The sequence below is a fragment of the Maylandia zebra genome, linkage group LG18 (genome assembly GCF_041146795.1).
Source record: "Maylandia zebra isolate NMK-2024a linkage group LG18, Mzebra_GT3a, whole genome shotgun sequence".
NCBI lineage: Eukaryota > Metazoa > Chordata > Actinopteri > Cichliformes > Cichlidae > Maylandia > Maylandia zebra.
The window spans coordinates 7,132,686-7,421,043 of NC_135184.1; the positions used below are offsets into that span (position 1 = coordinate 7,132,686).

General features: G+C 40.0%; 5 protein-coding genes and 2 long non-coding RNA genes across 11 annotated transcripts in view; 4 read left to right on the top strand and 3 right to left on the bottom strand.

Annotated features, from left to right (window-relative positions):
* Positions 1 to 46,674: 46,674 nt before the first annotated feature.
* Positions 46,675 to 151,067, top strand: LOC101465901 (neuropilin-1a). 2 transcript variants are annotated; one of them, XM_076876301.1, is made up of 18 exons: positions 46,675 to 46,748; positions 59,692 to 59,866; positions 85,881 to 86,062; positions 96,846 to 97,073; positions 102,308 to 102,478; positions 108,442 to 108,608; positions 121,292 to 121,447; positions 122,491 to 122,635; positions 127,156 to 127,331; positions 127,847 to 128,002; positions 131,792 to 131,936; positions 139,187 to 139,360; positions 139,899 to 139,940; positions 142,708 to 142,845; positions 144,872 to 145,173; positions 145,560 to 145,656; positions 146,213 to 146,257; positions 147,815 to 151,067. In XM_076876301.1, the coding sequence occupies exons 2-18, from the start codon at positions 59,715 to 59,717 to the stop codon at positions 148,087 to 148,089; spliced, it is 2,751 nt and encodes a 916-aa protein (XP_076732416.1). In that variant the 5' UTR covers positions 46,675 to 46,748; positions 59,692 to 59,714; the 3' UTR covers positions 148,090 to 151,067. The 2 variants fall into 2 exon arrangements, with proteins under 2 accessions (XP_076732416.1, XP_004565602.1); XM_004565545.5 differs by lacking the exon at positions 46,675 to 46,748 and adding an exon at positions 57,974 to 58,778.
* LOC143413379 (uncharacterized) lies at positions 129,144 to 130,504 on the bottom strand. Its single transcript, XR_013094005.1, has 3 exons — positions 130,486 to 130,504; positions 130,138 to 130,330; positions 129,144 to 129,793 (listed from the first exon to the last, which is right to left on the bottom strand). It is a non-coding gene; the product is annotated as an uncharacterized LOC143413379 (long non-coding RNA).
* Positions 151,068 to 155,647: 4,580 nt separating the features above from the next.
* Positions 155,648 to 184,789, top strand: LOC101466194 (integrin beta-1). The gene is made up of 16 exons (XM_004565547.5): positions 155,648 to 155,990; positions 169,695 to 169,761; positions 171,402 to 171,487; positions 175,002 to 175,218; positions 176,371 to 176,541; positions 176,662 to 176,900; positions 177,059 to 177,214; positions 177,389 to 177,484; positions 178,127 to 178,216; positions 178,650 to 178,790; positions 179,017 to 179,219; positions 179,466 to 179,704; positions 179,789 to 180,011; positions 180,917 to 181,152; positions 181,396 to 181,562; positions 183,644 to 184,789. The coding sequence occupies exons 2-16, from the start codon at positions 169,695 to 169,697 to the stop codon at positions 183,707 to 183,709; spliced, it is 2,397 nt and encodes a 798-aa protein (XP_004565604.1). The 5' UTR covers positions 155,648 to 155,990; the 3' UTR covers positions 183,710 to 184,789.
* A 1,088-nt stretch (positions 184,790 to 185,877) lies between these two features.
* Positions 185,878 to 223,708, top strand: LOC101466848 (enhancer of polycomb homolog 1). 3 transcript variants are annotated; one of them, XM_004565550.4, is made up of 15 exons: positions 185,878 to 186,205; positions 193,617 to 193,712; positions 206,507 to 206,666; positions 211,719 to 211,864; positions 212,061 to 212,267; positions 212,398 to 212,546; positions 212,744 to 212,891; positions 213,210 to 213,374; positions 214,918 to 215,007; positions 215,278 to 215,426; positions 215,577 to 216,022; positions 218,945 to 219,063; positions 219,193 to 219,328; positions 220,256 to 220,631; positions 221,481 to 223,708. In XM_004565550.4, exons 3-15 carry the CDS (start codon positions 206,567 to 206,569, stop codon positions 221,551 to 221,553), a joined length of 2,304 nt encoding a protein of 767 aa, XP_004565607.2. In that variant the 5' UTR covers positions 185,878 to 186,205; positions 193,617 to 193,712; positions 206,507 to 206,566; the 3' UTR covers positions 221,554 to 223,708. The 3 variants fall into 3 exon arrangements, with proteins under 3 accessions (XP_004565607.2, XP_004565606.2, XP_023009419.2); XM_004565549.4 differs by lacking the exons at positions 185,878 to 186,205; positions 193,617 to 193,712 and adding an exon at positions 195,143 to 195,623; XM_023153651.3 differs by lacking the exons at positions 185,878 to 186,205; positions 193,617 to 193,712 and adding an exon at positions 195,143 to 195,623 and having other exon boundaries at positions 219,196 to 219,328.
* Positions 223,709 to 239,083: 15,375 nt separating this feature from the next.
* On the bottom strand, positions 239,084 to 254,786 carry LOC101467333 (arylsulfatase I). Of its 2 annotated transcripts, none has more exons than XM_004565552.4 (11): positions 254,551 to 254,786; positions 251,558 to 251,750; positions 249,035 to 249,174; positions 247,647 to 247,796; positions 245,436 to 245,510; positions 245,164 to 245,338; positions 244,578 to 244,814; positions 243,144 to 243,290; positions 242,206 to 242,344; positions 239,677 to 240,308; positions 239,084 to 239,589 (listed from the first exon to the last, which is right to left on the bottom strand). In XM_004565552.4, the coding sequence occupies exons 2-11, from the start codon at positions 251,732 to 251,734 to the stop codon at positions 239,164 to 239,166; spliced, it is 2,298 nt and encodes a 765-aa protein (XP_004565609.3). In that variant the 5' UTR covers positions 251,735 to 251,750; positions 254,551 to 254,786; the 3' UTR covers positions 239,084 to 239,163. The 2 variants fall into 2 exon arrangements, with proteins under 2 accessions (XP_004565609.3, XP_004565608.3); XM_004565551.4 differs by having other exon boundaries at positions 254,512 to 254,786.
* Positions 254,787 to 259,387: 4,601 nt separating this feature from the next.
* LOC101468533 (uncharacterized) lies at positions 259,388 to 282,920 on the top strand. Its single transcript, XM_004565553.5, has 14 exons — positions 259,388 to 259,605; positions 261,350 to 261,408; positions 263,582 to 263,721; positions 264,775 to 264,959; positions 270,736 to 270,960; positions 272,564 to 272,686; positions 272,896 to 272,986; positions 275,511 to 275,575; positions 275,721 to 276,546; positions 276,713 to 276,875; positions 277,107 to 277,468; positions 279,320 to 279,393; positions 279,664 to 279,710; positions 280,105 to 282,920. The coding sequence occupies exons 1-13, from the start codon at positions 259,501 to 259,503 to the stop codon at positions 279,697 to 279,699; spliced, it is 2,454 nt and encodes an 817-aa protein (XP_004565610.3). The 5' UTR covers positions 259,388 to 259,500; the 3' UTR covers positions 279,700 to 279,710; positions 280,105 to 282,920.
* The window catches only part of LOC143413435 (uncharacterized), a 21,015-nt gene continuing 12,370 nt past the window's right edge, over positions 279,714 to 288,358 (bottom strand). Inside the window, exons 3-4 of the long non-coding RNA XR_013094038.1 lie at positions 283,927 to 284,026; positions 279,714 to 279,892 (exon numbers count right to left, since the gene is read on the bottom strand). This is a non-coding gene — a long non-coding RNA (uncharacterized LOC143413435). The remainder of the gene's footprint in view (positions 279,893 to 283,926; positions 284,027 to 288,358) is intronic.

Sequence of the window (288,358 nt, forward strand, 5' to 3'; positions counted from 1 at the left end):
GTCCCCTAGGCTGATGCAAAATGGTGACCATAAAAATGGCGGACTGATCACAGTTGTGCACAAGCCATGTCACGATTTCAAATCAAAGTGTGAAGTAATTTCTCGACTGAAAAGTGGGTAAAATGGTGAGACATTTATCACAGATTGTGAGATACCCAACTGAGCATTCATGCAATCACTGCATTCTCACATTCGCAAAGGGTCATATGGGACGTAGGACCGCTGGGGCTTGAGAGAGCATCATGGCCTGCTGTGCCTGCGAAGTCACACAAGAGTCACAATCTGTGCTTCTTCTGGTTTGCAAGGCGTCAGTAGGCCAGGACAGATGGGAGAGTGAGCGGTGTCATCTGGTCACACCGTGGCAAGAAGGGCATCGGGGCGACCTTTGTGTAATTAGATAGATGCCTTCTGCGGGTTGGTTGGTGAGCTCACACCGAAACCTGTAGCTGTGAGCCAGTGATGCTGAGCTTTGCATTAAAACACTAGACAGGGAGCTCGGCTTTAATAAAATGCCGTCACCTGACTCTTTCACCTAAGTGCTCCACAAAAGCATTCACCTTGCAGAGAGTCTGTGTGGCTACGAGACCCAATTCAGCTTTTAATATACTCTATGTACAGACTGCAAGAGTGGAAATCCTGGAACACGTATTGAATATGAACACTTGAGACAATTAAAAGCCTTAGAATAAAATATATAAAATCTACCTTATTAATGCACACATGCACAAAAACACTTCTTGTACTTACTTTCTTGTAGTACACTGCTGCAAATATAAACTTTATGAGCTTCTGGCCACACATAACACAAAATTCTTGAACAATAAATTTAACATCCATAAATGGCAACAAAATGCCATAACACATGAAGGCCCATCAATAAACTCCAGTCAGGGCTTTAAGCTCGTATACGCTTCCCCAAAGTTGGATAAAAGGGGAGGGTCATGTCACAAAGGACATCTGGTGTAAAATATTTGCTAAATGAATGATTCCATGCCAGATCAGGAGATCAGACCTTGGATGATTCGCTGCAGGGAACCTGAAAAGGAGCAGCTGTAAGAAGGAGGACCCAAGATGGCGATATCTGTGGTATTCTCACTGTTTTGACTGGTATGAGTACACCACTCGAGTGCACTTGGTACACTTCATGTCAGTGAGTTCATTTATGCACTCAAAATATCAAGTTTAAGCACAGAACTATGCGATTTGAGACACGACACCCAACAATTCATGCAAGTTTTATTATCATTAATATCTGAAAGACTTAACAACCAGTTGCAGTTGCTTCTATCATCAGCTGAAGACCATAACTTACCAGCAGCTAGCGCTTGCTCTTTATTTACCTGCACTCGAGCAAAATATGAACTTTCCTCTTTACAAAAATGTGCTAAAAGGAAGAAAAAGCCAAAAATTCACATTGTGACTAAAATATGGCCTCAAAATAGCTTTAAGGGGCGTCTGTAGAGTACCTTGCGGGTTTTGAGTATGCTTTATAATTGGCTGCACATCTTGTTTTTTACTATAGTCTCTTACTCTTGGTGATGCTACTTTCATGGTTGAGTGTGCTGTAATATGTTAATGATACCTATGTGTGTGCCTCCCAGTACTGAAAACAGCGCTGAGGTGCAGCTGGATGTAGTTGTGATTGTATCGTTGTTTTTAAATTGTCTGCACCTGCTGCAGCGTGCTGTTGAGATGAAAACAGTCTTGCTGTGCTGCTTGTTGCTGATGTTTCTTTAATGGAGTTCTAAACTTTGGGATCCATTTATTTAAAAAAGGGACGAAGGTAGGTTTGTTTATAGATTGTGTACAGTAGCTTGGGCTCTTGGATGTTAAACTTTACTTCCACCAGGGACCAATTATAGCGGTATGTGTTGCATGGCCAGTTTTAATTTTGAACTTTGAATTGGATCCATATTAATTTCAGACACGACAGTCTGCGTGTTCTTCTTTAATCACACTGTGACCGAAAATGAACTTGCATAAGGTTTCTCGAAAGACTTTATCTCATTTTCTTCTTCCCTTTATTGAGTCTCCTTGTCTGATTTGGGATAAGGTGGGTGCAGTTGGTGCAGAGGGACCATCCAGTAGATTTGATTAAACCAGATGGAATGAATGAATGGCTGGAGGAAAACGTGGGGAGGGGGTGAGGAAAAGTGAGGGACTGGAGAAGGGGCAGAGCAAAAGACAGTGAGATGAGGAGGGGAGGATGAGGGTTACAGCACTGCATTATGCATTGTGGATCATAAGCCTGGGTGGCTTGCTTTATAGGCTGGTGTCAAGGGTGCCACTCCTGCTTCACACTCTGTGGTGATCGGCCTGTTGCCATGGCAGCAGCAAAGCAACTCATTAGCAAATATTACCCTTGGTCCACGGAGAGAGAGCGAGAACCGGGTGCTGACTTTGACTGACAGCAGACATCAAATAATAGGTTTAATACTGACTGAGAGGAACCTGATAAACTCTGCTGGATTGAGGAGAGTGCATTGGTCATTTGCATATTAAGTGACTGGATTTGTGAGATGCTCTTCTTACTGAAATCCATCCGCAGTTATGAAGCCTCTGTACTACTAGACCTTCTTTTGGGAATATATTAAATGTCCACATTTTCATTTTGGCAGCAAACTGCTTCAAATTCATCACTGTGGTTGTTGCATGCAGGCTGGGAAAGTGTTTCATTTCTGCAGTCAGTTTGAATGCAATGGGTAAAGCTCCTTCTTACTATTTGCAAATAATATCAAGACTGAAGAACAAAGTTTGCACAGCATATCTTCCAAAACATAAATGTACATTGCTGCTGCTAAATAAACATGCTGTAACATGACCCTACATTGTTTTCTAACTAGAAGTAGTTTGGTAACAATGTTACCAATGCTTGGAAGCGTTCCAAATCCCTTTATTTTCTGACCTCAGCACACTTTACTATGTGCTATGTGGAAATTTATGGTCAAGGATGTTGTTGTAACTTTTACAAAGTTAAAAAAGAGTACTACATGAGAAGTGTAATTTTCTTCAGTAAACAGCACTCTAAATTGCTATGGATTTTTTAGGTTCACAAATCTTCTGATACATTTGGAGGCAGCCCCTAAAAAGTCCCACTAACACTTGGGGAATTGATGTGGATTTATGTTCCTGGCTATTGCAGAATATGTGAAATGGGGACCTAAATGCAGACTTTCAGACTGGCAGACATATTCAAAAAAACATCCATTTATTATAGATGGTAGCAGAGAGTATAAAGTTGCAAAGTTTTCTAAGATTCCAAGAACAGCTGAGAGTGCGCAAGGATGGCAACAGACGCTGAGACAAAGAACTGAATGGAATAGTATATATACACTACATGTACACAGAATGGCAGTCAGGGAAGTGGATAGAGCAGGGGGGGGAAAGACACAGGTGCAATCAAGACAAAGAAAATGGAAGGGAAGTCAAATCAGACTGAAAGACACTAAAGACCTCTTCTGCATCTCTTAATCGGGGTCGCAGGGGAAATGGAGCCTATCCCAGCTAACATAGGGGGAGAGGTGGGGTACAGCCTGGAGGGTCTGTCGCAGAGCAAACACAGAGACTGACAACCAATCGTACTCACATTCACACCTATAGGCAATTTAGAATCAACATTTAACCCAACCACAGTAACTGCATGTTTTTGGAGATGGAGAGAACCCATGCACACATGGGAAGCACATGCAAACTACAAATAAATAAGTATTATAATGCAATGAGTAAATACCACAATAAAACAAAAGGCAAAATGCAGTCACATAAATTAACTTAATTAAGTGTGACCCATCACTAGAGACTACTGGACCCTTTGGGAAGATTAATAAATATGGACACGATGAAATAAATACTAAATATCTTGAGCACCAAATGTGAGCTTGTGTGATTAACTAGAAGGTACTCAGACTGAATTTTAGTTTGCTCTTTTGTCAGTGTAATATCTACTTAAATATAAGTTGAGTTGATGAGCTGATTGCAATATATTTAAACAGGAATTTTCACTGATTGCAGACCAAGAACATACCCCACGTAGGACTCAAATTAAAAAAAAATTTTTTTGGCTGCTTTGCTGCTTTCAGGAAAATTTCAAAAGTCCAGAGTTCACTCGAGTGCCCACATACCATAGCCTTAAAACTTTCATTTCAGACAAGCCAAAACACATAAATTAAAGCTTTTTTTTTTTTTTTTTTTTGCTCTACAGATATGATTGACAGCTTATACAGTCCTGCACTCCTCTGCAGCACTGCAGTGTGGGAAATGGCAGTGAATCTTCAATAACAGGTGATCACGGCTGAGCAAACAACATCAAACCATAACAGCAGAGTGCCAGAACATCCAGAACAGCCATCCTTTCAGTCTCGCAATCACACTTCAGTACGTACAGCTCGAAAAAGAGCCTCGCCCAGGGTGTGTGTGATCATGGTAATGGAAAATAGTGTATAATCGAGAAGAGCGCTGGTGAGCTAATGAAAAGGGTAGCGGGGTGACATTTTCAGAGTGATGTCTGAAGTAGAATGACATTTACAGAGAAGAAGCCCCAAAGACAGTCTTTTTTTAAAGGGCCTGTATATTATATGGGAGCAGCACAGGAGAACGTGAAATGTGAAGCTGATTTCCACATGACTCATGCGTGCTGGTGTCAGTTTTTATCTTCAGGTAGTATCATTTGGCTGGATACTGGTGCACAGATGGAAGATGTGTGAAAAAAAATTCCCTTTCAAACTGTCAAGCATTAATTTGAGACAAAAAACTAACAGGTTGTTGCAGAACATTAAAAATTAACAGAGTGCATTAGCGATTAAAAAAGGTCATTTCGTCTAAAGATATGAATCTTTTTGGATGATTGCGATTCTTATTCATCGAATGGCAACAAATGATCACCAAGACATCTGTTCCAGGTGAGGTAACCCAGCAGGTTCCTTTTAAAACAGCTGTGTTAACACATAATTGACAAGTTTCACAGCCTGACAGTAATGTCTGGCAGTGCAAAGGAGGATTTCTCATAATGAGATGGTGCAAGATGGATAGCCAAGGCAGGAGAAACGTGAAAGGTTTGTGAGACATTAGGTCATGGCTGTGAGAAAGATGACTGTACGGTGAAATCTGGTTGAAAAAAACAAAACAAAAAAACCCAGCCTGAGCTCTTTGACGGACTTGAAAGAAAAAATACCACAATTCTGCTGCGAGACCTCAGTCCTGCTAGAAACCCTCCCTCAACAAAAAAACATCAACAATATTGATGCCTTAGTAATTTTAAGTGTGTTTGAGCTAATGGAAATCTTAACTTCGTTAGTATTTCAGGTTAAGTAAGCATGTCAGTGTTAAATAACCGTGCCGCACACAATCCCACGTAATCTCAAGCGGTCCAAAACTGCATATGCATGATGTCCTTTGGTGTCAGTGCCTTGATGCAGGAGTCACTGCACTTCCAGATGGCAAGCGATTTCATAAAAGTCCATATATGAGGAGTGGAGGGGTGGTGGTTGCTAGGATACAAAACCTGCCACCTTGACAAAATCTAAGAGTTTGATGTTATGAAAGCTGTGTACAACTTCCTGAATATTAGTGTGTATGTCCAATTAGCTAGTGGCCAAGTAACTGAATGAGTCTCGAACTGTCGAGCATGAACACACAGCATGAGTGACACAGCTGTTACTAAGTTGCTAATGCAAACCGACGTATAGGAACATACGTATCCACATGTGAATTTTCAAATTGCACTTGAACATAACAGGCACAGATTCAAAAACAAAAGCCAGCGAAAATGTTTTATATTTAATAATAGTAGAAAAGATGGGATGGGGATAAGAATGAAAAAAGTGTATACACATTTGAGTCACATATACATTTAGATCAGCTGGACACTGGTGTAATTTTTATGTACACTAAAAAACTAAAATTAGGGAAACTATAAAAAAATGCAAAGCAGTGCATTTCTTTATTTAACCTCGAGCTTCACTTCGAAACTCTAATTTGACTGAGTTTTGGTACACAGCGAAAAGAACTAATTACTTCAGTTTTCAAAAATACTTAGACCTACTGTGCCATGATGGCGTGGAAGAAATACTGATGGGTTCTTGATTGTGTAATCAATCGTCCCATTAAAGATGTTTAAAAAAACAATTTTTCTTTCAAAATTTTGCTTAAATCTGACATCATCTTATTAGAAACACAACTCATAACACGTGTTAAATGTTAACATCAAGTTTCTTTGCAAGAGTTACAATCAGAAGGTTTCCAGATGTTTCCTTGCACGGACCTGTGGATTGTACTAAAACGATGATTCACTGGGAGAATAGTCCATTGTGTCTGAACTACACAAAAGGCTGAAAATCAATGCAATTTGTGCTTTTTAGTGGTGTAATCATTATTTAAGCTCATATGGAGTTTTGGCTACCATATAATGTCAACTTGCTTGTTTATCTTTTAGGTAATAGATTTGTTCTTATGTGTAGAAGTGCGAAGAAAATACCATTCTCGTCCTGATACCGTAATCCAGTTCAGTTTTAACTGTAAAAAGTTTGCCTTTTCTTCTATATAAAAACTAAATATATTCAGAGGGGTATAATTTTTTAAAGACATAAGAGACTTCTAAGGACACAGCAAAAGTGCAGCTTACAGTAAAAACTTCACATGGCATTAAAAGTCTAACAATTTTCCGTCTGGTTCAAACACATCATCCAATGTAACTAAACAGCATGAAATCTTTGCACAGAAACATGAGCCATTTTCTCACAGAGGACATGCCCACTGAGAGAGGATCGGGTCATTTGAGAGACACAGATCAAGGAAGAGAACGTTCCCCTGCCACATGGGGGACTTAATCAGGACAGCTTTTTGAGACTGTGATTCTTCTCTTGAGACTGGAGATTCGTAGGGTTTGAACCTTTGATGTCTCTGCCAGTTGTATGGCTGCATGTTTTCCTTGGCAATCAATGAGCTAATAAGCATGTAATGACAATGGCCTGATGGTTGGATATGCAACAGATGTTTTCTTAATTCGCTGTTTGCTTAAGTTGAATGCCGGGCTAGAACATGAACATTAGCTGGTAAAGCAGTACAGTATAAACAGTATAAACAGATAATGAATAGGAGATATGGTTCAAATCTTATTTAAACACATCCTTACACTTGCATCTAAGTGCATTATGTTTAGTAATACTACTAAATTGTGTTTTTAAGGCAAAGTCTTGACATTGTCACAGACAAAGATGTAATTGTTATTGACATGAAAACATAATATAGGTGTACCCTCAACATTTGACTGCATTCCCTAGTCTACGTGAACATTACCATTGGCCTGGCTGCTAATGCACCTACAGTAAAACAGTTTTAAGACGTCTGCCTATAACATCAGTGAGCTAAAACTGTGGATCGATTGTACAGCTTACATAAAGCAATATAAATATGATATATGTGATAAATCTATATGTGATAAAATGGCAAAAATGGCTGTTCAGAAACACCAAACAAAAGAATAGAAAAATACAAACATATATTTGTTGTTCTTCTTCCTTCTTGCAAGTTACATCTTGACTGTATAAAACAAAGAAAGCAATTTCAGGGAGAAGTAGTGTCACTGTCTGATGAGCACTTACACATATGCAACATGTACATGTAACGTGCATGTTTCTACGTGTAATTTAAATAATTTGTAAGGATTTGACAATATAAAAAATAATCCCCAAAACCGATAATCCTGGTACCTGAGGCAGCTCATATAGTAAATCTAATTCAGATTGATTAATGTGTCTGAGAATTATGGAACAGACTTATATACATAATGAAAGCAGCTAATTTCTAGCCTCAATTTTGAGCATCTTCTAGAAACTACTTCAATATACAACCAATTGAGACGAGCAAAAATCAAGATCAAGACATGTAGAGTTAGCTGAGCAAATGTCTTTTTAACATCTGGTTAGAATGCATGTGATCCCCTGTAAATATCCAACCTCTACAGGTGACATAAGGAGGCTAAATGTAGACTAAATGGTATCATACAGCATGTTTTTGTTTCCTAACCTGATTCGTTCATTCAACAAATGTTTCTTGCAGATTAAAAAAAAAAACCAAACCTTTTGATTATCACGTGTGTCTATGTTTGTGTGTGTGCATGGGTTTATATGCCAGAGTCTCCACACCAGAATTTAATATGGATGACAAGTCGAGTCTACAGGGTCTCAATTAGAGTCCGAAGGCTGTTTTCCTCTGTGGCAGATTTTCTCAAATGTGATTTTATTAGTCAGTCAGAGAAAGCAGGTGGATTTTTAGCTTAAAATGCCCACTTACTCAGTTAATTATAGATATCAGTTTGTGTATTGTGTATAATCAAGGGTGCAGCAGTGATGTGGAACTAAATAACAAACCCAACATAGGCAGGGACCTCAAACAGCCTGACATTAAAGATCTGAAATACAGTTTTCACGGTTTTGTTCTATTATTAGCGTTCTGCATGAACTCTTACTCATAACCAGCAGATAAAGTTAGCAGACTTGGTGGTTTCACAGGGTCTCTGTGGTTTTTACAGTGGCTGCAGCAACTCATGACACAATAACTGCATTATTACCAGGACATATGTCACTGTTTAAGTTGCTTTAATGATTTGAGAGGTCACTGGGAGTATAAGTGATTTTAAAATTTACATTTTTGAATGGTTTTTTTCCTTTTTTTTTCTTTTTTATTTTGCAGTTCCATTATCCAGAGAGTGGGAAGCAGAGTAAAAAGGCCATTCACCTGCATCTTAACATGGGCTTAGCACTTCATAAAAAGATAAGGAGTTGGACAAAGCCCTAAAGCCTCATGGTGAAAGCTGCTGACAGTAATTACAGCATGGTGACAAAAGAGGGCTGAAATGTGCTGACATTTGCAGAGAAGTGTAAAGGCTATCTTAGACTAATAACCACTACAGATGTTTACTTGTTGATTCAGTCATTATGTCAGAAGCATGATGCACGTTTTAGTCAGGTGCTTTTGCATATTCCTGTGCTAAACCAATGCACTCATTTTCCCACACAACAGCCTCTAAGGAGAGTGACCCACTAATCACTGAAAAGCACTCCTTCAACACCATCCACATTTCAGGTTTTTCTTGTACAATCAATGCATTGTTGCATGTCTTCCCATCAATAACTTGACAATAAGCTCATGTTATTGCTTCTGCAGAATCTGACAGCATGACATTCCCTTTGAATGATGACACTTTATGGTTTATGTCTCTCCGTACACCCACTATTTTGATGGATGAGACATATGCTGTCGTCTGCAGCGCTGCGGTCACAGCATCTCTACATCTTATTGTCTCATAAGTCATTGAGCTTTTGAGGGGCTCCTGCCACTGCTCTCATGCCCCTCTGCAGTCTGCTGTGTTTGTGCAGGCTTAGCTAAGTACAGGCTAATTAAATTATTAAATGTCTGTGGTTTAATCTATATAAAGACACAGGGTGATAGGTGAACAGCTGCTTCATCGAGTGATGAGAAATTAAAAAAAAGAAAAAGAAAAAAGCTTTCAGTCCTCAATCAGTCGTTCCTCCGTTGCTTGTTTTGTCTGTCTACCTGTCACTTTCTGCCACACACACACATGCATATGCAAACATGGAAACTGTTTTCATGGAAACAGACATGTGCACAAAGCTGTTATGTGTTTGGTCCTCTTTTTGTTATGCTATTTAATTATGTCTTTTTTCCCCCCGTTTTTGTGGAACGGCCCACACACACACTTTGTCTTTTACTCCTTCCTTCATTGTATCACTCATTTTGTTTCAGTGTCACTCACCCAGTGTCTTTCTTTCCTCACGCTCTGTTGACAGTGAAACTATTTCTAGATCCCTGAGCCACACAGCACTGTTTGCTGTTATGCTGAACGCACCAAACCAGAGATGAGTAAATCCTGTTTACAGCAGGTACATGTAGATGCACGTGCAGTGACATACTGTCATGTATACTGTCAAGATGCACAACATATTTGGCCAAGATGCACATAAATATGGCTACTCTACGTGATTGCAGCTTGTGGCTGTTGCGGGAATATATGGCTATGCTTACAAACATGTTGGAAGAGACATTTTGTGTCAAAATACATGAATGCACCTAACATAATCTTAACTTATTTAATAGCTTTTGTGCAATTTGTGAAATATGTCATTTTTATTGACGTATTTGTCAAAGACACTGCCATCTCGCATCAGGAGTTGATGCTTATGGCAATAAGGAGTTGATGACAATTTGAGAAGGACCCAAAAGAATCTGATTTGATCACATTTGTGGTGCTTAAACTTAATCAGAGAAGGAATTTGAAAGAAATGGGACAAAAGTGGAAAAAGGGACACAAACTGTAGTTTTCAGGCCAACAAACCGTATGTCAGTCTTAAAAACCTCTAAAGAGGTGTAATTGGTGCTTTTCTGCTCTATTTGAGAATTCAAAGCACAATTTGCCTCAATCACCCAAATAGTGCTTTCTATCTAACTGGGAGCAGACTAGGAGCAACCAGGGATCAAACTACCAACCTTCCCATTAGTAGATGACCTGAACTGCCCCAATGTATAAAATAACATCCCAGGTGCAGCAAGGCAACAATAGCACTGCTTGTTGTCTCCACACTGTTATAGAGTTTGTTCACTCTTCTTACGTTTCACTATCTACTATGCAGTTTTATTTACCAGGGCTTTTGAGTTTTGGGCATCTGCTTCATCTATATTCGTTAAGGATATCAAAATGATATCAAAAAAATATGTGTTAATGATATTTCTGACAATATAAGAAAACAATATACCAAATGCTTTATTGGTGCTTGTAGCTTGCAGGCAGTTTTTGTAAATGTAAGTAAATGAAGGTCATTTCCAATTCGTTATTGTCACTTCCTAATTGGAAAAGTGAATCTTTAGAAATAAGGTGCCAGCAGTAATAGTAATAGTAGTAATATAGGACTATAGCTTATTACACAGCACGAGTCAAATGTTTCCCTGGATTTTTTTTATTAAAAGTATAAAATAACTGCTTCCCACTAATAATACCTAGATACACAATATTGGCACATAATAAAACTGAAAAATATTTTCTACCCAGGATGTCTTGACCCATCATGATGTAACTTGAGGCAAGATTTTTAACCAGCTTTTCCATGTAAGTGCATCAGTAATTTCCATCCACCGTTTGCTCTTCCTGTCATATGGAATGCAGTTAGAGAGTAAGTGCAGCTAGTGATGCTTGGTTGAGTCATTTGTTTAGATTTTAGTCGTGCATCACCAGCTGCAAATATCTCCTCCTTGCATGCCTTTGTACCCTGATTGTACTCAGTGGTGTATTTTTATCTCAAGTGGTGAAACGAGTTTGTTGTTTCCGTGTTTATCTGGAATAATTTTCTTGCATAATTTGTAAAACACTGTGTGTTGTTGGAGGTTGAAGTTGAAGTTGGTGGTGCTGCTGATATGACATTTTTATATCTTAAATCTACACTGGCATTTATACTGACTAACTGTGGCACAGTGGTACAAGTTTCATTTAATGTTACACAAAGAATCAGAAGCACAATGTACACACATTTGAAAGCTGCAAACTTTTTCTGGAGCAGGAGTAGTAGCTAGCAAAATAGTCTGAAGAAAGCTTGTTAAAGGTGAAGTTGTGCACCGTTTACACTGTTAATTATGTATTTTAATGTAATTTTTCTTTGCTAACAACAACACAAACACGTTTAATACTATGTCAAACATAAGTGTGTAACCAAAGTAAATAAATAAATAAGCTTTGAGGCTTTAAATAGCATAGAAAGAAGAGAGAAATGTAGTCCCTAATACATTAAACAACAGGTTGTAGTGTCACACAAACCCACAGAAGTGCTGCAGACTCAATCTTCAGTGTGAGGCATCAGGTTATGGGGTACCCAGCGCTGCATGTTATATCTTTGGTGCTACAAAATTGCCATTAAGTGTCATCAAAGTGCATTGCCTCTCAAGTGCAGCAGATTAATATGGAAATTATATGGTAATTATATTATAATTATTACCAGTTCATTTTCTTCATATATTTAGAAGAAATTCATTACATGGCACTGAAAGCGATACTCGGTGCCCTAAGGTGCATTTTGTACACATAATGCATTCCCTGCTATGAAATATGCATTTTGTATTCGGGGAATTTTTGTACTCGAAATGTACTGTGAGACAGTTGGTGCTCCATTTTAAAGCAATGTGACTCAACCGGAGGAGGGCGTTGGGAAAATGGACTCTTTATACATGAGGCTGAGGAGAGGAGTCACAGATTTATTTGTTTATCCTCTTCTTTTAAGTTTAATGTTTATCTTTGTCATATATTCACACAAGGATTCTTTGTAAGTTCCTTTCGTGGGTTTTCCCCTGACAAGTTCCTATATGGCTCAATTTGTTTTTTGACGTATCTTCGACCCTGTTCTTTATTGAATTACTTCAAATTAGATTTGTGTCTTTCCCAAGTCGGAGGCTTCTTTACACCGTAAGTGAAAACAAATAACTCCTCATGCTTTACTGTGATCCCACATTCTCCCTTCAGTCTTTTATACCGTCTCAGTACCTCATGATCCATTTTACTCCCTCAAGTCATCTTTCCCCATAAACCGCTCTGTTTCCTGCATTTTTGTGCATAATTAATTCAGTCTCATTGGTGTTCCTGATGAGACTGAGTGCTCCTTTAGTTGCAGCTAATATCATGTGGGGTCATATTAAAGTAATAATAGTATCCTGTACCCTTTAACTTGCTCTTACCCAAAATACATGACCCAGTTTATAAAGTAAACCTTATAAATGAAGCGAGAAGTGTGAAAAATAACATAATTTTCAACACTGTTGACCTGTGCCACTCCTACTACGGTATAGTATTCATACTACAGTATGTTTCTCTTATTTTAACTCTGAAACATATGTTTTTTTTAACTGTCTTTCACATTTTGGATTTTTCTGATTATTATGCTGCACTAAGCTACTGACTTATAGTGATATCGGATTTGTTTTAGCACTGATTAACATATCTTAGTAGAAAAACACATTAAAAATGAATTTTGGTTGGAGAAGGACTGCAAGAGATTAATTTGGTGGCCTACAGGCTACCTTTTTATTTTTACTATTCATATAGACTTACTGGTTATTTACATCTTGGTAGCACAAGGCTTCAAAACGTCATTAATTCTTCATGGCACAGATTCAGATAGGCTCTGGAAATATTCCTCAGAGATTTTGGTCTATATTGACATGATAGCATCTCCTAGTCACTGCAGATTTATTGGCTACACATCCTGTTCCAACACATCCCAAAGGTGCTCGACTGGATTGAGATCTGGTGACTGTCAAGGCCATTTGAGTATAGTGAACCTTCTCTCGTGTTCAAGAAACCAACTTTAGTTTATTTGAGCTTTGTCACATACTGCTGAACCCGGCCGGGTACACTGTGGTCATAAAAGGATGGACGTGAGCAACAACAATACTCAAGTAGGCTTTGGTATTTAAACAATGCTCACTTGGCACTAAGGGGCCTAAATGGTGCCAAGAAATAATCCTCCACACCATTACATCATCACCACCACCTTGAACTGTTGATACAAGGCAGGAAGGAGCCATGCTTTCATGTGTTGTACACCATATTGTGATCCTACCACCACAGACTCATGCTCGATTTCCTGTTCTTACTGTAGCTGACAGGAGTGGCACCCGGTGTGGTCTTCTGCTGCTGCATTCATTCAGAGATCATCTCCTGAATAGCTCATACCTGTGATGAGGGGTTATTTAAGTTACTCTAGTCTGGTCATTCTCCACTGACCTCATGCATTACCAAAGCATTTTTACCCAGAGAACTGCAGCTCCCTGGATAGTTTCTTTTTCTGAAACCACTGAAATGGTTATGTGGGAAAATCCCAGCTGATCAACACTTTCTGAAAACTTCACACCAGCCCATCTGACAACAACAGCCACGCCACTTTCAAAGTCACTTAAATCATTTAACAGTTAAGTAGTGACCAAGAATAAAAGCATTGAGCTTGGAATAAGCATAGTGCGTCATCTTTATTTTCGTTGGAAGTTTGAAATGAGCAAACCGCATTAGTGTGATTGTGATTAGCAGATCCTGGGTCATCCAGTTGATCTAATGTGTTTTAAGCAATGTCTGAAGAACAGGCCCTAGCCTACTTACCCAGGCTTGTTATGTCTGTACTGCAGCACTCGGTGTTAAAATGTATCCGTAAAACATTTAAAAAAAGCACTCACTTTGTTTTGGGTTGTGATGCTGTATATGATATTTTTGCTCCACTTGCCAGTGAAGTGATAATGGAATAACTGTCACAAAATGTACTGCGTTATGGAAAAAGTTATATTGTTTGTGCAGATTGTTTTCTATCACAGGCTTTCTCTTTAATAGCATAAACATGTTGGCGAATAATTTTATTTCCCTTTTCCTCGTGCATTTGTAAACTCTGCACCATAAAGTCGTCATATCAGTCATACAAACCTGTTGCACTGAAATGTTGGACTAGAATGAGTAACTACTATAGGTTAAGCTGCCAAACATTCATTTGTCTTCAAGCTCACATCTCCTTCAAATAAGTGTCTAAAATCGGATAAATAACACTCAGTAATCCCTAAAATGCTCCTCTCCAAATGAACTTTGAGTATGAATATGTAATATCTGGCTGTGTTTATCTCAACAGTTTTGCGTTATGTGTAACAGGCAATTTTGGCTTGGAGGTGCATTTCTAGACACATTGTGCAACAGAAGCCTCTCTGTCAGTGCGGATTACTGCATTTTATGGTAAAAGTTCCCCCCCCTGGGATGTCATTACTTTAAACCCTCCTGCAATACATCAATTTCTAATTAACATTTGCATACTAGATTGTAAGGGTGCCTGAGAGGTGGAGGAGGGGGGCCTCGTACACATACATTTATGCTAATTAATTGAAATAAAATGAGCCTGGAGCGTAAGATGGGGCGGAGCAATGGAATGCTTCAACACCCAACGGGAGGAGAAGGCTTGATGCTCGAGTGCCGTCAGAGACGCCTGGTGCATCCAATAACGCCAACTCTCTGATGACTTGTAATAGTTAGTGGATGGTGCTGAAAGTCTCTGTGGTGGAGGATACTTGTTTGTGTGTTGTAGTGTCCAAGACTGCAGACATGGGCCATATCTGGGGCGTTTTTTGCAGTCACAGCTGAGTTTCTAAAGAGTGGATGTCACCCTGGCACCATGCACCTTCTTGCACTTGCTAAGCAGAGAACCCAGAAGGTGTTTTTGTGATGCAGTAGGCATATTTCTCATTTGATTCTCCCAATTTTAAAAGTTGTCGAGTCAACAAAAATGACACAAATTACCTATTACCTTTTTTTTTTTTTTTTTGCTTGAAGGCATCAGTTTTACACCCTTTCCTTGATTGCAACATGTTGTAAGACAACGTTCCCCAAACCCCAGGCCACGGACCGGAGTCTTTTGGTACCGGGCCGTGAGAGTTGAGGTGTTAAGTGTATGGTTTTCAGGGTTTTTATCGGTTTTTATTGTTATTTTTTATTGTTAACTCAGTTTCCCTGGGTCTTTTCCCATGTGTTATGAATAAATCTTCTGTTTTTTGGTACCTGTACTGGTTTTATTTTGTTGTATTTATCTGCAACACCTTATAGGCCGCCCCGTGAAAATATTGTCATAAACCGGTCCGTGGTGCAAACAAGGTTAAGGGCTGCTGTTCTAGGAAGTACAAATGATGAGGCCACCTACAGTATTAAAAAGTTTGCAAGGTAAGATTTCAACAGTTAACTTTAAAGCTTGACTTTCTGGTAGATAACTTTATTACCTGCTGCTGCCCCAGAGAGGTACCAGCTCAAATAGAGATTCACCTCTTGTTATTAGTCAAAGATCAAACACCAGTTTTCAGCAGAGGCATCAACAGTGTACAAGATAAAGATCTCAAAGTGTGAATGCAGAGTTCAGCGCAGTTCAAGATATGCTCATCACCCATGCTGCTCGCTAGTTCCAGTGTGCACTGCAGACAGGGCAGAACAGGTCTTCCAGGTAGCGGTCAAGAAAGAGAACTTGAGAAGTACACGGGAGATGACTGAGCCAAATTTTAAAAAGTTGTCTGTGTAAGCCTGAAAACTTTGCTTATAATTTTATACAGTGACTTTTACACAAAAATATATAAAAGCTGTTTTATTGATTTGTCTGCAAGGTTTATGGTCAAATATCTAAAAACTCTAGTCTTATAGCTGCGGAACACATTATCGTTACATTACTTATAATGGAAGAAGTGTTTGCAAGAAGTATTATGTGAGATATGTGTGATACGCAGAGAGTTGAACAAACTGTTGCCCACTTGGGCCAATTAACATAAATTAGAAAATGCCCGAGCTGAGAATGTCTGCATCATTCCACAAATTTCCATTAAAATCCAATCAACAACATCCAACTGATAAACAGACTGAGGCCGATCCATAATCCCTCCCCTCAGTTTCATCTCGGGAACAATTGTCCAGCAGCACGGCAGATAATTTGACTGATAAGATCTTAAATTAAACTATATAGAATTTGTATCTTACTACTTTTAATTTGCAGTAGAGATTAGGCGAAGGCCATGCATGTTTGTGCGAGACGGTGCTCGGGGGAGACGAGTGGGGGGGGGGGGTCATGACTTTGCTCCAAGTCAAAGGTCTGTTGAAATGAAGCGCAACATCCCTTTAAATGTTGTTCTTGCCTCATCTGAGATTAAAGTGGAATTAGGAGCTAACACATGATAAATTTCTACTTTGTATGCAGATGCGCTAATGCGAGAACTGCCTCAGTCAAGAATGGCACTCAAGGCAAATAAATGGTTGGCTTCTGAAGCAAGGAGCTACAAAAACAACCCAAGCTCTCCCCCCTCGGTAATCACAGCGGTGTAGCTGTATACATTAGGGGTGTGAACTACGAAGCTATTTTTATAGCAGTGTAAATGGTAAGCCCTCAAACACGGGAAAGGTGCAATCAAAGAATAGTAATGGGCAAGTGACAGCAAGTCCTGCAGACTCAAGTTCAGAGCAAAAGGATTTTTTTTATAAGAACAGCAACTCAAGACTGTGTTACAGTGGTTTTCTTTCTGCAGGCAACCTTTGTTCATTTCTTGGAAAGTGGCTTTTTATATACACGGAACTGAATTACCATCAGAAGTTAGTAAATGCTTTCTTGTGTCCTGTTTTCGGTTCTTAATGTTCTGTGAGGTTAAGGGCTCCAACAAATTGGCAGATCTACACAAAACAATCTGTTTGTGTTCTTTAACCTTGCAGCAGGTTTCAAACTTAGCAATGCTTCATGAGATGTTGGTTCACAGCTTATTTTTTCTTAATTAGTTGGTGGAGACTGAAAATTTTACTCCAGATATTTTTGCTGTAAATTTATCTGGAGACTTGATGTCGTAAAGTTTCTTTTAAATATGCAATTAAGCCAAAATCTGGGGGAAATTTCTTAGATTTTGCTGTGCGAATGCCTCTAAAGTCACTGACATCAATCACATTGTGGGTCAAGATATTAATATCACTACTGGGTCATAACTGTCAGTTTTATATTATAGCTATGTTTAAGGTCACTTTAAATAAGCGCAATAAATTCAAAGGAATAGTTTGGGTGACTGATATATATCCGTGTCCTCTTGTTTCACAGTACAGACGCGTGCGGTTCAAGGACAACAGGACCTTTTCATGTTTCCAGAAATAGTTCACCTCTTTGTTGTAAGATGAATCTGCTCTCTCTTTTGGATGAAATTACATGTTGTGTGTCAAGTTGAGACAGAGTAATACGCTCTGATTATCAAGCAATGCACCGAATCTTCGAGTATCTCCAAGGAATGCTAATCACTCGTCTATTGGATTTTTCTGTGACGCCTGCCATTAATCCTCACCACAGTCTCATGTGATGAAACTGCGGCACTCTTTTGAACGTAATTAACTCCCATGATCGCTTTTGAACCTCACTGCATTGAGTGCTCTGATCGAGAGAAATTACACCAGGCTATTGCGAGTATTTAATGGACCCACGAGTGTCAATTAATCTAGAGAAGCTTTTCATTGCACTTTCTTTTCATGTCCACTAGCCCAGGTTTTTTTTTTATTAAAAAGCTCTTCTACCGAGCCTCTGGTTTTGGAAATGAACAGCTTTCTAAGGCATTACAATAACCGGGTGGAGGGTGGTAAACCTCCATCGCTCGCGCTGGCATTTTTCACTTCTGACTGTATTTGTTCCTGCTAAAGAGTTTGGTTTAACCGTTTACATCCAGCGGTGCATTTCATTTAAACAGTCTTACAACAGTATTTGTTTTTGTGCAGTTTCTACCATAGCATTTTTAGTTGGATACCTCCCTGCTTGTTCAGTCCAGAAGGTAAAAACAAAACTTTGCAAATGAAAGCCTCCATTTTTTTTAAACATCCGCCCAGCGTTGGCCACAAACAGCAGCTGTTTTAACCCCTCAAACAAATCTTTGGTAGTTCTTGGTGAAGTCATGCAGGGCAACACAGATATGGAGGACATTTGTTTTCCTTTTGTGTTGCTTTAAAAATACTTACAATAAGTTTTATGTAGTTTTCAGCCTCAACGTTGTTGTTATAAACAGCAAATAGCTGTGGGTTGGCCTGAACCCCATTGTAATTGTGATAACTGAGTGATCTTAGTTAACTGGCCCTATGTATACCATACAGTACATAATGTACAACATGACTGCCTTCATGGTCTTTTGCCAATGTGGTTAACGTTTGCTAAGTGCAGACTTCTAACCCTCATACATTCAGGTTATGTTAGGTAAAAACGATATTTCTCACAGTTAGAGGAAACCTAAAGTATGCTAGCTGTTTGCAGGAAGAGGTACTTTGCACGCCCATCTATTCAACACAGCTTCCTCCCTCTAAGCTGTTTGCTGGATTACAATAATGCCACATGACTTCCTGCTTTGCAGAATGTAAACATGGGATGTTGTAAGCTGTTAAAAGAGCTAAAGTTATTTTTGGCGTGACAGTCTTTTATTTGAACTCATTGGCTGTGCTAACTTGAGTATGATAGCCAGCCGTGGCGAGCTCACAGTCGAGATTATTTTATGTCTGCAACTCTCCTGTCGAGGTGGTGATGAGCACTGATATTACAGCATCTGGCTGAACAATTATTCCCACAGCACTCAGGGGAGCTTTGAGATTATGCTGCATTCCCCCAGCGAGCAGTGCAGCAAACAGCTCTCTAATTCAGTGTCTCCAGAGGGAAGCGGGAACGCTGCAAACAAAACAGCAACAGATTGTGCTAAATGACAGGTTTTGTGGTGTTAAGTTTTTCAAACCATATGTAGTCTTGTTTACACTAGCCCCAGTGATCTAGTCGTTTTGAGAAAGCAGTTCTCGTGTTTTTCTCAGATTTATTATTTTTATTCTAATTGTCAATATTTTAATAATTACATTAATGTGCCAAATGCTTTAGAAGAAGTTCCTTTAGTCCAACTTTTCTTTGTTATTGGATTATAAAACCATTTCTCAAAGTTCAAAGGGATAGCATTGAGATATTTTAAATTATAGCAAAGATTTGCACACATGGTTGACCAGAAAATGCCACTCCTTTTTGTCTTCCTTGTATATTCTTTGAAATGTTTTCACATTGACTGGATTTGTTTGTTTAGTTGTGTGTTCTTAGCCTTTGTATATATGCTCTTACACCTGGGATATTACACAGGATAACCACACTGCTGCTGTTCTAAGTAATTCAGCAGGGTCAAAATGTTAATTGAAGTCTTGCTTCTTAAAGCAACTGTCAATTTAGGAGAAGTGAAGTGTTACAGCTTTGCTTTTTCAGCCAAGTACCTGCAGCCCGTTATCACTGCACTGAGGCTACCAATAGTATAGCTTCACTGTTATGAGCTGCACAGGCTGACTGCAAAGTACAATTTATTAAAGCTTTGTTGAAAACAGATGTGTTCTGAAAACTCAAGTTAGTAGAAAGTCTGCCAACCATATTATATCAGGCAGATTAAATAACTACGTTTTTTGATAACTGATTAAATCTTTTGAAGGACTATCAATTACAGGAAAGTGTTGTTGATCAATGTTCTCTCTGAGATGGTGAATTATTGATCTATTTTATTGTGGCCACTTTGCTGATTTTAGGAAATGAATTAATTTAAAGCAAGCGTGAAACTTAAATACACGGAAAAAGATTTTATATTGTCACTTTGGGACAGGAGGCTGTGGAAAACAATTTAGGAATTGAATTTTCTTTTCTTTTATTACGGTACCTAAAGGTTATCTTTGGATAATTTTGATTTGTAGGCATTTTCAGTAGGAGCTCTTGATTCCAACAGATGGGTTTGGGTTTTTTTGTAATGTGGTGAGGGGTTGTCAGAGGAACAGGACTGGCACCAGCTTAACAGATAATTGTTAAATATTCACTAAATCAGTCTTCCAGAGTTTGCCCAGCTTCTAATCAAAAAGCGTGGTGGGCATCTTGAGTAATTGATGCATAGCTAATGACTTGGTGATTAATAGCTTGGCACAGGCTTGCATAAATGCGGCTGATCCAAAGATGAGAAAAGGAGGGGGGGGGACCTGAAGACAAAGACCCTGCAATGTTCTGTGACGCATCGGAGGCCGTGGAACATTGTCGAGGCATCGCTTTTATAAAAGCCATCTAATTAGCGGAATAAAGCTCAGTGCTGGTTGTGTTAATAAGTGATGGGTGTTAATTAGGTTTGTCCAGGCATATGGAGATTTGCTCCCTGGATTAGCATGCCTGTGAATGACAACAAAGAGGGAAGACACAGTTGGTTAAGTCTGCTGACTCTCATTGACTATAGGGCTTCTGTGATGGCTGAGCATCCAATCTCCGGTTTGTGTTTTGATTAATAATATTCAGTTAAAGGTCTTTTGGGTTTTGTAAAGGTCATAGTTTCGTTCCGTTTGACAGCGAGGTGACTGTTTCTGATCGGTTTCACCCTCCACTCCACAAGTGCCAGCCAGGAGATGAAAAGACACTAATTACTGACCTCTGTTCACACTAATACCTTTCTCATTTAAATAAGGGTCAGCGGATTCCTCATCTGCATGCAAGCTACACCAAGCAGTTATTAAATACCAAGAGACTTTCTTTCCCAGGTCATGAGAGCTGATAAATGAAATCTGCAGCTGCATCTAAGGATCCTCCGGATGTGAGAAACAGCAGTGCATGATGCCATTATCCCATACTGTGCGCCTAACTAAGACAGATGGTCCTGGGGGACCAGCAAAGCATCGCCATCAACCTCCCTCCTCTCAGCGAAGAGGTGATTGGTGGAACCAGCCTTGTACTGGGCTAATATTAGCCACAGATAAGGACACCTACAGAGTGGGGACATTTGGCATCAGCTAGGGATGTAGGGAAACCTTCAGTAGTTATACGTAGCCTGGAAAAATGACAAAAGGGATGGCTGCACGCTACATGATCTTTCACTTATTTCGAGGTCTTGAAAAATATCTCTGTACAAATTGATTCCCCTTCACAGCGTTTTTAAAACACTGGCATCTTTAATTTGAAGTGATTTTTTTTATAATTGTACAAGGGTGAAAGGTATATCTGTTACTGTAAGTCGATTCATTTAAAAGTGTTACTGTTCATGTCTGATGTATATCAAACACAAGAAGATTCAAAACGTGCACCGACTTTTGAATTTGGCTGGTCTCCCTTTCAAGATCGTCTCCTTTTTCATCCCTGGACCCTTATTTTTTTATTTAACCTTTATTTAACCAGGAAGATCCCATTGAGATTAAAAACCTCTTTTTCAAGGGAGACCTGACCAAGATAGGCAGCAGCAAGTGTCTCACAGTTACAGAAATTACTCAAATAAACACAGGCAGCAACAACAAACATGCAAAAATAAATGGAAAAAAAATACAATAAAATAAAAAATTCAATAAAATTCAGTAAAATTAAAAAAAAAAAAAAGAGTTAAATTGACAATCTGACACTTAATGAAATGAATTCAGTAATTTTTCAGTCGTTCTGCAGATTGTTCCAAGCCAAGGATACTAAATTGACTAAAGCTCTTTTCAGTTTGAAAATGGAACAGAAAGCAACAGGTAACCATGCGGACAAAGAGAATACCGACCAGCGTGCTCCATTGCAAGCAGGGAACATATATAAGAAGGTAGCAACCCAAGTATTGCCTTATATATAAAACTGTATAAATGAGAGATCGTCCGACTTTCCAAAGTAGGCCATCCTACCTGAGAGTATAATTCACAGTGGTGAGTCTGAGATTTAAGGTTAGTGATGAACCTCAGAGAAGCACAATACACAGTATCAACCAACCTTTTCTGGGCCTCTCTGGAAACCCTGTTCACTTTCATGCAGATATCTGAAATGTAACCATCAACCTCAAAAGAGCAAACAGCAGCTTCTGTATCAAATTGATCAGCCTTTAATGACGACTGATGTAACTGCTGATGAAAGCAGTGACTTAGCCTGGACGTGGCACATTAGGTTACAGCTAAAATAAGGTTGACATTCACAGGGTTATGAAGCATAAACGTATCTCCAGGAATAAGGCTCATCTCAGACTTCTACAACTCTGTCCTGGGGCATTTTTGGAAAGGCCAAATGTCCACTTCTCCTTCACACTGGCCTCAACTTCCATCTATCCTAATCTCAGTCCTTAAATTTCTTGTGCCTCATTTTCAGATACTAAATACTGCCAGAGACATGGTTGTCATCTGTAGCTTTTCCTGCAATGTTCAGTGTTTGTTTTTCTTATTTCAAAGAAGAACCATATGATAAATAAGAACTGTGACTTCCTAGCCACTTTTGTCAGTCACTCAAGAGATTTTGGCTCAGTTGCAAGTATCTCTTGTGCTTTTGCTTATACTTATACACCCTGAGCGGCTCATTACAGGCAATAAATGCATATGAGGAATCAAAATAGATGAAATCCTGGTTTGGTGTCAAGTGACTCATTCGGCCATAGAAGGGAAAAGACTATCAGACATTTTTTTTAACCATAAGCTTTAGTCTTTTAGTGTCAGCCAACATAAATTTTAAGCAGTTGTTACTCATTAGGAGTTGTTGGTACAAAGTGACTTTACATGCAGCTCTCAGTCCTGAGGTTAGCTTCAAGAGAAGTACAAATTTCCCATCATTGTCACATTATTGCAGACAGTTATTTGGACAGTCGCACATTTTTGCTCTTTACTCAATGTTGACATTAACCATCTCAAATTAAAGTGAGGCCTGGCACTTTAATGTAGCATGTTTTATTTTATTTCAAAATGAATGTGCTGAAGCACAAACCGTGAAGAACACAAATTGCGTTGGGCTGACAATTAGGGTGAAGAACAGCATACGTCAGATGTGTCCTTTCATGTTGTACTATCCTTAAGACACGTCACTCACAATGCACTTTTTATTACAAAATCACCTGGCTGTAGTTCCTAAGGTTGTGAGTAAGGCCTCATGGATTAGACTGCAGTCTGCAAATAAATGATGAGGCTGGAATTGAGCAACATGGTGCGGCAGGCAGCTGCTGTGAAAGGCCACTGCACTCTGTAGTTTAGTTGATCTGTAACTAACTTGCACATGGATGCCAAGGTTTCCTGCCAGGACATTAGATTGTAATCGGCTGATCAATGTTTAATGTTGTCTGTTTAATGTTATAGCTCATGGGTGTACTTGATATTTGTTTTCTCTCACAGCCTGTTTAGTAGCTGTCAGTTTTAGTTCTTTCCTCGAGTGTGTGATTCACATGAGAGTGCCTCCCATCTTATATGTTATCAGTACCCCTGAGGGTTTACGTGTGTGCTGGGAATGAGGCAACCTTTCTTGTCGGTATGATTTAGAAGGTGTCTAAGTGAGAAATGGGTATGGATTATGACTTGGCTTTCCAAATAAACTGCTATTAAATTTGTTTTGTGGTTTTGGCAAGATTGTGTGTAGTTTGGGCAGAACAACAGAGCGATTGGATCCTGAAAACCTAATATTAATAATAATCATCATCATCACAGTGGTGGAAATTATAGAAATGTTACTGGAATAACAGATACGCTCCTGATTTGTTGTTTTAATATTATTCGTCTGTAACTCTGAGTACATGGCTGAGGAGAACTAAAGAATATATATAATGATATTATATTAAAGTCTGTAAAATGACAGAAGTGACAAAAGGCAAAAAGGCAGCACAGTAAATAAAAACTTTTTTACAAAAAAAACCAAATTTCGAACCTGCCAATTCTGTGATTACGTACATAAAGTCAACAAGTAATGTAATAATATCTGAGTTTAAAAGTTTTGTCGTCTCAAAATCGGACATTTCTTTAAAACAATCGCTATTAAGATGCTGTTAAGTATAACAAAACTGGTTTGTGTGTACTTGCGTCGTGCTGTTCACATCATGGCTACACATCTTTAGAGGCAGCTAAGTAGTCTTATGGTGTCATCTTAGTCGCAGATGTACGTAAACACACGCACACACACTCCGTCTGCTCACCGGCTGCTGTCATCTGCTGGCACGAACACACACCAGCTCGTGTCCTGCGGGGGTGCTGGAGGGTCGTGGGTGGTAGGGCAGGTTTTCTGGCAGGCCTTCGGCTCTTCACCCCACACACTGGCCTGTCTGTCTGAGCCTCTTTTCTTGTCAGCTCAAGGACTCCTCTATCAAGTGTCTGTCACTATCGCTGTATGTCTCTGCAGATAGCTAACAGATGTCTAAGTCAGAGTTGAGTGAGTGACATGGCATCACGTTGAGGGTGGTGGGATTATGCAGCATGTAAAAGGATTACAAGTGAAATGCTAGCGGATGTCTGCTGATGTTGATGCGGCAGAAGACACAGTAGCCTTCTCAGATTATCAGTAATGTCAAGAGCATTTCACTGCTTTTGAGTCAAATCTACATTGACAGCCTTTTAGGGATGAATATGCCTTTGTAAATGCAAAGCTAATACCTTTTGAAGGGATTCCTGAATCTCTCCTACACCCATTGCTATTTAGCTCTACATATAGGCAGAAAGACCTCTTCACAGTGCATCTCTTTCTTTTGTTCAGGTATTTGTTGTAGTCACAAACCTGTCACTTCCAGCATATCACATATTGTTGATCTTCAATTAAAATCAGTCCCAGAAATTCCGCCATGAAAAAATGCCACTTCTCCCACCTCTCTTCCTAAGGAGCCAATCAAAAGCCAAACTGGGGGGAAAAAGTGCTGCATTGAAATTTGAGTCATGGCTAAATCCACATTCATTCAGTCAGAGGATTTACAGTAACTGGTTAAATAACTACTGCCAAATGCCAAGACGTACTTCCTCCCTTCCTTCCACAATCCTGGACGCATGCAACACATCTAACAGTCATATCATAGCCTGAGATCCATGGATGTTATCAGCTAAATTTAACTGAATGATATCAAATATCTTCCTTTTTTAAACTCTTTTTGGTTTAAAAAAGAGAAGAGACGAACGTTTTTTCCTATAATGAGTCTTGTAAGAGTTGTCCTTGATATTTAACCTGATATCCACTTACGAGGACATTATACTGCAACTGTTCTATCGAAATTTAAAGCGAATGTCTTCATGTGTGGATCAAATTTTTCTCTTTATTTTTACATTCATCAGGTCCCAATCAGCCCAAATAGCAAAGAGAAATTTAAAATGCATGCCATGAAAGAGTTCAGGTCTTAGGAGGTTAAGGCAAAGTAAACACATGTTACTCTGGTACTGTTGCAATTTACATGATAAAGAGGAACGCTTTAGCAATTATAATCTGATCTATTTTACTTACTGATTATAAAGCACCAGTAAACTTGGGGTCTTAGGTATATTCTTAGAAAATAGAGGAGTAGAGACAAATATGAAAAAAAGACATGATGTAGAGCAGTTTTCATTAAACCCAACGAGCTCATACAGTGGATTATTAATAATTTTACTACTCACAGTTGCTCTATCTCTTTGGGAATTTTCTAATAGTTTTAAAAAAGGGAATATTTGAGCCTGAAACCAGTTTCCATCAAATTAAATCTATAATCACAGTTTAAGTGTTGAGTTCCAAGTTTTCTCTCAAAGAGGGGAAGCAATACGAAGATATTCTAATTAAATTGTTACACATTAGCGGAGATTACAAGAAAAACAGATGAAAATCAGGATACACTTCCCCAAATTCCAGAAACGCTTAGCATCAAGTACAGTAACAGTTGTTTTCTGTTCTTTGATGCTGTTATCTGTTGTTTTACTGGAGGGACACTGAGCATAAATATGTGGATCAAGTATGAAGGCACAACAACATAGTTACCCCTAGTGTTCATTTGCTAAGAAACTGCCCATTTTTAATAAAAACGTTTTTATTTTTTTTTAAATACTGTGCAGTATAAATCACATTCGTTCATGTTTCTTTAACTCTGTGCTTATAGTGCATGATTTCCAGGTTTTCTGTATTATCAGTCATTACACTCTACAAAACTGCAGATAATGGCTAAAATGTAAAAACTAAATGTCGAGCCGTTGTTATCTCTTCTGCAGAAGCTTTTCTTTGCCTGATTTTGACATTAATGCTTTATAACTATTGTGCTGATAATCTTTATGAAACCTATAATTATGTTTTGAATGGATCTTTACTCCGCTGGGGAAATCACTTAAATCTCAAAGGCTTTTTGTTTAATTTATGAGCGATGGGACTTTAATTCCACTGGCTAATGAAAACTAATGAAAACTTACATTCAGATTTCAGTCATAGATCAGCATATCAATAGCGCTGATGCAAGGCATTTTAATTCATTTACCAGCCTGGGATCCTTTATTAAATATTACTCTCTGGCTTTTAACTTTGCATACTTTCTGCATCACTGTTTACATTTCAGGCATCCAATCCAAGCTTATACTGATAAATCTTGCCATAAATGTGAAGAGATCTTTTAGTATCTTTGATGGGCATGTTTGTGGTTGCAAGGTTTGAACTTCCAGGTCACAGCGTTACCCTCTAACCACAAGCCCAACCTTTAAAGGAGTGCATTTCAAAAGAACCAATAATCTTCAACAACAAGTGTAATTTATGGGTCAGTGTAGCCAAGTCACGGTAGATTAATTCGCAGACTTGATGCAGGGCATTGCCAGTGACTGAGCTGAATGAAATGTTGAATGGACTCCCCTCGCTTGGCGGTGGGGGAAGTGAATTCTAATTCAGCCATAGTGCTGCACAGCCTACTAATACACCATTCAGAGTGCAGGATGGAGGCCACGTACGGTGAGCAGTGAATAAAGACTAGAATCAAGGCCAAACCAGACTCTAAGGTTCCGACCTTGAGGTTGCAAAGTCTCCACATGTACTGACTGAGAATAATGATAACTTGCCTGTACACTGTATATGTGTAGGTCTCATTGTTGCAAGGTCTTCAATAGTGCTGCTCTTACTTGTTTAACTAAACTGTTAACTGTCCTTGTGTGAACAAGTCTCATGCTGAATCATAACAAACCTATTCTGAGACTCCAATTCTTTTTAGCCTTTAGATGGTTGGAAATACACGTGAGCTATTCACATAGACTGTAAGAAATGTTTAACTTTAAGTGGGATGAAGATAAAAGAATGAAATAATATTGAGTGGACTCGAACCAGGGACATCACAGTTATGATCCCTAAAACAAAGATGGCCAGAAGAACTCATATGCTTTGCATTGCAGCTCCACAACCATTGGTATGTGAGTAATGAGCAGCCCATTGCAAAGCATTGTGAAGAACCACTAAAGTTAAAAGGTACTATAAGTGCAGGACTGCTTACCATTTATTATTGTTGGTGTTGTATATGGATTATTATAGAAGTTGAATGGAATCAACTGGTGAAGACCTTCTCCAGTTCACATCCCCATAAACAGAAATTTGGATTAAAAATTAATTTTTTGTAAGGATGTTTTAATTAATAATCCACATCCATTTTTTCATATTATATAATTATGAGTAATTATTCATTATTATTATTATTATTATTATTATTATTATTATTATTATTATTACTATTATTATTAACAATAATAATAAAAAAAAAAAAAGTTTTATGGTCGAGGATGTTTGTAGATCCCATTGTGATCTGTAGTGAGAGTAGCGAGCAGGTGGACAACAACCCGGATAGGTGTAGGCATGCTTTGAAGAGAGGTGAAATGAAAGTCATTAGACACAAGACGGGTATAACAATACAGCTACAAGGAGTAGAGGTAGTGAAGGTGGATAAGATTAAATATCTGGGGTCGACCATCCAAAGGACAGTACATCCTCTTCCTAATCTCTCTTGTGCACTGACCACTGCTCTGGGTGGTGACCCCAGGTATTTAATCTTATCCACCTTCATAACATGCATGCATTCTGTCTTACTTCTTCTAACTTTCTTTCCTGATTGATTTGTGACAGAAAGATAGCAGCAAGAGTGAAATTGATTCACAAGATGGTAGTGATCTGCTTTGAAACGTGGTTTCGAGATGGTGACACTGACAAAAGAGAGGCAGAGCTGAAGGTGGAAGAACTGAGATTTTGTGACCAGGATGGACAGGATTAGAAATGAGTACATCATACAGACAGCTCAGGTCCAGCACTTTGGAGATAAAGTTGGCGAGGCAAGGTTGAGATGGTTTGGATATGTACAGAGAAACGATAGTGAATACGGTGGACCAAGGAGAAGAAAAAGAGGAAGACCTTAGAAGATGTGATGGACGAGATGCAGAGGGTTGGTGTGACAGAGGAGGATCCTAGGCATGGTGTGAAATGATCCGCTGTGTCAGCCCCCAAAGGCAGCAGCCAAAAGAAGAAGAGAAAGAAGCAGTTACAGTTATGTAAGGGAAACGACTATCTCTATGGAGTTTAAACACTTGGAGTAATAAAATAATTACTTAATTACTTAATAAAATAATTAATTAATTTTAATTAATCTAGTTAAAATGACGTTAACGCCATAACGCTGTTAGCTCATCATTAGCTTGTTAGCTTTTGGTTAGCTATTAGCTCGTTAGCTAGCGTTAATGAGCTAACTGCGCTAACGCGTTGACGCCGTGCAGCCCCACGCACGGGTCGATCCGCATTAACTCGCTAACGGAGATTTGCCCCGTTAATGCGGTTATGGCGCTAACGTCATTTTAACAAGATTAACGCTGACAGCACTAAAAATAATACACATTTTCCTTGTAAAATCTATTTTCTTTCCACATTCTGACTTAAAAGCATGTGAACACCCTGAAGTCAAAGAGAATGGCTTCCCCACTTGGGAAACGGCAATGCAGGAGTTTTATCCCAGTTCCTTCAGTAAATGAACTTAGATATTATTGAGTTCACTTATAATAATTAACTTACCCATCTCATAAACAAAAAATGCTAATATGTTGCTAATATAATACCTATCTTTTATCATGCCAGAGTTGAAATGACACAGGATTGCAAAGCACTCAGAAAATCAGGGTAAAACTCTGTAAGCAAACAGTGTGGCACACATAAAGAAGGTCTATAACATATTTTTATTAAACCCTATTGTGATATGCTGATAATTCAAACAGTGAATTTACTTCATGTAAGCAAAAACTGATGGTATTTCTTTCAAGTCATGTGTGAAAAGCTTTTTTACATGTACATCCTGTTTCCACATGCCAGTAGCGTGCAATAGCGTAAGTAAAGAATTGCCACCACACTCATTCATGTTGCATGTTTGCACAAAATATTTTCTGCAGTAAAGCCTGAAGCAAATACCTTCAGCTTCTTGCCAGTACCTAGTGACAACATTTCTCTTCGTGTTTTCATTGTGTGCACAAATTTATCAGTGATAACCATGCCCACATGTGCTGGATGATTTAAATACAGAATCCATGTGTGTTTGTGCAAAAACGTGCAGACGCGTATTTTATTTTTTATTTTTTTAGCCATTCACAGCTTCCAGCAAAAATACGTTGACATATTATACTTGACAGTCATATCTCATAAAAAAAATGTGTATTTTTGTTTAATACCTGTGACATTTGTTTGGCATTTGAAGCCGCCTCCACATCGTTCTCACGCAGGACATACAGGAATCAGATCAGCCATTTATGGATTTAAATCCCAGGATCAGAGTGTTCCTCTTAAAACACCCTTGAGTTGAATTCTCAATGACATTTACATCTTGTGATTGCTATTTTAGATAGGCCTGGCCCCTAGCACATTATTTAGATGTCACTGGGATAGTGGATAGCATTTCAGCTGAAATTTCCCTTTGCCTCTTCCAGATAACGTTGAGGAAATATGAGCTTCCCTAAAGCTGCCTGGCAGAGTGACATTTCCATTACGGGTAGTGTTGTGACAGTGGGGAGTTGGGTGCAAATGAGAGCACGCATATGTGAGACTTGATCATGTACATGTGGATTTGGACAAGGCTCAGAGAGTGTAAGAAGTGTGCATGTGTTTGGATCTTGTAGCAGGTGTTTGTGTGTTTGTTCATGCCTTTATCTATGTTTACATGTCCGTGTCATGACAAATTATTTGAAACATGCACAAGCCTGTTCACATGTCCATTACTCTCGCACCAATGGAAATGCGCATTCGCCCAATGGCAGAGCAAACTGACACTTTTCTTTTTTTGTGGTTCATCTATTTCTTGAATGGCAACTAATTTTTTGACTTTATTTTCTTAAAAGCGAGAGTACAAAAAAACATAGATTTTGTTATTTTATTAACAAAATGTGTGGATGTGTATCTATGAGTAAAATACCTGCCCTGCCCACACTTAAAATGTGTGTCAGTTTAAGCCATTCAGTTGTTTCTTGGCAAGTATTTTGTAACAGAAGAAGAGACGGCATTTTTGGTCAAGGATAACGGAGCTTTTTGAAAACGCTCTCCAAAGCGGATATATTTGAAAACACCGTTTTCACCTCGCAGCATAGACTGCGTAAACGGAGCCTTTAGGAAACAATGATGCATTTAAGACACATGAGGCAGTCATGTGACCAATTAAACTAAGATGGCGGAGGGCATTACACAGCAGTTATTTTGTTTACAGCGCTATTAAAGATTAATATCAGTCTGTACATGCTCCAGATAGCTTTTCTTCAAATTCTTTAATTCTCTCTCGCTTTTGCAACTTTGTACTTTTGTGTTACTCGCAGCAACAACTCCACCTCATTGTCAGTCCATTTAAAAAATTCGGTGCTTTTCTGAAAACATTTTTGCTGCAAAGTTTCAAAGAGCCGGAAAGTAAATAAACGGCAGACAGAAATGACGCAGGTCAAATCGTCTTACGTTTCACGCATGCGCAATACAGGAACGTAAGCGCTTTCAGTTGTTTCAGTGTGGATGAACAACTGTTCGGAAACAATTGAAAATGAGAGTGTGGACATGGAGTGTTTTTAGACAAAAACGCTGTTTTCAAATTTATCCGGATTAGTGTAGACGTAGCCCAAGGTCATCCACACGTTGGCAGTCAGCAAAGAAGAAACAGAAACTAGAAAGTCCAACAAGGAAAACTGAAATTTGTCAAATTCAATGAGACAAAAGATACATAAAATAAGAAAACACACGAAAATGCCTGGAAAGTATGACTATTCAGGGCCCAAGCTAAATCTTCACTGGAATAAAAGAGTGCAAGAAAGTGTATAAAGTGAGAGGGCTGATTGAATAATTGAACATACTGATCCACAGCAGAGCAAGTAATCACAAAAGGCAGGATGTGAAACAGACTGGCAGCAAAATGAGTGAAATGACCCAGAAGGCTCTGGCACGACAGCCATAAAAAGACCCGATCAAATTCTCCAAATGCAAAGGAAAGGTGCTTCACTGTTTTTAATTAGCAGGGGATCACTTTAATTTTAGCTAAGCACAGGATCGCTGAATGCATGAAAAGGAAAGGAGACAATGCCACCACACAATTCAAAGCACCATCTGCAACTACATCATTAGCCTAACTGATTATATATAAAGTAACACAGATCATCATGTAAAGTACTGCTGCTTTCAACCTAGGACATAACTGCTAATATGCAGACATGTTTTTGAACTTCTGAACTTGTTTAACTAACAGGCAATCTACGTATGAATGCTCATAGCTACTTTATTAATATCTGCATATTGTAGCGTGATAATTAGCCAAGTTTAAATGATCAAAGTGAAGGTTTTAGTAGACTTGTGTTTGTGCCGGTAGATTCCCTGAGCACTGCGGTCCCTTTGAATCTTCCATTACACCTTTTAGCCACTTCAGAGGTCTTTCCCTAATCACTTTTCTTTACCCTCAGAGGAAAACCTTAAGTTTCGTTTTTAATGCAACCATGCAAATAAATGGAACACAACACTAGACTTGGGGACAGCATGGTGGAGCAGTTAGCACTGTTGTCTCACGGAAAGAAGTTATCGTGCTTCCTCCCACAGTCCAAAGACAGGTAGGTGGTTAATGGTAGTTAGTGGGGTTAGGTTAATTGGTGATTGCAAATTGGCCATGGGCGTAAATTTAAGCGTGAATGCTTATCTGTTTCTCTGTGTTAGCCGACAGCCTGGCAACCTGTCCAGGGTGTATCCCGCCTTTCATACAGTGGCAGCTGGGCTAGACTCCAGTCTCCACCACCCTCACAACCCTGAATTGGATAAGCGGAGGAAAATTGATGTATGGCAATGGACAGGGCCATACTCTAAACCGGCCTCACTTGTATCACTAACCATGATAAATGTACAAAGATCCATCATACTTATGATATGGTTGATGACAATACATCATACAGGGACTGCAAGGTGTCGCAGGCAGAGTTCATAAACGGCGTGCACAGAAGACCGTCTCTATCACAAACATAGTTTTTAGATGAAACCCTCAGTTTTACAGCATTTCCCAAATCCAACAGATGATGGACGAGTACCCAGAGGATCAACCCAATAAATTAGCAGAACGGCAGCCTAATCATGTTAGCAACACCCACAGACATCTGGTAAACACTTCAGCTGGAACCATGCAAATGAACTCTGGCATAATGGTCGCCCAATTATGGATTTGACTAATGGGGGGAGCACAGGGTGGTGGGTGATATGTTTGTGACTGAAATGATGACTGCGATAGTGTATATATGTTTGTTTTTTCTAATAAAAAAACCCCCATACTGCATTTATTTTTACATGTGCATTGAATGCTTGCATGTAGCATGTAGGAGGTGTTTGTCTGTTTTCATCTATGCTTCTTTTTTTGTGTCTGAGGCTCATTCTGTTTGTTCATATCCATTTATATTACATTCTTTCATGCATGTGTGATTATGCAAATCTGCATCGTTACACATATGTGTTCATATTTGTTTTTGTCTCGATATATTCAGAGAGGACCTTTTGTGCATTTTCTCTATGTATGTGTGTACATGTGCTCCCCCCTGCGGACTCCGCCCATCTCTGCCTGACAGCATGACAAATTTACATTACGGAGCTCACCTGTTGACATGCAGGGGGCATGAAAGATAACTATCGATATTGCCATGGTAACTGTGGCCCTGCTGTTACCAGAGACCTACAATGCCACGATACAGTGTATGCCTGAGTGTGTGTGTGTGTGTGTGTGTGTGTGTTTGTTTGTGCCAAAGTGTATGTATTTGTGTGTGAAAGAGATGGAGTGGGGGGTAGCTGTTGCTTACAGGGGTTGGATGTTCTTTTCCAGAGGTATAGTCTGCGACACAGCGGGTAGGTGACAGGGATTACAGCCGCAGCCAGAGGTAAATAATATGACCACGCTGCTCGTCCCTGTGCAGAAAAGCCTCTATATTTCGGAGTGGTTGCCTTGGCAACTAGGAGCAGAGAGTGGCCCTAATTTTGTGTTGGACTCCCTGATACAGATGAGCTGTTCAGTGTTTTGCGGAAGGTTCTTATTGAATGTATTTTGTTTGTTTGGCAAAAGGAAAAGATAGTGAGAGATACAGACTTTGTGTTCGGTGAGCTCTGCTGCTACTAAGTGAATATACTATATGCATGATGCCAAAATCCTTCTAGAAGTAAGTCTTGCCACTTGGCAGCCATCCCACCATTTGAAGTGGGCTAGCAAAACCAAACCCTTAATTAAATGCAGTTTGGTACAATATACATTATAAACCACCGCTCGCATCTGATGAGCAGTGCTTTAAAATGCTGATGACATGCACCAGAATAAGATTTTAAAAAAACTTTTCTCCCAGCAGGTTCTACTTATACTCTGAATGCACAACATTTCACAACATTGCTGCTTCATTTCAGGTAAACGCCCTGCTGATTGACATTACAGGTACAGTAAGCCAAGAAAACAAAACATACATTAACCAACGTGTTTCTGATGACATCATCTATATGGCTGCGTCTGTGCAAGAGCACGATTGCCAAATATGTTTTGCAGCTAACCTACCTTAAAACAAATGACTTCTTCTTTTTGGGAAGAGGCAGGACCACCACCATCACAATTTGTCTTGTGATGCTTTATTTTGAATGAAATTTTTATTTTCACCCATACTTAGAGCTCACTAGTCACTAGTCTGGCTTTAGCTAAGTGGGACTAGAATTCAATTCAGTTAAATTTATAAGGTACCAGTTAGCAACCAGTTGCCTCAAGTCAGAGTGAAAACCCAAAGGATCCAATGAGCAGCAGTTGGTGATGGCGTGGAGGAAACCACCTTTTAACAGGAAGAAACCTCCAAAGAATGAGACTCAGGAAGAGAGTAGATAAGTTAATGAGTTGATGGGGAGTGAAAAGACTAACATTACACTTAAATATTCTACTCAGAGTGGTGTGTTGTTTGTGCTTTTTGATTAAATAATGGTTCTTTCTCACTTTAATTATTAAGGCTCAACTAATAAAAGTGAAACTGCATAAAAATGCAAAATAAATGGGTGGCAATGGGTTACTCTATTCACAGAACCTGGATCCTACTGAAGTGTCCATGAGCAAAGCAACATAGAATAACAAAATAAAATGGGAGAATGGTGCATTCCTAAAGCCCCATCATCATGCTGCCTTGGCACACTGCTGAGCTTTATAGACGCACTTTTAATGTTTTTTTTGTTTGTTTTTTTTAAAAAGCAACTCAAACACTGAAAATGCATGAACTGCTCTTGTTCCTGTTTTTGGTTCCTGAGCTTTGCCCTCAGAAGACAGATAAAAATCACAAAATCAAATAAAACCGTCCAATGTACCCACTCTGTGTCTCAAGTCACATAATGGCAGACTTCACTGGCTATTTTGAGTGCATGAGTGTGGTCGTGCTGACATTGACAGCGATATAATGCACTCATAACATACTTACAAAGCTTATTTTGGATTACTGTATGCTTCTAACCCTCAATGGTCATCATACTGCCAATGAAGAAGGACATGAACCACAGAGCAATTTTCTGTTAATCAGTGCGGAGTTGTCGTCTCTGAGAGCAATTCCAATACTACTTACAGTATTTTTTCCTTTTTTTGTTTTTTGGTCAGGCTTTAATGGTACATGTGTTAAATTTTGGGGGTGTTTGTGTGCTGAATTGCCATCTGTAACATAGAAGATGTGTGGTCAGAGGCTCAGCAGATTGTAAATGCTCACAAAATGTGGCATCTTAAATGTGAGAATTTCTGCGCAATTTGCCATGTTTGGTTTTAAACAACACCTGTTCCCAATGCACGTAGAGTGGTACAAATATGACTGTATGCAGTTTACTGCATGGAAATGTACAAAGTGAATTATCTAGATTGAGACACAATGATTATTCTTATCATTTGTGCCTGTTTAATGTTTGATTTTTGTGCTTCTTTTGGATGTCACACGGAAAACAGCTACTGTTTTGCAGCACATCAAGTGATGTATGAGTGCTTGCTGCAAAACGTCTTATGGTGGCATAACAGACATAAAGAATGCATTATTGCTTTTCATCTGTCTCACTAAAAGGACTGTGAGGCATAACAAAATCACAGATTTACATGTGTTTTTGCACAAGTAAACATAATGTGATGCCATGCTTGTGCATGTTTGTTATGCACACAGGTACATCCTCAACAGGAGTTGTGAGGTCCCTAAAACAAAAACAAATATGCTAAATAAGATAATGATCCACATGCTGAGCCTAAACTGAAAGTATAAAGGCGTGCACAGAAAGATAAACCGTTTTGCTGCTCTCGTCTTCTGTTACGGGTGATCAGATAGAGAAGCCATCCCTTCCATAGAGGCTAATTAGGATTCTGTAAACGAAGAACGACCTTCATCACATTTTTGTCCAAATGACTGAAAAAAGCAAACTAAAAAGATGTATGCCTAATTTAATTTTCAGAAAAGTCAATATGTTGCAGAGACAGTAATGCACTGCCCAACATCTCATCTCCCACACTCAGTAATTCATTTGCTTTAAAGTCATTAACAAATGACCTCTGAAAACTCTGAGTTGGAAGTGAGTCATTCTCTCAGTTCATCATTTCAAAAATGTGGACTTTGTGTACTTTTAGAGGTGTTTTTCCCTCCATATTGTTTTTACACTCCATACATGCTCAAAAAACAAATACAGTCAAGTTCTGACGATGACAACAGCAACAACAAACCGTTCGGGAACATTAATAACATCTTTCAGTTTCTGTCTCTCTTTCCTGGCTCGATATCTTTTTGTCCCTTTTTCAGCATCTTTCACTCGGTCCCACTGTCATGTGGTGGACAATAAATCAATACGGCATCATTGAAGGAGACGTCTGTGGGAAAGTGAGGAAATAGGAGACCTCAGGGTTGAGAGAGGAAGGAGGCCGGGCTGTTGGATTGTCAAATGAAGTCTGTCCCTCTCGCTTTCTCCCACTGGGTTATTGTGTGTACGTGTGTCTGTATCAGTGTGTGTGTCTGTCAGGGTGAGCCATAAACTGTCTCAATAAGATATGAGATAAAAATTTTACTGGTGTGTGTGTGTGTGTGTGTGTGTGTGTGTGTGTGTGTGTGTGTGTGTGTGTGTGTGTGTGTGTAAAAGGGAGAGAGTGTGAGAGAGACCAACCCTCTGTGGCACAAACATGAGCCAAAACTGTCAAACTGAGAGATGAGTTAAAATTTTTACTGCTGCATCTGTGTGAGCATGTGTGCATATACTGGTATGTCTGCATTTGTGGGGACCATTGAGTTTTATACTATAAGAGAGAGGATATTTGAGGAGTATGAGGACATTTTATGCCAGAGCTGTTTTAAAGTATTGTTTGAGGGTCAAGACTTGATTTTACAATTAGGTTACCATTTTACATTTAGATGCGAGGGGAAAGTACGCTTAGTCTGGAAAATTTATTTTAAAGAAATATGAATTTTATATTTAAATTATTGTTGAGAAATACTGCATGCACATGTACACATTGCTCTGTGTCCATGCAACTGATATGCCTTTGTGTTATTTTTTTTCTTTTTAATGGAAGGTGGGCTTCATTCATAATGTATCATGGAGACGAGTGTGTATAAAACATTACCAGACTCCATCAAATTCCAGACAGTAAACTGTCTGGCAACTGTCCCACTAGCACTGCCCAAGGCAGCCTGACACACACACACACACACACACACACACACACATACACGCATGCATGTGAGGAAACTCACATGTGAGTAAACCAAAGCACTCCTATTCAAATATTGATCCGCAGCCTTCTGTTTTCAATTCAGCCTCACTTATGAAATTCTCTTACAAATCTACTTCAAAGGCAGCAAGTGGCCGAGGGTGACGGTCTGCAACAAGACTGGCAAAATTATGCTGCTTAAAATGTGGGTGTGTACTGTATGTGCAGGTTTTTACTTTAATTTGACTTTGCATTTATGAGCGGAGCAGCCCTTTGTCTACTTTTTTGTTAATCCTTTGTCTCTGATATGTAAAATATTAATATAACCTCAGTTTTAAGCAATTTGTCTGATGTGTTGACACTGAGTTTGTGTGGCTATAAAAAGTGTCATAAGCTTTTTCTTTCTTTCAAAACCAAAAATATACAAAAGTCAAAATCAATGAATCTTATTGTGTGTGGTTTTGGTTAAAATTGACCAAGATCATTGTATATCAGAGTACCGATAGCAGTCCTTTTATTCTTTTCTTACTCAGTATAGTTCATCATGCCTGAAATCCTTCTCTTTTGCAAAGAAGAAATGCATTGAATATGTGAAATAATGTGCCTGGAACAGATAATGATGTATTATATTTAATTAAAAAGCAAATCACTAAGCATACTAATTGTACATTTAATTTTAAGCTAGTATATATATAACTATATTAGAGATTAAGTTAAAAACTTGAAAAAATAAAGCTCCTGGTGTTGATTTTGTAGATATAACAATGTTTACAATAGTTGCTAAGTTGATAGCTGGCTGGCTATCTGTCATATTGTAAAACATTATTGAAGGAATTTGCCCATAAAGCATGGAAATGTGCTTAGTATTTCAGCAGCAGAAAAATAGTATGTCATGTTTTTGTGGATCTAATAGTCATCCATTAAGTCTACTACCTGTTTTGAGTAAGATTATAGAAAGAGTTGTTTATGAGCAGATTAATTGTTATTTTTGTGGGTATACTAACAACTGAATTTCAGCATGTTTATAGAAAAAGATATTCTACAACTACTGCTTTAACTCAATTGACAGATAATTGGCTAACTATAGAAGACAAGAAAATGGTTGGTGTGGTACTGCTGGACTTCACAACAGCCTTTTATATAATTGGTCATGATTTACTGTTGAAGAAATTAGAATGTGGATGAGGAGTTATTTGAGTGATTGGAAAAAATCTGTTTATTAATATGAGTAATTTTTAGACCTTAAAGCTGTAGACTGTGGAGTACCTTAAGAAAGTTGTCTTGGACCATTGTTGTATACGTTAAATAGTTTCTGTAGTGTATTAGTTTAGTGTGTAGTGTACCCCAATTGGTCATCGCAGATGGCTCCGCCCCTCCCTAAGCCTGGTTCCGCTGGAGGTTTCTTCCTGTTAAAAGGGAGTTTTTCCTTCCCACTGTCGCCAAAGTGCAAAGTCATAGATGTTGTATGATTGTTGGGTTTTTCCTCTGTATTATTATTGTAGGGCCTATATTACAATATAAAACACGTTCTACGGAGCACTTTTTACAATGACCCCAGAAAGAATGACTGCAGCTAATGGGGATCATAATGAAATTAACTGAACTAACAGCCATTATATGCTGTTATTTAGAATTACAAGGTGATCTATCTCTTCTTAGTAATATAAAAATGTTTGTGCTCTTCCATTTGTATATCTTCTACGGATTATCAACCAATTACTAAACTAATTTTGGACTAGCAAATATATACCATAAGCCTCACCCTGCTTATGTTAAAAGAAAGTTCCAGCAATGACTCCATAAAATTAACCAATCGTAGCTGATCTTCCTTTCAAGATCACTTTCAGTGTTTCACTTCTTTCTCCTTGCACCTTCTCTTAGTGCTTAACAAGCCAGGACATAGGGGACGAAGAAGAGGAAAGCTAACAAGCCCCTGTTAGCTTTCCTGTACCTAGCTTTTTAGTTGGCAAGAATGGTGTAATGGCATGCTAACTTTGTGAAGAAAATGTAGCTATGAAAAGCACTTGCAGGTAGTTAATCTCAAAGAAATTAGTAGGCAATTAGATGATTCATCCTTCATTCATCAGATCAGTAGCTCCTCATAGAACATTTAGCAATCGAAGTCAACTGCAAGGCTCATACCTTTAAGTCTCTTAATCTTGTGAGATGCAAATTTTCAACCATTTGAGGAAGTTTCCTGAATAATGCCTTCAATCTAAATAAACCCAAAACAGAAGACTCTCAGGAATAATGACCCTAATGAGTTTTGTTTTGCTAAGTAGTTTTAATTATTTCAGCTTTGTTTCTCTCACATTATGTTTTGCCTGCCGTTAATGGACCTAAATAGAAATTACCCATCAGTTTACACACACCATGGCAACTAGTGCAACTCATTCTGATGTGTGGACAAACATGTACCTTGCATATACAGGGGATTATTTAATCAATATAGTCAGGCACAAGCAAATATAAATACATAAATAGAAAGTGAACCAGCAGCAGCAGCTTTCCATAAAGTAACAATTAATCCAAGAGTCATAAAGGACATCTCATAATAAAGCTTTAATTTTTCCAAAGGGAATAAATAGCTTATGGGCTGTTTGCAGTTCATTTAATTTAAAAGATGCATAAATCCTGTCCCACTTAGATTGTTGTATATATAAAGTGAATTTAGTATTGGATTGAATTAAACTAATGAAATTAAGATTTAAATGAGAGTGAGAGATGTAAGTTAAGCTCTAGATGATAATGAGGTGTATACTGATAAAGTGTTGAATTTTATTGAATGGTAACACACACCTATGATTGTGTAGTGTTGGACATTTTGATATGGTGAAATATGTTTTGGATTATGTTCACTCCCACACACAAGCTGACCTGTTTTAGATGTGTATTATACGTCTGTGTATAGATTCATGCAAGGTTGTGCGCGGCCACACTTCCTAAAATTCCAGACTGACCAGAATATGAGACTGTTTCCATTCATGTGTGTGGGTGAGCTGTGACTATATTTCGCACTAACTATTGATTTGGCCTGTAAACAATCATCAACTCTGATTACATAATCAATATGATGGATTGACAGTGTGTCCACTGACAGACCGGGGAGTTTCTGAATGAGTCATTTTGGTCTGTTTGGGCCACAGAGCACAAAGACGACATTGCAGTAAATCTGTTTTGCTCTTGTTTCACCTGCAGCAAGACCTCTGCAGGTGGACTCATATGTTTCAGCTGCTTTACGACTTTTAAAAAGCTGTCCACATTGAACGATACTGCGATTCAAATACATTTAATGCTGTTATTCTACAAGTATGTTAGAGGGAAACTGCCTCTGATGCCTTTTAATGATGTTAACAGTGTAGCCTTGGACTGTAAAGATCAAATCATTCACAATCACTGGATGGATTGCCTTAAAAATTGGTACACACATTTATAGTATACATAGGGTAATCATGCTTTTACTTGAAGTGACACAATAATTATTGACTGTAATGCGCCAAATTTTTATATTTATGAGGAAATATTGGTTTTACCTAAACTTTTTTACAAAACCCTATAATCAGAATACTTTAATAATCCCTAAGGAAATTATGTGGGTTACAGTTGCAGACTAACAGTAACAGATTAAACTAATTAAATACTATAATATATATACCACATTAATATTAGTGGTATAGTGTTTCTTTTTTCCTCCCCTTTCTTTCCCCCCCCTAATGAATACAAGTTGTGGGAAGCCAAACAATTTTACAGGGGTGGCCAAGCTGAGATGATTACTTATATTAAAGTAATATTTATTTATTTATTTCTATGGCAAATTTCTATACTTCCAATACTCCTATTTTATTAGCCAACCAAAACAAATATGTAATTAGTTCCCATTTCTTTTGATTAATCTACAAAGACTGACAATTTAGTAAAAAGCTGTCAGTTTCCAAAGAGTTATAGTATATAACATTTTTTTGGTGACACTTAATTGTTTAAAAAATAGCTGTTACATTTATTCTTTTACTATTGGTAAAGCTCCCAAAATGGTTAAAATTTAAATTTATGGTAGCACTGGTAAAATGTGTCCTTGTGAGAAGCACAGCCAAAGAGAAATGGTTCAACACAAAATGTCGTGAAAAACTCCTTAGATAATACTTGTCTGCTGACCATAAATTCAGTTATTTTAGTATCTGCAAAACGCTCTGAAAGGCGAGGGGGCAAGACCTCCTCTGACTTAAAAGTATGTGTAGCTCTTCCCCGAATGCGGAACTACAGCTCTGCTCCACAATAGGAAAATTAGGCATAAATTTTAACTTATTAATGGTTTGCCAAAAGCAAGCCATTAATAATTAATTTGTGAATGTCAGTTTGTGAACGTCAACCAGAAATACTGTGAGAAACTGTTCCGTTTTCTCAGTAATTCATCCTCGATTTATAATGAAAGAATTGGAGCCATGTCCTCCATCTTTTATACAGTCACTGATATTAGCATGTTGATGTCAGCATTTAACTAAATGCACCATGATTTTTCTCAGTTTTTTTTAATGACATGACCAAATTAAAGACCATATGGCAGTGTGTTGGAGCAGACTGGTGGTGTGGTGGTTGACACTGAAGTTCTTGGGTTCATATCCACCATCCAGGCTCGCACCTTTCAGTGTAGGGTTTACCTGTTCTCTCCAAGTACTCTGGCTTCCTCCCACAGTCCAAGGACGTAGTTAGTGGGTTACCTGATTATTCTAAATTGCCCATTGGTGCGAATGACTGTCTGTATTGGCTCTTCAATAGACTGGTGATGTGTCCAGGGTGTGCCGCACCTCTCACCCTATCACAACTGGGATTGGCTTTAGCCCCCCCTGCAACCCTAAATTGAATAAGTGGAAGACAATGGCTGGTTATCCGCCTTCATACAGTAAATTTATGTTTGCGTCTCTGTAGGTAAGTTGAACATTGAACTCCCCTTTATAAAAATGTCTGGATTTAATCTGAGATACTTTTGTTGCCTTGTTGGCACTTTGTAAGAAACCCCTGCTGTTTTGCTTAAATTCCTTTCAGACAGTGGTGTCAGATGATTTATAGTGCTCTCCATCCACCTCCAACAACCTCTACTGTTTCCCATCAATCCACATGTTGCACCTCTCTGCACTGCAAAACTTGTCAACAGGCCATTAAGTGTTAAGCCTCCAAATCCATTTTTAATTAAAGAGTTTACTAAATTAAAATGCAAATCATCTTTCAAGACAAAATAAATGAACAATGCTTAGTTGAAAAACCAAATCATGAAAACAAGCTGTACTGTTGGGCGATCCATATTTTTTCACCGTTTATTTGTTTCTAATTCAACATCATGTTTCCAGAGTTGGCTTTAATCAAATGGGGAAAGGTCTGAATGGAGGTCTGTGGAGTGATCTGTTTGTTCAATGTAAATGATGCTGAAGAAATCTGCATTTACATGTGTTGCCCTCCCCCCCCAAGACAAATGTAAACGATACCAGATTAAATGACTTGTTAAGATGGATTTTTTTCGCGAGGAGTGCAAGCTAGCTAAATCCAGAGCCTGTCTTGGGGAGGAGAACAAATCGGCTCCTTCATGGACCAGTGAACCATCGACTCTGTAACCAGCGGAGTCCTTCAGATAGAAAAGATGCATGGTGCTTTAAACCATCGCAGGCTTCTGCTGCTCAGCCCCTCCTCCTCTCCTTTTCATTCCTTTTGCTTGGGCTTGAAACCGCTGCTCCATGACACTGGACATTACACATAGAATAAAAATGAGGTGAGGCAGCTGGAAAATTGAACATGTTGTCAGGCTGCAGTAGCTGTTTTCACTGATTTAGGAACTGTAGGCCACACTCGATTAGGGTCATTTATTTTGGGTAATGTAAATACAGTGATAGTGGGGTTGGCCATGTGAAGAATGGGAGTGTGTTGCTGAGTTTATTGGTAAATGGAAAGTTACAGCATGGTATTTTTAAAAACGGGGGACGATGGCTTTTCCGTCTACTGACTGTGATGATTATTGCAGTGTAGCATTTTGAGATATAGCCACAAACAAGTGATAAATGCTGTTCATAGCTGCCATTCTGTTGGATGACTTCAGTTAAACGCTACAGAGGGGTGCATGCAACCCTGGCAAAGTTAATGTTTGTTCAAGTGAACGGCTCAGCATATTACATACAGGTCTTACTGATATATGACATGTACATTGTCATTTATCCTTATTCAAGCTGAGACTCCAAGCAAAGGAGGTGCAAAAGAATTATTGTCTTTTTCATCTTTAGTGTTTTTTTTTTGTTTAAACTCTCATTGTGCCACAAGTACAAGCAAATATCAGAAGATTATCTCAAAGCGATGGCTGAAAGGCAAGCGGCTTAGCTCTCATGCAATCTTTGATCTCTGCTTTGAGTTGCTGCCTCAGTTTAACGGAAGAAAAAAAATGAGTATTCAAAAGCTACATGTAATAAATTTCTGAGAGAAAGCTGCAGATTTGCATGCTGCCTGTGTGTTCTGCAAACATTTGGCATGTGTGAACTTATCATGTTTAAGAGGTGAACAACAAGAGGTCACAACGTTAGAGTCGCATTTACCAAGACCATCAGGTAGTCATGTGACTTATATAGGTCGAAAGTAGATACAACCATCATTTTTTCAGATGAATTTTTTTTATAGATTCTGCAAATATAAATATAAACTGACTGAATATAAAACAGGGGTGATTAATTTCAAATATTATTTGCGGATATGCTCCAACTGTTTTGTCCTTTTAATCTGTTTCATCCAGCAGATCTAAACTGGACTAACCTGCATGAAAGGTGCTACGCAAATAAAGAGCATTTTACTAAAGGCTGATCATTTTTCAGTATTTTTCAGTACAAAAACAGCAATTTGCACAATTTACTTATATATCTCTCTTCTTTTGCTAAAAAATCATTTCATTTAAAAAAAACATGATGATGTTTGAAGACACTTGCAACTTCACTGCCCTTAATGATGTAAAAATTATGATGATTTTTAGTCATTATCATGAAGCTTTTAAGAACTTTCCCCACTCTTTAAGGATTTTTTTTTTTTACTTTATTACTTTATATTGTTCTGCTACTAGATTTAACTTTTTCCTTTTTACGATATTGTTGCCAAAATGGTTCAGTTTCTGCATTATTTTAGGGACAGTGTAGTTTTATCCTGTTTTGTTTAGTCCTGGTTGATTTATGTGAGTTGGGCTCTTCTTCAGTTGATTATACATTTATCTGATCACCAAAACAAATAAATCAGAGAGATTTGCACTACAAACAATGCAAAGAAAAGCTATTCAACAAAGCAAAACTATATTTGCAAGCCTTACTTGCCTTGTCTTAACAGAAGGAGCACAGCGAGTTGTAATAGTTTCCTGCTACATAAATGCCAAACTTTAAAGGAAGGTAAATAACCTCTGCATAGCTGAAGTGACCATTCTGCTGAAACGTGTAATAAAACAACAGCCGGTGGCCACGGCTTTCGCTCCCTCGCTGATTAACGGCTCAGGTCGTTAGAAGTCAACCGAGGTGACCTCGCTGCTCTTTGACCTCTGTTAGTCAGTATGCTGTAATTGCCGTGTCCTTGTCTCTGGCTGGCTGGAGCATGTTTTAAAAGGACGGCGATAATAACTAACACACATAAACACGCACAAGCAGTCATTTCTCTCACAGTTTCCCTTCTCGTAAATCACAGGCCCAAACGCTCACACTTTCATTCTTGCACATCTCGCTCACACGCTTCCCTGCATCCGTGTTTGCAAACTGTCACGATTAGTGCAAGAGACCGAAGGAGCTGAACGTTGTAGAAAAAGTTAAACCTTAATTTACACTTTTGAATTCACAACAGGTATGAATTTGCAGCTTTTCAGAAAGTTAGTGAAGTCGATATTCAAACAGTGGCTTTCAGTTTTTGTAAGTCCAGGTGCCACAGGGTCATGTGACAGGAAAGTCTTCACTGTTCTCACTGGTTGCAGCTGCAGGTTGGTTATGGTTACTTTCACATGTGGAATTGCATGTAAGTCTACTTTGTTTTCCACAGATGTATTTTCTGACAACTATGCTCTCTTTCTCCACAGTCTCTGGTGCAGGTAAGGTCTCCGAATATGTAAGTGAGTATTTGTTTGTGTGCGAGAGGAGCCGGGCAACTTCACAACAGGACAGAATTTGCGACAAAGAGGAAAACCAGACGGCAGGTCAACCTGAGAGGATGCGGGGACCGCGGCACACGCATTCCCAGCCATCTCACTTCCTAATTTTAGTTTCAGTCCTATATAAAGTAGCTACAAAGAGATACGGTAACAAAAAACAGTGTTTCCATGACATTAGAAGATGTTACTTTGACTTGCATTCATTTCCTGGAGACTTCTAACCATAACTGCTGCTTGTGTAACCCTTTCCAACACCTTAAGTCAACTCTTCATGATTGTATTTAACCAAATTACTGTTCACACAAGGAATTTGCATACACACACGCACAGGCACTCCCCCTGACTGTGTAATGGACTTCCTTTTACCTACAGCTCCAGGTCACTGATCGCACTCTGTGTGACCTTTAGGCCATGATACTCTCAGTATCCTATTTGCTTCCATTTACTATGTTAGAGCCATTTTCATTAGTTCAATGCCAAATTTCCTCCCGTTAATACCTCTTAATGGTGTTTCTGAAAAGCATCAGCAAACATTATAGTATATAATTGTGCTGAAATTAAATTGAAAGAATTATTTGTAACCATTTGTAGTTATTAATTTAAAGCGAAGACCCAAAGAAAATGAGGGTTTTTTTCTTTTTATGTTTTGTTTTCATTACATAACAAAATTGGTCTATTTCAACCAGGGTCAGGAAGGAAAGGTCACTTTTCAACAGCAGCTCAGTCAAGTTGGCAAAAAAAATAGTAATTTTTGTTAATTTGGGGTCATTTTTTATAATAATATTTGCAGCTAAATATCACATTTTCATTTCAGCGAGCTTATTTGAAACAGGCAAATCCACGTCTTTAGGACTCTTTGATCAGTGCTGGCAAGAATCCCAAACAACCACAATAAGTTGTTCCATCCATTTACTTAACTGCTTATCCAGTTTTGGGTTGCTGGGAGCCGTAGCCTATCCCAGCTGTCATGGGGTGAGAGGGAGATACACTCATGACAGGTCAGCAGTCCATCACAGGGCTGACACAAAGACAGCTAATACACCTGCAGCCAATTTAGAATCAACTTAACAACCTATTATTTGGACTGTGTTAGGAAGCTGAAGTACAGGGAGAACATGCAAAGTCCACACAGAACATGCAGGATTAATGCCATTATGGTCCCAGTAACGTCTGGCAAGCTTAGGTAAGATAAAAATAGGAATAAAAACATTCATATAGCAAGAATGTTTCTTGTTTTTATGTAGCTTTGATGATTTGTGTGTGTGTGTGTGTGTGTGTGTGTGTGTGTGTGTGTGTGTGTGTGTGTGTGTGTGTGTGTGTGTGTGTGTGTGTGTGTGTGTGTGTGTGTTATTGCATGTGGACCACAGACTGTGCGGTGTACAGAATGATGTAGTGGTCGTTTCTTTGTCAGCTGATGTAATACAACACCACAAACTGCGCCATCCCGCTTCTCACCCACACAGAGGGAGATGTGGGACAGTGTTCTTTTCTTGACAAGCAGCTCTTCATATCACTTGACAAAGTATCAGGGTGCCTGGAAGTGTTAGATGCTGGCATTTGCACTTAAAGCCTTCGTGAATAGCTGCTCTGTGCCAAGCGAGGGCTTAGGCTAAATCGATGATGACTGTGCCAAGAGAGAGAATGAAAGGGTAAATTTTGCACAGCTGTCCCTAAAAATAATGGAGGCAAATATCGTTCTTATGGAGAAGCATGTGAGTGGTCTTAGTTTCACTCAAAAACATGATTTGGATATTTTAAGAGGATCAAAACTGTGTTGATGCAACTTTACTAAAAGCTGGGAAAAGTCACAACAAAATATGTTTCGGGTAACCTAAAAAAAGGTTTACAGAACAAATTAAATGCAGTAAACTGATTGATGTTAAGTAGAAACACAATGTGTTTGTGCTTTCTACTTTTTTCCATTAATGACATGCAATAGTAGCAGCTGAAATGCCTCATTCAATGCTTACTGCGTGACTCGGTGCATTTTGCACACATGTGGTCATCATTATTTATCAATCAGTTAAAGCATTGGGTTCTCACATCCGTGTGTCAACAAATAAAATCGGAAAATCGGAAACGTTTTTTTTCTTTGGTTGGTTTTTGTTGGAATGGGTGGATCTTAATGATGAATTAACGACGCGAATATATTACACACGAAAAACGATAAATAAAATGCATCTAAATTTCACGTCTTCACTTTGTTTATATACCTTCTGCTTAAGTTGCGTGGTAGAGCATTGGAGTGAATCATGGTCATTGCTTCACTTATTGGCTTTGACTTCATCTGATAAATACTGAATCATCCTACTGTTGCTGCTCTTGGATGGAAAACTTGCACGTGTGGCACTGTGAACCAGCTGGGCTCAAATCTTACTGAAAGGTATGACTTTCAGATGTTTCTGACGCAGTAATGACTCAGCATTTAATATCGGGGCTCTTTAAATAAGGGACGCGTTAATAGACATCAGATTTTTACAGTCACGGAAATTTCTGATTTGTTCTGCCGTGGGAAATGTGAAGTTTGGTAACATCTGAAGTCAGAAAGGTTACGTTTCAGCATTTGCGTTTACTTTTAGAGCCACATGCTATGTAGATTTTAAGAAAAGTTGACAAGTCAAAAACTTGTATACAAATCATGCTGATAACTACCATATGTCAGTACGCCAAATGTGCTACATTTTAGCAGCAAATTGCTTCACTACTGTAAGCTTTCTACCTTATTTTCTGTTGTTTAGTGATGTTTAATAGTAGACCTTGCTGCTGAGAGCTGTACATTAGTTTTGTAGGTTTCACGTTAAATAATTATAATCTCTATTATTCAGTTGCAGAAAATAATGTCTTTAGTCGTGGTGAAACAACTTCTAACTAAAACAAATAAATCATGTGGAGTACTTGTAGATGTATTATTATTACTAGCTATATTACTGGGTAGAGTACTCTGGGCGTAGAATCTGCTGGAGAAATCATGTATCTCATCTGGCCTGCTGAGAAGGATCTGGAACTGGTGCCTCTGTGACCCCATCACGGACTGATGGCCGGATGAGTTGCTGCTGTTAATGTTGTCATTATCAGTGTGGCCAACTCCTCAGTAAGGAAAATCGCTATTGGTTGTCCTAAAAGTCGCTAGAAGTTGCTAAATGACATCATTGCCTAATTTGCATAATTGGTCATGCATACGTAGAAGAGACAAAGTGAGTAAAAAACACCCTAAATGCATTTAGAATATATTTAGAACTGCAAATTAAATAATTTTAGCAATTATTTAAGAGGATACAATTTCAATTGTACTGAAATATTCTAGCATAGACTTTGTCAATAAAAGGTTTCTCTTTGAGGTTCCACAGGGTTTCATCTTGGGTCCTCTGATGTTTATATTTAGTTTTAAAAGTTAATCATCTTTACCTCCAACTGTTTTTTTTTTTTTTAATCGACTTATTTATTTTGTATTGCTTCTGTATGTACATTTCAGTAAGTTTTACTTTTATTGTACATTAAACTATGATGACTACTTCTCTGGCAGTAATAGTGCACAAACTGTAAATAAAGCATTTCTGTTCTGTTGAGTGAAAATAACCATTTAATCAGTTCTTTGTGAACTAGCGCTGAAAACCTCTGATATGGCTGTCAAGTGCGGTGGAACGTCAGTAGTGGTCTGCAGTGAAAGGTTTGAAGTTTCAAACCATGTTTTTTGCTTTAATACTAAATGCATGTGCCACTTGGATTATGTGAAGGAGCCATCTGTCTAGTAAATGTTTTGTTTTAGTTGAATTTTGTACATTGATCATAGAAAGCAGCTCCCTGGTGCACATTGGCAACTTGAAGTTTTGCAACTTCTTAACTTTTTCCAGCAAACCAAAATGCTTTTGGGCAGCCCATCAACGTAGTAGCTGAAATTAGCTCTTTTATTTACAGCTGGACGATTGCTATGGCGTCCTTTTTCAAATCGCCTCCTTGGTAATGACAGTAATTATCACAATCCAAGTCCTCAAACAAGGCGTTTTTGGCCAGCTTCGTCCATTTCACTCCCCAATCCAGACTCTCATCATTAGGTCCTTTGGGAAGTATAACTGGCATGCCTGCTGCAAGGCTGTGTGTGTGTGTGTGTGTGTGGGGGGGGGGGGTGTCTCACATTGTGTACCATAACCAGCTTGGCTCATTGCCAGGCAGTGAGACCTGATCATCAGTGTCATGACCTTGTGTTGTGTTGAAACATCTTCTCACTTTGTGTGTGTGCTGCCGTTAATCTGCACATGTATACGTGTGTGTGGAAAAAGGAGGAGGGGATCAACACTATGAGAGTGTTTTGGTTTCACTGGATTGTTTTCTGAAGGAAAGCTTTTGAAAAATCTGAGAGGAGTGTGTGAAGTCGAGCTGAGGGTTGCATGTGCCTCGGATATTGATATGTACTTGAGCACATTAATGCATGTGATCTTTCATGTGATTTCTTTTGCAAATTCTGCAGCATTTTTAGATGTAGGAAATAAAATTAAATCAATCAATAAGTGTGCATGTGAATAAAAATCACAAGTGGTTGCCCTGTGCTTAATCTTTTACTGAAAGTGCAAAACCATCAACATAAATAAGGATAAAAACCACAAGATGGCAATAAATGAATGGAAGAAATGGCACCATTTGCATGTGACCATATCCTTGAACCTGGGAACACCAAATGTCCTTGCCAGATGGCTCAATGATCCAGGTGTTAACTGGTCAGCTATGGCAGACTGTAAAAATTAATTGTATGTAAATGTTACTGTTTGTTTTCTGAGAAGATATTCTCACTGCAAGTATTAGCATTAATATCTGTATGCATTAACTGAAACTGTGAGTTGTGTGTTGCTTGAACCTGTTGGTCTGATTGGGTCATTCTCTCTCCACTTTGCATTTTTGCTCCATGCTTGTACGGGCTTTATCCAGGTGCCCAATTTTCTACCCACAAGACATGCATGCAGTTTAACTGGTGATTCAAAATTGGCCGGAGGTGTGGATTTTAGCGTGAAAGGGCCCTTAGATTTCCATGCCTTTGATGGACTGGCACTCTGTCCAGGGTGTACCCTACCTCTTGCTCTTGCCAAATATCTGCTGGGACAGGCTCCAATCACCCATCCACCAGTGTGACCAGCACTACTCCTATGCAGCCACAGCTGAATATTCAGTCATGAGAACGGTCTGAACCGCATTCGTGTGTCAGAAATGCATGCATCAGAATGTAAAGAGTTATAATTAGCTGTATTAATGAGTGTGTTATGGTACACGCAGATAAAAACAGTTGAAATAACATTGCCAGACTGTGTTTCAGATACGTGACTATCACTGCATTACACTTCTTTGTACATGTGCCCTTGAACATGTGCTCTCTGAATGCGGCATATATAGAAGCTACGTTTTATTACATGTGAACAGTAAGTGCATAATAATAGGATGTGTCTACCAGAAGCCCAGTGTTAGCCAGTATGTAGCTGCTGTTGCTCTCAGCCCACCACAGCAGACTAATGGATCACTGTCAGTTTCTCCTGTAATTACTGAGATATGACTGTGTCATTATAGAAATACCACCCCCTCCTCCATCATTCCACAGCCGTTAAATGCACGGGTGTTATTGTGTGTGGGTGTGCATGTTCCCGCTCCAGTATGCACATACACATTCAACTATACATCCAGTGAAATAAAGGGTTATTTTTGGGGATGCTTTAAACCTTTTGTGAAAGTTTGCTCTGCAAGTATCTCGTCCATCAGTTCTGTAACTTCACAGGTTTTCTCATAGAAGTTCCATTGCATCGTTTAATTAATTTAATTAAAAGTGACAAATTGCAGACGTTTTCTGCATTATAAGATAGATGAAGGCTAAACTATTACTACCATAAATACAAAGAATTTAGTTGCAGCAACACGTTTGTGATTGAAGCTTATTATTTGTACACTACTTATTGGTGAGCCTACTTCCTGACACTGTGCTTTAATTTAGGGTTAAATCGTTCCTTTAAACATTTGTTGAAATAACGTAACTGGATTTAATTTTTTAGCATGAGGATTAATCCTAATGAATCTGCTTTAAAATATCAAAAGTGTATAATTTAAGCTCATCTAGGGTATTTTCATCACAGTAATTTCAAATTTTCAAAAAAATGTTACCTTCATTGATGAAACATGGCAGTTTCCTGAATAATGTACATGTGCTTTGTTTATTTTATTTTATTTATTTTTTTACTTATTTCAGTTATTTCAACAACGATTCTAAGAAACCAGGATTTTTTTTTTTTCCACCATCGTGAAAGGGAAAATGGTATCTCATGACCCTCAGTCAGGGAAATACCCAGTCACAATCACAGTGCTATTAAAAAACATCAGGGTTTCATTGCTGTGGTTTACAATAAAACATTGTCCAGCTCCTGCTGAACAGCTGAATATTTTATTTATATTACTTATTTATTTTTTTACAGTGTCATCTTTAAGCTTAAATTAAATGACAATGACTAATTGAAATTTTACACTTTAAAACCAAATGATTTGATATATCTCACAAAAACGTGTTCATTCAAAGTCAACATTTAGTTTTCTCCCATTTTTTTTATAGACACAAACGTTTTTATCTACGGCTGTTGTTCAGATAAACAGCACAGTTATCTTAACCCCTGACACAGTTACACATCGTGTAGTGATGATTTATTCTGGAGAGTTTTATATCCAACTACACCCTGGAAGCGATCCAACTTATGGTCATCTACAGTTAAAGTGCTCATAATTAAATTACCTGAACTTTGTTTTCTTTAAAACTTGCACATGCAAAACAGCAGAATTACCAGCGTGTGCAATATATGACAACCATCAAAAAAGAGATGAATATCCAAAAGAAATGGATTTAGTTCAGTATATTTCAACTGAAAAAAACCTGCATAGCAAAGTATTATATAACAGCTATATGCCCAAAACACATTACATTATCATATTAAGAAATGATACAAAATAACGTAACTACTGTGAATGAATACGGCACAGATTGGGAAATCACTTTATGTCAAAAGATGAAGGCAGCTAAGAAGGTGCTCGATGAGCTCGTTCATGGAGTGATAAATACGCCCATTGTGTTAAAGCTTTTACACAGATGAGTGTGTGGCGTCCTTTGGTGTTCTGCTATGATACACACAGTTTAACCAATAGTGAGGAGGGTCTCTTACTCCTGACTTAACACACGAAGGACACTGTAGTTTCAAACTTAGATGCATGGCATATGCATCACCTTATAATATCCATCCATCTTTCCATTTTATTAACCGCTTATCCAGTTTACAATCACAAGGGCACTGAAGCCTATCCTAGCTGTCATAGAGTGAGAGGTGGAGAACACCTTGGACAGGTCGCCAATCTACTGCTTGGCTAACTCAGAGAGGCAGACAATCGCTCACCCTCACATTCACAACAATGGTCAAATTAGAGTCACCAGTTTAGTTAATGTTCATGTGTCTTGACTGAGAGGAAGCTGGAGTAACTGGAAGAACCCGCACAGGCACAAAAGATGCAAACTCCACACAGAAACACCCTATCCTGTGTTCAGATCTGCTGGTCGTTTATCAAAATGTGGGGTGTAATCTTTGCTTAAGCCTAATCAACTGCCTAAACTTCATCAAACAGCAGCAAAAATAACCACAGTAAAAGACAGAAAATCTCTCTCCGCAACACCAGCAGCATCTGACAAAACATCAGTATTTGATGAGAACATGTAGGTCAGAGGGGAGGAGCCTAGAGATTGGTTTGTAGAATGAGGAAGTTCAGGAAAATGTATGGAAGAAGAGGCTGATGAAAAGAAGTGGAGTAGTGAAAGAAGAAGAAAGCTGACAAGAGTACAAACAGTTGTGGGATAAGGTGGTGAATGAAAAGGACGAGGTATTGTGTAAGTGGTCCGAGGATGCGCACAAAGGATGTGTCACAGGTTAGAGAGATTAAAGATGGAAACTGACAAGAAAAGAGAAGAAGGATAAGGAGTGTTTTGAGGGGATAATGAATAAAGAATTACAGGCTGCATTGTGAAGAGATGGTGGAGCTGGGAGTGTAAGTAAAGGATTAGTATAAAAAAATGGGACGGTGGTTAGTCCATATGAAAGACATTGAGAGACAAAGAGGTCAACAGGCGAGATGACAGTGAAGTTTCTAAATAGAGTGTTTCGCTGTTTTGGAAATGAAGTGGATGAAGAGATGAAATGGGCTAGTATGCTTGCAGTTCTGAAGAATAAGGGTTATGTGCAGAGCTGTAGTAAATATACAAATAATAAGCCATAGTGGGGGAGTTAGTTGTGGAAAGTATTGGAAGCTAGGCTAGGATTAGTGAGATGCAGCCAAGAAGTGGGCTACAGATGCAGTGCTTGCTTTGACTTTGAGAGTACTGCTAGACAAACAGTCTTTGAGGACTTGGAGAAAGCATATGATAAAGTGCTGTGACAGGAGGTGTGGTACTGGGTAAAGAAGTCAGGAGTGTGTGACATTGGTTTATTATATGTATGAGTGTCGTGGGACTATAGTGAGGTGTGTGACAGATGGTTTTTAGGTGGAGGTGGGAATACGCCAAGGGTTGGCTCCGAGCCCTTTCCTGTTTGCAGTTTTGATAGACAGGCTGACAGGGAAGATCAGGCGAGGGTCTCTGTGGATATTTGCAGATGACATTGTGATTTGTAGTGAGATTGGGGTGACTTGCCTGGAAAGTTCAGGGAATGCTGTGGAGACAAGGTGTAATAAAATACAGCAGAAGAAGGGCAGAATAGTTGTGCATGAGTAAGAAGAAGGAATGTGGGATCACGAGGATGCAAGGAGTAGAGGGTTCAAAGAAAGTTAAAAGTTTGGGAGATGTACCGGGTCCGAATCCCGGATAAGCCCCCATATGTCTATGAAACAGCTGGGAAAGACAGACGGGTTTGGGAAGGTATATCACAGGGGCAACTCAGGTTAGTTGGTTCAGGGCAGAATAGTTGTGCACGAGTAAGAAGAAGGAATGTGGGATCACGAGGATGCAAGGAGTAGAGGGTTCAAAGAAAGTTAAAAGTTTGGGAGATGTACCGGGTCCGAATCCCGGATAAGCCCCCATATGTCTATGAAACAGCTGGGAAAGACAGACGGGTTTGGGAAGGTATATCACAGGGGCAACTCAGGTTAGTTGGTAAGACAGGCAAGATGGAGCAGCCAAGCAAAAGGAAAAAAAGGAATGCCAAAAAGGTTGTTTATGGATGTGGCGAGAGAGAGTGCAGGCGGTAGGCGTAATAAAGAGCAGGACAAAATGGAAATAGATATTCAGCTGTGGCGTCGCCTAATAGAAGAGGAAGATATTGTTGTTCTTATTATACATATATCTTTATATTAACACATAAACATATGGCTTCACTTTTAATAGCGCTCTCAACACTTTCTATATGTCACTCCTCCATCTTTTCACACTCACCTACATGCTGAAATCCACTTTAATGAAGCCACACTCCCCACCATTAGTACACATGAACTAGCATTAGAGTGATTTATTAGGCTGTTATTGGTCTTTTATTAAATCCTGATGAATGGCTCTGAATTCCTGGAAGCACTTTGCATTAAAATAGGAAAATGTCAAGTTGTCAAAAAATATCAACAGGCGTCAATACAGTAGAAAACAGTTGTGATCAGTCTTCAAAAGCTTGACTCTGTTGTCATAACACAAACACAAGTTCTGTTCTCGCTTTACAATCTGCGTCACTAACATGTACTTTGCCACCGATGCTATTTCAGTCATGCTTGGCAGTGTTATGAGTGCATCGTGCTGCCAACGATTTTTTATTGTCTCCACTCCGGCATGTACTGGTGCGGAAAAAATAATCAGAAGACTAAAACTAGAAACTAAATCAGATTTGAACACTGACTGGAAACATTAAAGTCTATCGGGATCTTTGGATTGTAATACAAACTGTTGAGATGAGAGTCTTGTGTCTCCTCGCTCTCTGCCAGACCCACTCAGCTGCTCATTTGCTGATCTCTTACTGTGTTTTTATGTCACTCAATCACTCGTTCTGCTCGCTCTCGCTAACACTCGCTCACCCCATCGTCCTTTGTGTTTACATTGCAGGATCCATTTCTGCATGCAATTATGTTCAAGCAGGTGTGTGTAGTGCAAATTTAGTAACTGGTGAAACTGTAGGAACAATTACTTTACGTAGGCTCGAGGGTGTTTTTTGAGGCCCTTTCCCAAAAGGGCGTTTCAGTTATTTCTTTTGCTAACCCCCTGGAAGTCTAATAGTTTTAATTTTTATAGACCTGTTGCTCCTCTTGCTGTTTTTAATGGTTGCTGAATTGAAAAATAAACTTGTTTTGCATTAAAACTGGTGTTTCGGCGCACTACACTATCGCTACATGCTAAAATTAAAACTTAACCACTTAAATCCCTAAAACAGTCAAATGAATTCACATTTTTGCTGTTGTACGTTTTTGTTTTTGTTTTTAACCTCCTAAGACCCGAACTCTTCCACGGCATGCATTTTTAATTTCTCTTTGATATTTTGGCATATTGGGGCCCAATGAATGTAAAAACAAAGAATTACCAGATTTTTTTTTTTTACCTTATTTTGTTTTTAAGAAAAATAAGAGCCACATATGAGGATATTTGTTTAAAAATTTGATAGAACAGTAGCAGTATAATGTCCTCGTAAGTGGATATCAGGCCCTTGTAGAGCAAAATGTAGTATTTTGGTCTAAATAACCCAAAATGTGATGTCCACATATGTGGACACCAGGTCCTAGGATGTTAAATTTAAATTGTTCACCATGAGCATTCATTGTGCACACAGTGCTAGAAACCCCAAGTGCAAGACTGGCATGTGTACATTTAATTTAAAACATACTTTACTGCTATTGTTATTTTTAAAATCTTCTCCAGGGACACTGACCTTAATCTAAGCAACTGCTGAAGAGATTAAATTGCACAGAGCAGCTCATCAGCGAGGATGACAAACGCTGATGTTGAGGGAAACTAAACTCTTGTTTGCAAAGAGCAGAAGATTGCAAAAGTGTTTTCTTTAAGCATACAGTTGTTCAGAATTACGCTGCAGTGAGTAATTAGCCCCTCTTATAAGTGTCTAATAATCACATTTTTATCTTTATTTAGCCAAGGATGATGTGCTGAACAAGCAAGCTCTCATTAATTATAGGCAGCTCCACCTGGGACTGTTCTGCTGTTTACCACTGAGAGACTCCTGCAGGCCCAGGATATTAGAAAGGTCATGAGGTTTGAGCTATGACTTTTATTCTTCATGCATGTTTTGTAACTGTTATGCACTAGATGGTAAAAGCCAAAGGGCACATTCTCTGCTCCTCCAAAGGACTCAGTCGATACTCTTAACTCCTTCATGAGCTTTTGGAGAAAAGAAAAATGGAGTTTGTGTTCTTGTCGTAAGTTTAAGATATTCTCATTAGTCTCAATGTCTAGTGCAATGATGAAAGTAATTTTGTTGGAGAACTCCAGTGCAAAGGACTAAACATGAATGCATTAATCACAGGAGGCCAGCAGTGCAGCACTAATGTTTTCTGTCTTGTGGTCAACTTGTGATTGACAGTTTAGTCAGTGCAGTGCGTCTATTATTGTAATTAAAGTGTTGTTTATCCTGAATGTTGTTACTGTAACCACGATTTGAATAGAACAAAAATGCTATAGCTAATGGCCCCTGAAATTCCACACTCTGTCCTCGTGTGCCATGACCCTGCGCTTTGTTTTAGGCCTATTGTTGCTCTTTCGTTGTCAACATTGCCTTATTCTCATTCAAAGTATTTATTTTCCTACAAGTTTGGACATGTTCTCTGGGGATTCCATGACAGGCATTGTGGGAACTGTAGGACGTCATGCTTCACTAGATAAGACCTTTTAAAAACGTGATCACAAACTCCTGTAATGGACTTGAGTTTAATCTGAGACAGCAGTGAAGTTTCACTATATGTTGAATACTATTATACATTAGCATAGATCCATAGATATTAGTATATACTACTAACACAAAAATTAGGGTATAATATATCAACAGACAAAAGAACAACAAAAAACCACTCCAGATAACGCAGTTCTCTCCCCTGTCAGCTCTCTTTTCACAGAACAAGTTCAGTCTTTGTCAGTGTTATTTCCATCCACCCAAACCACCCTCATTAATAACGAAAATAGACTAAATATGCAATAGACGTGTCCCCAATATACTTGTAACTATTTTCAGAGGAAAGACGTGTAATTTAACAATTCAAGTATCTAATATATTTCATGAACGTATCTGGAGCAAACTATTAAATGTGGGATGTAGGTCGCCAACAAAGGACCGAATAAACCTCCCTCCAATACTTTTCTCCTCGTGACTACGTGTCAGATGTGGATTCTCGTTGGCTCATATGGTCGCTGTCCACACCTCACCTTACACCAGACCCACATGCCAGCCTGAGTTTGCGTGCGCATTTATCCCCGCGAGCACGCGTTGGGAGCGCAAAGAGGGCGCACCGGTGTCAGTTTGCTCCAGCCCCTTTGTAGTGGTCGGTCGCTGGTGGCTGCGCGCAAGGCGTCTAGAAGCAGAAATTTGGGGAGTGGAAATTCCGCTGTTACTTTCACGTCTTCCTGACATTTCTGCTGCGGCGGTCAGTCAGTCGCTGAGAGCGGAGAGAGGCGGAGAAAGAGCTGAGCTGAAATAAGGAGTGAAGATCTGGAGAGCGGCGCTCCGATGTTCCCCGCGGCTGGGTTTCCTCTGAATACCGTTTAACTAGTGATTTCTCTTTTTCCATTTCCCACTTGGAAGTATGTCTGTCGCTCCCGTTTGGTGTCAGGAGTGAGAGGTCTGAGCAAGAGTCGCAAGCTCACGGCTGCCACTTTTGACGATCGGATTTTTCCTTTTGATTCTTCGTCTTTTTTTCTGCATTTGGATTATTTTTTTTCCAGGAGATGCCAAGTTGTTCCCTGACAGACGCAGGGCTCTGCTGCTGAAGCTCACAGGATGCTGGGGACTCTACAACAACCAGATTTCTTACTTTGAGACAAATCTGTTATTTTTCCTGTGTGGACGTAAACTCTGGACGTTTACCCACCCGTTTGCCTTTATTTTTTTATTTTTTATTTTTATGTTCTTTATTTTTTCATTTTAACAAATGTCTGTCTTGTGCTATCTAATAAGGATGCGTAGTGGATTGCTATTGTTCCTTTTCGCCCAAGTCTTCTTGGTTGCTTCGTTGACACAGACTGGTAGGTGTTGACGGGTTGAATGAATACATGTGGCTTGACAACAGGCAGTCTAGCTGAACGTTGATCCGTTTTACATCGTTTTGCACCATTGTTGCCTCTCACCTGTTATGCTTCGGCTCTCCCTTTGAGAGCACGTCCGCGGGGCTTCAAGTTAGACCACGCAAATACCGTTTTCAGTAGAATTCCTCCAACAGATGGAGGGGAAACGGCAATAAGCCACAAAATACACGGAAACCGGATTATACTAATGTATAATATAGCGACAGAGGCGCAAATTACCTTGCAGCTGCAAACTAATACACACAGTCACTGAGGCACAACAATTCACTGTAATAAGTTTCCTTATTATAATAGAAAAATTAAACAATTTGTCTTTGAGGTCTGTTGGCTTCATCCATTCACAGACGCATTTTGGAGCTTGGCGCTTGTTGTCATTGAAGCATGATCTCGGCTACAAGCAATTCATCAAATCGTTCAGAGAGAAAATTAAATTTAATCATCCTGCCTGATTGCTGGCAAAGCAGCCCACCTCACCTTCATGGGCGTAATCACACCTTATGGTGCGGATGCAAAGGAACCTCACTTTATCCAACACCTTTTCTAAAAAAGTGTACGAGTGTAAAGTTTTAGAGAATTCTAGTGTGTGAATTTATAGTTCCAACGTGTGCCTGGCTTCTTGGCGCAAAAAAATATGTGTAATTTCTTTTTTTAATTTCTGCTCTAGCGGTGGATATTTGGATTTATGTGCCCAAGCTGGAGTTGTTAGTGTCCTCCTCACTCCCACCCCTGCGGTTGCACTTAAATCTTTTACACCAGAATGCGCAATCAGTCAACATTACAGTGCAGACCAGTGCCCAGAAAGTCAATTTATCTCCTCTAACTGAACAACTTTCTTGCTTTTTTTGCGGTGTAGATAAATGCGGGGGGAGCATAGAGATGCACGCCGCGGACTACCTGACCTCCCCGGGCTATCCCAGCGCCTACCCACCGTCCCAGCAGTGCGTATGGGTGATTACCGCCCCTGAAGCGGGTCAGAAGATCCTCATCAACTTCAATCCGCATTTTGATCTGGAGGACAGAGACTGCAAGTAAGAGTTCACTCCTCTCGCTCTTCTCTCTCTGCCTCTCCCACCCTTCTTTGCTCTCTCTCCTCAATTCTGCCTGGATACAGTGTGAAACTGTGCCACCTATTGGTCAAGGAGATAGTTGTACATCTGTTCCCAGGAAACGGGGGTGCAGGGATGAGATATGGCGCTGAAGGTGCTGGCAATTACTTCAGAGGAAATGGGCTTTGATGGGTTTAGTAATTCATACATGATAAGGAGGCAGGCTGGACGGGTTTTTAGCATGATTTTAGGGGGGAGCAAACTCTGCAAAACTGGCTGCATCCGCTTTTGATTAATGAAGTTCACTTTGCTCATTGCTGAAATGGAGAAAGTGTGTTTACTTTTCATTTGGAAGTAGAGTTTACCTGTTTGTACTTGAAGAAGAAACGCTTTGTGTGCCTTTTTGTATGCAGCGTTGGAATAATGATCAAATTTGATTTTTAAAATGGGTGGAAGGGCTGCTGTGTTGGTTTTTCTGAGGAAGATGTTGAAAGATAAACACAAGTCAGTTAATGCTTTTATCTGTACTCATGCTTCCTCTCCTGCTTTTTCTTGCGCTATTTATGAATCACAGTAACAAAAGAATACGCCAGTGCATCCTGATATCTAACAAACCATTTATTTCTTTAGGAAAGTTCCAGTTTTTGAGTTGCTGTGAAGCTTTTGTGCTTTTCTTTGTCTTCCATCATAGTTAAGGAAATATATTCGAGTTTGGGAGCACTGGTCAGACAAAACAACGTAAGTGACGGGATGTTGTTTCCTGAGAACTTGTATTTTATATTTTTTATTTGTTTTGTTTTTTTTGTTTTCCTTTTTGTGAAAATGATCAGCAAAAGATAAATAAAGGTCTATTCAGCCTTATCGCTGTCACTGGAGGCAGTTTGGGTTATCGACTTTTTGAAAAAACATTCTTATAATGATACACGCACGCTGGAATCATTCATGTGTGCGTCTCATGGTGCTTTCCTTTGAATTACTGTTCAGAACCTGTGAGCAAGCACCCATGCAGACACCCTTAAGCCACCCTCTGTGACATAGAAACACACACTCAATTGTGCACGGCCGCACCACAACCCATGTGTTGCCGTTGTCCATAAATAAGCTTGTTTTTATGTCGGCTCCTCTGCCTTTTTTAAAAGCTCCATAAATGGCTCCTGTGTAAATCACGACTAGCTGTCCAGCGCTGTCTCACAGATGGGGTCCACCAATACTATTGGATCATGTTTCAGCACCAAGGGACTAATAAACCATTAGCGCTCGGGACAGATAGTGGATATCGTGTGTCTTTCGGGGGAATATACACCGTCCACTGTGCTGAAAGCAAACAAGCTGAAAAGAATCTCCTTTGGAAGCTAATTCTGCAGTGACCCTATTTTGTGTGATAACCCAGGGAGCAGTATAAGCATGCAATAATGCTGCTTAAGTACTTAATGAAATGTAATAAATCATGGCGATAAAATTTTCGACAGTGGCTGGCTGGCACTGCAGTAGATCTCGAACTGAACGTTATTGTCTCCCTAAATGACTTTTCCACAGGTTAATGTGCTGAAATAAGGCAGTTGTAAAATAAAATATTACAGTTTAATCAGGTTTTATCATGAGCAAATGGTTTTAATATTAACTAGAGACCATCTGGCTTCTGGTGTCGGGCAAAGCACCAACAGAGTGTGTTCAGGTTTTACGAAGATCACGTTTTTTATGTCCAAAAGGTGGAAAAGTGTGAAACCAGGAGGGAAATGGAAGCATGAGGTGTATTGATCGTGTTGCTCTTCAGTGTTATGGGATTGTTCATTTTAGCCACACGTGCCTGATTCCATGTCTCGCAGTCAAGAGAGCCAACGTTTCCACATTCTGATTGACGCGCCTGTGCCCGCTGAACAGCCTGACCACCCTGCAGCCACCTCAACATGTCATTTGGCTGTTTACTTAGGGGCCTCTCTGCTTTCCTTGATTGGTTTCATTATTTGTTGTGTGAGTTTATGTTGGATGATGATGGGGTGCAGCTCGTAGCTCTCTGACTTGGCAGGAGCGGTGTTGTTTTTGGGAACGAGTCAAATCTTCGAAATATGCCCGTCGAGGGGGGCCTTAAGCCTTTGGCAGCGCTGCGGTCCCACTTAAAAATTTCCTGAGATGATATCTTAGTTTTATTTCACTGGATGGATGGCACAGCGTCAGCTCCGGAGTATGATACGGCAGTTGGCGGGGGAATGAGTGGAAACAGGAACAGAATATAATGTTTTACTGTGAACCGAATGTCTGAAAAGTTGAGCGTTAATCTCTGTTGATAGACGAAGGCGGATGAGGCATTACACACCTGTTGTAGAACACCTGGGACAGCTACTGCTCACCTGAACGCCCTGTAGGTGCCATACATCACCCAGAAACCGTTTAGATTGTTCATAAAATCATGTTTAAGCTAAAAACGTGAAAATGTATAAACCTGGAAGTATTTCAGACTATCACTTTAAGACTCTGTTTTACAGTAGTGAGTAATATGCCATTAGAAATTAAACTAAAAGCTGTAACAACAGCAATTTAACACCTTTTATCAGCCCAGTCAATAGCTGTCATCAGCTGTTATCAGTCCAATACATATGGTCAGTAGCTCTGAGCTAGCAGGCTTAGTTTGCTCTTATAATCGATTGTATTCAACGATTAGTAGATAAAAAGACACGTTATACAAGAGACCTCAGGCAGGACGCAGTGAATATGGAATTTATACAATGGTAAATATGGTGAGCTAACAAACAGAGCTTTGTAACATGTGCTTTATGATGTGAAAGGAAGCAATTTACACAAACAGTACTGTTTTTCTCACCTTAGTCTATTAGCTTTGCTGCCTTAATGCATCCAAGTGCTTTTGTTGCCAAAGCCTACCAAAGTGCTCCGACGCCTGACCAAGTAGTTTGTTTGCATAAACCTAATCCTTTTGGTGCCTGATCCTAACTTAGCGAGTGAAATATAATTGAAATCAACATTTTTTTAAAAAGCCCCCTAACCGAAAAGACAGGTCTCAAACTCATGACTCAGTTTAAACTTGAATTGATTATGTTTCTGCAGACTGTTTATAAGCTGGCAACACAATTCACATTACCTTTACTCAGCAGAAAGACGATCTAGAAGCAGGCAGCTTACAACAAGTACCAACAGCTACGAAAACTGATCATTGATTTAGGTCTCGTAACACACAACAATAGTAAATGTATTTTGGCTAATAAACTCATTAATTTGAAATAGTGCAAATTGCCAATTTCATCTTCAAAGAAGCCAAGATGATGCATTTGAATGGTCTGCTATGTCTAATCAATAGTCCAGAGAGCAAATTGAGTTAACTATTAGAGGAAACAGGAAATCATCCAGTCTGAGAAGCTAAAAAGAACAAAAACGTGTTTTTTTCATCTTTTTTTTTGTCTGATTAATGGCATAAATTAAACTATTGTCACTTACTTGTCTGCTAATCAACCAGTGTTTCAGTTTCCAAAGCACTACAATCATCAGTAACCTTCACAGCACCTTCACAGTGCTGGTTTGAAGTGTCTCGCTAACACACATTTGGAAATCCTACAAGGAAAATCAAGCCAGTGGCATTTAGGTTACAGTTTCTCAAATATCCCTGATTTTAAGATACTCTCCAAATTGAAATTCATTGTTGGAATGACAATCCCACCTCCTCCGTCATAGCATGTAGCCGCTTGCCCATTTCTCCCAGTCCCATAATTAAATTATTGGACCAAAACAGAACAAACATGTTCCACTGCTGTGAAGCATGTCTGCAGTTAACTAGCCAAGCAGAGAAACCATAGCAGTGCTGTTCCACGAGCGAACGCCGGCTACATTTCCGACATCTGTGTCACAAAATATCTTCCCCGTGCAGCCTCATGACCCAGGGTTTGTAATTATGATCCCTAATTACAGCATATGTAAAAATATATGTTTGTGAGCCCTGTTTTCTACAGGGGTGATTCATGAAGAAAGAAATCTGGGAGGAGCTGTGCACTAGATTTAGATGATCCATCAGTGTGGAAACAATGTAGCTTTATCTGAAAAATAACACAAGTGTAACAAACACCATTATAAGCTGCTGTTATTTTAAAAGAAATAAAAATGGAAGCATCTTTTTTGTGGACTTTGAGGTCAAATAGATGGATCTGTGGTTCACGAGGCCATCGTAAGCTTCAGAAAAACAGTCAGTCTGTGGAAGTAAAAGGTCGTTGTTGGAATTATCACCCAACCTCTCAAGTGACAAATTCTGTGCTCGGTGAACAGACGAGAAGCAGTAACACTTTTTTTTCAGACACATTAAGATCCGACGGCTCTTCCTCTGTAGCCAATCTGGAGCCGCACCAGAACAAGACTTGTCTCACGTCCACGTCTGAAATAGCGTGGCCGACAAAGTGAATCCCCGCGGAGCGTGGTAAAATAGAGCAGAGGCATGGGTAAGGAACATGCGTCGGTGGCCGGATAATTTGGGACATCTTTTTAGGAGTTGGCTGAACTGTTGCCTCCTACATGAGGCTGAACTGGCACAGCGTGCACCTCACACATACACAGCACACACACAAACACAGGCAGTCTAAACTTTCTGTCACTTACATTAAGCCTCGTGTTCAGATGTCGATGCACGCTGCTACAGTACGCACAAACCACACATCCTCAAGCGCACATTCATACTGATGCATTAAAGGTAACTTCAAAAGGAAATCTGCCATTTCTATCTCCTTTCAGCGATGGATATTGTCTTTGAGCAATTTTGTTGTTCGGCTCTCATCTTTCTTTCATGTAGATAAATGTCCATAAAGAAAAATCACGCGCATAAAATGAAATAAATGATAGATTAAAGGGAAAATGTGAACCTAAAAACCTGGATAAGCATAAAAAGTGGGAAGGTTAAAGGCAACATACTGGAGCTCTAATTCAGTTTTGATCATTCGGATAGCAAGTAAGTGAATATCGTTTGGAAGGACAGAGTACTGAACGTGACTCACTGAATACAAAAAAGCACTGAGGCGATTCAGAGGCCTCTTTGTGAAACAACAGTTTCAAAGATTTGTTGAGTTTTGCTTCTGTCACCAACATTTTTTTTTGGTTACCAGCCACATCAAAGAAGAGACAAAGAAGAGGTCTGTCGTGGATTTCATAGCCCAATTTGGCTCAAATACATCTCCAGTTATATGAAAGGGACTCACATGACTCTTTGCAGTTCTGTGAAAAAGTATGACAATGCAGTGCAGTAACTTGAAGTGATTGTTTACTGTATGATTTTTTTGGGGGGCCCATTTTGCTTTACAACTTTTCTTCAGGCCATTGTACTTTGTGGGCATTTGTTTATGCACGGCTCTCTCTGAGGTCTGGACTTCGACTGGGCCACTTCTTCACCTTAATTCTTTTCTTTCTCAGCCGTTCTGTTGTAGATTTGCTGCTGTGGTTGGGATCACTGTCCCAACCACAGCAGCATAGGATTTGCTGCAGTATCAGCCAAGTTTTAGCTGTTGGACAGACATCCTCACATTTGATTCTAAAATACTTTGGTATGCAGAGGACTTCATGGTTGATTAAGTAACAGCAAAGTGCCAGGTCCTATGGCTGGGGGGGGGAAGCCCAAATCATCACCCGTCCACCACCATGCTTGATAATGAGGTGTTTGTGCTGATTTGCTGTCTTTCGTTTTTGCCAAATATGGTGCTGCACATTAAGGCCAAACATCTCTAATTTGGTCTCATCTGTCCAAAGGACATTGTTCCAGCAGTCTTATGTTCAGATGCAGCTTTGCAAAACTGAGCTGTGCTGCAAGGTTGTTTTTAGAGAGAAGAGGCTTTTACCTGGCAACCTTTCCAAACAAGCCCTACTTGTTCAGTCTTTTTGTAATTGCACTGTCACAACATTTAACAGTCAACATCATAACTGAGGCCTCTAGTTTGAGATGAAGCCCTTGGATTTTTTTTTTTTTTTTTTTTTTGCAGTTTCCCTGAGCGCTGAATGGTCTGACTTTAGAGTGAATTTGATGAGAGATCCACTCCTGGGAAGATTATGGCATGTGTCACAATAAACCTGAATACTCCAGACCAGCAAACTGCTAAAACTTCTGCTTTTATAGAGGTGCCCATACTTGATGATGATCAATTAATCGAATGCATTTCATTAGCAGCACCTGGCAGCTACTTGGCCTCTTAATTCTGGTTGAAGCAGGAAGGTGCAAATAAAGAGAATTCAGATTTGGGATTTTGTGAAGTTCAGCTAGTCGCTGTTTCAGTTGGTGAACAGTTATAAACAGTCTTAACAATGCTGACCTTAGAGAGAACAGAGAGAACCAGAAAATCCAAAACAGAGGAAGCTATCAAAGCTGTGTCACATGACCTCAAGGCTTTCCAGCACCACCAGTTTAATAAACACACAAGTGGATTTCAGTGTGATTCATATGTGGAAAAACACTGGGGTTCTTTGTTTTAGAACTGGGTTACACTCCACATCACATGCACCCTGCTGCCAAGTTTTTTTAACATGGGTTAAAAAAAGTAAATGAGTGTAAAATACACAAGTGAAAACTCTCCTTTCGGTGATGGAGATGAAACAGGGTATAGGGTCAGTTTGAGTAAAAGTAGGCACGGCTAAGAAGATAATTAGAGTAGTTAATCACAGCTGCAATTTGTGGACTGCCTCGTGATAATAACTAACATTATAAGGATATCTATGTTTTTTTTCCCTTTTCTCTACCCAGCAACACATTTAAATTTGATGCAGCTTGACATTTCAGGAACATACAGCGAACTCGTCATCGTACAGAGGAGAGGCTGGAGGGGGAGAGGAAAAAGGGAGAAAAATAGAGTTCCTCCAGAGTGTGACGGAAGGACCAGTTGCTCCTTACAGTTTGTCTCGAGGCAAAGCGCTTCATGATAAGTCAGAAAAATGCCCCAGCAGAGACACAGTCACATGACCGACATCTCGTAGCCCGGAGGTGTCACATGAATGGAAACGTACTGTTAGAGGGCATTTGTGTTGCGTGTGCAATGGTTGGTGGAGCTCGTGTTTTCAAAGTTGATTTCACGTTCTCATTTCTATTATTATTCCCAGTATGTCTCACTTATTTATATATATATTTTGCTGAGGCATGGTTTGATGTGAATAAATGAAGAATGGATCATTGGAAAAGCTTGTTTCTTTTCTATTTTGCAGGAACATTTATTTCAATGAGGAGAGATCACTTGGAGGAATTGAACATGATTTATTAAGATAGAGAAAATAAAGTATTTGGGGATTAGACTCCGATGGCCCATCATGGCTGAAAGGAATCCCAGCGGTGATAGGATTTAGAATAGGACCCCACGGAGTCGAGACGCTGGTGGTGGTGGAGAAGATGGAGATTATGGGTTGAATAGAGCTCTGGCTGAGGTGTCTGAAGTGGAGATGGGGAGGAAAATGACGGAGAGCACAGATTTAAACCATGCGACGCTGAGGCTGATTGGCTCAAACAGGGTGGACAACTAGATGATCGGACTAGAGTAATGGTGTCGGTATTGATTCAAGATTCTTTATTCGCCACATGCATAGTTATACAAGCATAACACGCAGTGAAATGTAACCTGACTCGCTCCTCGACTTGTGCAAAAGTACATAAAGTGAATTAAATAAGAATAGACAATCTGAACATTTTACAAAATAGACAATATGAACATATTTCAAATTAAAAGAATTTGAAATGTACATTGTGCCGGTGGGTTTAGAGTGTCTAGAAGAGAGTCCTGTCTCAGTCACGTATGGATGATGTGAGAGGGCGGGCGTGTGTGGTGTTGGGGGGGATGTTATGGTTTAGGGCCCGGATGGCTTGGGGATAGAAGCTCCTCTTGAGTCTCTCTGTCCTTGCCCGGATGATGCGGAACCTTCTACCGGATTGCAGAAGTTGGAACAGTTTGTTGCCAGGATGGGACGGGTCCTTCAGGATCTGCGCTGCTCTAGTCCGGCATGGGAAAGCCGTAGCACAAAAGCAGCCAGGAAAGCAGGCAGATCAGTGATTGCAGATCTTCCTTACTGAACTTATGCATAAGCTTCATTTAGTTGACCCAAGTGTTTTAGGCAACAACGAAGAAGAGTCAGCAAAACTAATATAGCTTTAAGGCAAGACCAGTAAGAGTTATATATAAGATTTAAGGTAGATCAGACAATATTATTGTCGCTTTGCAACCCACATTTTCACTCCACTTCTTCCTTTACGTGGCGTGTCCTACTTAATCATTGTCATGTCTGTCATTACTGATACTTGCTCCGTCCTGTAATGAGGTCTTGCCGCTGCTATCTCCTTCTGCATCTTTCCATTTATATGTATGCACATGGAACGGCTGGGAGGTATGCTCTCCTCCCGTAATGGAGGGTCAGGGAGGCCCCAGGACAGAGCTAGGCAGCCAGATATAAATTACTGCAGATGGAAATAACTATAGAGGTCCTGACTGAAATACACTTTATTGCAAAATAAAATAAGAGAAGAAAGTGTGATGGGCAGCGACACTGTTACACAGACTGAAGGAGTGTAGGAGAAGCTTGTTTGGGCTTTTTATTAGGTGCTTTGAGGAAACAAACCCTGGTATAAAATAGATGGTAGAATCAAATTAATGGACGCACGCGTTTATGGATGGGCCGATAAAAGGATGGAATTCAGTGTGATGGGAATAAATGTCAGAATGGATGGATAGATTGACAAATGATTGGCAAGATATGAGTGTTTTTGATGAAAAATTACATATAGGCGACTGAAGGGATAAAATCATTTCTGGGTGACTGAGAGAAGCATGACACGATTAGTGGATAAAAGGGTGTTTACCGAATATATGAATACATTTGAACAAACTTTGTTCCCTCCTCTTCTGAAAGTGTGTGTTTATACCACTTCAAAACACGTCGTCTTGAATGTCATCCTTTGTTTTGTGGCTTTAGACCGAGGCGTCGCTTCACCCGCCCCGCGCTCTGAATTCTCAGCATTCACTCTGACTTTGCCATTTTCAGAGGAAAAATAAAAGCCTCCCTTCCAGATGGTTGTATTTTTCAGCTCCACAGCGACCACACAAAACAGGAAGGCTGAATGTGCTGCTGTCACTCCACGAGTGACTTGTGGCCCAAAAAATCGAGGCGGGAGCCTTCAAAACTAATTTAGCTGTTTGTTTTTGTGTTCTTTTGTGATCTGTAACTTTAAAGCACAAAAGCACAATGAGGATTAAGTCAGCGTCATCATGTTTGCATTCTGAATGAACAGTTGTAGTGCCTTATGTAATATCATTTCCATTTTTTTCAGTAATGCACAAACAAATTTGTGATTTCTCGAGTACATTTGTAGAAATGGCAGGCACACCGGGACTATTTAAACTTGTAAAGCAGACCACCTTAAAGCTGGTGGTTGTTTTTGATTCTAAAGCCAATCTCATAGTGGCCCCTGACAGTCCTCAGCCTCCACTGCAGGATGCATGTGGGTGCAGATGGGGGCAACAAGAGGCCCCGGGAGCAGTGGACTCGCGTGCCTCGGTAGAGTTGCGTGGTAGCTACACAGAGAGTGACGGAGAGCCGAAGCCGACAACCAACACCGTGGTTGCATGCTGAGAGATCCTCAGCGATACAGAGACAAAGACTTTAACTTCCTTCTACAGATCTAACAATAGCTGCAATCATAAAAAACTGCATGCTTTCTCCTTTAAAAAAAATGAGCACTAAGCTTCAATAGAAATAGAAATACACACTGAGGACTGAAAGTTTGATCGTTTAATCCTGTGTGGTCAGAAAAAACGTTCAGCTTTTTATAGAAAAGGGAAAATCTGCTTCATAAGAAGAGATGAAGATTAAGCCAAAGGTTAGAGGGTGAAGTGATAAAAGCAAAGAAGGATGAAAAAGAGATCAGAAGGGCACCGATATACTCAGAGAGACAGCGAGCGTCATGCTGGTTGGCACGGTCAGTCTGATCCTGACCTCAGCGACAGACCTCTCACTGTTTCTCTCCACCTCCTCCACCCTCAGGGTGTCCTGTCACTTGTTTGATCCAGTCGCCTCCTGCCATTACTTTCTTTTTCTCTGTCCGTCGTCTTGCTCTCTTCTCCCTGTGAACTCAGTGTGCACTTGCTATGTTTTCATCCCACGTTCTCCCCTGCTCGCCATATGCTCTCCCTCTCTGCTTGATTTGACAAATGATGGCGAACTTTAAACCGTGTGCAACCTGAGCTCTCGGCCCTGTTTGACAAAAAACAAACACAAAACGATAACTGGCCAAATTACAGCCTACCAGCATTTGCTTTTGTCTGAACCACATTATCATAGAAGACGATATTTGCGAAGGTGTAAGAATCGGCTTTTTAAAAAAAGGGTCGTGAGCACCCAGAATAACTGAGATGTAGTGGCCTTAGATAGAAATGTGTGCATACACAACCAGAAAACAGAGTCCTTATCTCTGTTGTTTACCAGATATTGCACGTAACCTCTCAAAGATCTCATATATTCATTAACTGCAAGCCATGAGCAGGGGTAACCTGACAATCTAGGGTGAAACTGAGTTTTCTGTTTTCATGCCTCCTAATTAGGAGCTTCAGATTAAATTTATAAGATTATGAAGGATTTAGAAGTTTTGATAAGCTCATAGGAATCATGCAAACAACTTTAAGGACACCCTGCACTCAAAATAAAGTCATGCAGGGAAAAAAAACAAGGAATACAAGGAAACCTCTACAAAGAGCATAAAGAGACACCTCAATCAAAGAACTCAGAGCTTTGAGTTATTTAACGGTGATTGTTTGGTTGATTGGATCTTTTTGAGGCCTTTAAAAGAAAAAATAAAGATTTCTTTTAGGAAAAACACACCGAAGCACTTTACAATAACTGACAGATAGATTTACAGAGCTGGCTGGTGCGAGGTTTTTAGAATTTATTTAGCTGTGAATGCAATAATTGACATCCACCATTTAGTACGAACAGAGGTTAAACACTGGCGAACAAACAGACTTTCACCAGCTGACTTCTCTCTTTCAGCAGCAAATATTTGTGTAATAGGAGGAAGGGTGAACTCTGAATCCTGCTATTGTTTCTCTTATGTAAGTTAATATTGTTTAGATTTGCCTTTTTTAAACAATTACAGGCCCTGAATTCTGTGAATCAGCTCTCACATATGGAAACACTGATTCACACTGACTGTATCAAGGCAGGCATTAAACAATAGCGCACATACCAGCTAAGCAAACACAAAGTCAAGTGCGTGCACACACACGCGCGCGCAATAAAACTAACAATATGTTGTGAATGTAATCAGAGCCATTGTGGACTCATCAGTGAACTACACACACAGACAGACACTCACACTTTCACACACAAATGAAAACACATGTCAGATTAGATCCTTAACGAGCAGATTAGCAGGGAGAGAGCTTGCAGGGGGGAGAAAGGGGGAACCTAGTCGACAATGTCACACACACACAGCTGCAATCACAGGATTTACAGGACACACTCGCTGATACACTCCAGATGCCCTCAAAGCAACACACACTCACACACTTATACATCAGAGGGCATCAGAGGGCATCCATCAGAGTAAACAGCTGGATTTAACGGTGACGATAAAGCTTCTTTTGAACTCTTTTTTTTTTTTTTTTTTTTTTTTTTTTACAAAGCTTCTGGCTGTTATCTAATCTTCTGTTCAACTTCAATATATCTGATACACAGTAACCACTAAAATGACAGATGGTAGTGAATAAATGTGTCATAAATTGCTGGATGGGTTGAATAAGTTTGGCGATTTTTATCCGAAGAGGTGTTTAAGTATAAGCATCGCCTTTAGGATTATATTTCATGGGGTGCTGGTTGGATATGGCTTCCTTTAAATCTTAAGAGGCTTTCAGGTTTCAGCTCGGCTTAAGTGATTATTCAGGTTTGTTTTGATACACAAGACTCTTCTCTGAAATGTTGTGTTGCAATCAAAGTTGAAATCTGCTGCTCTGTATTTTTGTACAAATGCAATATACAATCTCTTCATTTTTGCCCTTTACTTCTGGATTATTTGTTCCTGACAGCACATAAGAATCTACTTAAGACAGTTTTTCTGGATTGAAGTCCAGCCAGAGCAGCTTTCACACTTCAGCAAAGGTCTCAGGGAAAACGGGGTCTGGCCCAGCAGTTGGCTGTGGTGTAAAAATGCCCCTGTGTGAACTTTGAAACACCTCTAAAATAGGATTCCCAGACATGTCTTTAGAGAGAGAAAAGAATCCTTGTGATTTGTTTGTTAAATGCATAAAAATCAAAGCGGCCGCACTGCTCCTCATCACCAAACGTAACGACTTCACTCCTCGTGCTTCAGTTTCAAGCCGACTTCTGTGAAAACAAGGACAGGTCAGGCTCGGGATATGAGGGTTAGAGGTCAGTCAAGGGGTCAAACTGTGTTTTGACCCCCTTCAGGGAGGACGAGCAGCTTGAGAGGCTTTTAAATATGCGTAACAGGGAACCAGCCCTCAGTGCAGCCTGAGTGGCAGTTCAGTCGCGCGATGGACAACGGCCTTTTTCTTCTTTAGCTTGTAAAGGAATGTGTTGTATCTGTCTGGGTAGAAACATCCAGAGTGACCTCTGAATGAGACACGCAGGCAGAAGATACACATCTTGCGGGCAGATGATAAACAGACGGAAATGTGTGGGAGGCATAAGCAAAAACACACAGATATATGCACGAATTAAAAATTAGACCAATGCATGCATGTATGAATGAATGCATTCATTGTGTTGACCCAGCCCAGCTAACAGACACATTTGGGCCTAATCTGAGCTACGTGCTGCACTTACAGCTCATTTGCAGCCCAAAAGTGTTGAGCTACGTTTGACATGAACAACAGCAAATATTTTGTGAGCTACAGTGCTGTAACCTACCTGACATTTGGCCAATATAAGGTGAACCTGCGGCTGAGTTAAAGCAGCCAGACCAGAATCGATGCCACCATTCAAGTTCAAATGTGGCCCCAAAGAAAACCAGTGATTTCTCCCAACACTAGTTGCTACTATCTAGAAAAACTTTGAGAATAACTTGATTCTTTACTTTCATGTGAATAAACTTTAGTGCAGTGTGTCTGTGTCTTTCTTAGTTTAACTTTTGCATACATTGCAAAGCACAGTGAGTGGAGGTAGGTGACTCTGCATAATGAGCTGTAAGTAGTTTTGAATTAGACTGATGAATCAAGGAAACTCCCCAGGAAATGCTGCATTAGTCACCAGAGATATTTTATGCTGTTCTTTGCTAACATTTAGTATAGTGCACATTTATGTGAGCAATAACAGGCAGTTGCTGTGTTTAGATGAACAGATAAGACACGTCGGTTATAACTGCCGAACATTTTTATTATGGGAAATGGCGATTAGTGTTAATTGAATGAGGAGAATGTAGTTCTATTTGGCTCTTTGGAGAATGTGCATCAACTTTTTGGTTGTTGAATGATGAGAAATGTTTCAGCTTTCCAATTAGAACATGCTGTTGTTTTAAAAACTCTAATCCTATTGTTATTCATCTTGCTAAAGTGTTAGCGTGGAGCTCCAGAAACAGTAATCCTCAAATAACACGAGACTCATTTGGGTGTTTATGTTTTTATTACTGAAAAGCCAATTTTGCAAATGGGCTAATCTCCATATAACTTGGTTTATTTTCCAAATGTTAGTCATTAAGTCCCAACACCAGGAGGCAGTTCTGCTCGGTATCATCTTTCTGTCAGATTGAAGACTGTTTCGCAGCCTCTGAGTGTTTGCTCTTTATCTCTCTATCTGCCTCCATGTCTGTCTGTCAGCAAGCGTCCATCGCTGCACACTGAACAATCCCTGCTAGAGTTTCTATATTTGTGTCTGAATAGGGTTGGATAATTAATCTCACATGTTTTTGGAAACTAGAGAGGAGAATGTATAGCGGGGAAAGCCTCTCTGTGAATGCAAATGAACTTGTCGAGTGCTAACGCATGTCAAAGTGCAGTGGAAGTGACAGTGTGTTTATTGCTTTGACCCCGGATCACTTCAGAGAGGTGAGGATTGAGTGTCGGTTGACAAAGGGTCTTTTCCCTCCCAAATCTCTCAGGTACAAAGTGAGAAGTTTGGAGTTTTTCAGGATTCAGACTCAGAAACGCCCTGCTGTGTTTATTGAAGTCTAAAGTTACCCAGGCATACTCAGGATGTAGCAAATTTTAAGAAGCTGATTAAACTTTATCTCATTTTCTGCGCTCACAGGAAACACCTGGATTTTTATTACTTGTATAAAACATACAGGCTTTAGCTCATCTTTTTTTTTTCTCATAAAACAGAAGCACTTCGAGCAACGGAATAACTTTCCGACTCTCCAAAATGTCGACTCTGACGTTCGTTCTTTTCACCTTTTCCACATTAAACACAGACGAGTTTGCAGCAAATCTCATTTCATCCTTCTGGGTCCCTAAACAGTCTGTCTAAGAAAGCGGAGGGGAAAACGGTGTTCTCTTTCCCCTTTCTGCCGGATTAAGGCTTCCTAAATGAGAACAAATTCCACCTCCTCCTCGCCTCCGTTTTAATTTCCCAGAAGGATTGCGCTGCCGTGGCTTTGTATCTGCACGGCCGAGGTGAAGGATGAGGATATTCATACTTTGGCTGCTTGGCCCAATTTATTTTTTGGGCAAACTTCTTGTGACTGTTTAATCCTATTGGCTTACATTGGATTTGCTTTAATATGTTTTCTCAGTTTTTGAGATTCATCATCATACCTCAGTTACAGAGTCTCATGAACAATTTGTCATCTAGGACCAAATTTGCATGTAGGTTCAGGGTATTTGATTAGCAGCCATGGCCATTGATCATCTAAGTCTGTTAGATGTGAAATGACTCTTGTGTTGTGATAAGTGTGTCCTTAACTGCTGAATTTGAGAGTTAGGTCATTTTTTCTGATGCTATTCTTAATCTCAAGGCTGGCATAAGCTGCTGGGTCGGGTAGAAGTGATGAATTATGTGACACCACATATTTTACTTGTCACTGTAGACTTGCCAACCGCTTTCTCTAAACCCTTACATGCATAATCTTTGGACCATGTAAAAAAGGATATTCAAGAAGCAATGATACACGTTTATCAACACATCTGGTGAAGAACCAGCACAGTCTCACAGCCAGGCAATTTTCTCCTAGCTGGAGTCCTCTGCTGATGCACTGTAACACTGAGAGCAGCTTTTGTCCTGGTTAGCACAGCTTGGCATCACATTTTAACACCTTCAGCACCACTATAGCACCATCTTTCCATGTGCAGTTTTTCTATTGTAGAGTCAGTTAAAGAAGCCCCGTTAGGAAGCTTCGAGCTGAGCATTCATAGCCTAACCAGCTTAGTGACTGTCAAACTGAGGACATTGGGATTGACAAGTTGCTAGCCAATGAGCACTGCCTGGATAATCCTCATTTCTGACTCTAAAGACTTCTGACTCGACTCCAAAGTCTTCTATGCAACCAGAACTCTTTTGGCACCAAAGAAAGCGCTTCAACATTTGCTTCACTTATCACACCCAGAAAGTTCATCGTTTTCTATCAAATATCAGGTTCGAATGAAAGGAAACGGCGAAAACAAATGGGAGAAAAATCTGTCTCTTTGTCGATAGCTGACGACACCGCTATTCTGTCACGGTGAACGGATGGGAGTCGGGCGCAGACTGAAAGTCACAATTAAACAGTTCTTTATTCACAAAAATACCAGGTGCAGAATATATACAGGTGGGGAGAAGTTGGGGGTGCCAGGATCCACAGGTCCTCTCACACTCATATTCCAAACACAGTTCCACACGCTCCTTCCACACTCGCTCGCTCCGCTGGGGGGAAATCTTCACACAGCCACGCCAAACAACTCACGCTCAGGGTTCCAAAACGCAGGGTTAGAGGTTTACAAGAGACGGAGGTCACAACCAGGAAACAAACTCGCGAAGGAAAGCTTTTCTAATTTTCACAAAGCCGGGATTTTACACTAACGTGTCTAGCACAATCATTCAGCGACAAGAGACTCCAAGTCCCGGCCTTAAGATGTGGCATAGAAAGATTCAAGATCTTTCATTTATCACGTGCATAATTATACAAGTACAACACACAGTGAAATGTGTCCTGATACGCGCCTTGACTGTGCAAAAAGAGAGAGAAAACATTATATACAGTAAGTAAAGAGGACATTATGTGCAGGCAGTGAATGAATTATATACATTAAGATAATTAAATTAAATAAACAATCTGGAAATTTACAGTTCAAATTTGGGAAGCCAGAGGATCAGGCGTGATATGAGAACGTGATAACAACGAGTCTCGTCTTAGCCAGTTATGGTTGATTGGGGAGGGGGCATGTCCTGATTTAACACACGGATGGCCTGAGGGTGCCCAGATGGTGCCAAACCTTCTGCCTGATTGCAGAAGTTGGAACCGTTTATTGCTGGGGTGGAACGGGTCCTTCAATATCTGAGCTGCTCTGGACCAGCATCTCCTGGTGTGAATGTCCTGAAGCGGGGGAAGAGCAGTCCTGCAGCAGCGTTCTGCTGTACGGATCACTCTCTGAAGAGCTTTTTGTCCTTGACACAGCTGTTCCCATACCAGGATGTGATGTTCTGCGTGAGGATGCTCTCCACAGCGCCTGTATAGAAAGTCCTGAGGATCTCTGGTGAGACCCTGAACTTCCCTAGTTGTCGTAGGTGGTACAGGCGCTGCCTAGCCTTTTTTGGACTAACATGATAGATGCGTGTTTGGAAACAGGTGTGTGGGGAAGGCAGAGCGGCGAGAGAGAAAAACGTTAAAACAAACACATGTCGCCTTGTAGGGCTGACCGGGCAGACACAGGGACCATGACATATTCTTTTTGTTCTACTTACTGTCTTGCATATTTTGTCAGTTTTTCGAACAGAAGCATTAGCTTTGATCGTCCCGGGCATGCCTGGTGGATCAAGGCATTGACGCCAGAGCTCGAGCTTCTCTCTGTGACACTAATGGCTACTGAAAGATTACAGCGTTTGATGCACTGGGTTGAGAATACGTTGGAAGGCCAGTGGTTTGCATGCCTGAAAGGATTTGGTGGCATCTAACAGTCATGTTGCAGTTGTACCGAGTCAGTCTGTGACAGTGGGGCTGTTAAGGAATATATTGTGTCAGTTAGGGAGAACCCAATTTTTAAAAATGGACACGTGTGTTGTGAGTAATTGGATGGCATGAATGCAAGTGAGTATTTATGCAAAATACGTGAGCGTGAGTAGAAGAATGACTAAGAGTATTGTAAGGAGATGAGTTGAGCTGCAGCGAGTGAGTAAGACAGCGAGCAGGAGATGATGTCGATTTCTTGATGAACACGGAGGAGGTGATAAACGCAGAGGGATGGACTGGTGTGTGTTTGTGATGACAGGTGGCATCGTAGTGTGTTTTCTGCTCACGCGCTCAGACACTACACAAACGCACGCACACACATGTGCCATCTGTAGCCTCCCAGCAGAGCGACTGGTCAGGCTGAGTTTATCGGTTAAACACAGAAACCACTCATGTATTACAAAATCGGAACATTGTAGCCTTCAGCATCCCCCCGTGTGCGCGTGCGAGTGTGTGCGCATTACTCACAAGGACAAAAATGTCTTCACAGAGTCACACTGTGGGAGCTTGGCTTGCATTTAGGGACGAAAGCTGTTATCAATAAGGAAAGCCATTAAATTAGTTGACTCGGTTTATAGTTGAGGGTCAGACGTGTAATTTAGAGATTCGAGGTCAGTTTAAATCCTGGGAGAATGAGCGTAAGTCTGTTTTCTGAAGCAACAAAAACACTTGAGAAAACAATGTTTTAATGGACAGTTTTGAGTTTGTGTATTCAAGAAGCTTGTTATTGACAGATGTTCAGTGGTATGCACAAAATCCGAGAGAATTTGGGGACCACGTTAGAACATTTATGTCCTTCCTCACATATTATTTTTCCAGTCAAGCTTAGACAGCACTGTGTGGTGCCCCCATTGTTGAACCAACAGGGAAGTTCTTCAATTGGCCACTTAACCTCCTAGGACCTGGCGTCCACATATGTGGACGTCATATTTTGGGTTGTCTAGACCAAAATACTAAATTTTGCTCTACAAGGGCCTGATATCCATTTACGGGGACATTATACTGCCACTGTTCTATTGAAATTCTAAATGAATATCCTCATATGTGGCTCTTGGAAACAAAAAACAGGTTAAAAAAAATCTGGTAATTCTTTGTTTTTATATTCATTGGGTCCCAATATGTCCAAATATCAAAGAGAAATTAAAAATGTATGCCACGGAAGAGCTCGGGTCTTAGGAGGTTAAAGTTGGTTTTGCAAATCACACAATCCATTGACTCCCATGTTAAACTGTCCACAGCAGAAACAGTCATTCTCCTTGCTTGGTACAAAAACAATTTTAGCTTCCACAGTTTTGTTCTCACTCCATATGTTTTCTTAATGTACATGTCAATAGTTGAGCTGTATCAATAATTAATAGACTTATTTTTTTTATGATTAGGCGTGTAGCCTGTTTGTTAAGTGGTATTTGGTGGGCAAACGCACTCTCACTCTCAAAGTGTAACGTTTTACGCTAGGTGACAAATCGTCAGTATATTACGGTTCCGGCCACCCAACGTGTCCCTAAATTACGAGTTCAGAAAAATGAGGAACATGAGAACCGTTTGGAATGAATCTACATGTACGTTTATTTTACTTAAATCACTTTGGAAAACACTATCTAACACGATTGAGGTGGTGGTTAAGATTAGGGATAAGGTTAGGGCTGGAATAAATCTATTCGATTTCATCCACAGTCCGGCGTGTAGCATAGGAACGCGGAAGGTCACCTTTCGCGTTCTCGTGGAATGCCTTGGGACGTGACGAATCGTCAGTATATTACGCGTTGGGAGTGCATAACCTGTGCTAATTCAAGTCATACATCTGTATGTGATTTATATGAATGTGCAATATGAATATTACCAAATTATTTGAATTCTATGGTGGAGGAAACTATGGCTGCACCTTGCTAAACAAACTAGCATGCATTAGCTCATAATTTATTCACCTTCTTCAAGTATGCTGACTTTTGGCTCCATAAAGACAAAACAACATCAGCCAAAATGCTAAAATCAATGTGGAACTTCACAAACCAGTGAGCAACATCCATTATTTACACCTAGTTTAACTAGATACACCTAGGAAATGATGCACAGATCAAATGTAGCATTCAAGGTGTGTGCGCCATCGTTTCTGGCGTACAAAAGTCCTAAATGACTCATGAACAGGAAAAAGGATGTAACAGAAGAGAACTTCTGATGTAAAGGCTGCTGACAATTTTGCCTTGTATTCAGTGCAGTTCTTGTTTACAAAGGCAAAGGGAATTTGCATTGACGGATTTTCGGGTAATTATTCAGGATATACAGTTTGGCAGCTTTAGCTGCTTAATACATTAAAAGTAGATTTGTTTGGGTGTGAAAGAAAAAATGTTGCATTATGCAATTTTCTTTAGGCCCGTTGGACGATGATGCATGACAATACCTGTTAAATTTAGAGAATAGGGCATGATACCCTTTTAAAAACAGAGTACTGTCTTAGTGTTATCGACACAATGGCTCTCAGCCTGCTGCTGAGTCCAAAAATATTTTGCTGAGGTTGTTAAAAGGCTAATGAAGGAAATCACTGGATGAGACAGTGCATGAGATGGGTGCTGTCGGAGAAAAGTGGGCATGCCAAAAAGTTTATTACAGTACTTGATCAAACTTTACCACCTGAAAATGACTGAAAGAGAAGCTTTTGGAAGAACCTTTTAATGTCTGGAGAGGAAGGTGGAGCGCAGTGTTTGCACAGAGGGATCCAGACGAAAGGAAAGGGATCTGGTTAAAATAAAGGGATGTCAAAGAAGAAGGTGTGACGGCGCTCTGCAGAAACACTGAGTCATTCCCAGCTTCAGCTTCGCCTTGCAGGAGGTGAATGTAGCAACAGCTCAAAGTTCACTCTGTAAATGCTCCTGTGATATGTTCCAGATGTGCTGTAAGAAGTTAGCCACAGGGGTAATGCAATACAACGCAGCACCATGAGCATGTTAATGAGTTGTAATGCATTTGGAGAGCAGAACAAGGGTGCATGCTTACAATTCAGCACTCCAGTAGCTTGGGAAAGAGGTGAGAAGGAATTCGGGGCTGTGTGAAAAATTCCCATTCCATGTCTGGATCTTATTTATTTTAAGTGGTAATCTGCCACATCCTCATTTGTGTTAAATTTGGCAGCGCTGGGTGAACGAAATGGTCACTGTTCTCAACAGTTTTCTTTGCACTTACCGTAACAGAGATTACTTATCTGCGAGGGTGATACTGTGACACGTTTATTTGTTTTGCTTTAGCTGGTTTCTCAACTGAATGGAAATTATTTTTAATCAGTGAAATCGCATCTTTGTTTTCCCAGTTAGGCCTGTTAGAAATTTTGCTAGCCGCCCCGTTTCCATAGACTGTACAGAAAAAAATGCAAGTGCATGTTGTTATTGCACATAAATAACAGACATATGGGACTAGCATAGGCCAAGCTATCCATTTTAGCTGCTGCCTGTGCTGACACGCCCAGACTTTAATCTTTAACTAAATCCACACAGATGAGCTATAACAGCAGCTCACCCCCCATACGAGTGTTATAAAGGGAGAAATTAGCTACTTTGTACTAAACCTTTGTACCAAGCTGTAAACATGTTATTTTGTTGAAGTTGGGGATTTTAACAGAGGCACACATGAGAATTGTCTTAGAGCCTCTAGTGGCCACTGGAGTAACTGCAGTTTTTGACACCTCTGCATAATCGTTATTTTTCAGTTGCCCATTTCTCATCATTTAAAATATAGCGTTATTGTTACTGCTGTTAGGTTAAGACCACACGTTAGGTCTCAACTTTGTTCAGTTTTAAAGCCAAAAGGTGGAAAAACAAAGAAGGGGATGCCACACCGCGCTGCCACAAAGGGCCATAGGTCGGACTCAAACCCTACTGCACTCCGACCGTGTGGCATATGGTCACCTGCTCACCCAGCGAGCTGAACTGGCACTCACAGTCTCACCGCTTAGTCATTTTCTTTTGCAGTTAAGACTGTAGCGTCCTCGCCTTATAGATTTTGTCAGGTGGTTATATATGTAAGATGAATATCTGTAAAGACTTTCCAAATGAATTCATAAACTTTCAATAATCATAGTCTCCAAACATATTTAGAAACTTGAGAAAGTGCATCCAAAATAGAGATGCAGACCAGTTTAATCTTAACCTTCAGCTTCTTTCATCTTGTAACTTTTGCAATCAAATCAAACCGTAATTATAAAAGTGACAGACCTGGCTCCTTGGGGCACACTCCCTTAATTTTCTGAGGGGGAAAATTGCACAAGTATTAGCTTACACTGAATTTTGTTAAATTATGAGTTCTTTGTGCTATAGAGTGGACAAAAAAGTCGCACATTTCTTATGAAACTGTTTAATTCTTGAAGCTCCTGCGACTTTATTATCCACCTCTTCACCTTCCTCTGCTCTTCTTCTACTTGCTTATTAACCTTCACATGCACTTCCTGTTCTATACATGACGGTCAGTAAGTGCATCCATTAATTGCTTAAAATGTTAATTTAAACATCTGCTCTTGGGCCTCCAGATGGAATGCCAAGCATTTTTGCCCTTGAGCAAGGCATTTGCCACGGACAGCTGCATTTGGAGGGCATGAATAGCCGGTGTGGTTAATGAGTGATGTGAGGGGATGGAGAGGAGGCTGCAGGGCTGAAGACTGAGAGACTCTCCTTAACTAGAGTGTGAAGAGACAGACCCACTTCATTAAACGGGCTGTCTGTGCAAACACTCACTGCCTGCAGGACTGGCTGCAGTGACTGAGGGAGTGAGTATAGCCATCTGCATGCAGCCACACACACCAGACACACACAGTTTCTGTGCGCCTCGCTCTCCCTGTTATTTTATGAGCCTTTCTAGGGGAGGACAAGGGAGGGAGAGGTGGAGGAGCTGGGTGGAAGTTTGATGCTATGAATAAAAATGCCATCACCTACACATCACCGTCGGCACTAAGACTTTACAAGTGAGCACTTAAGTCCATTTCTCACCGGGCATGTAAAGTCGTCTGTGAACGCATGCAGAGCAAGACCAGAGACAAAAGGAAAATAAGTCAGAAAAGGAGAAAGAGCAGATTTTGTACACCCAAGGCGAACGTATCCCTGTTTAAACACAGAAAACCTCATCTGTCCCCTGAGCTGTCTGAGAGCTACTGTAAATTTCACAACATTAAAATTAAAAGCATTTATTTTTTTTTATAAAATGCTGCTGTCTTTTCATAATCATGTTTTTAGAGGTTTTTGCTGCCGTAATAGGCGTATTAGTTAAATAACTTGGGGCCTGTTAATTCACTGAGCTTAGAGAGTCTGCGTCTGGGCAGCTTTGGGCTTTGACTGTGTTTCTACTTTGCCTGCTGGTGTAAAATTCTGAATTTTGTGGCATTTCTTTGGCAACTGATCCTGTATGATTTCTTTACAAATATGTTATTGTTAGCTGGATGAAAGTACAAAGCCATTGTCCTTAAATGTTTGCAGATTTAAAGGTGTCCTGGGAGAGCCTGGTCTAAAATGAGCCTTTATTTTACCTTGTTATGCTGTGTCTCCTGTCTGTCTGTATTTCCACTTTTAACCATCTAATAAAGGCAAGAAAAGCTGTTTAATAAATCCAGTTTACACTGTTAGAAAATAAAATATCCAAATGGTATTTTTTTTATAATTTACTAAATGACTTTTGACCTTACCTATAATCACCGCTATGATTTGTAAGATTTGATCTAGAAACATCCTCACATCTGTGCACACTGATGCACAGGAGCTTTGTTTTTCCCTCACCGTAAAGACAAAGAGACCAAAAAACTTTAAATCAAGATGTCTGCATCAGATAGAGGAGAGAAAACAAAGCCCTGCTGTCAGACTCACGGGGAGACTCTTTGAAAACTACTACCTAACAAGCTCTCTGCCTGCACGCTAATGCTGTTAGCCATCAGGAAAATCATCAGTCAGCAGTCTGAGTCAAGCTAACCGTCTAGACGAGCTCCAGTCAAAACCCACCGATTAAGTTTCTGTGCGAAAGCCATAGGTGTGTTTATCGTTTCTGGTTCAAACGCATTAAACTGGTCATGGTTATCTGGGGAAGCTTGTTTTTGTTTTAAATATGCATCACTGTGGGGAAGAACTCTGATTTATGTGAGTCTTATCTACGAGCTTCTGACCAACAAGCTGCTAAAGGAATATTTTCATATTCGTTCCAGCTTCCTCAAGAAAACTTGTCTGATAGGTCAGAGGTCAAACTTTGCTTCAAAACAAAAACCCTAGAGCTCTTATGGATTTTCTGTCTTACTCAAGGACGGCACAGCCAATCACGTCCCACTTCTGCCGCTCTTTTATTTTACACATATCAGCTCCGATTCTTCTTATTCCAAATTGCCTCACTTGCTGCCTTGAAAGGATGAGGCTTTGTACATCATATATTACTGCTGTGCGAAATATTTGTAAAGCACTAATCAAAACAGCTACTAACGCTTTCAGACACTGTAGAAATAATAAGAGATACATGTCAAAACAAGGACATGAAGAGCAGAGTATAAAAAGGCCAACAAGTGAATAGTGAGTAATGATTTTTTTTTCTTTCACATCCTACATGTTCTGAGTGCCGATGCTGGAGGCAGTCTGAGCAGTATAGCTGATTTCCAGTGGGTTTTCCCGTCATAACAGCCAGACAGGAAATTTAACAGTGTTTCCCACACACTTAGATTGTGTTTGTGGCGTTTAGGATGAGGCCGACCTCTGTGTGCAGCATCCACACGCTCTTAAATTATTATTAAATCCCTTCTTTAAACAGGTTGTTTCCTTGAGTTCAGGATCTATTCCTAGAGAGAGAAACAAACTGACTTATAGATAATACAGATGCGATATAAACCTGATATAAACCATATAAACCTGTGAAATGAATAGTTAATTCCAAACTTTGCAGAAGAGCTTCATAATGTTTCTTTTTTTCTGATGTAAAGGAGGCCCGTCAAACCTTTGCAAACAAGAAATCCAGTGCACACAACATCACACAGCTTCCAGGTGCACAGAGATGCATGCATAATGATGATATTACAACTATAATAAAGTGCTGACAAAATGTGTAGATTAAACAACAATTTTGCAAGTAATAAAAAAGAAAAAAAAATTAAATAATACCATAAAATCTCCTCTGTCTCAGCCTGAGGCATTTCAGCAAACACTGGAGCTGGACCTCGACCCTAAAACACTCACTTTTTGGATTATCTGCTTTCTTAGGCAGTGAATTAATAATCATGGCGTAACTGTTTTCTAGCAAGCAAGGAAAAAATATTTTATTCAACAACGACAAAATCCAGTATTTTTGTGCACTATAGCTTACTCTAATCTGATCTGAAAGCAATCGATTTGATATGAATAGAAAATGTTTCATTTTCAAACCCTGTTTTGACGATGGGCTCGTCACATTTGGTGTATGTGGTCTTGAATCTGTTCAACCAGCTTGCATCTGAGCAGACAACCTGTGCAGCTTCTTCAGGCCCAGTTATTTATTTTAGCTCCTGCATAGCACAAAGAGATGATTATCATCACATACACACACTTACAAGTCTATTCATATAGCCAGACATCCACTTTTTACTCATTTCGACCCTTAAAAGTGTAGTTAAGGTGCTGAATAACATGAGTTGATGTGCAGAGTATTTCACAACATGGCCTTGGATAAACAAAAACACACGTATTACTGATTACACACTCACACACAGACTTGAGATGTTGTAAAGCGGACGATGGGTGGACAGAAGGGTGTCGGCTGGTAAAGGATGAGTCTGCAGCGGTGGTGGGAGGTCCACGCTGAGGGCAGAGACTGATGAAGTCTCTCGGTGCGCACGGTGGGATCCCTGCAGCCTCCCGGTGCTTCATCCTGCCATGTGTTCATATTCCTGTTATCTCTGCCTCTCTCTTTCTCTCTGTGGTGTCCCTCTGACTCCCAGACGGAGAAGCCTCATGTCCGATCTCATAGATTCTGTTCACGCTACAGTTTCCTGCATCTGATTCTCTTTTCATTTACCCACACATACTTGAGACAGAGCTGATGTTTTCTTATCATCGTGAAAAGAAACAACATGCGCATGAAGTCCAGTGACTATATGGATCGCAACGTGGGGTTAGATTTAAGCAAAGATCATTTTTATATGAATGTGCAGACGTTCTAGAGTCACACAAGTCTGATCCATACGCCGTTTTTGAGGTTGAGTTGTTTAATATCATACTGCCTTGTGAGCTGCCTGTTGTTGCACAGCCCATCCAGATACCGGCTCTAAATCTAGGCAAACAGTTACATTCCTCATTAATTACAATGCTGCATCAGAGCACATTATCCAGCTGAGACCGTTTAATCCTACAACAGTATTAGCTATAAGGACAAAAACCCCAAACATTTCAAACAAAGCCAGCCAGCTGAGGTGGTATTTGGGGAAACGCCTCGATTCAGTCGAAATCCAGAAGCTCAACAAAACATGTTTGAGAACGACAAATATGCTCTTCCTTTGTTGTGGTTTCACAGTATGGGCGTGTCCCCTCAGCTCCTCGAGCAGTTGGAATCAAAGTATTTATGAAAATGCATTCAAGAATAGATAAATCTGTCTCAGCAACACAAGGCAGGACCTGTTCTTGCATTGTGGGAGTTTTTATTTCTGTTCCTTTTAACAACAGGAATGCATTGAGTTACTATTGTGTGCCAAACAGCAAGGAGGGGAAGTGAAGACAAATTCACTTCCCCTCCTCATTAAATATTTGCAGTAAGCTGGAAGTCCCACCTATAATCAGTAAAATGCCTCAAATCACTAATAAGCAAATCAACAGGAACATAAAAATCATCCTCGGTCTCAACAATTCAAAGTCAAAGTCGCGCACAGCTGCTGTTTTGCAGGATCATAAATCTGAACGTGCATCTACTCTGATTCCCCCACAGGTACGACTATGTGGAAGTTTACAATGGCGGTGATGAGTCTTCGCCCATGTTGGGAAAGTTTTGCGGGAAAATCGCGCCATCTCCGATCATCTCCACCGGCGGCCAGCTCCTCATCAAGTTTGTCTCCGACTACGAGACCCACGGGGCGGGATTCTCTGTTCGCTATGAGGTCTTCAAGACAGGTGTGTAGTTTCAAACAGAACTGCTGTGATGTCCTTGCTTTATCTGCTCAGCAGCAGTAAAAGCATGAGCTGAATGGCTCTGCTGTTTTACATAAATCCATAAATGAATGTGCTGAATACGCCTGGTGAAAAATGGCCCCTTTAAATTCAAATGTAGTTTTAGATATCCAGGTGATTGTTCTGTTGCTCTTGGATCAGTTTTATATATCACCTTGTCATACATAATGGGAAAAAGTCTGAATTGAACACCATTTTAGCCATTTAACATATTATTTGGGCGGAAAAATGCAGGAGCAGATGACAAATTGAACAAAATCGCTATACCTGCCCTCTGTGACTGAAAGGCAAATACAGCCTATATTTTATGGTAGTTATGGTAGCCACTTATCGCAGTAATTTTGCAAACTTAGTCGAATTTTAAGCTCCATTGACGCAATCATATTATCTGAGATTGCATATAAAAAAGACTGCAATCATGTGACCTGTGTTTTTGCTAAAATCATCTTGACTACGAATTTATGCTTTTGGTAGATGAATGTAGCAAGTGAGGGACACAGTGACTTTTCAGTAACAATGTAGCCATGCCCTGTGGCATACCCTGCGTCTCCTCTGTTTTACTCTAAGTTAGTGTTGTCAGCGTTAATCTCGTTAAAATGACGTTAACGCCATAACGGCATTAACGCGGCAAATCTCCATTAGCGAGTTAGCACGGATTGCCCCGTAGGTGGGGCTGCACGGCGTCAACGTATTAGCGGGGTTAGCTTGTTAACGCATTAGCGCCGTCCAGCCCCACACACACGGCAATCCACGTGTGTGTGTAACTTGCAAATGGAGATTTACCGCATTGATTCGGTTATGGTGTTAACGTCATTTTAACAAGATAAACACTGATGGCACTACTCTAAATTTAACTATAATTTAGCAAATGAACATCAGATTGTATTTAATAGGATGTAAAACTAGCAACTCAGACCCTTAAACCCATTAGGAGAATATTTTTTTAACATTGTAAATTAAGTAATGCACTCAGGTTTTTTGTGTATCCACATTAGTAGCCATTAGTTACCCCCTGGTGGCCTTTAATAGAAATGCAGATTCGAGTAAGTTTTGCACTGGCTCCACTTTTCAGACCCAGAGGTTATTTTTATATAATCTATGGATTACTGAAAGGAAGTAAAACAGGAAGAAGTTGGTCAAGTAACCATAGCAACCACAAGTAACACAAAAAAGCTTCCCGGTTAAAGAAACATACTTGGAAGAGAAAATAAAAGTAAGCCATTATGAGCCCAACCTTGACCTAAACTTAAAACTGGGCAGGAAAGCACAGTGAGTGGAGTGACCTTTAAATGAAGTGATTTACCAAAGACTCTGGAAAAAACACTTTTTTTTAATAGTGGTGTCAACATGTTTGTGATACTTGCTTTGTAAAGTTGATGAATTATAAAATCAGGAAAGTCTATCCTTATTGTGATGATTGTGTAGATGCTTCATGTGTATTATTTTTGCAGTGAGTAAATAACAATTTGTATGTTAATGTAATCATGACAGTAACAGAGATAAGAAATGACCTGAAAATAATCAAAAGTATGGAAGTGCATCTATTATTAACACCAATAAGCATTAAAAGGCGTGCAACTTCACTAACCTGCTGCAGCGTCAACAGTCAATAAAACCTGGAATTCACTCCCCGCAAGAGGCTTTCTCTAAAATTAGGGTTTAACAATATTTTTGGGTTTGTCTGCCTGACAGCTGTAGCTGAACCTCTGGTACAGTGACCTCTATAGCTGCAGGCCAAACAAACTCAAAGACCCAGAATTCATTGGAGGAACACCAAGTCCCAGATGGACAGGATGCTAGCAGGATAGACCTACATAAACACTCCCTCTCAAGGAAGGAACCTTGCTCCCATGTCCTACATTTGTATCTGGTCTTTCCTCCAGGGTCCATTTGAGTAGCCGCCAAAATGACAAGTCTCCTGTGACCACTTCAATTTTCACCAGTGGGGACTGGAGATAAATCAGATAAAAAGGGAACATGTGTGAGATTCCCCTTCGTTTTTTGTTTGTACCCAAGAGAGCAATAACCATTCAGAAAATAACGGCATCCAGAAATAACAATCCCCAGGTGGATTTAAGTTAGCAAGTGCTCCATTGTACTGTGAAAAATGGATAGGCAAGTGCTCTTTTGTTCTTTAACGAGGTGCACGGCAGTACTATGAGGGGAGGTTAGAGGCCCAGCTCCAACTGAAGCTCCTCCAGGCTCTTCACTTGTCTCTTCTCTAAACTACAAAGTACGGCCCGACTCCTGACTCTGAAACTTTAAAAATATGCTCGTATCAACTTTAATTTCAGGGTACAAAGTGTAGCCGTGACTGATGAATGACAGGATGTCATTAGAGAGTCGGTGTAATAAATCTTTAAAAGTGGGTCAGCAAAGTATTAGCATGGAAGGAACACTGGTCCTGAGCATTTTTCTTTAAGGATCTTTTTAAAGATCCACAAAAAATTTGTGCTTTGATCTTAAATAAAGTGAAGATTAGGATTCGCAGGCTCTTATGAGCCGACTGCTTGAAGAACAGATACAACTTCTTATAATTTTATCTGAGATGGATGGTGGTAATGTTTTGGTTAAAAACAGGCTAGTTTTTAACACAGTAGCCGTGCGATGTCACCTATTCCTGCCTTTTGGCCGTTGCCCTCTTTTTTTTGTGAAACCAGGCATCGTGACTGAAAACAGCTTCTTGCTCATTTATTTTACACTAAAAGGCAATTTTCTTGTATTCATTCAATTAAATTTAATATTTATATAGGCTGTTATTATATATCACAACAACAGTCACCTCAAGGCACGTTATATTGCATGGTAAAGACCCTGCAATAACACAGCTGCATAATAATACAGTTGGCGACAGTGGGAAGGAAAACCTCTGGCAGAACCAGGAGCAAGGGAGGAAGAATATTAAATAAGACTTAAAACTAATGAGAGAGGCTATAAACTCATTAGGTCATAATTAGGTCTTATTATGAGGCCATAAATCAAGTGAGAAGTCGAAACCGTCTCATAGGCTTCTTTTTTTGTTCCTTACTGACCATTAGAATGAACGCTGGGTTTAGCTAAACTTTGTAACTAATAACCCCAAATATATATGCAATTTAATTAAACAGACCCTTTAAAAATGGTTTGAAAAGTCTTGCACTTTGCACTGGAAACAGCTGCAGAGACGTTTCACCACAAGGTCTATTTAGTATTTCTTCTGCGGGTGATTGATCTTAATCATCACCGCTCTTCATCGCTAGGTTTTCATGGAACTGTGCCAAGAGTTTAATTTAGACAAATCATAAATCACTACCAGAAAACTGTTTGCCATCGTTAAAGAACGTGATCAGAATCTTCTCAGCAGCTACTAAACGCACCTTGCAGTGAGTATCTGAAAGATCGTTTTTCAAAGTAAAATTGCTCCGATTTTTCTCATATTACTGTTACGTGTCGATTAAAAAAATGAGGGTTTAACTGTGTGATGTATGAAGCGAATGAAGCGTAGTTGTCAGATCTGTGAGTGTTGCCATGCTGCTGTTGTCCCACCTTTTAACTGTCAGTGAAACTGTTGTTGTTGTTGAACGCGTCCAGCTGCCATGTCTCGTCTGCAAGCTACTGTTCAGCACCAAGACGAATGCTTCAGAACAAGCTGTTTCAATGTGCTCACACCCATTTTTATGTTATTGCACAGCCTGCACATGCACGTGTTAACATCTTATATTGCTTTTTTTGCTTCTGCGTGTGTGAAAATCAGTCTTTGTTGGTAACGCGGTGCATTCATTTGGTTTCCTTTGTGCGTATGAAACAGACAGGTGTGTGGGACCCCAGGCTCATTTAGCTAATGGGCTGTTTGTCCTTGGAGGCAACAGGGGTGACCTGCAGATGAGATGGATGCTCTGGCATAGAAGAGGGCCTGTGAAACTAGGGCACAATACGCGTGTGGGTGGGAGCATGTGTTTGTGTGTGTGTGGGTGTGCTGGCCTCAATATGGGTCCTCTACCTCCTAACAAGTTAAAAACAGCACTTGTACTCACTCAGGTAATCCCCCTGCCATGTCGCTGCCTGGCTCCTCACCACATTTAAAATCCATTACAGTCAGAGCAGCATATTGTGACTCACTGCTAAATGGAGCCACTGCTCTGAGCAATGCTCTTCTTTGTCTTCAATGCACGATTATCTCTGTCTGTTTTTGTCCTTTGAGCGCAGATCTTTTCAGATCTGTGCACCCTAAAGTATCAGAGGGACTAGATTAGGCAAAGGTTTTGGATATTATATGTAATGTAAGATTTTTTTTTTCTCGCTGTTGTTATGTGCACTTTTTTATCCTCACACAATAAAATATGTGAGGATAAAAAAGGAAAAGTGACGGAGATGACGAGGTCTCTTTGGAAGCACTGCTCCTGTTGCATTTGAATTACTCCCTGTTATAAACATTGACCAGTAGCCAGTATTAAGTGTTCTGTGTTAAAACCTTTCAACCCAAGGTTCATTTTGAGAAAGTGGATGGGGTTTGAATGAGAGAAAATTTGAGAACAAGCTGCTGTGGTCAAAAAAATATTTTTAATGCACTCTGAGCAGCTGACACACAAAGTTCAGGTCGTTTGCACCACATGTTCTTCCTCAGATGCCTCGGGATGTTGCAGTCTCATCCTGGGGGAAGAATTCATGGTGCACAACCTCATGACTGATTGAAAAAGCGACACTCATGACCTTATGTGCCACCTTCAGACTGCAGGTTCTCTCTCAAGCCATCTCTCAGCACCGGTGGTGATCCTGAAAGTTGCTTCAGTTTGACGCTGAAGTTGTTGTTTGCCGTCCTTGTTGGAATCACATGTTTTAGGGGATTTTCATTATGTGTTTTAGTTGCAGGAAGGTTGGAAATGGTGCAGAATTATTGACTATTTTAAATCAGCTGTGCTACTCGTATCCATGAGCTTTTTTCAGGCGTTTTTCTACAAGAGTGAAGACTAACAAGATTAACTAACAAGCTAACGAGCTGTTTGGTTCCATTTGTAGTCCAAAGCCTTAACCATACCTTCAAAAACTTCAATTCTATCATGTTAATCTCAGTTTCTCTTTTATATTTAATAGAGATGGACCGATCCGATATTACGAATCGGTATCGGTCCGATACTGACCTAAATTACTGGATCGGATATCGGAGAAAAATAAAAAATCTAATCCATTAAATATCACGAAAGCACCTCACAAAACTTGCAACACGCCGTAACTCACCTCAGAACGTTAGCACGTCGGAGCAGTATGCATCACGTGATAGAGCGGCTGTGGCATGCAGGACCTGTCGGTGGTCTGGATAGCATGTGGAGCTTCGCTAGCAACCCGGCATTTCATCTCCGACAAAGTTATCCCCGAGAGAAGTAAAGCAAGTGTGTAAGTCCATCTCTGAATGTTTGTAAAGCATTCCTGCGTTAAGCTTAACAAGCGACTGCCTCTTCTTGCTGCTACTTCAATCATGAAACTGCTTAATGATCAGCTGATCGGCTTTTCTGTCGCGAGTCCGTGTCTCTTGTTTGTTTTTGCACCAGAAAGAGGAAACCAGCGGATAAACAACAGCAGCACGTTTAAGCTTGATCAGCTGTTGTTAGAATTTATTTAATATTACTTTCTACACCAGGATCTTTTTCTACGTAGCTGACGCTGGTAACTGTGCAGGGGCGGATCTAGCAAAGTTTAGCCAGGGGGGCCGATAGGGCATTAACAGGGAAAAGGGGGCACAAAGACATACTTTTCTTTCTTATTCTCATTTAAAATGTCAAGCTTTTAATAAATAATTATCCGAATCTTACACCCAAAGTTTTAATTTGATGTAAAATGAATAGAAGTCAATTACTGTATATAGTGACTATTAAGTCTAATATATATACCCTAGTAAGCTATAGTACTTTTTCCTTTGGGAAGGTACCATCTGTGCAGTCTGCAATTTTGTTGAAGAAAGATGTTGAATCTATTTACTATTTCTTGAAAAATAATTGATTTCTGTGCATTTTTTCCACACTGCATCAAATTAAGGTTGATTACGTCGATTAAGCATCATGAGGTGGAGCGTGAGGGGTGGTTCCCTATTTTTTATTTATTTATTTTTGTTGTTGCTGGGAGTTGGAACCCTATTACTTAGGTTGCTTAATATTTATGCTAAGTACTCTTTAAAATACCAGAATAGGGAGGATGGTGTAGGTTTAAGTTTATTAGATTGATCAGTATTGCTGAACTATGAAATATATATTTTTTGCATACAGGTATAACAGAATAGCTTTAGTGTAGTTGTTGTTTTAAACTTGAGTATGAACTTATACAAAATGCAGCAAGATATTTTAAAAAAACTGTTTTGTTGATTAAAAAACACTGTATCGGATTCATATCGGTATCGGCAGATATCCAAATTTATGATATCGGAATCGGTATCGGACATAAAAAAGTGGTATCGTGCCATCTCTAATATTTAAGCAGTATTTGCATTTGAATTAAGAAAAGCATATGAAGTCTGTAAAAACAGGGGAGCATTAGCTGTTTGTCTGAACACCATGAATGGCATGTTTTTCTTTTCTTGCAAAAAAGTCCTTGTGGGTGTTCTCCGAATGACTGATTTTATCTGGATAAAAGGCAGCAGTGATGCAGTGTTGCTATATCATCATAAAAACATTCGTGTGCAATCTGCAATGTGGGAATTTCACACAGGAAACTGAGGTTCCCTTTTTTTAACCGACATCAGCGTTATTTTCTTGCACCCATGACCACCGGAGCTACTCAACATTATTAAATGTGACTTTTTTTTAAGCCAAGCAAATTAAATGAAAATAAAACACTGGGTTTTAGTATTTTCCCTTTATATGAGAGACTTTTTGCTAGATTTGACATATGTCTCCACTTACCTTTGCCTAATTCTGTGTATCAGTCTGTGGCTTCGTCCCTCATCTCCAGCCCTCTTTCCCCCCTGTCATTAGTACAAGAAAATCCCTAAACACTGCCACAAAAAGCACCAACCCTCATTCAGATGACATGTTCTGTTTGGCTTTAAAGATGGCACTAATGAGTGCTGGGCTGTAAAGCTCAGTCGCATCCGTCTTTTGTAACCATAACCATAACTCCACCCTCTGCAGACCGCACAGTGCATTTCATTTAGAAATGATAGCCAAGTGAGGCCTCTTCAGTGTCCTGGAACTATATTTGTCCCAACTCTCCTGTTTCACTACAGCTTTTTCAAACCAGAAACACATGTTTGTCTTTGTGGTTTGGTAGACAAGAGGGGGGCCGATTTCTTTCCTCTCTCTCTTTCTGATGTGACCTCAAGCCGCAGCTGATTGAAGGGTCATTGATTGAAAAGAAGATGAAAGTAAGAAGAAGATGGATGGACAGAGGATGGATAAATGGGAAACGAGAGCACCATGTTGTTAAAGGAAAGAATGCACTCGTGTCAGTAACGTAGCACAGTAACACATATGCTTTTCACCAAAACATTGTTAAATATGGAAATATACACATACTGAAGGGTGCAAGGGTTTTTGTCTTTTTTTGGTCTATTTGATTGTTTGTTTAAGCTGGGATTTTTCTCATTTTCAAGACATAATAGTCCAAGTTACAACATCCAGAACTGAAAAATACAAAAAACAAACAAACATTGAAGTACCAAAAACTGTAGTTCCTCAAGTGGCCACTTGAGGCTGCTTCCATGTCTGTGCAAGTAGACAACCATATATATATATATATATATATATATATATATTGGGGGTTTTTTGGTCTCCCTAGCCTATTTCTGCCTCCACAATAAAAGCACGGTGGGTGAAAAATTAGAGGCATGCCCATTTTAACTGACAGCACCATCTACAGGGCCTCGCACCCACTGAAATGATCTGACACATAATTTGATTCACTCTGTAATGCAGCCCATCCAAAAGGTTTGTGCTCTACTGTTTAATTAGTCCTTTACTAATGCACCCATACAGTTTAACAATGGCGCTTGCTAATCAAGCTCGCTAACCTCAGCTGATAACTTCACCCTCTCATGTAAAAAAGACAAAAAAAAAAACAAATTGATGATGTCATAGTCATAGGGACTATGCCCATCTTTTATATACAGTCTATGGTTAAGTCATATTTATTCAAACGGGTACAGCTTTCGAATTTGTTTGGTTGTAAATTTGATTTTTTAACATAAGGAAATCTTAAACTCAAAGAGCACAACAATGCACAGAGGCAGAGGAGGAGAGGTGAAAAGAGGCTTGTAAACAAAAAGGCTGGTGGTAATGGGGAAGTACAGGACTATAAATACTCTGAGAACTCACTGACTAATAAAACAGAAGTGAAATAAGTCAGGTTGTGGAAAACCATCTTAAAGGCAGGAAATACAACAAAGGCATGCAGTAACAGAACAAAACACACTAACATAGGTGAACATAGGGAAGCGGTGAGAAGAAAAGATGGGGCGGCAGGGAAAAGTAAAAGAAAAGCAACACAAAAACACCAGAAAAATAATCACAGGCATTGCAAACCATGGCAATTAAAAATAACCCACATTGATTGATGAACAAACAAGTTGCATTATTCATTTTTATCTTCATTAAATCAGATTAATTTCTGTCCTTGATCGACATACCGCAGCACAGATTTCTCAACCTAGATTTGAGAAACCCATCTGCACATTTCACACAGACACACACATAACTCATGCGCACACACACACAGTCCAAAGTGTGCCAGCTGAGCAGGAGTGAAGCCTCCCTCATCCCTCGCCGCCCATCTTTCCTCATCATTTATCATGTCGGCCTTTTAATGACACCACCTGTGTCAACAGCGAGGGGACCACTTCAGTGTGTGCGTGCCTCTCCTTGTGTTTCTATCAGTGTGTGGATTTGCGTTTGCAGGCATGCTCAGATAACATGCAGGTCACATCTGGACTGGCAACACGAGAAGCCCCCCGCGCCGCAACACACTCACGCTAACACACACGCACACTTTGTTCCTGCCTCCGAGCAACGCTTGACCCGCGTCCACGCCTCGTGTCCTCCTGTCTCGCTCGGAGATCAGTCACTGTCTCGTAACCTCGCTCATGTCACTTTGCAACAAGCAAGGTGTGAACCGCCCCGCCGCGTTGACCGATGCAAGCCGACGCAGAGATTTTACATGAGCAGTGTAAACATTGCGGATGTGACTGTGGAGAAAACAGCTTGTGTACAAAAGATGGCACTGACATAACAGCTGCCAAGCTGGCCCGCTGGTCTGTTTGGATGAGCCTTGTGTCACGTGTTATTACTTTGAACTGGGTCGTCTGTGTTAAAAAAAGGTTTGTCTAGATAATGTGAAGATCTAACAGCGCATGTGATGTTTTCATGCAACTGTTGTGGGTCAGACTCTGAGGCTTCATTGTCCAGTGGACAAGAATCATACTTTCTAAAAACATTTTCCAGGAATTTAATTTGTAGTCAAAGCTTTGCTCAAACCAAATGTTTCTATTTTCCCTTTAGCTCGTAACATTTTTCATCCTTCTAGACTATTTTGGTCGGTGTTAGCCAGTTTTGTTCTCACTTTATATATAGTAACTGCAAAGACAGCTAAGTTAACTAAGAATAAATATAAGGACTTTAACTATTAATTAAAGCTTATTACCAGGAACTTATTGTAAAGCGTTGCTCTTTCTTAAAACCTCTTTGTCTAAATGTCAATACTCAATATATTTATGTACTGTACGTGATTTGTGCTAGAAAATATCCAGAAATGCTGTTTGCAAAACTTAAAATTAATGCATGCACTAAAAGCTTTACACATAAAACAGAAGGTAAGCAAATATGTTTAAGAAATAGAATCATAGGCTCATTATGACTTCCTCGAAAAACCCATAAAGTAAATTTAACATCTGCGTCCTGACCGTGCAAGTTTCATTATGTTATTAGTTGTGATTGCAAGATTAGTATTGTGTTGTCTGTTAGTGTGTCTCTGGGTGCGTTGCTGTTTGTTTGCCATGATCAGTCTCACATGGTCTGGGATCTTAAATAAATTCCAGTCAAACAACCCCACCCCAGTCACAACTCAGACTCAGTGGGCTCCGACAAGGGAGGGGACCAATCACGACGCAGCAAATTGGATGGAAATTGCATGAATTTTGTCAACAAAACAAGGGGTTTGTTTTTTTTTCTCTCATTAAGAAACAGCATGTGTGTGTGAGTGGGGGGCTTTTTCTGTATAAAACAGGTATTTCAGATTCTCCTTATTTTTGAAAATCATTTCCGGTCTTAGAACTTATTACTTCCTTTTTAAGATGTTAAAGCTGCAAAAGTGTTTGGACCTGCCAAAGTTTCAGACACAGGAAAAGGTCAAAAGCAAATATATTCAGTTGATTTCCAACATGTCTATCCTTTTTTTTGCCACCGTAACAACTGAAAAGGTCAGAAATCAAACTGCTGAGGATTTCGTAAACCGTGCCAACACAAACAGACCAAAAAACCACCTCAAAAGGCCCTCTGTTGAAGCTCGCGTGGAGGGATTTTGAAGCAGATGCAAAACATTCTGACATTTTGCTTCTCATTCTGTAAATGTTTAATTTTTTCTTTCTACGTTGCAAAAACATGAATTTTATTGTAAGAAATAAACTACAAAACCAACGTAAGGGCGGACACATCATGACCCCTTACTGCCTTACTGCCCCTTAACTCCACAGAGTTTACGCCGTCGTTTAGCTGAGGATTGGTCACCTCTTGACATTTTAAAGCCTCATCTGTATCTTCTCACCTTGCAGGTCCTGAATGTTCCAGAAACTTCACGGCTCCCAGTGGAGTCATCAAGACACCGGGCTTCCCTGAGAAGTATCCCAACAACCTGGAATGTACCTTTATGATCTTTGCCCCCAAGATGACAGAGATCGTGGTGGAGTTTGATAGCTTCGACATGGAGCCTGACACCACGCCGCCACCGGGCGCCCTCTGCCGATACGACTGGCTGGAGATCTGGGACGGCTTCCCTGCAGGTGAGCGGAGGGCTGGGGTGCAACGGGCAAATGTTAGTTGAAACCTTAGAGTTTAAAACATGACTGAAAAGGAATTTAAAACTGAACTAGTGCAGACATGAAGAGAAGAGAGAGGATGATGCTTACAGCTTCAAAATAGTAATCATAAAAGAGCATTTTCTTAACTAGTCAGAAATTGTAAATGCATATATATAAAAAATGATTACCTGATAAATAATTTCTAAAGGGCATAAAGGATTTTTAATGTTTTATGAATTTCCAAGCACTCTTTTTACCCATTCATACACTTAACTTAAATGCCAGAAAATGGTCTTGTTTATGAATTAAAGCATGCAAAATAATCTGGAAAAGATTTTTTTTTAAATTTACTGATTAATGTGAAAAGATGAAAGTAAAAAAAAAAAAGCAGGGCTGTTTCTCCACAGATGTGAAGCAAAGTTACAAAAAAAGGGGCGCAGATGTAGATGGAAGTGAGGAAATTGGGAGGAAAAGGGACGGAGAAGTGAAGGAAGAATATAGAGAGTTGTGAAGCAGAGGAGAGGAGGATGAAAAAGGTTTGAGACAGCTTCCCCCTGTGGATGCTGACAGAAAACAGACAGAAAACAGGCAGAGACATGTGGATGTGAAGGGGAGGAGGACCGTGGAAAACAAGTATGGATGCCTTCCCTGCTGGTGAGATGAGTCGGGATTGAGTGACAGAGGTGAAAAATAGGTGGATAATTGCAAAAGCGAGATGCGGGATGAGCAGGGGGAGCAAGAACAGCAGACGGGGATACATACAGGATATGCAGAGTGCACGTGTGTGTGTTTTTCTTGATTGGTTCATTTAAAAACATATTTTTTAGGCTACAGGATGAAAACCCCGTTGGCCTTAACATTTAATTTCCAGTTTGTGTAGAAACACTCATTTTCACCTAGCAAAAGTCTGCAGTAGATTTTCTCATCACTTCAAAACAAAACAAGTTTCACTCACCCACGAAAAATCTTTAAAGTCACTGAGAAGTCGCTGCGTGTTAAGCCTGAGCTTAAATATGTTTAAAATTAAACCCCTCATACTCGTTGTTTTGCTGTTGCAGTTTGGTGAATCACTCTCTGTGACCTCATGCTCCCCAGCAACAAAACACATGTTGCAATGCTTCAGTACACTACAAATTATCTTCATATGAAGTATGTGTCCGAGCTTGTTCTCCTGCTTTGCACATCCCAAGTCCGGTCAGGATGATGATTATGCATTAAAGGAATAGTTTGATGAATAAAATTATTAAATAAGATCAATCTGGAGTGGCAGATAGCACTCCTGATTGAAAAAAAATCTATCTATGAGTGTCATTAAACCTCAAAGGGAGGTGTATCCAGGTGTCATGGACATGCAGAAATATGAGGAACATGCAGAAGGTGACGCTTATTTGCATCTTTTGCACTGAAAGTGAATGATGCAGAGACTCCCACACATTGTTCCTTTCACATTTGTAAAATCAGCTCAGGCACAACCTGAACAGCATTTCTCAGCTTCTATTGTTGTCTAATTAGCCGTGCAGCGTGCATATAATTGTGAGAGCTACATACCTTGGACAGGCCTGTGCCGGCTGCCAGGATGCCCACAATACTTGCTGCTGTGCCCAAAGCTTTGCCTGATTATTGCCAAGGAGGAGACTGGCATAGGGACGTGAGGGACACAAAGACTGGCACAGGTATACAGGCAGTGACATGCACTTTTAAGCGGTGCCAGTATACATAACATGCCAGGGCTTTTCCTGTCAAATGATCTGTGCGTATATTCGTGTGTTCAGGTGTGTCTGTTTGCATGAATGCATGCGGATGTGTGTGTGTGTGAGAGACTATCTGTGGGTGATGTTAAAGCCGAGCCGACAACAAAGCGTCTGCAGCAGGGTTGAGACCGGCATGTAGCTCTACATCCCAACAAACGTTCATGCGCACATCAAAGATTCTCATTAGCCACGTTTTTTTTCGTCTTTGAGGGCTGTAAATCGATTCTTCAAAAAGAAGCTCTTTCTTCTGACTGGACTTAATTAGAAAAACATTCAATGGTCTTTTGTTTGTTTTTTTGTTTTCCTATTTTATTCTTCAGAAAAGATTCTTTACAAGAGATTTTTCACATATTATCTCACCAGAACAATGCAACCATTACCAAGTAAATATCTTGATCAAAGCTTCTCATCTTTTTGATGAAAAATTCCTACTTTCTTAGTTTTACCAAAGCTTTAAACACATTTCATGGCTTTCATTAGTTCCTGGGGTTTGTCCGATTGTTTTAAAAAGGCTACAAGATGTGCCTCTTTGAAAACCTATAAAAAGCTATGATGCAGTTTATCCATTTTATGATTCTAATGCACTGCCTGCAGTTAGAGCTTACAGGAGAATTAGATTTATACGAGCCACATCCACCCATTCATGCAGCACTTTTTCTCTGTCAGAGACATGTGATGTGTGGTGCAGGGAATAGAAACTTCAATACGTGGGCCCAGAGATCAGTCTACCAGCCTTATGATTAGTAGACCACCAGCTGTACCTCCTGAGCCAGCTGTCAGAGCTTTACATGTGCATATTTATGTTAGATTGTTTCTTTAATTTCTTGTATTAGTTGACAAATTCTTGAGAAGATTGGTGGCTGAATACCAAAACACACAATTTGAGAACTAACATCTGTTAATACCCATCCAAATTTTTGCAATTTTTTTGCAACTTCAGATTTTCTGTGATGGTTCTATGCATTCGTTATTTTATAAACTTATTATTTTGGGTTACTTCAGTTTGTCGGAGAGCACAGATCGTATAAAAAACTTAGAGAAACTTTGAAATAAATATTATAAAGTTGTACAAAGCTCTATTTATTTTGGTGGCTTGGATTCTCAAACTTTACAAACTGATAGCTTAATGTCAAGAGTTCTGAAATGTAATTTTCTTCCTCACTTTTCCTCGGCGTTTGCTTCAGATATAACCATTTCCTTAGATGTATATGGAGCCATATCGCCTGCAGGAGTTTCTGCTTCCAGGGGGCTGATTGCATCAACTGACAGCCTTGCAGCAAAACCATTTTCACAACACCTCCGATAAGGCTGAAGCAGTTTTAAAATGTAATCCGTCACAGATTGTCGACTACCTGCTTTAAACTGTAACTGATAAACATAAACCATCAGAGTAGCACAGCTCAGCATTCCTGCTGTGACCGCCTTGTGTTTCTGTTTAGCTGGTTTGCCTTTAAAAGCTGAAGGAAATTGTTAGAGAAGTATAATTTTTGTAACATATAAAACTGAATCTTGCTCCGCGGGTCTCTGAGAGATCGCTGGCGCAGTATCTCCTCAAAGCAGCAGGCGAGACTCACGTTGTTTCTCATAGATAAGAAGAGGATGAAACAGGGGACCACCTGTGGATGTGGAACTCAAAGTCTTCAGACATGAGACAGTCTGTGACTGTGTGCTGCGCATAAAAACACATGATGTTACAGCGGGCGTTCCTGTGATGCTCTCATATTTTATCTTTAACTGTGAGCGTCTCCTTTACTGAAAGAGGAATCCCCGAGTATGCTGGTTCTGCCTGTTGCCCAAGTAAAAACAATAGTTTTCAATGGTTTTCAGGAGCTTTAACCCCCTCAGGTCTGAATTGTTGTCACTTAAGACCCCAAACCCACCTTAACTGTAACTAGTCAATCAGAATATATCATGTTTGTTATTATTAAATTCTTCTTCTAAGTCTTTGTAGGCAGGGAATAAAGAAAATGGTCATTCTAACTGGAAACCCCCCCAAAAAAGAAGAAAGTATTCACATTTTTTCCCTAAAAATAAAAATGTATAATATATTTATTTTCTGGTGACCAACTATGATAACACAAACCTAACAGAATTACACCACTTTGCATTATTAGCATTGTTATTATTATTTAAAACTCACACTGTTGACTGTATCTGCATTTTTTTTTTCATTATTTGCCTGACTGAGCGTGGTGATTAGCTACAGCACTTTTAAAGTGACAGTTTACTTTAAATATACTTATTTTTCATTGTTTATCCATCTAGATTCTGGTGTTAACTGATATTGCTTTTATAATTTAATTCTTTATACTGAAGTACACCCACCAACCAGGTAAATAGAACGACTGGAGACTCAGTCCAGTGACATTGTAAAAACATATAAACATGAATGGTGCTAAACATAATTCCTTCAGTAGTTCCCTAATAGTTTGTGTTTCTCAAACAAGCTCAAACATGTGTTTTGTACAGAGCACAGAGTTTGCATTTCTGTTATTACTTGTATGCATAAATCAGGGAACAGCAAACCAGCTGAACATATTTTTAAAAAGTTACATTTTTGTGCAAGCAAGGAATTTATTCAGCAAATTGAAGACAAAGTTTCTAATTATAAATAAATGTAAATTGGGAGGTTCAATAGATGGTTGTTTTCTGTATGTTTCCTCATAATTAGTGTTGGTAATTACACTGTACTTTGTAGGAAATTTGTACAAAGAAGCTTAAACAAATCGTTTACATTTCATGTTGTAAAATGGATGTTTATTTTTGTGGCGTGAATGTTTTAAAGTCGGCTTTTATTTATTTATTTGCTTTTTAACATGGAAAAAGAAACAGGTAACTCTTCCTCAATCTGTTCTTGGACCCTTCAAAATATATATTTTTAATATATCTGCCATATTTTGCTCCTCCCACAAGACTACAGCTAAAAGAAAGTTTTTGCATGGATTGTTATAATTTGATGTCATGCGATAGGAGTTTAAAACTTAATCAAGGTGTGATATCAGAATGAAATACCTTGCACTCACTTGATACAAAGGTTATTCATTGCTGCGCCTGATATGATCCTGTATACACACTTTGCTTGGAGTGTAAGGTTGGGAGTGTCAAAACAATACGTGGTGGGAATGAGTGTTTCTGCTACCTGCCACCTCACCTTTATTTCTGCCCCTAAGGTGTCACATCACTCCTGAGAGGTGGGAGATTGTTGCTGACAGGAGATTAGCTCCAAACTTTGTTTGTTCAGAGCAGACTCGAGTTTTTCTAAATCTAAATCAGAACTTTTCAATCTTGGGTTCCATGCAAGATTTAACAAGTAGATTTAATTGATGTCGCGTAATATTTCCCATGATAACAAGGGAAGTATAGGACAGAAAAAACACTCTCTGGTCGGGTGATGAGTGATGAAGCTGACATCTCCTTTTCTTTCTCCCTCCCTGTTGCCCATACTCTTCCCCCTTCTCCTCCCAGTGGGCCCTCACATTGGCAGATACTGTGGCCAGACGTCCCCGGGCCGAGTGATCTCCTACACGGGCATCCTGTCCATGACCATCACCACTGACAACGCCATCGCCAAAGAGGGATTCTCTGCCAACTACACCATCCGCGAGAGGACCCTCCCCTCAGGACACGAAGACGAGGGTGAGCAGCTGGATTAGTGAAAGGAGTGCGCGATGCGGAGGGCAAAGCTGTCATCTGGTTCACTTCTTTGATATTTCTGGTCTCATAGAGAATGAAAACAGAGTAAATATGAGCCAGTCTGTAGTTTCAACTCAACCTAGTTGTCCTTGAGCACGAGGCAGTAGTTCCTCCAGCTCTACAGAAGCCGGACTCTATCCGCTGTCTGACCTCTGGCCTCTGTGTTCCAGTCAATAAAAGCCCCAAAAGACACTGCATTATAAAATAACTATTAATGCAGTTGAATAATTAAGTTAATGGTTGATGATCAATATTTGCTATAGTCAGCTGTTGCATTTTACAGCTTAAAGTCCATTTGTTGTGGTTGAAGTCTAACAAATGGACCAAAAATACTCCTTCCCAACCTTTGGGCTTATTTTATGATAAAGCAATTTATTCTCCTGACAGCTCATTCAAATAGTGTTCCCATCTAAGACCCGTTTATTTTAATACATGATAGCCTCCTGAAACTCGGCAGTATTTAACAAGAGTGGTGCATAGATGTGGGTAAGATTATATATTACATGCTGTGTAGCTTAGATATATTTTCTTTCCTTTTAATCATCCTACAACGCCTGGGATTTACGCACGACTTTGTAGGGTGTGGTTGGAGAATGCTGCAGAATTGTCGATAGCTGTTTTCTGAGTGGCTAAAAGGACAAATTTGAGTCTTTAGAATAAATACAACCAATCTTGCATATTGTTTTTGTAAGTGATAACTTACCAGAGAGGTGTTTTCTGAGAGATAAAACCGATAGTTCTATGAGTTATTTGCAACAGCTGTGCTTAAATGACTCAACCGTTACCATCAGACACGTGAGTGTAATCTTATTACATGGTTGCTTTTAAATTAATTTCTTTTAGCTTTTATCTCCAATTCACTTGATCAATTTCCCCCATGTGGATACTATCATGAGGCAAAAGTTCCTCATGCTTGGTTATTGTCTTTTTCGTGTTTGTTCATGTCCACGTGTTCGGGACAGAAGCCGTTTGTCTGCATCGGTTGACTGTATGACCTTGCTGGAATGCCTTTAGGGGTTTAAGTTATGCTGGCCTGTATGCTAACTGCACTCTGGTAACCCTGACCCCGGTCACCCCTCTGTAGGAATGTGTGTGTGTGTTCAAAGGTGAGTTTCCTTAAGGTCCCTCAGTGGCGCTTTAGGAGAAACCAATGTAAAATACTCAGTTTGCTCTTCCAAATCGATCTTTAAGTGTTTTTTAGGGTAAGATTACCGGCAGCTGCACACAGAGGCCGGTGTTATTTTTTTTTTATATAAAATCTAAATAACTGGTTATGTCAAGACAGGAAATATAAACAGACTTGGAAATGGTCAGACACAAATAGTTTTTGGCCAAAATCACAAGCCAGTTATTAGATATTTTGGAACTTTTGAGAAAATGAAATTATCGATACAGAGAAAAGCTTTTTGTTAATAAGTCAGAGCAATGTCCGTGTCTACACGTAAATGTTAAATATTTGAATTTTTAAGAGAAAAAGCACAAAGTCTCTCGGTTTATTGTTCCAAATTTTGAGGATAGTCTTGTTTTAAACCCCTTTAACTCCAAAGGTGATATCATGATGAACAGATCACACTCACTCTAAGGGAAATATTTCTGTAACCAAACATGTAAATCTCGAATTTCACCAGAGGGTCAAAGTTGTTATCACCATTTTTTTTTTTTCACTCCTCCTGTTTGTTTTTGCTGTGGGCGGAAGATGTGGGTGTTTTCAGCTTGTATCTTATGTTGATGGTGAGCATTCGAGACAGTGCGATAATGCACTGATGTGCATGTATCAGATATGTCAATTGGTATTTAAACAGTAACGATAAGTCGCTTTACTAGCCGAATTTTCTTTTTTAGGATGTCTGACAACAGCCCTGGGTTTAGAAAAAGGCTCACGTACAAATATACACATACACATGGGAAATTACTTTGCCTGCAGACCATCGGCTAGGCTCAGCAGATTGAATCAAAGCTTCTCACCAAACCAAATCACACTGTCTTTTCTGCAGTTTTATACAACCAGGGTTAGCTACTCCTGCAGCAGGGGGTAATTCAGCAGTTGCCAAAGGGTGCGTGGACACATTTTAGGGTAGCTCAACAGCTCTGACACTAAGAAAGATTTGTACTAAATAAACCTTGTGATACAGGCGAGAACACCAGCTGAGAAACAGTTGTTGATTTTTTAAAATTAATTCTATTTCACCTCTGTTTAACCAGGAAGCAACTGGAGATCAAAATCTCTTTTTCAATGGAGATCTACCCAAGACAGCGCACTGTTACGAGGTTAAGAGTATTAAATCAAATGTAACATGAGCAGGCGTGGGATAAAAGTAAAGCAAATCAGGGAAAGCAAGTAACATGACAGAATTAGCAATTCTTTAGAGCTTTACAGTCTCACTGGAGACAAAAACATCCAGCTTTAGTGTGCACTGGAGGTTATTCATGAACAAGGTGCAAAATAAAGTCCTGGCTACCTATTATTAAAAAGGAGACATCCAGAGGAGCGAAGGCTGTGGAATAATCACCACTACAGCTACTGTTAGTTGACTCTGTGGACTCTTAAAACAAGCAGACAATTAGGATTATTATGATTTTTTTAATTAAACTATCAGTTAAATTTATGGTGTCTTTTTAAAAGGCTGTAATGCCAAAGGAGTTTAGCCAGTCTGACTTTGTAAATAAAAATATGTCAGCGTTAATGAAGATCAGGAAATCAGACTAGTCTGGATAATGAAGTGTCGGAGAAGCAGCAGGCATGTAAATAATGTCAGAGAGATAATGAAATAGCTGAAATGTGAATAAACAGTCAGTTAAAATGCACACATTTGAAACAACTGTCAGATTAGAAGCCACAGCTTTAAATGTTTTATGTTGTTTTTATGCAGATTTTCACACCAGTGCTGCGCTTCAGTTTCGTAAAACAATCCACAGAGAAGTTTTCTCCAAGCAAAATGCTTACAGTCTTAGAGGAAGCAAATGCTGACGTCCTGCAGTGAATTTATGGGTTTCTCTCACTCTGTCCCTGCCATCAGCAGTGGCCTCCAGCAGAGCTTTTGATCAGCTGAAGCATTGGCGGGGGCTTCAGTTTGCATCCTTTCTTTTTAGATAGTGGGGTACAGGGACAGGCTGGATGTTTGTCCCTCGTATACCTGCTGCGGCGGGGACGCAGGGGCTGTCTCATGAATAAAAATAAGTTTGATGAGACGGGAGCTGAGCTGAGATGGAAAGCAGAAAAATCGAGAGAACTGGAGAGCTGTTGAGGATAAGCTTGTGTTTCAGCTGTATGAGCGTGCTTTCTTATGGTCTAGTTGTAGTTTCAGAGCATTTTCTGGCAAGAGGATTCTTCTGGGGAAAGCTGAATTGGAGGATTTGGGCCTGAAAATTGTCAATTTAAAAATAAATAAATAAAAGATGATGAGCACAATATCCAGCTTTCTGCAGGCTTTAGGAGATGTCGCAAGCAAACTTTCTCCCTGGTTTATTTGTGGGACTTGGAATGATGTAGTGTGTTTGTGTCAGTCTGGCAGACCTTGTGTCTCCAGACAGCCCTCCCACACACACAGTCACACACACAAACACACATTTCTTTACGGCCACCCTCCCTCTTCCTTCCCCACACTCTCCTGCTGTTACAGAGTGGACACTCATACCTAACAGATACAGATGTGCAGCTTGACATTGTCCAAGCTGCTGTTTTTGGTCCGTTTCGTAAGACCAGCGGATTGCAGAGCTCTCTAAACCCACCGAGGAGTGGATCATCCTTCTGATAAAGATTAAAACTGAAAGTCACAGAGTGTTAAAGCTGAACCAAACACAACAATAGCTGCAATAGCTGCCTGCTTGGGTTTGTATGCATTTATATCCGTTTGTAGCTGAGCACATATGCATAATAGCACCTCAACAAACATTTTATTATTGGAATTATTGTCAATTTACTTAACAAAACATGTATAATATTTTCTCTAACAAACATCAGAAAGCCAGAATTATTTTACTTTAACAATCATAGGTCACAAAGAAAAGCAGCAAATTATTTTAGAAGCTGAGAATAGCAAATATACTTGAAGAGAACATTTCCCATGTCTGCAATCACTCACTGCTCACTATAATGGACTATTTAGTTTCCTTTGAGTGCTTCTGAATGTATAATGAGTATGCTACACTTGACTATAAGCATCCCACAATATGTCTCTAAAGGCAGAGTACAAAAAAGTGGTTCCTAGACAAGCGTCGTATATCATCGTGCACAAATAGCAGGGAAAGCAGTGAATCACAACAAAACTACCGCATTTATTAATTAACAAAAAATCTGTTGGTATGAGGTGAATTTAAATTTTGTGTTAGTAAGTACGAATTTATTCATCGGAAAACGCCCAAATCTTCCCAACGACCTCACTATATGGTTATAAAGGGGTTTTGTTTTCATTGTTAAAGATGCATTTTGTAAGAATCTCTGCAAATTGCAACTAAAACTTTCACCACTAGAGGCAGCAACAGACACACAGTAGAAACAGAAGTGCCGTTATCCGCTTTTTTATCGTTAATAATTTTATTTTTTGCCCTGCCTCTATTTTTTCAGTTTTTTTTTTATTTGTTTTTGTCGCCATCTAAATAAAGGTCACTTTGACTCACTGCACTATCTTGTTGTACTGTAAACTAAACTAAACACTAGTGCTGTCAGAGTTAATCTCGTTAAAATGACGATAACGCCATAACTGCATTAACGCCGCAAATCTCCGTTAGCGAGTTGGCGCGGATCGCCCCGTGCGTGCGGCTGGCAGGCGCTAACACGTTAACGAGCTAACTGTACTAATGCGTTGACACCATGCAGCCTCACGCACGGGGCGATCCGCGCCAACTCGCTAACGGAGATTTGCGGCGTTAATGCAGTTACGGCTTTAACATTATTTTAACGAGATTATTGCTGACAGCACTACTACAAACACATTCGTTTACAATAAGAACTTTTAATGAACATTGCTATACATGGCCCATGAAAAAATTAGATTCACAGCGATGGTAAAGTACACAGCAGAAAATCAAAATTTAGTTGCAGATGTAGATTAAAATGTGTTTATCGAAAATAGTAACGCCACCTGAATCCAGGTTTTAAAATGCAAGGATTTATTTAATCTGTAAAGTGATTTATAGTTAGATTTTGAGTTACTTTGGACCAGTTAGCAATATCATCTGCTTCTGTGCCATTTTCCACTATTTTGTTACATTTTTATAGCTTTTTTTGACATGCTGAAGCTTCCACAGATTCACAGTAACCCTCCGTGGCCTGGACTAAAGCAAAAACACATAGATTGTTCAGTCAGATAGATTTTTATATATTTTGCTGGCTCCATATGTCTGCACATGGAGTATAGCCTGTGAATGTGTGGATGCTGCATAGACATATCAAACCAGTGCAGCAGCTCTTTGTAATGACCTCTTACTGACTTCTCTGCAGGCAGCAGGAAGCTGGGACAGACTACTTCACATTGTCTGGGCGACACTCTAATCACACTCAGGCTCACTTGTTTTCCTGCCTGACACAAACTCAAACTTGAGTAGTTGTTTTTTTTCCAACTCAGATTTATAACTCTAACTTTCAGAGCCCGGTTCTGGAGTTTAATGATAAATTCATCCATTAGTAATGACTGCATGCAAGAGCAAAATACCAAAAATTCAGTTCATCCAGCTAATGATGTGTGTAATAGACTTTTTAAACTCATATTATAGAAGCCGTTGGTATGATTTTGACAAACAAACATTTTCCCATCTAACCTGATGATAATTTATAGGCAAAAGAATTAATGCGTCTCTTGATTCACAACAGTAACTTGATGATTATTTTCTCGTTGGGGGTGTTTTGATGTATACCTGTGCTGTGGAGCTTTTTATCTGAAGGATTTCTGTCTTTTTCGTCTCGTCAGATTTTGCTTGTATGGAGCCACTGGGCATGGAGTCTGGAGAAATTTCCTCTGACCAGATCACCGCTTCCTCCCAGTATAACTCCAACTGGTCCCCTGAACGTTCCCGCCTTAACTACCAGGAAAATGGCTGGACACCCTCAGATGACAACATGCGGGAGTGGATACAGGTGAGTAAATTTGTCCTTATTTTTAACTGTCATTCATCATTCATTATCGTTATGGGTTAGAGTTACTCACGTCTATATCTTTAGATAATGTAGCGATAATTACTGCTATAATTCCACATTTGAAGGCTCAGAATAGGTTAGAGGGATTGAAATTATGTCACATTGGCTTAATTTTCAGAGTGTGATCTCAGACTGAAAGCATCCTTGTATCTCTGTGGAAAGAGAGTGTTCCTCAGTTTGAACTTCACTGTACCACTGAGACCATGCTCACATCTGGTCTGAATATTGTTCACTCATATGTACCACTTCTGTGTATTTTATGGGGACACTCGACAGTGAAAAAATAAACCAGTCTGCATTATTCATTGGAGCGTGCCTCTCCAGCACAGCTGACATCTCTTATTCATAGTGAAATCTGATAAACTAGCATCCAGCAATCCCTGAATGAAGGAGCAAAACATTCTTGTGTTGAAGTTTGGTTTTTTTTGACCCTTTAATAAAGGTGGAACTGTTGGGTAAATTTGTTTGGTTCAATAGTTGATCAATTTGTTCACGCTTGTGGAACATTTGACATAAAATTAATATAAACTGGTGAGGAGAAACTATTAATGCTTAGTGTGTGGTTGTATTCTTAAAGATGATATGTAGATTGGTAAATGGACTGGTTCTTATAAAGCGCTTATCTACTCTGAGAGCTTAAAATGCTTTTAAACAACTTGCCTCAATCACCCATTTATACAAACACTTTTCTATGCTTTTCCTATCTAAGTGCTTTCTAACTAAAACTCAGCAACTTGGGGTTAGCTTCTTGCCCAAGGATATTTAGCATGCAGACTGGAGCAGACGGGGATCAAACCACCAAGCTTTCTGCTTTACCTCCTGAGCCACAGCCACCCCAGATTAAAGATTTATATACAACTAATGCTGTAGGATGGTTAATGGCAGTTATTTACCACGGTATAGTAGGTATTTTATGAAAATACCACAAAACTATGCTAACTTGTTGTGAAAATTAAGCTAGCAGCTACCCTGTAGCTACTATACTAAGCCTTTTAGTTGTTTTTTCCCCCCATATCATGAAAAAATATATATTATTATTTCTTACTTGTTTTGTTCTGCATATAAAATAATCTAAATTTTGATTCACCACCTGATATTTTTTCAGAGAGACAGTATTAAGGGTTAAAAATAGCTGCAGCTAGCTTATTACTTTACCTGTAGCTACCATTAGTTCTTTTGTGTTGCCTTCACTAAGAGACAGCCAAGTCAAAGCCTACTTTTTTTTAAACATATCAATATAAATGTAGGTACTATTTTTGTACGGAAAAATACAAAAACAAGGTGAGATGAGCCACAAATGTGTGAGTCCTCAGGACAAAAGCTGTTTTTCCCTTATTTTCTAAAGAAAAATGTGGTAAATCAAATTTAGGTTTTTAACTATGATTACAGGAACTAAAATCTAATTTATTTACATTCATATTAGAACCCATTAAAGTATCATACCCAACAGATGCTCAAATTAGTAAAACTCAAGGGACCTTTTTATAATTAGCAATTGCAAAACAAAACCAGCCTGTGAATTTCCTAATAAGGGTTGAACCAATAAAAACAAAATCTACTTCACATAAACAGTCCCAGTGCTGAGGTGCGGCCAGAGTCCAGCACTGTCCCATTGTCCGGGACAGGAACTTATAGAGGAAGACTCACAATGCCCCTCGCAATAAGAGCAGACCCTCACTTCCCTCCTGTGAGGCTTACAACAGGAAGCAGACAGGAAGACGGCCTCAGCGGTGGATTAGTATTAGTGGCCCTCTATTGTCTGTCTTGGGACTTGTTTTAGGTAGTGGCTCATTGCTGAGCCCTCTGAGATGTTAGGATATGAAGGACAGTGTTTTAATAGAGGTCAATGGGTAAATTAAGAAGAGGCTAAATTTAATTGAGCGTCACTTTAAATACTACATAAAATATGTAGTATTTAAAGGTTTGCCTTAAGAGATGTTAAATATTTATTTTTCCTGATGGTACCAATTACTTTGAAGGATGTTTCATTTAGTAGAAAGATTCTTGGAAATGCACTGTTAATGAGTTAAAGCCCCTTTTATATGTTTCTTAGTTTTTGTAAGGTTTCCATTCATCCATCCATTTTCTTCTGCTAATCTGGGGCCGGGTTGCAGGAGCAACTATAAATGCATTGGCTTTCCCAGGCCAGCCGAGAGAGATAATTTCTCCAGCGTGTCCTGGGTCTGCCCCGGGGGTTCCTCCCTCACCTAGGACGCATCCTTGCCAGATGCCCGAACCACCTCATCTGGCTCCTTTCGATGCTCATTTCCGCTGCTTGTATCCACGATCTCGTTCTTTCGGTCACTACCCAAAACTTGCAACTATAGGTGAGGGTAGGGATGAAGATCTACCAGTATCTGATCGCTTTTTACACCACGAAGGACCGGTACAGTGCCTGCATCACTGCAGCCGCAGCACCAATCTGTCTGTCAATCTCCCGCTCCCTGAACAACACCCGTATATTTAAACACCTCCACTTGGTGGCGTAACTCATCCCTGACCCAGAGTGGACACGCCACCCTTTCCTGCATGAGGATCATGGTCTCAGACTTGGAGGTGCTGATTCTCATTTGTGCCGCTTCACACTCGACTCGGAAACGCTCCACTGTTAGCTGACCTTTAAGGTTTATTATCATTAAGTGGGCACTTGGCATCATCTTGTTGGTCAGTCTTGCTGGAAAATCTCATTTATATTGTGTTACTTGAAAATGAACATAGAAACTTAGAAGATTTACTAAGAAATTATCTCTTTTTTCCATTGAGGAAAAAATTACCAGATTTAACTTGTTTTTGACTCTTAACTAAATACAATGAGCTCCCTTCACTAAAGTTTTAAATCACCAAAGAAGACTAGGTTGGCAACAGTTGTCACTTTAACCACATATGCACTGTGGCAGATCTACTAACATTATAGATGGAGGATAATATTCCTGCAGAGGAGAACTGGTTTGTTTCTGAGCCTCTGGGCAAAGTATTACAAGGCTGCCATCTGCACGGTGCAGATTACTTATTATACACACAGTGGACAGACAATGGCAGTGCAATTTGTTTATAAGTAATATGTATGTGTGGTGTATTGCTTAATTTATTTCCTTTGTTTTATTGCACACTCCTCTGTGCAGTTAGATGCTAATTTTAATATCTCAGAGAAGAAATTGGCAGTTGTTTAATGAATCATTTCTCTTTAAAGAGAACATGGTATGCTTCTGTCACATTTATGCTGCAACATTGGTGAAGTTGTATTAAGGTTTAAAAACTCTGTTTTAGACATCTTATTCAACTCTTGGCTCCGTATGATGTCTAGGGCTGCCACGATTAGTCGACTAGTCACGATTACGTCAAATATCAAAATTGTCGACGACTAATTTAATAGTCAACGCGTCATTTGAAGCTTTGTAAGATCCTGAAAGACGCAGGATTAAGTAGTAGGATTTAAGAGTGTAATAAAGGACTGAAGCAGAAGATTGCAGCAATGCATCTAACAAGGATGCTAGCTGCTGTTAAACACCAAAGAAGAAGAAGCAGTCTCCGGCATTGTAGCTGTGTCCAGCATTTGTAGGCCGATTACGTGACAGCGATGCAAGGCTGTCCAAATTCAAAGACTCCTCCAAATGCAGCTGAGAAATGTGTCCTCCTTTTCCCCAGATTTGAAGGATAGGTTGGGTGTATCCTTCGTGGCCCAACCTGTCCCAGAATTCATAGCGCGGCCCAGCCAATTCCAGTTTCCAACAATGGCGGCAGCTATTTAGTTTTAATATTATTCTTTCTGGGTCACAAAATAAACTTTTAAGATGTTTTCAGGCAAAAATGTAGCTGTGTAAACTTCAAATTGCTGCGCGATTTATCAAGACATCAAATATTTGCAAAAGTGATCTGACGTAAACATGATATATAAGTCACATAGATAACTTAAGAATGTTATTGAGAAAAATGTCACAGAGAGTTGATTTCCCTAATATGGTAATTACACAGCTCACTGAGAGTACAGAAGACCCTCCCACCAGATGTTCAAACCAAATGTTTACCAATACTAAACTGTGACTCATGCAAAGCTATTTCTGCATGGACTAACAATGAAAATGCATAAAGGTCGCTTTGATACAAGTGATCAAAAATACTGTTCTAATCTCATTAAAGGTTAAAACATAAAATTTGCTGATATAACAAATTTGTTTTGACACCTCTCCGGGAAGTTTGCACAATTAATGCAGAACAAGCCTGAAGCGTCAGTTCAGGTGATGTTATACACGAGTGCAATTAATCAAATAATTATTAACTGACACACTGTGAAAATGGCGCTTAGCTTTCTTAGTAATGTAGGCTTTTTAGGCAGCATGGTGGCTTCAGGAGGTACTGCTGACAATCTGAGCCTAGAAAAATTCATGTCGCTCACTGTTATTGACACAAACACCCATCTGTGCAGCTGCAGTGCAGAGACACTGGCATTTTTCTTTTTCCCATCAATTAATCTGTAAAATCTGCAGGGTTTTTTTCTCGATAACAAAACACCTGGCTTGAATATGCCTTTTCAGCAACATTGCTTCTCCTGTGTTTCCATCTCAGAGCAGTTTGATTGTAGGTACTGCAGGAGGTGACGATACTCCTTGTGTCAGAAAGCTCTGAGAACTCTGAAAGCTACCAGGTCCAGTTTGGTGTGTGCAAGCAGCTTTCTGCACGTGTGTTCATCCGTTGCTCACATAAAGAAACATGAAGAAATGGCAGACCATCCCCCTGCCACGGTGATTTATAGCCTCCAAACCAATGCTGTTGCTCGCCCCTCTGACTCTGTGAGGTATTTGAGTTATGACTGGTGGATTTTGTGAGGAGAATTTTCCCATTTTATTTGATTAAGTGTGGTGCGTGGCCAAGTCTGCACAGCATGGTTTGCCTTACGGCTTTCAATTCATCTTATTTGAAAAAAAGGAATTATGACTTAGTTAATTCTTGCATGCCTGCCTCCACCACTGCAAACACCTCTATTATTCATTTAAAGGCATTTATATTTTATTGATACTATTTTCAGGTTCCTATTCATAATGTGATCGGGGTGATGTTACCCGGTGGCGGTGTGGATGGCGACACACCATGAGCTCATTATCTAGCTGTATGATAAATATGTAATCATATTTTGCAGTGCCGCGTAGTGACCCATTTCATCAACATGCTGGATATTTGCAATTAAATGAGGCCCAACTCCTACAACCACATTTGCTCAAGAAGAAATACTGAAGTTTTACTTGTGCTGCAGTAAAATTAACCAAGCAGGAACTTTGCAGTCAAATGAGCTTTAAAAACAACTTTTAATAAAAAAAAAAAAATTATAAACTATGAGTCTGTACTCACAACTCATGGAAGTCCTCCAATCTCATCATGTAGGCCTTTGGCACTCTTTCAAAGTGGAAGCACACCAATATGTCTCCAACCACCATCAACAAATGAAGTGATAGCACTGGGTGGAGGAGCCCATCTACTGGCAAGATTTATAGATTTGATAACATTTGATAACTGCCATTTAATGGGCTGATAAGATTCTGCATATGTGCATATGGGGGACATTATGATCTGATTCACATGTTTTTAAATTAAATTTTAAATGAGGAAAATGCAGATAGATATCTACCTCTTACAGATAAATAACTAGTTTTGGTTTAAGCGATTAACGTTAAAATAGTTGGAAAGCAAACATTTTAATAACTGACTGTATTTATTTTAATTTCTGGAAAATATTTACAAAAAATCACTACTTGGGAAAGTTTAATTAGCTCTAAATTTACTATTTATTATGGTTGTTATAAATATTTTATTGTTTACACGTGTTTAAATTGGGCTCCACTAGTAGAGCGGCGCCACAGCACAATGGCACCAAAGTAATTTGTTGGATACTTGAGATTAAAAGGCACTATATATGTGCAGAGCATTAAATAATTAAAAGCTACAAACAATATGTTGAGCATATTAAGAACATGTACTCGAACATGTATTCGATACATTCCTAATTCTTATAATTACTACTTACTCTATTATTAATAGAAAAATTCCAAGGCAGTTATATTGAAGTCTGAAATAAGAATCATTCATAAATAAAAAAAAAAAGTTATTAATGGTAAATGGAAATTCTTGAGTCGTGTTGAATTTCCTTGCCATATGGGAAACATGGTTAGTAGGTGCATCTTTGCAATTGACCTGTTATTGAGGGCAGTGATGTAAACCCAGGAAAGGTTTCCTTCCCCTCCTGGCTTCAGGTATTTATAGAACCCCTGCTGTTTGTCTTCAGGATCTCTTTGACGCCACCAGGAAGAGCATCTGTAGAACTCATTTAGACATATCGCAAGTGAGGTGTGTTACTGAAACCGGGGCATTAAGGAAGCGGAAAGACAAAAGATCATCCACAGAATGTTAACGGGTCGGCCTATCCAGAGCAGACCTCTGGAGGAATGCCACAGTGAACTTCCAAACCTGGGAAATATCATTAACCGAGACAAATAATCAGTGCACGTCAGACTTGTTAACATAGAAATGTGTCCAAAAGTTGTGATGAACGAACTGAAGAGCCTTTGCACTGATTATAAATATAATTTCTCAATTAGTGAGAGAGGAGAGGTCGAAAAAAGGTGATGTTCTCATCAGTTATGTCAATCATTCATCAAAGAAAATAATGCCCCCAAACCATGTAGATCTAATTAGTCTGTTCATTAGCTCATTTTGACTGGAAACCCGAGGCTGCTAAAAAAAAAAAAAGAAGAAGAAAAGATAGAAAAAAGACGTAGTTGGACAGTGAGAACAAAATATATTTCTTTTTAAGCAATGCCAAGTAGTCATGCTGTAATATGATTTTAAGGATCCCGTGGTTCTAAATGGCACTCAGCAGATGCATAATTGCATTCAAACAAAAAACATTTAAAAGTGACTTTTTTCCCCCCTCCAGCAACAATTAGGGCCATTAATGATTTTGCCATTTAATGATTTTAACACTGTAAAAGCAAGCCACATGCCACAGCTTTGCAAAGCATTATTTGCAGCATTAGTATAATTTAATAGTAGAATTTTAGCTGTTTGGACATCACTTCAAATTCACTTCCTCGCAGCATGAAAATCAATGAGCAGTTAATGAGAATTCGCTGTTATTTTATTATTTTAGAAGGAAACCCTGTAGTTCCAGAAATATATTTAAAATTAGAAACTAACAAAATAACTTAAGAAGTGGAATTGGACGTCAACAGATGCAGCTTTATTTCAACATTTGAATATAATGTGAATATAAAAGGCCATAATAAAATTCTTTGCAACTCCTTACCGTAAATACAGCATCAGTTTTGCACTGCTTTTTAAGTCATTCTGTATTCATATACTGGACCGTCTTCTCCGACTGTTCCAGGCAGCCCTTGATTTCTAATATTATCCATGTAGCATTAAGCTCAAAACAGGTAAGGATGTGCTACATGCTAAACAAGCTAGCATGTAGCTAAAGAAGCTACATGCTGTAGCTAAACAAGCTAGCATGTAGCTTGTTTAGTTACATGCTAAACAAGCATGTAGCTAATAAACGTGTTACTCATTGTTGTTTGATTTGACAAATAATCAGCCTAATAAAATATCAGCTGTATGGACAAAACCTTATGCTAAATATATGAAAATAAAATTAATATTTAGGTCGTTGTGTAGTTTTCCACATGTTCCAACCATCTAATTATCTTTTTTATCCATAAAAACAAACTGCAATCAGCTGCATCACCACAGGCCTCCACTTTCCTAAGTAAAAACTAAAAACTTCAGATGACAATGGAGTAATTGAGGCTCAGTCTTTCTCTATCACTCTAAAAGCAGTATCCTGTTTTGGCAGGAAGTAACAGAGTTTCTGTTCAATCTCATTTAGCCACACTTCAGCTCGAGTTATGTCCCCTTCCTGCATTTTGTTCCCTTCATTAAAAAGCTCTAAGTGTGACCATTTTCTGTGGCATAAATGGTAGGCACTGCCAAGTGTTGAATAATTAGAAGATGGAAGAGCAATTACCCTCGGTCGCTTGATGGAGGAAGTCTGGAGAATGGAGTTATGGCCGACCGCTGCAGAAAACATGTAATGACAGCAATGGCTGGCCAAAGGATGGCTGTAAATGGTTTTCCTGAAACACTTTGTTTAATCTTAAGTAAACGGTCTCCCTTTTCTTTAAAAGCTCTTGTGTCAAATATTGTTTTCGCCACAGAAGAAACTTTAGCACTACAGGGAAATAGCAGTCCCTCCAACCCGTTGTTATACCCAAGATGTTTGGTCAGGACCCACAGACATCATATTTTAACATGCTGTAGCATCATTTTTGAACATGCATGGTCACCAGATGGAGTTCATTACGAGTCCCTCGGAGATACAGACTCAATGAGACCGCAGCCAAAAGTGGTCTGGCAGTGTTTTCACTGCAGGACATGAAGTCACTTGTAGTGTAGATAGAAGTTTACCTTTTAACATGTGATTAAAGTTGTGAAAGGGTGTACTTTAATTCAAACCATGTACTTTCATGGGCTTACGAAAGTCAAAACAAAAGTAAAATCCCAGACAGGATTCGGACTTTTGTCTTCTGGTTGGAGGCTGTGGGATTGTCCCGTCCACCACTCCAAAAACCAACTACTGCAAACTACTGTAGGTTCTGGTACTTCCTCCCTCACAGTGGAAATTGACACTAAAGGGGCACTTTTTGTGTAAAACTATGATGAAAAATGGCAACGTTTCCATAATATGATTAGTTGGGAATGAGAATATGTCGATTTCTCAAGTCAGGTTTTTACAAAACGTATTGATATCTATTATGTTACACTAGAATTAACATTAAAGTTACTCTAAAATGAATCCTTTTTTCCTATTTCTGAATCAGGTCTTTATCCTACACGCAGTATTCACGACTTACCTCCTCACCTCCCAGTGTACTGACTTCTGTTTTTATTACAAGACCAGCCTTTCTTAATTTAAGCCTTTATTTAATCAGAAAGTTTCTTGAGATTGAAATCTCCTTTCTACGGGATGCCTGGCCAAGAAACCATACCATTAACTGCAGGCTGCTGTGGCAAAATCTCAGATAGATTTCTCCGTATAGGAGTGTCCATTAAGTACAAAATCACAGCTCCAGAAACACAGAAATGACTGTGACACCTACTATTGATAGTTTAGCAGAAATTAATATTTTCAAAATCCTTTCAGCACTAGCAATTTTTTTAAACTTTATTAAAACAAATCTTCTTTTAGGATTATGCATTTCCTAATAATTTTAAATTGGTATCAGTTTTTCCATTTAATTAAGGGTGCCCTCTGACTTAACCTTCCCCGACTTGCTTCACTTCTTAAGTCAGAGCAGATCTGGTAGCTTGTTTGTGATTTCACAACAAAAACCTGCTGTGTAAATCTTCTCGGTCACATACAGTATGCATAGTGTATGTGGGTGAGACGTCTCGTGGGAATTTAGATGAGAACAGAGCTGGGAGCGCCGTCAAGTAATCCCGCAAAGTATCGTTTCCCAGGGGTCTCCCTGTCAGTTACACATCCCACAAAGACCTGCAGGAAGCTATTCTCTGCTCTTCTCCTTAAAAGGAAACAGTGGGAGAAGTCAAATCCTGACTTCTGGGGTCTTCCCATGTACAATATCACAGCTGCAGTGTCTCTATGGTAATATAATTACACACCATATATTATAGCCATCCCACATATAGCTTAGAGTGTATTTTGGTATGCAACTGATAATTTAGAAACTCAACAAACAAGCGACTGAGTTTAAGAGGAATTAAATGGAAGCGCCATAGAAAGTCTTTATTACACATTTAAATCGTTTCCAAACTTTGGAGAAACTCGATGTGACGAACACGAATCTGTGTGTTGGTGAAATAAGAAATCTTAATTTAAGATAAGCGTTAGTGTGGACATTTATAGACCACTGTGAGGCTTTCTGTTATCACTGCTGCTCTCTTTGATGATAACTATCACTTCTTAATCTCCTTTTTTATCGTTTCCTTTTTCAGCACTTTGAACAGCCGTGTTTCTGGACGCTGCTGTGCTGCATTGAGATTTAAAAAAAAAACTTCCGCCATCTGAAAAATTATTTTTATCTGTTTTTTTAGCCCTTAGATCATAATTTCGTGAAAGAAACTTGGGGGAAACGTATTGCCGGGAGATCCGTTTTGATCGAGTAAAATGTGTGGTTGAAAAAAGATGATCGCTTCTGAGATTCTTGCTAATAATTTGAGAAATCTGCATATAGCTGTCCTACTGTCTGTTTAGGTCGACAAATGCTTATCTGATCCTCTTCGAACTCGTTGGACATGTTGCTCTGTATCGTTGCGAGCACGGTGCTGAATCTGAAGTTGTCTGGATGAGCTGTTTTTATGTTTTAATTTGTTCTGTGTGGCCAGTGTTGCCCCTACAGCAGGTGTCGTGAATCTGACGTAGCCACTTTTATTTTTTATATGTCAAAGCTTTAAGTGATTCTTTCTATTCTCCAGCTGCAAAAAAATGTGTAACCTTTAAACCACATTTAATTTAAATCTACATCCTACCCTACATTTATCGCCAAGCGCCTTATCTCTCAATTTAGCTATTCCCTGAGAAAGCTACAACCCCAGGTCTGCACACTCTGTGCAGCCACATTTGAACAGACCAATCACACGCATGCATTCAGTGAGCGTTTCTTCATGAGTCCTCTTGTCAAAACTATAAACTTAATGACTGCGTGCACGTTAAGGACATCTGTACGTCATAGTTACAATCTCTCAGAACAGACTCTGTACTAGTTAAAAGGAAAAATTGAGTTACTCAATATTATGTTCCCATTTGGGGGATTTTCAAGCATAATTGAATCATTTTCATTTCACATTCTTTTCTGTTTTTAGGATTTCTGGGAAGTTTGTCATTGTTTGCTATACTGGATAATTTAACTCAGACACATGACAGTAAGCTTAGTCAGTCTAGCCTCAGAGTCAATCTGAGAAAGCCCCAGACACATCATGCTTTTTTTAAACTGCTACTGCAAATCGCCTTGTTGTCGGCCAAGGTCTCAGTTTTTAAGAATTCAAGTGTCAGAAAAGGGGAATTTAGATCAAGGTGGATCAAGAACTTTACTGTTAACAACAAGACAGCTCCCAAAAAGAAAGTGTTTTAGCTAACTCCTTATATTTCCTGACTGGTCTTTATTTTGCTATTTAGTCCAAACAACATCTTCAGCACCTATTGTAGTAGGTTTGAGTAATACAGCGGTTTACTGTTAATTCCCTTCGAGCTGACATGCCCCTCAGCCCGCCCGTGGTCGAGTTACATATTTATTCTTTGCTTTCAGTTGTTGGTTTAACACAATCTCTTAAAACCAACCCCGCATGTCACACACTAGTTAGTAGTAATGCAGACTGACGACCATAAAAGTAGTCATGAGCTCCTACAAACACACACTGTCAGGCGTGCGGACAGTTTTAGACGTAAATCGTGTATCATGCTAAATTACTTCGTGGGGAAATTTTACATTGTTGTTAATGAGAAAGCTCTGACATGCGTCTAACAGTCAAATTCAATCAAACAATAAATGAAAGAAACGTCAAAGTCTGAAGTCACTTCTGGGATTAATAGCTAAAACGAGAGATGATTTCAGCCATCGATGCCTCCTCTCACTGTCTTTAAGTGAGTATTCATTACTTATAACACTTGCCAGCATTTTACTCATAGAAACAAGTGGCAGCTTAATGTTTCTGTAAACTCTTTCTCATTAGGTTATGTGTCTGAGTTTACAAATGGGGTGGCATATCTCTCCAGCATCCTCCTCTGATTTTTCACCGTCTAGTTAATGATGAATCACAGTGTTATTAATGAGGTCTGAGTCCTTGTTTCCCATATGCCTCAAGTAAAACAGAGCAAGACACTGTAGCCTATCCAGTCAGTGCTGCTTTCATATTATGTCCTTATTGTATATTTTCTACAAGATACAAGAACTAACCTGCAGAATTCTGCAAAAACAAGTTGCTTTATTTCACTACAGGCACATTTTGACACTTTAAGTTGTTCCCAAAGAAACACAATCTTATGCTTGAGTGCACTGGGGTTAAATCGGGCCTCAAAACTCAGAACTTTTGAATCTACAGGCTTTCATTTCCTTGCTTAAGTGCTCTTTGACAGTAATTGTTGTTCAGTGGAAAAGCATCTGCTGTTGGATTTTCTGTCACAAATCCACTCTTTTAATCGCCGCTCCTAAAATATTTTTGTCTCTGATGTCCCCCACGGCTTTCACCCACACACTTTTTACTTTTACTCTTCTAACAGTTTGTACAATACTTCTAAAACGATTTCATTTTTAGCTAATTTTGATTTTTACCCATTTCAACAACCTTAATGCATTTACATTTCCACTGTTTATGTACTGTATTCACATGTTTTTTTCACCTTTACTGATTGCTTTTTATTACTGTTTATCCATCACATAAGTAACAGTTTAAAATTTTTAGGCAAATCTTCTTCAAACCCAACTCTTAATGGTCTCATATTTCTCATTATCAGCCACAGATTATACATAAAGACAGTCTGGGGTTTCGGCATGTTGGAATGTTGTAATTTCCACTTGGTTACAGTTGTAGAATTCAGTCGTTGGACTTTGTTGTCTCTACAGGTGGACTTGGGGTTCCTACGATTCGTCAAAGCCATCGGGACGCAGGGTGCCATCTCAAAAGAAACCAAGAAGCACTACTACGTTCGCACATACAAAGTGGACCTGAGCTCCAACGGAGAGGACTGGGTCGCCGTGAAGGACGGCTCAAAGCAGAAGGTAATGATGAGTCACTTATTCTCTTACAATGATCATCTACCTAATGCTGACAAGTAATGAAGGACCCTGCATTCTAATCAATGAGGTAAATGGCTGAATCAATGTTTTCCAAGGCTACAGCAGCTGGCTGCATGCCTAAACTAAAGTGTGCACTGAAGGTCTGCTTTGCATCCCACTTCTTTTAACACGTTTAGAATTCATTTATTCTGGCACTGGAAGTTGTTGGTGCAGAAATAAACTTCTAGGGACTGAATTTAGGCAACATACTGACAAACACTGTGTAACACGAAGCTTCAAAAGAAAGTCTCGTCTACTCTACGCTAAATCTGCATCACGCTGAACATTCGTGGTTTATTGTTTCAGGTGTTATTTGTTGTTTTTCCCAAATTCTAATTACTGTGATAGTACAGTATCATCCAAAGTCATGCAAAAACACACTGAAAGCTCAGTTCTTAAAGGTCTGCATAACCACAAGGCCGCAGCTCAGGCAGTTGTACCAGTAGTATCAAAACAGTTTGCTGTAGTCATGTGCAACGAATAAATAATTTTCAATAAGGCAGCTGTGGTGTTACTGTAGTAGCAGCTGTATTATTGGGAAGAACACTCATTTCTATTGTCGATCGTGGAGATGCTAGCAGCCAGAGCAGAAGCTTTATTTGCACTTTTGGTGGGAGTAGCAAACACTTACAGTGTTACAGTGCATAGCTGTACTGATTAGCAGCAACTGTGATGAATAGCAGTAAACATTCCTGCCAGCGCTGCTGTTTTGCCCAGGTTTTCTCCTTCTATTTAAAGACCATCCCCTGCGCCCTCACGCTTTAATCTTTCTCCCGGCAAAATCACCTAATTTAGGAGTAACTGTGATGCATGCATACATAACATTTGTGCATTTCTTTAACGTTACCTGAGTTCCAAAGTCATGTATGGAAGCCAGTCTGGAAACAGTCCACACAGTTTTAAACCCATCAGTCACTGCGGCGGCCCGACTGAAGTGGGTAAATATGAGTAAAGTAACAGATGCTCTCCTGTGCCTGTATTTTTAGATCTTTCTGGGGAACGACAACCCCACAGATGAAGTTCACAGCCATCTTCCCAAACCCACTCTGGCTCGCTACATTCGTATCCGCCCTATGTCCTGGGAGCAAGGCATCTGTATGCGCTTCGAGATCTACGGCTGCAGAACATCAGGTACACAAACTCATACATACTGATGTGGGACCTCACTCCCAGCTTCAACTCCTGATGTATAGATTTATGTTCCACAGCTACTCCGCCGCATACCGTTAGTGCTGAAGTCCGTGTTTTTACATATTCCATTCATACATTTTCTTCTTAATTAACTTTCCCTGTCCCCTCGGGGATTAATGAAGTTTAATGTAATCATTTTTTCCCCCTTATCTAACATATACATATGCAGCATATGCATCTGCTAATACTCACTGGATTGCTTTTTTCCCTATTTTCTAATATAGTAAGCCAAACAGACTGTATATACAGAAATTTCCAGCTCACTTTACCATCTCCATAATTTTTCTCCATGCTCAGTAATCTCTTGCAAATATTCTGCATTTTTCCCCAAACACAAAAAGAAAGATTTATCATTTATTAAATGTTTTATGAAATTTTAATTAAGAAAAATGTTCAGTTCTTTCCTGTTTTTATAGACCATTCGTGCTCTTCTCCAAACCTGAGCTGAAATTTTTAACATAGCCTCTCTTTAAAAGATGGATAGAGCCCCGCAGCCTTGTTTCAGAGCTAGAATGTGCTAGAAAATTGGTAAATTTTAAGCTTTTGAAAATCCACCAGGGTAAAGTTGTGATGAAGGTGGTGATTACAGGCTGTAATCATGAGTGTTTTCTGCTGTAAAGTTAGCGTTTTATGATGCGAGTCTTACTCATAGTCTAACTCGAGTGACCGTTAGAGGAACTGCACTAATTGGCAAAAACAAAAAGCCACTGATCTCTTAAAGAAATGACTAACATTTCACCAGCTCGTCAGTTCTTTTTTCTTCCTTTTACTTTTTCCTCACTTTTGTTCATCATGAATCAAACTAACATCTTTTCGCTTTGTGGATGAGAAACCCCCGCCGCTCTCTGTTGATTTAAAATAATCACTGCTTCCAAAGCGAGCGCAAACTCCCACAGAAGGATGCCGTTATTCATTACAGTGGAGCAGAGGAAAATCATGGTGCCTCATTACTCATCCCCTAACATTACATAAACCTCAGTCCTTGAAGTGCTACAAACAACTCTCAGTAGGAGGGCCTCATGAATTGGATATCAGGCTCTTACTCATTGGAGAACTGGATATAGAGTGCCGGACAGGTGATTCGGGAGATATAGTGACGCAGTTTGGAGAGTATATATGTGTGCTGTATGCAGGTAATGCACTTGAAGCAGAGCCATCATTTACTTCAGAGCACAAAAGTTTTTATCTACATTTTCGCAATTTAAAGAAGTGATAAAAACATGAATGCACGTTATCGTTTGCTGTCCCTGGGAGGACATTTGGTTCTTATAAGCTCAGCAACATCAGAACGCACACTGGCAGCCCTGTAGGAGGTTTCCATAAAGGAGTCTGAATAGCTTTATACTTTCACACTGTGCAAGAATTTACATCCCCAAGAGCTGTTGTTGTTGTTAAACGGCAGATACAACTGTGGGAGCATTTGTCAAATGCAAATATCATGACTGTTTGGGCCCGGATATTAGCTCTAGCTTGTTGTGGATAATGGATTTAACTTAGCCTTGCAATGACTAGACCATGCTGTGCAAGTATTATTAAGAGTTCACATTCCAGGCAAGCTTATCCAGTCATTATCCCAGAATATTTTCCAATACTTAAACACTGTAATGAAAATGGAAGCGTTCGAAAAAGCAGCCTGGCCCGGTTGTTGAACAGATTGTACTGTAACCTCAAGGTCGCAGGTTTTTCACACACGTCGATGAGTCTGTCAGCATCATGATGCCCGTGAGGCGAGACTTTAAACCTCCAACATGTTGCTAAGATTCTGCTGCGAGCCGCCTCTTGACCTCTGATGATGTGAGGCAGATTTGTAGTTGTAAACTTTTCTCTCCTTCTTCATTTGAATCAGAGATCCGCCCGGTTTTGCTTAATGAGGCACATTTGTCATTTTGGTTTATATAAATCATTTTTAAAACTCAACTTGACTTCACTGCAATAGGAGTGAAACTTTCCAAGCCTTCTATGTGCTGAAAGAAAGCTTTGTTTAGACCAACTCTGCATGAATAATGCAGCCTCTTCATTTATTTCGGTGGAGTGTTCAGTGGAGGCTCGGTATCATCTGGCAAGGTGCTGTCAAGTGTATAATGCAACTAAATTAACTTTTACCCTGAATGCAGAATTTCTCCTATCCCCTTTCATGCTCATCAAGAGAAAATAAAATCATTTCCACTGTGACAACTTCCCCCTCCTCGTCCTAATGTATTAACTTTGCAGTGTTTTGGTGTCTGGTAACTCTTCATACTTGAGGATCTGTTAAATCCCGAATCATTTTTCATCATCTAGCTGGTACTTGAGACTATGTTGCAGAGCAGGGCGATATGACCAAAAATATTTATCACAATATATATTTGAACATTTGCGATAACGATATAACTGACGATATAATTGACACTAGACAAAATACTTTACAACTCCACAACTTTATTAATGCAAAAAAACCCAAAACATCAATGTGTTTTCACTTAAACAAGCAGCTGTTTTTTATGTGCATTAAAGTTATATAAAAATGTAACAGTGCAAATGCAAATTCCTTGCTGACAGTTTAACCAAAAGGCATTTCCGGTGGAAATTGGCCGACATATCCTCAGCATAACCATGTAGAATATCCACAAAACTTAAAAAGAGGTTATACACACACAATACGGTAATATTATGTTGAAGCACAGTACATATCACTCCGCGAGGCTCCTGCCTACGGTAGCCGTAATGCACCGACAATCCATCAAGCGGTGCGGCTTCGTAGCTTAGCAAAGTCGTACTAAAAACATTTGACAGATTTTCGAGCGCCGTGTACATAAAATCATTTCCAGGTCAGTAAACACAACCAGAATTCATACATAACGCACACGGGATTATAAGGGGCACTGTCGATTTTCAGAAAAATCAAAGGATTGATTTTAAGTGTGTCGTATTTTCCAAACAACACGGTAATAGCGACGGCCCGCTAGCATGCTCTACCAAAAATAGTGCTTTGTTGTGTATCTGAATCTGAGGGACGAAAGCTAAACCAGTTCCACACCACTGAAGTTGCAGCATTTTTACAAACCAGTTCTGGTTCATCCGTTTCGTTCAGCTATTATCTTTTGTCATTCTCCATCACCGCCATGGTTTTTCTGCTTTTTATGAAAACAAAGGCACTGCGCATGCGCGTTTTGCCCATATTCTATCGCGATATTTCATTTTCTTATCGTTGCCCGACATTATACCAGTATTACCGTGAAAGGTACGATATGGCCCAGCCCTACTATGCGGCAACACGATGAATGCTTTGGATCTAACAGTCACAAAGAAGGAGGCATATTCCTCTTTTTTCACTTTAATGTTGGCCTGAACATAGAGGGCACAGACGTGTTCATACCTAACAACCTTTGTCTTATAGGTGTTGGAGTATATCCAGCCATGATAGTAACATCAGTAATGGCAGGAGAAATATAAAAAGAACACAGCTGAGACACAGACGTTTGGATGTTTGGGTTCTTATCCATCACAATCATGTTGCTATCAGGGAGCTTTCTAATCTGCCCGTTTTCATTCTGTTTAATGTCAGTGACCATAAACTTACAGTCGCAGTCAAAAAGAATTAACAAGGAGTCCTGAAAAAGATGTTGTGGCAGCTCCAATCACCCTGATCTCAATATTATGGAGTCAGCGTGAGACTGAAATCCCGCTGGTGCCTCAATCCACAGAAGACGCTCGGAAAAACATACCCGCGAAGTCAAATCTGTGCTTGCGTACAAGAAGGAGAATAGTTGCTGATAGTCAAGCCCCTCAGAATCAGAGAGGCTCGACTCGGGAGGCAGACACCCTCTTTAAGATTCAACTCACAGCTTTCCTTTTTGATAAAGTTTTTAGTTCGAGCTCGATCAGGTGACCCTGAATATCCACTGCTAAAGGCTCAGGCTCCTGGAGGACTTTCAAGTGATGCACTGAGCACTTATTTTCCACTCACGTCTTTTCACTCCCCACCTGTTTATACACCACTGCTGCATTTTTGTCTTATCTCTCCATCCGCCTCTATTTCGTCTTGTTTCTCCATCATCTCTGCTGGAGATTTCTTCCTATTAAAATTTAGTTTTTTCTTCCCAACATCACAAAGTCCTTGCTGATAGGTTTTCTCACAAACACCTTACTGTCCCTTGTGGCGACTGTTGTTGTGATTTGGTGCTATGCAAAAAGGATACTGAATCCCTGCTTCGTCTACAGAGCAGCAGCGTACACACACTAAAAGTTTAGTAATTCCTCGTTTATTCAAACAAACCCATGCTGGGGATTAAAGATGACTCTTTGATATTTTTACCAAAGCGTTTAAACACTGCTCCAGCACCCAGAGGGCCTCAACTAAAACCGCTGACTTAAGCAGTGACAAGATAATGATGGCCGTGGCATTTCTTATCGTACTTTACGCCTTTCAAAAGTTTCCTACCCACTGTTCACTGTCTGCTCATCGTTTTCCTGCTGTACAGACTACCCGTGTGCAGGGATGTTGGGGATGGTGTCTGGCCAGATCTCAGATGCTCAGATCAGTGCCTCGTCCTACGCTGACCGGGGCTGGGTGGCCGAGAACGCGCGTTTATTGACGGGAAGGTCGGGCTGGACCGGACAGTCGACAAAGCAGCCTTTCAAGAATGAGTGGCTGCAGGTGGGTTCACAAACACAGCTGAGTTTAGAGATGAAACAGGCAGATCATGACCTCATGTGTGTTTTATTTGTTTACAGTGTTAGAAAGTTCAGTTATCCATCCAGCAGCCACAAGCACATCCTTAACTGCTGCACTGTTAACTGAAACAGTGCTTCCCAAAGTTTCTGGCTGGTGATGCTTTGATATGAAGACAGTGTCTGCTCACTCATATGGCCACGAGTGCTTTTATAAACTGTTTAAAATAGAGTATACAGTTTATTTTTCCTGTTCCCCACTCAGATGGGAAGCATCAGGCAAGAAAAATATCTACATTTTGACTAGCAAATATCTAAATAGTCTTAAGATTTCTCAAATTATCCTGATTCCCACCTGCAGAGACCCCAGCCCCCAGAGTGGAAACCACTTGTCCGCACCAATCCAAGCCAGTTCTTTTTAAATGAAACCACAGTTTGTCTTTGTCATTTTTATAATCTATCACAGATCATAGGTGTAGACAGTATTTTGCTCCTTCACAGGTGGATCTGGGCCAGGACAAGACAGTGACCGGTGTGGTGATCCAAGGAGGAAAACACCGTGACAGGAACGTCTTCATGAAGAAGTTTAAGGTGGGCCACAGCCTGGATGGAGAGGAGTGGACCATGGTGAAGGAGGAGAACACCACCAGGGTCAAGGTTGGCTCACTTACACATGTAACAGCAAAATGTCACTTTTTATTAGTCTGTGTTTGCGGTGCCTGGCAGCCAGAAGGTCAGGTTGTGTAACGTGAGTGCTGAAAACAACATCTATTTATCTGTTTGAGATGCAGATTAATTAGTTCGCACACAAAGACAGAGTAAAACAGAAAATGACCAAAGACATGACGGCCAACATAGAAATGAGGAAACACAGTCAGGAAATTGCCCGAGAGGCTAAAAATTAAAACTGCACATCACCAAAACAACAATTAAATCCAAACAGGGACAAAAATTCAAAAATATCAAAAGAACTGAGGCTCAGCATGACTGGAATAATTAAATCAAAACAGCGATCCGATTAAACGAGAATCCAAAACTCAAAAACAACACAGAACCATAAGACTGTGACTAAATGTGCTTAATATGACTTCAAATGAGCACATCTGAAGGTGGTGCTCGAGGCTATCTGAAAGGACCACGTGTGCACATCAGATGAAAGTGGTTTTACTTTTTCTTTTGGCTTCTATTCCTCTTCTTTCTTTATTCCTCCCCGTGTCTCATTCGGCAGCATTGTGAAGCAGGCGATGAATTACAAGGAAAGCAGATAAAAAAGTTGTTGACATGAAATAAACATCTTCTTACAGACGTCTTTAATTCCTGAAAGCCGTCAGACAGACGCTCTGCACGACACAGCGCCGCTCCTGGAATGAAATGTTAATCACCTAAATTATAGACGGCTTTTCATGTGAGCTCTGTTTGCTGGTCCGTGTTTGTTGGATGCTTTTGTCTGAAGAGCTCCACAAAACTTCCACCAGGAAATCTGTGTTTTTATGGAAGCGAATCATTTTAGTGTACTTTAAATAAACGCAGGCTAGAAGAAGAAAGAAGAACTGTGGGTAAAAAACTGAAGCGGCATTATTGGGGGGTGTGAAATCATCACAGCAGGATTCGGTGACACAAAAAAAGTGCGGCGGGAGTTGCTGCTCGACCACCCACGCATTTATTTATTTTTCACATTCGCCCAAGCTTTGTGCCGAGGTCCCTCGCTTCTCTCTGCACCAGAGCCTCTAAGACGCGTATTGATCAAACGTGTCGATACGTCTGTGTTACAAAAATATTAGTGGTCATACCTTACTGATTCCCTCATCGATCGGCTTTCTAGCACTTTCTTGGCTTAATGACACCACAAAACTGCTGCAACTAAATGAAGTTTTATCGCTCTAGAACAGAGTGCAGGGTGTAGTCCTGAACTGAAGCCGATAAAAACGTTAATATACAAGTAACTTTAAGTTGTTAAGTATATTTCACGTTGCTGGGATTTTTTCTTTTTGTCCTTTAGATGACAGAAAACATAACAAGTCACGATTTTGGTGTAATTTTCTGTCTCTGTAAACATAACTGTAATTCCAATCTGCAAAAAGGAAATGCATGTCGTTGCTCTCGAGACCCTTCTTCCCCTCCTCGGCTGGCCCTGCTGGTGCGACATCCTCCTCTATGTTTTCCAGATGGCAGGGCGGAGGGCGAAGCTGGCCATCAGACTCCTGCTGATTTACTGCAGACGGAGATCTAGATGCTCCCGTCAGCCTCTCCGCTCTGTTTCCTGTAGCTTTTTATAAAAAACGCTTCAAAAGACGAGGCAGGAAGGCTCAGTGGTACGTGTGTTTAAAGGTGCCTGGGCACAAGCACGTACTCTGTACGTACAGTGCATGTTCGTGCATAAAGATGAGCGTATATAGAGTTGTATAACATGTGCAGGTGGCTTATTCTGTCTAATCACAAACAGAAGTCCTGGAAGATGCACAACAAGAACAACAACAACACACAAGTAAAGGATGATTAGCTTTCAGGAACCACATTTGTAATGGATTTTAAGATTACAATTACAGTGGTAACAGTGTAACCTCCCAGCATGCAAATTCAAATCACTCATTTTATGAGTGTAAAAGTGCCACAGTGTTGTCTAAAGAAACTAAAAGGCTACTGTAATTTCCATTGTGGCACTATTCTTTAAAGAGGACCAGAAGCTAATTTCCAGATCCATTTTTTAATTCTTTACCAGAAAATCTTTCCATGATTCTCAATTTAAAATAATCCTTATTCTTCTTGAATTTCCCCTGCGTGCAGCCCCTTACTTTGTCCTTTTTTAAACTCCTCCTCCTTTCTTCTTCTTCTGCTGATTGACTGCCCCTCTGAAAGTTTGAACAGCATGTGGGCGGGGCTTCTGTGCCTGATATGACCATATAAGGATACCCTCTCTGACAGGAAATTTTTTTAAAACTAGCAGGTTCGTATACTCATCAGATATATGTTGGATTTTATGCGTACCTGCAGACAAACATAACATTTGTGTTATGGAACGGCTGTGTGCAGGCAGGAAAAGGACCCACAGTGCAGACTACAGAGACAGACATGAACTCAAAAAACAGCTTGAATGCTGAACTCAAAAGGGTAACAAAACTGAGAATACAAAATAAGCTTACACAGCAAGATGAGGGTGGATCGCAACATGGACACAGAGAAACACAGGGCTTAAATACACGGAGGGAGCAATCAGGGAATGGCAAACAGGAGGGAAACACAGCTGGGGCAACTCAGGCCTAACGAGACAAAGGAAGCAAAACCAGACACATTAACATAAGACATGGACCTTCAAAGTAAAACAGGAAACATAACACAGAGACGCAGACTTGACACGGGGATACAGCAGACAGGGGAGACAGCAACTATGGATCACAGACAGAAAACCAGAACACTAAAACTCTAACAAAACCCACATAGAAAACCTAAACTAAGAATAAACCTATAACCCATAATATAATGAAATAAACAAAATCAAAGAACCAAAACCACAAAACACTGGGCCGATGACCCAGGAACTCTAACAATTTGTGCATTTGCACATGTAGACATTAAGAGCTGCAACAGTTTTGCCTTTAGTTTCTTATGAAAGGCCACTTTTAGTCAGCACATACCAGAACATGCTAAGGTGTTAGCAAAGATGGAACAGCTTTAGTGTAACAGTTATGTCCATACACAAACTTTTCATATTATAATTCCAGCTATACTGCCACTCTGCAGCCTGTAATAAATCAGGCACGAGGAAACCGCAGCGCTTCAGACATGCAGGCGTGCGTTTGGTGTTTGGTGTCCCGCCACTTGGTTCCCGGTGTGACTGTAACCATTTTCATCTGTGCTGCTTCCATGCTGAAAATATGAAAGGATGGCCTCTGGATCTGATTTCCTCCTTTCATTTTGTTTCAGCTCCTTGTCAAACAGAGTAATGCCTGATCAGAGACAGCACACGCTGTTTTTTTCTGTTATTCTTATCAAAGCCCCGAGGATGGGGCTTTACAGCAGTGAGTGCTGCAGAGTGTTCAGAATAGCTTGGTAGTATTAGTTATACTGGTACCTTCCTCTGTAAATGACAGAGCTTTCATACCAGTTTCATACGTTTACTTCTTTGATGCAATTTCATGCATCTCATATCAGAAAGATCCTTAGACTCTATACACTGGTGATAATTACAGGTAAAATTATGAACGACTTAACTATAAAGCTGCACAAGTTAGATCAGAAAGCATCCTTTCCAACTTTATGGTCATTTGATTCAGGGATACAAACATATATCCACCAAAAATCTATATCAGCTTATGTAGGGCTGCAGATCAGATGATGTTTACCGCTGTCAGTGGTCGATATTTATCAGCTGTATCGCATTCATTTCATAATCACATCCCTTGTTTATATGTAAAGGCCTAAATCTGTGCAATACCTTTATTTCTTCAGGTATTTTTGGGGAATCAGAACCATGACACCCCGGAGCTAAGATCCATAGGTCCACTTATTACCCGCTTGATCAGGATCTATCCGGAGAGAGCCACCAACGAGGGCGTGGGCCTCCGTTTAGAGCTGCTGGGCTGCGAACTGGAGGGTGAGTCCCTTTTACCACAAACAGATCTATCAGTCCGTCGTTCTGCAGTATGCCACAAAGATATAAAGAATGGCATTAAGCCTGTGATGTGGAGCAAGTTTGAACTGGATCAGATTACACTGGAAAACTTAACAGCATGTTGCAGTTTAATATCCTGATATTACACACTCCTGTGGTTTCTGCCTTTGGCAGGCTTGGTCTTGCTTGAAAGTGGCACTGAGCTTTCATAAACCATAGCAAATAGCATGCAGAAAAAAGAAGGTGAATTCCAGAAACTGCAAAGAAACTCGTTGCAGGAAGACGGAATTTACCGTTGGGGTTGTTGACAGAAGGAAACAAAAAACCCACAGTGAGGCACAATGGGACACACGCACAGTAAATGTTTTGTATCTGGGCTGAGTCTTAGATCTCAGTCATCACACTCACAAACATTCAGACTACATCTCTAGGCCGCATGTTTTATCTCATGTTTAAAACATCGTACTAACAAGAAAGCTCAAACTTTACGCCTCTGTTGTTGTGCATCGTTCTCTCACATTTTCTGTTATTCAGTTTACTTTAAGGTGTTAAATGAAATAAAGCAGGCAAACATAAAAACAGCAGGTATATTTAAAGTTTGCTTGGTTTTTTCCTCAAATGAAGTTCACCGTTAAAAACATTACTCGAATCCTTTTTTTTCTTCAGCCTCTTTAAGAGAGAGAGCAGGTGACGTGCTGCGGCAGTTCTAAATCTATTGATCTGCAGTTTTTGCTTCTTTTAAATCGCACATGACTCTTGAAAACCATTTGCCTTAGATTACATTACAGCAATCCATGTGAGTCAAAAGCTTTAAACACTTGATTTCAAGCATGATTTTGTCACCATAGACGGAAAAGGTTGAAAAAATTAAGCCAGTGTGAAAGTGCCTCAAACCTGCATTTTGCCTGACGGCCACCAGAGGGCATTACCTGTGGTTGGAAAAACACTTCAAGTCTGATAGAGGTGTATGAGAAAACAGCTTTCTGTCTGGACCTCTGTAAACACCTTCCTGATTAGTTTTTGGGCTTAGTTGCTCATTTTGGGTCATATTGACTGAAAAATAAAGTCTGTGTGGCAAATCTTGGCCATACTGTGTTTCAAAATTGAGGATTACCTGTGGTATGAAACCGCACGCTCATTGGCTAACAGATGGTAACAATGTAAAGATGTATATGGTTATTTTAGCGACAGATACCTCACTCAAACTGCTTGTCGAATCTTTTTGTTTGCGAGGGGCAGCCAATCAGAAGAAAGCTTCCTCAGAAAGAGGGAAAGGGAGCTAAAGCAGCTCGTTTCAGACTGAAGGCACGCACAAAAGCCCAGGATAAGATAAATAAGGATAATTTATAACAGTGACTCAGGCAAACGCTAATGAAATCTTTGAAAATGTTCGACATGCAAACAGTATTTGGCCTCAGTCAGCCGTTAAACAGTAAACTGCTTACACTTCACGCTGGTTGGTGTAATGAGAGGCAGAAAGAGAGTGTGAGCACATGAAAAGGCTGACGCATGCCGTGGCAGGGTACTATCTCTGCTGTTGCAGTGGTCAGAGCTTGACGGGTGTGTGGGAGAAAAAGGGAGAGGAAGAGAGGGAGGAAGGGTTTGACCTCTCACAGTAGGTGAGGAAGGAACAGATGAAGGGAGGAAGCAGGCTCTCTGATGGAGTATCTGGTTGCACTGTAGGGAGAATGATAAGAATCAGCAAAACCACGCAGGACTGCGCGTGAGAGCCCGAGAGAGGAGAAGACTGATTAAAGGACGGAGAAGACAAAGAGATGAGAGAAGTACGCGGGGCATCTTACATCTGTCAACTCAATTAAATCAACCATGTTAAACTGAATTTTTGAAAACCTTAAAATCTCTCAACAGCTAATTGTTTTTTCTTTGTATTCACGTTCCCTTCAAAGAAAAATGTTTCCCAGTCAACAGGGAAGCAGCTCGGAGACAGCGACAGTACCTGCACACCTAATTGTGCAAACCATTAACTTTAATACTGCTCCTCAACTAAAATCCAGTAAAAGTAAGCAGCTCATATGCAAAACAAACATCCTACTCTTCCCTAGATGAAAACAGTAAACACACTTTCTTGTGCGGAGTCCAACCTACAGTAATATCCGCAGCTGACACATACTCTAGTGATATGCTTGTGAATGCAACAGTTTGTGACTCATGTTACAGATGGACTGTGACTCATTGTTTTTGACAAATGATCTACCATGTAGGTCTGTTTGCATGTGGGCATATGTGGGTCATATTAAAGGAAAAGCATTAATCCTTGACCCTTACAGCAAGGGGCTAAGTTCCTTCTGTTCCACTCTGGGGGCATTTTACTGGCATTGTTAGGGTGCACTTGTTTTTTTGGCCGGGAAAATCACAGCAAATCGGTTTGGGTTTCTTTTTTAAGTTGTTCTGAGTGGGAGTGGAAGATGGCAGTGCCCACCTTAATAAGAAATAAACCGTCACTGAGCAGTTTTGGGAGTGCAGCAGTGATGTAAATCATCTTCAATCTTTGGAGTCACCAGATCTTAACAAGTCTAAACACCTGAAGCCAGTGTGAAAGTGCCTCAAACCTGCATTTTGTCTGATGGCCATGAGAGGGCGATACCTGTGGTTGGAAAAGGACTTCCAGTCCTATTGAGGTGTATGAGAAAACAGCTTTCTGTCTGGACCTCTGTAAACACCTTCCTGATGAGTTTTAGGGGTTAGTTACTCATTTTGGGTTCATATTGACTGAAAAATCAAAAGTCTGTGTGGCAAGTCACACAAGCATGTCGATTATCAGGTTGGAGAGGTAGGATGGGTCGATGGACGGATTTCTTTTATCAATGAAAGACACAGTCTTGGTCACTCCTTAAAAGCAGAGGTCACTCAGTGAGAAAGGCAACAGTTTTGCAGCCAAAGTAAATTAAATTAGGACGCTCATCTGCCAAAATAACTGCTGCTGAAGCTCACATTTATGAACCAACCAATTGGAATACAGCGTGAAATGATGCGGATGAACTCGATGTACTTGTAGGGAAAAAAAAGCCAAACAAACTTGAACAGAGTAGATGCAAAACAGAATTTGTCTTGTTTCTGAGATGCTTCCTCCAGCTGTTATCGTGACTGCAACAACGAGAGCGTAGCAGGGAAACAAACATAGACTGCAGCATCACGAAACAGTCTGATGTCCTCCCCAAGTTCGAGTTCCACAAAATTGATTTTCACTTTTTCCTTTAATTTGTCACTCCTCCACTTATGTAGACTTTGCTGGGAGATAATCGCACAAAACAATCCACACATTTTTACATGTGTTTTTAAACAACACTGTGTACAGTATGTGGTGGATGATGGTGTGGCATTATTAAGTTAAACTGATACTTTAGTGTATTTTTAGTTAAAGGGGGGTCACTGCAATACACACTGCAGCAGGAGACATGACACAGACACTTTAATCCCACTGCTTGCAGCACGTGCACACATACTTAATAAAATACATGCAAACCATGTGGATACATATAAAAACGTGGTACATAGACATTCACAGTCATATCCAATTATCCAAATCACAGCTTTCTTGTAGGAACAGAGAAGCTCGCTGAGGCAGTTTGGTGCTTCATAAATGTGCATAATGACCTCAAGTGGTCCTTAAAGGGCTAAACAAGCAAAATTTGTGCTATTAAATAAATAAAATGTGCTAAAGCTATTGTCGAAAGCTTTAGAAATGTACGGTGTCGGATATACCAAGCATCAACTAGCAGTTCATTTATAACTGAAAACAGGTTTTTGTTAATTAGACCGAGAGCCGCGCTTCATTAATGAGTCTCCCTCTCTTTTCACGAGAACATCAAGATGCCAACTCGAGCCCAGACAAACACAAGCGAAGAGAAACTAACAAGCTCAACGATATTCCTGCGGATCACTTTCAGCAGCTTAATCAGATGTTTTGCCTCGAGCTCCGAGTTAAATCAGCTCGACGCGTACATCCACGCTGCTGTAAGAGCAAACCTCCATCCCACTCGAAATGTCGCAGACACGTTTCCTTACAAAGTTTAATTATATGCAGACCATCTGTGGTTTTCACATAGTCTGCATACGCTTAATGCAAGTTCAATTTGTTTAATTTACATAAAAACACATCACCACACATTGACTGCAGAGTAGAATTTAACAAGATACAAGAGTTTCTGTCATTATTACTCTGGTACTTGATGAGGGGAAAAGTGCCAGCTCTCAACCTTCCGAGAAATCAAGACACTTGAGTTTTGTAGTTAATGAGAGCGCTGTATCCAACCTTAAATCACTTTTCATTAAAGGGGAACCTATTATGCTTATTTCTAACTCCATATTTTCATCTGGAGAGTCGACTAGAGTAGCTCTGCATGATTCACAAGTCAAAATCATCTTTATTTAAACTTATGCTGGGTGTTGGTGCAGCCCTTCAGTTCATCCTCTGTGTTAGCTTTCTTCGCTCTCCCTTTAAGACAACTTTCTTCTGACTGGCCCGTGGTAAACTAAAGATCATGTTAATGACCATATTAAGAGCATCCTGGTATGTTATTGGGTCTATGCCCCTGCATTTTGGACTTATGATTCATAGTTTTGCTATTTATATTAATAATTCTTGTTTCTTGTTTGTTTGTTCCCTTTTTTGCTTCCAGTCGGTCTTCAGTGTCTATGTGTTTGTTTGCCTTCAGTCTCCCCAGTCCTGTCTCCTGTGCTCTCAAGTTCCTTCATCTTTTGTCCACATGTCTTAGTCTGACTCTCAGTGTGTTACTTCCTGTTTTATTTTGAAACTGCCCTGGTCAGTGGGATTCCATTCAGCTGTGTTCCCAGGTGTGTTCACTCTGCCCAATTCCTATGGCGTTATTTTTGTGCCACTATTCTGAGCGCACGTAAAAAAAAAATTGCAGGTGCAAGTGTTGCATTTTGAGGAGAAATTTATTTTGAGCGAAGAAAAGCTAAATTTGAGTGAACAAAATTCATTGCTGCATGCAAAAAATGTATTTCAGTGCATTTGCGCTCGCTCGCAATGTGTTGCTCGCGCTCTCAACATTTCTGCCCGTGCGCGCTCAACTCTTTCTGTACACCGTTACATTTGTGCCACAAAACCAGCCAATCACAGACTTGGATGCAAAAAAATCTGATTGGCTGTTTTGGTCTCCAATCAGCTCGAAATGACGAAATGCAATATCCCAGAATCCATTTTGTCCAAAACTCAAACGAGGCAGTGGCGGAGGAACACAGAGTTCTGGGTCACAAAATAAACTTTTAAGATATTTTCATGCGAGACTGGTGCTGTGTAAACTTCTAATATCTGCTCGATTTATCAAGACATCACATATTTGCATAAGTGCTCTAATGTTTTCGGAAACTCTTTCAGGTCTTTCAGGTTTTTGTTTCTTGATTACCAGCAATAATTTTATGATTTGGAGTTTTACATCTGTATGCTGAGTCCTGCATTCTGGGTCCACTCCCTGCCTGCCACACGCCCGGCAACAGACAGAGCAAACATAAAAGAAAAAATACTGTCTGCAACCCGGCATTGAAAGCAGTCTGAGGCCTGAGCATTAGACTCACAGGGATTACTTTTATGTTTTGTCATGTTTAATAGGAGGAACACCATTTGTAACAGTATATATGGAAAAGCGTAATAGGTCCGCTATAATGACTCTGAATTCTCATATAAAAGAGACAAAATGTGTTAGTTTCTCCTAAGTATTCTCCTTTCTAGACCAAAAATCCTCTGAAACTTTCTTTTCAGTCATTTTCTTTTTCGAGCTCACTGCAAAAAATGACATTAAAGTTAATTAGACCGACTATATTGTCAAAAGCTTTTAATGCATGTAGCTACTTTTCTTCTTTGTAAATCTGTCTGCAGAGTAGACGCGATCTGCCCAGCTCCATGTTATTTTTAATCTTCATTTTTTAAGAAGCACCGTGAAATAAATCAGAAAATCAAAAAGTCCTTTGTGCCCATTCCTGTTTGCGTTTCCACCACGATCGCAAAACTGTGAAAATCAACTTAATTAGACTGATAGCAGATGAAAAAGCAACAGGTTTTTAACAGTTTTCCCCCAGTGGGTATCTGACAAGACCGAGACACAGTGGCATCCCACTGAGAACGCCTGTCTCCGCAGTAGGAGGTGATTGGGTCCTCTTACTTGTTAGTTACCAAATAAAAGTTAAGTTTTGTTTTTCTTTGGCATCTTTGTCAGCAGTGTTTCTCAGACACTAATTCAGCCCCAGTAGTTTTCCTCCATTTTAAAACAAGTTCAAGCAGCTTTCATATTACAGCTATTAAGTTAGATTTTCAGACTATAACGCTCTTTGATTTGTACACTAGAATATACGTGAATTGTAAACTGCATCTAAGGCAGGATTACAAACAGAGCAAACTAAGCAAATGCTCAGGAACCCACAACTCCAGGGGGACTCATAAGTCTGTCACCGATGATCGGTCCTGCATCCTTCGAGTTTGGCTCCAGTAAATGAGAGGGACTCAGACTGGAACCAAACTGTTTTAGTTTTGCTTCTTTCCATCAGCGCTTTGTGTAATTATCAAGCAGAAACCCAAGGAAAGAACTGTAAGACAGCGGCAAAATATTTTTGGTCTCAGTATGTCTTTAGCAGTTAACGAATCACTAAAGGCCGATCATTATTCACTGAGTGTTTTAAGACTTTTTTTCTCTGCCCAGTAGATGATGAGTTCGCTGTCAAAGAAAAATTGCTAGCTTTTAATTAGCTTTGAGAAATCAGTGAATTATTTTGGCTTTGGTTTCAGCTTTGGATTGGTGCTTATGTAGCACTTTTCTACTTAAGCTACATTCACTCATTCACACACACAGTCATACACTTCTTCTTTTTTTAGTGCTTTTTAATAACTAGCATCCTCACATTTGTTGGATGCCCAAGGGCTTCTTCAATGTCCACACATGTGGACACTGGAGAAGCACTTATGATTGGTAGATGAGCCCCCCACCTCCTGGGCCTCAGTCGCCTGTGACGACACAACTTTGGAGGTGTCTTAGTACTTAAAAAATGAAACTAGTATAGTTGTGCCTCATATGAGATCACCCTAGCGATTACTGAGCCAAACAGGCTATATCCCTTTGACACTCAAACTGCATTTAAACGTGCATGAAGGGCACTGATAGGGCGAGAGGTGGGGTCAGTTCTTGACACTCTTTCATCTCCTTTTTTTAATCCATTCTAGTCACTCACACTTCCTGTCTCTTCATCTTCATCCACAGAAATAACAACTACAGCACTTCCCACCACCCCACTCGCATCTACGCCTCCCATGACCACATTTGGTGCGACCACCACAGCACCGATCACCAACCCCGGCACTACAGCAGTTATAGAGTGTGAAGATGGACGGCTGGACTGCATCACTGAAACCGAGACCCCCGAATACGACGAAGGTAAACCACGGAAACTCGGTTCCTTTTAGTTCGCTCTCCGTCTCGGTGAGCTCGCCAAATTAAAATGCAAAGCAATAAAAGCTAAAAGGATTGAACGCGGGAATAAAAGCCTTTCTTCTTTCTTCCTTTAAATGTTATTGATTTAATTTCTGCTTTAATGAAGCCCAGTTGGAATTGGATCATGAGAAATTCTCCCTTATCTTCTCACTAGCTGCTACAGTTTTGACTGAATTGGTCTTTTTCTGTTCAGCTTTATTTATTTATTAGCTTTTCTTTAGTGCTGTCTGACTATCCTTGTTTCCGATTCTCCTTTATCCTCTCTTTTATTTACAGCCACGTTAAGCATTAGGCCTCTTTTCTAGGATTTAAAAAGCTAAAGAAAAAATCTAAAACCTTAAAGTTAAAATGTTTGGCTTGAATGCCTGGTACTAGTTTTTCATAAAAGCAGGTATGTTGTGTTTGTGCTGGCATCTGTGTGGGTGAGAAATCCCTCTCTGACCTTTGACCCCAAACTGACTGCCCCATCTGTCTTTCGCAGGAGGCACCACGTCCACCAACCCCATTATGGAGTTCATGCCAGGTGAGCATTTCCGCCCCAATCTGCTCCCATGTTTCCCCGTACAATGTGTTTCATTTAAAGCAAAGTTAAACCATTTTACAGGCAGCTGTAGATGTGAAAGCGCTGCTCGGGTTTTGCCAGATCGGTGCATTAATTCAGCCAATGGACCCATTATTCAGTGTCACCAACGGTACTGACCACGGTCGCGAAGAACAGTGAAGCTGACCTCCATTAGAGTTAATAGCTTTTTCATGGCCCCACTTCACAAATGAACCTGACACTGCTGAACCCTGGCACTAGCGGACTACAGAGAGAGACAGAACAGACACACGTGCTATTAGGTTATATATTTACAGAGAGAGAGAGAGGAAGAGAGTGAAAGAGAGAGCAAAGACTTTTTTTTTCGTCAGTGTTTTTCATCTTTGACGCCAGACCAGCTGTAGTCAAAAGACGATTATTTCCCTGTGTAGTAATTTGCACAGCACAGATCGCGGAGGCTTGAAGATGCACAACACCTGTAGGCAAGCTTAAATGCTGCGCCACATCTGCCAGCTAGATGCAATTGGAAGGCTATCAGCTGATACCAGCTGAGCTTGTATTTGTAGCTTGTCTCTATGCTCAGTTTTTAAATGTAACACAAAAAATCTGTTTAATCAAAGTTTTCATGAAGTGCTATGCACAAAAAATGAATAAATATATTGAAAAATCATAAAAGAAATAGTTAAAACTCAAGAATTGAACATTTTAAGTTATCCTGGACATATGGGTGGGGCATCCACTACTTTTACTGGTACTGGATTTGCTAGTAAATTTCTATAGTCTGATTCTTGAGGTGCCATCGCTATATATTTCTCTGGGTTAAATCTTCTTACATCGATGAAAAGGTTTCTACAGGTTTCAACAGCAAGGGGAAGGATAGAGGAAAGGAAAGAAGGAAAGAAAATAGGAAAAAAAAGTCAAGATATTTTTTCATGTTCCTTTCCCTGCAGATTTCTCTTAAACCCCACTGGAAATGTTTAAATAGCGTTTTGTTATAAAGAAACAACTTAAAACTTTCTAAGAGTGTCTGAGGTTGAAACTCATGATCATTCATCTATAAAACTGCACTTTACAGATGTGGAAACAACAGCAGAAAAGAGAGTGGCATTAGACTCGTGAGATAGTGTGAAAAAACTGCAGGTGTTAATGGAACGAGAAACATTGATGTTGTGATTCCGCACATGCATTTAAAGCCAACTGCAGCGCTCTGTTTTGGTCATTTATGGCTTTCTTTTCTGGGTGAACATTTTAGCACCACATCACAGTTCACCCTCCCTTGTGAGTACACTGAATGCAACTCATTTTGAGCAAACAGGCTGAGAAGAAGAGGAATGAATAGGCAGAAAGGTTAAAAAAAATGGCAGCTCTGACAGGGGGGGAAAAGAAATAAAGCGGGGGGGGGGGGAGGCTGGGTGAGGAGGATAAAGAGGCAAAAAGAGAAAGGGAGAGTGCAGGTAAAAGAGAGGAACAGAGGGAGGTGAAGTGAGAGCAGCGGAGGAAGAATAAAGGCCTCTTGGGTCTCAATTAGCTGAGCTGAAGCATCGCGTGAAGACAGCTTGGGGTTGCTGGATGGTGGGTGGGTGGGTAAGGTGGGTATTACTGTGTAGCTCCACGGTCATCTCTGCATCCTATTAGCCTCTCAGAAACATGTCCACTGTTGAGAGATTTTTGCATTTATTTGGATGCTGCGGTGAACCGATACCGCCCGTCAACTGCTGGCAGAGGCAGAGGAAAAAGGGAGGGTTTTTTCTGTTTGGGTTTTTAAGGGGGCCACATCCGTTGATGTTGGTGGCACCGCGCCCTGCTCCGTGGTCCCTCCACTCTTCGGTTTCTCTCTCCTAAAGTGCTGATCCCAAACATATGGACGTGCTTGATACTGTTTTCTATCAGGGCTGACATCTTGCTGAGGATGTGGAGGAAAATGCCCTCCAGCGCTGCACATTGTACATACAGTCACAACGGTCTCTCTGTTTGTCTCACCCCATCTGCACAAGCCTTTTGTAGGCTGCACAATTTATACTCGGAGAGCACATGACAGCAGGAACAGCTTCCTGATAGGAATGCTACGAGACTTGCTGTCCTTTTTTTCAGGCCATCTCCCCTTACCTCCTCCTGAATGACACTGATTGGTCAGTGAACACAGCACCAGATCGTAGCTGTACGCCTCTTCACTTAAAAACCTAAGCAGTTTGTCACATAGCATAGCAGCTTTTCAGGGACTTGATTCAGTTCTCAGGAAGGGTTTACAGGAGCAGATAGGAGCTGTTTACTTCAGCATTTGGGATTCAAATGAAGGGCTACTGTTTCCTTAAGGTTGTCTTTAAAGTGCTTGATGTACCAGCAAAGATAGGAATAAATATAGTTAAGACACGCGTCTTAGAGGCGCCCCTCCCTGAGCCTGGTTCTGCTGGAGGTTTCTTCCTGTTAAAAGGGAGTTTTTCCTTCCCACTGTCGCCAAAGTGCTTGCTCATAGGGGGTCATATGATTGTTGGGTTTTTTCTCTGTATGTATTATTGTAGGGTCTACCTTACAATATATATTGCCTTAGATTGAAGGACTGCTGTTGTAATTTGGCGCTATATAAATAAAATTGAATTCAATTCAATTGAATAGAGAACCTTCCAAAACTAGGACTGAACTCACAACAACTGTGCTTACTAATAGCTGATTATTGATTACAGGGAAAATTTTCAGTTATATTTTGTAGGTATGAGATTCTTAGGAGTGTTTTTGTGTCTCTTTGCTACAGCTTACTTGTGGTTCGCCTGTAACTTTGACTTCTCGTCGTTCTGCGGCTGGACCAGAGAGACCGGTACGGGAGCTGAGTGGATCATCCAGGCCAACGGGGCTCCCGCTGTCCACAGAGGACCACCCCTTGACCACATGGGTAGGTGATGAGTGCTGACTTTTTTTTTTCTCTTTCTTTGAACTAGTGGCACTCGACAGATGCTTTGGGAGAGTGCTCCGTAGCTCTCGATGTTACTATGCATCTGCTGAAAAGTCTGTTGAAACCTCTTGTGCTAGAAATGGGAATATTTTCAACAAAGCTTTAAATAACACTATACAGTCCCCGTGCTGCTGTAAATTCACAACTCTGCCTTTTTTCTGTTTAAAGAAATGAGGAAAAACATGCCTATGATGTAAAAAGAAATTCCCACTGGACACCCAACCTTGTTCTTACTTTGAAGGACAAAAACTTTGTGAATATGGAAATATATCACAAAGCTAAGTAGGCCTGATGCTCTATGAGCTGTTATACACATGAAAAGGCTCAAGCCACTCACTCATGCCACAATGTTAAGTCCCTGTAAGGTCCGAAAGGACATATTTGGGTAATAATTACTGTAAGAGGTCCATCTGTCCATCCTGTAAAGTGTATCTGGCAGAAGTCTAGGCAGAGATGCCCAAACTTCTTTCTTTTGGTCACCTTGCGAAGCGCAAACAACTGACCAAATGACCGTTATCCCAAGGTTGTGACCACACACCCTCAGAAGGAATCTCACTTTCACTGCTTGCATCCAAGAGCTTATTCTTTTGGTCACTACCAGCACCTTCTGGCCGCAGGTGTGGGCGGGAAAATAACTCAACCTCCCACCTCCAAAACGCTGAGATGCTTGAACTTCTCCACTTGAGGCAGTAACCCATCCATAAATATCAAAACTGTACTCATCATGGAGCACAGCCGGCAAACATTTTCTGGATCTGAACTGACCCAACCTTCCCAATAAGGATCTTTTCCTGATGAGAGCAGCATCTCTCACCGGGTTTTACAATGGAACAGTCCAGAGTGTTCACAGCTGAAAGCAGGGGATCTAATCATAAGCAGAATCAGAAGCATGCTGTTCTGCTGTAGCTTCCTGATGGGTTTGATGGAGAAGAGTTGTCAAAAATGGTCCAAATTGTTGTGCATGTCATCGTGTGCATTCACACAGGGAGAGTATTCTGGCTGCACCAACAAAATCGTTGCTTACTACCCGGCCCTACTCACCAGAATGTTTGCCTGCAGCTTCTTCCTCTTCAAAAAAAATTATCTTCAAGTTGAAAGGTTGCTGTTATGAGACAGTGGAAGAAACCCAAAAATAGTAGCCATGTTTGAAAAAGATAAGAAGAGATGGCGTGAATTTAAATCAACTTATTTTTGTTTTGCTTTGTTTTTTAAGAACAAAAGATGCAGTTGCATCTTGTGCCTTTTTCTAACAAAACATATGTTTGTATGGGCGTATTTTAATGTTATGTGCTGTAATACAATTTGAAGAAGGAACGAACAGCCTTGAAATCCTTGACTTTTAAAAGACATATAGCACTGAAATTCATCAACATGCCTCGGCTCTCTGTCCTTCTCTCCATTCAAGCTTGATGGATGTGATGGATGTTTCTGTGGAGACGGGAGCAGCAGTAGCAGCAGCTCTAAAATGAATGATTTCACCTTGATTTCTTGACTTAACCAGATCACTAATAAAAAATGAGTATTTTGTGATGTCAAGTCAGATTTTTCTCCTGAAGCGAGAGCCCTTTGTTTTCACGAGAAAACCTTGTGAGGTCCTTGAATCTGATGTGTGTGGGGGTTTCGAAAGCTTGATGCTAAGCAGTATCGCAGACATTATCAAGTACTCACTTTATGAAAAGACAGTTAAATGTTTAGACAAACCACAAGGAAGGTAATCAGCTGAATGCAGTCAAATGAATGTACTGTAATGAAGGCTTGGGAGATTTATGAGTCCTTTATTGTCACGCTGATGTTTGCGCTCAGTCATATTAAGGCGTGTATTCATTAAAGATGTATAGATATCAGCATATTTACATTCAGGGATGTATTTAAAAGAATAATATCAGCAGTAACGCATTGGAAAAGCTTTCAGGAGTCCTCTAATGTCACAATCACCTCTTACCTTGTCTTCTGCTGCCCCCTGCAGGCCAACCTGGAAACTTCATTTACGTGCAGCTGACTGACTCGGACACACCGAGTAAAACTGGTGAAGATGAGGACAAAGAAGAGAAGGTGGCAAGGTTGGCCAGCCTGCCCATCACCTCTCCAGACTCTGACCTGTGCATGGCGTTCTGGTATCACATGGTTGGTGAACACGCAGGAGCGCTTCACATCAAACACAGGAAGGAGACAGAGGAGGGGCAGATCCTGTGGACGCTCAGTGGCCATCAGGGCAGTCGGTGGAGGGAGGGACGAGTTATACTGCCACACTCAAGCATCCCCTATCAGGTAATATAAATCTGGATGTAATGACTCTTAAAATGACAGCAGGGAGAGATTGTAAATTCACTACTACTGATAACTATAAGACAAGTCAGTCCTGAGTCAGAACATTCTTTCCTTATAGGCTCACCATTAGGATGGATTTTCGGGGTTATTTTTGCCTTCATTATGTGCAAACAGAAAGTATGTTAAGGGCAGAGAAAGAAAGGTATGATTTGGAACAAAAGAATAAACTCTGGATGTTGGGATTACAGTTTGCACCTTAACAATTTAGCCAACAAAAATAAAAAAAAATTACTTATGTACAGCAAAGTTTCTGGATGATTAACCTTCTCTTTTTGTTGTCCTGTATGAGAAAATGCATGTGAAAGACTTTGTGTGGTTTTTTGCAGGTGGTGGTGGAAGGCATCGCAGACCGACGCAGCTTAGGCTACATAGCTGTGGACAACATCCAGATCATGGATGGAGTCAGAGCTGAGGACTGCAAAGGTGTGTATTTCAATGTTACGTAACATCGTCATCATTGCTGTTTTGTGCTTCGCTTTTTCTGTGCGAGGCCAGTGTAGCTATGGTTGAGGTGTGGGATCGGCCCAGTTAAATATGTGATCAGAATTTAAGAGTAAATATTTTAGTTAAGCCAAAAAAAGTGGAATGTCACTACCGTGTGAATGTGCAGTATCCCTTGGTTTTTTTAGTCAGATCCATCCCTCGTGGCCTGTTTAAAAGCACCAAGATGAAAAAAACTCTGCTCTTTATTTAGCAGGAAAAGTCCTTTTCTCCTTTTTCAACAACTACAGTGAAAGAAGAACCGCTGTTGGTGGAAAAATTACCTACCCTAACACATATCTTGTTCCAATAAATGCAAGAAATGGAACGAATCAGCGCTTTAAATATTAGCTCAACTTTGGTTATTTTTTGTCTAATATTCTTATTTTTGTCTGGGACATCATCCAAAATGTGTAGAAAGAAAGATATGAAATGCCAGCATCTGGTAGGCCTGCTTCTGCATTGTATGCAAACAGAGAATCTTTTTTTTATCCTCCAGATCCCAAACCTCCTACATCTCCACCAACAGAGATCTTCATTCTGCGTAAGTATTGAACATAATATCTTGGTGCCCGGTAAATAAGTGCATGCAGTTTTTATTGGACATTTCTGCACTTTAAATCATTGTCTCTGTCTCTGCAAAGTAGAATTGGTAAAGAAAAACATTCAGTCAATGCCAGAATAAGAATCAGACTTGTGTTAGCATGTTATTTTGTTTGGTTTTACTTATGTCAAAGAACTACATCTGTTGTTGTTGTTGTCGTTGTGCTCCCATATACCAAATGCTTATTCATTACTGTACTGCTGTAAATGTGATATTTATATAATAATTGTGGTCTTCAAGTAAGCAACCTCAGAAACTAAACAGTCCCAGATTTTACAAGAATATTTTAACATAATTCTAATGAAATTAATATGCGCAATATTCTCAGTCTCACATTTTCCTCTTCAGATATCTGTGGCCTTTCCATGTATCGCTATTATAATCTAAAATTTCAATAACACAAAATGCTGTCAATTGAAAAAATAGCAAATAAATATTACGCTCCAGTAGATTCTGACATATCAGAAGTAGAAAACAGCCGAGTTTGATGATTTCTGCTTTCTGCTTCTGCTCTTTCGCCCACATCTGCAAATCTCCGTATGGAGAAGAAGGCAACTCTGATACATTTAGTCAGATCAGGAGCTAGTGTTTCTAATTGGGAGTGTGGCTGCTCCTCTCTATCAACCCAACAAATTGTGTATATAATTTCTAAAGAGATATTGTTCATAACAGCAGGATGCAGCAAACCGCAACCTTAGTGCATAGCTAAAAGCTAAGATTTCATTTTTATGTTGACCAGGAATAAAGAAATAATTAGCAAGGCAGTGACATATAGGTCACAGGGGGGAATTTTCACCATCCCTCTTGGCAAATATAGGGATGGTGAAGACTTGGGTCAGAGACCAGTCGAATTGGGTGAATGGGTCCAGCAGATTCAACACATTCCAGGAATGTGTTGAATCTGATTCTTTCCTGGAATGTTCAACACATTCCAGGAAAGACCTCCGAGATCTCTGTCCAAAAGAGTGCAGTCCTAGAAACATCAAAAATACTATAAGGACCCTCAAGCTCCTTAAGCCTCTAGTAAAGGACCCGCACATGCATTGATTCTGTTTCAGATGTAGTTTATCGTCAAGATACGCTTTACCAAAGAACAAGACGTACACATGAATATATATTTGCAGCTTCCTCCCTGGTTATAACATAGTAAGAATACTATAAGTTTAGTAGCCACTGAAGTTACATCAGCTTTCCCTACATAAATCTAAGAAAGGAGATCAAAACTCAATAAAATTATGAACATTTACACTTAGTAAACAAGAGTCAGCCTCTTTTAGGGCTTTCCAACCAAAAAAATTAAATAAAAAAATGTCTTTCATTAAAAATCAGAGTTTAGGACAATCAGGGACTAGATTTAGGATCATTTGAGAGACACATTTTAAAACTTTCCATCCACTGAAGTGACTTTTTTGACGTTACATTTGACACTGGCTTCAGGGTCAGAATCTGTTTCTATTGTGAATATTTTAAATGGAATCTTTTTTTAATCTTTTGCAGCCATGGACACCTACTCACAAGAAAACAGTCCACTTGGCAGCCCAGGAAACATGCTGAAGACCCTGGACCCGATCCTTATCACAATCATTGCCATGTCAGCTCTGGGTGTCTTCCTGGGCGCCATCTGCGGTGTTGTCCTGTACTGTGCCTGCTCACAGGGCAGCATGACAGACAGGAACTTATCTGCCCTTGAAAACTATAACTTTGAGCTGGTAGATGGTGTGAAACTAAAGAAGGACAAGATAAATGGACAGACTAACTACTCAGAGGCGTGAGTTAGAAACGGGGACGGAGCTGCAGTTGCTCCGCATGGACACGTTCGATGCAGCCAATCAAGAAAGTGGAACACAGGGCTGAAGCCACCAATGGGACGGCAGGGTGGGCTGAAAAGTGAGCCGATGTAATTTTATTTCTCAGGAGCAGCAGTGGAAGGGACTCACCAATAGGGGGCACTGTGTATAAAGAATCTGTACAGCAAAAAAAAAAGAGAAAAAAGAAGAAAACTAAGGATTCTATTTGTTTTTCGGTGTGCTTTGTTGATTTCATGTAATCACATGCTGGTGTTGAGACCAATTCAGATGAAAGTATTATTTGGAAAGATAAAATGTTTTTTGTTTTTTTTTTCGTTTGTTTGTTTGCTTGGTTTTTGTTTTGTTTTTTCCTCTTTTGTTGTTTCAGATGTCATTGTTACACAGAACAGGCAAACTATTTGAAATATGCTATTGTGATATCTGGCTCTTGTTGGCCGTATGTCCCCGTCCCCATGTGTGCATGAAAGTGTTTATGTGTGTGTGTGTGTGTGTGTCACATTCATACACATCTGTATATAAGGTGTGTATGGGTAGTAGTCTGACTGTAGAGGTGTGTATCATTACAGTCATGTTTGTGTACATGATCAGCATGCATCTGTGTGTGTGTGTGTGTGTGTGTGTGTGTGTGTGTGTGTGTGTGTGTGTGTGTGTGTGTGAAAAGCGGGGACCCGTCCCTGCCTGTTGACCTGCGTCTAGTTCCGACAGTGCCTTTTTTTTTCCTCCAGTTTTTCTGTTGCCTTTTTTTTCTGCTGGTTGTTTTCCCATCAGCTAATGTCCCATCTGGGGTTCCTGCACGGATGTGAAAAAAAATGGAAAAAAAATAACGTTTCCACATTGTGATAATAAACCTACAAACTTTTTAATGTTGTAGTGTGTTGTCAAATATCACATGTGTTGGTGTAGCTCTGTAGATCCTCATGCCTCAATGACAGTGGCACTGACACACTTTTAAAATCTAGGCGACATTTAGGAAAACTTGTGAAATCTATGGAATTTTCCAGATGGAAAATGTGTAGGAGCCCCGAATGCCTCATTTTCACGACACATCCAACATATTGTACATAAGTTTTAATATATTTGAGCGCCCTCTTTATAGAGAAAGACACCAGTGCTGCAGCATCCTTTCTATGCTGAAAGAAATGTCACTGTTTATCATTTGGATTTTGATAATGTATAGAAAAACAAAGAGATACAGACCTGTTGTTTTTGTGGTTTTTGAATTTAACTGTTCCCTGGTTTTCACTTATGGTTTTACAGACATGGAAATGAGAGTAAGGAGAAAAGCATCAGATATGCCTTGAAAGAAGAGATGATGGATTTTTTTGTACAGGGTAACCTCAGTACCATAAAGATGCTGACAACAAGTTGAGGATGGATTGTTAAGATTATTTTTGAACGCCACTGGCACACAATGAGACTGCTAGAGCTTTAAGCAGAAGGGTGCCCAGTGGTCTGGGAGCCTTGTGATGGACTTCAAGCATCTCTTTCAGTCTCTTTAGGGTCTAACAGCATCTATTATTGAGCAGACTGGTTTCATTTTCAGATAGGAATGAATAATTAAGAACAGCTGGAAATTTAAAATTGTTTTCACTTTAAAAAAAAAATCTTAAAATGAGTTTATTTTGTGAGATTTGGTTTTGTATTTCTATTTCATGTGGTTTGTACTTGGTCTTTAATTTGCTTGAGCATTTTAATGCCTTATTTACTGTAAACCATAGTAAACCTTTACACTTACCAACTTTGGTGTTTGTGAAATATAAAGTCAGGGTATTTATCTTCGAAAACTGGTTAAAAACTAAGAACAGCAAGTGTTCTACAAAGACTGCTTTGTTGTGCTTTAGCTTTTTAGCTGAACTTCTTGTTATATGGGTCTCTTCTTTAAAACACCGTAAAAAGAAAATGTTGGTGAAAACTTTTTACTACTCTCTAACTATCTGACAACCTCAAACAGATGTTTGTTTTAAATGGGAACATTCTGACTTAATGCTCCTTAAGTTGGGGCAAAATATACATGCACAAAACTTATTGAAACCCAGTAGTGTGGTTGACTGACATTTTGCCTTGTTTATTTCCTGTTTCTACTGCACCATGAGTGGTAACTCTACCTATTTTTAATGTAGCATTATGAGACATCACCCAGCTCAAACTGAGAAGTGCTCACCTAAGTATCAGTTCTCCATCTTTAACTGTCTTTTCTCTGTAGCCATTCAGTAAGCATCCACAATCAAATAAAGTGTGCTGACTGTTGAAGCATTCATGCTTTATTCTTCCACATAACTCTTCATCTTCTTGCTAAAGTTTTACCTGTACATTCATAACAGGAAAAATAACCAGATAGGATATCCTCCCCCTTTAAACTTACAAGGATGCTGCAGCACTCAACGTGAAAACAAATGTTGCACTGATATATTTAAAAAAGAAATAAATAATCTATGTGTTTATGATGTTGATTTGCAAAAAGAGAGGAAGGAGGGAAGAGAGGACAGTGTTATTGTTGCTTCTTTTTAACACGGTTTCAGAAGACTACGTTATAATTCTGAAATGTACAATTTACAGAGATGTTTTTCATTCTTGAAAAAGCTTATATGCGTCTCTTTGAAAAGTAACAATTTTATTTACTTGGTATAATATCACCTTGTGTTTTTGTACTGTCACTGATGTACGTGCCAATGTTTTATTTTTTTTCTTTGTATGACAAAAAAAAAGTTTTATTTTCAGTACCGTTTTCTGTAATTTTGCTGTCTCAAATCTAGAAAAAGAAAGGAAATGAGGAAGTTAAAAAAAAAACATTGGAAAGCAGTGAGGCCTTACGTGACTAATAGTATTGTTTGTACTTTGACTTTCTGGTCAACACTCAGACTCATCTGTCTCTGTTGTCTCAGACTCTCCTCATTGACTATTACATTCCAAAGAATTGGATCAAATAAATGTTTTAATTAAAAGCTGAGCTGCTTTTTCTTTCTAACATCAAAGATATATTTTCTATTCATTACATAAAGCTTTATTTCTATTTAAAAGGGTTTTCACTGCAGCAATTTTGTCATATGCAGATGTTACTTTAAAATATTTTGGCGTCACTATGTGACAAGGACCGGATACCTCAGATGATGGAAAATCCTCGGTTAACACAGTGTTTCTCCTTACTTTTTAACTTTGTTTGGGAGACTTTTGACTACCTACAGGACACTTTAGGGCACAGGTGTCGAACTCCAGGCCTCGAGGGCCGGTGTCCTGCAGGTTTTAGATGTGTCCTTGATCCAACACAGCTGATTCAAATGGCTAAATTACCTCCTCAACATGTCTTGAAGTTCTCCAGATGCCTCATATGAACTAACCATTTGATTCAGGTGTGTTGACCCAGGGTGAGATCTAAAACCTGCAGGACACCGGCCCTCAAGGCCTGGAGTTCGACACCCCTGCTTTAGGAGTTACCAAGAGGGTTTAGCATGTTGCTGCCAACACACCAGGCACGGGACATTAAAGATTTCAGGGATGGGTTAAAATTTCTGGCTTTTATTCTTTTTTCTGGACAAATTGTGATTAAGCTAAAGCTACAGCTGGATGAAGGTCAGTTTATCAAAAATACTGGACACAAATCCTGGCATTGTAGAAAAGTAACCACAAATGTTGCCTACAAAATTTCCTATTTTCCTATTGGTCTGTGAGACCCCTCTCTACATGATGTGTAAGTTTTGCTTTGCCTGTCTTATTATTGCTCAAGACATGTAATGCGGTTTGGCACACCGAAGCTCAAGATTGTCAATTATCCGGCTTGTACAAAAAATGAAAATCTTAAAAAGCACAAAGCAACCTAGAATCAAAGAAAGTTCACCTTCAAACTAAAGGTTGTTCCTTTTGAACACAGTGTAGCAGAATATAAAACAGTGAAAAAAGTTTCCCAATTAGACTTTTGGTATCTCATTTTAGAAACATCTAGTCATATTGTATTTTCTATGAACAATAAAAAAGGCAATGTATCACTATCTTTTGGCAAAAGTACACAAATTTGTCACAGGTAGAAGTACAAATACTTGTGTTACAAAAATACTGTATTAGAAGTTGAAGTGCCACACTTCTTTACTCAAGTGAAAGTGGAAAAAGTACAGACAGTGAAATGTAGGGCTGTTCGATATAATGATATATATCGGCTAACGATATAAAAACGTCTATTGTTTCATTTTACGCTATTGTGTGTTTCTTGGTGTCGCAAAATAAACTGTTTACGACAATATTTTTTCATCGTTTTGATGGACACTGTAGTGGCTATATTAATTTCTTAAAGTTCTCTCTTTCTCTTATATTTAATATAACCACACTACAGACCGACAAGCGCCTGTTTTTATGCATTGTGGTTAGCAACAATGACAGTAACACCATCGCGTGTCTGCTTGTTTATGTTCCACATAAACCTTTCACAATAAAGCTCAAGATCCTGTTGAGACTTTTCAAAATAAACTGAATCACGTGAAAGAGCAGATTATTTACGGATGAGAAGCAAAAAAGAGCCGCCAGGTGCTAAAAAATAGACCTTAGACTCAAACGCTAGAACAGGCTGTTCCCCGCAGCACCCTGTGTAATAAATACTCACAAAGAAAACGGCGGCTGTTACAACTTATGTCTAAAAATGTATCGTTTCATGCATCGGTTAAAACACTCGACTCCAGCTACATGACGCGCAGCTGGAAACACTTCACACAAGTCGAGCTGCCCGAGATTCACAGAATTTACAGAAAATGTTACATTTTTGTGATTTATATCGTTATCGGATGATAGAATTCTTATATCGGGATATGAGATTTTGGTCATATTGCACAGCCCTAACTCAAAGTATAAAACTGAAAAGCTCTTTGGAGGACATTTCTACCAACAACTTTGGTGCAAATCTCAATATAATAATTAAATATTAACACAAGGAAATAGAAACTTTATTTCAACTTAAATTTGAATTCCAATTAATGTAGTCAGCTTGAACGTCCGCTTTTGTGGAAAAAAAGAAGGGGAAACAATGTGAATTCTAAAAAATTAAATATCTATTGTTGCCTTCATTGCAGACAGATGGCGTTACCTTCACACCTAAACAGAAAAACCAGTAAATTGAGATTGAGCAGGTGGGTGAAACGTTAGATTGGTTGTAGTGGTGCAGCGTGGGAAAAATAGTAACTTATAATCATTTATATAGAGAAATAAGTCACAACAACTGTGCTGCTGCTCTTTGTGAATTTTAGCTAAATATTTGTACTTTGCTTTTTTTCAACCCTCGGCTTATAAATAAAATAATGTCATTCATATCATGTTGTACATCTGTTTTCAGAATGCTTTAGATACCAGTATTCAAGAGCATCTGGTCTACTCCACCCAAAACCCTGAACTGGTTTATAGAAAGACAAAAATTTCATGGATGTTTGTTTTTTCCCAGTAATTTCAAGCATCCCTTTGCTATGTTGTGTTTTGCCCACAAAGAGGCAGCATTGACCCTATTAATACTATATGTGACACGATCATATGCCAGATGCAAAAACTAAATGCATTTCTATGGCCTGTACTTGTATAGTGCTTTACTAGTCCCTAAGGACCCCAAAGTGCTTTACACAACCAGTCATCCACACATTCACACACTGGTGATGGGAAGTTACATTGTAGTCACAGCCACCCTGGGGCACACTGACAGAGGCGAGGCTGCCACCGGGCCCTCTGACCACCACCAGTAGGCAACGGGTGAAGTGTCTCGCCCAAGGACACAACGACCGAGACTGTCCAAGCCGGGGCTCAAACCGGCAACCTTCCAATTACAAGGTGAACTCCCAACTCTTGAGCCACGATTGCGCCGTTTCTATTCTCATACAACTTCTGACCTGCATAAATGACAACATCTTTCTCACACCAGGTAAGTCTGATTTCGTGTGAACTTCAGTTTGTGGCTTTGTTTCAACTTAGGTTTCCTGCCCAAATCGGACCCACTTCACCACTTTCTCACCCTCTTTTTTTTGTATCCGCAGTTTTATTTCCTGGAGTAACACTATACTGTGGTTTGCACTGATGCCTCACAGCAAGCAGGTTCTGAGTTCAAACCCCTGCTGTGCCCTTTACCTGTATAGCCTGCATGCCTGTGTGGTTTCTCTTGGTTATTCTACAGGACATCTATGTTAGGTTAATGGGTAATTCTAAAGTGGCTATGGATGCAATGCAAATAAAGTGCCGAAATTATAGAATATGGTTATGCCGTATGGTTAAAATGTGTCTTTTAGTCTTAAGGGCTTTAACTGGCCAGTAATACTTCAACTCTATTTGTGCAAGTGCATTTTAAATCTATGCTAGACATCTAACATTGATGGTACTCGACCTTAACATTATCCTTATCATCTTATCATGCAAACCAACCGTCATGCATACAATGCAAATAATGAATGATTCAAAATGTAGTTTTCTGGTGTTCATTTCTCATATATATATAAGGATGAAGTAAGTGTGTTCATGCTGCTACTATGAATCCTCCAGACTGGTTCAGCAAATGCAAACATCGCCATATAAGAAGTAACTGCTAAAACTGTCAGTGAGAGGTCATCAAAGCTGAAAAGTTGAACTGCTACGACTACTAAAGCACAGTAGCTGTTAGCATTCTTTTTTTAAATCTTTTTTTTAATTTTTTTTTTTTTTTACAGGAAATAGGTCTAGGTGACAAATGACTTAATCTTCATACTGTTCACAGAGGAAGTGAAGAATCTGGGAAACTAAGCGCAGCAGAGCTAAAAACAAACAAACAAAAACCCTCTGCAGATGAACTTCCTAGTTGAGATAGTTTGGTGGAAGGTATCTTAATACAAGGACTTGTGATTTGTTTAGATTACATTTCAAATAAAAAATATTGCATGAGCCTATAAAATTCTGTGTTTGCTCTTTAAATCTTTTTTGTAAAATAACGCTATAACTGAGTATTTACCTTTACAGTATAGTGCAGAACTACTAAGTAGCCTGAAATAGAAGTTATAAAGCAATTATTTTAAAAATACTGTGTATATAATTCTGTTGAATGAATACACTATCATTACAAAACAGTGTTTAAACTATTGCATTGTGTCACTTTTCATTGTGATTCATGCCTAAATATTGCACACAATGTTCTATACTTAATTTTTTTTTACATACGTATTAATTTCTTTTTCAAATATTCAGATTTGCTGTGGGGCTTCTCTGCTTTGTTCATAGTCCACCCAATGCCACCCCATTGAAAAATTCCTCGAAACGCCCCTGGTATCGGCATATCAAAAGCGAAAAACAAACAAACAAAAATCTAAAAAAATGTATCTTGTGTGAAAATTAAGAACGATATTTGCCTTTGAATATAATTATTTGAGTGTAAATTACTTTTACACTGTGCATATGTGTGTGTATGAGTGTTTACTTCAAAGGCTACAGCCTGCGAGATTGTGCGTGTGACTTTTCACCGCATCGAGGGTGAAAAAGGGTTCACTGCTCTCTCCTGTGTGGTTGTTCGTTTCCCCTCTGCGTGCCGCAGTTGTTCCTGTGTAGGCGGAGCTAAATAAGAAGAGGTTTATGAAGTAGGGGCATAGAAAAAACACCCAGCAGCACCAAATTCACGGCGGTAACGTGTTGGTTGAGCGGGGTCTCAAAGAGCCTTATCTATTATTGAGAAGGCTCACATGAATAAACGTTAACTCCGCCCGTTTTTAATCGCTAACGTTACGTCCGAGCGGTGCGGCTTAATTAGCTAAAACAAAGCGGACCCTCAGAACAGTTCTAGCTAGTCTTCGCTTCAGTTACCGGTTATATTCCGTTTGACGAGGACACTTTTTGGAAGCAAATGTTACTGTAAATCTACACAGACGTCACAAAGGTATCGGCTTAAGGTGAGTGGTTTTATTTTAACCGACATTTGTGACATTTACCGGCCTGCCATGGCTGAAATCACAATGACGATGGGGGAGAAGCAAAGAATGTGTGTCTTGAGGCTAAAAAAAAGTTTGGGTGTGGATTAACGGCAACTCTAGCTAGCGGTTTAGTTTTTAGTTCAGTGTTGGTTTCTTTGTTTGTTCAGCTCTGTAGCATGTGAAATGTTGGCTTGTTTAAAGCTACACCTCAAGCAGGCTCCTCGATAAAATCTCAAATTGAGCTTTGTGCTGAAAGTAGGCCAAAAAGTAGCCGCTTTGTACTACTGAAGAGGGCAGTGTGGGAGGCTAAACTGTGAGTGGACAGTGGGATTTGTCCCTCAAAGGGAGCTGCTAACAAAGCTTAATCTTGTTGAATCAAATCAGATATTTAGCAGAGGCTTAAATTGTTTTCCAGTTTTTTACTTGGCTTCTTGTTATACAAAGTTGTAGTAGTTATTGTGGTGTTGTGAAGTCATCAGATTTGTAAAATAATTGCTTTTAATTCCCAAGTTATCAATCAGAAACTGCCTGGTTTGAATAAACAATGTGGTCATTTGGCTCAAAGTTTAAAGCCACCCCCACTGTGTCCTAAACAGCCTTTAAGTTTAGTCTGCTGTCCTGAGAATAGAACTTCCCTTTTGTAGACCCACACCACCCTGGGAGACTTGTAAAGAATATCTTGAAGAGACCACAGCTGGACTATGGTTTGGTTAGACTGCATTATGGACTGTAAACTGTGGTTGAGGATATAGTAAGATCCAGGATGACTTAAATCTAGGTCAGCTTGGTTAACCAGATTCTTAAGAACCTCTTGTTCAGCCTTGGCCACAGCTGTGATTCAGCTATGTTGACGCCAGCACTCCAGTTGGACAAGATTGGTCTTGCTTGCATCTTCCTGTAAAGGAATAGCAGCCTCGGGCTGTGTTTTGTCTTCCCTGAGCAAGCTGAGTTGGTTGAAGTAGTAGTTGGTGGCCATCTAGTTGTTGCTTTAATAAAGTGACTCGTGTTAATTACTGACCAGTCTTGGCTTGTAGACAGCATTATAATGACATGGTAACGGTGTCATATGGAGGTGTGACAAACACCTATGTATTTGATCTTGTACAGCAGTAGAGCACAGATAATGTTCACCAGGCATGTTAATTCCAGACATGCCTGCAGACTGTAGCCAAATGTGCACCAGTGAGTCACTTCCTTAGTTACATTGTTGTGCTGTTTAGGCAAGGCCCTGCAAGTATCCGGGGGAGTTTTGGAGGGTCATTTAACCTTACTCAGTGCCTTAGCCTGCTTCTGACTGGTCAGATGTGAGTCACAGATTACAGGACCTCCAGTGACGGCAAGACAAAGCAACTGGGAGTGTTTGTTTGAGGAGATATAATCATGATCCTTTCATAGATATTATGAGGCTTGAGTCAGTGGTAAAATGTGGTAGTTCTCACATCTAAGAGGAGAAAAGTTTCATAACACTTCATCGTTGTATTTTTACTCAGTTGTATATAGTATTTGTATTTGTATTCTATTTTTATCTTATTGTATATTTATTTTATTTTATTCTACTGTATATAGTATTTTATTTTATTCTATTCTGTACAGTTGTGTACTGTATTTATTCTTATTGTATTCTAATTTTTGCCTCATAACTTTTGCACTGTCCACTTCCTGCTGTGACAAAACAAATTTCCCACGTGTGGGACTAATAAAGGTTATCTTATCTTATGCAGAAAGAAACGCACGAAGGTTGGTAGATGGACCCGAGGCCATTTTTACAGTGGATTTGTACTTCTGCGTTAACTCAATGCTCATAGGTATAGTGTTACCACAGACCCTTCTGTAACCATATGCTGTAACTTGACTTGTAGCTTCCTAGAAATGTAACTGCACATCACCAGGTGGGTAATCCTTTTATGGTCAAAATGAATCCATTTGCAGCCTCTTAAACTACAAGGTCTCGCTGCTTGGTTTCTCACTTTAAAGCGAAAATGTTTGCCTCATTAACTTTCGGCTGGGAAAAACAAGACGTGAAGACACAACCCTGTGAATCATCAGGGTTTGCTTTGGTTACAACAGGTCTTATTAAAATCTGTTATAAGTCAGAGTAAAAGAAATTTCCCAGAATAACCTCTCTTTTGGTGAAAAGCCCCCCCATCCCCCAAAAATGTAAAGACTGCTGGCCTGCTGTAATTGATGGAAACAATGATAAAATTACATTACAAAACATTTAGCATGAGCAATTTCAAAGCCTTTGGAAGTACGTCAGTTAACTAATTTATACAGTGTTTAATGAAATCCAGCCGTAGTAAATTCTTAATGCAGTTTTTATTTAGGGAAAACTGTTCTGGCATGTAAAAGATAACTGAGCAGCTAAAATGTTCTCACTTGGGATCAGACTGAGTAAACTCTGTAAACAGAAAGAGACATTTACATAGTTTCCCACAACATAAATTTGGAGTTTGTTAAATATCGAATGCATTATCTCATCCCTCTGAGGAATGTTGAGAGATGGGGATCTTTTTCATACCTGAAAAAACTTCAAACAAACTCTACAAACATTTTTCAGCTAAAACAATAGATTTATCTGTGTCAGAGTAAGATTTCATGACTGCTGGATATCTAACACACTGGGTATGTTGGATTTACTCACATTTTTTTTTTTTTTTTTTTAGATTTTAAAAGCAAGAGCTCACAGGCTTAGGCTCGTCAGAATAATCAAATCTCACCTTAAACTTTTTTTTCTTCTTCTTTTCTTTTTTGCAACAGATAGTTTAGGTAAAACGAATACTTTGACTTTGTTGATAAAGAGGTCAATATAAAATAAAGATCTGCATTCTTGACAATTAAGGCATCAGCTGAACAATTGTTGGTGGAAAGAGTAACTTCCCTTCAACTGTTTTTTCTAGTCAGCTGGTTGCCAGATGATGGTTTCTGATTCTGTAACAGGAAAAAAGTACACAAATTATGCACACGCAACGAAAGGAAAAACAGCTAGAAAGTAGAACATGGTTTTTGGAAGTGCTACAAGGGAATCACTGAAATTGCAAGCGGGTCATTTCCTTCAACTGTGCTCTGACAATGGACGTGCCCATCCTGATCCTTCAACGGCCTATTGGATGAGGCTGGGTGTGGTTTGATTAAGGAAATTGATGAAAAGTCACGCTGAGTTGTTTGGGGGCCTAATGAACCAAGAGTAGACTGTGACTTTCAGCAGCAGATGTGGACCGGGTGGCAAACAGAGCTTGGTTGTGGGGGAAGGGTGCTCGACTCGGTCTCTGAACTCCCAGATGACCCACTCTGTAAGAACAATGGGGACTTGTGTTGTAAACCATCTTTCACTTTTGCATATTTCTCAGAGAAGATTTGGAAGAGTCACGCTTTCACCAGTGCGCTTGCTACAGTAGCTGTCAGTTTTTTTAAGGCCCATATTGTGGCATTACATGATATCCATTACATAATGAATAAATGTACATTGAAACAAGGCGGGAAACCATGTCAATGTGGAACTTTTAAAGATGGTGTTTAAAGCAACAGCTTGAGCTAGAGAAATCAAACTAGGTTAGATTTTTGAAAGCTGGTGCTGCCATGCTGAGCTCACAGTTGCAGTCAAATATGGTGCTATTGAAGTTTGTCCACATTTAATTTAAGAACACACAATTGCGTCTCCTTTCAGGTGCACATGGATAGCTGCATACATAAACACCACCTCTATCCTGAAAAGCCTTTGTGATGATTTTCTGCTTAATTTATAGAAACACTAAATGTTTTTTTACCAGTGGTTGTACAAAAGAAGCAATTTATAGATGTTTGTTTCCATGTTTGGATTTAGAAACTTCGTGTGAAAAATTAGATGTTTGATAACATTTAATTGAGAAAATAACTGAAAGATTAATTAAATAATCATTAGTAAAAGCCCTGGTTTCAGGTAGGAGCCCATTTATTAAATGTAACATATGATATTGGGGATTGTTTGTGCATCGGAAAAGAAATGATTATAATATTGTCTGATGACGATGGGAAAAATGAAAGTGTTACAGGTCTTACTGTGCAGGGATACTGTGCATCTGACCACAGATATCTACACTGCATAAGATCAGACTTCAGAGAGAATAACAGTAAAAGGGACAAAGATGAAGAGCAAAAATAAATTTAATAAAGTAGATTAGTATCAGAAATTGTCACAGCAACAAGTTCACAATATTCAGTGTCTAATAGTGTGATGCACATTTAAAATGATGTAAGCCAACAAGAAACCAAGTGGCTAACCTCAGCTCACATGAAACCAGAAACCAATGAGAAACGAGCAAGAGTCACGAAACATTTTCCACGTTAAATATTGGCATGCACAAATGCAAATAGTTGGCATAAAGTGATATGTTTTTGTTCAGAATTGGTGCTTATTCTTTTCAATAATTTCATTTATATGTATGACTTTTTTGTTTAAGTCATGGGCTAAAAAAGTGCAAAGATTATTCAGCCCGTGTGGGTAGAGTGTTGTCTAGACAACCATTTGTTTTCTTTTGTTCTTTTATTTATTTATTTATTTATTTATTTTTTATTTTCAGCCTGAGGAAGTCGAGGAAGCTGCACGTCAGCAGAACCTATTTGGCAGGAAGCTTTTTGCGGGTGTTCTGAATACATTTGAGATTGACATGGGGGGGGTGCAAAGTAGACGTAGGCTTTTAGATCATGTCATGCTTCTATTTTTCGTGTTTATCACATAACACTTTGTACAGAAACACGATTTAGCTTTAAAACACCATAAACACAGCCAGTCATTATTGTTTTGGACTGCGGTCATCCACAATTTAAACAGACATATATATTATGGAATACTAAATACTAACAGATGTGCTTCCTTTTCACCACACCGGGCTTAACTGTTCATATTTGTATTGACAGGCAAGTCACAGAGGAGTCAGGACAGCAGGTTTTTAGGCTTCACTTGGTTGACGTGTTTTACTTTAAATCAGAGCAACTCTTTCATTTCCACATATCAGCCTAACAATTTATGGGACCTTTTTTTCCTAGAGGAGTTGTCGGGCATCAACTTTAAATCCCATTTTAAAAGAGGTGGTCTCTCTCCTCAGACTTTGTGTAACACATGATGACACACATCTGCAGAGTCTGAGTCAAAACTTCCTTGTTTACTTCTTGTGTTTCTCATACTTACCCTGCCTGAGAAAATCCCAGCATTGTTTTAAGTCAGAGATATCAGATGTAATTGTATTGCCCCAAACTTGGGGTTTGTTTGCGTTCAGTTAGGCATTTTATTCCCCCTAACAGCTTGCTGTCTTAGATTTGAACCATTTTGCTTGGAGGGGGCCTTTGAGCCTGTCCTAGCTATCATAGAGTGAGAGGTAGGGTACATTCTGGGCAGGTAGTTTATTCCACACTAATGCAAAGAGATGGACAATTAGTGACATTCACATTTAAACTTACAGCAAATGTGGAATCACCAGTTAACCTGACAAGTCTTAGTACTTTGAGTGAAAGCGAGACTATGGAGACAGAAATCGAACCCTTCTTTGTGTTGCTAACCGCTACAGTCCTGTTCTGCCTGCGAATCTTAAATTATCAATCAATATATGATGTTCTGTTTTCCTTTCAGAAAAGCAGTTACTGGGATGATAGTGTCTAATGTAAGTCAAAATAAGAGAGGAGTCGATTTTCTGCAGGACAAAAATAATTCTCAGTGAATTTTCATCACAGAGCGTGGGGTCTGGTCCCTAAGGCATCCTTCTGATTGCAAATTGAATCAAAACGCCTCGGGGCTGATGGCAGGCAGCAGGCAGCAAATCGTAGTAAAAGGTGCTGTGGAGGACTGAGTTTCAGTCAACTTTTCTCAGCAGTTGTTGGAAAAAACTTTTTTCATTTCTTTTCTTTTCTTTTTTTTATGGCTATCCAAAGTAATCCATGGAAAATGACACAACTTCTGTTAGCGTGTTATGTTTTGCCGGTACGTTTGGAGGATTGGACGAATATGTTTACTTCTGCCAGTTGTTGAACTAACAGTTGGAAAATTGTAACATGGTGCACAACCCTACTTGCTGGTAATTATACAAAATACCTCAAGTTTAAAAAAATCTATATTTATTTCCAGATTCTGGGACCAGAGTAGTTCCTTTTGGGCCCGAACTGGAATTGGTCCTGATGAATGATTTACTGGTTGTTTAAATAAGACAGAAAATAAATAAATAAATAAATGAATAAATAAAAGTAAAAAGAATCAGAACAAAGGTTTTTGGTCTTACACCAAAGGAAAGTCTCTAGCACTGTGGTTTTTGAACAGGTTGTTGTAAGTGGAGTGTATTTACAGTACCTTAAAGTATTTTTGTTATAAAGTACCTAAAAATGAGAGAAAATGAACAAACTTCTGTTAAGTCACACAACACGGACTTTTTGCCTTAATTAAATGTGGTCCAAGTGTGCTAAGACTTTTCGTTGATCAAATTGCTCTATAAATATTGCTGAAATCTCTGGCACTTTGCATTATACTTAACTTTGCACAGACAGTGTCAGATTGGTTTAGCAAGTGTGGCTCATGTTGCCAACAACATGAGATATTTTTGAATGTGGTTACACATTGCATTGTTCAAGTGCTACATGCGACACACCAGTTTCTTCATCAGACTGTAGGCCCGTGCTGGTTAGCAGGATGTCGTCTGTTTTACTTTAAACCTTGTTTGTTTAAAGCTTCCTGTCAGAGGAAGACGGACGGTGCTGACTACTGGGCCTCGTGGCATTGTAAAATTTTAGACAGTTATGGAAGTTGTAGGTATCTTGATGCATGCTCAGTCATCCAGGTGAGGAAATCTGAAAAAGTTGAGTCTGTTCATCCGGCCGTAGCGTTTTCAGTCCAAGTGACTCATCCAGGTGATCTGAAGAAGTCTTCAGAAGAAGAGTGATGAAACGTTTTTCCTGAAAATGCTACGCCCAGATGAACACAATCAACTTTTTACGATCGGTTGTAGGTAGTTCTCCTATAACCCACTTATGTTAAGAAAACTGTGTTTGTACAATGGTTCCCTTTTAATTTCCTGTCAGTAAATAAATAATAGCCTCTGTGTTTCAGAGGAATGGCTGCCAAAGCTGAATCTCTTGATATTGATTCATGGTGACATTTTCTAGTAAAAGTGGACTTTGAAATTCAGTGTAAGGCTATTGATATTGAAAGGTAGCATTTGGATGTGAGCACTTATTTAAGAAATGCCTGACCATATAAGATAAGATAAGATAACCTTTATTAGTCCCACACGTGGGAAATTTGTTTTGTCACAGCAGAAAGTGGACAGTGCAAAAGTTATGAGGCAAAAATTAGAATACAATAAGAATAAATACAGTACACAACTGTACAGAATAGAATAAAATAAAATACTATATACAGTAGAATAAAATAAAATAAATATACAATAAGATAAAAATAGAATACAAATACTATATACAACTGAGTAAAAATACAACGATGACACAAAGGATTATTGCACTTAGTATTATTGCATATGTATGGATGTGTGTGCTTGATCAGTTAAAGTCTTTATTATGGAGTCTGACAGCAGTGGGGAGGAAAGACCTGCGAAATCTCTCCGTCCCACACCGTGGGTGCCGCAGTCTCCCACTGAAGGAGCTGCTCAGTGCTGTCACAGTCTGCTGCATGGGGTGGGAGATGTTGTCCATCAGGGATGACAGCTTAGCCGCCGTTCTCCTGTCACTCACCACCTCCACTGGGTCCAGAGGGCATCCTAGAACAGAGCTGGCCCTTCGGATCACCCTGTTCAGTCTCTTCCTGTCCCCAGCAGAGATGCTGCCGCCCCAGCAGACCACACCATAAAAGATAGCAGAAGCCACAACAGAGTCATAGAATTTCTTCAGGAGTGGGCCCTCCACTCCAAACGACCTGAGTCTCCGCAGCAGGTACAGCCTGCTCTGCCCTTTCCTGTAGAGGGCGTCTGAGTTATGAGTCCAGTCCAGTCTATTGTTCAGATGAACATCCCAGTTACTGCAGTTGTACTGGTAAGAGCTGTGCTGGTTATTATCAGCAGGAGCTGAATTGTTATGAAAAAGTGTGACACTACAATGCAGCACCAATGGAGAACTTGTACTGTCTCCATCAGCGTGACCATACAAAGTCATAGTTAGCCACAGTTTACGCATGTTCTTGTAAACATTAGGCTCGCAGGTCTGTCCCGTCTTCCCGTGTGGTGATTCAGAGCAGGTTTTAAATGGGAACATAACTGTCACAGTTGTGTTATCACTTGTATTTGTTGGCAGGTTTATTAATTTTTTAAAATTAATTATGACATTTTTAATCATTACTTACCAACAGTGTGCGGCAAGGAAGCAGCATGGCATGTAGAGGACCAACTCCTTCAACTCACATATGGTACAGACTAATCTGTGTAGTCACAATGTGAATTCAGAACTTTCTGCTAATACACTGAACGTTATTGTGCAAGAGTAATATGAATACTGAATAAACCACTTTTACCACTTTTTCTAAGATCATACAGAAAATCTGATAAGTAAATGGGGGAAATATGCTGGAGATTCCCTGATGATGAGTGTAATTGCAGCTATATATGTGTGTGTGTGTGTGTATATATGTATATATATGGGTGTAGCCACTGTAATTTGACACAATTACAGTTGCCACACTGTGCTTTCATTGGTTAAATGAGGTCGCGTGTGTGTGTGTGTGTGTGTGTGTGGTTTTGTTTTTTTAATCAGGGCGAGCCATGGGATAGATATAAATGAGAAACAAAGAGAGAGCAACTTCCTAATCACAATATAGACCCACCTCAAAACATATCCTTTCACTGAATGTTTTTCCTACATAAAGAAATTGGTTGATTTTGATCCAGCTTCATCCTCATTTCTGACTCTAATGTGGACCATAATTTACAAAATGAACATTGTTAAATTCAGTAAAGTTAAAACCAGCAATGACATCAGTTGTACACCCACCTCAAATGTCACAGTCTAAAGCCAAGCCATCTTGTTTTTCTATAAACAATCACTGAGCATCACTGTCTTAGAATATATTTTAGTTTCAGTAGTAAAACCAGTTGAATGTCAGTGATGTAGAGTAGCAGAAGCCAGCATTGGAACCCTGAAGGTTTAAGCTGTTTTGGGTTAAATTACCAGCGAAAACTTCAAAAAGTGCATTTGGGTAAACTTTAAGGACCATATCACCATGTGCGATGGAGTGGCTGATCAAAAGAAGTTATAGCATATGAAAGGTCCCTCATTTATCTTTTGATAGACTCATCTGCAGCTTTTTTCCATAATCATCATGTAGTTTAAAGCATGTTACACCTTAACTGGATCTTCTGTAGCAGATGAGATGTTTTTTGAGGTTACCACTAACATAAATCCTTTGAAGTCCCAAATATTGTCATAGTGATCGGTGTTCAACCTTGTATGTAGGACATGCTCCTATGCCAGTTGGCGTTCTATCATGTTTTACAGTTGTGAGAAGCTGCTTAGCCACACAGTCTGTTACAAATTAAGCCTTCACACTGTTTAGCTTGAAGCTATCAGTTCTTATCAGCTGCACATGTTAATGTTCTATCAATACTATTGAACAAGTAAGAGCCTTTCCCATTCAACAGTCAGACACTGGTTCAAATAAAACTGTTAAGTAAGTGTTTCTAAATAATTCAAACTAAGCAGTAAGTTGTCTGTCTGGATATTTAAACCCAGTAGCTTGTTAATAAATGCAAAGGCTATGTTAAATTAGGTAATGTATCCTACACTGTTGTCATTAGCTCAAAGGATCTTTAAGTCTCCTAGTGATCTAGGTGGAAGGAAACTTTTGTTCCTTTTTGTAGGTGAACCTGTCGCTCAGCAGTTGGGTGTTGGCTGTAGCTCTCTGCTGCTTGCTCTTTCTCTTAAATTTAATGTAGACAACTAAGACATAAATGTATATTTAAGGAAAGACCAAATGAGTCGCGAGTTCAGAATATTTCCTTCAGGAGAGATGTGTAAGCCATGTCATGCCCAAAGATTAGCAACACAAATACCAATGCCTTTGACAAAAGGAGGCATTGAGTGCCTTCAAATCTGTCATCTCTCTGTAATTTGTAGTCGACAGACAGAGTTGGCCTTCAGAAATGTCGGGGTGGAGCTCAAAGTCTTCACATCGTGCTGGATGTGTTTCATGTTGAAACATTTTGTCCGTCTTGCCACACAGTCTTGTTTGTGTCCGAGTTTTAGGTGGTTGTAACTCTGAAGAGAGATTGTTTACTGATCAACTGAAAGAGTGAGCTATAATCTGTTGTTCGTGACTGCAAAGATTAAAAAAAAAAAAAAAAAGTCACACTGCAGTGTAGGGCTGGGCGATATGACCCAAAATTCATATCTCGATATTTTTTAGCTGGATGGCGATATAAGATATATATCTCGATATATTTTTTTAAAGTCATAAAGTAAGAACAAAAAGAGAGTTCTTAGTCAAAGCTGTGTCCCAGATGTCACACAGGCACTTTTATTAACATAGAGCAGATGTACATAAAATTTACTCAAAAATAAATTATGAGCATTTATTAAATAATAATGCTCCATAAATAAAAGAAAACAATGTTGTTTTTGTGCATAACAAAAAGCTCACAATTGTGCAGTCAAAATGTAAACTAAAAGACGTTGAGCACAATAACAAAGACAGATTTCACAGCTGCTCTGTTCCCAACTTGTACTGCGTGACTGACAGCCTGGAGTTTGAAATCCGCTTCGCAACCGCGTCTCTTAACAGGTGCCATTTATAGTCCTTATACACAGTAAGGTAATATTACGTTGATGCACAGTACGTATCACTCCGCGAGGCTCAGCCGTAATGCTCCGACAATCCATCAAGCGGTGCAGCTCCGTAGCTTACTAAAGTCGTACTAAAACATTTTTTGACAGATTGCTGAGCGCCGTGTTCCACATAAAATCGGTTCGCGGCCATCAAGCACAACCAGAATTCATACATAAGGCGCGCTGTCAACTTTTGAGAAAATGAAAGGATTTTAGTCCGTGCAGCCCCTCTGGGCTGCATGGCGTTAGCGTGGTTAGCTCGTTAGCGTGGTTAGCTAGCTAACACGTTGACGCCGTCCAGCCCCACGCACGGGGCGATGCGCAGTAACTCGTTAACGGAGATTTGCCGTGTCCATCTTGTCGCTTCCTGCAGGTGAAGCGATGGGGGACGAGGAGTTGTGTTCAGTGAAGGAGAGGCGAGGCCGAGTAACATTGCGTAAAGACGAAAGTGGACGAAAGAGAGGCAAACCTGCGGCTCCACAAGTATAATTATAACGTAACATAGACTATATCGATATAAAGGATATTGTCACATCTTATATCTCGTATAAAAATATATCGATATTTTTTAAAAACTCGATATATCGCCCAGCTGTACTGCAGTGCACTTTTTCTGCTAATGTCATATTTTGTTTTTGGTTTGTTTGTTTGTTTTTTACAGAAATCAGAATCAGAAATGCTTGATTAATGCCGTAGGAAATACATGTTCTTATTTTTAACTGAGAAACTTGCTTTAAGTCGGTCAGTATTTCCGATATAATAGGAAGTGGTTATTTTGTGGTTCCCGTGCTCTCTGACCCACTGCACAACAGCAAACATGCATACATGCACCTTTCATATCAAAACTTGTCTTACATAAGTGTTAAATGACCTTTCTTTTTCTTGGGTCACATGAATAGACTTTGGTCCCTTGCCTATTATCCTAACACTATCCAAACAGACTATTTTGAGTCACAACGATTGGATTTCCTTTAAACAGACTATTTCCTTAGTGTTATCTTACTGTGAGTAAAACACTGAAAATTGGTTTGTGAGTTTGAGGATTGGGCAGACAGTCAAGAAGTGTGTCGCTGGAGATTTGATAACGGCACAGATTCAGGAGGCGGTATGAAACAGCCTCACCAAATATGGGAATGTACATGCATGTGGACACCCTTAACTCTTTTTTTTTTTTTCTGGTATGGGTGGAGTTTTCTGATATACATTTTATTTATTTTAAACCAAAATGACAAAACTAATAAACAGACGAGAAGAAATAAAACTAAGTTGCGCTCAACAGTTTGATTTTACTCCAGGGGTTGAATTCTTAAAATCTGTCACTAAATTGTTAAGGAGACTAGTTAGAGTGCAGTAGGATTCTCTGCACATCATGTTTCTTTGTTCATCTTTATAAATGCACATTCACACCTTTTCTTGATCTCATGATGTTAACTACAAGCTTTTTTTTTTTCTTTTTAAATACTTCTCAATGAATACTAATGTTTATTTAGTGTCTTATAGTTTCTATATCTTGTGTATATACAGTTGTTTAATTTAAATTGGGACGAGTTACATATTTCACACTAGCTAATATAGTTTGCTAATCTGATGCCTGGGTTCACAGTATGAGTATGAGGTACTAAACTTAAAGAAAATCTTGATCATCTCAGTTCTGCTTTTTTTTTCCCCCCCCCACTTTTGCTGTGTGGTTAGTACACAGTGTGGTAGAAAGGCATCTGTTTAATCAACCACAAGTTATTCCTTCCTAGTTTACATTCTCTGGTATGGGCAGCTTGAAATTTCGTCATGCCTGCTAGAGTCATTACATGTTTTCTGTTTAAGTCATTATGAGATACTTGGACAGTAAAGCCTAAGAGAACACTTCAGTCTTGTTCTATCTTCCTACTTTTGTCGAATTTCATTAGTAAGCCTGAGTTGGCCTAAAAGCATCCAAACACTGTCCGCCTGATACAGTCAGGAAGTTGATCCATGGAAGTGATGATGAGCTGGCAGCTGAGGCCAGCTGAGTGTGGGTGAATCAGCTTTCCTTATTTAGGATTTTCAAAATGGGAATGGCTCCTCCCTGCTGCTGCTTTCATCTCATGGTAAAGACAGAAGCTCAACAACATATGATGGGATAGACATTAAAAGACTGTCATGATCAAGACTTAAAGCCTGTTAATTCTTTGGCAAGTGTTTTAGACATTTGATCCCCAGATGTCCGTGAGTTTGCAAGTTTGTGTTGTAATATTTACTCCAAATTTTTCAAACTAATAAAGCTGAACTAAAAATGACATTTTATTAAACAATAAAGTGTCAACTTAAATTAGCTAATTTAGGTTTAACTAAGTGCAATGCTGTAGTGCCATAGAAGCTAATGTATAGAATAGAATTCAACTTTATTGTCATTGCACATGCACAGGTACAGGGCAATGAAATGCAGTTTGCATCCATCCACAAGTGCTTTAGTGATATAGATATATTACAATATATATTAGCAATAATATAGATATGTAAGTATATTACAGAAATGGGTCTATTATGGTATGTTATAATGTACACGGTATGAAGTATGTTGTGAATATTCTATAACTATAAGTATGTACAGCTGTGATGAAATTAAATCTGAAACCTGGTATGTTTTTTAAAAAGAAACCCATCTTCCTGTATTTTAGGCCACACAAGTTTCAGATCTCACTGAGTTTGAATGTCTTTAAAGTTTTTTTTCTGTGCCACATTCAACCTCCACAACCACAACAGCACATGCCAGCACCTTCCTCTTTCTCTTTGCTCTCTTAGAATTTAGTATGTTTGTAAAGCCATTTCAGCATGTGCAGCTGTTGTAAAAATGTGTCCAATGTAGATGTTTTAATGTCATCTATCAGTGACCTGTTTTGTTTTCTCTGTTTTATTTTGCAGATGGACCTGAGCTTACTTTTAATAGCAGCATTATCAGCAGCCCTCAGTGGCAGCTTGGCACAGCAAGGTAGGAAGTTAAAGTTCCCGTTTTGCTCCTTTTCTTATCTTAACTATTAATTATAATCTAACCTACTGCACAAGGTATTTTCATCCCTTTGCAGTACAGCCACAAGAGCACTAATTTACTAATATTTATTTTTTCATCCTAAGAATGTGGAACTGTTTCTCTCAGGAACCTGTTTCAGGGAACTAAACGGGTCAAAGTCTGCTGATGTAGCAACAGCCTTTTTAAAAAAAAAATGTTTTTACATGCAGCAAAACCGAGATACAAGGCCACATGTAGGCTTTTGCAATCTTTTAAAAAACACAAGCACTCACGCAATATAACAAGCAGAGTGAAGCCTGTTATATTTTCCACGAGTATGTGAGGGGTTTGCTTAGGCCTGCGTGACATAAATTTCATAATTACAAAGTGTGAACATGAGGCACTGTTTGCAGACTCCTCTTCAGAGACGTTATCGTCACATGCATTGACAATATAAAAGATGGGCCTAGCCACAGAGATGTCACCCATCAGTTTCTGATGTCCAATGTTTTGGTGATTTGAACCTAAAGGTGACGAGTAGGAGGCGAATCTGACCTGGCATGCACACCACTTAGCTAAGACCCTGAATAGTCTTTGTTTCTGACATTTAGAATGACATAAAATACGCAAAATGGATTTAATGTTTTTGACTTAATAGATTTCCGTAGGATATGGTATTTTTTGGAAGCCACAAAAGTCACCCCTGCTGGGACGTATGCATTGGTTTAGCCTTCCTCACGGTGTGCTGTTGATGATTTATTCCATTTGCTCAGTTAAGTAACTGAGTATCAAAATATACATATTTGGTAGAAGGCAAATTTCCTGGCTTGGTAGTGTGCACATAAGGAAGGTGTTAAGTGTGCATGTGGTCTTTTTTCATAACAGTCTTCTGTATTATGACTGACTTCCTGTCCTCCTCATGGAGCATCTCTGTATTAGGTGTGTAGAGTTTAACTACTGCAAAACCACTCCCACTGGCACAGAATCTCTTTCCACTTGATCACTGCCTCATTGATCTATATCTGATTTTTATTTTTGACTCTTCCTTTGTTTCTGCTATTCTTGATCTGACATCTGACTGGGTTTTAAAAAATAGTGGTCCTTTCTTAAACAATTAGCTTCAAGCACAGAAGTACTAGCCTATGAGTATGTACTTCTTTTTTCCATGAAAACTGCCCTGTAAGAAGTCTTACAGAGGTCAGTAAAGTACACAGACCACCCAAGAACCACCAAATAGTTCCTGAAGTAGAAATGATTTATTGTTACACTTTCTTTTTCTTTCTTTTCTTTTGCTCTTGACACACATTATGAATGATAGTGATAGAAAAGTTTTCACACTGGCTTGTTCTCATGCTTTTTCCCCTTTCAAATCTTCATTCATGGTTTTATGACTGTTAGTCCTTTTGGCCAACAGTTGGAGTTTTTTGTTTTATGGAGTTAGGTCATTACTTGGTGAGTTGTCTGGAGCTTTTCCCAGCATGACTCAGTTTTCTGGTCTGGGAGGGGGGAAGGGAGGAGGAGGGAGGGGGGGTGCTTTCCAGCCAAAAGCTGCTTTGAGTTAGTGAGCTAATGGAAAAGATTGTATCATCTTGGCTAAAAGGAACTTGTGTCATCTCTTTCAGATGGAAGCATATGCATCAAGGCAAACGCGCAGTCATGTGGGGAATGCATCCAGGTCTCTGAGATCTGTGGATGGTGCACAGATGAAGTGAGTTGGATCAGCAAAGCTGTGTCAAAGCTGTTTTATCACATGAGTGAAAAAATATCAGAGAGCTCTTTATCAGTGAGGAAAGTTTCAGTTTCCTTGAGCTGCACAAAAAATGATAAACTGTAATATCTGTCATTGTCACCATTATTAAATAGGAGTACAAGACTGGAGTCATTCTGCAATTCAAAACAAATGAAATAGTTCAAGTGACAAAATGCAATAAAATCCATTTAATTAAATTAACTTTCACCTTTGTTTATATGAATGCGTGCATGTAATCTGTACTCATCCTGTAAGCAGTATAAGTACTCAGGAGTTAAGCGATTAGAGACTTTTTGTTTTTCACCCAATGGCAAGTAAACCACAGTTGGTCCATTAATTGTAAACAGCAGTGCTGCTCCTGCTGCTGCTTCTTCACTGGAAACTTGGTCAGGATGAAGCTGCTTAATTAGATGTTTAGTGTACCTAAGGCGGATTTTCTTGCTGTGGTTGAAATACAAACAGACCACAGTATGAGGGAAAAGACCAAAAACATGCAGTTGGAATTAAACATTCATGCACAGTAACAAACAAATGTAAATGAAGTTCTTTTTATGCTGTGTCAGTGACGTTAACACAAGCAAGTAGAATTTTTGTTTACATTTATACTTCGATTGTAACTAAAAATGGATTTATAATCCAGCGTATATTTAAGTTGGTACACTAGACACAGAGTGGGGCATCAGGAGCTGTTCTCTCTGCCCCTCAGTGGCACAGAGGCCAATCTTTAACCTGCTAGTTCCCTAGTATAAAGTCTCAGTGGTATTAGAGTGGGCGGGCATTTCCTGTCTTCTGCATGCTCTGTCCAAGCAGCTCCCTCGCCTTATCAGAGGATACAGAGCATTTCCATTATTTCAAATACCTCTGAAGCAGACTATTTCCTGCTTTGCGCTACTTGTGGATAACCGTGGAAAACATACTGACCTGATTCTCTTAAAACCACATTACATTTATGTATGAACATGGCTGTAGATTCCACTTCTACTGTCACCTGACTTCAGTGTATGGTTATAACCATGTTTAGGTGAGAGACTCTTAAAATAAGTGAATTTATCTGAAATGAAACAGGGGGGGGAAACACTGACTGATACCCGTGAGGCAAGATTCACATGTATGTGTTTAAGGGCTCATGTTCACTTTAAGCAAGGTTGTGGGAACACAGATCAACAAATTCCTACACCTGGTTAGCCTTGGATGTATGCATATGTATATGAAACATTTTACATTTCTGTACATGTTCGTTGCAAAAAGAGAGAAACTAAAGGCAAAAAGAGCTAGATTGAACTGGGTTACAGTTTAACCACCCAGGAAACACAGACAGGCTTTAACCTGCACCACATTTCAAACAACAGAAGAAGCACAACCCTTAAACTGTCCAGTTTTGTTCTGCACAGAATAAAAACACTGAAACAGGGAAAAAAATTTAATTGATTAGATGGAAAGGCTGAGTTTTATTGGAGAGGAGGGCCAACTATAGGAAAACGGGTTTATAGTTAAGGTGAGCCTTTTAGTAAACTGTTGAAACCATGTCAGGGTTAAATGCTTTTTGTTCTCGTCATGTGCCAAGACAACTGCATTCCTGTTAAATCATGTCTGCTGCTCTCTATCAGCCTGCTGATATCCACCCCTGAGCTTATGAAACCAGGCCTCGACTTCAGTTTGTAGTTGAGTGAAGTCGTTTGGAGCACCTAAAGAGATCTCTCTTTAGAAGAAACGCTCTCTCGCAAAGTAGCTCTGCTTTAGAACTCATCAGATTATGTGCAGCTAGATGCAGGCAAAAAGAAAGGGGTGTTTTTATGTCATGAGGTTTTGGAAATAACTGAGTCAAAGCACTGTTTTCGTTTTGACTGGGTTCATTGTCTCGGCTTCTCCTCGACTGCTCCTTGTGGTGTCTCATGTGCATCCAATCTATATTCTCTGTTAGGCCTGTCAATCATCTGTTTCTCCTTTTCTCTCCTTTCCACGAGTAACAGTGAATGGTAAATGGTAAATGGCCTGTATTTATATAGCGCTTTACTAGTCCCTAAGGGCCCCAAAGCGCTTTACATATCCAGTCATCCACCCATTCACACACACATTCACACACTGGTGATGGCAAGCTACATTGTAGCCACAGCCACCCTGGGGCGCACTGACAGAGGCGAGGCTGCCGGACACTGGCGCCACCGGGCCCTCTGACCACCACCAGTAGGCAACGGGTGAAGTGTCTTGCCCAAGGACACAACAACCGACACTGTCCAAGCCAGGGCTCGAACCGGCAACCTTCCGATTACAAGGCGAACTCCCAACTCTTGAGCCACGATCGCCCCCGAAGCCACGAAAGTGAAAGTAACAGTGAAGCCTTATCTTATGTTTCGTTGCATACTTTGTCATTTCAACATTCATGAGATTTGTATCTGCAGCACTCGTGCTCCAAAGATTAGTCTGTTTATTAGTTAAAATAACCAAACAATTTTGTTTCACTAAATGAGTCTTTAACCTTTTATACTTGTAAAGTGACACATTTAAATCAGTGTCATTAAAAACACTGACATTGAGGCTCCAGAATATAAGGTGCTCCATGGTGGATTGAAGCCTGGTAGAAAAATGAAAGCCACTAAGCTTAATTTTGGAAAATTAGATTTTAAACTTGAAAATACATTGTTCGTCTTCAAAGATCAAATTACTTAATTTTGGTAGGCTAATAAGATGCATAAATTAAGGAAGTAGCTTTGTCGAGAAAAAAAAATTAAACAAATTCAGTGAAAGGGGAAAAAAAGGGAAATCCTTAATTTGAAGGGTCTGAAATGGTAAAAGCTGTGAGCAAGGGTGTGACATGTAGCCTCAAAACTATATAAATAAAACGCTAATGTGGACGTGGAGTGTTTTTAGACGAAAGCACAGTTTTCAAATTTACCTGGATCAGTGTAGATGTAGAGCCATAGGAATCCCCCAGCAGCCTACACCTATTGCAGCATAACTAAGGGAGCATTTAGATTCACCTGATCCAGCCCTAACTATATGCTTTAGCAAATAGGAAAGTTTTAAGCCTAATCTTAAAAGTAGAGATAGTGTCTGTCTCCCGAATCCAAACTGGAAGCTGGTTCCACAGAAGTGGGGCCTGAAAACTGAAGGCTCTGCCTCTCGTTCTACTTTTAAATACTCTAGGAACAACAAGTAGGCCTGCAGTCCGAGAGCGAAATTCTCTAATGGGGTGATATGGTACTATAAGGTCATTAATATAAGATGGGATCTGACTATTCACGACCTTCTTTGTGAGGACCAGGATTTTTGAATTCAAAATCCTGGTCTTCTGCCACATACAAGGATGTATTGTTATTCATTCTTTCACTGATTAGGTTATTGCGGCAGCGTGGTTTTCCTTTCACAATACAACCCAAAAGGAAAACACAAACAATTTGAAGAAAATTATCCCGGTCTGTGGTGGGAAAGTCATTTGGAGTAATTCTCTAATGGTCTTTTCTTCTTTTTGCAGAAGTTCCTCTCAGAGGGCGAGTCCAAATCAGCTCGCTGTGATGATGTGACCTACCTGAAGAAGAAAGACTGCAAAAATATTGAGGACCCCCGCGGCAGCACTGAAATTACCCAGAACAAAGATGTCACCGTTCGCAACAAGGATGGGAACGTAAAACTCAAGCCTGAGGAGATCACACAGATACAGCCTCAGAAACTCAAAGTGACGCTCAGATCTGGTAAGCAGGCGTATGCTGATGCTATGTTCCTGACTATGTTTACATTTATTAGCTAGCTGTTCAGCATCGATTTCAGTGTTTTCACCGACGCCATCTTGGTATTTTGAAACCAGATGTGATGAGTGATGGCGGGCCTGACTGTGAAACCAAGGACACAGCAAACTCATGGGCTAACATTTGTGATTAGCAAGTCAATAGCCAGTGAACGTTCCCTGGATGATAGTAGTGGCCATAAGCTACTGCATGATGCTTTTCTTCTGTCATTTAATGGTCGGGCATTGTACAGCTACAAGCATTTCACCCCCATGTCATACTGTGTATGGTTGTGTGTGTGTGTGACAAATAAAATTTGAATTTGAATTTGAATTTGATTAATGTGGCAAAATGTTATGCCAGATGCCCTTCTTAATGCATCGTCAGGGGATTTGTGTGCTTCTGGGATCAAACTTGAGATCTTTTGCTTCTTAGGCAAATGCATAAATCACTGTATTATGAAGGCTCAGGTCTAGAAACTAGCGACTGAGCCCAAAGTTTGCTGAGGTCACAAAGCTAGAAGTCACCTTGAAGTCTTTTTTTAACCAGAGGAATATAGATGTGAATATACATAACTTTCCCTAGGGATCAATAAAGTATTCTGATATCCTGGTTGAATTTCTTTTACTCGTCACAGTTAAAACAGCTGTGTAAATACCCTAACGTAATTAGAGATTGTGTTATGTTAAAAAGGCTTTCAATATAGCCTGAACTTTTGATGCTTTGGCAGTTTGCTGAAACTGTTGTCAGGTCAAAACAAAAGCAAATTTTTATTTGGAGTAAATATGTTGATGGTTCATAGTTGGTGTAATGTCAAAGCAGTTTAGATTTAGAAGCCGTTATATTTGTGTCAGTCTCACCTTTAGCCACTTTAAAGCCAGTGGACTGGAAAAGATAAGAAATTTATAAGAATTATTTTAATAATTTTATCAGTTTGAAGAAGCTGGCATGATGCAAACTTAAATTTCCAAAGATGGTAAAATGAATTTGAGACCACCCCCCTTAAATTATCTTTAGTTTCCAACCCTTTTGTATTTAAGTGTAACTCTGGTTTTCCAGTAAAAACAGGAAACTTGTCGTTAGTCTAATAACTAACAATGCTCTGCTTTTGCCTTTAAGGTGAGCCACAGACTTTTGACCTGAAATTCAAGCGTGCTGAGGATTACCCCATCGACTTATATTACCTCATGGACCTCTCGTTCTCCATGAAAGATGATTTGGAAAATGTGAAGAACCTTGGCACTGACCTCATGAGGGAAATGCGGGAGATCACGTCAGACTTCAGGATAGGTACGGTTAAAAACATGAAACCCAATAAATGTCCTTCAAAACAGCAGAAAACCCTCAGCCTTCCAAATGAGTTTATAATCCCAAGTTAAGAAATGCTCTCCTTTTTTGTTTCGCCTTAAGGTTTTGGCTCCTTTGTGGAGAAAACGGTCATGCCTTACATCAGCACCACACCTGCCAGGCTAATCAACCCCTGTTCCAACAACGAGAACTGTACGAGCCCCTTCAGCTACAAGAACGTCCTGAAGCTCACCAGCAACGGAGACAGGTTTAACCAGCTGGTCAGTCAGCAGCAGATCTCAGGAAACCTGGACTCTCCAGAGGGGGGGTTTGATGCCATCATGCAGGTGGCAGTCTGTGAGGTGAGCGTTTAATTAATTAAGCTTGTTTTTTTTTTTTTTGTGTGTGTGTTTTTTTTTTTTTTTGTTTGTTTTTTCTATTCTTCTGTGCCTGCAAAATGCATAGAATACAAATAAGTATAAATAAGATAAATAAGGATATCTTCTTGTTTTGATCCCAGGAGCAAATTGGCTGGAGGAACGTGACTCGTCTGCTGGTGTTTTCCACTGATGCTGGTTTCCACTTCGCTGGAGACGGCAAGCTGGGCGGCATTGTCCTCCCCAACGATGGGAAGTGTCACCTGGAAAACAACGTGTACAGTATGAGCCACTACTACGTATGTACCATCATGTCTTTAACACTAACAGTAAATCCAGGGAGAGCTGACTGAGAATGAGAGCTGTTATATGTTCACCTTTTTTAATAATGGTCTCAGTTTTATCGTCTGTTCATTAATTGTATCTTCACATGACCCATATTCTTTGTTAAGTTTGTTTTGTATGTTTAACAGGATTATCCCTCTATTGCTCACCTGGTCCAGAAGTTGAGTGATCACAACATTCAGACCATCTTTGCTGTAACTGAGGAATTTCAGCCTGTTTACCAGGTAACCTTTGTACATTGTGTTTGAAGACTCTTCTTTTTCTTTTTTATACAAGCAGAACCCACACTGGGAAGGTCAAAAAACCCTGTATTGTTATGTATATATGTCTATCAATATTTATTGTTTTATTATATAATGTTTTTTGGCTCAGAATGGGTGTTGGGTGGTTGATTGGTCCATTGGTCCATCGCCTCTGTCAGTGCACCCTAGGGCGGCTGTGGCTACAATGTAGCTTACCGTCACCAGTGTCTGAATGTGTGTGTGTGAATGGGTGGATGACTGAACGTGTAAAGCGCTTTGGGGTCCTTAGGGACTAGAAAAATGCTACACAAACACAGGCCATTTACCATTAGACATGAAATCTATTATCTTATTTTTAAAAAAAAATTACATTATATTTCAGAAAATTATACCTCAGTTAACAAAACAAGGTCAAAAAACCAATCACAACGCTGGTGATTTTCCTTTCTGCTTTCAAAGAATTTCTCATTGCAGGAAAATGTAATAACTTTCCAGCACTGTATTTCACAATTTAGTTAGGAATATCATCCAACCGATAGATCAGCTCCAATTTTTTTTTATGTAATTCACAGGATATGATTCATGTATGTTAATTCTTTCTTTTGACTCTCGTTTCTCTTACAGGAGTTGAAAAATCTTATTCCCAAATCAGCTGTCGGCACGCTTTCCTCCAACTCCAGTAATGTCATCAAACTCATCATTGATGCCTACAATGTAAGTTGAACTGCACAATCATCACGTGATCTTAGACTCTCCCCTGATGATCGGGGATTGATTTAGCATTGAGTTATTTCTCATGTATACATAGCCAGGCATTTGTCATCTTCATCTGAGCACGTGAAGATTACAGGTAACGAAATGTAACATAAACGTAAGAGGTCACATCCAGAGAAATTCAACGCAAATAATCAGCCAAATTTGAGGAACTGATAACTGGTGCTTTCCTCTTCACCTGTGTGCATGAATACTTTCTCTCTTCCATCATAAACAAACCCAAGTGACAGCTATGCCTTAGCTGTGCCACTCCCAAAAATACATCTTAATTATAAGGAATTAATTATTACTTAAGTTAGTTATAAGCTGCTACTCATCTGTAGAGAGACAAAGTTTAATAAATGTTTGATTCTTATCTTTTTCTTTTTTGCAGTCTTTGTCATCTGAGGTGATTCTGGAGAACAGCAAGCTGCCCGAGGGCGTTTCTATCTCGTACAAAGCCTTCTGTAAAAACGGTGTGCGAGGAACAGAGGACAACGGCAGGAAGTGCACTAACATCTCCATTGGCGACGAGGTAATAGGATCCAGGCTTGGTTTCCATGTGCTGACGAGTGTAAAACAAGCAAACCAAAAATTATATCTGAGAAAAAGAAAGGGTTTAGATACTCTGGGGAAAATGTATTGAGTCAAATACATTTATTTGATGATCTGAAACATTTAAATGTGACAATCATACAAAAAGAAAAACAGTTACCTTGATGGCATCCTCCTCATACGGTGTGATTCTCTCTGGTTTCCAGGTGTCTTTTAAGATCTCTATTGAATCTCAGAAGTGTCCTTCAGGTGGCAAGCCTGAGGTCATTACAGTGAAACCGCTGGGCTTCAATGAGGAGGTGGCGATAGAGCTCAATTTCATCTGTGACTGTGAATGTGCCAAAAAGGGAGAGCCCAACAGTCCGAAGTGCCACGGGGGAAACGGGATTTTTGAATGTGGAGCCTGCAAGTAAGTATTGATGTGCATTGATGCAGAGAGATGTAGAGCTGCTGAGCCATGTATGATGGAGCATAAGGATGTGTGGGTCTGTAATTTCAAAATATTCCTCAACATATTTAAGTAATTTGATTAAAAGCTGGATTTATGATTTCAGTGGCATACTTTAATCATCCACCTAAATAGTCAAGAGACTTATTGCTGCTTGTAATGTGACACTAAAACTTGAATAATTAAACTTTTGTTGTTCTGTGGCAGATGTAACGAAGGACGTATTGGGCGTGAATGTGAGTGCAGCAAAGACGAAGTCCGGTCAGACGACCTGGATGCTAACTGCAGAAAACCCAACAGTACAGATATCTGTAGCAACAATGGCGAGTGCCTCTGTGGCACCTGCGAATGTAAGAAGCGGGAGAATCCTGCAGAAGTCTACAGTGGCAAGTACTGTGAGTGCGACAACTTCAACTGCGACCGCTCTGGCAATTTGCTCTGCGGAGGTAAGGGTTACAGAAGTAAACTCATTTGAAAGTATGATTGATTTAACTCCACACTGAATGTGTTTGATGCCTGTGCTCCATTAGGACATGGACGCTGCGAATGCAGGAAGTGCATCTGTGACACCAACTACACAGGCAATGCCTGTGAATGTTCCCTGGATGAATCCACCTGCCTTGCCAAGAACGGGCAGCTCTGTAATGGCCGCGGCAAATGCGAGTGTGGAATCTGCAAATGCGAAGACCCCAAATTCCAGGGTCCGACATGTGAGGTCTGTCCGACCTGCCCCGGTGTCTGCACTGAGCACAAGTGAGTGTGAAGCTTTCATCTTTGGTTGGAGAAACAACATATAGAAATCTAAAAATGTAAAGTCTGTTTTAACATGTAAGCTTAGAAGTTGTATGCCAAACTGAGTCATGTGATTTATGATTAAATTCTAGTTAAAAGCCAAAAGATTTATCTTTGATTTTTAACTAGAATTTCATAACAAATCATCTCAGAGACTATAATAATTCATAGTCATTAAAACTTATTTGATACACATTACAAAACAATTCAAGGAACACTTAAAAAAAACACATCAGGCAGTTTGCAGGATGCCAACAAGGTTCTGCCTGGGTCCTTGTCACTGGGAGCCTTTGGGTGTGGAGTTTCATGTTTTCCCAGTAATTTCATGAAATCTTCCAGGTGCCTGCGTTTCCTCCCAGAGACGTGCTTGTGATTCTAAATTAGATGATGTGCTTGCAGTGCATAGAATAAGCCTATGACAAATGACAAAACAAACTCTGTGGAAGAAATGCTGTTGGTTTTAGTTCATGTCTTTAGTTTTAGACTTTGTCAATAGAGAGGCCTTTATGTTTAAGCGGGGGATGTCTGTATGACTGAGGCTCTCACAAAATAAATGCCTTTAATTCCTGTTCTGAACTGACACTAAACATTTTCAACAGTAAAAACTAAAATGAACAAACTCACTGTGGAAATTAACCCAAAGTACAATAAATCAAAAACAAAATGTAAAACTAAGAGTTAAAATTAAGAGTTCTCACTGTATTAAAATGATCACATCATCCTTTATCTAAACAGTTAGATTTTCACTCGTTTTTTTCATGTGTGGCAGTTCAGACCTGACGACTGTTTTCCAGCATGGCGGTTATAATGTCTGGCGTCTCGAATATAAAACACTGTGGTGAGTAAACCACGCTGTGCTTCCACAGAGATTGTGTGCAGTGCAGAGCGTTTGGGGATGGCGAGAAGAAGGAGATGTGCCAAAAGGAGTGCAGCTACTTCAACCTAATAAAGGTGAAGGACCGAAAAGATCTACCTCAGCCCACAGACCAGAGCTTCCCCCTGACCCACTGCAAAGAGAAGGATGCAAACGACTGCTGGTTCTACTACACCTACGCCATCACCAAGAATTCCACCAAGGAAGTCTTTGTGGTAGAGAAACTGGGTACGGTCACACTGAGCTGATTTTGTCTGATCATCCTTTTACTTGCTTTCTGTTTATTGTTACAAAAGCAGATGCAATAGACAGTTTAATAGATGAGATGGCAAATCTTCCCTACTTTTAAGAAATCAAGAAAATAGCCATTAATATCAATGATTACTTATTTTCTGTTTATGATAATTACATTTTTGTTCTTTATATGAGCAACCGTTTTCATTGGGTGTCTTTGCTTTCCTTTTCCGTTAGACTGCCCGTCAGGACCTGACATCATCCCCATCGTGGCAGGTGTGGTAGCGGGCATTGTGCTCATCGGCCTCGCACTGCTGCTCATCTGGAAGCTGCTCATGATCATCCACGACCGCCGAGAGTTCGCCAAGTTTGAGAAGGAGAAGATGAATGCCAAATGGGACACGGTGAGTAGTAGAACCGCATTATCCACAGCACTAAATGACAGAGCCGTTCACTCGGGTTTATGCTTTAAAAAAATTTACCATGCTGAAAGAGCTAGTTATTTAAGCCATTGTGTCACAGTCCGCAGGTTAAATTTGGTATAGAAGGAGGCTGCTTGTTTTAGATGGTGAGAGTGTTATAAGATACGGGTCATTTTAGACTGAGACTTATGCAGAGCTACTCCAGTAGAGCTAGAAGATTCAGTAAAATGAGTCCACTTTAAACTGTAAGTGTTAAACAAAAAGATGAGTGTAACTTTACAGATTTTTCCAGGATTGTGCATGTGACAAAGCTCTCTAGGCAAAAATGTGAGGTAATCATGAGGATATGCCTCTCACTGTGTGGCCTGTACTCAGTCCTCAATGAACCCCAGCTCTATGCAGTTGTGTTGGTTCTCTATTCACTGAGGGCAGGGAGTGGCCTTTTCTCTGCTGCTGGTGCTGCCACTCGCCGTCCACATGCCACAACTGCATGACCATAAAAGGCAACGGAGCAGAGCGAGGAAGCCTGCAGAATGACCACTGATGGAAAGTTCAGCAGCAGCTGCTGCTCAGTGTGAGGCAGTTACAGCAGCAGTGTTTACGATTTGAAGGGAAAAAGCAGAACACAAATCACAGCCAGAGGACTTTAAATACTATTATTTACCATATTACAGACACACAGTAGATGGCTTTGAATTTCTTCTGATAAACATGTCATGAAGTGGACTATGTTACAGTCAGTTGGGTTTTTTTTTTTTGGTTTTTTTTTTAAATGGTATTCAAGTCTGTTCTTCCTAGTTTCAGCAAACCTTTTTAAAGAAAATTAGTTTTTTAAGATTTTATTTTATTATCAAATGTTTTGGCAACACAAGTGGAACCTATAAGGAAGAAGAATAAATATAAAAACAGTTTTAAAGAAAGTAGGAAACAAACTACTAAACAGAAACTGTGCAGCACTAATGACTGGTAGTAATAATTACAACGCTAATTAGTTACTATAATGTATTGCCTTCTTAGACTGTTTTCTATCCTTTCCAGTGCTTTTCCTGATTCTCTCCATTTCTTTCTTCAGTTTTTTCCATTCATCTTCCTTCTTTTTCTTGTTAGCAAGGGAACCCCATATACAAGAGTCCTATTAACCAGTTCCACAATCCCAGCTATGGGAATAAAGCCGCTGCCCTTTAGGTCAAAGTTTGTATTGCTCCTTCTTGCATGAGTGCAGCAATGAAATAAGTTTAGTGTCCGCATGTTGTGAATTTATATGCATGTCTAACCATAAATTTATATCCTGGAAACATTGGAAAGCAGATTTATTTTCACATTTGGTGATTAACGTGTATCTCTGTGGGAAAACTTTCTCCTATAAACATAAAAAAGCAGCTGCATCATCTACAAACAGGCAAAGCTTAAAACAGCACATGTGAAAACAAAAACCGGAACCTCTGCCCTGCTACAACACCCTGGACAGATCGCCGCTTTGTTGCAGAGCTAACATGAGAGGCAGAACCATTCATGCTCACTTTTTACATATACTGTCAATTAACCTAACTTCATGCATGCCTTTGTGTTGTGGGATGAAGCTGGAGTACCCCACACAGAGAACCCCAGAGCAGATTTTAACCCAGGATCTTCTTGCTGTGATGTGATGGTACTAACCACAGCCCTATGCTGCCCGACCCAAAGAAAAACCTCCAGGGAAAATGGAGTTTGGATTGTCAGCTGCTTTTAGGACAGATGAAAAAATAAACATAAAGCTGTCAGGAACTAGCTCAGAGTTCAAACAAGAGGGAAAGCACAGTTTAATTAAAAAAGGAGCACATTTTCTTCAATTAAATTAAACCTACTAAATAGTTTAAAAAGGATACTGTCAGTATTTTGAGTGTGTGGACCCGCTTGCTAGGGAAAAGAGAGGTTCAAGTATCAATTTGTAAGCAGCTGGCACACAAACATGAAAAGGTTATGCATGTTTTCCCTGTTCTTTTGAGTGCTGTGTCTCAGTGATGCATTTACTGTGTTTGCAACGGTTTACTCACTTTTCTTTCTCTTTTCTTTGCATTTCTCAGGGTGAGAATCCGATCTACAAAAGTGCCGTAACAACTGTCATCAATCCAAAGTACGAGGGCAAATGATGGAGCTTAGCCTACTTCGTGACAACACTGTATGGAAAAGAAAGCGGGAGGGGCGGGTTTTATAATGCTCACTGTTTTTGTTTGTCTGTTTGTTGTTGTAGCCACCAAATAATAGCATTGCATTTTGCGGCTCCGTTCTATTAACTTTTGATCTTCTATGCATCATCTGTAATTTGTACAGTATGTATAAACGTGTGGTTTTTACGTTTTGGTTTTGTTGAGAGAATTTTTTTTTGTTAAATAGAAGCCATCAGTGTTTCGATGAGCGGTTGAAATGAATGTTGATAATGGACAGTAAAGGAAGGGTTTCTTTCCAAATTAGCGTGCATGCATACAGTGCAGAGTAGGAGGCAATCAGTGTTTCAGAAACAGGCATACAAAAGTTTTACTGTGTCTTTAATCATTTTCAATGAGTGGGCGTCTCTTTGGATCGAGCCCTTCAGATGTAGTGCCGGGTTTGGCAGCAGCGGGGTGTGTACAGGAAGTGTTTTTTTTCTTTTCTTTTTGTTTTCCTGTGTTCTGTGTAAAGCCATACATGTATTCACAGAACAGAGCTGGGGGTGATGGTATGTTTGTTTTCAAAGTGACATAATCCGTCTGAACAATCATTTTTATTAAATGTGTCTTTGTGGAGAAAAGATTTTCTTGGGTTGCCTTACCTGATGAAGGGCAGCGGTGTACAGTAGTCTTACTGTTCAGCTCCAGGTTTTACTTGCTTAATTTAAAGCCAACTCAGGTCCTTTTATTCTTCTCAGCAATGCCAAATACACACAATTCTGCCTTATTTGCTGACTAAATTTGCTTATATTGTTTTTATTTGTACAATGTGAATGGGGGGCAAGTGTCCTGTTTTACATCTGAGTTACTACACTTAACTCTTTCAGAGGTGCCTCGATCAAACGTGCTTAATTAAAAAGAAATGGGGATGATGAAAAAAAGAGGATTGATAAGAGAACTTTTGGAAGGCTACGCCTGTCATCAACGTTTAAGTGCCTTTGTTGATTTCTCCATCACATTCACAATTGCGATTCTGTTTTCTGGAATTATTTATTGAATAAACCCCTAAAAAAAGAAAATGGACCCATATTGTTAAGTGTCATTGTGTATTTGCTGAAGATTTGATGCAGTGGAAACTTACATCATGACGTTAAAAATGACAAGATGACGCTCCAATGAGAAGTGTGGATGGTTTTGTTTACAGGCATAACAACAAGACTGTAGGTATAGTAGCGGGTAGTGTTCTTATTTTATTTGTTTACATTATGGAATTATCAAGCATTTAAATGTTTTATCCTGTTTAATTCAAAAATGATCGAAGTGCTATATAGTAATATAAGTTAAAGTAATACAATTAAAATGTATGCAGCATGCGTGATTAAACTGCCCTACTTTTACAGTAATGTAAGAGGAAAAATGGGGGGCACAGAAAATAAGAGAGATAAACATGTTTGACTTTTTTTTTTTTTTTTTTTTTTTTTTTTTTTTTTTCTGCAGCAGGAGAGTTGCTGTTGCTTCATTTCATGATTTCTTTGAATACCATATCTGCCTCTGAATAGGTGTCTGGTATCAAAGAAGAAAAGGGAGAAAAATCCTTTGTTTTTTGTTTTTTGTTCTCTGTATTCAAAGATATTCTGAATGTATGAAAACAACTCTTAAAAAGAAACTCAAGAGACCTGTTGAAGTCATTGTTTATGTATTACAGACATTCCTTTACAAAAATTAAAAAAAAAATTCGTAAGAATCGCATAGCTCAAAATATATGAATGCATTAGCAAAATAGTTCAATAATTTAAAAAAAAGTAGGAAAAAAATGGATTCGAATAAAAGGAGTTCAGTGAGTAAAACTAAATAAATAAATCACTGATCAAATCAATTTAAAATGTAATAATCTAAAAACCTCAGTCATACAGAATAGAAATATTTTTTTGCTATTCTACGTTTAGCAGATCTTTCTTTTTTGTACATAGCTTTATTTGCTTTCATTTTATACTTTTATTTGTTTATTTTAGCATGTAAATCGGCTACAAGCTAACGCTCGTCGTGACGTCGCCAGCCAATCACGTTGCACTCCATCCCCGTGGAGCGTGACGCCTTGAGTCGGGTGCTCTCCACAGGTGATTGGTGGCCTCGGCGGGCCAATCAGATCGCGTCGTTTACAGCAAAGTTGTTAACCCCCAACAGTAGCACTTTGGTTTCCACCTCTCTAGTTTCAGCCAGCTTTACATCGACATGGACTTTTCAGCAGCCAAAATAAGCCGTTTTTTGGTAGATCTACACCGGACAATGGCTCTGCCTGCCCGGACACCGGCGGACCGACCGGCTTTTATTATGAAGCCAACTAGAAGAAGTAGCTGTGGCTAACGCCAGTGGTAGTTGGGTGCCTCTGTGGCTAGCTGCGTCGTGTTGCCTGTCGTTTTTTTTTTTTTTAACTTCTGACTTGCAGAAATATTGCCCATCTATTTATAAATCCCCGACGTGTGACCGATGGTCGACTTGGTGAGTATTTTTCTGCAATGTTTTTAACTTGAATCGATGGTCGCCTGGAAAAAAGGCCCATCGTGATTAGTGTTTTCTGGCATCAGATGATTTCATACACGCAATCAAATTCCTGGCTGGTCAGCTGGATGCGATTCAGCATTAAAACCACAAGTTTCTAATCACTTTGCCACCTCCCGAAGCTAGGAGACCGTGATATGGATCGATATGTTCGGATGAAACGTTTATTGTTTTTATAAAACAAAAAAAATCTAATACTCTAGTTGTTACAGTTAGGTGGAAAAATAAGATGTCGGAAATCTGATCGGGGTTATTTGAGGGGGGGTAAGAGAACATGAGCAAAAGGTGGCTTCCTCTTTGAGAGGCTGCAGGTAATTTTTTAAATATGATTTCTTCTCTGGAATTTCCATCATCATCGTTGGAAATGTAGCACTGGGGGATCATAGGCTTTAGGGTGTGTGGCTGAACAGTGCCAGGCAGCTCCTGTGGTCTGCTAGGGAACTGCTTGGCCCTGGCCTGTATGGGTCTGGATCATAGCCTTATGCCCCACTCCACTGTATTATCTAACCTACAGTAGCTCCTTTCATAAAACACCCAGCCAGACGAAGACCTCTGACCGTCCTGGCCTGCTTGGCTGGATGAAGCTCAAATGGGAACTGCCTCATGGTGACTAGTTGTGCTGTCATTATTAGTTAATAATTAGTAATAAAGGCCTGCTTGGGATAAAAACTATGCTGGGGTTGCCTCATCTTCTGCATTAGACTGGATGTAAATCAGACGAGGACAATGTTTCTCGTGTTTTCCTGTGATTATGTGAACTTTTTGTGGGACAAACCCCACCCACATGGCACTTTTGTGTTGTGTGCTGACCCAAAGTATGTGAGGTATGAAAGTAATGTATTTAGTTTGAGGTAGTCTCTTTTGTATTTTTTTTTTAGATGTTTTTAGAAGTATAAATCTCAAGGTCACAAGCTTAACTTACTAACAGTATGTCACTCAAGCTCTTGTCTTTTTTGCATAACCACAGGGCAGTTGAGGCCTTGTCCTCAGAACGCCTTTACTCAAAGTTTCTGGAAATTAAAACAGATTTCAAGGCTTTATTCTCCAATACAGCTTAATTTGGGCTTGGCTAATTTGGAAAGCATCCAGCAGCTGTTATAATAACTGCATTACACAGACTTTATTCGTTTCAAAACCTAGAAACATGCACATGTCCCACTAGCCATATTTTAGTCATAACCTCATGACAGTGGCAGGCAGCATAAAAGGTGAAATATCTAAGAGAAGGAAACTATCGAGCATTGTAATATTACTGACACTGCATTTACAATTATACCAAATAAACTGCTTATAAGAAACTTTAAGAAATCATTAAATAAGGTATAAAAGTACTGACAAATGCAAGTACCTTTTACAGTTTTTTATCTTAAATGTAGCCTGCCAATTTCTTTTCAAGTAAAATGTTATAGATATAGGTTTTCATGTGTCACAGCAGGAGTCGATGACCACAGTAATGCTGTGCCTCTTAATATAAATGAATTGGGCTCATGTGTGTGTTTGCGCACAGCAGGGAGCTCGGTTACAGTCAAAACAGTAGATGACACACTTCATCACGGTACAAAGCTTTACTTTGAATCCCAGATAGTTAACATTTGATAAATAAAACTGAATTTCCTTGTAGGTAGGCACCAAAATATGCTTTGTAAATCCGATCTATTTCCCATTACTCTTGTTTTAGACATAAATGTCAGAGTTGTTCTCTCTAAAATAGCTTCTTAAACCTTCGCTAGTAAAGATGGGATTCACCAGACATCCCACAATATCATATTATCACAATACTATATTCATGTTATATTAATTAACATAGTGCAATACTCTGCACTGCACAAACATATATTATTATTTATCACCTTTTTTCCAAGTGCAAACTATGTCCTCAAAGTTATTGTTCTATCCAAAGATAAAGTTATCTCACTTCAATTATTCATGTTTTGTATTTGCTCCAAATGAAATTGTCAAGCATACCAACACTGTAACCAAAACCTACCATAAATGTTACATATGGAATGGGGTCACCGCAATCGGTTTGTGATAATACAGCAATTTCCAGGTATAAATCATCGAAAATCACGTAGTGTTGCTGTCCATCTAGACAAAAAAAAATCACATTTAACTATTAACTTTGTGCTAAGCAACCTTCCTCTTCTATAAGAGTCAAGTTCCCTCGAATTGTGACTCAGACCGATGACAACATGATGACTTTGTCTACATTTATAGATAGCATAGGAATGATTTGCAAACCTTTGACAATGTCTCTGAGAGTGGTTGCAGCCAGTCCAAGTCAGACTGCAACTGTTTGCAGAAAGATTTCCTCCTCTTAGGCGAGATGGAGAGACCTGCAAGTCCAACATGTAGATTCATCACTGGTTAGGGATCCTTCTTGATCTAAACAAACACTTATTGTCTGTCTGCTGACACTTAACAGCGAATTAAAGGTAAGTACCTTACCTAGTTACCTTCATAAAATGTCAGCCTGCTGCGGACAGTGGATGATGCCGCATGTAGTAGACATGTTTCACTGGATAAACAGAGAAGGGCTTAGGTCCAAAGGTGGAGGATGCCGTGACACGCCTGAGGCCTTTTGTTTACAAAGCAGGCTTTGGGGTTAACAGTGTTTTAAGAGTTACAAAAGTGATTAATTGCTTAACGGTGTAGATCACCATGGTAACATATACTGCGGCCGTAACCAGCTCCGAAGCAGGCTAAGTTTGAGATTAGAGATTAACAGGTTTTAATTCACCAGCTACTGATAAGTTAGTTCTCCAGAAAACAGAATTATTCCTGGAAATCCCTTGGACATCTGTGTGTGAATAATAAGAGGTTCTAAGGTGTCTTAAGGTTTTTTCTTTTCCTGATGAGCATTAATAATAAATATAGATTCTTAAAGAAACCTATTTCCTGGTTTTTCCTTTTGGCTAAAAACCCTTTTTATAACAATTTTATTGTTCTATATACCATGTATATGATCGTAAATCACATGTTTATACTTGTTGAACTTATATCAAATTTGCACATAGACCAAGCCTGTGTCTAAATTCTGGGCCTGTGGCTGTTGTATTTAAAAATTAACCTCCCCTAATGACAACCTGTTTGTCAGCTTTACATCCTGATTTCTAATAGGCTAAACTTCATTAATATACTAGATTTTTTTTCCAGTCTTCCTGGCCAAAGTGGTTAAAGTACTTTGACATTCATACTTTTCCTCACACACGTACCCAAACACGTAGTGGACTCGCCTTCGGCTGTGTTACTTTCAGCCTGTATTTTGTGTTTTAACATCTTTATATTTATTCTAATACGATAGTTTTATCTAACTTTATAAAATCAGGCACACTGCTGCCAGCAAACCCGTCAATGTTTGATAAATCAAATGCTCCCAACACTGACTCTTTCACATGAACACGCTCACAGCTATGTTGTGAAACCCTGGTTTAACTTATCGAGACGATAACCCCCTTTGTGGGACTGAGTCTCCAAGTGGACTTTTTAATCAGATTGTGTTAAACAATCTTGGAGAATGTGAGAATGCCAACTTTTGAGAACAAAGGTGAAGTGCAGAACTGCAGTCGCTACACAGGGATAGAGTTGATGAGCCATGACATGAAGGTATGGGAAAGACTTGTTGAAGAGCGGTGGGAACGTGTGCAGTAGGAGTGATGGATGCGTTCAGGGATTGCCTCTGAACCTCTTCTGTCTTGAACTGCTGATGGACAGATGAGGTCAGGGGTCCGTTTTTCGTACCTCGCTTACTACATCCAAGATCAAATCATCGCGCTAACTTTGAGCTTGCTATTCCGGTTCTCCGAACACACCTGTTGTTGACGATTAGTATAGCTGGATGAAGTAATGTGAGTAATGTGGCTTAACAGGGGCTACGCATCGATAGTAGAAACATTGATCGGCAACCCTTTGATTGGTCGGCGAAAATGTCGAAGGAGCGCGCTCGGTATTTTTCGGCAGCAGAGCAAGAACTCTTGATTGAGGGATTTCAGGAGTTTCAGAGTTTAATTAAAATGCAAGGGAACACTGCAAAGACTGCAAAAGCAAGGAGAGAGGGCTGGCAGAAAGTTGCTGACAAATTAAACTCGTAAGTAATTTAATAATAATAATAATAATGGATTGGATTTATATAGCGCTTTTCAAGGCACCCAAAGCGCTTTACAATGCCACTATTCATTCACTCTCACATTCACACACTGGTGGAAGCAGCTACGGTTGTAGCCACAGCTGCCCTGGGGCAGACTGACAGAAGCCAGGCTGCCATATCGCGCCATCGGCCCCTCTGGCCAACACCAGTAGGCGGTAGGGTAAATTTATTATATTACACTATATTATATTATATTATATTACATTATATCATATTATATTGTATTACATTATATCCTCTTTCACATTAGAGCCACAACAGGACCCACTAGAACATGGGAACAAGTAAAAGTGAAATATAAGAATATTCTACAGAATGGTAATATTTATCACTTATATTGCTTTTCGTCTCTTGGAAAGAGACCCTGAAATAATCTGTTTGTTTGTTTATAACAGCAACCAAGAAAAGGACAGAGCACAAAAAGACAGGTGGTGGTCCTGCACCCCCTCGTCAACAAGTTGGTTAAGTAAATAATACCCTCACGGGAAAACCGATATCTCTCTATGAGCACACTGTTGCGCTGAGCTAAAGGATCCTGTCTATCCCGCAATATACGCTGAATTCTGAAAACTCTCCTTATCAATCTTGCACCTTCCGCAATGGGTGGCTCGCGTATACGGACAGGACATGGCTGCGACAGACTTCCCAAATCCACCTTCGCTTTTATAGCCGTGGTCTCTCATCTTGATTACACGAAGTAATTTACAATTACTACTCTGAAATATGAATTACATCTGAAATAATCAAATACATGTAATAGAATGTTAATAGTACATTTCCCTTTTTTTAGGAAATGACCTGTATGTATCTGTGTGACATCAATAAAAGGATCAAGTGCTGCATTATCTTTAGTTACATTGATAATATTTATTTATGGTAAAACAGTGGTAAATTATCGCTGTTGCTTTCGTATAAATGAAGCGGACATACCTGAGTGGCCGCGATCTAATCTTGTTTACATAAAGTAAACCTGCTCCCGAGCAGGTTTACGCTTACGGATCTGTTGCTATGACAGCAAGTCCCGGATGAGCTTCGGAGAACCGAACGATCCAAGATCACGCGAAATCGTCAACAATCAAATCCAGCTAACTTACTTAGCGAGGTACCAAGAACAGACCCCAGAAGTCTCTGTGAACAATGTTTACAGACAACATTGTGATCTGTGGTGAGAGTAGGTGGAAGAGAGTCTGTAAGAGGTGGAGGTATGCTCTGGAGAGAAGAGGAATGAAAGTCAGTTGGAACTAGGGCTGCCACAAACGATTATTTTGATAGTCGACTAGTCACCGATTATTTTTGCAATTAGTCGACTAATCAGATCATGCATCCATTGAACATAAAACGTACAGCTTATTGCTCCAGCATGCAGCTGCTCTTATATAACTATCATTAGTTTACAGCTTTAAGTGTTTAAGGTATGTGCTAACTAAAAATAAAGACAAGATGATAGTTTGTTAAACTTTTAATGAAATTTGCAGGTTGTCTCGGTGGAGTTTAATAAACTCAGCCGTCTGCTCCTTGCTATCTAAAATATAACAGGACACTGGAGTAAATTCTCGACCACCTCACACTTCTGTTTAATCAGTTTTCTGTTTGACGTTTATTCAGCTGTGAAAACTGTAACTTTAATCTCAGCCAAACTGATTTACTCAGAAACAAATAAAACACTGAACAAAGCCAAACAATATAACATTTTAAGTCATCTAACTGACTTATATATCATGTTTAACCTGAGTAGCAAAAGACCACGGGGGTCTGAAAACGATGTGCCGGGAGTTCGGTGTTCTCGCCGGCTCTAGTGAGCCTTGATCTCCCAATCAGCTCGTCTCTGAAAACGTCGGAGCACTTTTGGGAATATGTGTTGTCTTGATAAACCTAGCAGTTATTTGAAGTTTACACAGCTACATTCTTGCCTGAAAATATCTTAAAAGTTTATTTTGTGACCTAGAAAGTGTAATATTAAAACTAAGTAGCTGCCGCCATTGTTGGAAACTGGAATTGGATGGGCCGCGCTATGAATTCTGGGATAGGTTGGGCAATGAAGGACACGCCCAACCCATGATTCAAATCTGGGGAAAAGGAGGATGCATTTGTCGGAGTCTTCAAATTTGCCTGTCACGTAATCGGCCTACAAATGCGGCCTCCAGAGGATGCAGCCACTGAATTTCGACAGCTACGATACTGGAAACTGCGTCTTCTTCTTTAGCCTTTAATGGCAGCTGGCATCCTTGTAGATGCACTGCTGCCATCTTCTGTTTCAGTCCGTTATTCCACTCTTGAATCCTACTACTTGTTTCTGCGTCTTTCAGGATCTTACGTAGCTTCAAACGACGCGTCGACTATTAAATTAGTCGTCGACGGTTTTGATAGTCGACATAACCGTGACGGGTCGACTAAACGTGGCAGCCCTAGTTGGAACATGACAGAATACATGTGTGAATGAGAGGGAAATGGGTGTAACAGTAACGATGCAAGGAGCAGAGGTACTTGAAGGTAGATGAATTGAAATACTTGGGATCGACCATCCAAAGCAAGAGACAGTGCACAAGAGAGGTGAAGAAGAGAGTGCAGGCACAATGGAGTGGATTTGGAAGAAGGATGGTAGTAAGAGTGAAAGGGAAGGTTTACAACATGGTAGCATGACCTATTGTGATCTGTGGTTTGGAGACGGTGGCACTGACAAAAAAGAGAGGAAGCCGAGCGGGAAATTGCAGAGTTGAAGATGCTAAAGTTCTTGTTTAGAGGGACCAGGATTAGAGAGGCATGTCTGAGGGGGTTTAGACGTGTACAGAGAAAGGATAGTAGATATATCAGACTAAGGATGATGATTATGGAGCTGCAGATGCTGCATTTTGTGTGCTGTTGGGCAAGAATGTGAGAGTAATGTACAAATATGAAGCAGATCTTCCTGTTGGAAAATGTTCGATAAACGTGCCATTTCAGTTTAAAACCCCTTGTTGCACACAAATAAACTCCTTTTGGTCCATTTGAGTGCCTTTGTGTGTTACCCACCAACACAGCCAGGTGTAGTTGTTGGATGGCCAGACCAGGAGGCCCTTCTGACAATTACAAACAGGTGGTGGATTTTGTTTTTGCTCCACCCAGACCAACAGGATCTAAATCTCCTTTTAAACTACATGTGGAAAAACTCATCAAGCGTGAGCTTTTTGACTAAATGTCCCTGCGCTGTTGTCAATTTGCTTGCAGGTCTTCATGGCACCATCTATGGATTTATTGATGAAAAGAAAACCTCAGGTCCCCTGGGTGGATCCTGGCTAAGAAACATGTCACCACCATCAACAGGTAACAATGTTAAATTAATGTTGTAAGTGTTTGGGTTTGGTGTGTGGTTTTTTTTTTTTTTTTGTGTGTGTATTTCTTTGGGGGGGTCACTTGAGTAGCATACTCAAACCATACCTTTGTGCTAGTCTTACCCTGAAAGCACAACTTCAGCCTGCTGGGATAAGCATGGTCACTTTTAAGCTTTTAACTGATACATATAATAATACATGCACTCAAAACGATGCACACAGTTTGTGATGCACTCACAGAGAAATGGCAGGCAGCGAGTGCCAACATGCATGCTGGTGATTTGATCCTTTGCCTGTCAGACCAGAAGAGGGCAGCGTTGTGCTCACATGGTGAGGCGTATCACCGGGAATAAACGTTTCTGGGGGGTTTTAATGATGGGCTGTGGTCAGATCAGAGTGATAAGTTTCAGTGGATCCGGGTTGTTCTTTCTGTGTGGTTCAAAGGGACGGCTGTCTCTACCCTGTGGTGTTAAAGGCGTTGGCTGTAGTTATTTTTAAGATTTTTGTGCCTCCTGTATTGTTTATCAAAGCATAAAATACACTATAGTGAAAACTTCCAATGTATAGTAGTAATTAGTAGTATTTTTATTCATTTTCATATATGACAAAGGTTTGGGTGGAAAAAATACAATTAAATGACATTGTTTGTCATTCCTTGCCAATAAATGCAGGGCTGTTGATCAGATTGATGAGCTGTAATGAATCACTGTAGTTGTTTCAGCTCAGTTAACAGTTATCTCTGTTAGCTGCATTGGTCTGCAGCTAGTCTGTCTCTAATTTTGTTAACCAAAACGTAAAATACACTGCAGTAAGATAGCTTGTATGTCCCACAGTTGGGAAATTCACTTTATTACAACAGCAAAATTAAAAGGAAAAAAAAATATAGAAGAAGCAATAAAGTAACCCATGACAATAATACTACACAATAGAGAAAATGTACACCATGCAATATTAAATACCTTTTTCAAATTCATTTTATTTGTTTACAATTTGTTTACAAAGTTTTAAGTGTTTTTTTTTCTTTTTCAAAAGTAGAAATTATTCATTATATATTAAATGCATTTTTAAATAGGGGTATCTTTTTTTATTTGTTGTGCTAAATACAGTTGGCAGTGGTTTTTTTTGTTTTTGTTTTGTTTTTTTAACCGTAGTCCTGTTATTCCAGTAGTCCCACTTTTTATTTATGTTTTTAAAATCGCATTTTTATTTTCTTTCATTTACTATTTTTTAAAGGGGGTATAGAACAACTTTACTTTTGTCATTTAATTTATTTATTTGAAAATTTATTTCGTTTTAGTTTACGATATACATTTCGGCCATTCCCGGTGCTTATTTCAATAATTTATGTGTATGTGTGGAAACGGAGTTAGTTTGCAAGAAATACCCCCTTCCCCCTACCCCCGCAACGCGCAAGCGCTCGGGACCGTGTGGGAATGGTCGGTCCACGAACTGGGGGTTGGACCGCTCCGAGCGAAACAGAGCAAACGAGTTTTAAATGTCCGCCATGTTGTCCATGGCGCACTGAACCAACGGTAGGGAGCGGAGCGTCGGAAAAAAACAGTCCGAGAGAGAGCGACCAAGATCCGGGCCTTCCCCCGGCTCCGTTGGCGACGCCCTAAATACAAGCTACAACCATTCGAACGTTAGAATAGAGACTAACCGCACAGAAACATCCATGAAAGCTCCACTCGGTACCGTTGTGAATATTAGGAGATCGGATAGATTTATATTGCACCTCGAATTGTGAAAAATGAGTAAATTGTCGTTTCGGGCACGGGCGCTGGACGCTTCCAAGCCACTACCCGTCTTCCGTTGTGAGGATTTACCCGACCTACACGAATATGCATCAATTAACCGGGCAGTGCCGCAGATGCCGACGGGGATGGAGAAAGAAGAGGAATCGGTATGCTTTAACCGTTTGAAAATATGAATTTATACGTTTTGTTTCATTTTTACGTGATCACAGGCGTCCCTCTTTTTTCTGCGCAAGCTTTCACAAAATGGCCGCCAATTTTCTCAGGAGAAACACGACGGTTTTGTGCCGCAAACGACTCATATACGGGGCTCGGACGGATTTTTGGGCAAAGCGGGGATGCTTTGTGTCGTTATTGGATAAAATTGTCCGGTTTGACCGGCATATTTGTGCGTGAGGTGATTTTCTGAGTACAAAGGAGTCATGTGACCTGAGCGATTCCGACATTTTGTCTCGTCTGTCAGGACGGGGCCTTGTGTTGGCGTAATTGCAGCGGACCAGGGCAAGGGGGAGCTAGTGATTTCAGATTATGTGGCATCTTTGCTACCAGCAGTCAGAAATGTCAACAAGGCGGCCATGCATTGGAGAAAACACAGCGGTGTTCGTTTTGCATTGACTTGATGTAAATGTTTGCTTGCTGTTTTCCTGCACAGAGCCTTGTGTGTCATGAATGCAGCTGCCGGTGCCACATTTTTATGATGATTTCTCCGTACGGCGAGCCCGGCTCGTTATTAGTATGGACGCTGTGGGTTTGTTATTATGTTGTTGCAATTAAGTTATTGCATGTGCAGCAATCACACAGGTAAATCACTTATTGTCACTCTAACCAAGAAGATACTTCTCTGTAATAGGTTAATGATGTCGATTTTCCAGAGGTGCTGTCACCGGCATCTCTCATTGCAATGTGGTCATATTCTGTTGTGCATAGAAGGAATATTTAAACATCAAAATAAATCAGAAAAGCTCGTTTAAATTACCTAAAAGTGCTTTGGTTCATATGTTATAATTTTCGTGTAAGTAAATGTTGCAAAATAAGATTGGGACTTTGTTGTGCAACTTTTTGTGTTTCCTCTTACTCCACAGTTAAGCCACTGTGGGATGAGCATCTAAATGGTTATGTGCATTGATAGTCAACTATCTATATAAGAACATTGTTACATTTCAAAACTCATGAAAGCTTGCAGATAATTGTTAGAGAAAGTATCTTTCTAGTTTGATCTCCCTGCAAGTAACTTAACAAATTCTGCTTCCTGTTGCATCCCACAGGGCTGTTGTGATTATTTCAAAAATAGGGGGGGGGTTGTAAAGCACATGCACCCTGTGGGATTTCTTTTTCCTGTTCTTCGCTTTTTATGTAATTTACTATGCAGTAGTCTGACACAGCAGTGCTCTCATCCCGGGAGTATTAAACAATATATCTGCTTCTCTGAGGAGTCTGCTACACAGCTTACCCAGCAGTCTTGCCTGATGTTTAAATATAAGGTTGAGTACACGAGGGGGATATCGCTACAGGGATCTGTGTTGGATACTTTTTTCCCTAAATTATTCAAGCAAAGTGTGTTGCAGCCGGTGTTGTGGAGTCTCGGTGTCAGGGGTTCAGTGTGTCAGATGGCACAGCGGGCTGGCAGACCAGCGCACGTGGCGCTCCAGAGGAGATCAGGGTGGCAGGAAGGAGGAGAGAGGAGGTGGGGGTTGCTGTCACTTCAAAGTCTGTGCTCTGCTCAGCTGGAGTGCTTGGTTATGTAACAGTCATATTATCATAAGAGGTAGGCCAAGGCCTGCTGCGTGCCAGCCGCTCTGTGTTGTTAGCTGTCTGTTATGAATTCTGCGTCAGACTTTAGATGGAAATGTATTTTGAGTTGTTGTTGTTGTAGTTTCTGCTGCTGGTGTGTATTTTTAGCTTTTGTAAGAGCACATATTATTTGTTTTACCTCCACGCTCATTAATTTGCACAGGGATGCTTGGTCCCTTTTTCTCTTTTTCCTCCCTTAGCGATGTGCTTGACCCAGTGAAAGCAAAAACTGCATTTATTTTCTGCAGTCTGAAAGTGTTCAGAGAAAGCATCAGCTTTGCATGTTTCACTCAGGACTATTTAAGCCAGACTATGCAGTGCTGGGTAGTCTGACACTCTGCTAATAGAAAGATTTCTGAAACGAGCAGGGAGACGCTGCATAGTATGTTCAGCATAGCCAGATTTTCTCTGCCTCCACGTGGGCCTCTTGGAGGGTAGCGACAATTTGTTACCCGAAATCACCGTTGGATGCACAAAACTTAATTTTACGCTTGAGTAAATTCAATGCTCAATACAAACAAGTTGTTTAAAAATTCAGTCCTGGTTATTTTTCTTCTGGACAGCACCAAAATTATTCTGCTGTGAGGGTGGAAAAAAACCAACTCTGTTAATTATCCTGACTCAACAAAGCCTAAAAGCCCAGTCGCAGGTGACGGGCATCACAGCAGTAACTGATATCAACTTTCTCTGTTAACCCAGGCTGTTTGCTCCAGGCTCTTTGCACACACTCATAAAAGCGAGTGGTTGATGCATCATTTGCTGCTGCTTCTGCACAGTCGGGCACCGTCAAGTGAACAGGTTGTGGAGGTTATAAAGATCAGTCTATAAGAAAAATGACATTAAAGCAGTGTTGCAGAAAATGATTGATATTGTAAATTTATCAAGCTACAGCTTCCCATTTATTGCACCTTCCACCCCTCTCTTGTACATTAGAGCGTTGAGACTTTGTACATTTAAAACATGAGTGCATCGGGATTGACTCGGTCTCATAGCTCAGTGGAAGTGGTGTGGAAATCACTCTAGGTTGTAGCCAGTGAAATTGTTTCCACAGATTCAATATTCATGGTGATAAATGACCTTGAAATAGACGAAGCATTCATCTTTTTTATTAGCTGCATTTCCAGCAGGAAAACATACCAGGTAGCAGATAGGATCAAGCATTAAAAATTTTTTCCTGTGCTGCTTCCTTCAGTGATGCTGTTCACTGTATGGCTCAACAGTTTAAATTTATACAATTCTGAGCAGAGACTGTACCTCACTAAGAGTATACTGAAAATGAATTGGTATACGTTTAGTGGAATCTGGCACATCAGGAAGGTTTTAAACTGAATTGTCAACTTTCCTTTACTTTGCACCAGCTCGTAACTTCAGCAAAAGTTAAGAGAGCTGAACTCATGGCATTGAGAACTCACAACTTTGCGCTTCCATGTCCATCTTTCTGCTGAGCTTGGGCAACAGGACACCTCGTAACGCTTGTAACCCTGCTTGGCACATGAATAGTCAACACTTTCAACCGTCGTATCTCTGTCCAACAGGCCGGTCTCTGCGTGTTTGTGTATTTCTGGTAGCGTAGATCTACCAAAGAGCTGTCACTGCTGAAATTCCCTCAGCACATGTAGCGTGTTTGTTTTGGAGCCAGACACTTTGTCTCGTGTTTACGTTTGGGTGAAAGTGAGGTCAGTGTCTGCAGCCCTGCTGGGAACCCACAGGCATCTGTTTTTGCCTCTTTTCCAGACACGCTTCTTGTACATACACACAGCCACATGCTCTGGCGGGACACCAGGTTTTTTCTTTTTTGTTGCTTGTGACCTTGCTGGGTGGGAAAGTGGGGCATGTCACCTGTCCAAAGTCTCTGCTGGCTCCACGATGTCAACTAGATAGCTTCCTGCGTCAGCTGTTTCACTTTCCGTTTGACTATTGACAGATTGGTTCTGGATGTGTTTGTGCACCAGGTTCCAGGAAGGGTTTTCAGGCCAGTGAGTTGGCAAGTTTGCAAGATGGGTTACAACTCCTGTGGAATTGCTCACTCTGTGACCCATTAATTAAAGAATGAGTGTGTAAACTATACATGTAAACCAGCATGATCAGTCCATGTACAGTGGCAATGAGTCTGGTTGATGGAAATCTTTGCAGTTTCCTGTTAGTTCTGCCTTTTTCTGTTTGGTTTTCCTCCCTCTTCAGCTGAATTTAAGGGATTTTAACACTAATCACATTGTGAATGAACCAAAACATGGTTTAGATGCTGCTAAAATGTGTAGTGCTGTGCATAACATTGGTGTGACAATTTTCAGAGCATGGCTAACAGTAGCTAGCGGCTTTATTTTAACACTGCACATAACTTGTTTGTCAGCTTCTACAAGCTTTCTTGTCCGTTGGGGACAGTCAACATCTTAAGTCTGTATCTTCCCTGTTTTTCACTGTTTGTCAACCTAACCCGACCTCTGTACCTCGGGTAACACGAGCCAGGAGGTACCAGTCATTTACATCAACTAGCCCACATTCACAAACCCCCCTCGCATCTCTACTTTTCTTTATTAATGTACTTCCAAAGCAGAGCTATATGTTTACTAAGTGTAACTAAGTTAGAAAATGGTCTGTCATCATTAGATTTAAACTAACTAGCTAATTCTCTTCTAACTAAACCTTGTAACCTCTCTTTACAGATTCCTGAAAACCAAACTTCATAATAACGTCTGGGCACAGCCACACTGATCATTTTATTTGAGTAGAAAGAATTTGGATGATCTGTTGTTTTCGGTGGGGACTCATTGTAGAGCATTTGGATCTGCGAATGGCTAATGACGTCAATGGTAATCCCCGGAAGGTGACTATGCACATTTTAGACTGGGCTGGGGGTTGGTAAATTATCACAGCCTTATTAACTTATGAGGCTGCATTCAAGTTGCAAAGACTTGGATCGTCTTATAAAGCAGGCTGAATTGGAGTGAATCAAAGGTCTGGACCGAGGCAAATTCTCTCCCCATTTCTTTTAATGTGTGAAGCGGGATGGAAAGTTGCTCAGTTAATTGCTTGTTACTTTACAAACTGCCCCACAGAGTTTGAATTGACCAACTGTGGAGAAAAACCTAGGCTCGTAGCTGCTATTACTTTCCCACCTCTTTTACTCTTGGTGTTGAATATCGTTCTCTCCCACACACGCTGCATAAAACTGCTTTTGTACTGTGGCTAAGCATCCCTCAACAGCCTCTTACCAGACTGTCCCTTGCGGCTGTCCATCATGTTAAGTGACATTTACAGTGTCTGGGACAGTAGCTGTCAGAGGCGAGACTGGAGAAGGTGGAGGAGGCCGCGGCTGGCTCAGCAGACTTGACAGTGATCGATGTGGTCATTTTAGAGGGCTATTTCTGGACTCCTCTGTGTATTTGAGGAAACGAGTGCAAGTGTGTGCGTACGAGGGCATCGGCCAATGCTCTATTCTGACTGTTCATCTCAATCTGACTTTATTTATTGTCAGGCAAATGACCACAGCCAGGAAGGTAAACAACCACGTTGCTTGATTAGGTTTGGCAGGCGATGTGTTTTTGCTCAAGGCTGTTTAGTCGATAAAGTTTTTCCTCATAGCAGAGGGACCCGGAAGCAGACTTGGAATAAGATGGGAACATATAAGTGTAGAAGTGCGTGGTGGCATATGTTGCATGTTTAAAAGGTGTTTGTATGGTTTCATTCATGCAGGTTGGTGCAGATCAGATGAATGACTGGCCTGTAAGACTGATACAAAGGAAATGCACAAATTAATTAGTGATTAAACTAAATTTAAAAAGGTGGAACAGAGAAATAAGAAAACATTCAAATAAACCCAGAACCATTAGAACATGGAAAGTAAAGTAAGGCAGGTATGTCACAAAATAGAATAAGTCAAGCAGTTGAGTTCTAATTGGTCAGTATAATTAGAATAATGCAGTGCTAGATGATAAAACTGAAAAACCTAAAGGTACAGTGTGTAAAACCTGACTACTAGATTTTGGTAGATTACAGTACCCCAAATTCTATTTTCTTATCCTGCCTAGTTTTAGCTACAGCGGCTGCTCTAGGACAAACTCTGGCTGCTGTTCATCTGCACTGAGTTTACCTCAACTATACCTCAACCTCTGTATTCTTTGTTTCCACATCTATTTACTCTTGAGGAGGCTGTAAAACTTTGTGAAAGAAGTCATGAGTTAAAGAGCCAATGAACAACAATACTGGGGTGAGATGAGGATATCCTGGTCTTTTCTGCTTGCCAGTGCTGCTGTTAGTGACATTTTTGAAGTGGTTCTAACACTGTTGGACATGGAGCACTTAACTCTTAAATGATTTGAGAATGTTAATTAAACGGTTTCTCAGAGTGTGGTTTTTAGGATACACAAGGCTAATACTAGCTGGTGTGATGTTAGCTTATAACTATCTTGCAACAATATGAGGAATAAACATCAAGTTGTGGACTTTTTTATTTTTTTATTAGAACCAGTTTAAGAGATGTGGCTTGAGGTGAGAACGAAAAGGTGGAAATAAAGTAGAAGAAAGATCTAACAAAGACATGATGAAAATGTTATTTGGGCATATATAGTTTGAAAGAGCTCTTTGTGATCTTTAAATTAAAGATAACTTATAAGGCAAACGGTTTGTGGTGGCTCTCCAGTCAAATGCATAACAAGATTAGCCACGAAAAGCTTGCTAGCAGACAATATTACACACTGTTAGTGTACATTAGAGGTTATTTAATAGAAATGTTACAGTTTTGATCATTTTTAAAAACTAAAATGGAATGAAACTTAATATTGAAATGCACAAAGTAAATAAGTAATGTCTTTCAAGTATACTCCAGTCAGGTTGGGTTATGTTTGCAGGGCACCATGGAGAGGCTATTAGGAAAGAGGGGGGGGGGGAGAGAATCTGCATTCTCAGAACAGATCGCAGCACCACATGGCAACGATAAATGTAAAAGACAACCGCTCGCCTCGGGTGTACTAAACAGACTGTGCATGATATTGTCAGGCCCAAAAAGTGCAAATGGTGGTGATGAACACTGCTCTGGGACACCATAAAGTAGATTTAGGACTGTAGACCGAAAGTTTTGCGGATGACAGCACAAACTTATAAATTGAAGGTCAGACTTTGTCAAATTTGCTTTCCTAACAGTTTTTATATTGTTTTTCTTGTGACTTGCTGTTTACAGGTAACAGGTATGAGTAATCATTCATTATAATTATATTTATTTGGAATACAAATTTGTTTGTTTAATTGGTAAAAACAGATGTTGATTAAAACCTGTGAAAAAGCAGGCACTGTGGATACTCCCTTGAAAATTCACCAAAATTATGTTTTTCATGAAATAAAATCACCTTAATCTCTGTTTATTTCCTTTTATTTCCACTGGTAGTTTCTGACTGGATAGTTCTGAAAAGCATCTCTAAAGTAATTAGTTTTGTTATGATGGTTAGTCCACATTTTGCAGTTTTGTCTCGTAGATGATCCTCATCTGATTGCATTTGTTATATATAATAAATGACTGCAGACCATATGAGATTGTATACATTGTCCTCAATGTGGTAGAGCAGCAATGTTTCAAGGTCTCTGTAAGAGTGAATAACAGTAAAATCTCTGGTGTGTTGAAATGGCAGCTTGGTGTTGTAAAGAGAAAATTGATCTTTTTTTGCTTGTTTTGCCTCTTTCAGAAGACCAAGTTCAGAAGTTACATTTCTCATGTTAATGTTTCGATCACTTAACTACTGCACATGTTGCAGGGTCTCTACTTCTGTGTGCCAAGCTTGGTGGTGCATCACACTGATCCTTTTTAACACTGGGAAATGTGTTATGTCAGCTAAGCTGGAAAAATGGGATTTGTTATGCTTTTGAATGGTGGATGCTCATATATTATATTATATTATATTATTAAATATATTAAGCTAATCTTTCAAGTAATGCACTCAGCATATGTGCAGTATTTTCTACTCTCATCTGCTTCAGTCTATCAGACAAGTTGTGAGGCACTAATATGACCTGGTACATGTTTGGCAAATGGAAGCATGTAAAATGCAAACACATCCGGTGACTAAAGAAGCAGCAGTGGCTCCACCGTTATCTGCACAGCTGATGTTTTTTGAGGGGGGGCACTAGGTGTCCAATTGGCTGAGTCTGAATGTAGCCGTTCAGTACTTCCTCCTCATAATTTGTTTATGGATTATCTGGGTTTTTCCTGCAGAGAGGAAGTTTTGCCTTTTTCCCCCCAAGAGGCTTGAACCAGAGCTAAAGGACAGTTGTCAGCATTGGAGTTTGAGTTAGTCAAGCATGAGCATCTTTCTTCTCAAATGATCAGAACCAAAAACAAGGTGTTAAAATGCAGAAAAACAGATAAAATAAAAACCTTTTTAAGCCGGGTTCATTTACTCAAATTTAACTATTATGTAAATGACCAGAATTACAAATACCAAAGCATCATTTAAAGTAGCCCAGCCCTTCATTGTCTTCATGAACATTTTTTTGTGCAGTCACGTAAAAACAAATGCACTTGTGGTAGCATGTTATCACAGATTTGGTGCATTTATTCCTTCCCAAAGCCCATCTAAGCTAGGATAAATGTGATTATACAACGGTAACGGACTTATTAGGGATTTTTTTTTGCAACAGACAAAGTTCAGTTGCTTTGAATAATGGACCAGTTACTGACTCATTCACTTACTTTACCAACCTTCTCTGGCTATTAATACCCCCCCCCCCCCCCCCCCCCCCCCAAAACTACTCTTGTATGTCTGACAGCCGTGGGGAAAACGATAAACACACCCTCTCTCCGGAGAGCTGTTGTACGACAAAATGCCTGCCAGTGGCTTGGTGCCCGGCTCTGGGCCAAAGGCTCTGCAGCTCCGACTCTTCAGACAAACAGCCCGCCAACAAACCAGTTAGTCAGTCCTGCAGCCTATCTGCCTGCCTTCCTGCTTTCCGCCTTATTCCCTCAGCAAGCTTGCAATCTTGGCAGCAGTAGGCTTCCATCTCTTATTTACCTGCCATGAGGCAAAAAATGTTGTTAGCCTCCATTTCTGCTCTCAAGATAATGATTGGATCGTTTAGCTAAAACTTGTACTTCTAGAGCCAAATTGTTATTTCTTGTTTTTATTAGGATCCAAACTACATATGTGTTTTATATGTTTGAATTTTTGTTTTTGGTTAAATTTAGTTTGAATTAGTTTCCAGTGTGAGTTTCATTGTTTATTTTCATTTTAATTTGTGCAGAGCGTATTTCTCTAAGTCCATATTACAATAAAGGCTTGTAGTAGCAGTCAAGTTTGAAAAAACAAAAGCACCAAAACAAATCCTTTGTGAGGAGTTGTCTTCAGTTCTTTTCACATAATGTTTGGCTAGTGATTTAAAGACACACAGGTAATAATAATCATTTAAACTTATTTGGTGACCTGTTTTTTCCTGATGCATTTCACTTCACTACTAACTGTTGCCAATGTTTTTAAACTGGCTTGCATTTTGAATGTATGTAAAACATATTCATCACTGAATAAGCTGTACTCATTCAGTGGAGCTGACATCAAACTAAAAATAAACAGGAAATGTCTTTAGTCTTTGATCAACTTTTCCAACAAAGTAAGCATGAGCAGGCACTGATGGTTATGTTGATACTGAGCTGTGTACAAGACTGACAGTTAGCTGTGTTCAAGAAGTGTTTGTTTTGTCATTTTTGGAGCTTGTGCATGTCTGGTTTCCTCCTGGAACTCAGTTTGCAGGGTTACAAGTTCTTTACAGTCACCCCAGCTTTCAGCTTTTCTAGATATCGCCTGATAGAAGTGCGTTTTAGAATTAAACCAGTTCATTTGGATGTTGGTCGAACTTTAACCTGTCAGTTCCCAAGTACAAAGACTGTGCCAGTAGCTGGGGTTGGCTTACTCTCGTGCATAACCTGCTAGCCCAAACCATACCACACTGAGAATTTCCAGTAATGCCTGCATGCAAGAGAATATTACTGCAGTTGTCCAAATTCATGTGTATTTTTAATGTGGTCTTGGGGTGTCTTAATTACAGGAAAAAAATTGCAATTATTTTGGTCTGGATACTTTTATTTAAGCAGATTTCCTTGGCTTTACTTTCCCCTCCATTTGAATCACAAGGGTGAATTCAAATTAACAGAATCTCCAAGTCTGGAAAGTTTGTTTTGGACTTGGGTCAAAAGTAAAGGACGTGTTTAAAGGGAAAACAAGACAATTATTGCAAGTGTTATGGCACAGTGATAGTTTTGATTATCTTGTTTTTGCTATTCCCATGAAGACTAAATGTAATTTCAATTAAAATTTGATTGCACAGCTCTGTGTGTAAAGGATATCACATTTTATTTTAAGTAATACACGCACTGGTCGCAAGTTTGTTGTTCAATATTTTTCGTGCTTAGCTTTGAATGATGTATACAAATAAGTATTTAAGAGTATTTATGGAGGGATCTGTTGGTTAAAATATGCTTGAATGAGATGATCGACTGAAGTTGTTTCCCTTGTATTTGACAATCCCTGGACAAGCAAGGTCAGGTTATAATTATGCATATGAGAGTATTACGTGACCATACTATCGCTTGACCCATACCAATGTTGATATTTTTAAAATGTAAATAGTCTAATTTCTATGAACAACTTCTGCATCTAAATTCTGTAGGCATTAGATGAGATGTTTAGTTCTTTCCATTTGAGTCTGGTACTGGCCATCACATTAGGAGTTTGCAAACAGAAGCAGAAATTCTTGCCTGAATATCTGCTGGCTATATCAGAATTTTTAAAGTTAGGTTAAGTATCACAGAAGCTGAAGTCTGATTAGACGCAATCCACTGGGTATGGATTTCTATTCTATAGTTAATTTAATACTGTGTGTTTGCCTAGCAAGGTACAAGCAAATTAACTCGTTGCCAAATCTGGCACAAAGCATTCTTTCTGCTGACGTCATGAGTTTTGTTTTTGTTTTTTAAATTAACCTAATATTTTATTTTATCATCGTCAAAGCATTCTAAGAATGAAATTTTACAGTTAAAACAAAAACAAAACTTTAAAATGTCCTTAAACCTAACTCGACATGTCTGTCCTTCAGCTCGGCGATCATATCGGTTGATAGTTGTTTTTGACAATGTTTACAAAGCATCAGCATTGATATTCTGTCTCTTGCCTTCATATCAGCCTGCTGATTTCAAGAAAAGTACTTTGCTATGTTTTGTTTTGAAGAGGACATCATCCTCACCTAGTCTCCGTGTTTCTTTTAGGAACACCATCTCCAGCGGGCCATCTCGGCACAGCAGGTCTATGGCGAGAAGCGGGACAACATGGTCATCCCAGTACCGGAGGCGGAGAGCAACATCACCTATTACGATTCCCTCTACCCTGGAGACTTCAAGATGCCAAAGCAGCTAATTCACATACAGCGTAAGTGGGCTTCTCTAATGGAAAGTTTGTGATGCAGAAAGCAGAGAAAATGAGTGTGATGTAGCAGATTAGGGGCCCCAGTTGTTTTCATTAGCCTATAATGGCGTTCCCTTCATTTATTTCAAATGTGTTAAATGACACGTGGGGGCTTGCTGAGCAAAGATTATACGCTGCAATGAGTTGAACACTTCACATCAGTGTTACTTGCTTTTCTAATTTGAAAATTGTCACTCATGTTATTAGATTTACTTTCCCCTCAGCTCTGTAGCCCTAGAGTTTTTCCAAGAAGCAAGGGGGGAAAGGTGACCTGAACTGACATTTAAATATATCCTGTATTGAAAGCAAGCCACTTAATAAAGTAGAAAGTTGGCTGCTACTTAGAGTGTAAAATCCCAGCCAGTTTAGGTGATTGAGATCTTTTATCATTTTTATTGGCATTAAGCTTTGTTAACTTGAAGTTGTCATGTTTTTCTATATAACTCGAGATTGCCTGTTCCAGTAGTGAAATTGGAGGAAATTATGTTGCTACATGGCTTCGTTTAGTAACCATGGCTGCGTCACAAGTGGTTTGCTGTGATTGTTTCTCAAAAGAAAAGCAATTTGCTGTACCTGAAACTAGAGCAGGGCGATATGGCCAAAAATATTTATCACGATATATATTTGAAAATTTGCGATAACGATATAACCGACGATATAATTGATGCGAGACAAAATACAACTCCACAACATTACTAGCGCAAAAAGACAACCTTCCATTTATTTTCACTTAAACAAGAAGCTGGTTTTTATGTACATTAAAGCTTTATAAAAATGTAACAGTGCAAATGCAAATTCCTTGCTGAAAGTTTAACCAAAAGGCATTTCCAGTAGAAATGGGCTGACATATCCTGAGCATAACCACGTATAATATAGTTATATGGTTAAAAAGAGGTGCTTTGCAACATTAAACTGCAGTGTGCATTTTTCGGACCATAAGGTGCACGGGATTATAAGGCACATTAAGCGAAACAAAGCAGTCAGATAAATCAAACTTTATTAAACTCATTCTTCTTGCTTCCTCCACTTCTGTACCATTGATTCATTAATGTTGAATTCTCTGGTAGCTGCTCTATTCCCATGTTGTTGCAGTATATTAATGACTAACCTCGTATTGTGGATGGATTATCTCAGTTGTTCTCCTGACTGACGTTTGGTCCGTTTACAGCATCCTGCCATGCGATTGCATTTGTCTCTAACCATGAAGAACCTTCACGTTAACTTTTATAAGTGGAAAAGTGTTAGTGTTCGTCCTCCAGCTTCACTGTTTATGTTATGCTAACATAGCTGTGTCGCTAGCGATCACGTAGCACATCATTATATACCAGCTAGCCCAACTTCAGTAACCCTACAAACGTCACTGCTGTTTAGTTTCCTGTCTTCATTTATGTTGGAAGTGATAGCAGAGCTGTACGTTTGATTTTTTTCAGAAATCTCTCAGTCAGAACATGCAATATCATGCTTAGGTAACTAGCGAGCTAACTTCCGCTAGCTTCCTGCTAACTTCTAACTCCGTTAAATGTAATAACTTTTGTTTTCATGGATGCCTGGAAGTTAAACTTTATAGTTACACCTGGTAAAGCAGCAATGCTGATCGTTTTATTAAAGATGAAAGAATTTAGACAGTTTTTAACTCTAAGTGATGCTGCAGTGTTGTTTGACCTGAAGAATACGGAGTTTAGGACCCAGATTACTCCCAGATTTAAGAGCATCTTAGTCCGACAAATATGACAATAACAACGGCCGCTTGCATGTTCTGCAAAAAAATGTGCTTTGTTGTGTATCTGACGGACAAACACCAAACCAGTTCCACATCACGGAAGTTGCACCATTTTTACAAACCAATTCTGGTTCATCTGTTTCACTCAACAATCGGCCATGTGCGTATGAAAACAAAGGCACTGCGCATGCGCGTTTTACTCCCATTCTATCGCGATATTTCATTTTCCTATCGTTGCCTAACATTATACCGGTATTACCGTGAACGGTATAATATGGCCCAGCCCTACCTGAAACATACAATGTTATCAAATGACATGTTTTGTCTAGTTAGAGAAAACCTTGAAATTAGTCTGAGGCTTGGATGGGTTGAAACAAGTAGAAAACCCAGTTTGCATCAGTCTTAGTCTTGAAAGTTTAGTGTTTATACAAAAGTATCTAAAATTCTACAAAAGCAGGCCTGCCATTTTCCATGCATATAAAAACCTTTTATATATTTAAGTCAGTGGTGTGAAAAGATGCTGAATGTTAAAAATGTTCAAATTAATGGCCCTGGCTGGTGAAAGTGAATTTGCCTTTTTACTCTTCAATAACCATCTAGCCCATCTATTGTGCTTAATTGGCATCTCAAGATGAAAGTGAATTGGTGTAATTAAATCTGAAGTGAGGGTTTCATTTTAAAGCTGAAACTGCAAATACTTTGATCTACACATTTTGTTCTGCAGGTATAAGTTCAGTTAGCATAGATGTTTTAATTTGATTTTGGCGGATGCGCCTGCATAAATGCTGCTGGCTGTGAGGTCTCAGGCAAAATAAATGTGGTTATTTGAACGTCTGAGATGAGACTCCTTGGCTTTAAACAAACTACAAGAATGCAAAAAATTCGCTTCAGATTCTGTTGTTAATGAACTCAAAATGACTTTTTTTGTATTCATTTTCTTTGTGAAGCTGTGGTGCATTTGTGGCCCTCCTGAGAGCCCAGAATTAGATCAGTAAGATCAAGCTAGGGTGTCAACTAGGGCTGCCACGATTTGTCGACTAGTCACGATTACGTCGACTATCAAAATCGTCGACGACTGATTTAATAGTCGACGCGTCGTTTGAAACTTTGTACGATCACAAAAGACGCAGGAATAAGTGGCAGGATTTAAGAGTGTAATAACGGACTGAAACAGAAGATGGCAGCATTGCATGTACAAGGATGTCAGCTACCGTTAAACCCCGAAGAAGAAGAAGAAGAAGCAGCTGTGTCCCAGAATTCATAGCGCGGCCCAGCGCAGTTTCCAACAATGGCGGCAGCTAGTTAGTTTTAATGTTACTCTTATTATTCTTTCTGGGTCACAAAATAAACGTTTAACATATTTTCAGGCGAGAAAATATGTTAAACTGTGTAAACCTCAAATATCTGCTCAGTTTATCAGGACACCACATATTTTCAAAAGCGCTCCGACGTTTTCGGAGACATCTGTTACCCACTAGCTCGTTAGCGAGCCGGGGGCTAGGCTCACTAGCGCCGTGAGAACACCGGACTCCCCGCAAATCGTTTTCAAACCCACCGCTGTCTTTCGCTACTCAGGTTAAATATATATGAGTCACTTAGATAACTTAAAATGTTATTGTTTGGCTTTTTTTTTTTTTTTAGTATTTTATTTGTTCCTGAGTAAATCAGTTTGTCTGAGATTAAAGTTATAGTTTTTACACAGCTGAATAAACGTCAAGCAGACAGCTGATTATCAGAAGTGTGAGATGCTGGAGAATATACTCCGGTGTCCTGTTATATTTTAGATAGCAAGGAGTTTATTAAACTTTACCGAAACAATCTGCAGATTTCATTAAAATTTAATAAACTATCATCTTGTCTTTATTTTTAGTTAGCACAGACCTTAAACACTTAAAGCTGTAAGCTAATGATAGTTATATAAGAGCAGATGCTGCTGGTGCAATAAGCTGTAGTTTTATGTCTAATGGATGATGATCTGATTAGTCGACTAATCGCAAAAATAATCGGTGACTAGTCGACTATCAAAATAATCGTTTGTGGCAGCCCTAGTGTCAACCATGTGGCTTAGCCTGCTAAAGGATTCAGTCCAGACCACTTCAAGGCTTACCAGCAACATCAATAATCGTTTTTCCAGTAACATCCCTGGTAAGATGATGTTTGAATTGCTACATACTTACCTGGGAAGTTACTTTTCGTGTGTGTCTGTCTGTCTGGTGACTCAAACAGGCTAACAATAAACAGACTTCCATGTTTCAATGCAGCTAGCCAAACAAGGAAGAACCACTTTCTGCTGTTCTGTAATGGCACAAGATTGTGCTTAACATGTTTAAAAACCTTTAAGCATTTCTTAAAAGCTTTACAGACAATGTTAAATCAGTGTCTGTTTTTAGGAGCAGGGATCCATGGTGTAACTTAGACTTTATACATGCAGTGTTTCATGTCCACTTTAAGTGGTACACGGGTATCTTTCTGCTTTGGCTCTCAATTGGTCAGGGCGTTGCTTCGATGCAGGTTTTCGAAGCAGTTTTATGGCCGCCTCGGATTAAAAATGGTTTACTGTCATAAACGCACATTTTGGACAAAAGCAATGTTTATGGTTACTTAAGGTCATTGGTTGATGCCTGCATCCTGTACATCAGGGCGGTTCAGATGCCACATGGCTTTAGGGTTGCATCCTCGTAGTGCTTTCTGAATGGAAACTGCTTCGGTGATACTGATGTTTAAATGGCATATAACAGATTGGCCTAAAAATTTGAGGTGGGAAAAGGGAGCAGTAGGCGTAACGCACTGTGTCAACACTCTACAACAAACACCCAGATAATCTTTACTGTTCATTGGTTCCACTCGGTCTCCAGACAGCCCTTCCTTCCAGTTGTCTGAAATGGCAAATCTGGTGTAATTAAGCCTGATAATCATCCAGTGCATCCCCAGCCTTCATGTCCAACAGCTGCTGAACACTCATTTATTCTCGTTAACGCTTTAATTTTGGATTATATATTTTATGCAGCAGGTGTTTTGTTGCTGCTTGGGCCATAATAATAATTGGTTATATTCCCCTGTACAAAACTCTTTTTTTTCAGCATTAGAATAAACAGTAAGAATTGTTTGGAATCCAAACAGATGCTGAACCAAATGAGTGGAATGAGTCCATGTTACCTGCATCTTGTCTGTATGTTTTAGTGAGACCAAAGCAAGCTTGTGTGAACTTGTCCAGAAACAATCTAAATGCTTTGTATCGTTCCTTGTAGTTAAATAAAAATAAACGTATTTATTTATTTGTCGCCTCCCTCATGCAGCTTTCAGCTTGGACACAGAGCAGCCGGATTACGACCTGGACTCAGATGATGAGGCCTTTGTCAACAAGCTGAAAAAGAAGATGGAGATCAGCTACCTGCAGTTTGAGGAAATGATTGACCGGCTGGAGAAAGGCAGTGGACAGCAGGTTAGAAGTGTAAAAAATGTTTTGCAGACAAATTCATCAGGTTTGTTCCAAAGTGAGATTCACCGATTAAAGAACTTTTTAAGACTGCATTAGTTACTAACACTGACTTGAAGCCACTGATGGCAGGCAGTGTCAGATTTGTCACCCTCACTGCTCTCTAACGTGATTGTATTTATCTCCTTTGTTGCCCTCGCAGGCTGTGAGTCTTCCTGAGGCCAAACTGCTGCTGAAAGAGGATGATGAGCTCATTAAAGAGGTCTTTGACTACTGGAGCCGCAAGAGGAAAAACAGCAAAGCCAACTCCCTCATCCCCACCGTCAAGCAGGAGAAACGGGACGGCTCAAGCACCAGTGACCCTTACGTGGCCTTCCGACGACGCACTGAGAAGATGCAAACTAGGAAGGTTGGTGCTCTCAATTACTGTTGCTAATTTTTAGTTCTGCATTTCTGCAGTCCTATACAATCAGTGTTGCTTTTGGGGATTGTTTTTATTTCTTATCCCTGTTTATTGTAAATTTCGCTTCACATCTTAGAACCGTAAAAACGACGAGGCCTCGTACGAGAAGATGCTGAAGCTTCGCAGAGATCTCAGCCGAGCCGTCACAATCCTGGAAATGATCAAGAGGAGGGAGAAGAGCAAGCGAGAGCTACTGCACCTCACACTGGAGATTTTTGAGAAGAGGTAAGCCAGTCTCGAAGTTGCACCCACAGGACGTTGCTACATAAGTTAAAGCACCTTGATAGCAGATTCTTATTCACTTGTTACTACTTTTTTTTTTTTTTTTTTTTTTTTTTTTTTTTGTGGACTTGTGCCAAATTAAACGACTTTGAAATGCCTCACCTTTAGATTTATGGAGTTATCCTCTCCTTTTCATCCAGAAATGTCATGTCAGACTTTGGTGGTGAGGTTATGGCAGAAGTTCTGGCTGAAAGGGCACTGGTGAGACCACAAATCATCCCCCTGGTCCCACTCACCAACCAGTACCGACACCAGGACCATATGGACCTCAAGGACTACAAGTCCAAGGTGAGCCCGTAGGAAAAAATTTGTCTTACAAAAAAGACAAAGGGGGAAAAAAAACATCTGATGAATTAGTTAAAGTTGCTTATATCCAGAATTGAAGGGTCAGTGGCATTGTTGCAAGTCGTGTTTTTAAACCACTGACCTGCTTAAAATGCAACCAAGAAGGAAAATGAAAATGGTGGTATGAAAAGTTAATATAATGAGTCTTTTAAGAGGAACACTGCGCAAGATAAAAGGCTGCCCTTGGGCTGCGGTCTCTAAAGGGTGTACTTTAAAGTGCCTCTGCAGTGTCATTAAGTTTGGCCGCTCTCCCTCTTGTAGCCTGAGAAGACAGAAGTTCCCCGGCAGAAAAGGAAGTATGAGAAGAAGCCGAAGGTGCTGCCACCATCATCAGGCACACCCCACCATACAGGTCCGGTTGTCTTCAACGCCAAGGACCTAAACCAGTACGACTTCCCCAGCTCGGATGATGAGCCCTTTTCCCAGGTACCTGCACGCTTAAGCAAATGCGTTCATTCATGTAAAGCCAAGCATGTTACGCAGATCAAGCTTGGGACTTTTTCCTCAGAGGAATTCTTTACACAACATTTTTTTTCCCTGTAGTTTGACTTTTTGCATGGTGCCACTGGGTTATTTCCAGTTTGCATGGTTTTGAAATAGTATTATTATTATTATTTTTTTTTTTTTTTTACAAAGTGGCAGCAGCTGTTATGCTGCGATAAGGTTCATTAGCTACAAAGCCAAAAGAACAGGTAAGGTTTTTACACAGCAGGAAGAATTGGGGGGGGGCACCTGTCTGTATTAAGCTTTTATTTTCTTTTTTTTCTTTTTTTTCTTTTTCTTCCTCTACCTGAAAACTGATCAGATACCAGAAAATATGTTTTTCTGGCTGCATATTGTTTGGTGCTTAATAGAAAAAATCGATAGGGAGTTGTGTAGGTACAGAACCCAAAGGATGCTAAAGAGGGCTATGATTTAAATCAAAGATTTATATACTTGAAAATTATTTTTAGGATCTAAACTCAAACTGAAAGATTTGAATCACTGCCAGGCAATTGCTTCACTGTAGAACCTGCAGGGTCACTGGGGGCTGGAGCCTATTGCTGCTGTCATAGGCACAGCCAGACTCATTTTATAATCATTGAAAGGGGAGGAAAAAATATCAGGGTAAACCTGCATAAAAGCTGTTTCAGTACTCAGTTCAGCTTGAGTGAATCTGGGCTTTAATTTAAAAAACAGAAGTCCTTAGGGAATAAAACTCAAAAGGATTCTCATTGGCTGCCTGCAGTTCCCTCTGTTTCCAGATCAGTGTCTCTCACCTGGTCCATTTTGGGTAGTGTGTGACAGTTTGCAGCCAGTTTTGTCTTTTTGCTTGCCCTTTGGCTACTGTGTAGGCCTCCTGAGGGAGTGGAGGTGTGCTGCCGCCTGGGCCCTCATCATACACGTCTGCACTCGCAGACATGCTGTGACAGAGAAAGTCAAACTCCAAGTCGGGTCCTTGCTTTGTACTAGATGACCTCGTTCTCCTCCACCTTTATTTTTTCCATTTGTTTTTCATTTTAAAGTTTGAGGAAGTACTCTGTGAAAAGATGTTACATTTTGCCCCAATCTATTGAGTTTGGGGCAAAATGAGACTACAGAAATAATCCTCCACTCTCAGAAAATTGATTTATTCACTGTTTAAAAAAAACTGTTTTGTTTTTTTGTTTTGTTTTGGGGTTTTTTTGAATAGTGTAAAAAGACATCATCTGTCTTCTGTTGCTTAATTATGAAGTACAACACATACTGGAAACTGTTCCCTCTTGTCTGTGCAGCCACTTGGCTGTGCACTACGGCCTCTTCTTGTCTCCACTACCGCTGCTAAACTCTGCCCTTTGTCTTCAACAATCTTCTCAAAATTGCCAAACCATGTTTTATTTAAAAAAAAAAAAAAAAAAAAAAAAAAAATTAAAAAGGCTTCTGGCTTCAGTACTATAACTTCTGCTCTTCAGCTGACCTTACGCTGACCTCTGACATCTCTCATCCACAGCTGCACTCAGGCTCATCAGAAGCAGAGGAGGAGAACGACCCAGATGGTGCCTATGCCTTTCGCAGGAAGGCAGGCTGCCAGTACTATGCTGTAAGGAACATTACCTTTTGTTCCTTAGAATACCTTAGTTGTCTGTAAGGAATAATGAAAATTAGTATTACATGTTTAAGGAAACCCTTACTATGTTGTAAACATAACTTGAACAATGCTATCCAGTACTGAAGTCAATACATTGGGGCATGTAGTTCACTGATGAGATTGCAGATTGATTCTAAACTGCACAGGTCAGATGTATTGAACCCAGAGACCTGCAAGAATGAGTGGAAAAGGTGAACTTAAGTGTCCTGTCTGTCTTCGTAGGCTCGTCAAGATCGGGTGGGTAGCTGGCCGTGGTGTGGACAATGGGAGGGTGGTTTGGCAGAAGCTCGCTTTCGCTACAGTCTCACCACAGTCACCATGCCACGACGATGCCTGGGCATGGCTCGACGGCGCGTGGGACGAGGCGGCAGGTGAGTTCACTTACTGCAAAGTGCTGGCATTTGAATCCAGCTTTACATTCTGTGCTCGTCTGTCTCATCTGTGTAGATATCTACAAAGCAAAATCAGCTAAACTTATCACTTTTAGTTGTTAAACCCTTTTCTCCCTCTTTTTCTCTCAGGGTGTTGCTGGACAGAGCATACACAGACTTTGACAACATTTTCCATGGACTGGATCCAGACATGCTTGACCTGCCTGTTCCTCAATCTCCTCCTCCTCCTCCTTCTCCTACTCCTGCAACTACTTCACGCGCACCGGCCACCGACAAGTTTGCCAGTACCTCAGAAACAAATACCTCGGAAAGAAGTTCCTCCTTCAGTTCCTCTCTTTCCCCATCCTCCCCCACTTCCACGGACCTCAGTCAGATACTGTTGAATATAAAGTCGTGCCGATGGAGGCACTTTAGACCACGGACACTACCACTACATGAGCTGGACAATGCCCACCCTCTATTCAGGAGGCTGAGCCGAAGCCTGAAGCGCCCACTCTCGGCCTCCACCACCGGAGGGCAACCCTTTGGCTCCCAACGTCCAGGGAGGGTTGTCCCTGCACCCACACCCGTTGCTGGTAGGTGGCTTATCTGACTGTAGACAGACACTGTTGTGTTCTCTTTGGGCTGTGTTGGTTTCATAACTTATACCCATGGAGACGGTAAGATACCAGCTAGTTAGTGTTAGATATTGTTAGCTATATAGTGGTTTGTTTGTAATTGGCAGTTTTTCATCAGGCAGTATAAAGATGGCTCTCGGTCTGGAAAGTAAAGCAAAGGTGACATGTCCTTTTAATCCCTCTGTGGTTTCAAGAATTCCACTTGTATAAAACTCTCAGCTGCTCGAGCTCAGGATGCAATTTTTCTCCCATATTTTTATTTATTGTGGCGGGTTTTGCTGTCAGGGCTGGGCTAGGTATATGTTAGGGCGAAAAGGAAGCAAAGCCAGACTTAATAAGGTCTGCACAAACTAAATGGTAGTCCTCAGTAGTTTTGGCATGTCAGTGCTTGAACTAGCTCTCATCCTATTGCATTTTCAGGATAGCATGGTCCTCAAGTTGAGAGCGGAACAAAGACTGTCTTCCAATTTGCAATCCAAAGCAATGGAGTTGGGAGTAGGCCAGCAGGAAGGTTCTCGTTACTAATGACTAAACATTTAAAGTAAGAGCACTTTCAGTGGTATGACAGTCATGGATGCCGTTCGCTTGGAGAGTTTGAAAAAGTAACGGTGACAAAGTGAGTCGCCAGCTGGCTTGTTCAGGACACATGTCCAAGTGTGGTTGATTTTTAATCGAATGTTTGCAGCTTTTAATTTCCTAGATTTTCATCAGAATTCCTTGTTTTGTGGCTGTGCTAAAATAGCAAGAATTCCTATATATTTTATTTTTTTGTTTATTTAGAACAGCTGTTGCTTTGGGGGTAACATTGTATGAATACAATCTACCTTTCATTCCTTAAGGTGTCAGTTAAAGCAGGATTTCATAAATGAATTCATGACATGCATGGATTTGACGAAGAGACGAAATGCCACAGGTCCCCGGTGGTTTTACTGTGAGGGCAGTCAGGCGGCGGGTGTCTTAATATTGCTGCAACTTGTTTTGATGTGCATGAAAAAACAAGCTGCTTATTGATTTTTCCAGAAAAGGTTCAGTGAGAACCTGAAAGACTGATATAATTAACATGGATCTTTCAAGAAACTCTACTAATATGTATTGTGTATGAGCAAATGTGACAGCTGCACTTGTTGTTTAAGTAGTTGATTTTTGATTAAATTACACGGTGTTGGAGTTCAAGAAATAAAAATGACACGTGCTCCAGATGGAGGTAATGCCACAGGACGAGCTGTGACTTGGAGATGTACGCAGATTGTGGATCTTATGAAACTGAGAAGTGAAAAGCACACAGGGAATGGATACATCAATAATGCACTGATGCACATAATGCCTTTAAAACATGAGATGAGAACTTTTCAGTTCAAACACTAATGAAGAAGAACTTATGGCCATGTTATCTACAGCTAAAAAACTTTGATTCAAATACTAGGGTGGATGAAATATCCACAAAAACATGTTCAGGTTTTCTTTGGCTCTACAACACCTAAAATGTCAGATATGACTGGTTTCATGAAGGAGTTTGACATTGACTCAGGCTTTCTATTTCAGAAACTGCACGTTTGCTTAGAGGCATATTTTACTCTTCACCTTAAAACGGAATGATTTCCCCTGGTGTATTTAATTTGCAATGCCAATCCTATTGATGCCATTAATATCTAACTTAATCAGTTTAAATCTATTAATCAGCTGTCCTGTAGCCGTAGATATGGATATCACTTCAGATTAAATACTGACTTGAGTTTTTCCACTAAAAACATCCTATAAATAGACTAATTTGATCCAATGCAAATGGGCTTGGCAGCTAATTAGGACCAAGTATGAAAACGCATTCATGCATTTATTGGGTGCACATTTTATGCTGTTGTGCCTGGCAGGGCTTTATTTGCTGGCGTTCATGACATATGGCTCAACTGATACTTTTGTTTCTGTAGGGATTTAGCCTGGTTGAGACAGCCACCTGTGACATTAAGAACTCCGTCTCTAAACTTGTTAACTGTATAATCTTGCTTTGTAGTAAACCTCAGTTTTCAGGCAGGAAATCTGAGAATATATTTTCTGGAGTACCCTAAGTTTACCTGAATATGGCCAAAGCGATTTCTTTTCCTACCACATATACTCAAAACTGAAAGAATCAAAGCTGGAATGTTTTATTGTAGTACAAAAGCCACCTGGAGAGTAAATGGATGTACTCATTACCAAACATTGGTCTGACCTTAGAATGCATTGCATCACTAAAAACTCACTGGTGCCCAAAAAGTGTTAAAAATAATTCAGGAAACCATGTAGTGGTTTTGCTTTGTTCATAGTGAATTGGTTTCTGGTTCGGTCATTCATTTATTCATGAGCACAGTTTGCAGTAAGGTCTGCAGCATAACAGTAAAATCCAAGACTGAAGATGCTCCTTCGTGACTGAAGTCTTTGGCCTTTGTTGTACTCACTGTTGTTTGCTTCCCTGCTGACTTATCAAACGAGGCATATTGAGTGGGTGTGAGTTGACAGAGTTGTTGTCTGTGTGTTGCTGTTTGATTCAGACTGTTGGAGCAGCTTACTTTTCTTTCCCAAATATGGTTTTTATTCATCCAAAAGCAGTTGAAAACAAATATTTGACCAACTTTCTATCTTCCCAAGAAGATAGAAAGTTGAAAACAAATATTTGACCAACTTTCTATCTTCTTGGGAAGATAGAAAGTTGGTGGCAATACATTAGGCACAATGTGTCATGGCCAGTGTATCTGAAAGGCTCCGTATGCATCATGTGGTGGGTATCTTGACCTGGGTTTAAGGTTTAATGCCAACCTGCCACCACTTAGCTCAAATATTCTTTGTGTCAAAAGATCTGTCTGTTTTATGATTGGGAATTTGTAACACTGTTTTTGTTTCTCTCAGCTTTCACAGTTGAACAGTACCAGCAGCATCAGGAGCAGCTGTCCCTGATGCACAAACAGCAGCTGGAGCAAGTCCAGCAACAGCAAGCCAACAGCGCCACCACTGCCAACAGCACACAGGTCAGCGTGCAGATCAACTGTACAGCAGCAGACAGTGATCTGAATTTATATATTTATATAATATATACTTTTTGATTGATCCCCCCGTAATCTTCAAATCATGTAAACTTGTTACTCTTGGTCTCCTAGCAGACCCTGACAAATACATTGGACCAGGCCAGTGCTCAGTTTGCCGCCTCGGCCCTCGTGACCGCCGACCAACTGCTGGCTCTGAAAACCAAGGAGGAGCTAGGACCAGGAGTCAATGGCGTCCTCTCCCCCTCAGGTATAACGGCTTCCCACACAACCACTGGTTTGACCAATAGCCTCTTAGCTTTGAAGGCTCATGTTGTAATCACTATTGTCGAATTTAACAAAGGTATATTGGTATTGATGATCCCAAAATTGTTTACTTATTGATTCTAATTCTAGTTATATGTTGAAATTAAAACCAAATTGATTAATTTTTTTCATTTATTTTACAACAGCACTATTAAAATGAAAAGTCCACTTTACCAAATTGTTAAAGTACAGTGACAGTGAAGTCAAGACAAAGCAAACAAAGGGACAAAAGTAATCATAGTACTAACGCCCTCAATACTCATCAACACAAAAGAGCAGATGGCAGCACAATGAAAGTTCAACAAAACCTGCACCAGCAGCACCCCAACGACTGATGCCGCTTCACGGAGGAGTGTTTGCTAGATAACCAAGAAAAGTGACAAAAGGGAATTTAGATTTTCATTAATCTGGAGATGGAAGCGGGGCACCAAGGTGTCCTTCACAGATCAAACTCCTGCAACCTGAAGTCTGATAATCAGTGACTTTTTCTTTGAATACTGATTTGGTGAAAAGGGGAAAAAAAAACCTCCTGCTTGTACATTTTCTTCTGCCACGCAGCAGATTAAAAACTTTTCCTTGTCAAAGTTTTTTAAATTAAAGTTTCTGTTAAGTTAGGCTTTGAAACCTGTGTGCACATCTACAGTACCTCATTTTTTAAGGATTATGATTCACACTTTGAAGGGAGGGAAAAAGCTGCTTTGAAACTTTGTGTACTCAACTTCAAATTGCTGTGCAAATTCAGTGCTTCAAATTCAGAACAGGAGCAGGTTTAAAAAAAAAAAAAAAAAAAAAAAATCAGGTGATAATTAAAACTTCTTCTCCAAATCCTGTTTATTCCAACACCACCCCCATCCCACTCCACCCACTTCAGGTGTCTACAAGGGCTTGCACCTCTCGAGCACAGCGTCCCCGTCCCCTGCCACCCCGGCTCCTCCCACTGCTACAACGACACCTGCTTCGCTCCACCCCTGTACCACCACCACCAGCTCCACATCTGCTACCAGTAACAACAATGGCACCACTCACCCTGCCAACACAACTACCACTAACACCACCACTCAGGTCCTGCTGGGAAATAACAACAACCTACGGCTGAGTGTTCCCGCCACCAAGCGCATCCCCACATCCCGGACACTGAGCACCACCATGTCTACATCCGCCTTAAAGCTCGCCCACGCAGCAGCCGCCAACTGTCAGAAACCCAAGGTCACTACAGCCTCGGCCTCGCCGCTGGACATAGTGCCCAGGTAAGGAAAACTGAAAACACTCGAGGGGTGAAGTGATGTTCCAAACAGAAGGCCGTACCTAGCTGAATAGCACACAGGAAAACGTCAACATTAATCCTTTTAATTTATTACCTTTTACTCAAAGCAGCCATGTCCAACATGGAACACTCTTGAATGTGTATGTTATGAACCTACTGAGTTACCAGCAGAGTTGGCAGCTCTCAAAGTTTACATGTTCTTGTGAGCTCAGTTTGTAGTTTAGCTGTCCAGCTTTCACATTGTCTAGTCATTCTGCTCTGTGACAAACGGTTTGTCTGCTTGAGATATATTCCAGGGATGACATGTTAGACCAAAAAAGAAGAGACTTTACTTTTGTATATAAAGCATAGGACTGCTTGCTAAAAGGTTTGCTACCTGTGCCATCTTTTCATGTGTCTGATGAAAATCTGTCCAAAACCAATGTGAGAGCAGCTGTGCAAGATGTTGTCACAAAATTTATGGATGTGCGTAGTTAAGATAAAAAAACATAGTCATAAACATCTCAGTACGCATCCAATCTGAGCTCCGGACATTACTTCCCTGTCAATGTTTACCTTATAGATCCAACCTGAAAATGTCTTTGGCGGCACCTTTCACCTACATCTTACTCAAGAATAACGTGTCTAATCGCTATAAAACACTTACTTCTGGGCTTTTATTTAGAAATGTAGCACATTTAGATTTTATCTGTTGTTTTTTATAGTTTGTAGAAACATGAGTAAAGATATTGTTTGGCCTTAAATCAGGCCTGTTGTGCTTAATTTTAAGACAACTGAAGTAACAGGTTTATGCTAGCCTGTCTGTGCTAACAGTTTCCATTTTTGCCCTCAGGGAGAATCATGAACAAGACAAGCCAGCACTGAACAGTCTAACGGACAACACAGTGGCCATGGAGGTTACGTAGCCTCTCATACACCGCTCTGAGGAAACGTGACTCCATTGTTTTCTTTTTTTTGTTTTTGTGTTTTTTTTTGTTTTTTTTTTAAGGTGCTATGCATCATTCGTTAGTCATGAATGCAAGTGGTGGCGGACTGAGCACGGCAAGGCTGGGTTTCCATAGCAACAGTTTGGGACTTAATTGCAATGCTCGTCTCGTACAATTCCCCCCCATTTGTTACTGTTAATAGGAGATCTCTGTAAATTCTTAATATGGCAATTATATGTACAGTACTGCATATTTGTAATACCCCTCTCCCCACCCTTCTTGTATATAACATTACTTGAATACAGAATTGTTCATTTGTGATGTTTTGCACTCGATATTAAAAAAAAAATTCAAAATTAAAATTAAAAAGAGAAAACGACAAACTGCAACTGGTGCGAGTATGGGGTGTGAAAGTTATACCACAGAAAAATGTATGTCATCACATGCATGGTGCGGAACCTGCTGTTTGATCTATTTATTGTGCCGTGTTTACAGAGGTTTTCCCCCCCACATTCATTAAATTTTTTATTTTTTTTTTTAAATACACTGTATCCTTCATCAGTTCCCTGTGCTGTAGTAAGTGTTTAGGTAGATTTATACAAAAAAGAAGTCCCCACTATTTTTTTTTTTTTTCTCCTTCCTTTTTGGATGTTGTGAACATGGCCGGGGGCTCACCCGTTTTTGTTGGGTGTTCCCATGTGTCTGTTTAAATCCACGCAGACGTGTGTTTGTTAAAGATTCAGGCACAGGGCAGTAGATGTGTATTTAGCCCTTTTCAGACGTGATGTGAAGCATTCGGCTCAATCAGTCTCTTAAATTGACGGCACTGTCGTTCAGAATTCACTCACACACACCCGGGGGGGCTGCTGTGGTTGCCACGCGTACCAAGAACTTATTACATTTGTGGTGATTAGTATTGTGTGAGGTGCAGCCCGCGCTTCTGAATGTTTCTTTGACCAAGATCTGTGGGTGCTGCTGACTGTGCTGTACCCACCTGCCCCTTGCACACAAGCCGAGGGCTTTTCTGAATCAGGAGCAGCTAAAATACATCATAGATAAATGTTTTAGTCTAGTTTCAAATCTAAATCAAAGATGAAATGTTATTGTTGTGTAACGCAGCTCAGAGACGCAGGGGAATCGCTAACAGATGCGATCTAGTGCGAGCTCATTCGTTGACGTGACTTAACGCAATCAGACGAGCTAAAGTGGCCAGTGAATGTCACTGAGACGCCAACACGTTCAGATGCCGTCAGATTAATTGAAATGTCTGAAAGGGGCTTTTGTTTGTTTGTAGGCATCAGTTTGTCAGTGGGTAAATCAGTCTCCACAAAGCTCTTCCATACATATGTTATTCCTGAGACAAGTAACAAAACAATGGGGATGAAGACTTTCCCAGAAGACTTTGCTGCTTCTGACTTATCTAAGCACTATATATTATAATTTTTTCTTTTTTTAATTAATGCTGCTTTTGTATGATTTTTGGCGTCTGGTTTCTACCAGATGGCCTTAGTAACTTTTAGTTTTCTCTAAAGGATAATCCCCCTCCCTTTACCATTTTTTTTTTTTTTTTTAAACAAATATTTTTGTATCTCCCTTCTCCTTTATTTTCCCATGAAAGACTTCATTCTTTTGTTACTTGTTCTGAAAAAAAAAAGAAACTATAAGGGAGTAATTTTAAAAAAAAAAATGCAGTAACTGACATTTATTATCATTCCAGCTTCTGTATAATAAGGAACATGTATCAATTGAGAGAAGAAAAAAAAGAAATGAAACAGTTTTCTCTACTTTTAAAAACTCCAGAAGGCTGAAAGGCCATGAACCACAAGTTATCGGGTGCCTTCATTTGGGAAAAAAGAAAAAAAAAAACTTTTAAAAAAAATCAATAAAACAAAAAAAATCACTCTCTTCTGTGAAGAGTTTGGTACTGAACAAGGCTACGTGTAGTTTTTCTTTGTCTGTACCACAAGCCCAATGCCCATTCCAATGGCCCAGTTGATTCATGATTTTTTTGTTTCCCTTTTGTTTTTGTAAACCCTTCCACCACACACACTCACACACATGGGAAAGACTTAAGAATCCTCTTGAATTGTCACAAAATGAAATAAAAATCCAGGGCATTATGTGTTTCGACCAACATGTCTCCTTTGTTTTTGTTACTTTAATGGTTTCGTTGCGTCTTTGTGTGAAGAAGCTTCAGTTTAGGAGCCAAATTTGATCTCAGGTGGGCCGGACAAGACAAACTGTGTAATCCTCCTACGTGTGAACATTTAATGAACCGTCCAATTCCTCATGCAAACTAGATGAACACCCTGAGAGAAAGAACTAAAGAGCAACCCGACTTTTTCCTTTGTTTAAAGTAGTGTAGATTCAGTGGGTTCCAAAGTGTGGGCTGTGAAGCTGCCGCAAGAACTGATTTGTATTATTTACTTTGAAACAAGTTTTTATAACTGAGATGTTTTACTTAAACTCTTGTTTGCCAACAGACTGCAGAAGTTGCTGGGGGCATTCATCATCCCTAAATGCAGCACGTGGTAGTGGTGAAGTTAAAGTTATGACCACTTTGTAGTCTTTCTACTGCTGTGGTTTAGTGTTTTACTGCTGGCAGTAAACAAATCCTAACCAACAGCTAATCTTATGTGATAATCAAAGACTGGGGATGAATTCTGCTGATGTTTTTAGTGATCCAGGGCGATGCAAACTTCTCGTTTGGCCTTACAGAAAGCATCTCTGAGGGGCTTGTTACTGGCAGCCCACAGATGCAGTCTACTGTGAATTTCTTCCCACTGATTTTTGTGTAGCTGAAAACACTACGTATGTTCGTAAACTGGTGAAATGTGGGATGATTAAGTAGCACCAGCACGGTGGTGTTGGAGCTATCGAAGGACTGGAAAGAGTTGGAAAACTGAAGTTTGACTGTCCTCAATCATATCCTGTCATAAGGATATAATCTTTAAACTTGAGACTTTTATTACCATGGCACCAGAAACTGATTGTTTTTAAAAGGAATTTGGACTAAAAATGAGTTCTTAAGGTGATATTCTTATTTTTCTTTTTTCCATTAAAAATAGTTTCATTCAGCTACATAATGAGAGGCGGTTAACTTGCTTTAACCAATGACTTCTGCAGAATTGGGTTTAAATGATCATTATATGTTATGACATTATGATATAAAAATGGAAACATTGAATACTCCCGCTTCAGCTACTTGATCCAGTTTCATGAGAAGGATTAGTAAAGTGTCCTGCTATATTTATCCCTTTGATCATGGATGTCAAACTCATTTTACATTTTCTAAAGATGTCCAGTGGGCCGGATTGGAGTCTTGGCCTGGCCGATTCTGGCCCAGAGGCTTTATGTTTGACACCCCTGCTGCAGCTGGAAGAAGGCTGGCAGCTGCTCCTTCCACACATTTTATAGCCAGTGGTTTATGAAACTGCTGACTCAGCACTTTCATTAAAGTGTTTAAGTGATACAACTTTAAAATGCATAAAGCTAGTTTTCAAAATGCTTGCACAGTAGCAGCCTGCAGTGACATGAGCCTTAATATGATATATTTTTCATTAAACACTTTTCAAAAAGATTCACTCAGAAATTAATATTAAATTAAAAAAAGATCAATTCCTCTTCCTCTAAGAAGTCGCTGGTGACATTTATCCATTTTGGTTTGTACAAGAGGAAAAAGTGAAGGGACGAAAATAATCCAACCTGTAAAATGTCTACATATATATTTTTACTATCTATTGTGTAGCAGAATAAGAGGAGTGTCACTCTGTTCCCTTATGTATTATTGAGCTATAATCCATAGTTTTAATGTTGCGACTGCAGAACGTGAAGCCACCTTTCCCTTTTTTTTCAAGCTGAAGCTGCACCATGTTATCATCCTGGGACACTATATGTTGCTGTTCAGTTTACCGTCTCCTGCGTCGTCCTTTGGCAGCGATGCTCTGACGCAGCAGCCGCTGCAGTCCTCTATGGCCCTCTGTCAAAGACCTGCAAAGCCTGCAGCAGGAGGCTGGAAGCGTGGCAGCACAGGTTCGTCAGCCAGGAGATGCTGATTCCTGCCCCCGTGAGACCGTTTTACAGTTTGTTTGGCTTTTTTTTTAACACTTGCTGAATTATTTTCTCTTTCACTTTTACTCACTGGTTAGTTTTAGCCAGTAAAGATGACCTGATTAGTTTTGGGTAAAAACATGCACCCTCATTAGAGTAATCCTGCTTTTTAACAAACAGCCAGATCTCTCTCAATGATGCCATAACATCATCCCTCAGGGCAAATATTACCTGGGGGAGGTTTGAGTTCCAAACATGGCGTCTGTGAGTCACAGAGAGGTTTACAGATGGTGGAGATTTCCTCAGATTTCAAGACAACACCACAGCACCCAGTAGTGACTGACCCTGACCTCTCTTCCATCTGGTTTAGGGTTTATGATTTGACACCACCAGGGTCTGTTAGGCCTGTCTTAGAGAACTGGCTTCAGCTGACATAAACCCAAGCAAAATTATCTGAGCAGAGATGCCCAGATCGCCCTCCTTTCAGCCTCCTCTTCTAGTGAAATACAGACCCAGCTGAGAGGAATAACTGCTGCTGGGCCTCCTCACCTTAGAGCCTTCCAGCATGAATCCTGCTCAGATATCCAGACCATATCAGCTGACTTGTGTCTGTGTTGAGCTTTCCTCTGAGCCCCCTCATAATCACCTAAAACTTCACCCTACCTGTGCAGCAGAGCCCCGACGTTATAATTGTAACAGCTTTTAATTCCACTTTTCTTCTGATCACACAAACTGTGGTTCAAGTCTTCAGTTCCTCTAAAAGTAACAGCCAGCTTTACAGGTATCCACCCTCCCCAAACCGCTGCATTTACTGTAAGGTGACTGTACCCTGATGAACCGGTTTAGTTCTCCTCTTTGTGCCTCATGCCCACGTGTGTCCCTTTTATTCATTGACTGAATAACAGGCAGAGGACCCTGAGCCGTGTTTTGGTGTTTAAAGCTGAAAATAAAGCAGCGTGAGTGGGTGTAGTGAGCGTAGGTCATGAAGTGTTTTTCACTGGGTTTTTTTCCACATCAAGGTGGCTCACAACTAAAACGCACGGAAAAGTACTGCAGCACACACACAGTTTTTAAATCAAAGTTTGGGCAAACATACATTTATTTTCCCCTGCAAAAAAAAGAAAAAGAGGCCATCCAGACATAGTGTTGCTGTTTACTCGTGGCTTCTATTCACTGCAGCAATTTGGGCAGGATAAGCGATGACATTTAAATGTAAATTCTACTTCTTAGAGAGGGAAAAGCAAAGTCGATAAGAGCTGCAAAGTAAATGAGCACAGCGGAGTCTAACTCCCAGAGAGAGATTGCCTTTGCTGTGCGACTGACTTGATCATATTTAGATCTTTCTCCTGTAATTGCTTGTTTCAAAAAGATAGAAAGTGATGAAGTGTAAATGCAAGACAGTTTTAGGGACGTGACCTGATACTGGGTCTCGGAAAAGTGCTGCCGATTTCGCTTTTAGTTCAAAGTAAATGCGCTGAAAGTGGTTAATGTGGCTGAAATCAAAGTTTTAATGCACAGGTTCAGCAAAATGCAGAGAAATAAAAGTGAAAGAATGGAAAGGCAAAGAGTCGGGATGTTAGTGGGAGGCTGGCTTTATCTGTGAGAAGAGGTTAGTGCAAGTTTGCACAAAAAGATTCATTTCAGCTTGAGGATAAAGGCACAGGACGTACTCAGATTGGTCCATTGTGTGAAGCCAGTGCTAATTTTATTCTAAGAATAGTCTACTGCAGGGGTGTCAAACATAAGGCCAAGGGGCCAGAATTGGACCCAGAAGAGTCTAATTTGGCCCACTGGACGGCTTTGGAAGAAGTAAAGGAGGAAATAAATTCTTCCTGCTGATAGAGACTTCTCCCACAGCCATTCTTACTACACCAAAGCAATTAAGTAACAGATAAACAATTAAATAACATAAAGTTTCCTGTTTTTTCACTATCAGCTTTTTACAACAATAAAAGCAAATGGATATTTTCTGTGACTTATAACAAACTTGTTGTTTTATAATTACAGGACAGTCTCAGTACTTTTCTGTAATTTGTGCTGACAGACTTTTTCTCTTTGCCACTGCAGCATTTTTGAAGTTGCCTTTCTTTTTCAGAAGGGGGGATTTCACCAATCTGACCCACTTGAGATCAAAGTGGGCCAACAATGTAGTTTGACACTCCTGGGCTAATGCAGGCTAGTTTCAGATCCAACTTCCTCCTTATTTCTTATTTCTTTTCAGTTGATAAAAATTTGATCATACAGTAAAGAGACAACCTGAATGTTCAGACTGCGAGTGGCGACAGTAGGAAGCTAGAAAGCTCGGATCAAACCAGGTTGGTCGTTCATTCTCATTTGATCCAGCTCTAAATATAAGCTTTATAAACAGGAACGTTTTTAAGCCTATTCTTAAAACTAGAGACAGCGTCTGTCTCCTGAATCCAAGCGTCTGCCTCCAATTAAGAAACTCAAGGAACCACATGTGAGGTTCCTTACATTAAGTTGCTAATTTATAGTTTGACAGTGAAGTGCTTCAAGATTTGAAGGGTCCAAAATGAAGAGAAGGAAAAGAAGACAATCCTCCTTTCGAGTCTCTGTTAGCACTCTCGCTGTGGTGTTTTGGATCAACTGAACCTTTTTTAGTGAGCTTTTAAAGCTAATTTACAAGAAACAAATCCATTGATTACTTTTTTCAGCATCACTCTGAGGATGTTTCTATTTTTTTTGTTATGTTTCCAGTTCCAGTCAACAAATGCTGGTAACGAAAGTCTGTCAAAGCAAAAGCACAAAGCACGGCTTGTAATTTGTGATTTTCTAACAATGTTGAGTAGCTGTGATAAAAAGGACAAAATATTTTTTAGAGACCAACCTGTTGGAAATTTGAGCAATTTTCATTTCTTCAAAGAGCTTTACTGAAGAAGTGCCGATTCCTGCCACGTTATTGAAAGAAATTCAGTTTTGCTACAGGTCTGCTCAGAATGTTTTTCAGTAAAATGTTGAATTTTTTCTACTGAAAGAATCAGCCGTGATTTCAATTTGAGGAAAACATGCAAAAAAATAACTCACTCAAACTTCACAGAAAATCTGAAGTTTTTAAAGAGTCAATTTAATAAGAGTGGAATTAAACTGACTTCTTGAGCTGAACTCAGTAAATATTTGATCAGCATGTTCTTAAAATTACATTAAGTTGCTAATTTATATATCTTTTGTGTCTTTTTAATTGATTTGGTGTCATGCTTTCATCACGTAGCGTCAGAACTATTAATCACGTCCCCTGCTGGGATTATTAAAGCCATCTTCATTCATTTTTCGTTCAGGTCTTTCATTTGTTTGTTTTTTACCTCAGTTGACTGTTCAGGGAAATGCATCCTGTAGCTTATTGCTAATTTCTCCTCTGCATTATGAGCTACTCTCTAATTATCTGTCTCCTGTTTGGTGCTGTGCAGGTGAGCGGCTTTATCAGAACTCCCAGAAAACAGCTCCCTGCATGAAAGTAGCTTCATAAACAAAAGATTGAAATTGTTTGATATGCTTTATGATCAAATTCTTCACCGAGAAACTTTTAAGCAATCAAGCATAGTTCATGCCCATGCATAAGATGTTTTTAATTGCAGTGTTAATAGCCACTTTGTCTGAAATAAAACACTTAAAGGGAACTTATTTAGCTATTTTGCAGCTATTTTTATTATCGGTGAACCTGGTTAGAGGAGCTTTGCATGAGACGCAGTTCAAAATAGTCCTGATTTATCTCATACTGGGCCTCAATGTAGCACTTCTGTCTGTAAGAAGCTGTTTTAAGCTCCTTTACTCTCCCTTTAAGCTGTCAAGAGGCAGTTGTATACCTGAGATGGCCATATTAGCCATTTTAGCCCCTCAGTGACATCATACAGAGCCATGAGTAGAAAAATACTGCATCAGAGGTTTTAGAGCAGTTTGAAGTCTGAGCTTTTGGCTCACAGGGAGTACTCACACATATACTGACGCAGGTAGATGTATCTATACATGAAATAATAAAAAGTATGGCAACACACCTTGAAAAAAAAAAATTCTGCAGATCCAAACCCACATTTGTGCGTGATTTAGAGGTGAATGTCCACATCAGTGTGTTTGCCATCAAATCCTCTGACCTGTGATCACAGTGGGAGTAACTCACAGCTCAAATTTCTTAAGAATTTCAAAGAAAAATCCCACATGACCTTGTAAAGTCTCACTGGGTGTGAAACAGCAAACACAAAGCAGCTCACCAGCTCTGGATTTCTGTTACTATGGCAGCACCACTGTGGGAGCTGTGCAGACGTCTGTTACAGCTCAGTAGTTTTGTCACCTTTGTGTAAGTCACGTTTCAGTTACACATCCGAGTCAGTGTTTGACTTTTGTTTAGTCAGTGAAAGGCTAAACTAGCAGTAAACTCTCTGCATCACACATGAAGACACTCAGCAACTATCAGGTGAATCCTCGTGAAACTGTTTCCGGAGAGTTAACTTTACAAACTGCAGTTTTTCTCCCACAGAGGGGTTCACATAACTTTTGTCAGTGGCCGGCGCCTTAATGCTTCTAAAGACCAATTATAGCTCCGTGTTTGTTATACAGTGTGAGCAAAGCTCTGCTGTGTAATCATGTCATTCAGTCAATGATTTACTAACTCTTAATAAAGCCACGAATTTCCCCTCATAAATCTCGCACAAATGGTCACTTATTAGACAGTAGCAGCGTAACACAGATGGACGTGAACACCGACTCTGAATGCTTCGAATGAGGTTTACTTCAAAAAGGTTTGGCATGGGGCAAAAAATAAAATTACAACTGAAAGAAAACAAACTAAAAATGTTCAGTTTTGGCTCATTGAACCATAGTTGCCACATTCTGTGATTAAATCTATAATATTAACCAAGAAAATGAAACATTAAGCTAACATGGAATTACTAAAAAATGCAGTTTCCTTGTAGTTGTCACTTTAGGCTGGCTCAGGAAGTTAGTTAGTCCACATTGACTCCCATGTTAACATTTAGAGCAATAGAAAGTCTGCTTAGAGCCTGGTACAAAGAGGGGTTTTGAGTCAGTTGTTTTAATAACTCTTACTGTGGATTATTTGCTTCCTGACCTTGTTCAATGCCATTTAGAGCAACTTTATTGGCATAAAGGAACAATTGATAAAGCCTGGTGAGTGGTACGCCCCATCCAAGAAGTTTGTGGCTCACACTGTTACTTAGCACCAACACCAGATGTGGATGCAGCTGGCTAACCAGCCTGCTGGTTTATGCTGATAAGTCGGCGCCTGATCGATCAAATACGGTCACCTCTGGCTCCAAAACAGCAACGCGGTAGCTTGGAAAACGCTGCCGCTTAAAACTGCCGAATCTAAACCTAGTATATAATATCACAGTGGCCACATCCATTTTTAAAATACAGTCTATTAATTACACAGAGTTGCTGAATTGAACTTCAAGACAGAATATTGGAACAAAACTGTGAAAAGATGTATTCTTAAATAAGGTTGGTATAGGTGATATCCTCTAACATAGCAGTGAGGCACATGTTTGCAGTGACAGTCTTCCACTCATTAGAGCACCGAATGTGTGTGGATCCACTGCTGGAAATAGACCCAGACATATACAGTATGTGCTAAGACCGACTATTTTAGGAAATCCACAGCCTCATTTAAAAATCTTGTCTTTTTGAGCTTTTTGAGCTTTTATCCTCCAGGTGTATTTGACCTTTTCACAAGAATGACAATTAAAATATCACCATAAAAACACACTTGGTCTCTAACCAAAGCATTTTCATGGTAAACCAGTTGAAAAGACACTCAGCTAATGAAAGTCACAATTGGCTGTTTTGATACAATGAAAATCTTGTCAGATTTCATCGACTGCGCTTTTGTCTCTCGGTGTAAGCGTTGCTATAGTAAACAAGAGTATGATGGCATTGCTTTGTGTCGTTCATCATCAAGGTTATTTTCTGTGGCTCCCAATCAAAGCCAAGGAGAGCCGAGCACAAAGACGCTTTCACACCCCGGCCTCATTATCACTGCTCTTGGCTTGCATGTATTCCGTCTTTATCTTTCACAGCTTCCATCATATCTTCATTTAGAGTCGTGCCTTTCAATTACCGGGGAGCCCTAATGAACAGCAGACACCCTCAGTGGAGACATTGTGGACAGGCCAGCTCATTAAGGCTGATGAGTCAGAGGGCAAATAATGATGATCAAGGTTGTCTGCAGAGTCGGATCACCTCGTTCGAGTCTGACTTCAAAGTGTGGGACTGTCTCAGTCTTTGTTCTTTGATTTGACCGTGGAGTATCCACCGGTACCTCCAATAATGCCGCATTGCAGCTCGCGTGTTTTGGATGGTGAATTTATAAATTAAGCTGTTTTTTATCGCCCTCCTTTCTTACAAGTTCTCGTGACTTTTATAATTTAATTAGTAGATCTATGGAGCATTTTTGTGATGTGTTGTAACCCAGCAGAAAGTAACTATGACATGTCAATATGTTTGGATACAGCTAGAAGAAATCTAACATAATGAGCTCTTTTGTGGTGTTATGGTGCAGGGGTTAACACATTTGCCTTACATGTAAAAGATCCCCATTTTAAGACTGGGAGGAGGCACAAACCGAGCCTCAGGGGGGTCACAAGATAGTATTCCTTTAGGAAAGGCATCCGGGGTCAAACCTGTGCCAAATCAAACATGCAAATCCACTGTGGCGACTAGTTGGGAAATGAGGGAGCAGCTGAAAGTGTCAGCAGCACTGCTACAAAGCCCTGCAGATATTTTAGTCCCACTGCAGTCCTCCTTTTGTGTTTAGCAGTGATCATGTGGTAAATGTTTGTCTTTTTGCATTATAACTGTTTAGAAGGCCAAACATCTTCATTCATCCTTGGCAAGAGATGCTCACAGTGGTGCACGCTGCTGTGACAAGTGAAACAAGTCAGATAAAATCTTCAGCAGTTTTTCTTTCTGAAATTCATGGAATAATAAGTAAATGTTTAAATTTCATCATTTTAGTGGACTAAGAATCAAAACCTGCACATTATCTTTATCAGGGACCTAGCTGACTTTTTAATAAACCCTTAACACAGGGATCATTTCTCTAAAAGAAGACGCTTTAGTCTTATAAATATGAACCGCTATTTCAAATTAACAAAAACCTCTCGTTCAACTTTAAAGCTAAATTCAAATTTTACGACGTCTTGTTGAGTCAAAAGTAACTAGATTTGATGAAAAGCAGCAGCAGGTGTTCGGTCTCCTGCAGATCAGAACGGAGCAGAACCGAATATTGAAACTCATGAACGGCATCCACTTTAGTGAAAACTGCTCTACCTATTATCCAAAGTCTAATAGCTTCGTGTTTCTCAGTCTGCTACACGTCTTTCTCCCCTCTGTGAGTTTCCAACCCTTAATAAATTAGATGATCTCACAGAAAATTTCCCCCAAAAGTTCTCTGGGAGACACACGCAGCATAAGAAAATATATATGTCGCTGGATCTCTTCAATTCAACTCAGTTACATTTTATTTAAATTGCACCAAATCACAAAAACTGTTGTCCCAAGGTGCTTGGATCTCACAAAACAACCCTTTCCTGCTGCTTTCTGTGACATCACTAAACCTGATAAGTTTATGGTCTCGGCTGCCAGTTTCAGGCTGTGTTCAGCACAACATAACCTCCTAATTATAACAGCTATCAGTCAAAAAGGATCAACGGGATGCTTTAAGTCAGGCTCACACATGACCATCACTGCCCATCTAGTTTCACAGTCGCGTGCTCCTGATGTTTGGTTTCAAAAAAGCAAGATGGTGACAGCAAAAATGGTAAAGTCAGTTCATCACTAGACTTCTCTAACTAATGAGTGATGGTACGGTGGCTATCTTTTGTATTGGCAGCTCGGCTGAACTGTGGAGCTAAATCCAGTTTTCTCCATGAGATTATCAGTAATGTAATGACCGGCAATCATGAATGTCAGCGATCCCAAGTTAAACCTTTCTGACCTTTGAGATGGGTGACTGGAGTGACTGCTACCGACTGACACGCGAGGGGGCGGTAAATAGATTATGGGGTTTCCTAGGCAACTGAATCTTGCAACCTTCACTTGGGATCAATCATTAGATGTGGCTTCATCCTCCCACAGGTGAAGGCGATCCTGAAACCTGGCTTATTTTCTGTGAGACCAATCGTGATGTGACTCATTGACTTTTATTTTCAGGAAGTGTGAAATGCAGCAGCACAGGTTTAGCGGGCGGTCTTCTTCTCTCGGAGGCCTTTCAAGGACAGATTCAGTCTGAAAAACCATGTTAGAAGGAGTACACGGTGTTCTGTGTCTGAGCAAAGACAATGAAATCTTCAAATAATAAGAGAAAACTTAAACAATCCTCGTGGGCAAACTGAACCCATTCAGCAGCAAATTAAACAAACCGCAAAAAAGGAAATGTAATTTAAATGATAATGGGTTTAAACGCTGCACCATTTGTATTATAATAATTTCACAAGTTGAGGTAAGAGTACGAGGGATTTATAACGAGCAGCTCCTTTTAAAGACTCAAGATGCTTTTCAGTTCTTATAAGTGGGTGATGCAAGTATTGCCACAGCGGGGCAAAAAGGGGGTTGACACTGAGAGTAAAGCAGGAAAAGATGAAAAGGGAGCTTTGCAAAGAGATGGTGGAGGAGGTGGTGTGGCATCAGTATTAATGTTAATGTCAGACTGATACTGCAATACATGTCATGTTGAAAAAGTCACAAATCTGACTCATGAATGCGCCGAAATGCCACTTTGTACCATTTGAAATCATCTCGATTGTGCGCCGTCTTTTCCGTTTTCTGTGTTTTTTTTCTCCTTTTTTAATCTTGTAAAGAAGTAGAAAGCGAGGCTCATGTCAGTGCGACCACGGAACAGAACTCAATTATGAGTTTTTCATTGTGTCAGCAGAAAGCGTCTAAAAAGCTGCTCCGTGCTGAGGGAATCCTGATTTCACAGCCGCCCACATGCTCCGGTTCTGTGGAGCTCACACTCCTCTGGCTCCCAGCGGGGGGCGCGGGATGAATACCGGATTATTACGTTCACCATGATGCAGGATGTCGGCGAGAGCGTGACAGGCAGGAGGAGATATTTTTAATGTAAACTTGTTAAGTCAAGGAGGTGAGAGAAACAGAGGCGGCGTGAGAGGAGCGAGTGCATTATTTATGTATGAGTGCGCTTATTCAAGCTGAGAGAGAAGCGTCTGTTAATGCTGGTAAACATAATATACGTGACTTACCCTACTCATTTCCAGCTCTTTATTTCTGTTGTTGGACTCCACTACAGTAGCTTTGTATGATTCAGTTTACTCTGAGCCTTGCTGCACTCTTTTAGTTTGACGTCTGTGTGAAACAAGCTGCTTTAGCTCCGCTCCCTTTATGCCAACTTTGGTGTTCTGACTGGCCTGTGTCAGGAGGACTAGTTACCATTGGGTCAACCTCCCCCCAACCAAACAAACCCTCACCTAGTTTCACAGCAGCTGCCAGTATCAGGGAATACACGTTTTAGTGACCAGTGGTTGCCAGCCGCTTGCCAACTGGTTTTTAGACCTTTATAAAATAAGAGCAGTTCATTTGACTGACTAGTGTTTCTATCAAAAGCAGCAATAGTTAAGATTCAAGATTCAAGAGCTTTATTGTCAAGACAGCAGTATACACAGTGTACAGTGTACCGAAATGCTGTTTATATTTATAAGTGTATAAAAGATATATCTCCAAGAGATATATAAAACTAGGAATTACAAATAATTAACATGCTAAATTTCGGTAGAATTAAGGGCTAAAAAGGTACTAATTACTAACTATACCGTACTATACAATACTATAATGATAACTATACAATACTAACTGTACAATAAACAAAGACAGGACAGAGACTATACAAAGGGGATTGTGCAGTTGGTATTGAATACCAGGTTCAAGTCTTTACCAGGATATTGTAGACGAGTGAGGACGAAGACATGTGCAAGATGCAAAATGTGCAAATATAGTATAGTTTAGATGTGTGCTCAGTAACTATGTGACTGAGTGTGCAAGTAAGCATATTGTTCCCAGGTCCAGTTTGTAGTGGATTTGTGAAAGTTTTTGTTGTTTTTGAATCTTTTGTAAGGTGTTTGTAAAGGTGTGTATCAGTCCTTTGGTGGGAGTGAGCTGAGGGCTCTGACTGCTTGGGGGAAGAAGCTCTTGCAGTGTCAGGCCGTTATGGTTTTGATGCTGCGAAACCGTCTGCCAGATGGAAGGAGGGAGAACAGCACACGTGAGGGGTGGAAAGTGTCCTTCACTATGTTGTTCGCATGTCGGATGATGTGTTTGTTGTAGAGTTGGGAGATGGGTGGGAGAGGGTGATCCTCTGTGCTGTCCCCACTATCCGCTGCAGAGACTTCTTTTGCAGTTCCCGTACCAGATAGTGATGTAGCAGCAGAGGACGCTCTCGAAACTCCATCCCTGTTATAAACATCCATTCAACATTTTTTTGGGCAGACACTCAAATTTTAACACATTTTCCCCTCGTATTCCTTAATTTCACTACCACCAGGTACAGTGAGAGACCTATAACAGAAAAACAAGGGCTTTAGATTATTATTTAAATATAGTTTTAGTTTATACTGATGGAGAAAACTCTTGAAAACTGAACAAACTTTAACAAAAAGCTTTGAACAAAGTTCACATATTTGCAGCCATAAGTGGTTGATAATTTTGAGACCCATATTTCTGTTACAGACTTGGGTGTCGTGCAGCTTGTTTCACATACACATAAATTCAGATGCAGGCTAATTTATGTTTAGTTAAGTCAACACAAAGGTCTGGACTGAAGCTATGGTTGAGCTATTTCTGATTTTTTTATGGGGGCGAGGTTTTCTTTACTGAATGAATCATAAATCTGTAAATGAACTGAAGCAATTTCTGTGTTTTGAGTGCTTAAAGTACTAAAAGTGACTGTGGACGTCAACCTTGCAGCTTTTCAGCAGCATCACAGCCTAAACTGCTTCATGAGTTAGAGTCAGATTTAATCCCAGAGGATTACATCAATCCAGCTGTGTTCAGGGATCAAAGGAGCCCCAAATTAAATTATTTCTCAGCGGAAACAGTGTGAAGTAGGAAGGCAGCGTGGAAAATCCTATTTTACCCCAAGTGTGTGTGTGAGTGTGTGGAGAGAGCGAGAGAGAGCGAGAGAAAGGAGTCTGTGCTGCATCTGCAGGATTATTAATGTTTGGCGCCACCTAGCGGTTATGCAGATTTTGCGCAACGACTTTCTCGTGAATGACCAAATGCAAGGCATATTTCTGCTTCTTGAAGATTTGAATATTTGTTTACTAATTTAAACAATCAGCAATTGCACAACAACAGAAGGCTCGAGTCTCAAAATCATTTGGGTTTGACTTGATTTGGAGGGCAAAGATGTGCAGATAAGAATCCCAGAGAAATATTGAAAAATACGTATGCATGTACACGTCTTTTCATCTTATGCAACAAAAGCATTTTAAATGTATTTAATTACTTAAAATATAAACACTTTAAGTGAATAGTGTATCAAATTTGAATCATTTTAATAGCCTGCATTTCAAATGAAGAGTTTTCCTGATGAACACGGGTGGTTTACTTGCCCTAAAGAACAAAAAACAACAACACCCATTTGTAACAACAACAACAACATTTTATGAGAACATACATACCCTCGCCGTTGTTTCCAGTAAACATAGAAGGACAAAGGTTCATTTGACTTCACCTTTATTTACCCAGGGTGGAGAAATCCAACGTGCATTTAAAATGTTTCTCGGGAACGCTCTGCTCCTCGCTCACACTGATGCGCACTGTTGCAGATCAGCCGCAGCCGTGGTTTGTTTGTTTTTGAGCAAATACACAGAAATATTTCGAGGTTAGGTGTCTTTCTCTCTCTCAAGCAACCAGCATCCGACTTCAAAACAGGCCGCTGTAAGACTTTTTTACTTCCTCTGCTGTGCTTTCAAAAAAGACGAATAAAAATCTGAAGTTTCACATTAGTGGAAGTGGAATTGTTCCTTACAGAAAATTAAAATCAGACAGCTTGGTTTACTGATATTGTCAGTGACATGCGTTGGTGCTGTGTGTGTGAAGTAAGAGGTTTCTGATATTCACAGTAGTAACTTAAAGGTGCTGTGAAATGCTTTAAATTCATAGTGAAAAGCTTGCCAGTGGCAGTGCACTGAAACTGACCACAGTAGCCAGAGGCCAGTTTCAGCCACAGGAACACAGACAAAGTGAGACAAAACCATCAAAGTCACGAGAATGTGTCACAAAAAACGTGAAAGTATATTCAAATTACACAATAAAACTTTCTGACACTGTGTCATGATTACACACTTCCACTGTAATATGTAAACATTTGTTTAAAGGAACAATTCACCCCAAATCACATGAACTTATGTACCAAGCAAAGCAAGCAGCTAGCTACAGTATCATTACTCCAGACAAACACCGGGTGAGTTTCATGTGTTATTCTTTGTACAGGTTTGAATACAGGAGCATTTCAGAGGCAGTGTCTAGTCTGTACGGGACTTTTTTGGGCGGGGAAATTAACGTTCTTCTATCTAGCATCCTGCCCCTCCTCTTCTGCTCTGTGCAGTGTGAAGAAGAGCCGCTGCATCAATAAACAGTGTGGCTCCAACTCAACGATGCAGATTTGAGTAAAAGGCAAATAAAAACTGAAGCACAAACTTTTGTTGGACGGCCGATACCACTTAGTAGATTATTATCAGATAATTGCTTTAAAAACGCTCTAAAAGCACAAATATAGTCTCGAGGTCCAGTTCAGCGACTCCAATTAGCCGAGGTGAGGCCTCGCAGACAGCTGCACATGTTGGCACGTCTGTCAGTCCAAACAGCCACGCCAACTTTAAGCCTTGGCAAACACCCAGACAAGCGAGTTATGCAAAATTTTACTCACCGAATGTATGAAAGTGACTTTTGGGTGAAGTGTCCCTTTAAAACCCTGATTTGGCTGTGTGGAGTGAATTAAGGGTGTAAACGTACACTGAAACCTGTAAATCTATATATTTACTCAAGTCTCTTATTGTAATTGATCTGCTACATTTACAGTGTCAAAACAAATCTCACTGCCACTCGGTGTCGGGCCTTGTATGAGGACCTCTGTCAGTTTTCGGTTGACAAATCTGTAAAACAACAAACCAGCGTTCACCGACTCAGAGATCAGGGGTTAGAACCACCTGATGAATGGCCAGTTCACCCAAATCACGACAAAGATTTCATGATCTTAGTGGTATGATTTCAGATGTCTGCAGGCAACGTAAGTAACGTCTTTTTGTGATTTGAGTGGACTGACCCTTTAAATCTCGGTGAAAAGAGCCTCATGTGTCTGGACGGTCCAGCTGGAAACATCAGATCACGTTTGGCGGCGAATAAGCTGCATGTACGAACAAATAACGGTCACGTATCTCTGAAAGAGAAGTTTTTCACAATAACAGAACTTGAATATGTTAAAGTTGTGAAAACATGAAAGTAAAAAATACGATTTATTAATTTTCAAGTCTGATGCAAATTTCAGCTGACATCTCAGATGCGACTGGACACGGTCCCCTCGCTCATCTTCAAAAAGAACGACTGCAGATTGCATAGCATGCACTTCTTCTTCTTCTTCTTCTTCTTCATCTTGTTGTTACTTTTCTTGTAAACTCCCTGATATTTTCCCTCTTCGTCGTCCTCCTCCTCCACCCATGGCACCCACGCTCCCCTGTGCTGGCTCGGGTTGGCTCGGGGGTCGTCGGGTGGAAAGTAAACCGGTACGGCTGTTTGGTTGTAGTAGGCGAGCCGGGCCAGCAGCTGCTGGACTACATCTGGCCTCTGGTCTGCCAGGTCGTGCCGCTCGTACGGGTCGCCTGTGATGTTGAACAGCCAGATGTTTTTGTGGACGGAGGATTTCTGGTAAAGTATCGAGCGTTCGAGGTTCCACCAGCGACCGGGTAGAGAGGTGGGAAGCATCTGAGGATCAATGTTTCAAATATTTGTTATAACAATCAATGTGAAACAGAAAAGTAGAATGAAGCTCTCTGAAGCATGCAGCAGTACCTGTGGGGGGACCCAATCTCCGTGGCCTGGATCACCTGTCAGTAGCTTCCAATCTCCAACTCTGATGGCAGCCTGGACTGAAGTGTCCCACACCGGCTGTAGTGACTCCAGCCCGAACTGGAGGGTTGGATGGGATTTGGTCAGTGGTATTCCAGGTTGGGATCTGTTCTGGTATGGGAAAAATGTCTGCTTGGACTTTGATTTTGAATGTAGTTTGAGCATCTTGGATTTTGGCCGGCTTGATTGTGACAAGTTCTGGTTCTGGGACGTGGTCCTCCTGAATTTTGTTTTCAAACGGGTTTGGATCGGAGGCGGAGATTTAGGACGGGATGTTCCAGACCCTGACGAAGTGCCACCGATCTTTGGATGCGGTCTGTGATTGGGCAGAGGCCGGTCCCAAGTGTGGGCTTTGGTCTTCTTAGCTTTAGGTGGGGGTTTTGATTTTAGGCGAGGCTTGAGCTTCTTTTTGAAGAGGGGCTTAGATTTAGGCTTAGAGGCATGATGGGAAAATGTTTGAGGTTTCTTGGTGGTCTTTGTTTTAAAGGCTAACTTTTGTTTTGGTGGCTTCTTCAGAACCTTCTTCTTCTTCTTCTTCTTCACCTTCTTTAAAACTTTGGTTTTTAAAGTTTTCACTGCCAAATCAAAGAAAACAGCAATCAAGATATATTAAAGATAAATTACCTCTTTTGTGCTCATATTTCTCTCTTTCTCTTCTCTCTGTATTTCCTACAATAAACAAACATTTTCCACCCTGGTGGTAAATTTAGTGACATGAGACTTATCATTTATTAAAAGATCATCTCCTACCAGTTTGAAAAGGTCACTGAGTTCAGTACATTCAGTTGAGAGTACTTCCTCTCAACTATATATATATATATATATATATATATATATATATATATATATATATATATATATATATATATGTATAAAGAAAGAAAAGAAAATGAAACATTTGTTTTTCCAGCATTTTCAACACCAGCTTTAAACACCAATAACAACTATTATTCTCAAACTGTTTTTATACATTAATGCAGACTAAAGAAGCGTCCACACCAGCAGCAAGTTGAAACCAGTCAATGTCAATTAAAAGCAGCTGCTTGGTGAAGAGACGTGCAAAGTGGGCAGGGCATGAGATAAGGAACAGGCGCGGTGGTGCGTTGGTCTGATTCAGAGGCTACGTCGAGCTCTGCAGACTGTTGTTTTGTAGCTCTTCCACTAGGGGGCAGAATATGTGGCATGACTGGTTTGTGCTTAACTGTTTGTTGTTATTTTAGCAGAGCTCCTGTCACAGAGCCCAAAGAGCTTCTTTGTAGTGAAGCGCGATAATGAAGCCTTCGCAGGCTGTTTTTTCTTAATACCTTATTGTTTTTGTCCTTCTTTGTCTTCGTAGCAAGCTCTTCAGTGCCCTCTTCAGTTGTTCAAGCCAACCTTTCAACCTATCAGCATTTTACCTTGCAGAGTATCAGCACATTAGAGCTACTGCTGGGTTTTTTTTACAGTGTGTCAAAACAGCAATTCTTCAACTTTATTTTCAATGTTACAGGAGGTGGAATAAATCTGTGGGATTGCCCATCTAGCTAGGGCGTAGTCTACGACTGCTGGGTGCTGAGTCGAGGGAGATGGCCGCCCCTCTTTAAGCCTGATTCTGACGGATGTTTCTTCCTGTTAAAAGGGAGTTTTTCCTTTCTTTATGGTCTTTACCTCAAAATATACAAAACCTAAAAAAACCCACCTTGAGGTGACCGTTGTAGTCACTTGGTGCTATATAAATAAAACTGGATTTAATTGATTTGTCAGCATGGCTGCTCATTTTAAATCACTCCACAGAAGTCCTGTTATGTTTCCTTGCACTCGTGCGATGTGCAGGATTTTCTCCAGTGTGTCAAAACAGCAATTCTTCAACTTTATTTTCAATGGAGGTGGAATAAATCTGTGGGATTGCCCATCTGGCTAGGGCGTAAGTCCAGCTGGTGAACCAGGACTGTGTTGACGTGGCTAAAAACTAACGTGTTTTCAGCACGCTTTGCGACGATACGTGATGGCCACAGTTCAGGCAGTTTCCCTTAAATGAATCAGGGCGTTACAACAGAAGTCCACACTGGGAAATGGATTCTTGAAAAAAGAAGAGCCTGATCCTGGCCTCTTCACCTGACGTTACTTTGGGATGTTTCCGGCTTGGAAACTTTAGAGGTTTCAGCTGAAAACTGCTCAGCTGTAGCTGTAGATCCAGATCTCATCAATCTTGATTAGTTTGAAACAGAAATTACTGTTTGGTCTTTTTTTGAGTTGAGTTTGAGGTCTGAGGTAAAATCCCAGTTAAAGTAGTCAGACTTTCAGGGAGCGATCTAAAATTAGCAGTTGTGAAAAAAGCTGTCAGGAAATTCCTGAGAAGAGGACCTCGAACTGGAAACCAGCCAAATTTATATGAGGAAGTCTTGCGATTCCTACGTGCCCATTCCTGGACCTTTTTGTTCACACCTCATTAAAAAAAGTCCTTTATGGACTTTTTTTTGCCCCTGTAGTTACCCCAGTTTTCCTCGTCCTGGTTCTTCTTTTCAATTGGAGATTTGTGCAGAGGGTCGATGTTGTGAAGGATCTCCTTACGGGGCGACTCCCTCCCTTCACTGATGGCGGGCCAAACATCAAAACCATCCAGGACCTGGCTCTGAACGGAAGGCAAACACTTCATTTACAGTAAGAGATTACAGAGCAGGGTAATGACGGGTATGCTGCTAAAAATACCAGAAGCAAGACTCATACATTTACTGGACACAAATAAAGAATAAGTAATTTCCTTGTAAAAGACGCCACTGACTTTTTGAATTACTACGTTTCCTGTAGCCAAGAAAGCATTGCTTATCTGCTGGCAGCAATGCAAATCTATCCACAGATCAAGCCAACAAAGCTTTTTGGACACTATACACAGACTGCACGGACTTAGAAATGAAAGTAATTTATATCCGAACAAAAACACAAAGCATGTTTGAGGCCAGTGTTTGGAAATGCTGCACTTATCATAATAGGTCCGGCTGATTTATCCAGATGACAGTAAAAGTAGGGACGGCTTTACAGTAGCACTGTTCAGTCTGAGGCCAACACAGAGATGAATATAGGCAGAGCTCTACTTTCATCTCTAATAATGACAACGAATAAACTTAATCTGAAATTAGGGGGAGACAGTAAGCGAGCTGAGGGACCAGAGATTGAGCTCTTTGGCAAGACGACTGGAAAAACATACAGATCCTGAACGAGTTTACAGTAAAAGAAGAGCTCGTATCGGTATCTCTCTCTGTTTTATAGCACAATAAAATGGTCAGTAACACACTGGGAGAGAGTCGTTTTTCCATGCTGCTTAACTTTTATCCTCCCATACTTACTGTCTAAGAAGAAACATCAGAGACAAATGCTAGAAAGTACAAGCAAACGGCTCCCACAGGTTATTGTTCTGACACAGGCCCACTGACCTGGCTGATGTTTCCTCCGGCCAGGCTCACCAGTGTAGGGAACCAGTCTGTGATGTGCATGAGAGCTTTGGAGACTCGTCTCCTGCGCCTGAGCAGAGGGCTGTGCACGAACCCCACGCCGCGGACTCCACCCTCCCAATATGTACCCTGAAACACAGCCAGCACATTTAATTTCATTCTACTCTCTTTCATTTTGGTTAGCTGAGATTTTTTATATGTTATCTGTAAAACTACTGCAGACGTGTGAAAGGCCTCTGGATACTTCGGTTGTGAGTCGTCTGCACATCGGTCTTGTTCCTGCACATCCTACAGTTCACATTTGGCATCTGCAGAAGTTTAAGGGCCTAGCAAAGAGTTCAGCTCTTTGTTGTGTTCCTCAACCCACCCCTGCGCAGCTTTCTTTAGCACCATTTTTACATATATAAAAAAGACTGAATGGGTTAGCAGAACAACAGGACTAAAGTAGAGCCAGGCACGTGTTTTGGGGTTTTAGCTGGCTCAAAATAGGTCACGGCTGATCCTCATACAGTTAAGAAAAGGAGTCTGCTCTCTGATTTAAAAGAAGTTTGTGTATGTTATTGTCATTTTTACCCATTTATTAAACAAAATATTTATTTTAAGGTTGAGTGAAATAAACCCCACTTATAAAACATTCCTTAAAAAGCAGTCCTGGTGATTTTCCAACCTGGATTTGCCAACTGTGCCTACTGTAGATACATTTTAGACAGTCATGTGTAACCACATGGTGTGCATTACCAAGGGTGGATTGTGGGACATTAATGCTTTGCAGCAGCGATGATGTCATTTGTTACTGGCGCTCACACAGGGGGACAAGTGGACAGTTGGAGCAGATCATCCAACCCTAGTCTGCTTAGGACGCTGCTGCATGTCAATCCACACGAATGGCATAAGTCAATGTGTCCCTGCAGGACACTGCAGAGTAAGGAAGAGATCGATGTTGTTCACGCCACCTACACCTACAAGTGGTTGTACATTTATAATGTAGGTATTAAATGAAATGATTTAACCAGACTAATAATATTATCACAAAGCTGATAAAAGGACATTTATTGTGTTTCTTCATTTAAAACCAATCTTCTGGACTGTAGCTCTTTCATTACATCCCATATTAAGCTTGTCAGACTCATCTCGACATAAAAATCTTATGAGGGCAATTTCCTAATTGGTCACAGACTGTATATAAAAGATGACTGCAAGATCCTGATTGTCCATAACCTTAAACTTGCACTGGTTTTAATGGCCACCAGGGGGTGTCTTCTCCAGCTAAAAAAGGCATTACTGACTGTGCCTTATTTTCTGTCACTCTCACATTCAGAACAGCAGTTCACAAAGCAGTGAGAGACGTCATTATGACTATGTGGACTTTTTATGAAGCCTTTATGAAGCCTATGCTTCGCCGTGCAGTTATTTTACCTTACGACCCCGCAGCGGCCAGTTGTTCCCGCCTGTGAAAGGCTGAGCGCCGTTGTCGGTGGAGTAGATGATGACGCTGTTTCGGTAGTATCCGTACTTTCTGAGGGCGTAGGTCACGTTTCGGACCGCTTCGTCCACCGTGGAAACCATGCCGGCGAAGTTTCTCCTGGGGACGTTGACCATGTCCCGGAAGGGGTAGATGTAGGACTCTGGAGGATTTAGAGGAGTGTGGACCGCCTGAAGGGAAACGTTACAGGATATTATTACATGTTTTTAAATTCTATCAACCATCCAAAATCAGCCGTAAACAACAAACATCTGGGCGGCGTGTTTTGAATTAAAACCTTTGAGTCTGTTTGAACAAACTGTCTCAAAAAAGCCAAACAAACAAACACTTCAATGTGGACCGTGCACTCTCTGAGCGCTCACACTCAGACATAAACAAACATGACATGCAAACACATCCTGTTGTGAACACTGGCCCCTCTGATCCCCCCTCCACCCCTTTTTTTTTAAAAACTTTTTGATTGGCTTTAACGTAACCCATCTTCTAAAGATGTTTAATGTAACGACCTCAGCGCCGTACCTGGAAGGACAGCAGCAGGAAGAGCGGCCTCTCTGCAGGGTCGTGACTCTCCAGGATCTTGCGAGCTCTCTGTGTGAAGAGCGTGGTCGAGTATTTCCCCTCCTGGCCCCACGCTACGCCCTCATCGTCATGGAGATCGTAGCCACATAAGTCCTTGCCGTCACACGATTCATAACTAGACGCAGATGGAGAAATGTGAGTTACTGGAGTAAACACAGTAAAAAGACAGAGAGCAATCATGAAAACAGGTAATAATAGTAGTTGTGATTTACCTGTAGTAGTCCACACTTCCAGTTAACGAACCAAAGAAAGTGTCAAAACCTTTTCTGGTGGGCAGACATGCTTTCCTAAAGGAAAAAATGATTACTGATTACAGATGTTTGGAGGGTTTGTAATACAAGCCTGACACCCCAACAACCAGTTGAGCAATGTGGACCATTTTATAGAAGAAATGATCACAAATGATGGCCGATGACTTTAAACGTCTTGAAAAATGTCAGGAACCTGATAACTGCTGTTCCCTTTTACTTGATATCCGTCCACTAACTCCAGTAAGTTAGATCATTCAGTGCTCTCTGGCTTGAATAGCCATGTTTCTTTCTCTTCATGCTGTCTATTGTACAGAATAAGCACAGTAGGGAGTGTTCAGCACTATGCCAACTCAGTTCAACTGTAGGAGAGTTTAAAGCTCCAGCGAACTGTAGAATAAAGACCGATTGTGTTGTCTGGCAAGTTTCAGCCTGTGGCCTTCTTCCGGCTGATTATAAAAACATATCACAGATAACATTTTAAACAGTAGAACATTTCTATTGGACAGGTCATTTCTTGTAGGCGCCTCACTGCGTTATATTTAGACGTATATGATTGATTGATTTGTACTGTTTCCACGCTACACTGATCATTTCTTAAAATGCGTCACTCAAAAAATGCATCACCATACACACTTTTAATTTTAAAAAATTATTGGTTTTACTGAGCGGTCTTTATACATGTAAAATGGCTAACAGCAATAGTTAGCTATTAATATATATTGGTTAACTAAACCGTTTTAGGTTCTGACTAATAAAAATAAACCCCCACTGCTTAGGACCACTGTGGGGTCTAGCTGTGAAACCTTTGATTTAAACACCAATTTTGCTCCAACTCCTGTAAATTTCCATAACTTATAATGCTACATACTTCTGCTTGTCATAGCAGGAAAAGCACAGGTGCAGTCAACAGTTACATAAACGACTCTATTATGATGAGTCCAAGTAAACCATAATTGTGAGCCAGCATGCATCATACCAAAGCCCTGAAACCCTTAGCCAGGTGTGTGGAGACAGAAAGGCCGGCAGGGACTGGTCTCTTTTTTAAAAACACAGTATGTCACAGCTGAGATAAACAGAAAGACCGTCCTGCGTCATCTCATATTTTAACTAGTCATGAAAAAAAAGCAGAGTATCTTTTTACGTTTTTAAGAATGTGGACATAATTAAAAAATCTTCTTGTCCTTAGCACTTTTTAAAATCAGGTAAATTCAAAGTCAGCTGAACAACACCACATAATAACATACTACACCATGTTACTATTTACTTACAAGAAACAAAGTCAAATTGCAGAAGTAGTGTGTGAAAAACTAAGTGAACCCTTACTGCTTCCATAAGAATCCATTGGTCCATAAGTCCCAGCAAATTCGCTTTAAGGTGCAGAAACCCCAACAGTTACATCTTAGACTCTACAGGCCTCAGTTAGCATGTTAAATGTCAAAGTAAATGAGAGTACAATTAGAAAAAGACTGAAAAAGTATGGCTTGTTTGGGGTGCAAGGATAAGGCCTCTTCTCTCTAAAAGGAACATGGCAGCACTGCTTAGGTTTGCAAAGCTGCATCTGAACAAACCACAAGACTTCTGGAACAATGTTGTTTAGACAGACAAGACCAAAGTGTAGATGTTTGGTCATTTTGCAGAGCATCACATTTGGTAAAACCAAACACAGCACATCAGCACAAACATCTCATATCAGCTGTCAACCATAGTGGTGGAGGGGTGATGATTTGGGTTGCTCAGAGGATCTAAGCAGCTTGCAGTCATTGAGTTGACCACGAACCCCTCTGTATACCAAAGTACTGTGGAGTCAGATGTGAGGCCATTTCTTCGACTGCTAAAGCTTGGCCCAAATTGTGTCACACAAAAGGACAGCGATCAAAAGCACGGCAGCAGTCAAAGCCCAGACCCCAATCCAAAAGAAATGCCAAGGCATTGTCATGGCAGCGGTACATAAACAAATACCAGCAAAGCAAAGCATTCCTGTAAAGAAGAGTGGGCCAAGATTCCTTCACGATGATATGAGAAACTGATAAAGTCATACGGAAAAAGATTACTTCAAGTTAAGTAGTCCAGCTTCTGAATCATGACTGCATCACTGTTTCTCCACCATCTTTGTGTCAGCAGACTTTTCACCAAACAATATTTCTCCAAGTTATACTGAAGGCTCCCTCTCACCTGTAGAAACCCAGGTGCCACTTGCCAACCATATGTGTGGCGTAGCCGGCCTCGCGAAGCCTCTCAGGCAGAGTGTCCATGTGCGAGGGCAGACAGCTGGGCTGTCTGGGTCTGATAATGGAGTGCTGTAATCCCGTGTGGATCTGATATCTGGAAGAAAGAAAAAAAGAGCTGTTAGTGGTTTGTAACAGGCAAGCCGCTCAGGCAGGAGCTTCCGTTTGGCCTCAGAGAAGACGCGGGGAGCTCATTATTAATCCTGGCTGCAGCTCAGGGCCTAATCAATAAACTCATTATTCAAAGCAGCTACCTCATTTGAAACAGGAGCTTCACATGCAGCCATTTCTTCCTCATTTCACACATTTAAAGCCCTCTCTAATTCTTTAACGTGATTCTTGTGCTTCTCTAACATGTGAATTTAACTGCTTAGAGTGAATAATATCCCAAAAAATGAGATTCTTGTAAATAAATGACCCACAATTTAATGTGTTGATTTAAAACTGGCTTAATATGAGTGTGGATTAAAACAATTGGCAGTGAATGAAAAACCGCTTGTTGGAGTTTCAAAATCCAACAGAAAACAGATGCCTTCAAGAAAGATTATTATTGGCTCTACTGGACGTTTCTTCCCGTTAAAAGGGAGTTTTTCCTTCCCACTGTCGCCAAAGCGCTTGCTGAAAAGGGGTCAGATGATTGTTGGTATTTTCTCTGTTTTATTTTAAGGCAACTCTTGTTGTGATTTGGTGCTGTACAAAGAGCATTTCATTGAATTGTGCTATCAAAAAGCATTCAATCTAAATGTCAAGCTACAGATGTGGTGAAAATGCAATTAGTACAATGTGTAAACGGGGAGGTATTGCCCACAACAAATAAGAACTGCTGGCTAATAACTGCCGAGCACAAATCCTAAAGGAAAACCTGACACAACAAGCACAGCTGGAAGAAAAATGGAAAAAATGCCAAGACTCAAAGCGCTGACGCGAGAGCAAAGCTTCAAATTAACCCGTCAACAGGGTAGCTTAAGTTCTGGAAAGAATGTGGATGCACTTCAAACGCTTTTTAATGTGGTAATGGCTTAATGTTGTAAATCTCTTACCATTAAAATGGAACAATCTGACAGTACATCCAGACAAATAAGACCAGAGGATATGAATTATAGCAGTTACATGCTATAAATTAATTAATGAGTCAATATTCGGACAGCTTTGATAATAAGATAATGATTTAAGATCTTTTTAAGTGTTTTTTTTTTAAATACTGAAACAAAGAGAAAACAATATGTATTGGTGTACATGAGACAGTTTATTAAGAGACTGGGCTAAATGTTGTCAAAATTTAATGTAAAGACTTCCGATATTTACTGTAGGAGGTCGGTAAAGGTGTGTTTGTACCTGCCGGTGATGAGCTGACTGCGCGACGGCGTGCAGATCGGCTGAACGTAGTAGTTTTCCAATTTCACGCCCTCTGCTGCCAGTTTGTCCAGAGTGGGAGTCTTGATGGTCGGGTTGTGGTAACCGATATCATTGAAACCCTGCAACAGATTCATGATTGCATCAAAGACTTTGTGTTTTAGAGTGTCACTTTAATTTGCCAAATACATACTCAGTGGTTCCTATACTATACTGTAAGGAAGTAATGGGTCCAGGTGTGTGCAGCCTGCCTTTCCTTGTGTTTGTTTTGTCTGTATTTTCTATGGTACAGTTTTGTTTGTGAGCTGGAAACAGTGTTGCAACAGTTCCAGAGAAGCTCTATCAGAAGCTTCATTACTCAGCCCCACACTGGTTGGTTTTTAAGGCTTGTGAGTCATTTTAAGATTCTGGGTCCTGTTACAATACTGTAGGAAACAATACTTTCTGCTTCTTGAGAAACTTAACAATGACCTATAAATCATTTAACCATCATCAAGGGATGAACCAGTGTTGTGTCCGCACATAACAGACCACTTTAGAAAACAACCTGTTTTAAATAGCTTAGCTTTAGGCACTTTCTTTCTAATAGCCTGTCCCAAAATACATCATTTGTTCCCATTTCGTTAGCAAGGACATTCTCACAGCGCCATTAGCCAAAAACTTGGCACATCGCGCCATGGTGTGCAGTGTGTCCTTAAAAAAAAACGAGGTAACATGAGAAGTGGAGAACAAAATAAGAAGTGAATTCAGAATTAAAAATTTAGTTTCAAATTGTCATCAGTATGAAGCAGGTCAGGAGAGATGTGAACAGCAGGTGTCTACACAATACACAATGCAACACTATCAGTGATGGATTGGCCTCCCCAGAGCCCAGACCTCAACTTTAATGAAGCAATGTGGGATAACCTCGACAGATTGCAGAGCCAAAGGCAGCCAACATCCAAAGAAGAAGGCTGGAGCACTTTTCTTGAAGACTACTCGCCTAAGAGAGCTCAGGCTGTGTTGAAGAATGAAGATGGTGATGTCAAATATTGACTTCAAGCTCATCAGATTTGTAGAAACTCTGTTTTTGCCTTACAGACTGTATTTGAGGCTGCATTTCCATGTTTGCACCTTTCAATAAATTGCTGCATTTGTTTCCCATTTTCGTACCAACATTTAAAGAAATTTTGTGCGGCTCAAGACTTATGCACAGCTCTGCACATAAAATGGTTTGTAATAAACTTGATCTAGCTGTTAAGTTGGTCTTAGTAAGGACCAGTCTGCAAAAGCGTAGTCTTAACTTCACCTGGCCTCACCGATGACATGATGCTTGCTTCCTAGCAGCCTGCGCTGTCTTGGTAATGTAGCATTTCTGATTTGCAGCAATTATGCAAAATCAAAGCTAAGCTAGCAAAAAGTCAATTTCACCAACAGTGTAATGAGAAAATTAACAGAGGTGTACAGACAGCAGCAAAACATTTGGTTGCTAAGCAGTCTAAATGTGATCTAAACAAGAAATCACAGGAAGTGAACAAACAGTTACTCCAATATGGAGGTCCTTCACTCAGAAAACAAAAACTGAAAACAAAACAAAGTAATAAAAAACAGTGGAAAGACCTCCTTTCCAGAGACATCTCAAAATCAGCTGCTCGTCAAGAGTAGTATTTGATGTAGGAAGTAGAAGGTCAAGCTGTGTAACTTTTAGGCTGGACCCGTGTCTGCTTGGTTTTAAGTAAGCGTGACGGGACCTGTGGATTCATGTGTCACTGCCAAAAGGCTGCAGCTGTCACCGGGTCTGTGGGTTACTCTTTCTTCTTTGTGTGGTAATCTTGATCCTTAAGCTGAGCTGCTGCGTGGCGAAAACGAAGAAGTCGAACCATACCAAGTACGTAGAAACAATCAAAACTGACCACTGTGCGTGCTTCTAATGCGTGTATAAACATTCAATCGATCTGACTTACGCATAGTGTCCTCACTGTTTGTTGGTTTTTTGGGAGGACTTCACGCGAGCACCTAGCCACACAGTCTTCAATGACACTGCGGTGCAACATACTGAGTTTAAACAAGCACAACAGGAGTGTGTCTCTGTGGTACCTGCAGCTATCGGCGTCCACGACTAAAAATAATCCCCAGTTCGACACAACTTATGACTGACTAACCTGAAATCCAAGATTGTGAATATCTTGTCTGTAACATCTGTTTGCATGCGGTGGATACGTGAAACCACATTTGAGACGGACTTGCCAAATTGAAATTCAGGTTTAAATCAGAGAGGTTATACTCAGAGAGGCGTTAAGTCCTCCTATGCTGCTCTCATGCATGCTGTTTAATTCATTTCACTGCTTATAAACCAGATTTTTCAGCTACTTTCACACATATGGTTGTAAATGTTTTGGGAATGATTTGATTTCTATCCTCAACAATATATATTTATGTAAATACTATGGTGTGTTTCCTCGTTTCAGTGGCACCGTCCAAGCATTTTGATTCAAGAAAACGCACTCGCACGACTCTCACACACACCTGATCGTCGGTGAGGATGAATACGATGTGCGGCTGGTTCTTCTTCTTCTGTGCCGTCGCGTCAGTCTGCTGCTGTATCTGGTTGTTTGGGGGCCGATGAGCCGACAGGCAGTCGAGGGTGAGCAAAACACTCAGCGCAGTCAGAGCCGCAGCTGCAGCAGCAGGGGCAGCCTGCATCCTTACAGCAGGAGCTCTGCGGAAAAGAACGACAACAAGAATATGACAATACGGCGACAACTTCTACGAACAAAACACCAGGGAAGAGTAGCTCAAAAATGTTAGACTCAGCACAAATTCACACAACCCTGCCATCAGTGGGGTGACTGACTGTAGATCACGAAACCACATTTGAGACAGACTTGCCAACTTGGCTGCAAATGTGATCTGAAACACTTCCATCTGGTGGACAGAGAGCTGAAACTCCGCGGAGGGCTTTCAGCTATTTACAATCTCTGGAACTGAGTAGCATGAATAAAAAAAATAAAGAAAAACGATTAGACCCAGAACTGAGAGAGAGCAGAAACAGGGCATTTGGAAGTGTTGGAAGAGGGTTTTATTACTTTTCTTTGATCATTTGCTGATTTATTTCACATTTTACACCCTAGGAGTGTCAAACGGGGATAAACTCCTCTGTCACTGGGGATATGGTGTTATAACAGCTGGATGATCACGGTCGCGCTTAGGAATGCACCGATGCTTGGAGCACGTTACACGCTTTCTAATGTCACGTATCAGACCTTTCCAGCAAACTCCGGTTAGTGTTTCTCAGATGGTCACAAAGAAAAACTGCCTGAATTAATTCTAATACTTGAAATGCATGGCTATCACAGTCCTGTGTTTGCACTGCTGTATTTCCTCAGAGCAGCCAGATTTTCATGTTCATGTAAACTTCCTCTCTTTCAGTTTAAACCGCTTTTTCAGGAAGTAACCTAACTGATGCCCCGATGGTCCAGAGACAACAGAGATTATGTAAGGCAAGTTGATTGGTCAGCAGCTGATGGTGTTTCCAAAACCGCACCCACCCTTCACCCGTAAAACAATCTGAATAAAGTGAACCCTCACTGACTTCTAACTTTTGTTGCTGTCAGTGTTTTCACATTATACGGTGTGATGTTAGTGAAAGAAAGACAGATTTCTCTGTAGTGTGGGAAACACAGCATGTGCATCAGGAGTCAGATTTAGGGCCAAAAAGGGAAGCAAATGAGTGAGTCTCTCTGTACTTTAATCACAATCTAAACCTTGATTAGTTTTATCCCACCACTAAGACAAGCCATCTTTCCACCTTTTACATCGTGACAGAAAAGCTGATGCTCGTTTCATTTGGAACGATCTTAAAATGCGGCAGATTTCATGTAAATGTTGCTCCATGCTCTCAGCATGAATAACTGCAGACAGTACTCCACTACATTTGATCAAAAACTCATCCTGTCTTCCTTCTCTCACCCCAACCGGTCGCAGCAGATGGCCCCGCCCCTCCCTGAGCCTGGTTCTGCTGGAGGTTTCTTCCTGTTAAAAGGGAGGTTTTCCTTCCCACTGTTGCCAAAGTGCTTGCTCATAGAGGGGGTCATATGATTGTTGGGGTTTTCTCTGTATGTATTATTGCAGGGTCTACCTTACAATATAAAGTGCTTTGAGGTGACTGTTGTTGTGATTTGGTGCTGTATAAATAAAGTTGAATTTTCAGATTTAAATCTAAATCTAAATTGAGTAATAACGTATGTGATGCTATTATGGATCATAAGGTATATAAAGTACACAGGATTTCGCTGCATATAAAACTTTTTGGTGCTCACCTAAACAATGTTTTGGCCTTCCGCTAATAAACATAAACATTTTTGCTCACCGAATGCTGAAACACAGCAAGAAAATGCACATACTGGTTTTAAGTAAGGTGAAATAGACTCACTTTGTTAAATAAATGCAGGCCAATGATGTTTGAATGCATATTTACACCCTCAACTTCCCACCAGAGCCAGAAAAAACATGATACAGACACGAAAACTAGCTTGTTTACGTGGGTCAGTGAAGGTCTGAGCTGCAGACGGGGGAACCAGTGGGTAAAATGTTATTTTGTAACCTGGTGACAATTTAATTATAAACTTATAAAGCTGTAAAAAGACTAACTGACCAACATCTTTTAACAATAATTTCTTTTTTTTAAACAAGCCCGCCTTCTTGGCTGGAAAATGGCTTATTGTGAAATACTTGACCACATTCATGGAGTTTCAAACATATTTTAGAACTATGTGTGCCATGTTTCTCTTCAACTGTCCGATGTGTAGCCCATTGTTTACTTTATCTTGGTGAGTGCGTCTCTCTGCTGGCTCACACTGAGGACCGCTGTCAGTCCTGACTGATCTGATGAGTGAGTCACTTGTTAATAGATGTGTAAAATAACCTTTACAAGGCCCGAATGCTCTTTGATACTTCCTCGAATTGCCAGTGTTTAAACAATATTAAATTATCCATGACATTAAATAGTAACAAGGTTCAAAAAGGATCTTTTTAAACTCTCTAATCTTTATTTTCTCAAAGCAAACTGTAACCGAGCGCTCTTTAAGAGGAAGGGTAACCTCAGACTGTTTTATCTGTATCATCTACGACATGTTTATTAACGTGAAAGCCAAGAAGACCATGTAATGTTGATTTTATATGTAAGCTGACGAAAAGCAGCTGTCTCAGCTTGATTGTAGAGTACTGGTTTCCAACTACTGGTGAGATACAGGTACTCATGGGAAAAGAAGCAGAGTAGTCTGAGTGAGTGTCTTAGTTAAGAAGCTCTGACTAACCTTATATAGCCTAGTTTTGCTTTGATGGAGTTAGTATATATTTAAATGCAGTATTTATCAGAAATAATAATAATAATAAAACTGTAATAATACTATATTAAGTCTGGTATCAGAGTATATCCAGGTCGAGAAAACTCAAGTCAGCATCGTTCATCTTATCCTCACCTCTGCTGTGTTATTTCAAAGCCAGGCCTGAATCAATACCTCGATACAAGGATCAATGGGAGTGAACGGCTCTTCTCCCCCCTCCTCTTCTCTCTCCTTCTTCTTCCTCTTCAGTTCATTCCTCACCCTTCGGCTTCTTCTTCTTCTTCAGCTCGGAGAAAGCCTGGTTTGCAGAAAAGTTTGCAAAAGACGCCGCATGTCCTTTGAGTTTCCACCAGAGCCTCCTTCCTCCAGTCTGAAGAGTGCCTTCTCTCCCCGCAGATGAAATATGAGCGAAGGACAGCCGCACACAAACGCGCTCCCACCTCCGGCCTGACTCGCCAAAATAAAATACGCTCGACTCGTCATTTTAAAGTCACACAAGTCATTTTAAACTGCTGCTGTGAATGAAATGAAACCTCCTCCAGTTACCATAGTGACCACTGCAGGGCCGTAAATGAACCGTGATAACGTCAACAGGCTGAACGTGTAAACTGTCACAATAAAGCATTATTAATGAAATACAACTCTGATATCACTTAAACAAATGTTCCTGATAAACAGTGAATTAACTTCCTGTCCTGTAATCAGCATTTTCGTTGCCTCGAGTAGACAGTATATAATAATTAAGTCATATGGTAAGGTGTGTTATGACCTAAATTTAGCTAAATACCACAGATCCTGAATTCAAATCTTTAAAAAAACGTATTTAGTCGGTAGACGTTATAAAGGAGTTTTATCGGAGTTGTTTGTTGATGTATGGCATTTTTATGTCCCAGTGACGAATTGAATTTCATTTTATTTAGATAATAATTTAAAAAAAACGCCTAAAGGCTGTCCAGCTGCAGAATAACAGGACTTCAAGGACTGCTCCAGATGAAATATTTGCTAAAAACAAACAAACAAACAAACAAACAAACAAACAAACAAACAAACAAACAAACAAACAAACAAACAAACAAACAAACAAACAAACAAACAAAAACAGTCTTCGTTAAGAGCTCTCGTTAAGTTCTGTATTAATTTGGAAATTTCCCAGCTTAACATCCGCTCCTCTTGACTTTATTTCTGTAACTTAACGCTCATGGAAACCGGTAATAAAGCCGCAATAAATGCCGTTTCTTTCAACGGCGTTAAGTCTCTTTAATGTGTTTCTTGTAGTGTCAATACTGACACCGTCACTTTGTTCGTGTCTCCGGGAATAAAGGCAGGACTTCAGCCGAGCAGCCTGCCTGCAGACCGGACTGTTACAGGCAAAAGGAGTCCGCTGGCACTCGCAGGAAGCCTGGAATTTCTTTTAGGGCAACATGCTGTAGAAATGCAAAATAAGGATCAAGTGATCCCAAAATATTCAGGATGAGGCAGGAAAATATGCTAGACTAAAAAAAAAAAATACCAGCTCCATTCAACCCTTATTAAAAATCAGAAAAAAAAAAGGATAATACCAAACATCTAAAGACCACGTGTGCAGACAAATATGAGAAAGGTGGCATTTAGAAGTCTGTGTCCAGATGGAGTCTGTTATTTCTAAATGCACCTACATTGTAGACGGTGGGTCTTACAAAATAAGAACACATGTCATCAGTATGAGGTCTTCATAGTGCTTAGTTGCTCGTTTTAATCTTTGTTTCCAGCTTTGGATTGTCACATTTGGAAACGGTTTTCATTTAAAACGCTCAGTTACTTTATTATATAACTGAGACGTTTGTTTGATTTAAATTCAAACCTGGCAAAGTTTTGTAGAGAAGGTTGTTCAGATGTTTTGCTGTGATGTCTTTAGATATTAGACTTTACACTCATAGAGACAATAAGCACAAAACAAGGGCGCCACAGAGGCTGTGTTACTCAAGACATGGAGCTGTTTCATTTGGCCCCTTAATTTATTTTGAAAGTTAAAAGAGAAATCATGTTTCTCCAAGCTGTGCCACTTTTGTCCATGGATGGATGGATGACTGACTGGTTATTCAGAATATCTTAGCAAAATCTAGTGAGACTCTTTTATCTTGGTGGAAGGAGCCTTTCTGAAATCCCTCTTTAAATGATACTGTTTTTTCTGTCTCTGTCCAAATAGTCCCGACTACAGTGGGACCCTCTGCCTGTGCTGCGTCCTGTGCCAAGTTTCCAACAAACACAGCGTTGAAAGAGGCTGTGCGTGATTTATTAAGGCCTGATTCACTGGCAGTGAGCAGTACATGCAGGAATACTACCAGACATTGTTACTGCTCCCTCAGTTGCTCACCCAGTAAGCCACAGAATTTCTGTCCCTAATGTTCCTAATAAAACAATATCAACACCCAATCTGGGAATTCATGGAGATTATAATGTGCCTATAATGGAATTTATCCATTGCAGCTACTGAAGTCCATTTCTGATATTAAAAAATGTGAGAAGTTAAATGAAACGTCATAGAAATTGTCATCATTTTTATTATTTTCATTAAGTCAGTGTTGACTTTTATTTTTTAAAATAGACGCTGTATCATAGTAAACAAATAGTCAAGCCAACATTGAGCTAAGCTAAAATATTGACTTTCTCTGACGTCCACAGCCCCTTTGATCTTAAGTGGGTCAGCACAGTGAAACTCCTCTTTCTGTTCCTTTACAGAAACTTACATTTAATCAATAAGATTTTTTAAATATAAGAAAAAGAAGCACAATTACAACTGTGCATTTCATGTTTTCTACTTGATAAAGAAATGCTGCTGTAGTAAATTAAAGAAAGCTGTCCACATGTAAGAAGTAAAGTAGTGTAAAGTAATAAAATAACTTAATTACTTGGGTTTAGTATGTATGTTCATGGGGGAGATCATTATCAGTAGGAAAAGCTTTAAAACTTGTCAAGAAACAGTTAAAAATTCAAAGTTCATGTACAGTGGGCCAGATTGGAGTCTTCCCCTGGCCAGTTCATGGTCCCAGGGCCTTATGTTTCACACACCTGCTATAAGCAGTCCATTTATTGACAAAGAAATGTATGTATTGGGTCAGGATTATTAATGAAATTCCACTTCCAGACTCTAAAAACATATTGTAGTTTTGATTCAGCTGACTGAAAAGCTAATACTAGTCACGTGTACGGATTTTAAATTCTGATTTTGACTCACTTTGTATTTTGATTTCTTGAGCAAAATCAGCATCCATGTATTTATTTGTAAAAACAGTTTAAATAGTGTGTTAGGGATTTCATTAGTCTATTAATTAACCTTTACCGATTAACTTTAAATTTGTTCCTTTTTGTTAAAAATGTAAAATGCTGCATTACTTTATTTATATGATAATAACCTTCGTATTGAACAAATAATAGCAGATGGATGAGTGGAAACCTTTCTGTCTAATTAAACAGCTCAGCGTTAACTGAGGACCTTTTCCTGTCAGCTGTATTCTGCTCATTTACAGCTTCAAACTTTTATTAAGTGTGCCTATGCCAAGAGGCACACTTATTCTTCTTGGACTGTATTACTGTAGTTTTGAATAAGTCACATTTATTAGGGATGTGCCCTCTGTGACATCATACAGAGCCAAGAGTAGAAAAAATATCTAAAACAAGTTTGAAGCCTTTTATTGTCTCACAGGGATCAGTATCCCCCTTTTTAAAATTTATATTTTATTTTTATTAATTACTTTTATTATTTTATTTTAACTTTTTTGAAATTTTATTTAAGAATAAAAACTAAATAAAATAAAAAGTTTCCTAATTTTTAATATCAGTATCCACCACTGTACCACTATATATACAGTACTGTGCAGAAGTCTTGAATCACCCATTTTATTTCTTTATATTTTGCTTCCAAGGAGCCACACTTGTAATTTTTTTAACAAGATCTTTTACAAGTGATCTTGAGCAGTAGCTTTCCAGGCTTTCTGGAGATTTTTCAATGTTTTTCATTCATTTTTACTCCAGTCCTTAGATGAATGTTTTTGTTTGTTTCTTTGTAAAGACACTAAATACTGATCTTTCAATTGTTCCACCGTGAAAAAGCTCCATAATCAAAGCACATAAAAGACTTAATCTAGCAAACAACCAATTTTAAATGATATCTTTAAGCACTTTGTTGCCAGCAGCTTTCCTGAGCTAACTCTACAAAACAGTGTGACTGGTATAAAACAGCATTTTTGCTCCAACAAAAATGGTGATTAACAAAGAGCTAGTAGCTGAAAACCTGTCAGTGTGTCCGTAAAAAAGCAGGAAACTGGACAAGTGGAGGACAAAAGTAGAAGTGGCACAGTACAGTGTCTGAAAATCATGTTCTTAAGAAAGAGAACAAAAACCATTAAAGAACTGACACCAGAGCTGAGAGATGCTTTAGCCCTTCAGTTTATTTATCTACTGTTTGCTGAAACTTCAGAATAAGTCTCAGTGGAAAGGTGGCTGCCAAGAAGCCAATCCTAAGGAAGGGAAACAAGGAGAAAGGGCTGAAGTATGCCAGATTATACAAGAACTGGACTGAAAATCAGTGGCAACAGATCTTTCGAAACCAAATTTGAATATGTTGTTTCAAATAATTGTCAATATGTGTGGAGGAGGTCAGCCATCTGTAACAGACTGTGGGGGATGATTCATTTTTCAGCATAACAATGATCCCAAACACACAGACCCCCCCCCCCCCCGAGTCCAGACCACAACATTACTGGAATCATGATGGAATCAGCTTGACAGAGAATAAAACAGCAGACAGCCAAAATCTAAAGAAGAGCTTTGAATGTCTTTCAAGAAGAGTGTAGAGAAATGACAAGAAAGCTTCCCCAACAGAGTTCAGGCTGCGTTGAGAAAGAATAAAGAAAGAATTAAGCTTTGTTTTCATGTTTTGGTTACATTTTTCTTTAATAAAACTGGTAAATTTCAAATTATGCTTCGTTTTCTTCCAAAGACACAATTTCCCATGCTGCCTTTCGAGGGGGGCGTCGTCAGCGCACATGTGCGCACGCCGAATAGCGAGCATGTACTGAAGTGTAAATAACCCGTCAATATTATTTGCACTTTTTCCCGGTTTGCCAGTCGGTCCCGTCGGACAGCATGGCCTCAGAGGAGGACGACGTGCTGCTGTTTCTAATCTACCAGCACCTGAAGGTGAACGGCTACCAGAAAGCTGCCCAGGTGCTGGAGAAGCACGTTACCCAGGTAAGAAGTTTGGCTTAAATTTACAGTCTAATATTTAGCGTGCAGTCGGTAGACTGGGTTCTAGCTCGCACACGTTAGTTAAATGTGAGTAAAAAGACTATTTTTTTTTATGTGATTTCATCAGCTGACATGCGCATCTTGCTTGTTATATAACAACTTAAATATAAATGTGATGTGTGTTTGCTTCAGTGTGGCTGTCGGTAAGATGCACTTCAGTCTGTGTGTGTGCGCGACAAAGCGTGTGGCTCCTTGTTCAGGCCTTCTGGAGGAAAAGAACATTATGTTACAGGAGCTGCACAAAGCAGCTCTGCTCCTGCGGCCTATTGCTGCACGCTGTCACCCCATTCAAAACCTCATCACCTTTTCATAGTGTTTAGTGATAACAGTTGACCTTTTTTATCTAAAGCTCCTGGAGCTGCTGTGATAAGTTGATTAATTGATTATTTCATCAATTTAAAAATAATCGGCAGCTTTTTTTAAAAATTAAATAGCCAGCTGAGATGAACTTCTACTTACATATTTTTCAAATACGAGACCTGGATGCTTTTCTCTATATTTCGCTGTAATTCACTCGTTTTTAGAATTTGGGGTATTTGGACTGTTGCACATAATCACTGCAGCTCTTGATTATCCAGTAGCTGTGCCGATGACATCTTATGATGCAACCAAACACTGTAAAATAAGCCTTTCTGGTATTTTCTTTTTTAACAGGGGAAATCTAAAAAATAATATTGTCTTATTCTTCCTAAGTCTGTCTGTTAGGAAACATGCGCTTAGGTGTGATGTAAGCTTTTCCTGCAGAGCTTATGAGATAAAAATGTCATTGTCAAAAGTTGCTCATACTTACAGTGGCGGGTGCTCATATTTAACATGATAAAAGAAAATGTAAAAAGTGAGATCAGAGTCGGTACAGGTACAGAGAATCACAAGGGTTCTCTGTTTGCAACAGTTCTTTTCTATTTTGGCTTCACAGGTCTGAATGCAAGTACATAAACCCCGCCCACCCGCAGCTCAGACCTTCTGTTTACAGGGACGGCCAATCTGAAGAAAGTTGGCTTAAAGGGAGAGTGAATTAACTGAGCGGTCTGCTGAAGTTCATTATAAGATATCATTTATCTTTTCTTTCATTTTACTAACCACTTATCCAGCATTGTGTCGCGGTAGCTGGAGCCTGTCCCAGCTGTTACAATGCCAGAGGCAGGGTAAACCCTGGATAGGCTGGTTCCTAACCATTAAAAAGAGGGGGGAAGGGTTTTTCAGACACGGGATGAGCTGTGGGCTCCATCAAAACATAAAAATAAGGAATATTATACTGTCGTAGAGTTCAAACATAAAACGAGAGCTGGAAAGGACATAAAACAACACCTTAAAGTCTGAATGAAGTTACAGCAGCAGTCTTATTAGAATTTACTTACGAGTGTCCTTCACTCCTCTATGTGAACATTGTGTATTCATCATACTCTCTTCTTTGGCATATTTTACATGAATTCACATCTGGAAGCTTGTGGCAGCATTCCTGCAGCACAGGAAATTTGTTATTTCCCTTTGCTATCTGTGTTTTTTTCCTTTCTTCTTTTGTCTATGTAGTTATGGGACGCACAGGAAGTTTAGCTGAAGCAGAGACAGAACATTCAGGGAATCAGTGAAAAGGAGAAATTGTATTTTGAAAACACTCTTGAAGAGTCAGTACTGAGCAAGTTTTAGATGCACAGTATTTCTCAGGCTGTTGTGTGTTGTGTTGTAGGTGGAGACACCAGTGGAGAGCTCCTCCACCCTACATGACATCTACACAGGCTGGATGAAGTAAGTCACACCCAGTTACACACTTGTATACATAAATATATAATGCCACAAGTTACCAAAAAGAAAGTAATTATAAGAAAATTGTAAAATTTAACATTCTTTGTGCTGTAATTGTTATATGTGCTGCAAATTTTGTGAAAACTGACTGTGTACAGCAAACTGTACAGGTGAGCATGTGTAGATTAAAAATGTCAGCAGCTGAAAACAGGATGGGGCTCTCTGGCTCCCAAAGAACCTTAAAACAATCATTTAATGGTCTAAAATGAGATTAAGCCCAATGAAGTGCATAAATAGTGGCTTTTTCTCATCATCCTCTGTTTTTCTTTATCTCCACATTTTATGACTTCCTGCTTTTTTGGAGTCACAGCTCAGCAGGTAATGCGATTCAGAGACACACTCAGCTTAGGTGATTTGTAGACTCCACGCTGTCTGTGTGAGCAGGATGCGACTGGTACGGTTTGTGTGAGTGATTTCCTGGCCTTGTGCCCAGTGCATTCTGGGATCACCTTCAAATCCCTGCCTCCCTAATGAGGATTAAATGGGCATCAGATAAATGGCTAAATCAATGACATCAGCTCATTTGCCGAAGTGAATCTAACACTAAAATAACAGAAATCTGCAGAAGTCAATGAAAATACATAATTATGTGCCGAATATAAGGCACCTCTGATTATCAGAAAAACACTGTTTTCAAACAGCTGCTCATTAGGGATAAGTACTCATAATGGTACTTAGCCCTATTCTAATTAATGCCACAATGCAAATGATCAAAAACCTGTAGTTCTTAGGCTTCTGAGATTCACAGAAATGTTTTTCTTTTTAAAAGCTGGTGAATTCAATTAAATATTATTTATATAGCGTCAATTTACAACACCTGTTGCTTCAATGTGCTTTATAATGTAGGTAAGAATACACTTAACCTCTCCAAAGTTAGCTGACACTTTGTAAGCGAGCACTTGGCAACCGTGGGAAGGAAAAACTCCCTTTGAACAGGAAGAAAGCTCCGGCAGAACCAGGCTCAGGGACGGGCAGCTAGTTGGGGGTTAAGGTGGGAGAAAAACACAGAATTGAATTACTTCACTGCACTGATAAAGAGTAAAGACATGTAAACAGAACAGTGTAGTCTATAGCTGTGCTAGCTATTTGCTTCCAAGCATAGCTAAATCAAGTCGAATGCTTGTTTACGTTCACGACCATTTAGGCACACCTTCCCAGTACTGGGTTAGACTCCTTTTCTGCTTTGAGAGCTGCCTTAATTCTTTGTGACATAGATTGAAAAATGTGCTGGAAACATTCCTTGGAGATTTTCCATGTTGATAGGATAGCATCACACAGTTCCTGCAGATTTATCCGTGGCTTGAGTCTCCCGCCGCATCCCAAAGGCGCTCTCTTAGATTCAGATCTGGTGCCTGTGGAGGCCATCTGAGTACACTGAACTCGTGTTCAAGAAACCAGTTTGAGATGTTTTGAGCCCGATTGCTTATAAAAAGATGGATGTTGCCACTGCAGCATCACGTATTAGTGCGTGTTGGAACACTAAGGCTCGCCATTTTGGTGTTGGTGAAACCGGATGTAAATGGCCTGTATTTGTATAGCGCTTTACTAGTTTTACTACTTTACTAGAGATATACAGATGTATGTTATGTTATAACAGTTTGGAAACTGGAGAAAAAAGTTAAATTATTAGCCATGTAACTGTTCCAAAATGCTCTAAACACTAAAATGGTCCAGAGTTCATTTCAGACTTTCTGGGCTGAAACTTGGCACGCTGCTATCAACTTAAGCAATCTGTGTTTGTAAATCTGCTAATTAAAGAGGCCACAGTCATAACTTTAAGCATCAGCAAATTCCATTTAAATGATTTATAATAAAGATTAGCCCTGTGTACAATTGTGATGAAGGGAGAAAACATACATGAGGCCAAAAATACTTCTCATACTAGCATGTAAACGTGTTAAATTCATGCCTGAAGTTGGACAATTTAACTCGGGAATCTGTGAGTCTGAGACTCACTTTTAGAGTCAGCCTCAAGTGGTCGCTGGAGGAATTGAGATTTGCATTGACTGCGTTTTTCAGCTCATCAGTTGGTGCTTTACCTAATGTATAAGCATAGCCAGTAAAAGAAATGTAATTCATTTGTGTGTGTGTGTGTGTGTGTGTGTGTGTGTTACAGACTGTACTCCCTAGCCCAGCATGCCAAACAGGAGACACAAGAGTCCAGTTACTCAAAGAAAAGCATCAAAGCAGAGGCTGCAGACACCAGGCTCTCCAGTGTCACAGGAGGAGATGATGTGGATTCCAACCCTCCACTCGGTAAATTTTATCTTTGATTGCAGTAGTTAGGACAAAATAAAGCCACTAATATGTGCACATCTGTAGCTGAAATGAATTTAATTAATTAAATGTCAAACATTTTCTAATTAATGCTTGTTTAAATCTTGTGGATCTCGATTTCTGGAGAATGATGATTTCCATTTTTATTTTTTCTGATGTTTTATAGATACATAGAGCAACAACTTGGCAATTAATTATTTTAGCAACCTGTCAGTCATACAGCTGATTCATTAGTTTATCTTTGGAAGATGCAAGAAATGAGGAAAACGTAAAACAAACAAAAGCCTCTCTGTAAAAATATGTTTTTGTTTATTTATCTAATGCTAATTTAAAGCTAATTTAGCAGTAAGCTGAAGTTTGTTCCACAATGGGCTCCTGTGCTTTGAGCCCACACTGCAGAAGTTGTAACAGTAATTGATTGTCTGTGATTTAAAAGTAATCAGTGAAAATTTTAATTGGGTTCTGTAGCAAATGGGAAGCCAGTGTAATTCTGCCAGGACTGGAGTAATGTGTGTCGAGTGTTTGTGACTAACCTCACTGCTGTAAATGGTCAGAAGCTCCTCTCCTGCGCAGCTAGCTCACAGTGTAGGAGACGTTTCTCTACTTTTAAGATCAGTCTTCAAACTTCCCTTTTTGATAAAGTTTATTGTTAGATTCTTGCCTTCTTTGTTCAAACTGGACACTTTTTGTTACTTCTCCACATCACCTGGACTTTTTAGGGAATGTAACTACTAGATCGGTTGACTCTGACACGTGCCTCAGTAATGCTGCTGGGTTACGTCTCGTAACTTGTTCATACAGGATCATCTGATTGTTGGGCTGTTATCTCTAATATTGTAGGGTCCTTACCTTACAATGTAAAGCTCTTTGGGGCAACTGTTGTTGTGAAATTGGCGCTACATAAAGAAAACTGAGTTGAACTTTGCATTTTATAAGTTATCCTTTTTTTTCACTCTGTGTTTATTTCTTTTACAAATCTTGGCACCGGTGACTATGAAGCCAGTCTAAAATATATTTGATTTTCTCTTTCAGAGCCTGGGCCTGATGTTGTTGAGCCACTGAAGGCAGAGAGCATCTCTGAGAGTGTCTGTGAGCAGCTGCTGGCTGCTGATAATAAATCCCAAGCAACAAACTCTGACAGCGAGAGCACCGGCTCCTCTGACAGTGAAGTGGAAGAAGAAAAGATAAAGGAGGAAGAAACAAAAACAGAGCAAGAGGTGAACATCTCACATATCATGAAAAATGGGTTTGAGTTTTTCTGTGCTAGCTTTGCCCCCTTTTTCTCAAAGTGAGGAGACAGAATACTTTCAGTTAGCGTAGCCCTGTTGTGTCAGTGCTAATGTGTGCTTCATATGGGAGAGTCAATAAGGACAAACTGAATGTTGAGCGTAAATGTTTGGTATTTAGGATGTGTTGATGAACACGTGCGCCGAGAAAACCAGAAAATATCCTGTAGCCTTCAAATGGTATTAAAATCACAGGAGAAATAACAAGATAAGAAGGAGAATCATTTTTCCCAGCTAAGATGCTAACAGTTTATTTCCTGGCATGACTTAAGCTTTAAAAATGTGTTTTCTTAAATTCAAAAGAGGTTTCTCAACAACAGCAGCTGCAGGAAGGCGTGGTTGTGGTTGGTCCTATGCAAAGTTTTGCAGCACGTCTGCATGCTAATAATCCTTCTCTCTGTCACCAAAGAGTTGCGTAAACAGACACAAAGGCGGCGCCATGTGTTCTGCTTCTGCAGATTAGCTTTTACAGGTAATAATATTGACATTCTGACACCCAAACAGTACACTATTATCTATAAAGACACATCTCCTGGATGCACTGGTACGCATCTTCAGTGACGTATCCTAGGGTCATCAGGTGTTTCGGGTCTCACAACATCATACACCCTCGCCCAGGCGACCCAGCCGGGGGTGATCAGGCCCCGACTTGCGTACCAGTAGCTACCCACGGATCAGCCCTCTTAATCCACAGCCACCTTGTGGCTTTCTCTGCCGCTTCACTCACAGCCTGGATGGCCCTCTTCTTGGTTGCCCCAGCCACGCCCAGCCGGCCTAGGACTTTGCAGAGTGATCGTCCTGCAAAGCCCCTACAACCCACTTCTATGGGCTCATAGAAAGTCTTCCAGCCCCTTCCCCTGCACTCTTGCACTAGTTCCTGGTACTTTCCTCGTTTCCTTTCATTGGCCTCCTCGATCCGCTCTTCCCAGGGCACTGTGAGTTCCAGCATGATCAGCTGTTTTGAGGCCTCAGAAATAATTATCAAGTCTGGCCGGAGTGATGTTTTTACAATGTTCTGAGGGAACTTTAGTTGTTTACCCAGGTCAGCCTGTAGCTGCCAATCAGAGGCTGTGTTGAGAAGGCCAGTTGTCAAATGTGGGCGCACCTGGGGTTTCTCTCCAGCCTTAATAAAAGAGATTGCCTTCCTCGGAGCATGATGGTGCTTGCTGGTGCTGATTGCTAAGGCAATCCTTTCAGCAACTACTCTGAGCACCTGGTCGTGCCGCCAACGATACCGACCATCGGCCAGGGCCCTTGGGCAGCTGCTAAGGAGGTGTTCTAGGGTCCCTCTTCCAGAGCACAGGGGACAGGCAGGTGTCTCGCTCTTTCCCCACAGATGGAGGTTTGCTGGGCTTGGCAGAGTGTCGTATACTGCCTGCACTAGGAATCGGATCCGGTGGAAGTCTGCCTGCATGATGTTTGCCCAGGTGACCTTGCGCTGCAAGGTGCTCTCCCACCTTGTCCATGCTCCCTGCCGCTTAAGGCCTACAGCTCTACTTACTCGCTCCTCCTCCACACCTGCTCGGACCTCTTCCTGGAGTAGCTGGTGTCTCTCCTTTCCCTGTGCCCTGCTGACCTGGGCCTTTGGGACGTACCCCAAGCCTGCTCCCCCTGTTGCTAAGACCCCCATCAGTGTTTTCTGCCTTAGGCGTGACTCCGCCACCTCAACTGCCTTCTCAGCCTTCCACTTTCTTCCTGTCCTTACCTCAATGCCTGCTGATGCCACCTTGCAGTCTTTAGAATCTCTGTACTGTAAGGCTTCTCGTGTGCGAGCCACCTTGAACTCTTCTGTGAGACCACTGAAGGGTAACTGCACGCTGTTGCTTGTCCCATACAAGGCAGCGCTGGTGAGACTGCGGGGAAGTCCCAGCCACTTACGAAGAAAGCCACTGATCTTTCTTTCAAGGGATTCCACAGTAGTTATCGGAACTGTATAGACAAGCAAGGGCCACAGGATTCGGGGCAGGATGGAATGCTGGTAGATCCAGGCTTTAAATCTTCCAGGCAAGCCGGACTTATCCACCTTAATAAGCCACGCTCCCAGCTCCTCATTTGCCTTCTGAATAGCAGTAGAGTCTTTCAGGCTGGAGTCAAAGAGTTTCCCCAAGCTCTTAACTGGTTGTTCCGTTATGGATGGAATAATGGTTCCTGAAATTGAGAACCGGAACTTGTCCGTCACCTTGCCCTTCTTCAGTACCATCGATCTTGACTTGGAAGGTTTAAAACTCATCCTTGCCCATGAGATGAGTCTCTCAAGACCTTGCAAGATCCACCTACACCCGTGAACTGATGATGTTGTAATGGTGAGGTCATCCATATAGGCTCTGATAGGGGGCTGACGAACACCTGACCTTGTTAACGGCCCTCTGCACTCCACCTCCGCAGCCTTTACCACCATGTTCATTGCCAGGGCAAAGAGCGTAACTGAGATGGTACAGCCTGTTATTATACCTTTCCGGAGTCGGTGCCAGTCTGAAGTAACTGCCCTAGCAGTGACCCTAAGCCTGAAATTGGCATAATAGTCCAGGATTAGGTCCTTGATCTTACTGGGAACATGGTGGAGGTGTAAAGCATGCTCAACCAGTTTGTGTGGGATCGACCCATACGCATTAGTCAGGTCCAGCCACAATACAGCTAGGTCGCCTCTGTTCTCATGGGCTTCTCTTATAAGGTGTGTAACTACACCAGTGTGCTCTAGGCAACCAGGAACTCCTGGGATCCCCCCCTTCTGAACTGATGGATCAATGTAATTGTTTCTAAGGAGAAACTCGGTCAATCTCCGGGAGACAACGCTAAAAAACACCTTCCCCTCCACGCTGAATAGCGAGATGCTCCGAAACTGGTTTATGTTTTTCGAATCCTCCTCTTTGGGAATCCAGACTCCCTCTGCGCACCTCCACTGATCAGCAACTCTCCCTCTCCGCCATATCACCTTTAAGATCTTCCACAGGTGGCGGAGCAGCTCTGGGCAGCGCTTATAGACAAGGTAGGGTACGCCACTGGGACCTGGGGAGGATGCTGAGCGGGCTGCTTTGATGACCTCACACACCTCCTTCAAACTTGGCTCCGTCAACTTGAACTCTACTGATGGTGGGGCAGGGTTGATGAGAGCTTTGTTTGGTCCCAAGTCTTGTTCCCTCAAAGGGTCACTCATGGTCTCATGAAGGAAGTTATTCACCTCCTCTGCTGAGCACTCCAACTGCCCGCTTCGCTTAACCCCCAGCAATTGTTTGGAAAAGCGAAAGGGATCAGCAATAAAAGCTGCACGTTTCCTGGCTCTCTCTCTTCCTCGCCTCCTGTGCCATTCTGCTCTACGGAGGGTAAACAGTACATTTATAATCTGAAATAAGCTATGCCCTGAAGATAACAATCATATTTTCAAATATTAGCATCTTAAAACTAAAGTAGGCGAGGAATCTCCAGCAGACCTTATCTAATTAAAGATGAATCTCTAAATTTGTACGATTAAGCATGAAGTGAACACGAGTTATTTAAGTCTTATCTCATAAAGCAACTCTTGAAATAACTACGAGCAGGGAAAGATAAAGGTGCGACGTGTTAATGATCATTAACCCTTTAAAGCCGGTCTTAGCCGGCACGCTCCATTTTGCATAACTATTTTTAAATCCCGGTAGCTCTGCAACCACGTAAACTAGCGCAATAATTTTTTTTGCATATGAAACCGGAGGAGTTGTACTTACATCTTATGCCATCAGCTTGTCCTCGGTCACAGTTTCCTTCCACATATAGCTTTGCAAAAATTGCATAAAAAGCGCTTGCAGTAACAAAAACATAATATTCCAGAAACACGCTTTGCCGATCCGATCAGCTGTTTGTAACGCTTCCTTCGTCCATCAGCACGAACTATCGCATGTCCGCCATGACCTGCCCGAAACCGGAAGTGACGTCATTTGCGAAAATGTAGTTTTTTACCATCAGGGCCTTATGAGCCTATACTGGTGTTTTTAAAAGTTATCTTTGACTTTATGACTTTCTGTGTCGTTTCTGGGATGCTTAGGACTCATATTGCACTGCTGGAAATAGTTTATTTTGATGCATATGCAGTTTTTTTTGCAAATTTGCATTATAAGATTTATTTTCGTTTTTATTGCAGTATATAAAAATTGGTGTATTTCAAACATAAAACTATGAAGACACTCAAAATAAATTTCCTGTGGTGGGAAACTATTTTGTGCAACTTTTTTGTATTTACAGTTCTGAGGGATAAGCCTCTTAAATTTCTCTAACTAGAAATATATGTTAAAAAAACAAAAACGATTTTCAATTTTTTTGTAGTTTATTGCACTTTTTTGCAATTTATGTAATTACTATGCACTTAATGCATACATATTATTAAAATTTGGGCTATAATGGTTGTATTGATGTATAGCAACTTGAAATGCTCCCAAAAATGGCTCCACAGCATGTAAAAATATAATATAAGCTCTGGCGCACTTGGTTCTATGGTAGGTCTTAAAGGGTTAATGTAGGAATATTTTTACTTGGGGTTTATGTTTTAAAGGTTTTCATTAAAGTTAAAAGCAAAAAGTAAAAAGCGTTCGAGTAAGTATTGAGTGCTGAGCGTTGTTACAGGAGGAGGAAAGCAGTGCCATCATGAACACACATAGCTGTTGTCCAGCCACTGTAATAATGTGCTGATAGATGGACAGTAGCTGCAGTGTTGTTATACGCTTGTGAAACACACGGACACATTTCCACTCGTCTCATCTGTCCTGTATTAGTTTCCTCTGTTGTTATTACTGCTGTGTGTGTGTGTGTGTGTGTGTGTGTGTGTGTCTTGTCTGTTCTTTTGTGTTGGCCCAGTGATGCAGCAGATAATGCCGTGTGGACACAGAATTGTGTGCGTGTGACAACGGTAATCTTCAGAGACAAATTGTGTGCGTGCTCGTTTCTGTGCGAACTATTCGTTGTGGTTTCTGTCGACAGCTGCTGGAAACCCTGATTGCTTTGTGTCTAATGGTAAAAGCACTGCGGCTTTCTTTTTGCTGTACAACAACAACAACATCACATTCTTAACGGCAAAGATGTTTCTACTCAGCAGAATTTCTAGTTTCTTTTAGTTGTAGTTTTCGCCAGCTGGTTGAATTAAATCTGCTCTCTGTGGATTAAAATGGACTTCCTGTGATGTGGAGCGGAGCTAGCAAGTGCTCCAGCGACACTCAGTGGAGTCATATTTTTACTTTTGGATTGCATATAAAGAGATGCTAGCATCTCCTCCTCACGTGCCTTCTTGGCCTGCTTGGACTTGATGGTGTTTTTTGCAGAGGAGTGTGGTTTGTTGGGGGTTGTTGAAGTAGCTCCCTTTTTATGTACTAAATATCATTGGAGGCTGGCACATGCAGCTATCGCTCTCAGGCATGTCTGGGTTTGTTGTTGTGCATGCTAGGGGACGTAAACACAGGGTGTCTCTATCTATATAGTCCAAATATATTTGACACAACAAGTTTAGTCTGTGTGCGAGTATTTGAAATTGCTCTGTTGCATTGTTTCCCCCAAACGTAAAAAGCCTGTACACTGTTCTCAGTATAGCACCTCATTTGCAGTGAAATATAGTCTCCAATAAATGGGGTATACAGAGCAGTAAAAAGATCCTCGAGTGTCTTGGATTTGTCTTCCTGAAACTAGCAGATATTCTGAGTAAACAGCAGGATGCAAGTTCTTCTAACTGCCTGTACATATTTTCCAGTCAGCTCCAACTAAAGTGTATGCTGAGGCATCCAATGAGGCAGAAAGCCTGAGCTCTGCCTCTTCAGACGCTGAGGAAATAACTGCACCCAGCCAGGGTAACAACAACCTGGTGTTACCTGATCAGGCTGAGGACCAATCGCAGGCCCCCGATCCAGCCGAGGCCTCAGTCTCAGGCGGTGACCTTAAAGTGGAGCATCAAGAGGGCAGTGATGATCTGAAGCAGGTTAGCTCATCAATTTCATTTTAAACTTTTGTGTCAGATGTTTATTTTTCTTTTCATCTCATCATATCTCGCAAAACTTTTTCATGCGACTGACACTTGAGCACATATGCATCACTCGTTCTACCTTGATGTCTTTAAAGGCCTAGTGTGCTGTTTAATTTTCCTCCTGGCGCACTGGATCGCTCTGCAATGAGCAGAAATGTTAATCACCTTAAACCACACTCATAAAAAAATGGGAGTAGCTGTTGATTCCTGGCTCAGCAGAGCCTCCTTCTCCTCAGCTCACCTCTGCACAGCTGAAACTTATTTTGCAGTGGACTGTTTGTGTTGTTACGCTTCTAGTAGTCAACACTGCAGACAGCCTTTCTTTGCTGAATTGTGAATTTTCTTTTAAGACTTTACTGGAACGTAAAAGATTGCGATTAAATGTCACCGTATTAGATGTTGCTCTTAATTAGTGCAACAAGTCGGTGCACTTTAAAACTCTGTATTCATGTTTAAATCATCTGAAGCTCCAACAGAAACAGAAACGTCAGATTTAATTGGCATTTGCATTGTTTAAACAAGCAATTTGGTGCCAGTTGTCAACAAGAAAAAGATCAAATAAAAAACATACAGAAATTAAATGTATGATTTTTTTTTTTTTTTTTTTTTTTTGGCATAAAGATGATAATTTGTGGTGCCACCTTTTTACCATAATAATAATAATAATTCTGCAACATTCATCTCTCCAAGTGTCAAAACAGGACTGTTTTGACACGTGCCAGCAATGAATAATTCATGTTATTTGGTCAGTTAAATAGCGTTGTATTTGCAAGATTTATTGCTCACATGTGGAAAGATGGAAGCGCCAGTAATAATAAATCGGACATGAGCAATCAAAAAGCTGTAAACAAAAACCCTGATCAGCCAAATATTAATTAATTGTCGCCCAAACTGTTGTAAACATCTGGCTCTGTTTACAGACTAGTGCAGCATGCTGGTGTGCTATGCATCAAAGATCATTATGCTTGTTCCTCTTATGCTCATATCCATAGATGCTTAGTTTATATCAAGTCTTAGACTTTTTTTTTAGTTAAAAAAAAAAAATCTAAATTTAATTGTCATCTTCCACAAAATCCAGAGCATCTGGAAAAACAATAAATCGGCAGAAATGCAACTTGGGAAACAAATATCAGTCCTCTTGTTGTTATTATTGCCCGCATGCACACATCAACATAGACCTAAAACTAAAGATTATCACCTGCACTGGTATCTAATTTGGTGCACGAGAAAAGCAACACACAAAAGAAACTGCATTCAGTTTTGTCCCAGCAGTCCCAGCTGTCCTCTTCAGCGAATGTGCCATGCTTGGCAACCTTCAGAAAATGGTGCCGGCTGAGTTGTAAAGCAGATACTGGCCGGCGCTGGCACCAGCGCCTCCAGGCTGGAAGTGTTTAAACCATTATCCATCTGACTTCTCTTTAGTGATGCAGCCATGTTTCCAAGACTTAACTGTGGCTTCGAGTGCAATTTTAGCTTTTATTGACAAAAATGAGCTGTATTAATTCGCCTTTGTTTTCTTGTAGGATTAAATTGATCTTTCTGCTCTGTTTTTCTCCAGGAAGCAACCACAAACACCTCAGAAGACATAGAAGAAGCTTCGGTGTCACAGCAGACAGATGTTCCCACTCAGGAAGTCAGCGAAGCCGAGTCTCCAGAAGGTGAAGAAGCCACAGCAGGAGAGGTGCAGTACTGCTTCATATTCATATATTAATTGATACGAGTACAGAACCTGTGATTGCTTTTATTATGCATCCCTGAAGTGCCTGCATATTTTGATATTTCCACTACAATTACAAAGTATTTAAATAATTCAGTTAAACTAAGAACTAAATCAGTAAAAACTTGACTCGTCATGTCTGGTGGTGAAAGACCTCTGTTGACCTCTTGCAGATGCCCATCCTGGTTGAACCCACCACCTCTGACCTGACAGCTCTGGAAACCAGTGACCAGCTCGGAGATGATCAAGCCCCGCCCTCTGCAGGTATTAACAGCCAATAGATTTTTAATTACCGGTTTGTTCTTTTCCCCCTAAATGCATGGCATCTTTTCCGTCTCTTTCTCACTGCTCTGACAAGAGTCACAAGCTGTTGTTAAGAAACCGAGGCTTCAGTGCGGCTGCCTCTGCAGCAGGTTTCTTTTAAGTATTATGAAAATCAGTCTGATAACATCTGCCGTCCAGGTTTGTTTCCACAGTTACAAGAGTTTCAAAATTTCACATTTCTGCTCAGGCATGAAAATCACTGCAAGGTTGATTTAAGAAAGAAAGTGAGATTTGTCGTAGGGTTGCATCTGTAATCAGAATGTCTCTCCTGATTGATTGATTGATTTAAACTTATCACTAAATTCGTAGTTATGAGGACCCACACATTCATCTTTCCGTATATACGATTACATAAGACAAAGAGAAGATGCACGTGCTCATGACCGACATAATTAAATGATTGATTATAAGAATATTACACACATTCATGTAATCTCTAAAATTGGTTCATCTTTATAGCTTCTTATCTTTATATGTGAATATTAATGTTGTATGCTCCGCCCCTCCCTGAGCCTGGTTCTGCTGGAGGTTTCTTCCTGTTAAAAGGGAGTTTTTCCTTCCCACTGTCGCCAAAGTGCTTGCTCATAGGGGGTCATATGATTGTTGGGTTTTCTCTGTATGTATTATTGTAGGGTCTACCTTACAATATAAAGGGCCTTGAGGCGGCTGTTGTTGTGATTTGGTGCTGTATAAATAAAGTTGAATTGAATATGTATTTATGATTACTTGGACATCTTTTTCGTCATAAGTCAACAATAGAGAAAAAAAGTATAACATTACTTCTCACTTGGAGCGTGAGCTCGTTTCGTAAGCTGTTGTGCCGCAATGACAAAGAGTTGAGGTTAAGTAGGATGCACTTCCTAACATATGGGCACAAGGTCTTCAGTTTTTCATTCAGCTACACCGCTGAAGGATCTGAAAACTGTGATGCATGAAGAGCTCAAGTCAAGGCAAACGAAAAGACCAGCTGTTCTCAACTGAAGAAGACTAAACGGTCTAAAAACTCATGTTTCGTAGCTTCAAGAAGAAAGACACATTTCAATCTGTTGCTTTGCTGAGCAGTTTTCTTTTTTCCCCAAAAGTTTAATTAACCTGGGAAAAAACTAAATATTGTCACACCTGAAGCCCATCTGTAGCTGTGACCTTGGTGTTCGCCATTTCCTCGCAGGACACTCATTTGATTAAATCAACTGTGGTTCGTCTAGCATGACGCACACAAGGTTGTTGTGAGCTTGCAAATCTAGTGAGAATCCAGCCGCCTCTCAACATGTTTCTTGTGGTGATGTGACGACACACCTCGGGAACAGAAGGGGAGATGGATGTTGGCTTTATCTCGACTTGTTGTGGTGGAGGCGTACAGCTGTGAGGCTCGACTCTCTTTTCATTTAATGGCTGCTGATTTGGACGAACTGACCTAAAAGTTATTCACTGATATTAAAAAGCAGTTCCAAAAAGGGAGTTGTTGTTGGAGCGGTTTCCAACAAAGCACAGCTTCGTCGCTGTACTCTGGATTTACTTTTTTCCATTTATTTACAAGGGAGAAAAAAGGCATTCTGTCTTTTCATTTTTCCTTTTATTGACAGCACGTCATCTCCGGCTGTTTAAGCACAGAAGTTTTAGACAAAGTTTGAATATTTTTACCCCGAGGCAGCTGGATTCAGTGCCAAAACTTGTAAAAGAGTTTGACAGATTTCTGCCAAAGCCGGAGAAACAGCAGTTGTTTTTCGACGCCACTCACTTGTGTAACTTCTCAGAGGAGTTTGTAAAGCTTGTTACAGCTTGTTAAGTAAGCCGGAGTTATGACTACTCTGAGAGTTGCAATCATCTGGAAAACAATCGCATCTTTCACCCAAAAATTTGAAAATGATAGATGACGTTTGAATAGAAACAAAGGTTTTTCGCATTCTGACCTGTCAAACACGGAGGCAGTTCTGGATTTTACTAACTGAAATGCACAAATTCCTGGAAAGGAGCCTTTTGTTAATAATATTATCGACCTGAACTTCCTGCTATGACAAGTCCAAACATCTGCTGCAGAAAGGCTTCAGAGTTGGATTCCTGTGGGGGGAGAGGGTTCTGATGCTGCTATCAAGAAAAAAAATACACCTGGAGATGCTCGTCAAATAAAAGTGTTAGATATATCACAAACATGTCGTAGTGTGTGCTCTGCTCTCCACTTTAATCCTCAATACATCAGACAGAACCCAGCCTGAGATCCCATCAGGGCAATTTAAAATGTCTCGTTATCTTATTTTTCTTTTCTTTTATGACCAAACAAAAAAACTGCCGTATGACTCATGTCTCTTGCTGTTTTTCCCAGAGTTGCCACTGTAATAGACTGTCGACTGATTTTAAAAAGATGATTTTATTGAGTCTCACGTCATGTACTTAAATCTTAAAGCTCTGATCAGGTATAAAAGACTACAAATGTAATCTAATGTAGGCATTTTATAATGTTTTTCAGACCCTGATGGTGAATCTAAAAATCCAAAAGAGGAGGATGACGTGGAGGAGACAAAGAAATCTGAGGTGATACAACTACTTAACTATTTATGGTGAAGATAGGTCTTTGCCAGAAGCAGATGGGGAATAATAATGAGTACATTTGCACTATCTGTAATGACTTTGTGTATATGCAGCATGTTTTAATTCCTGTATGTATCTCTGCACTCAGACGTCAGAGGTCGCAGATCTTTCCTCGGAGCTGGAGGGAGACACGGAGATGTTGAAAATCCCCGTGGACACCGGGATCCAGAGTGACCTCTCAGCCAGTCCAACTGGTATCAAAGTCACGTTGGTTTCAGAAGAGCGATCGGACCCAGAGGCCTCCATCATCATCAACATCACAGTCAAAGACGACGAAGCAGCTGAGCGAGAGACCAGCCAGCTGTCCCCTGAGGAGACTGCCGAGTCCTGTAAAGACCACAGCACTCCCAGGAAAAAGAAAAGGAAGAGCAAACAGGATTTTGAGACGTCAACAGCAGACGCATCGATCACGGACACACCCAGCAGCATTGATGCATCTACCCCAGATCCACTCAGTGACACTCCTCTTCCTAGGAAATCTGCCAAAAAGGAAAAGAGAGACAAAAAGAGACAAGAAGAGGAGGTGACAGAGGATGGCGGAGATCAGGAGGATGAGGTTGAGGCGTCTCAGTTAGCTCCACCAGACAAGAAAAAGAAGGCTAAGAAGAGGAAAAGGGAAAGAAACGAAGAAGAAGAGAAGGAAGAGGAAACTCACACTGTCACTGAAAACAAAATTAAAAAGAAGAAGAAGAAGAAGAAGGCTAAAGATGTGGAAGAGGAGGAGCGTGAGGCAGGAAGAGCAGTAGAGGAGAAGGCTGAGAATCCTGTGAGTCTGGCAGAGACAATGGAGGAGAAAAAGAAGAAGAAGAAGAAAAAGAAGAGAAAGGAAGGAGGTCAGGAGAACGAGGCGGTGCAATCTGAAGAACAACCAGCAGGGGGCAGTAATGGCACAGAGGAGAAAATGGAAGCCACAGGTAGAGAGAGAGAGAGGAAAAGCCTTTCCAGAAAGTTCCCTGTAATAAGACATTAACTTGTATTTCATGTGGCCTTTACTCTTAATCATTAGTGGTGATAAATCTAGTGTGATTTTTAGATAACTTTAATTGTGCATTTTATTTTCTTTTTGGCCTGCTCCTGCAGAGGGAAAGTCTTCTTTGGACTCCTCGGCCAAAAAGAAAAAGCGTCTCAGGAAGAAGCTCAGCCTGAAGAGGAGATTAAAACTTCATAAGAAGGAGAAGATGGCGATGAGGTTGATGAAGAGCAACAAGTTATCTGCAGATCAGAACCATGTGAGAAGGAAGAAGTGAGTAGTTTCTGCTTATCTTTGGCATATTTCTTCATAAAACTACAAGTGAAACAAAAGCGAAGCCAAACGATTGTAGAACTTGGCGCTGCTATCATTGTTTCAATGTCACCTTGCAGAATTTTGATGCTGTAGAGGTTCGTGCTACCAGTAGTACTTTTTACAAAGAGTATGTGCAGAAGGTTCTTACAAAATCACAGTAAAAGTTAAAGGATTACTTCCATTTTTCAGACAGAAACACCTACAAGAAGAAACAGAGGAAGTGTTTCACCCAAAGTCAAGCAAAAGACCCAAAGTTGAGCCCATTCGGGAGGACGAAACGCCAAAGAAGAAGAAAAAGATGCAAAAACATGCTGACCTAGAAGAAAATTCGTCAAAGGAAAACCAACCTCCCAAGGCAAAGAAGGAGAAGAAGAGGGAGCTGCAGGCTGAGGATCAGAGCGGTGTGGCAGATGACCAGAGTGCTGCGATTCTTGATGATGCCGATACGTCGGCGCTTTCAAACGGAGGGAAGAAGAAAAGGAAGAAGAAGGCGGTTAAATGCGAGGAAGCTGCCGAAAATGTGAGCCAAGATGTACCTGCTAAGAAAACAAGTAAGACTTTCTTCTTACTAAGTTAGCATTCATGTTGCGCTATATTAAGGGTGTGACAGTTCATGAAGTCTTGACACAAACATCTGCAATATCGTCCTGCGGTACCATTGATCTGCAACCAGTGTGGTGAAAGCTATAATGTTTAAAGACTGCTGCGGTAACAGGTTATACATCAGAGTATTATTGTTCGTCGTCATACTGGAGGAAGAAGAAACCATGAACTGAACCATAGTTACAGCACTGCTGGGATAAACACGATGCTTGGAGATCCACCTTTAGCAGCAATAACTTGAAGTAATTGTCTTCTGTTGACTTTATCAGTCTCTCACATTGTTGGTATACACTTTGGTATACTCAGTCAAATGAAGGTGCAAGGAGCTCAGATCCTGTGAATGCAAAACAAGCATAAATCATCACCGTAACTGACAGCTGGTATGAGGCGTTTGTGTGTTACGTGGTGTTACACATGATGGCCAGATGTCTATATGTCGGTCTTTTCTATCCAAAGGACATTATTCCAGGAGTCATGCGATTTATGCAGATGCAGCGCTGCAGACCTAAGCCGTGCTGCCATGTTCTCTTTAGAGTGAAGAGGCTTTCTGTCATCAATTTTAACATGCTAACTGAGGCCTGTAGAGTCTGAGCTGTAGCTCTTGCGGTTTCTCTGAGCATTGCACCGATGGAACTTATAAGTAACTTGCTGGGATATGTTCACTCATGGGAACATTGTGGCATTGCGTTGATACTCCCGAATGCTCCAGACCGACTGCTTTTGATCAGTTAAGTCAGTTTTATTAGCAACACCTAGCTGCTATTTAGCCTTGTAATTCCTATGCAAACAGTAAGAATGTGCATAGTTTTTCAGGACACTACGTCACAACAGTGTGCAGTTCTTTAGACTTTAACTATATCTCACAGCCTGCTTTTGGTTTTTGAGGTTCAGTGACCTGCACAGGCTGAGAAAAGGACATGTCAGGACAGACTCCATAAAACTGTAATAAAGCATTATCATAAAGACGCTGTCTACATAAAATCCACAAAGCTTCCTATCAAAGTAAACGGGCTGGTGAGCTTACCGACAGAGAAAAGCTCTACAGCGCATCCACCTGAAGTTCAAAGGTCAGCTTGTTAACAGTCACAGTGCAAGGCTACACAAACTCAACAACCTCACCACAGGAGAGATGGAGCGATATCACCATGTCTTTAGTTTTTGATGCATTAATGTCTGAGAAGGACAACCTGCTACCCTCTGTAATCTTCCACTGTGGGGCCATCACCTCACATTTGTTGCTGGATTCTACATGAGTAGATTCAAGGTTCAAAATAATCCTTATTAGTAACAAATCGTGCATTAATGTCGCCCCTCGGTTCATACACCGTCTAAAACAAAGACGTAGCTGCTGTAGTTTTCTCTCTCGGCTCAGAGGTGCACATTTGTGCTGTTGCAGGCACAGCTGAGAGTACACTGCCTCTCACTGTAGTCTGTTACATGATATTGAATCATAGTTATGACCTCTGAAGAGAAACTGGTGTATTCATATACAGAAGGGGAAGAGACAAGATTTTTAGTTCTGGTTTCTCTTTGTAATCAGAGTTCTAGTGACCAGTTGCATTCAAGGAGGTTTTTGTTGCAGACAAAAGGCCCATGTGGAGAGCTAAAAGCATATATTTCCACCTGTAAACAATGACCGTGGCCCTCTGCCTGTGGATAGGGGGAAACTATTGCAAGATGATGCTTGCAATCATCCAGAGAGGTGAAAAAAATGACCGTGCAGGGGTTCCACACACACCACACTACCACAAAGTGCAGCAGTTCCTTTAAATGACTTCATAATGTGCTGATATTCACAGAGAAGAGCAGACTACAGGAGAAACTAGAGGTCGAGCCTGCTGCAGACACACACACTCCTCCAGCTGCTTCTGGGGTAAGAAACTCTCATCCTTCCTTTTAAAATATTCAGAGTTATAGTACGCCGCCGTTTACGTTTCCCCTCGTTAATGAGACTGACTGACAGTTTGAAGAGACAAGAAAAAGAAATCTTCGGTCTTTGCTTAAGTTTTTTTTTTATAGATCTGTGAAGAAGTGTTGGCACTCATCTGGCTGCGAGGCATTTTAAAGTAAACTCAAAGTTTCCTCTCCAAATAATTTGCATGGAGAAGCAGTTAAGCAATATTATTATTTTTTCTTATTCCAGAAAAAGAAAAAATCTTCCAAGAAGAAGACAAACTGATTTAAATTTGGGTGAGTAGCTGCTCGAGCTTTCCACTTAAACTTTATTGAAACTAATTTGTGAATTTAAAACGCTGCTTTCAGAGGTTCAGCTTAACTCCTATACGGCCGTCTCCGAGTCACCGTTCAGGATTTTCTATGTGAAATGAAGCGTTCACAGGCTCTTCAGAGGCCGTGTTCATGGGTCATCTCACCTGTGATTAAAAAAAGCATGTGCTTTTATTTTTTCATTTCAGAACTCCACTGCAGCCTCAGCGCTGCTTTTTCAGAAAACGTCAAACAATCAGAAAATTGTTTCGTGATTGTAGCTAAAACTTAACGCACAAGTCTGGTTTCTCTCTACAGCAGACGCGGCATCATTGTCTGTTTACTGAGGATTAATTATGACTTTCCCTTTTCTTCCCAGGGCGTACTCGGGAGGATGACTGCAACTTGGACCTGAAAGCCTAAAAATGTCAGCGTCTTTTCTCCCGATTATTCTGTCTGAGGTTCATTTTTCCACGAGAAACAGATTTCTGAGAGGTGCTGGGAGTAACTTCGCACTACCCTTTGTTCCTAAACTGTGAATTTAGCACAATACACACCCTAAACCCCCCTTTATTTAGCAGATTCGACTTTAAAGCTTTGTTGGAGGCAGACCTGCTCTGCCATGGGAAAAAAAAAAAAAAAAGCATAGTAATTAGTCAATGACTTTATTATGCATTTCATTCAGCGCAGCCTTTTTAACTGGAAGCTTTTCCCATTAAAGTCTCATTAAAGAAATGATTTAAATGAGCTGCCTATCGTTTGAAAGAATTCACGCAAGTGAAACATAAATTTCTATTTAAATCAAAGAATTAGATTATTAACAGGATTGCTGTGAATTTTTTTTTAAATCACAGTTTATCTCTTTAATCATTTGGCGTAAAATGGCCCTCGAGTTAGTCAGCTTGCAGTTAGTTTAAAACTGAGAGAAGATGGGATCTGAGGATGTTTGGAGGCTGTGAAAGATGATTAATACGTTTCTACTGCAGCGCGAGACACATTTCGGCTGCAGAGCAGCTCCGTCTGCAATCTGCATCTCCTCAGAACTGATAAAAACTTATAAAGGGGGAACTTTCACAGTCGTGTGTCTTCTTACAGTCAGAGGGGCTCACAAACCTCCACATCTTTGAGTTTGAGTTAGAAATAAGCTAATAAGCTAAGGTGGCTCGATTTTCTTTTTTGTCGGTTCTTTTCTTTTCATGTGAACTGATTGATAAACCAGCATTTGTGTTTGTTTGAGGTAGAATATGTAGTTTTGTTCTGATGTGCATATGATGCAAACTTTGTCAGCCATCAGCTATGCAAATGATTAAATCCCGCTGCTTTGTACAACTTTAACTGCTTAAATTTGCCGTTCCTAACGACGAGCACGTTTCGAGAACGCCGGTCGTTAATAGCTTTAATTCTGCAGCGGCAGTAATTTTCTTTGTTTTCCTTCCCACACTGTTACACGTGCTGTGTTTCACGGTGAAAGTCAAACTGGGAAACTGATCTAACTTGGGCATGAAATTATAAAGCAAATGGCATCACGTCAACAAAGCAGCGTTTGTTTCTTAGGCGATTAAACCCAGATGTGATGCTGTTTGTAAGGTTTGTGCTGTCGAAGCTCAGCAGGAATCATTTCACCTCTGCATCCATCCCTCGTGACATGAACACTGTTGATATAAGTGCTTCTCACGTCTGTTTCACAGTCGATCGCTGTAATCAAACCCTAAAAACTTCACATTTTTGGAAGAAATGTTTTGGTTGTGATTCAGTTATTTTGTTTTTGATTGCAATTTATTTTATTAAAACTAAATTCAGTCTAAATATAGTTGAAATAAGAACAAATTATACATATTCTGATTGGTTATATTTAGGGTTGGAGTTGTCACTCGGACCTCGCAGGGTCACTTTTTTCCACTTCAGAACTTTTGAATAGAAATCCTCATTGTTGAAATATGCAAGCAGATTAAAAGCTCAGGGAAAGTTTACAAGAAATGCATTTTATAAGGTAAAACTTGAATCTCACTAAGATTCCTTATGCAGTATTTCACATTATAATCTCATGGCGATGTAATATTATATTTTATCCCCTTAAAAAAAATCTGTCAAATTTGAATCTGTAAGCACATAAGTGGTGATTTGATATACCTTTAAAAAAGTAGTGCTGTGATGTGTTTTTGTAAAAAATTGGAGCCAAACGGCTCATTAACCCAGCTAACAGTTTCTCATAATTAGAAATAACTAATCTAATGCTGTTAAACTGAATGATTAGTCTGAAGTCTGCCTACATGCTGTTAACTTCCTCTGTCGCTTTACCTAAAGCGCTCTGAAACTTTGGTGTCTGAACTTGTGAGAGACGCAGCTTGGAGCCGATGCCGACATCGATTCGGAGAACTATGAGGAGAAATTAGGTTTTCCACCCTCGGTGTCTGTGTTTACTCGCCGCTGGTGACGCCGTCTTTCTTTCTTACACAAACAGCTTTTTTCCCTCTGAAACAGAAATCCATCAAGTCAATACGCGGGGCAGTTTGCAAACGCCACATCGTGACGATCAAGAAACCAGAGTTCAAATCTAATTTGTCCTGAATTTAAACAAAGTGACGTCAATTTTCCAAAATCCTGTTGTGATTTATGGATTATTCCTTGGAAAATTTTCTCATAATTTCCTAAACATTGTTGCTGTTTTAAAGAAAAATAACAGGCACTTAAAAAAAAAAAAAAGTTCTTTATTCCCTATGAGATAAACAAATCTTAAACTAAGGTCCAGTATAGTAAAATGACTTAAGAACTGACAAGAACATCCATCTGAGTTTAGTGCAAATCTATGAGTTAAAAGATTAAAAAGTGGCTCTACAGTGTGTGCTCTGGACTCGATACATTGTTAATGTATGTCGAGTCATCCTCTGTCTCAACCGGGTCGTTTTAGTTCCTCTTACATTCTTCTGATTGGCTGCCCCTCACAGCAAGGAAAGAATAAAGGAAGGCCAAATTGTGCACTTGGCTTCTTAGCGAAATATCAGCTGTAAAGTCTAAGGAAATTAAGAGAAAAGTTTCCTAGAAGGGTAAAAATAAAGGATGCATTTAAAAAAAGTTGACAGCAGCATGATGAGCGAGCCAGTGTCTCACGAGTGTCGACAGTTCTCAGATTATCAAACAGTTCTGTTCGCGTTTTGTCCTGTAGCGTCTGTCAATAAAACGTTTTCTCACTTAAAATGACTTCTTCTGTTCTTTTTGTTTTTGTTTGTTTTTCAGTATCAGCAGCTGGTTCAGCATGTAACACTGATCGTTGACCTGAGTATAGTCAGAAACATGACTTTACGCGGGGGCGTGCCCTTTGACTGCTTTAATAAAACATACATGAACATGAGGAACATTCAGGTGATGTGTTGGCTGGCTGCGTGCAGCTGAAACTCATTTTCAGGTCCACTTATATTACAGTTATTCATTCATTTTAAAACCACTTCTTGAATTCGTGGTCATGACGATGCTCTAGCCTATCCCAGCTCACAGAAAGGTTCATATTTCTGCCCCATTAAAAACACTCAAATCGACCTGAGCAGTAAGATTATTTGCACTATGTTTAACCAGTATTATTTATTTATAACAAGTATAGCAAAATTGCTTATCACGTGCTGTCTTTTTCTAATATTTGTTAAATGTCTTCATGTTTTGCTTAAGTCTGAAGAATCCTGCATAAGATTTTTCCTCAAAAAGATTTTTACTTTTTAGGGACAAAAGTTGATTTAAACAGAAATTCAAACATTCTTAATACAAATATCCTTTTCATTTGGGATGTGGGGCACAAACAGGGAACAGTGTCCACTGCAATAAAGAAAGCTTCCCTTTTTATTGAGCAACTCTGCTGCTGATCAAAGTAAATACTCGCAAGTATTCATGAAGCACATTTATTCATCTCTTAAACGAGACTTACTGACCCAAACAAATATGGCAGCAAGGAAAGCAACAGCTCCCCACCCTGAGTTTTATTCAGAACAAATAAAGATGCTTAAGTTGGAAGAAATTGTATTTCATAGAATTCTAAAAGTCTGAACCATTTAGGTTATTTGCAGTCTAAATGGACACAATGGTTTTACGGTTGAAAGGGCGAGAATCTGGGAGCGCAGAGAATGATGAGGACGCCAGTTCTCACTAAATTTTGAGTGACAGATGTGTTTTAAAAGAGTTAACAAAGCAAAATCTCTAAAATGAATAAACGTACCTTCAGTCTGTTTGACTCCCGAGTGGATTTCCTGCTTCTCTCCCGTGTAATATGTACTCCCAGAGCCATTTTCCTGCTGGGTGCACTGGTGCGGTTTCTCCTGTGAACAAACGAGGCATCGATCGATAAATGGCTAACAATCACCAACTCTGTAAACACATTGTGTCCTGAAGGTTTTGTGTGTTTTCCAATAGATTTAAACCAAAAGTTTCATCACGACTTTCTCAACAGCTTTTCACATACTTTTGCCTTTCTGTCTTCTCCCTGCATGAGACACCCACACAGACACAGAGTGACACCATTACTCAGTGACAGTGTCTGGATTTGATATAGGAATGCTAACAGCAGACAGGATGTTCTTGAGTGTGATTATACATAATTACAGAGCTGATGCAGCAGCTGTGCATGGCCGTCTGCTTTAAAGTGGCCGTAATGATATCTGTGGCATAGTATATTGTTTTTAAACAACCATATTCGCCATCTGGAGGAGGACATTTTCTTTAAGGTATGAGTGTTGGACTGCTGCTTCTTCTCTCTGGACCTCTGAGCTGTATTATGACTACTTGTAAACACTTTTGTTGCTCACTGTAAATAATAATAAAGGCAGTTGTGAACAGGACAGATTATTTAATACAACCCCGATTCCAAAAAAGGACAGCGTGAAAATGCAATTCGTAAATCTTAAACTCATTTTATTTATTGTTATTTTATTTATTTATTTTTTTTTTTTAAAAAGAGGAGCTTTAACAATATATTTAGTTGAATTATTAGTTGTTTATAGGTTTCAGTTGTAGTAAAATACTTTTTTGTGAGTATGCCACACACATTTTGATTTCAGGCATGAAGCAAGCAGCAATTTCCTGTCACAGACTCTATAAAAGATGGATGTACCTTCCAGGTCTCAGAAGTGGGGCCTGGGTAGCCCCAGTCTGGGGGAGCTAACTTGGTCCATGTTTTAATTTTCTTCATAGAAGTCTTTTGGTTCGCTCTTGGGAGACCCCAAAAATGATCCCTGACAACATAGCTCCTGGGATAACTAGGACACACAAAGGCCTCCAGGACGATAATCTGGCAATTCATGGAGTGGTCTCCTTGGTTTTAGGCGTTTCAGGTAGGAGGCCCCGGGGCAGTAGGACACACTGGAGAGATGACATCTCTTGGCTGGTTTGGGAAAGCCTCAGGAAAACATGTCGAGTGGTGTCCAGGGAGAGGGAAGTGTGGACTTCTCTGCTTAGGCTGTATAAATAATTATTTTAGCTGATTAGTTCCATTCCTGTTCATTGAGAAACAGCTTGAGAGTCGCCACTGCTGCTCTCCCGGCTGAACTGCAGCCAATTTTCTGTGCAACAGGATTAGGAAGCAGAATTCATTAGCCTCTTGCTCACTTCCAGCAATGCAACACAAAAAAACCCATAAAGGAAAACCTGATGATATATTTTACATTTCCACTGCTGCACTAAAACGCAAGAGATGTTTTTCCTTTCTATTCAAGGTCGCAAGAAAGTCTGACAGATGGATTGGAAAGTACAAAGATTTTGATCATTTGCACAGCCACGAATATCCTGCCCAACTTTTTTAAAAGCTGCACATCAGCAGGACTTTACCACGCTTCAGTAACTGCTTGAGAAATCCTCCAGCAAATAATTCCCACCCCCCCCCCCCCCCCCCCTTTTTCCTAATTGTTTCTTTCCTTCAAGGCAGCTGTTGCATCATTTGAAAAAACAAACCTAATGAGGTGCTGAGTCACAGGCAGATGAACTTATTTAGGGAAATATCCAACAGGAAGCAACGGTAACTTTAAATCTATCAAACGCCTCAAAAAGCTTCTACATTTTCAAAGTGACAAGCTAGAAAAATAAACTAGAAAAATAAAGGATACAGTTAAATATGGAGACACTCAGCGTTGTCCAACGATAGTTTGGCTGTTACATCCATCTGTTAATGACTAACTTTCAGGTGTGCTGCTCATTCAGCTTAAAGCTGCGTATACCACCATTCAGCTGTGGCCTGGAGTTAGACACCTGTAGTCTATAGCTAATCAGGACGCAGAACACAATGCACTCAAAATTGCATTAAAAAAAAAAAAAAATCTGTGAAACAGTGAGGCTGCGAAAGGTGAACTGCATTATACCGAGGGACCACTGTATATGTATCTGTAAATATATTCAGTAAATATATGCTGTAAGTCCAATGGAGTGAGTTCATTGTCAAAGTTTATATGGTCAGGTGTTCCAGTCACTTCCATGGTGACAGCGGTATAACTTTAAGCACCTTGGCATGCAGACTGCTTCTACAGACAGTGGCAAACCATTCTACCTTTATGAAGAGGAGCTAGAGGCATACTCTGATGGGTCAAGATAAGTGGCAAACATTTACCCTATTTAAATTTATGCTGGAATTATTGTGTGACAGCAGAAATGTGCATAAACAACACAACCGTTTAACAGAACGGTTTGTCAGATATCACTGAAAAATTATCCTAGCGGCAGCGATGTCTGGTATACCATCCTACAGGTAGGATAATCTTTCAGCTTCGTCTGGTAAACCATCCTACCGGTAGGATAATTTTTCAGCTTCGTCTGGTAAACCATCCTAACCGTAGGATAATTTTCCAGCTTCGTCTGGTAAACCATCCTACCGGTAATTTTTCAGTTTCGTCTGGTAAACCATCCTACCCGTAGGATAATTTTCCAGCTTCGTCTGGTAAACCATCCTACCGGTAGGGTAATTTTTCAGCTTCGTCTGGTAAACCAAGGACACATCTAAAACATACAAGACACCGGCCCTCAAGTCCTGGAGTTCGACACCTGTGATTTAGAGGTTTTTTTTAAGTTTAATCAGTGAGAGTGTGTGGTTGGGTGCCTCTTTCTGTTACCCCAGTGATGGAGTGGTGACCCGTTTGGAGTATACCCGCCTTGGGTATGTGGGGGGTAAGATTAAGCACACCCATGAGTGGAGGGAGTTTTAATTAACTTTACTGATACAATATGGAATACTTGTATAGAAATGAATTGTATTTTATTTATTTAGATTTAACTAAATCTTAAAAAAGGAACTACTGAAACTACAAAAAAATTTGAGACCATAAAAATTAAATATTGTATCAGTATTTATTTTACTACAAGCGCCAACCTTCTTTATGTCAGTGTGATCGTCATCACAGCGTCATGAATTCCTCAGGCACCCACCATCACAGATAAACCTCCTGAAATTAAATGTATTAATTTTACAAACAGATACTCATTTAGATGCAATTAGCAGTAGGCTCAAATGCCTGTCACAAATTTGTGTGCTTAATGTTCTCCTGCTTATACTTTGCGCGTTGACATTCAATCAACAGTACTTTTTTTTTTTTCTAAGCCAAAACCCTCTTTTCGCAGACTTGGTGCGTTAGTAAATCTGGCATTAAGTCTGCGAAAAGAGCTTTACTTACTTTACAATAAGGTGCAAACCAGTCAAAAACAAGAAAGTCAGATTAGACCTTGGCAGAAAACCGATCTACAGAGTTCTGAAGAGAAAAATATGGAGGAGGAGAGACATGATGATGGCAACATTCTGGTAGACGTACATATAATTATTGTTTATTGATGATGGTGTGCAGGGCTGTGCTGTATACAAAAGCTGCAAAACTGCACTTCGGTACTTCAAAGCGCAAATGGACCCAAAGCATACTGCAAAAGCAACCTAATAGTTTCTTAAAGCAAAGAAATGGCACAGTCGCAGCCACCTGACCTGACTCCAGTAGAGTATGCTTTTCAGTGTCCGAAGACAAAACCGATTGCAGAAAGACCCACAAACAAGCAGCAACTGAAGGTGCTGCAGTAAAGGCCAAGCTGAGCATCTCAAGGGAGCAAAGAAAGCATTTGGTGTTATCCATGGGTTCTCAACTACAGTCCTTACATTTATTATGGTAGTTTCTCCAGTCAATTTTGTGATTCATTTCCCGTTGATGTATTTGTTTTTGTCAAAACCCTGAAAAAAAAAAATCTGCATTTTACTTGCATATTGATCATTTGATTTAAAATCCACAGGGGTGGTAAACACAGGTAAAATATACTGTTTAGTCTCTAAAACTGTAATGAAAATCCATCCAAAACTTTTTAAGCAAACCTGACAAACAAAATCAAATAAAGTGCCACTTTTCTTTTGCAGGCATGTGACTTTTATACCATATTCTCCTGTAATTTAATTTGACACCTATACTGTCAATCTGATCATGTTTGAAAAAAAAATAACCCACAAAAACAAACTTTGTTTAACTAATTAAAAAGCCTCAAATTAAACTTGCCCCTCAGTTTTGCTGCATCTTTCTATGTGAATTGTAATAGCCTCTCTTTGTAGTTTTGAAGTGACTGAATATAATCTTTTCCACACAATTGAGTTCTTGGATCCCTCTGACATTCCTAAAAGAATGAAAAAATACTCCTCTTAT

Bases quoted from the DNA above. Each gene is read 5' to 3' on its own strand.
- LOC101468533 (XM_004565553.5), top strand. From the start codon at position 259,501: ATGGCCTCAGAGGAGGACGACGTGCTGCTGTTTCTAATCTACCAGCAC. The intron at 263,722-264,774 runs GTAAATTTTATC...TTTCTCTTTCAG, and splicing joins GGATTCCAACCCTCCACTCG to AGCCTGGGCCTGATGTTGTT. The intron at 276,876-277,106 runs GTGAGTAGTTTC...TCCATTTTTCAG, and splicing joins AACCATGTGAGAAGGAAGAA to ACAGAAACACCTACAAGAAG.
- LOC101466194 (XM_004565547.5), top strand. From the start codon at position 169,695: ATGGACCTGAGCTTACTTTTAATAGCAGCATTATCAGCAGCCCTCAGT. The intron at 169,762-171,401 runs GTAGGAAGTTAA...CATCTCTTTCAG, and splicing joins TGGCAGCTTGGCACAGCAAG to ATGGAAGCATATGCATCAAG. The intron at 175,219-176,370 runs GTAAGCAGGCGT...TTTGCCTTTAAG, and splicing joins CAAAGTGACGCTCAGATCTG to GTGAGCCACAGACTTTTGAC.
- LOC101465901 (XM_004565545.5), top strand. From the start codon at position 58,685: ATGTCTGTCTTGTGCTATCTAATAAGGATGCGTAGTGGATTGCTATTG. The intron at 58,779-59,691 runs GTAGGTGTTGAC...TTTGCGGTGTAG, and splicing joins TGCTTCGTTGACACAGACTG to ATAAATGCGGGGGGAGCATA. The intron at 139,941-142,707 runs GTGAGCATTTCC...TCTTTGCTACAG, and splicing joins CATTATGGAGTTCATGCCAG to CTTACTTGTGGTTCGCCTGT.
- LOC101466848 (XM_004565549.4), top strand. From the start codon at position 195,471: ATGAGTAAATTGTCGTTTCGGGCACGGGCGCTGGACGCTTCCAAGCCA. The intron at 206,667-211,718 runs GTAAGTGGGCTT...TCCCTCATGCAG, and splicing joins GCAGCTAATTCACATACAGC to CTTTCAGCTTGGACACAGAG. The intron at 219,064-219,192 runs GTCAGCGTGCAG...TTGGTCTCCTAG, and splicing joins CCACTGCCAACAGCACACAG to CAGACCCTGACAAATACATT.
- LOC101467333 (XM_004565552.4), bottom strand. From the start codon at position 251,734: ATGCAGGCTGCCCCTGCTGCTGCAGCTGCGGCTCTGACTGCGCTGAGT. The intron at 245,511-247,646 runs GTGAGAGGGAGC...TTTTTCCTTTAG, and splicing joins TGGCACCTGGGTTTCTACAG to GAAAGCATGTCTGCCCACCA. The intron at 242,345-243,143 runs GTCAGTGGGCCT...CCTTCCGTTCAG, and splicing joins CCGGAGGAAACATCAGCCAG to AGCCAGGTCCTGGATGGTTT.